General features: G+C 47.0%; 19 protein-coding genes and 4 long non-coding RNA genes across 40 annotated transcripts in view; 10 read left to right on the plus strand and 13 right to left on the minus strand.

The window, feature by feature from the left end:
* Nucleotides 1-4775: 4775 nt before the first annotated feature.
* Nucleotides 4776-15340, minus strand: LOC309524831 (uncharacterized protein). 3 transcript variants are annotated; one of them, XR_014216024.1, is made up of 5 exons: nucleotides 14957-15340; nucleotides 12106-12235; nucleotides 9910-10014; nucleotides 5483-7617; nucleotides 4776-5449 (listed from the first exon to the last, which is right to left on the minus strand). XR_014216024.1 is itself a non-coding variant. In XM_082209934.1 (4 exons), the coding sequence occupies exons 2-4, from the start codon at nucleotides 12194-12196 to the stop codon at nucleotides 6095-6097; spliced, it is 1716 nt and encodes a 571-aa protein (XP_082066060.1). In that variant the 5' UTR covers nucleotides 12197-12235; nucleotides 14957-15340; the 3' UTR covers nucleotides 4776-6094. The 3 variants fall into 3 exon arrangements, 2 of the variants coding, with proteins under 2 accessions (XP_082066060.1, XP_082066059.1); XM_082209934.1 differs by having other exon boundaries at nucleotides 4776-7614; XM_082209933.1 differs by having other exon boundaries at nucleotides 4776-7617.
* LOC309524672 (uncharacterized protein) lies at nucleotides 14703-24831 on the plus strand. 4 transcript variants are annotated; one of them, XM_082209538.1, is made up of 4 exons: nucleotides 14703-14721; nucleotides 17267-17340; nucleotides 18243-18317; nucleotides 22553-24831. In XM_082209538.1, the coding sequence occupies exons 2-4, from the start codon at nucleotides 17307-17309 to the stop codon at nucleotides 24826-24828; spliced, it is 2385 nt and encodes a 794-aa protein (XP_082065664.1). In that variant the 5' UTR covers nucleotides 14703-14721; nucleotides 17267-17306; the 3' UTR covers nucleotides 24829-24831. The 4 variants fall into 4 exon arrangements, with proteins under 4 accessions (XP_082065664.1, XP_082065663.1, XP_082065665.1 ...); XM_082209537.1 differs by lacking the exon at nucleotides 14703-14721 and adding an exon at nucleotides 15466-15800; XM_082209539.1 differs by lacking the exon at nucleotides 14703-14721 and adding an exon at nucleotides 15466-15800 and having other exon boundaries at nucleotides 22601-24831.
* Nucleotides 24832-30136: 5305 nt separating this feature from the next.
* SH3BP5L (SH3 binding domain protein 5 like) lies at nucleotides 30137-47787 on the minus strand. 2 transcript variants are annotated; one of them, XM_082210348.1, is made up of 8 exons: nucleotides 47716-47787; nucleotides 45274-45946; nucleotides 42623-42748; nucleotides 41399-41461; nucleotides 39621-39749; nucleotides 35530-35691; nucleotides 33764-33937; nucleotides 30137-31816 (listed from the first exon to the last, which is right to left on the minus strand). In XM_082210348.1, exons 2-8 carry the CDS (start codon nucleotides 45487-45489, stop codon nucleotides 31415-31417), a joined length of 1272 nt encoding a protein of 423 aa, XP_082066474.1. In that variant the 5' UTR covers nucleotides 45490-45946; nucleotides 47716-47787; the 3' UTR covers nucleotides 30137-31414. The 2 variants fall into 2 exon arrangements, with proteins under 2 accessions (XP_082066474.1, XP_082066475.1); XM_082210349.1 differs by lacking the exon at nucleotides 42623-42748.
* LOC309525580 lies at nucleotides 33946-45122 on the plus strand. Its single transcript, XR_014216439.1, has 2 exons — nucleotides 33946-34714; nucleotides 45054-45122. It is a non-coding gene; the product is annotated as an uncharacterized lncRNA (long non-coding RNA).
* A 6743-nt stretch (nucleotides 47788-54530) lies between the features above and the next one.
* Nucleotides 54531-65040, minus strand: LOC309525092 (uncharacterized protein). The gene is made up of 2 exons (XM_082210480.1): nucleotides 64801-65040; nucleotides 54531-58334 (listed from the first exon to the last, which is right to left on the minus strand). The coding sequence occupies exon 2, from the start codon at nucleotides 58322-58324 to the stop codon at nucleotides 57278-57280; it is 1047 nt and encodes a 348-aa protein (XP_082066606.1). The 5' UTR covers nucleotides 58325-58334; nucleotides 64801-65040; the 3' UTR covers nucleotides 54531-57277.
* Nucleotides 54531-171439, minus strand: LOC309525534. Its single transcript, XR_014216391.1, has 2 exons — nucleotides 169515-171439; nucleotides 54531-56783 (listed from the first exon to the last, which is right to left on the minus strand). It is a non-coding gene; the product is annotated as an uncharacterized lncRNA (long non-coding RNA).
* On the plus strand, nucleotides 67839-72490 carry LOC309525108 (uncharacterized protein). The gene is made up of 2 exons (XM_082210505.1): nucleotides 67839-69114; nucleotides 70863-72490. The coding sequence occupies exon 1, from the start codon at nucleotides 68106-68108 to the stop codon at nucleotides 69087-69089; it is 984 nt and encodes a 327-aa protein (XP_082066631.1). The 5' UTR covers nucleotides 67839-68105; the 3' UTR covers nucleotides 69090-69114; nucleotides 70863-72490.
* On the minus strand, nucleotides 78544-87738 carry LOC309524932 (uncharacterized protein). The gene is made up of 2 exons (XM_082210177.1): nucleotides 87714-87738; nucleotides 78544-84364 (listed from the first exon to the last, which is right to left on the minus strand). Exon 2 carries the CDS (start codon nucleotides 84351-84353, stop codon nucleotides 82875-82877), a length of 1479 nt encoding a protein of 492 aa, XP_082066303.1. The 5' UTR covers nucleotides 84354-84364; nucleotides 87714-87738; the 3' UTR covers nucleotides 78544-82874.
* On the minus strand, nucleotides 94439-102311 carry LOC309525015 (uncharacterized protein). 3 transcript variants are annotated; one of them, XM_082210342.1, is made up of 5 exons: nucleotides 102176-102311; nucleotides 99395-99511; nucleotides 97820-97852; nucleotides 96527-97201; nucleotides 94439-95407 (listed from the first exon to the last, which is right to left on the minus strand). In XM_082210342.1, exons 2-5 carry the CDS (start codon nucleotides 99426-99428, stop codon nucleotides 94866-94868), a joined length of 1284 nt encoding a protein of 427 aa, XP_082066468.1. In that variant the 5' UTR covers nucleotides 99429-99511; nucleotides 102176-102311; the 3' UTR covers nucleotides 94439-94865. The 3 variants fall into 3 exon arrangements, with proteins under 3 accessions (XP_082066468.1, XP_082066469.1, XP_082066470.1); XM_082210343.1 differs by lacking the exon at nucleotides 102176-102311 and adding an exon at nucleotides 101870-101951; XM_082210344.1 differs by lacking the exon at nucleotides 102176-102311 and having other exon boundaries at nucleotides 96527-97506; nucleotides 99395-101779.
* On the plus strand, nucleotides 103981-115144 carry LOC309524778 (uncharacterized protein). Of its 4 annotated transcripts, none has more exons than XM_082209813.1 (7): nucleotides 103981-105084; nucleotides 105254-105433; nucleotides 105951-106071; nucleotides 108655-108722; nucleotides 111300-111420; nucleotides 112209-112820; nucleotides 113892-115144. In XM_082209813.1, exons 2-7 carry the CDS (start codon nucleotides 105419-105421, stop codon nucleotides 114821-114823), a joined length of 1869 nt encoding a protein of 622 aa, XP_082065939.1. In that variant the 5' UTR covers nucleotides 103981-105084; nucleotides 105254-105418; the 3' UTR covers nucleotides 114824-115144. The 4 variants fall into 4 exon arrangements, with proteins under 4 accessions (XP_082065939.1, XP_082065938.1, XP_082065940.1 ...); XM_082209812.1 differs by having other exon boundaries at nucleotides 103982-105084; nucleotides 108634-108722; XM_082209811.1 differs by lacking the exon at nucleotides 103981-105084 and having other exon boundaries at nucleotides 105280-105433; nucleotides 108634-108724; nucleotides 111299-111420.
* Nucleotides 123121-133722, minus strand: LOC309527498 (uncharacterized protein; the record flags this gene model as incomplete). The annotated part of the gene is made up of 3 exons (XM_082214324.1): nucleotides 123121-124758; nucleotides 127463-127721; nucleotides 133714-133722. 3 exons carry the CDS (start codon nucleotides 133720-133722, stop codon nucleotides 123581-123583), a joined length of 1446 nt encoding a protein of 481 aa, XP_082070450.1. The 3' UTR covers nucleotides 123121-123580.
* On the plus strand, nucleotides 132157-136540 carry LOC309525164 (uncharacterized protein). 2 transcript variants are annotated; one of them, XM_082210637.1, is made up of 2 exons: nucleotides 132157-132258; nucleotides 133659-136540. In XM_082210637.1, the coding sequence occupies exon 2, from the start codon at nucleotides 133998-134000 to the stop codon at nucleotides 134841-134843; it is 846 nt and encodes a 281-aa protein (XP_082066763.1). In that variant the 5' UTR covers nucleotides 132157-132258; nucleotides 133659-133997; the 3' UTR covers nucleotides 134844-136540. The 2 variants fall into 2 exon arrangements, with proteins under 2 accessions (XP_082066763.1, XP_082066762.1); XM_082210636.1 differs by having other exon boundaries at nucleotides 132186-132336.
* Nucleotides 137584-160666, minus strand: LOC309525001 (antigen-presenting glycoprotein CD1d-like). 2 transcript variants are annotated; one of them, XM_082210313.1, is made up of 6 exons: nucleotides 160219-160659; nucleotides 151787-152065; nucleotides 149984-150265; nucleotides 147732-148013; nucleotides 143673-143778; nucleotides 137584-137915 (listed from the first exon to the last, which is right to left on the minus strand). In XM_082210313.1, exons 1-6 carry the CDS (start codon nucleotides 160538-160540, stop codon nucleotides 137864-137866), a joined length of 1323 nt encoding a protein of 440 aa, XP_082066439.1. In that variant the 5' UTR covers nucleotides 160541-160659; the 3' UTR covers nucleotides 137584-137863. The 2 variants fall into 2 exon arrangements, with proteins under 2 accessions (XP_082066439.1, XP_082066440.1); XM_082210314.1 differs by lacking the exon at nucleotides 143673-143778 and having other exon boundaries at nucleotides 160219-160666.
* On the plus strand, nucleotides 160870-176654 carry LOC309525024 (uncharacterized protein). 2 transcript variants are annotated; one of them, XM_082210358.1, is made up of 5 exons: nucleotides 160870-161001; nucleotides 162924-164302; nucleotides 166932-167045; nucleotides 168474-169087; nucleotides 175964-176654. In XM_082210358.1, exons 2-4 carry the CDS (start codon nucleotides 163756-163758, stop codon nucleotides 169049-169051), a joined length of 1239 nt encoding a protein of 412 aa, XP_082066484.1. In that variant the 5' UTR covers nucleotides 160870-161001; nucleotides 162924-163755; the 3' UTR covers nucleotides 169052-169087; nucleotides 175964-176654. The 2 variants fall into 2 exon arrangements, with proteins under 2 accessions (XP_082066484.1, XP_082066483.1); XM_082210357.1 differs by lacking the exon at nucleotides 175964-176654 and having other exon boundaries at nucleotides 160871-161001; nucleotides 168474-171390.
* Nucleotides 176655-181051: 4397 nt separating this feature from the next.
* Nucleotides 181052-183954, plus strand: LOC309525144 (uncharacterized protein). Its single transcript, XM_082210592.1, has 2 exons — nucleotides 181052-181357; nucleotides 182548-183954. Exon 2 carries the CDS (start codon nucleotides 182562-182564, stop codon nucleotides 183477-183479), a length of 918 nt encoding a protein of 305 aa, XP_082066718.1. The 5' UTR covers nucleotides 181052-181357; nucleotides 182548-182561; the 3' UTR covers nucleotides 183480-183954.
* A 1554-nt stretch (nucleotides 183955-185508) lies between these two features.
* On the plus strand, nucleotides 185509-193285 carry LOC309525240 (uncharacterized protein). Its single transcript, XM_082210765.1, has 2 exons — nucleotides 185509-185723; nucleotides 189380-193285. Exon 2 carries the CDS (start codon nucleotides 189388-189390, stop codon nucleotides 190399-190401), a length of 1014 nt encoding a protein of 337 aa, XP_082066891.1. The 5' UTR covers nucleotides 185509-185723; nucleotides 189380-189387; the 3' UTR covers nucleotides 190402-193285.
* Nucleotides 193286-194872: 1587 nt separating this feature from the next.
* LOC309525029 (zinc finger protein 783-like) lies at nucleotides 194873-200235 on the plus strand. Of its 2 annotated transcripts, XM_082210368.1 has the most exons (4): nucleotides 194876-195164; nucleotides 196028-196148; nucleotides 197729-197824; nucleotides 198840-200235. In XM_082210368.1, the coding sequence occupies exons 1-4, from the start codon at nucleotides 195108-195110 to the stop codon at nucleotides 199787-199789; spliced, it is 1224 nt and encodes a 407-aa protein (XP_082066494.1). In that variant the 5' UTR covers nucleotides 194876-195107; the 3' UTR covers nucleotides 199790-200235. The 2 variants fall into 2 exon arrangements, with proteins under 2 accessions (XP_082066495.1, XP_082066494.1); XM_082210369.1 differs by lacking the exon at nucleotides 197729-197824 and having other exon boundaries at nucleotides 194873-195164.
* A 4608-nt stretch (nucleotides 200236-204843) lies between these two features.
* Nucleotides 204844-209249, minus strand: LOC309525052 (uncharacterized protein). The gene is made up of 2 exons (XM_082210407.1): nucleotides 208239-209249; nucleotides 204844-206591 (listed from the first exon to the last, which is right to left on the minus strand). Exons 1-2 carry the CDS (start codon nucleotides 208882-208884, stop codon nucleotides 206080-206082), a joined length of 1158 nt encoding a protein of 385 aa, XP_082066533.1. The 5' UTR covers nucleotides 208885-209249; the 3' UTR covers nucleotides 204844-206079.
* Nucleotides 209250-210658: 1409 nt separating this feature from the next.
* On the plus strand, nucleotides 210659-240957 carry HDAC11 (histone deacetylase 11). Of its 2 annotated transcripts, XM_082210433.1 has the most exons (11): nucleotides 210659-210838; nucleotides 214506-214654; nucleotides 215484-215584; nucleotides 218962-218988; nucleotides 219662-219778; nucleotides 221565-221607; nucleotides 222987-223063; nucleotides 229994-230056; nucleotides 234268-234364; nucleotides 236560-236738; nucleotides 236932-240957. In XM_082210433.1, exons 1-11 carry the CDS (start codon nucleotides 210816-210818, stop codon nucleotides 237139-237141), a joined length of 1086 nt encoding a protein of 361 aa, XP_082066559.1. In that variant the 5' UTR covers nucleotides 210659-210815; the 3' UTR covers nucleotides 237142-240957. The 2 variants fall into 2 exon arrangements, with proteins under 2 accessions (XP_082066559.1, XP_082066560.1); XM_082210434.1 differs by lacking the exon at nucleotides 218962-218988 and having other exon boundaries at nucleotides 210660-210838.
* Nucleotides 222975-232811, minus strand: LOC309525462. Of its 2 annotated transcripts, XR_014216310.1 has the most exons (3): nucleotides 232204-232811; nucleotides 230493-230512; nucleotides 222975-223077 (listed from the first exon to the last, which is right to left on the minus strand). It is a non-coding gene; the product is annotated as an uncharacterized lncRNA (long non-coding RNA). The 2 variants fall into 2 exon arrangements; XR_014216311.1 differs by lacking the exon at nucleotides 222975-223077 and having other exon boundaries at nucleotides 230058-230512.
* A 2511-nt stretch (nucleotides 240958-243468) lies between the features above and the next one.
* Nucleotides 243469-269544, minus strand: part of LOC309525446 — a 35071-nt gene continuing 8995 nt past the window's right edge. The window contains exon 2 of the long non-coding RNA XR_014216291.1: nucleotides 243469-243863. This is a non-coding gene — a long non-coding RNA (uncharacterized lncRNA). The remainder of the gene's footprint in view (nucleotides 243864-269544) is intronic.
* On the minus strand, nucleotides 245487-263246 carry LOC309525065 (pantothenate kinase 3). Its single transcript, XM_082210424.1, has 7 exons — nucleotides 262637-263246; nucleotides 256371-256723; nucleotides 254901-255154; nucleotides 253957-254133; nucleotides 252943-253066; nucleotides 250561-250686; nucleotides 245487-249320 (listed from the first exon to the last, which is right to left on the minus strand). The coding sequence occupies exons 1-7, from the start codon at nucleotides 262662-262664 to the stop codon at nucleotides 249270-249272; spliced, it is 1113 nt and encodes a 370-aa protein (XP_082066550.1). The 5' UTR covers nucleotides 262665-263246; the 3' UTR covers nucleotides 245487-249269.
* The window catches only part of LOC309527499 (uncharacterized protein), a gene marked incomplete at its 3' end in the record, with an annotated part of 9633 nt that continues 7564 nt past the window's right edge, over nucleotides 267476-269544 (minus strand). Inside the window, exon 5 of the mRNA XM_082214325.1 lies at nucleotides 267476-267489. Coding sequence (XP_082070451.1) covers nucleotides 267476-267489 — 14 coding nt within the window. The remainder of the gene's footprint in view (nucleotides 267490-269544) is intronic.

Consider the following 269544-nt stretch of genomic DNA (forward strand, 5'->3'; position numbering starts at 1 on the left):
TCTTCACAAACACCCGTTAGCCCTGCGTAGCACCTTAATGGCCCTACTCTGCCTACATGGTTGAAGGCACTAATGTTTCTGAAGGCCAGTTGCTGGAAATGGCCGGAGGGGAGAGGGCTTTTGCGCTCGGATCCTGTTTGCGGGTTTCCCATAGGCATTTGGTAGGCCACTGTGAGAACAGGATGCGGGCCGAGGTGGGCCACTGGCAGGCTCTTCTTTCGACATAAAATACAGTGGTGCCTCGCAAGACGAAAAGAATCTGTTCTGTGATTCTCTTCGTCTAGCGGTTTTTTCGTCTTGCGAAGCAAGCCCATTGAAGGATTAGCGGATTAGCGCTATTAGCGGCTTTTAGCGGCTTATCGGATCAGCTGATAAGCGGCTTAGCGGCTTAGAAAAAAGGGGGGGAGAGAAAAAAACCCGCAGGAACTCGCAAGACATTTTCGTCTTGCAAAGCAAGCCTATAGGAGATTCGTTTTGCGAAGCACCTCCAAAACGGAAAACTCTTTCGTCTAGCGAGTTTTCCGTCTTGCGAGGCATTCGTCTTGTGGGGCACCACTGTAGACAGCTTGGAGACTTAACCATGACGTCGCTTATCCTTCCTATTTCCAGAGAAAACTGGGGAGAAAAAAGAGTTCTGAACATAGATCAAGATTTATTCACTTTTATTTCCCTAGTCTATTTTATTCACAATACATACGTACAAGTTCCTGCTCACTTCAGACACGGCTGGATCAGAAACGCACAAAAGGTCAGGACAGCCTACCACCAAATTCTCGCTAAACCCACACTTGGTTTCATCTAATCAGTTTGCTTGGTTGGACAGTGTTCTCGAAGCTACCAGCATGAGTTTGACCAAACTGCGGGAGGCAGTGGAAGACAGGAGTGCCTGGTGTGCTCTGGTCCAGGGGGTCACGAAGAGTCGGACATGACTAAACAACAACAATCAGTTTGCTGAGAGTTGCTGCCGTCTGTGAGCGACCACTACACGCAAGGTGTGCCCTCCTCCTGGGGGGAAAAGATGTTCTAATTTCTAATTTCAAAGAAATTAAAAAGAAATTTCTAATTTCTTTTGAAAGGCTGTTCCATCTCTTCAAGATGATGGACGGGGTTCTTGGGAGACACTGCAAAGCTGGCTGTAGGGGACTCCCCACACACCTTCACCTGACTGTAGGGGCATCGTGGGAAGAAGGAAGGACTTGGAAGAGATGCTCCTGAACCACTTCCTGGTCCAGCTGGAAGTGACTGAGGAGGCATTATAGCCTGCGGTTGCTAAGCAACTGCTAAGTGCTCCCTTCAACATTTGGCCTTGAGAGCAAAACAGTAAAGGGACAGGAAATCACAATGCACAACTCCAAAGTCCCAGTTAAGGAAGGCAGGTACAGGACATTGAATGGCCTTTCTCCAGTGCTCAGGTGTGCAGGGTTGTCCCTTCTTTGGAATAGCAGACATGACAGGTTCAGATCTCCCTTTAGGGCTTTCTCCTTGGAAGTAAAAAGGATGGGAATTAGGAACACTTTTGCATCAGCTTTCGATGCAAGCCCCTTTTATTGTCCCTTAAGCAGCTGCTTGACCTGCAGTGGTTAGGATACCAGCGATGCTGCAGAAGTGGATTTCCCGCATTAGCAGGGGGGTTGGACTGGATGACCTCTGAGGTCCCCTCGAACTCTATGATCAGGCGGTAGCAATGCTGTAACTCCATGCCATGAACAGCTTCATGTGGCTGGTTTCGCAGGAAAGGGCCAAAGCTCAGCGTCTGAGCGTCTGTTTGGCAGATTCCAGTTTTGATCCCTGGCACCTCCAGGTACGGCTGGGAGACCCCAGCCTGAAACACCTGGACAGCTGCTGCCAGTCAGTGCAGACAATACTAAACTAGATGGACCAATGGTCTGATTCCCATGTTCATGATTATTAAGCCTTCATTAAAGGAACAGGAGCGAACCAGGCTGGCTTATTTTTCTGGCCTGTTGCAACCCCAAAAGATGAAATCAAGTATTGAAAACTGGCCTTTTGCTTACTTACTTGGGCACCATGTATAATCTTAACACGCCTAAAAATCAACTCTTTGAGACCTTGGCTGGGGTTTCTTTCCCCCAGGAAAAACCTCTGATAGCAGGCGGCATTCCGGTCAAATGAGGTCAGTTTGGTGTATACAGGTAGTAACGTTACAACAAGAGGTGTGGGAAGTGGTACAATGCAGGAAGAAATTGGAGGTGTGGGGCGTAGATATTCCCCAGGATACCGAAAACAGGTTCTTAACAACATCCAGTATGAAATCATTGTGCTGACGCAAGGAACGAAACGCACCCCCCCCCAAGTGAGATTCAAGGCAGTCCAAGGTCTTTTTGTGAGAGGGGTGTGTGTGTGTGTCTGTCTGTCTGTCTGTCTGTCTCAGGTCATCCTATGCAGAAAACTATCAAGGTGGTTTTGCAGGTAAGACTTTTTCCTGCCTTGTTATTCCTGCTGTTTCCCATGGCACCAAGAGTGACAGAACTGCCAACCTGTTTCCCCCAGCCTCTTTATAAAGGGGCACGGTGGCGTCTTACAAAGGGGTAAAGAGCAGTCTGCTTCAGTTGCTCCCGTGGGACTGTTTTATACGGGAATTGCTCAGCTCCACATAATATCCGATCCCTCGCTACAACATCGCTCTGATCTACTTCTTTATCTAATCTACCCACCTAATCTATTACCTCCCTCACAGCCCAATCCAAAATCCATTGAAATAAAAGTTGGAGATTTGACTTACAGTAACTGTTGCAACAAAATACAGTGGTACCTTGGGTTACATACGCTTCAGGTTACATACGCTTCAGGTTACAGACTCCGCTAACCCAGAAATAGTACCTCGGGTTAAGAACTTTGCTTCAGGATGAGAACAGAAATCGTGCTCTGGCGGCGTGGCAGCAGCAGGAGGCCCCATTAGCTAAAGTGGTGTTTCAGGTTAAGAACAGTTTCAGGTTAAGAACGGACCTCCGGAATGAATTAAGTACTTAACCCGAGGTACCACTGTATAGCCCTTTGTCTAGGGCTCTAGAAGGTTGATTACTAGCATTTCCACTTCAAAGGATCCGTAGAATCATAAATGGTAGAGTAGGAAGGGACCCCCTCCTTTGGTAATCCTCATAGAACTCTAGCCCAATGGTAATTATTATTATTCTTATTATTCTTATTATTATTATTATTATTATTATTATTTATTATTTATAACCTGCCCATCTGGCTGAGTTTCCCCAGCCACTCTGGGCGGCTCCCAATCGAGTGTTAAAAACAGTACAGCGTTACATATTAAAAACTTCCCTAAACAGGGCTGCCTTCAGAATGGTTGCCATTAATTTGATTTTGAATTGATTTAGAATGAATTGATTTTAGAATGCTGTGTTACCTTTATTGTTGTTAGTTGCTCTGAGCCCGGCTTCGGCTGGGGAGGGCGGGATATAAATAATAAAATATTATTATTATTATTATTATTATTATTATTATTATTATTATTATTATCATCATCATCTAGTCCAACCCCCTACAATGCAGGAATATTGGTAATGGCTTAGAAAGATCTTGGAGAGCAGGAAGCTAGGCTAATGATACATTCTGCAAAAGGTAAAGCTGGACTGTACTTATTTGAAGGGTGGAATCCACATTTATGCATATAGAAAACTAGGATGTCAGGGAAGAGAGTTTAGCCTAGTCATTCCCCTGATCTGCTAGTTTTCTTGGTGCAGGGATTTTTATTCATGATAGACATGAATAAAGACATGGAACCTCTTACTTGGAGCCTGAAGTGTTAAAAGTCCAGGAGGACATTCTAGCGTGTTCTGCTGATTGTATAAACTAGTCCTAAATGTCTATGGTTGCTATATTTTAACGCAATTAGGCAGAGCTGTCTTGGAACCAAGCACAAAAACTTGTGAAATGTTGGCAATGACAGCTCAAATCAGGTTTGCCTAGAATGGCCATGGACTAGAACGGAGTCTATCCATGCTGGAAAGCAAAATTAGAATGAGGCGGTAGAATGGATTGTACCACATCACTCTGGCAGTGGGGGGAGATTTTTGGTTAAGCCTTTTTAACAGGAGACATGTCAGTACAGTGGTACCTCGGGTTAAGAACTTAATTCGTTCTGGAGGTCCATTCTTAACCTGAGGTACCACTTTAGCTAATGGGGCCTCCCGCTGCCGCCGCGGGATTTCTGTTCTCATCCTGAAGCAAAGTTCTTAACCTGAAGTACTATTTCTGGGTTAGTGGAGTGTGTAACCTGAAGCGCCTGTAACCCGAGGTACCACTGTACTACAAACTTAAAACGGGTGAACAAGCACAGCTTCCTCAATAGACCTTGGCATTCTGCAAGGGAGCAAGAGGTCAAAACCGCCCCAAAACTTCAGTTTCCAAAGTCACCTTGCTGGGAAAACTGCTTTGCAACTCGCTTCATTTTTTAGGTAAAATACACCCATGGATCAAAACGGGCAATTTTCAGGTTAGAGAAATTTCTAGTGTGAACCTAAACACAAATGGAGCCACAGACCGTCGTGTTAAGATAAGGAAACCTGTGGTGTGTTGCTTACTTTGCAGAATGATTCTGATTCTGGGAGGGTTGGTCTCCCTTCCCCACCCCTTGAATCTGGTGGCAGGGGTAGGAACACTGGTGGGAACAGAGCAGCCATCTTGCCCTTTCCACAGGGCTCCTCTGCAGCGGTGCCATTGGATAATTTTATACTCTGCACTTCATGAACTTATGTGAGCCCGTCTTTTGATGGTCACATGTATCATTTCACTTGCAACATCTGGCGTGTGTGTCTGTCACTGTTTAAAACAGGTTTCCTCAAACTCGGCCCTCCAGATGTTTTTGGCCTACAACTCCCATGATCCCTAGCTAGCAGGACCAGTGGTCAGGGATGATTGGAATTGTAGTCTCAAAACATCTGGAGGGCGGAGTTCAAGAAAGCCTGGTTTAAAGCCTTCTGTACCACAGAAATGGGACTCTTGTGAATTTCCTATTGAGGTCTTCCAGATGTTGTGGGACACCAATTCCCATCAGCCAGCAGGGCCAGTAGTGAGGGATGATGGGAGTTGGAATCCAACATGGTCCTACGTGACTTCCTGTGGTGCTGGCTGCCATCCTCCTGTTCTTACTTTGGCTAGGCCTGGTCCAACTCTTCTCCAAATCCTTGCCAAAGACGCTCTTGGAAATAAAAAAACCTGAATATTGTGCAGTCGCAGAATCAGCTTTGCAAGCCTTGTGCAATTTTCACGATTTGTTCTGGTGAAGAATTGCCTTCCTTTCTTTCGTGCTGCTGCGACTGTGCCTTTGGCCTGGCGTGCAGATGCACCCAGACCATCTCCAGCACCCTTTTCTCTTCCGCAAGGACAGCATGTGCAACTTGAAGCACAAATCACGCAGCTTACCCTCGGGAACGGAGGAGCCAACGGCAGCCACCTTGAACTCAAAGGAGAGCAGCTGCAAAGCAGCGGTGGCGAGTGAGGAACGTACTGGGCAAGGTCAGGTGGGTGCAGAGGAAGCTTCTGGATTGGACAGAACGTTTTTGCAGGCAGAGAGTGCGCCTGATGAAAAGACAAGTGGGACCTGAAACTCCACCTATGCTTATGCTGACCCGAATCGATCCAGTAGGGACGCCACGGGTTGATTCCAAAGTAACGCTATGCGATTGCTCCATCAACGCAAGGATTTTTGCTTGCGCAAAGTAATGTTCTCTTCCTCTCCTCACACCCCCCTAAAATTACTTTAGGGGTTCTCCCAACACTCCAGAGAAATTTGGGAAGAATAATAATAATCAAATTATTATTTGTACCCCACCCCGCTGATCTGGGAAGGGGTGTGCAATGGCAGGAAAAAGGAGAACACCGCACAAACCCTCCTGCTAACAGAACGGAAGAACGGGATACTGACCCATTTTACTTCCTTCGTACCTCCAGAACGCAAAGTGCACCCGCCCCTACCAATGGACTTTGGACTGGGCCTTTACATCTAGGGAAACGACACCTGGGAAGCACTGAACGTCTGCCAACCATGGGCAGGGTCTCCGTCCGACCCCCAAGCACAAAGCCTAGCGCTCTTGCGGCCAGGTGAACCGGCCTCAGCGCCTTAGCATGGCACAAACTCCTTGTGCTGTGTAGAAGCCGGCATGAGGACAGTCTCCCCTGCCCGGTGGGCATGGCTGCGGAGGTGGCGGTAGAGATGTTCTGTGTCGCGGAAGCGGCGCCCGCACTGGGGGCAGGGGTACGGCCTCTCGCCCGCATGCGCGTGTTGGTTCTTGAGCAGAGAGGAGGCGGCGGAGGCGGCGCAGGGCTTCCCGTAGTCCCCGCAGGCCCGGCCGGGGAGCGGGCTGCCATCCGGTTCGAGGTGGTGGGCGTGCTGGTGCCTCTGGAAGTGCAAGGTGCTGTTGAAGCTCTTGCCGCAGTCCGGGCAGACGTGGGGCTGCCCGCCGGCGTGGGTACGCTGGTGTCGGTAGAGGTGGGAGGTGCGCCCGAAGCGCTTGCCGCAGTCCGCACAGGAGTAGGGCCTCTCGCCTGTGTGGATGCGCCGGTGCCTCTCCCAGTGGGAGCTCCAGGTGAAGCTCAGCCCGCACTCGCCGCAGCGGTAGGGCTTATCAGCCGACAGGTGCAGCCGGCGGTGCTGAGCTAGCTGGCCCCGCGTGCCAAAGCTCTGCCCGCACTCCCCGCAGCCGTAGGGCTGTTCGGTGGTGCCGTGCAGCCGGCGGTGTCGGGCCAGCTGCGAGCGCCCGCCGAAGCTCTGCCCGCACTCGGCGCACTGGTGGCTCTGGTCCCCGCCCATCAGGTGCAGGCGCTGGTGCTTCACCAGAGCCAGCCCGTCGGCAAAGGCCTTCCCGCACAGGGTGCACTTGTAGGGCTTGCGCCCGCGGTGCGTGCGCTGGTGCTGGTCAAAGTGCAGCGTGGTGCTGAAGCTGCGCCCGCAATAGGTGCAGATGTAGGCGCGGGTGACGCTGGCTGCCGCGCTGGTGCCGTGTGTGCGCTGGTGCCGGTAGAGGTGCGAGCTGCGGCTGAAGCGCTTGCCACACTCGTCACAGGGGTAGGGCTTCTCGCCGGTGTGTATGCGCAGGTGGCGGGCGAAGTGGGAGCTCCACGAGAAACTCTTGCCGCAGTCGCCGCACTGGAAGGGCAGGCGCCCGGTGTGCAGGCGCTGGTGGGTCACCAGCTCCGTGTTGCGGCGGAAGCAGCGCCCGCACTCGGCGCACTGGTAGGGCAGCCCGCGGCTGGGCATCAGGGAGGGGGCGGGGACCGGCGGCTTGGCGCCGGCGCTGGCGTGCGCCCGCTGGTGCCGGTAGAGGTTGGAGCTGACGTTGAAGCTCTTGCCGCAGTCGCCGCAGCGGAAGGGGCGCTCGCCCGTGTGCGTGCGCCGGTGCTTGCTGTAGTGCGAGCTACAGCTGAACACCTTGCCGCAGTCCTCGCACTCGTAGCCCTTCTGCAGGACCATGAGGGGAGGCCCCTCCCGCGCCAGGACCTTGCCGCCGCCCACTTGCTGCACCACCCTCCAGTGCAGGCTCTGGCAGTTCCCGGCCTCCAGCTGCACCACCGCAGGGCTGTCGTGCTGCTGGACATCTTCCTCGTCGCTCTCCTCCTCCTCTTCACTGCCCAGTCCCTCGACTGCTGGGAAAGACGCAGAGAAAAAGAAATCTCCCTTAGGACAGTCGGAACATTGATGGAGCAGGCAAAGCTCAAGGAAAATATAAGCCTTGTTAGGATTCCTTCAAAACTCAGCTTTCAGGTGGTTGTTGTTGTTGTTGTTGTTATTATTATTATTATTATTATTATTTTCCCTTAGCCACGCTGGGCGGCTTCTAGCATATACAGAAACACAATAACATCAAAAGCTTCCCTATACAGGGCTGCCTTCGGGTGTCTTCTAAAAGTTGTGTGCAGTGGTACCTCTAGTTACGAACTTAATTCGTTCTGGAGGTCCATTCTTAACCTGAAACTGTTCTTAACTAGAGGCGTGCTTTTGCTAATGGGGCCTCTTACTGCCGCTGCACCGCCGACACACGGTTTCCGTTCTCATCCTGGGGCAAAGTTCTCAACTTCAGGTACTCTTCTAGGTTAGCGGAGTAACCTGAAGCGTTTGTAACCTGAGGTGTTTGTAACTCGAGGTACCACTTGGTTCTTGAACTTAATCCGTTCTGGGAGTCTGTTCGACTCCCGAAACCATTCAAAAACCAAGGCGCAGCTTCTGATTGAGTGCAGGAGTTTCCTGCACTCAATTGGAAGCCATGAAAACTGTGTCGCATGTTTGATTTCCGGAAAACGTTCACAAACCGGAATACTTACTTCCAGGTCTGCGGCGTTCGGGAGCCGATTCGTTTGGCAACTAAGCCATTTGGGAACCAAGGTTGGACTGTAGTTGTTTATCTCCTTGACATCTGATGCAAGGGCTTTCCACAGGGCCGATGCCACTGCCAAGAAGGCCCTGTGCCTGGTTCCCTGTAGCTTCACTTCTCATAGTGAGGGAACCTCCAGAAGGTCCTTGTAGGTGGGCTGAAGGATGGTAGCAGAGATACAGGTATACAGGGCAGAGGCTTCTGGACCTCATGACTGCCGATTTTGGACTTTTAGGGAGCCAGGCAACTATGCAACTTGATCCCCTGCCCCAGTCTTTCCTATGTATTGATAAATGTGATAAACAAAATCTTAAACGATTCAGAAACAAAGTTGAAGGAACAGGCACATCGTAAAAAGGAATGCTCCTGAATCCATCGCTATTGCTGGTTTCCCAAGAGACCTCAGCAGCTAGGAGGGCCTTTTACCAGTTTTGTGTGGTGTGTCAGTTATGGCCAAGCCTTAACCACAGTAGTATGGGTAACCTCAAGACTGGACTACTGCTTTAGAAATTAAGTGATTTAAAGCTGTAAAGATTAAGTTAAAAGAAAAGAAAGGTTAACAATTAGATAAAATTAAGGGTGAGGATTTGCTGAACTGAATATTTGAAATTGGAATGCAGAAAGGGGAGGTATGAGGAGGTCGGTGAAGTAAGTTTTAAGAAAATAAGGATTTGAAATTATACTTGTTTTTTCTTGTCTGTGTTTGTTTGTATTGTTGTGTTTGATTATATAATTTGTGAAACTTTAATAAATAGTTTATAAATAAATAATAATAAAAAAGACTGGACTACTGCAATGGGCTCTGGGTGGGGCTGCCCTTAGAGAGTTGTTCCCCCAGCAGCAGCTAGTGCAGAATTTGGCAGCCAGGCTGCTAACACACCTCTGTGTTTCAGATATAGGTAGGTAGCCGTGTTGGTCTGCGGTAGTCGAAACAAAATAAAAAAATTCCTTCCAGTAGCACCTTAGAGACCAACTAAATTTGTTATTGGTATGAGCTTTCGTGTGCATGCACACTTCTTCAGATACCGTGCATGCACACAAAAGCTCATACCAATAACAAACTTAGTTGGTCTCTAAGGTGCTACTGGAAGGAATCTTTTTATTTTGTTACACCTCTGTGTGACACCTTTGCCGAAGGAGCTGATCTGGCTGCCAAAATGTTGCCCGTCCCAGTTAAAGGTTTTGCTTTTCGTATATAAAGCCACATAACAGCTTGGGACCAGGGTTTTTAATTGTCATGTGATCCATAAATGAAATAACTAATTAAATAAATAACAGTAGCAATAACGAGGTGCCACCTTCCTCCAGGTGCAAGGCAACAGCAAAAAGAACAGGAGGGCCAAACGCCAACCTGCCAAAGAAAAATATCTCCTTTACCCTAGGTAAGGTGTCCAGTTAGATCTCAGGTGCAAAAGAAAACCCATCAATCAGCCTTCGTCTCTGCAGTACCATCGTTTGGCCTGGTCCATATTCTCACACTTCTTGCCTCCAGGAGACTATGGATGAAGAGAACTGGTTGGCCCTGCCAAAGAAAAAGATTGGGATCCACCGAAAGGGCACTACTCACCTAAGGTGGCTCTTCGGGCATTCTCCCTATTAATAGATGCCGGGACACAAGTTTCCTCATCTTCTTCTACCAGGAAAATCTCATTGGGTTTGGGACTTGCAGGTCCTACATAAAGAAGGAAAAACAGGCTATATCAAAGCTATGATACTTCCGCCTTGCTTAATACCATGCTATAACGTTCAGATTTTTGGGCATTGAATTACAAGAGGATTTGTCCTGGAGTGTCAACACAAGGGGGCTTGTGAAGAAGGCGCAGCAGAGACTGTACTTTTTGAGAATACTAAGGAAAAACTATCTTCTGCAGAAACTGCTGCTTGCCTTCTATCACTGTGCCATTGAGAGCGTGCTCACTTATGGCTTATGTGTGTGGTAGGGAAGCTGTACTACCCAGGACAGGATGGGGTTGTGCAGAGTTGTTAAGGCAGCAGAGAGCATTGTTGGCTGCCCACTTTCCACTTAGAGCAGATTTATGCCACAAGGTGCCATAGGAAGGCACTGGACATAGTAAAAGATCCATCGCATCCTGGTCACTGTCTCTTCGAGCTCTTGCCGTCGGGACGGAGATACAGGATGATGAAGACAAGAACGAGCCGTCTTAAGAACAGCTTCTTCTCCAGAGCGATCTTGGCCCTGAATGGGAAGCCCGGACTTTGAAAGTCATCTAATCTCCCTTGCTGTATTATACTGTATTGTTTAATTAGTGTTTTTATGGAGCAGTCAAGTAATTTCGTTGTCCCCGAAGGGGGCAATGACAATAAAGATATTATTATTATTATTATTATTATTATTATTATTAATACCACATAATACCATATAATACCAACTACTCTATTCCGAATTTAAAAATGGAAAGTGTAATGCTGGTGGTCAACAAAAGAGGTTTAAAGGCTGTCTCAAGGCAAATTTTTAAAAATGTAGTATAAACACTAACAATTGGGAAACATTGGCCTGTGAGCGCTCCAGTTGGCCTTTACCAAAGGTGTCATGGGTTTCAAAGTGTGGTGTAGTGGTTAAGAGCGGTAGTCTTGTAATCTGGTGAACCGGGTTTGCTTCCCTGCTCCTCCACCTGCAGCTGCTGGGTGACCTTGGGCCAGTCACACTTCTCTGAAGTCTCTCAGCCCCACTCACCTCACAGAGTGTTTGTTGTCGGGGAGGAAGGGAAAGGAGAATGTTGGCCGCTTTGAAACTCCTTAGGGTAGTGATAAAGCGGGACATCAAATCCAAACTCATCAAAGACGCTCAAACTCAGGACGCAAGGGAGAAACGTGCTAGGAGGAAGGCACGCTTGGCAAATCCACACCGTGATCAACTCCTGCCCAGAAACCAATGTCCCCACTGTGGAAGGACGTGTGGATCCAGAACTGGACTCCACAGTCACTTATAGACTCACTGTTAAAACCGTGTTTATGGAAGACAATCTTACTCAGCTACGAGTGATCGCCAAAAAACAAGAATACGATGCTATAATATACATTATTGGTTTTTTTCAAAGTGATCACCAAAACACAACTCCCCCATCTAACATTAGTGCTTTGCTGCTTTGTTCTACCCTCTTCCTCACACCAAAACAGCAGCAGCTGCACAGCTGTAAACCACTTGCTGACCCACCGCAAATTTGTGTGATTTACAGGAATAAAAATGCTGCAGGGGTGAGGAGCAGGAAGGAGCGACTCTCGTCAGCCCTGAGCATCATTAGGGATGGTGGGATTTGTCATCTAATAAGATCTGGAGAGTCCTGGGTCTCCCATTCCTGTGCACTGTTTTCATTTGTTTGGATGTTGCATAACCGGTTCTTAAATCTGAAGCCAACCCATTATTTTCTATCACATTTTCACCTTTGGGCAGGCTCCCTGCTGAAAAAGTTTGCTGACCCCTGCTTTAGAACATGCAGAAAGAAAGTACAGTGGTACCTCGGGTTGCGAACTTAATTCGTTCCGGAAGTCCGTTCTTAACCCGAAGCGTTCTTAACCTGAGGCGCGCATTCCCTACATAGGCCTCCTGCAGCCCCGGAAGCGGATTGCGATCGTATCCTGGGGCAAAGTTTGCAACCCGGGACACCTACTTCCAGGTTTGTGGAGTTCGTAACCCAAAGCATTCGTAAGCAGGACTGTTCGTAACCCAAGGTACCACTGTATTGCTTCTGGGCTCTGCAACATGGCCTGTTTTAGTTGGGGATCTTCTGAAGGAGATACTTACTCAGGGCCACCAGACTGTCACAGGTCTCCTGATGAGTTTCCCTGTAAACGGGCTTCTGATTCGGATCTGCAACTAGCCACGCATCCTCCATGATCCGATGCCAAGCCAGATCCTAGCAAGCCACAGACTCCTAAAAACAAGACAATCGTTCCATCCATGAAACACACGTGTAGCCCCTGCTAAGCTAGTATTCTCCTGCTTGCTCAAGCCTAATAACCAGAGCAGAGTAGCAATATCACATCAGTCTAGTGTTTAATGTCAGTTTGCAAATTAGCCTCTCTCTTTTTAACACACACACACACAATACAGTATTGAGCTACCGCCTTGTAATTTGGTCTCAAGGGAGTCACAGAGAGAATGCTATAATTATTTGAGGGAGTAAATTTTATCTGGAGCTCAAACACCGGACCAGACTTTGGGCTCTAAATTTTCCTAAAATAAGTACCACTGTTAACCTACACATAGTTATTGTGGAATACCTAAAAGTGTGTCAGGTGTTGAGTACAATCTACTGCTCTTTAGCCATCCTGACTCTATGGCAGAAAAGTTAGCACCTTAAGGCAGTGACACCTACGGCCTTCTTGATGTTGTTAGACTCCAACTCCCATCATCCCCAGTCCAGTGATAAAGGAATGATGGGAGTTGGAGTCCGACAACATCTGAAGGGATCCAAATTCCCTATCCTTGACTTTGGAAGTAGGCATCTATGACACCCCTTGCACTGGTCCAGCTGCCAGGATGTCTGGAGCCAATTCACGCACATGGGCACTCATCACTTGCTAACTGTGGATAGCCACCCAGCAGTGGCGTAGCGTGCGGGGTGCAGGGGGGGCCGGCCGCACCGGGCACAACATCTGGGGGTTAGGGTTAGGGGGCGCAAATCCATGGGTTAGGGGGCGCAAATCCATGGGTTAGGGGGCGCAAATCCATGGGTTAGGGGGCGCAAATTACTTGCCTTGCCCCGGGTGCTGACAACCCACGCTACGCCACTGCCATCCAGTGACGACTTGTGTGTATAAATTATCATACATAGAACTTCCAAGGCACCTCGCATGATCTCAAACACAGTCAGTTTGCACAGACAGCAGGAGATCTTTATATTCATCATAACCAAGTGATGGAGAAATAAGAGAACGCACATGTCTGTGTTAACCAGCCCTTGAATCCTCCTGCATTTCGGAAACCAATCACTGTTTCCTGACTTTTTAAAGAGGGGCTGTCATCATCAACCATAAGCAAACAAGGGCCATGGTTACAGCATACATTTAAAGCACCACAATGCCACTTTAAACAGCTTCCCCCAAGGGATCCTGGGAACCGTAGTTTGTTAAGGGTGCTGAGCGTTATTAGGAGAGCCCTTTCCCAGTGGCGTAGTGTGGGTTGTCAGCACCCAGGGCAAGGCAAGTAATTTGCGCCCCCTAACCCGTGGATTTGCGCCCCCTAACCCTAACCCCCAGATGTTGCGCCCGGTGCGGCCGGGCCCCCCTGCACTCCCCACGCTACGCCACTGCCCTTTCCCCCCACTCAGAGCTACAATTCCCAGACTGCTTTAACAATCAATCCCTCTTCCTAGAGAGCTCTGGGAAATGGCACCCACCCACCCCTATTGTGACCTTCCAAGTATCTGACAACTTCTGTAGTTATTACCCCAACCCATGAGTTGCTGTTGGATCCATCAGCCCCAGCCAGCATGCCCAATGGCCAGGGATGATGTAAAGTGCAGCCACAAATCCCCAATCCATATGTGGCTGCGCTGCACGGAGCTTTCTACGCCGTCAGCAGAAAGAGTTGGGACCATGGAAGGAGGGGAGATGTGCGATATCTGGTGTTACTATACACAGCCAATTGCAATTAGACTTTGCTATGCATAAAACCCCTGCAAATCCCCCAATTTAGGATGAGATGGGCAGTGGCGTAGCGTGGGCTGTCAGCACCCGGGGCAAGGCAAGTAATTTGCGCCCCCTAACCCGTGGATTTGCGCCCCCTAACCCTAACCCCCAGATGTTGTGCCCGGTGCAGCCGGGCCCCCCCCCTGCACCCCCCACGCTACGCCACTGGAGATGGGCATCAACTCAGGGATTTCCCTCAAGCCAAACCTCAAACGTCCCATTTCAAGGGCTCCTCTATCCACTGCACAATGATGGATCTGGCTTAACAACATCTCCTTCCCTTCTCAGTAAGATCCGTGAGACGCATCCCTCTTATTCCCATTTCACAGAAAGGGAGAAACTGAGGCTGAAGTGCCTAAGTCCACTCAAGCCAAGCGATTGTAATAAACACTGGCATACCATTTGCAAATACTGTAATATTGTTTTCTTTCTTCCGATTATTTTTATTTTTTAAGCGGAGATCTAAGGATGAATAGGAATTTTATCCGAGCCTGTGGTTTTTAGGAGGAGACTTTACAACCCAAGGAGTGCGTGCAGCGGCAGCAGCAAAGCTGGAAACTGCACAAAGGAGCTCTCTAGCAAGGCAAAGAGGATCGGCCCTGAGGGCAATTTTGTTTTGTCTGCGCTCATCTTTCGAAAGCACCTGGGAAACTTTTAGACGAAACAGAATCGCCCACCACCTTCCGCCCCCGGGGCTGATTGGTCCATTGTTCCGTTCGGCGACCAGGTAACCGAATCCATCCCTTGCGCGAGCGTAACAGGATCAGGTGTCAATTGTTATTTTTTTTAAAGGAGCGGTCCTGGATCCAGCTACCCCACCCCACCTCCTCCCACTTCTTCCACCGCTGATCCACTGCCCCCTCTCACCCCATGCGTCGACCCCAGGGGAGATAATGGGTCTTTTCGCACGGGGGGGTCACTTTCCAGCCCATCCGGGGGTTGCCTACAAAAAATGCATTTACCTGATAAGTCCGGTTCAGGAGCGAGGGGTGGGGGTAGAAAAAGGAGACGATCTGCAGATCCCGAGCCGGGGGTGCTGAATATAAATCTGCTCTGGGGTGCCGATCCGAACAATTCAAACAATGAGAAAGTCCCTGCGTGGCTCGCGATCTTTATTAGAGGCCGTTTCGTGGCGGCGCGAGGACCCCACCAGCCTTTTGTGACAGGGAGGGGGGACTCCCCCCCCCAAAAAAAGAGCTGGCGATCTGCAATGGAGGCAGCTCGGTTCCTGCGTGCAGCTTGGGAGCCGCTTGCAAGGACGTAGGCAGCCCCTTCCCACCACGATTTCTGGTCCTCTCCACCTCCTCCTCCTGTCTCTCTTTTCTTTATGATTCTCCAATCCGCCGCCCCCCCCCCTAGAGCCGCCTCCCCCTCCTCCCCGGAGTCTTCCTGCCTCCCCCTCCCCTCCTCTCCAGCATCAGATCCCAAGCACCCCTAGCCTTACTCCAGCCCCTTCCTGTGTCCATGCAATAGCAAGCCGGTCGGCAACCGATCGCGATTTCATTGTGGGGCTTGTGCGCCTTGGAAGATCCTGGGGTGAAATCCACCAGGGTGAGACCCATCCTGCTCCAGTCCTCGCCAAGAATAAGAATAATGCAAAGACTGTCACTCCTGAACCCTTAAAGGAGGAAGAGGAGGCAAAGAGGGAACCCAGCCGAAGTGCAGTCAGGATGGGTAGGGAAGGGAGTGACTCCGGATCGGGCTCCGCTTTCGGGCCCCCAGGGTCGACGGCGCGCCCGGTGTCGGGCGCCTCCGATTAGAAGCGGATCCGGCTGCGGCAGAAACAGACACCGCCCGGTTCAGTGGGTAAGGCTGGCAGACTATATATATATATATGTTCACGTCATTCTATGCTCAGTGGTCGGGCAGCTGCCTGGCGTGCAAGAAGGGCGCGGGGTTCAATCCCCGGCACCTCTGCGCAGGGCTGGGAATCGTGTCCCCCGCCTGAAAAGCTCTGGGGAGCCGCTGCCAGTCAGTGTCGGAGACACTGTGCTATTTGGCTCTGCACAAGGCAGCTTTCCATGAGCTTGTGCGCCTGTGATCCTATACAGACACAGAGACGTGATGCTGGGTTAAAGAAGGGATCAGAAACACCTGAAGGCGGTGAAGGTCCTGTGTGAGTGCCTGGAGGCGGTTGGAGGATGGATAGCAGCTAATGGATTGAGGTTGAATCCTGACAAGCCAAAAGTACTGTTTTTGGGGGACAGGGGGCAGGCTGGTGTGGAGGACTCCCTGGTCCTGAATGGGGTAACTGTGCCCCTGAAGGACCAGGTGCGCAGCCTGGGAGTCATTTTGGACTCACAGCTGTCCATGGAGGCGCAGGTCAATTCTGTATCCAGGGCAGCTGTCTACCAGCTCCACCTGGTACAAAGGCTGAGACCCTACCTGCCCACAGACTGCCTCGCTAGAGTGGTGCATGCTCTAGTTATCTCCCGCTTGGACTACTACAATGCGCTCTATGTGGGGCTACCTTTGAAGGTGACCCGGAAACTACAACTAATCCAGAATACGGCAGCTAGACTGGTGACTGGGGGCGGCCGCCGAGACCACATAACACCGGTCTTGAAAGACCTACATTGGCTCCCAGTACGTTTCTCAGCACAATTCAAAGTTTTGGTGTTGACCTTTAAAGCCCTAGACAGCCTTGGCCCAGTATACCTGAAGGAGCGTCTCCACCCCCATCGTTCTGTCCAGACAGGGAACCAGGCAGAGGGCCTTCTTGGTAGTGGCTCCCGCCCTGTGGAACGCTCTTCCATCAGATGTCAAAGAGATAAACAACTACCTGACATTCAGAAGACATCTTAAGGCAGCCCTGTTCAGGGAAGTTTTTAATGTATGGCATATTAGTGTATTTTTGGTCTTTGTGGAAGCCGCCCAGAGTGGCTGGGGAAACCCAGCCAGATGGGCGGAGTACAAATAATAAATTATTATTATTATTATTATTATTATTATTACTGGAAGAGAGCCACAGGCTCCCCAACCCTGATTTCTTTGGATGCTGCCCTTCTATTAGATTGAAATTAAAAGGATGACAGTCGCTGATCTCCAGTTCCTTAAAGAGGTGTGCCTGTGGAAGAAGGAAGCACGGAGGCAATTTGAAGACACTGAGAAGGGCAATTTTAAGGGAGTTTGGTTGCGACACCCTAACATGGTTGTTAGCGGCCTGGTTTGGGTGGAAGGATAATGGGCACCAGAGAGTGTTGTTTCTGCAAGAGTTAACGTCACCTGCAAAAAAAAAAGGTGGGTGACTGCGCCTTCTTCTTGTCCTCCAGGTGAAATGCTGCAGGGGCTATTCTGCATCCCAGCCACAACATGCAGGAGAACTATGAGAATGTGATCTCTCTGGGTAAGGCATCACCAAAACAATTCAATGCATTCAATATTGGCATGTCCACATTTCTAGTGGGCACAGTATCTCGCCTGCTAAAGAAAGGGTGTCCAACATGGTACCCTGCAGATGTTGCTAGACTACAGCTGTATTGCAGGGGGTTGGACTAGAGATGATCCTTGCGATACCTTCCAACTCTGCAGTTCTGATTCTGTTATTCCAACTTCCCGAATCCCCAGCCATTACTCCCCGAAGGCCAGGGATGGTGGGGATTTGTGGTCCAGCAACCTCTGGAGTGCACCGCGTTGGCTACCCCTGGTGGGAATCGATTTGTAATCTGTCACATCATACCTAACATTTCCATTGTTTGGGACATCGTTTCACAAAGCGTTCTACGAATCAGAAACAATTACTTATTACATAAACAGAGTCCACTTCGCTTTTTCTCCCCCGTTTTTCCTCCAGTTCTGCCATTGCACAAATTCTGAAAATGTCACCATCCAGGCCAAACCATTCATTTCATCTATGGCTCAACAGTAAGATGCCATTTAGAAGCCATTAAGGGCTTTTTTGTTGTAGCTGCAGTTAGTAGATTTCATACCAGTGCAAAGCATTTTCAAACCTCTTCCCGGAACTGTGCCTCTTGTGAAATGGACAGGGGTCTTCTAACAATCCTCAATGCCCTTAACAAAAACTACAGCTCCCAGAGTTCTTTGGGGGAAGAAGCCACAACTGTTTAAAACAGTGTCATGGTTCTTTAAATGTCCAAAGTAAACGTGGCCCAGTGGGTGGAAGTGGCAGGCTCCTGAATCCTAAAGGTGGTGGAATGACTCGCTTGGGAATTACTGGGTAACCAAAGCCCTGCATCTAATTTCCTTTCCAATTGCGTCTTCCCCTCTCTTTCCGGCATGACTGCACAGCGGAGGAAATTGCAATCAGCTGGCCCCGGATCACTGCGTTTGCCGAGTCTCACAGAAGAAGAGGGTTGGCACCTGGTAAGTCAAGTGTCTAGAGAAGAAAATGGAGGCTGCGGAGCAGGTTGATGTTGGGACTCCAACACCCATCAACCCAACCACTGTGGCCAATGATCAGGGATGATGGGAATTGTAGTCCATCAACATCTGGAGGGAACCAAATTCCCCTTCCCTGATGCAGAGCTTGCATCCGTGTTCCTCTTGACCGCAGAAGCAGAATACAGCAGAATTTATGAACGGGTATCCTGAGGGTGCCTTGGCGTGATAAGGTGACCATGGCTTCCTGAGCGACTTGTGCTTCCAGTGTAATGTGTGGTATGGAACTGTGCATCTTGCACATCTTGACAGTCACAACTTGTTGTGTATATTTGTAGGGTGGTATCTCACTGTGGGGACGCAGGTGGCGCCGTGGGTTAAACCACCGAGCCTAGGACTTGCCGATCAGAAGGTCAGTGGTTCGAATACCCGCAACGGGGTGAGCTCCCATTGCTCGGTCCCTGCTCCTGCCAACCTAGCAGTTCGAAAGCACGTCAAAGTGCAAGTAGATAAATAGGTACCTCTCTGGTGGGAAGGTAAATGGCTTTTCCTTACGCTGCTCTGGTTCTCCAGAAGCGGCTCAGTCATGCTGGCCACATGACCCAGAAGCTCTACATCGGCTCCCTCGGCCAATAAAGCGAGATGAGCGCCGCAATCCCAGAGTCGGTCACGACTGGACCTGATGGTCAGGGGTCCCTTTACCTTCACCTATGGTGATACTGATCTTCTTCACTAAACGTAGGCATGCAGGGAGCTTAGAATCATAGAATCATAGAATCATAGAATCATAGAGTTGGAAGAGACCACAAGGGCCATCGAGTCCAACCCCCTGCCAAGCAGGAAACACCATCAGAGCACTCCTGACATATGGTTGTCAAGCCTCTGCTTAAAGACCTCCAAAGTAGGAGACTCCACCACACTCCTTGGCAGCAAATTCCACTGTCGAACAGCTCTTACTGTCAGGAAGTTCTTCCGAATGTTTAGGTGGAATCTTCTTTCTTGTAGTTTGGATCCATTGCTCCGTGTCCGCTTCTCTGGAGCAGCAGAAAACAACCTTTCTCCCTCCTCTATGTGACATCCTTTTATATATTTGAACATGGCTATCATATCACCCCTTAACCTCCTCTTCTCCAGGCTAAACATGCCCAGCTCCCTTAGCCGTTCCTCATAAGGCATCATTTCCAGGCCTTTGACCATTTTGGTTGCCCTCCTCTGGACACGTTCCAGTTTGTCAGTGTCCTTCTTGAATTGTGGTGCCCAGAACTGGACACAGTACTCCAGGTGTGGTCTGACCAGAGCAGAATACAGTGGCACTATTACTTCCCTTGATCTAGATGCTATACTCCTATTGATGCAGCCCAGAATTGCATTGGCTTTTTTAGCTGCCGCGTCACACTGTTGGCTCATGTCAAGTTTGTGGTCAACCAAGACTCCTAGATCCTTTTCACATGTACTGCTCTCAAGCCAGGTGTCACCCATCTTGTATTTGTGCCTCTCATTTTTTTTTGCCCAAGTGCAATACTTTACTTTGTAGGGTGGTGCTTGTTTCCCTCCAGATCCTGCTGGCCTCCCAACAGCCCCTGACCATTGGTCATGCTGACCAGGTCTCAACAAAATCTGGAGCACCACTGGCATCCCATCCTTGGTGAAGGGTATCACTGATCAGGATAGACCAATGGTATCTGTTCTACTTTTTTGTGCTTCTCATGACATGATGCTTACAGTGGTGCCTCGCAAGACGAAATTAATCCGTTCCGCAAGTCTCTTCGTCTTGCGTTTTTTTCGTCTTGCGAAGCACGGCTATTAGCAGCTTAGCGGCTATTAATGGCTTAGCGGCTTTAAGAAAAAGGAAACATACTCGCAAGAACTCGCAAGACGTTTCGTCTTGCGAAGCAAGCCCATAGGGAAATTCATCTTGTGGAACGTCTCAAAAAACGGAAAACTCTTTCGTCTTGCGCGTTTTTCGTCTTGCGAGGCATTCGTCTTGCGAGGCACCACTGTATTTGTAGAGCTGTGGTAGTTTTCAAACTACGTCAAGAAACTAAGAAGAGGCTTCTGGATCAGGCCAGTGGCCCATCAAGCCCAACACGCTGTTCTCGCAGCAGCCAGCCAGATGTCTGGGGGAAGTGTAGCATCCAGGACCTGATCACAAGAGGCAGAGCATCGCCATCATGGACCCAGGAGTTTTTCAGGGAGAGAATCAGACAGGACCAGCCCTATCATTAGGCAGAGTGAGACGACCACTCCCAAGTAGCAGGTTCCGGGGGACAGGGAGCCACAGCCAAGTATTGGAGCATAGGGCTAGGTGTGCCCTATGCGTGAGATGTCTGTTGCCTCAGGTGTGGGCAAATTTGTCTCATTCCTATAGGTGGAAATGGGAGGGGCAGAGGGGAACCCCATTTTTTCTTCACCTCGGGCAGCAAAATGACTTGCGCAGGGGCCTGAGACAAGCTATTCTGAAGGAAATGTCAAACCTTCTTTGAAATCTATTGCTGCTGAGGGGTTTTCTATGGGGCCTGCTCTCTGGGCGGCTTCCACAAAGATTTAAAAATACATTAAAATGTCACACATTAAAAACGTCCCTGAACAGGGCTGCCTTCAGATGTCTTCTAAATGTCAGGTAGTTGTTTATCTCTTTGACATCTGATTGGAGGGTGTTCCACATAGCGGGCGCCACTACCAAGAAGGCCCTCTGCCTGGTTCCCTGTAGCTTTGCTTCTCGCAATGAGGGAACTGCCAGAAGGCCCTCAGTGCTGGACCTCAGCATCTGGCAGAACAATGGGGGTGGACGCTCTTTCAGGTATACTGGGCCGAGGCCGTTAATGCAGATGATAGGCTCAGTACGCCTGTTCGGGGTGGGGGCATATGAACAGTCTGTGAGCCCTAGATACCTTCCGAATTGCTCCACAGCCAAATCAGGGTCTGCTGAAAAGAGAGACAGGAAGCAAGGAAGAGCAACAGAGGTCTTAAGGGAAAAGGATTCCAAGCAAAAAAACCTTCCCTTCAAAGGCCATCTGGTAGCAAGGGCCCCAACCACCTGTGAAGGAGTTGGGTTAAGCAACAACATGTACTTAAGCCCCCCCCACAAAAAAAAATTGAGGTCCCCCCCTCCCTAGGAATTGCACAGGGAGAAGCAAGGTGAAGGGGTAGAGGGGAAGGAAATCGGATACAGATTTTATGGTTGCTAGGCAATTACTCTTTCTTTGCAGTTCCTCTTTAATTGCTTCCAGATATCCACCAACTTGCTCTGGGAGCACACAGAGGAGATGATCTGCTGGGCTCGTGTCTGTGGTGGAGCCTCCATTGATGTCAGTGGCAGACTCACAACAGAACACAAAAAATGGGGAATGGTTAGCTCAGCACAGCATAGCAGAGGAATACTTAAGCATGGTTTTATAGATTAACAAATCAATATGGCATTTCTAATCACGTAGTGTGACTTTTGCTGCAATGGTGAGGTTTAGCTTATTTTTTTAGTTGCTGCTTTGCTCATAGTGTGTTCTGACTTCAGTTGCTTTAATTGTTTTGTATGATTTATGCTGTAATTGTGAGGATGCTGTATTCTGTTATTGTTATTGATTTTTTGTAAGCTGCTTTGGGACTCACTCATCTGAATGAAAAGCAGCATAGAAATACAAATCAATCAATTAATCAATGATGGCCGTATGAGAAACATTGGGGAACCTCTGGCTTAAGGGTCAAATGTGGGAGGGGGGCCAACATCTCTGCCTGGCCCTCTGGGCTCTCCCCAGACCCCACTCATCTCTTCGCTCTCTCCTTGAGAAGTTTAGCCTTGTGTTGAACTCTGCCTTTTGCTTGCTTGCATGAATGGTGGGTGGGTGGGTGTAGAACTAGCTTACTAAACAAAGGCAAACTTGACATTACTTGCTCCTCCCATTTTTGACTCTGGCCCCACCCAGCACTGGCAAGTGGCCCCTGAAGGTTGCCCATGAACGGCTGGAACAAGATTCTCCACCGCTTCTCCATGGAACTGAATGCCATCTGCTGGTGGGGTAACAGCAGGGGAGGCCTGCTCCCCTGCTTGGGAGCTTCCTGGAGGCATCCTCTTGCCCAGTGTGGGGTGGTGGGCCAGATGGAGATTTGGTCTCCCTGTCTTCTGTTCAGGAGGCGGTTGGGGGAGGAGGAGGGCAGGGGTCTGCCGGGGGGAGCGATGAGTTGTGGCTCACCCATGACAGCCTTTTCAATTCCCTTCTCCCAAGTTTCCTTTCCCAGACCTCAGCAGTTACTGGATTCTCTCGTTGTTCCAGCAGATGATGGGATGGTGAGTGAGAATGAGAACGAGATTGAAGAAGAGGAGGAGGAGGCGGCACCGCAGAACGGAGAAGGAGAGGGCAGAGGGGATGTTGCCGTTGAGAAGGTGGAGGCCGAAAAGGATCTCCTGCCGGAGAACACCAAAGAGCCTCTTGAGCCTGAGCTGAAAGGCAGCGAGGAAGGCCCAGACCAGGCGACCTCGGATGAGCGGCCGAGGAAGCCCCTGGGGAAGAGACAGGCCAAGTCGAGCGTCCACCGTGCTTTCAAGAAGTTCTCCTCACGCAACCACCACCACGGCCTGCTGGGCCACACCGGTCGGTGCCACAGCTGCGGCAAGGGCTTCGGCTTCGGCTTCAGCAAGCGCTCCCGGCTACACGGCGCCGCCGGCCTGGAGAAGCCCTACAAGTGTGGCGAATGCGGCAAGGGTTTCCGGCTGCACTCCACCCTGGCGACCCACCAGCGCCGCCACACCAGCACCAAGCCCTACCGCTGCGCCGAGTGCGGCAAGAGCTTCAGCGTCGGCTCGGCCTTCATCCAGCATCAGCGCACCCACGCCGGCAAGCGGAGCGGGCCCGGCCCAGCCCGGCCCTGCGAGTGCAATGTGTGCGGCAAGAGCTTCGGGCTCCCGGCCCACCTCATCAAACACCAGAAGCAGCACCTGGAAGAGAAGCCCTACAAGTGCCAGGAGTGCGGCAAGGGCTTCAACTGGAACTCTCACCTGGAGCGCCACCGCCGCATCCACACCGGAGAGAAGCCGTATGTCTGCGAGGACTGTGGGCGCGCTTTCGCCTGGAGCTCCCACCTGGAGCGCCACCGGCGGACGCATTTTGGGGGGCTCCAGAAGGCTGCCTCGTGCAGTTGTTGCTTGGCTGCGGCCGCGGCACCTGCCAGCAAAGCCAGCACCAAGCCCTACCGGTGTGATGACTGCGGCAAAGGCTTCAACAAGAATGCGGCCCTGTCCAAGCACCGCCGCGCTCACCATGCTGCAGAGAAGCCCTACGTCTGCCAAGACTGTGGCAAGAGCTTTGGTCTGAACGGCGCCCTGCTGCAGCACCGGCGAACGCGGCACCCGGACGACTCGGCCAAGCCGTACGCCTGCGGCGACTGCGGCAAGAGCTTCGCCTGGAGCTCCCACCTGGACCGGCACCGGCGCATCCACGCCGGCGACAAGCCCTACCGCTGCGAGGACTGTGGGAAGGGCTTCTCCCAGAGCTCCCACTTGGAGCGGCACCAGCGGGTGCACAGGAGCGCCGAGCGCCCGCCATGCCGCTGTGCCGAGTGCGGGTTCGCTGGGGCGCGGCGGCAGCGCCGGCGAGGGGCCCTGCTGGCCTGCAAGTGCAGCGACTGCGGCAAGAGCTTCCTGTGGCGGCGCCCGGCCTGCAGCGAGTGCGGGAGGGGCGGTGGGGAGGGCGTGCGGCACCAAGGGACGCAGACGGGCGAGAAGCCCTACTCCTGCCTGGACTGCGGCAAGTGCTTCGCCCAGAACTCGGCTCTGGCCAAGCACCGGCGCATGCACACCGGGGAGAAGCCGTACAAGTGCGCCGAATGCGGGAAGAGCTTCGGCGTCCGCTCCAACCTGCTGAAGCACCAGCGCACACACCTGGGCGAGAAGCCCTACAAGTGCGCCGACTGCGGCAAGGGCTTCATTCAGAAGTCCGACCTCACGAAGCACCGGCGCATGCACACCGGCGAGAAGCCGTACCGCTGCGACGCCTGCGGCAAGTGCTTCAGTGTCAGCTCCAATCTCATCAAGCACCAGCGCATCCACTTGGGCGAGAAGCCCTACGCCTGTGGGGAGTGCGGCAAGGCCTTCATCCAGCGCTCCGAGCTCACCATCCACCAGCGCACCCACACCGGGGAGAAGCCCTACAAGTGTGGCGTCTGCGGCAAGTGCTTCAGCCGCAGCTCCCACCTCAACCGGCACCAGCGCACTCACAGCAACGGCAAGGCCTCGGCCGGCAGTGCCGGGACGGCCCACACCACGCTGCTGGCCGCCAGCGCTGCCAAACCTGCCGCTCCCCTGCCCGCCTCGGCCTTCTCAGCCTCCTTCGCTTCGCCTGGCCCCCTGCCCGCCCTGCCTGCCTTCCCTGCTTCTCCATCGTCCCTCCCGATCCCTTCTTTGGACCTGCCCTGGGCCCTGTCCTTTCCCTCCCGAAGCTTCCCGCACCCCTCCTTCCCTTCTCCTGCCCCTTCAGGGGCCCAGGCCTCATCTCTGATCAACTAGCTTCTCCTCCTTCCAGCCCCAGAGCCAGCATGACCAGTGGTCAGGGGATGATGGGAGCAGGATGGGGAAGGCTGCTCTCCTCACTCTGTTTCCCCCCCTTTTCCTGAGGAACTGAGACTTTCTTTTCCTTGGTGACACAGTTGCTCTCTGTTCCCTCTGATCAGACCCCATAACATCCTCCCTGTTGCCTTCCTGCCCTGCTTGGGGGCTTCTTAGAAACACCTGGTTATCCTCTGTGGGGAACAGGATGGTGTACTAGGTGGGCTTTTGGTCCAATCCAGCAGGGCTTTTCTTAATGCTCCACAGCATGGCTTCATGTGTTTGCCTCAGAAATCGGCCATATTCTGTTCCTTCGCTTTCTGCTCAGTCCCCTTTCCCAGCCGCCTCATCTTCTCAGCCAGGTTCTTCCTTGGCAGGAGACATTCCAATTCCTTTGTTTCTTACTCCTTTGCAGTCCTGTCCCCCCCAATCGCCCTCCATTTTGTTTCCCTCTGTTTTGTTTCGCTACTCTTGTTGTGTTCATGCTTATGAGTTACCCACTCTTGTGCCTCTTCCTGTCCAGAACTTGTTTTTATCATTTGCATCGCAAATCTCTATTCACAGTGGTGCCCCGCAAGACGAATGCCTCGCAAGACGGAAAACTCGCTAGACGAAAGGGTTTTCCGTTTTGGAGGTGCTTCACAAAACGAATTTCCTATGGGCTTGCTTCGCAAGACGACAATGTCTTGCGAGTTCCTGCTGGTTTTTTTTCCTCCCCCCTTTTTTCTAAGCCGCTAAGCCGCTTATCAGCTGATCCGATCAGCAGATAAGCCGCTAAAAGCCGCTAATAGCGCTAATCCGCTAATCTGTCAATGGGCTTGCTTCGCAAGACAAAAAAACCACTAGACGAAGAGAATCACAGAACGGATTCTTTTCGTCTTGCGAGGCACCACTGTATTTTCCAGGCTTTATCCATTTTATGCCATATATACAAACCCATACATTCACTCACCCAGTGCTATTTTTTCTAGAAAAAGAGGTGTCAGAACTCACCATGAACACCTCCCTTTTTCTCTCAGAATGGCAATGGCGCCGACCTGAGAGGTCCTGGAATTGAGTTCTAGCGAGATGCGACTGAAAAAAAGCCCTACATGCACCCAATCACCCACTCATATAAATATGTGCCCATACACATCCCTCCTCCTCCTCCTCCTTCTTCTTCCCTGCCCTTCACCCTAAGGTCCCAGGGTGGGTTACAACAATTAAACCACAATATTATTATTATTATTATTATTATTATTATTATTATTATTATACAAATAGGTTTTTTTAAATAGTTTTTAATAGTTTTCCAAAATTGCCCCAATAATAGCCAGATTACAACAATATCAATTAATTAAACCATGATATTAAAATCAGTTTAAAACAACTTCACAATTGCAGGTCTAAGGTATTTTCTTAAAATATACACCTCAGGTGTCAGAAGCCAGATGTGTCAGGCATTCACGGGAAGCTGTATAGGGAAGTTTGCGGGTGCATTTCAGTGGGCTGCGAATTCCACAACTTAGGGGCTGCCACATAAGATGTGGCCCACCCGCCCTAAGCCTCAGAGGGTGGTGGAACAGCCAAGAGGGCTTCCTCGGCCAAACTTAACACCTGAGGGGATCTGTCAGGAAGGAGGTGGTCTTTCAGGTATTCAAGGCCTGAGTCCACACACACACATAACATACGTAGAGAGAGATTCTAGTACAGTGGTGACCCGCAAGACGAATGCCTCGCAAGACGAAAAACTCGCAAGACGAAAGAGTTTTTCATTTTTTGAGTTGCTTCGCAAGACAAATTTCCCTATGGGCTTGCTTCGCAAGACAAAAACGTCTTGCAAGTTTGTTTCCTTTTTCTTAAAACCGTTAATACCCATTAAAACCGTGCTTCGCAAGACGAAAAAATCGCAAGACGAAAAAACACGCAGAACGAATTAATTTCGTCTTGCGAGGCACCACTGTACCAGACACCGACAACACACTCCTGCCAATCTCTTGCTTTCATTTGATTAATACGCTCGAAGGTTTTGCCCATTTTTGTTCTGATATATCTGCTGTTCTAGTTACTTGGTGATGCTGGAAAATGTGACCTCTGGATCAGTCCTGCATGCATGTCATTATGTTGCTGTGCCAGTGGCTTTTTGTAGATGTTGTATTCGCCCCATTTCCTCTTCTCTCCTGTGCCCTCGCTGCTTTCTAGCTTGTAAACTCTTCGGAGCCAAGGTGAGGCTCAGGGTCTGGATTATAAGAATTTAAGAAGAGTCCTGCTGCATCGGGCCAAAGGCCTATCTAGTCCTTTTCTCGCAGTGGCCAGCCAGATGCCTATGGCATCCTCACAAGCATGGCATGGGTACAATAGCCCTCTCCTCACCTGTGATGCCTAGCAGCTGATACTGAGAGGCAGACCACCTTTGAGGGCCCTTTATACCTGAGGAGAGACTCTACCTCAGTGGCAGGAGGCCTGCTTTGCATGTCAAAAGGTACTGGGTTCAAATTCCTGGCAACTCTTATTTTTAAAAGGGTCAGGAAGCAAGGGAGTGGGGAAAGTCCCTCTGCCAGAGACCCCAGAAAGCCATTGCCAGTCAGACTAGGTACTTCTGGGTTAGACAGATCAATAATATGAGATTCCTACATTCCTACATTTGATAAACCTCCATAAATAACTGAATAAGGGAGGAATCCTCTGTCAAGAGCTATTTGGACATCAAATACTTGTGGGAGAATTATATGAAGTGGGGCCACGTCCTGGTTCACTTCGTGATTTTATGAGGGGGAAAGTCTTAGGTTGGGACGCAGCCATTGACAATGGTAGATCCACTGTAGTCTGTTTTTAACGTCACTTCCATGTGACCTGTTTGTTGAGTATTTGGACGGCGGCGATTTAATAAGCCTCCACTCTGGTTTGTTTGTGGTGAGGTTAGATGATGTCGTGTCAAAGCAAGTGTCAGCCCACACTTTACAGTGCATTTCCCTCCCCCGTCACTTTTTGCAAAAAGTCCAAAATAGTGACACACACAACTTTATATCTTGTGCAATCAAACTTTTTTTTTAAAAAATGTACTTTATGGTGCTTTTTAAAATGTTGAGAGGGTGCTTTGTTTGTGTTTGTGTGTGTGTTGTCTTCCACAAAGCACCTGTCTCCCACAGGACCACAATGACAGGCCAATTGCCATTGCCCCAGAGCATTCTGGGAATGGCTGGTTCTTGCTGTGCTCTTATTTAAAGAGAGCATTCCTCTAGTGTGAAAGCGGAGGGAGAAAATCTGAAAACCATCGCCCTTTCAAGCTCTTGGAAGCAGACTGGGGAATATGAACTCAACTGTGGTCAAATGTGAGGAAATAAGGGAGGGAGGGGGGAATCTGGACTCAGGAACTCCAACTCCCATCATCCCTAAGCACTAGCCATTCTGGCTGGGGCTGATGGGAACTGGAGTTCACACTCCCCATTCTTGAGGCAGGGGAATGACAATCAAGCAATGGTGTGTCACTGTTTCTTGCACATAGGAATGGCTCAGTGAGCTGGGCTGTTGCAAGGTATTTTGGGGACAAGCCAAACATCTCAACAAGTGTGTGGGTGTCTATATTGTGAATCGGGGGGGGGGGGAATGCAGCGCTCTAGGCCTCTCCCCCTGGCCCTTGTGACTCTTACCAGGCACACCCCTCACCAGCCCTGCTTTGCACCTTCCTCACGTCTTTGTCGGACTGGACTATGCCCTTGAACTCTGAACAATGTCTCTGATGTGTTCATGTGAAGTGACCCTACTTTGTAAAGGTGAAATGTCCATTTGCTGCTCCACCCGTTCTTGTCTCTGGCCCCGCCCATCACTGCCATGTGGCCCCCAAAAGCTCATGTGGCCCTCGGACTGAAAAACATTACCCTTTTGTAAATACTGATAGGCGATACGCTGCTTCACCGAAGAGGGAATCGCCCTGTCCAGAGGAACTGTTGTTTGGCATGTCAAGTGATACATATTGCAATGGTTGGAACATTTTTGCTTGAGGAAGAATTTGGGGTCCTCCTTGCACTTCTTCCCTCTTCCGAGCAGTGTGAGGTGAGCCCCCGTTTGTTCCTCAAAGGACGTAGGAAGATGGGGCCCTTTGGCTGGACTACACCATCCTAAAGCCGCCTCGAGACTTCACCCAGATATTTCAATGTGGGGACTAAAACAGTGAATTTATCTGTCCGCTCATCAGGAACATCCCAAAGGTTGCAGCTGGAATTATGGACCAGGCTCTCTCTGTGAGAGAGGCCACTGAGGTATTAGTGCTGCAATATTAGGAGGCAAGTAACAGTGATACTGAGATTTCTATCTTTTATTGTATATGCTCCTTTGCTTTTGTCACACATACTCATCGCCCGTACTCCCAGATGAACTTGGAAATGTCATTCTATTGCTTTTGTGGAGAACACTGTGCTTATATGGGTGTGAAATGCAATGAACCAAACATTTTGTGCGCTTCATTAGTTTCTTCCTTTTGGGAACAAGACCGGAAGTTTGTTATACAACCAAGAATGCTTAAGAATGCTTTTGTGCAGAAACCGGAAGGTGAAGGTGGTCTTTCTAGGAAGGTCAGGGGTAATTTCAGAAAGACATGAGCAAGCACAGAAACACAGCTATTTAAAGAAAGCTCAACAACGGTGCTGCACAAGAATCGGGTTGCAGGATTTGTGTCAGCAAACTCTTAAGTATACGACAATATATGAGTATATTTTTACTGCCGGGGGACCAGGGAGAGGCGTTTGAAGGATTTTCTGCACCAAGTGCCAAAACAATTTGCCTGGCTTTGGGCACCTTGACTTGGTGGGTAGGCAGTGCAAACGATTTCTCAGGAAATCATTTGTTAGGTGAGCGTTTGCATAATGAGTCAATGATTTCCATTTATTCCTATGGGGAAATTTTTAATGTGTTCCCCACCATAGAATTTTAACCCCAGCATGAGGGGGGTGGGAACTAGGAAAACCCTCTGAAACGTTGCAAAAGGCAAACAAGGAGGAAATGCTGTCATTTGTCTGATCTATCCCCTTACCTCCCCTTCCCACCTCATGGTTTCTGCCAAAATGACTGCACACACAAAAGTAAGACTCGTTTAAGGTTGCTTATTTGTTTACAGTACTACATGCAGGTCTGGCTGTTTGGATATCTGAATCTATGGTGTGTATAGTGAGGTTTGGGTGTTAATTCAAGTTTGGATAAGTGAATTTGTGCATAATGAGCAACTGAATATGGGATCTGTGTGTACTTGGCAAAAAACCAAACACCAAACAGAAAGAAAGAAAGAGAGGAAAGGTTCTTTTGATAGGGCATAAACTTTACTTTAAATAAAATACACATCAGAAGCCGGTCATACAAACACCCACACGCACACACACACAGAGTCGCTATCAGGCTGCCTCAAACCAGCAACTGGTTCTCATCACAGCCAAGGTCTAGCAAATTTGTTCTGAGAGGCCAAAACCGCCCCCATCCCCAGAAAACAGAGACACGGGGGCCTGTGGAGACCACTGAGGAGGGAGAAGAGATAAAGGTTTTCCAGACCCACCTTTTGCTGCTTAAATTAGTGCAAATGTCATCGCCATGGAGCAAAAGTGCCTCCCATCTTTTGACTGGGGCAAACAGGGATGTACCAAGTGGGTTAGATAGGTAGGAGATGTCTCAGTGGAGGGAGCCTCCCGCTGTCTGTCTTCTCACGCGGTACCGCTGAAAGGCACCCTCAGGCTGCCAGCCTCTGTCCCCAGCTTCTGCACCGACAACAGATCACATGTCTACACGCTGGAGAAGCTATAAAGAGACTGGTGCCCGTCGTTATATATCTGTTGCTGGGGCGAGATAAATGAATGGCATGCCTCGTTTTACTGTAGTGTATGTCAAAAAAAGCCCCATAGGGAGCGCAAGAGTCCCGTTTCTTTTTTAAAAAAGGATATTTTTCTATATCGCAGTCTGTGGTGGCAATCCAATGAAAGCAGACTGGGGAGGTTCTCTAAAATGCAGAGGTTTTTAAAAAGTCGTCTTCTCAACACCTACTCAGCCACCCAAAACAAATCATGTAAAAAGAGCGAGAACGAAGCAGCAGCGTTGTTTCCTTCCTGCATCCTTCCCTTCTTTTCTTCCCTCTGTTTCAAGCACCTGGAGAAAGATGATGGTGTCGCTAATAAGCCAACAAACCAAAGGTGAAATGTGCAGGGGCGCAGAATTGTCCCCACCATACGGTGCTCCCAGGAAACAGGTGCATGCTGGTGGGGAGGGGGGAGGGGGAAATAAGGGGCGGGGGAAATGGGGGCTCGATGAATGGGGGCCAGCAAAATGCTCGAAGTTTCCAAGCAACTGGGGCCTGGGTGCGCAGAGGACGGCAGGGCGTCTGGGTTGCGCCAAAGGCTGCAAATTGCGGGGGAAATTCAGCCCCACGGCCGCACTTCAGCAGACGGGCCCAGCGTAACCAATGCGCTCCCAAGACCTGCCTTTCTCTGCGTGATCATTCCTTTCGTGCCCGACCCCTCCTTCTCCCCATTTCCCCAGGAGGTCGGGGGCGAAAGGGACTGCAGCAGAGAGCGGGGGTTATGGGGGCACGTCAGAGGCTGATGCTGCGGTGGTGCTTGAAGGGGTGGGGCTGGGCATCGCGGCGCTGCTCCCGCTCCTCCAGCTCGTCGCTGTTGAGGCTGGCGGCGTCGGACAGCCCCAGCAGGTGCTCCACCGAGTCGAATTTCTGCAGGTCGGAGGCAATGGTCTGGAAGCTGAGGACCGAGAGTGTGTCGGCGGAGGCGGCCGGCTCAGGAGGCAGCGCCGCCGCCCCGTAGAGCAGTGCCGGGCTGGCCTCGGCGCCCACCGGGGAAGCCCTCCGGCCCACCAGGCGCTGGAGCCTCCGGGCATGGATCTGTTCGCTGATCTGCTCCAGGTTCCGCAAGGCCACAGAGTAGCGCATCTTGGCCTGCCCCACCTGCTGCTCCAGGGACGTCACCCGGGCCTTGTGTTCCTGCACGGCAGAGAAGGAACAGGTGAAGCATTAGGCCAACATGCACACCAACCAGGCTTCTTTTTTTTCTTTTTCTGGAAATGCTTTCAATTTATTTTATTTTATTTATTTTACTTTGACAAAGTAATACAGTGGTACCTCAGGTTAAGTACTTAATTCGTTCCGGAGGTCCGTTCTTAACCTGAAACTGTTCTTAACCTGAAGGAGCACTTTAGCTAATTCTGTTCTCATCCTGAAGCAAAGTCCTTAACCTGAAGCACTATTTCTGGGTGAACGGAGTCTGTAACCTGAAGCGTATGTAACCTGAGGTACCACTGTAATCATAAATAAATAAGAATAAAAATGTGTACCTCACCCACGAGGCCATTCCATTGTAACTTTCCAACCTCCCAAAATTTCAACACCTCTTGCGATGGTTTGACCCCTTTCCCTTTTAACAGTGCACATCCTACAAACAGCTTCCACGTCTTCTCAAACTCATTTCTCCTGCATATTCCACATCCTGCCTTAATGGCACGTGTTAATTTATCATTAACAGCTGTACCCCACACCTCTTCATACCATTCTTCTATTTTATATTCTGCTTGCCCCTTCCACTTCCTAGCTGTAATAATTTCTGCAGCTGTCAATAAATTTATGAGCGAGTCCTTCACAGCCTGCGAACCTTCCACTCCATTGTAAATTGATAATAATGCTACCTCTGGACTTTCGATCAGCTTTAACCCAGTGATTTATTTCTGTTATCTCCTTAAACACCCTTTGCCAATAAAAAATGTACATATTTACACCCCCACCACATGTGAACATAATTCCCTGCTGCCTGGCATCCCCTCCAACATAACACCAAATATTCCTTGCTTGTTTGATTTATTCCGATACCGTATTTTTCGCTCTTTAGGACGCACCAGACCATAGGACGCACCTTGTTTTAGAGGGGGAGAACAAGAAAAAAAAATTCTCCCCCTCTCTGCTCAGCACCCCTTCAGTGAAGCGGCAGGAGAAACGGAGCCCCTTCCATTTCTCCTCCCACTTGTCTGAAGGGGCGCTGTGCAGCTCTCCCTCTCTGCTGAAGCCAGGAGAGTCTTGCTCTCCTGGCTTCAGTGATAGGAACCTGAAGCCTGCGGAGCACAGCGGGAGCTTGCGCTGCGCTCCGAAGGCTTCAGGCAGCTACCCGTGAAGCCTGGAGAGTGAGAGGGGTCAGTGCGCACCGACCCCTCTCCCTCTCCAGGCTTCAGCGAAAGCAACGCGAAGCCTCCGGAGCGCGAAGGGAGCACTCCCTCTGCGCTTCGGAGGCTTCGCGTTGCTATCGCTGAAGCCAAGGAGCCTGCATTTGCTCCATAGGACACACACACGTTTCCCCTTAATTTTTGGAGGGGAAAAAGTGCGTCCTATAGAGCAAAAAATACGGTACAGTGGTGCCTCACAAGACGAAAAGAATCCGTTCTGTGATTCTCTTCGTCTAGCGGTTTTTTCGTCTTGCGAAGCAAGCCCATTGACGGATTAGCGGATTAGCGCTATTAGCGGCTTTTAGCGGTTTATCAGCTTATCGGATCAGCTGATAAGTGGCTTAGCGGCTTAGAAAAAGGGGGGGAAAGGAAAAAAACCCCGCAGGAACTCGCAAGACATTGTCGTCTTGCGAAGCAAGCCCATAGGAGATTCGTTTTGCGAAGCACCTCCAAAACGGAAAACTCTTTCGTCTAGCGAGTTTTCCGTCTTGCGAGGCATTCGTCTTGCGGGGCACCACTGTACTATCTCCAAACTAATTTATAATAATTTTCTTTTATTCTTATAGACAACACTTTCAACGTACCATGCATTTAAACCCTCAGGCACTCACTTCAAACAGTGGCAGATCCCCCCGCCAAAGGATTCTGGGAGCTGTCATTTGTTAGGGGCACAAAGGCTGCCTGGGTAGGGCGAGTCCTAGGACCCAGAGGAAGGTCTCACCTCAAGGATTTGGTTGAACTGGGCCTTCAGCTCAAAGTAGGGCTTGCTCTTCACAATGACCCGCTTCAAGGACTTCTGCAGCGACTGCACCTTGGCCTCGGCCTGCTGGCAGAGCTGGGTGACGCGCTGGTGCTCCCGTTCGCTTCGCAGGCGCTCCTCTTCGGCCTCGTTCACCTGAAGGGCGGGAAAGGGGCAAGTCAGAGCAAGGATGCTCTCTAGGTCTTGAAAGCTCAACACTGGGAACAACCTCCCACCCACTCTGCAGTCACTTTGTCTTCCCCAGCAACCAATTCTTTCCCTCTTCCTCGATTTTTTTTCCATTTTTAAAATTAATTTTCCAAAATTTTAAACTAAAAAACAAACATACATCATAACTGTACTTAATCCAATCTTAATAACATTGTTGAGAGACTTCCTCAAATTCCCTTGATTGAATTTCATTATATATCATTGTAACGGATTTCCAAAACAAAATCTCATAAAATTTACTTAATCCTCTTAACATCTTTGTTTCTTTTCATCTTTGCTTTAAACATAATATTCTGTAACTTCACATATTTAAATCCTTAGCCTATCTATTTTTTTTGCAAGTATTTCTAATAAATTTATCTTAGCATATTTAAGTAAACAATCTTTGAAGTTCTTCCATTCTTCCTGGTGGTGCTCCTCCTCCTTCTGGTCACGGACTCTTCCAGTCAGGCCGGTTAGCTCTGAAAAGTCCATCATCTTCCTCTGCCATTCCTCTTTCCCTCTTCCTCCAGTTGGCAGAGATGCGAGTGGGGTGTGGACTCTGCCAACCTTACTAACTTCAGCCCTGTTTGTACCTGACGGTGCGTCTCCACCCCCATCGCTCAGCCTGAACACTGAGGTCCAGCTCCAAGGGCCTTTTGGTTGTTCCCTCACTGCGAGAAGTGAAGCTACAGGGAACCAGGCACAGGGCCTTCTCGGTAAGTGGCACCCACCTTGTGGAACACCCTCCCGTCAGATGTCAAGGAAATAAACAACTATCTGACTTTTAGAAAACATCTGAAGGCAGCCCTGTGTTGGGAAGTTTTTAATGCTTGATGTTTTATTATGTTTCTGTATATACTGGAAGCCGCCCAGAGTGGCTGGGGCAACCCAGTCAGATGGGCAGAGTACAAATAAATAAAATAAAATAAAAGTGTTGGATGGTATGGTCTGTATCCAGCGGCATAGTGGAAAATTCAGGAGTGCAGGGTCTTTTTATGATATTCACAGTCAAACCCTCTTCTAAGATTAGACAATAATCTGATAATTATACAGAGAGGTGCCCTGCAACAATCGGTGCAGATGTCCATGTGTTGCCTTTCAGCTAGATCTGCTGTTTTCTGTGCTTGTACACAGGCACATGATTTGGAGTGCGCCATATCTTCCTTAAGAGCGCTTTGAGCTGCGTTTTCCATGAAGTTCCTCTGAACATCACAGAACTCACACACCGTTGTCTTGAAACGGAAGCACCTTGCGCTTCCAGCATCCCCGAATCCTAGCTTTGGGGCATCCAAAGACTAAAAAGCTCCCCTTCCATGCTGACTGGGTGGCTCTAAGATGCCGGAGACAGGGACGGACCCTGCTCCAGAAATAGCAACGGGCCTTCAACCTCCCGTGACTCCAGACCACTACTCCATTGGGGGACTTGCAGCCTTTCCCTGAATCTGGCTAGCCTGGCTGGGGGCTGATGGGAGACAGGAGTCTGACAACATCTGCAGGGTTGCAGGCTCCTGATTCCTGCAGGCCTTCCCCCTCACCTTGCACGTAGCGTGGTTGAGCATCTCCTGCCAGGTGGGGTCCAGCCTGTTTTTGTCAGCCATGACCCCCTGCTCAGCCACGAAAACCATCTCCCGGGCCGCGTTGTGCATGCTGACGGCTCGCTCGTACCGCAGGGCAGCCTTCTGGGTCTCTTGCTGTGCCTGTAGTGAGGGGAGGAGAGAAACACAACACAAACAAAAATTCCATTAAAAATCCCCCAAGCTTTTGTTTCCCCCCAGAACACACACACACGCCCTCTCCCCTTGTTTTAAGCACTCCCTCGCCCCAATTCTCTCACACACACTAGCTAGAGCAGGGGTAGCCGATCTGAGGCCACCTCTGGGTGCTGTTGGACTCCAACTCCCATCAGCCCCAGCGGTAAGGCATGATGGGAGATTTAGCCCAACAACATCCTGAGGGCACCACATTGGACGTAGAGAGAAGGGAAAGGTGGAGACTTGAAACACGCAGGGAAAAGAATTGCACAGTGCAACTCTTGCTGGGGTGTACCACTTCAGACACGGAGGTGGCATGTTTGACTTCTCCCTTACTTTAAATAAAGCAGCTCTCTTCCTATATAAAATTAGCGTAGCAGAAAAGAGCCTGCAACAGAATACCTCTTCGCTGACAGGCAGTGTTAGAAATTAGCCAGGCGCGAAGACTTCCAGGGAGGCGCCTCCGTCAATGGCTGAATTCCTCCGATCGGGAGGAATTTGCTCCGTGAAAAGCAGGGTCTGACCGCCACGGTGAAGGTGGAGACCCATAGAAATCACAGGCGGGAGAAGCCTGTGAACCTGGGATTCGGCTGGCACCATTTGCGCCCCCCCTACTCGCGGGGAAACCCTGTTTTGGGAATCCGGAGTGACGTGGGGTGAGCGGCGCAGTGCTTTGAATCGACCGCTTCTTTCACGGAGTGAAGCCGCATTGCTGTTGCCGGAGAGCGCTGACTTTTTCCTGTGGAGAATTGGATTTTAAACGACTACCCGTGAGTAGAACGGAAAATTGGACCTTGAAACACTTTAATTTGGCGCTGAAGCGGGAAGGCTCTAAACAGGAAGTCCGCCTCCCGGTTTGTAAATAGATTGAAGCAAAGACGTTACAAGCTAAAGTCTTTGAAAGCTTTTGATAAAGGATTAAATTCCCACCGGACAAGAATATATAACCCCTCTTGGAAGCAGGAGAAGAGAGGGGAAGTTTTGGATTTAGTGTGCCTGCAGAAGAGAGTCAAAATTAAATTGCCACTGCTCTGAACCTGGAAAAGGGCTGCCAGATGATGTTTGGGGAATGTTTATTGACAGAACGGATTTGACAGCTAGCTAAAATAAGAAAGGCACTGTCTCCATTGTCCTCTTCTGCGTTTAAAAATGGAGGAAAAAGTAACCGAAAATTGAAACTATTGTTACTTGCTTGAGTTGTGTTTGAAAGAATTGATACAAACGGAGACTGCTTCCCTCTAGAGGGAGCATGTGAAACTGTTACAGGAGTGCAACAGGGAGAGCTCCAGCTGCAAGATAAGATTCTGAAAAATAGAGTCTGACCTTGGATCACTCAAAATGTTGATAGGAGAAGCCATTGTGACTGTATTATACAAGATAAACTACTCGCTGGAACAGCTCCATAAAAAGACAGATGACACAATCTCTAAAATTGACAACTTGGAACAGAACGTGATTAATTTGAATCAAAAAGTGAGTGTCAATACAGAAACAATTCAGGAGTTGGTACAGGAACATATCTTGGATGGACAAATGGTGGAGGAAAAGGAGAAAGCTGATGATGTGAAAATGGTGGAGAAAAAGGAGAAAGCTGATGATGTGAAACCAAAAGTAGTACAAGCGGGATCCTTAATTTCTCGGAAGCAGATTGAGGATTATAAATTGAGGTCTTTCATGACTGAATCTAGCAAAAGTCAAATTTTGAGGCTAGGATCCTGGCTTGGATTGAAGAAGGAAAGTTGGAAAGAACCCTCTATCCAGGGATTGACTGACTTTTGGGACATGGACCTGGGGTTGGAGGAGTTTGAAGTTTTGGGGGTCGCTAGAATTGGAGGAATCCTGAAATACGTTCTGAAACACTCTATGGACTTTACTTTTAACTTTGGAAATTTGGCTGAACTGTCCAGAAGGAACAAAAGTATTGCTAGGCTGGAGTTTTCCCGAGATTTGCTCCTGAGCATCAAAGAATATGAAGAAGACCTGCAGAAGGGACTTGGAAGAGATTTAAGAGCCTCGGATATAAGGGCACCAGGTTGATGGATTATATGGAACTGACGGAAAGGACTAGCAGAATCCGAAGCCAGGGAGAGGAGATAGTGGAAGATTATTGGAAAATTTAAAGTGTTTATTTAGAAATTTTGTTAAAGTAATGACTGTCAGAAAAATGGTGGAATGATATTTTATGGATTTAGCAGAAATGCTATAAGAAGTTGGGTGTATATAAGTAATCAACCGTTAATGGGAAATAAGGTTAAAGAATATGTTATTCATAATATGACAGAAAATAGAGAAAGATGGAAAGGATCTGCTGAAACAAGTACTAGAAGTGGGATACAAGAAGGGAGGTGTGAGGAAGTCGAGGAAACAAGGGAATGAAGGACAGAGTATGGAAAAGGAGGGATGTTTTTAAATTGTTTTTGTCTTGCTTTGTTTATGTGTTTAGTTCAATGGGTTTAGGGTGGGCTTGTATTGTTTATATATTGTATTGTTTTTCTCTTTCTTTTTTCTTTTTTTCTACTTTTTTGTAACTTTTAAAAGCAATAAATATTATTTAAAAAAAGAAAAAAGAAATTAGCCAGGCGCCAGGAGCATTTTGCAACCAATTGCAACCATGCAGAGATCTCTGGATGCCAGGCTGGCGACTGGGGAGAAGGATCTGAAATATTTTCCTTGAAGTTTGAATTTGTTTTATTCTGGATTGTTTTATTTGATGTTTTAATGTGTGGTTAACCCCTTTTGAGATTTGTTCTTTAAAATATAAAGCGGTATAGAAACGAAAATTAATACATAATAATAATACCCCATGGGGGGGGGGGACTCCATCCCACTGTGGTGACCGTAACCTAGGTTTAAAGTGCCATTTGGCAATTAGATTATATATCTGAGTTTCTAACACTGCTGACAGGGTAGGGTTTTAATTAAGTGCAAGTCGGCTATTTTGTTTTGTTTTGTATACAGTTATTCATGTTGACAGACACCCACATCATCATTGCCACGTCATCCATTGACATTCCTGTTATCTGAAGCTGCTAATTGTGGATTTTGGTCCTCCACACTGCTGTGAGCCACTCTGGACAGGATATGCCCAGCTGTTTAAAGCTGGGAACAGGATTACGTGTTGCTGATAGCATTGTGTTTACATCATTCCTCACAGGTAAAGAATGGCCTTCTGCCAGAAGCTCAAAAACCCAAGGTCCTGCCAAGAGCCTTTCAATCCATTCCTCCCGCACACGAAATAATTCATAAAATAGCTTAAATCCTGTTTATAAAATCAGCTGTCCTGTGACAACTCCTTTTAGCCTCCAATCTTAGGTACGGGGGATGGAGCAGAACAGGGGTCAGCAGCCAATAGGAACCAGGCAGAATTTTGAGAAAGTGCCGTGGGCACCAGTCACAAAATGGCTACTGTGGGAGAGCGGCAACGCAAAATGGCTGCCATCTATAAAAACAGAAAGGCCCACAATATGGTGCAGGCCTCCCCGCCCAAAACGAATAAGGAAAAGGCACCTACGTCAGTCGACACTGTGCTTGCTCACAAGAAGCAGCTTTGGGTGGAAGGCTGGGTGTCCAATCCTGGCACCCAATGAAATATGAGCAAGCGCAGAGTGGCGTTCAATGCGCAAAACAGGAATTCAGAAGGAAGAGCAAACTATTTCTGACACACTGTGGACTTTTAAGGGAATGTTTACTGAGACTTTTCATAGGGGCAGCTTCTTTCCACTTTTGACAATGACTTGTGGCTATTTATGACACAAAATTAATCTTAGAGAATTCCAGAACCCCCAAATCAGATCCTTTAAAGATTTATTGCTCTACAACAGCCGAGGAATAGTAGCAACTTCAGGGGTGAAAAAGAGGGAAATGTTAACAGATACCTCCTTGGCCAAGCGCCTGGCCTCGTAGTAGGGGCGTGCTTTCTCAATACAGTTCCCCAACTGGGAGCCCTGAGCATTCAGCTTCCTGGCAGACTCCGACAATATCCTCCGATACGTGGTACGGGCTTCCTGTTGAAACCAATGGCGCAAAGTACGTCAGCGTCGAGGGAATGAGCCCGAATCAAATGCATGCTTAAGCCTGGTTTTACGGGCTGCTGCAGTGCCATGGCTGGCCCCACAGAGCTCAAGCGCTGCATCAGTCATATATGCACAAGGGCGGATCACACAGGGTGTCTGGAACGCATGGCTACTTTGCACACCCATATCTGTGGGACCCCGATGGAGGTGCGCTGCTGGTGCACGATGCTGCAGATTGCAAACAGGCAGCAAACACGACCCCATCACATTTCGACTGAATATCAGGAGGCGGCTTCCTAATGCTAGGCAGTGTTTGGCTGTGGAACAGACTGCTACTGGTTGTGGTGAGCTCTCCTTCCCTGGAGGCACTGAACTGCAGGCTGTACAGCTGCCTGTCAGAGATACTGCAGCTGCACTCTGCAGATCCTGCACTGAGCAGCGGATTGGGCCCCCAAGGCCCCTCCCATGACAACCACAACGAATAATAATAATAATATTTTATTTATATCCCACCCTCCCCAGCAGAAGCCGGGCTCAGAGCAGCTAACAACAGTAAAATAATACCGCATTCTAAAATCAATTCATTCTAAAATCAGTTCAAATCAAATTGATGGCAACCATTGGGCTAGAGTTATATGAGGATTACAGAAGGAGGGGGTCAGACTGTGCCTTGGCCAAAGGCCTGGTGGAACAGCTCTGTCTTGCAGGCCCTGCGGAAAGATGTCAAGTCCTGCAAGGCCCTAGTCTCTTGTGACAGAGCATTCCACCAGATCGGAGCCACAGCTGAAAAAGCCCTGGCTCTGGTTGAGGCCAGACTCTTTTCACTACAACAGGAGTCTCTAACCACAAACCAGCCTTGAGACACGGGGCTGTAACTTATATTCAGAACAGACCCATTGAAATGAATGGACCTAATTTGGTCATGCTGATTGCCATTGGATACAAGCACGGTAACCTTATTACATCCGTGGTCCCCTAAGTATGAGGCAGGTCTGTATGGGGAAGGATGAGCTGAAGACGACTCCAAACAGAAGCCAGAAAACAGACACTGGAGTGAGCTTCAACTGAGTTGTACCTATTAGCGGGTATTTTCCTTTTATTTTGTTTTTCCGCAATTATCTTTCACCCTCACGTTAGTAGAGGGAACAAATTACCCCACACGAAAGGGCAATTTTCAGTGCAATCCCTATACATTTAAGTAACTGCAGGGACAATTTCCCTCCCCGGTTCACTCTACCAAACGCACCACGGTGCAGGTGGCGAGTGAAACTGGGGGCCCCTGCCTGCTGACTTGCCAAGGGATAACGCAGCCTCCGTGGAGGGGACAGAAGGCAGGAAGTGTTCAAAAGAAGAAGAGGAGTTTGGATTTGATATCCCGCTTTATCACTACCTGAAGGAGTCTCGAAGCGGCTAACATTCTCCTTTCCCTTCCTCCCCCACAACAAACACTCTGTGAGGTGAGTGGGGCTGAGAGACTTCAAAGAAGTGTGACTGGCCCAAGGTCACCCAGCAGCTGCATGTGGAGGAGCGGGGACGCGAACCCGGTTCCCCAGATTACGAGACTACCGCTCTTAACCACTACACCACACTGGCTCTCAGAAGTGATGTTGAAATTGCTTTGAGGGTACTGCCTTACTCACATCCAGCTGCAGCTCCACTCGATTGATCTCTTCGTTGGCCTGATTGAGGTGCTCCAGCTCCTCCTGTGGTGAGAGAGAAAGGCAGACTCAAGAGACAGGCACCGGCAAAGTGCAGAAGGACACATTTGTACAACTTCCACCCCTTCATCCCCTGAACCCTTTCCTAGCAGGCTTATAAGAACCCAAGAGAAGCGGCTGGATCCAGCCACTGGCTCATCCTAGTCCAGTAACCAATGGGACGCCCGGAAGCAAGACATGACTGTTACAGACTCCCCTCTTGTAATAGGGACGCAGGTGGCGCTGTGGTCTAAACCACAGAGCCTAGGACTTGCCAAATAGAAGGTTGGTGGTTCGAATCCCCGCAACGGGGTGAGCTCCTGTTGCTCTATCCCAGCTCCTGCCAACCTAGCAGTTTGAAAGCACGCCAGTGCAAGTAGATAAACAGGTACTATTTTTACAATTATACTCTGTTTACTGCCTCCAACAGTGAAGTTAGAGTGTGGCCATTGTGGCGAGTAGCCATTGATAGCCGTGTCTCTTTTTGTGCTAATGCTTTTAAGTGGAATGTGTTGATTTCTATATTTTCTTAGATGAGCACTTATTTATTTATTTTTAAATTTTATTAATTGTCATCATCATCATGCCCCAGTTTCATTTCTGTTTTTATATTTGGCTTTAATCTTTTTTGTGATTACTATTTTTATTACATAAGATGCTCTGAGATACTTCAATGTGAAAAACAATATAATCAATGAATCCTCCTTCTCCTCCTTTTTTAAAGCCATCCACGTTGGTGGCCGTCACCGCCACTTGCGAGAGCAAATCCCGCAGTTTAACTACGCGCTTTTTAACTCTTGGAAAGGGTCGGCATATGTACCTGGCACTACCTATAAACACATGCAAGTTGTCACTAAGATGAAACCTGCATCCCTCACAATAAGTGATGGGAAATTATATGCAGCTGCTTGCTGGACATATTCTGCTTAACAGATAGAGCATATGTATATATAAACTGGAGATCTAAGGCAGCAGAGAATGAATAGATGGAAAGAAAGGCAGGAAAGAAAAACAGTCAGGCCTCCGATTCCTATTCCTGAGTGTAGAGGCAGAAGGCACACAGAAGGACTCGGGTTCAGTCTTGAAATCTCCGCCATCTTGGCAGTCCCATCAACCCCAGACAGCATGGTCAATGGTCAGGATTGATGGGAGTTGTAGTCCAGGAACCTTTTGCAGGCCCACACAAGGTCCCCCATCCTTGACTTCAAGAACCTCAGGTAGCAGGGCTAGAAAACATCCTCCTGCTGCTAAAGTTGCAAAACAATGAAGCAGGGACGGAGCAATGGAGAACTTCTGAAACAACAATGGGACACTAGGTCAGCCCAAGGCATGATGGAGAACAGCAGCAACGGATAGGCGTAATATATTACAAGGACAGGAAGAAACATTACTGCAGGACAGAATAATTGCCACACACAGGAAGAACAAGGAGAGAGTCTGAATGCTTCGCCTGTAGGCATATAAATCATTTAATGTTGCATAAATAGTTTAATGCTGAATGGAAGTTGTTAAAACTGCAGTTGCAATATAAGGGATTGTTATTTGGACTGGAGCGTAATTGAAATTTACGAACGCAGAAATAAAGTAAATCATCAAACCATCAATTCTAGCATGCGGAGTGGGGCCATCTAAACTGTATAATTTGGTATCTCAATGATTGGTATTATTAATTTGGCATTGTTATAATGAGGCTATTATTGGATTACGGTAATTGAAAAGTAATAAAATAATTATCAAAAAAAGAAAAAAAGAGAGAAAACATCCTCCTCACCTTGGGACGCCCAAGATGCCAGGAAGTCTCAAGAGACAATGGAGTGTGCCTCTGGGGGTGAAGTCAAACCGCTGACAGCAGCACCAAAGTGACCACCCTGGGGTGCAAGCCTGGGCAGTGTCTATGGAGGCCCTGAGCTGCCCAGAGGACAAGACCCCGCTCTCGGCCTCACTGATGTGGCACCTCCCTGTCTGCTGGAAGGAGACATACAAGACGCCATTCTGCACATGCTATAAAGGGAAGTGAGGGGCAGATGGGGCTCATCTACCTGGGAAGGTGGGAGAAGGAAAACTCTTGTCCTAAACTCCGCTGCCTTTTGGGTTATCACTGGGAGAAGAAAAGGCTAAGGAGTAAAACCCTACACAAATCCAGAGTGCGGTCCCTACCTTCCACTGGGCAGCAGATTTGAAGCGTGGTACCCACCCACCTGGGACACTGCTGGCGCTGTGGGTTAAACCACAGAGCCTAGGACTTGCCGATCAGAAGGTCGGCGGTTCGAATCCCCGCGACGGGGTGAGCTCCTGTTGCTCGGTCCCTGCTCCTGCCAACCTAGCAGTTCGAAAGCACGCTAAAGTGCAAGTAGATAAATAGGTACCGCTCCGGCGGGAAGGTAAATGGTGTTTCCGTGTGCTGCTCTGGTTCGCCAGAAGCGGCTTAGTCATGCTGGCCACATGACCCGGAAGCTGTACGCAGGCTCCCTCAGCCAGTAAAGTGAGATGAGCGCTGCAACCCCAGAGTCGGCCACGGCTGGACCTAATGGTCAGGGGTCCCTTTACCTTTATCCACCCACCGAATTTACTTTCCTCTCTGCAGTAGTGCCAAACGGCAAGAAGGGCTGGGGGAGGGTGAGATGGCAGCGGTCATCATACCAGCCCGGGGGTTGCAATTGCTGATGGTTCTTAATGCCAGGCCTGTAAATAGCAATAAGCTCCCGTACTCTCCCCCAGAAATAGATGGATAAGGTGTTTTTCCTGGGGGAAATGTACTACTTGGAAAAGGGCAGGGAGCTTCCTGGTGGCTGAAGCATGCTGTTCCTGGCAACCCCATGATCACTGGATAGACAAGCATTTTCATCTGTCATTGCTTTCAGAATGTTTTTATCTGAAATGGTTTTAACTGTTTTGGAATGTTTCCGCCTTGTTTTTCCTCTTAAATGCTGTATTTGCTTGCCGCCTTCGGCTCCTTGGGGAAGAAGGGCGGGGTATGAAAACCAATAAATAATGTTAATGGTGCCCCGTTCATCCCATGACTGTAAATGGACCCACTTAGCTTCCACAGGGTTGCTGTGCTGGGTGGGTGCCAAGAGCCAAACTGACTGCTGCTTACTTTTGCTCAAAGGAATTTTTGCATTTGCTAAAACAAAAATGCTGGCAACTAGCCCTGAGGCAAAGGGAAAAAACAAACACAACTATTGGGCCATTCTGTTCCTGCTTGATTGGAAATGCTAAGTGGCTCGTTGGCAGAAGGGCCAAGAGGCGAGTCACAGTAGTTCAACTGGTTTCTGTCCACACTTTCAATACAGCCTTAGAGCAAACCAGATTGCAAGCTTACATGGAGCAATCCCCGAAGAACTGAATGGCAACCCCTCCCAGGCCTGCCATCAGGCAAGTGAATACAGGAAGAAGTATCGTACTGGTTTCCAAGCACAATTCAAAGTGTTGGTGCTGACTTTTAAAGCCCCTAACGGCCTCGGCTCTGTATACCTGAAGAAGCGTCTCCACCCCACTATTCAGCCCAGACACTGATGTCGCTCTGAGGGCCTTCTGGCAGTTCCCTCCCTGCGAGAAGTGAAGCTACAGGGAACCAGGCAGAGGGCCTTCTCGGTAGTGGCGCCCACCCTGTGGAACACCCTCCCATCAGATGTCAAGGAAATAAACAACTATCTGACTTTTAGAAGACATCTGAAGGCAGCCCTGTTTAGGGAAATTTTTAATGTTTGATGTTTGATTGTATATACTGGAAGCCGCCCAGAGTGGCTGGGGCAACCCAGCCAGATGGGCAGGGTACAAATAAAAAAATATTAATAATAATAAAGCTATTTTCTTACCTGGATGCGGGGGTCAAGCTCCTCCTCTTCCTCCTGCTCCTCATCTTTCCTCTGGGAAGTTTTGGCATCACCGCTGCCACCGTCACAGATGGCTTCAGGCACGGATGTCCTCTGCTCTTCTCCCTCTTCGGTGGGCGTCCTCAGCTCCCCGGGAGGTGTTTCCCGCCCATCACCCATGTTCATACCCAGCACCAACCTCTGGTCAGAGTCCTCCATGCCCAGCCTCCAACGCCCCTCTGCAGCCTCCTCACCCGGGCGGTTTGGCCTCGTCACAGAAATGCAGGCACCATTCTAACGCCAGTCCCATCCACAGACCATTGGCACAGGGCTTCTGGGTTTGCAAAGATGCATTTGGCACGCGCGGCAAGGGAAGCAGGTGGAAATTTACAGCGCTGGTCTGGAGAGCGATGGGGCACCCTCCAGGGACCACGCGCTGCCCGGAACGGAAGAAAGGATGCCAGGCGATTCTTTGAGGAACTTAAAAGGACTTTAGTCCTGGAGGCGCTGAGAGAGGCACATAGCAGCAGTTGCTCACTCACGGAGGGGGTGGAGAAAATTCCCCACCAGGCATATCCTCCACCCCCTCATCTACAGCACACCCTTAAGACACCTCCTCCAAGGCCGCATCCAGCAGCAAAGGCGAGAGAACTGAAGCAGTCAAGCGCAGGCTGGGCTGGGGGGGGAATGAAAAAGGAGACTGGTTAACCATGCATATTGTAAAAAGGTAAAGGTAAAGGGACCCCTGACCATTAGGTCCAGTCGTGGCCGACTCTGGGGTTGCAGTGCTCATCTCGCTTTATTGGCCGAGGGAGCCAGGCGTACAGCTTCCGGGTCATGTGGCCAGCATGACGAAGCCGCTTATGGCGAACCAGAGCAGTGCACAGAAACACCGTTTACCTTCCTGCCGGAGTGGTACCTATTTATCTACTTGCACTTTGACGTGCTTTCGAACTGCTAGGTTGGCAGGAGCAGGGACTGAGGAACGGGAGCTCACCCCGTCGCGGGGATTCGAACCGCCGACCTTCTGATCGGCAGCATACAGCAAAGCTACATCCCACTCGGCCAGCTGCAAACTCTGTGGGCGTTTACACATTTGCAATCTTATTCCGGTTGCGCCACAAATTGCAACAATACCTAGGAATGTAATTCGGACCTATGTACCTCTGGCACCTGAAAATGTTATTTTGGCTTCAACAAAAAGTGACGCAAGCATACAACAGAAGACGCCCACCAGATCTGTATCTAGATAATCTCTTGCCACAATGGTTACATGTCACAATGAAGAACATTGCCACGCTTGCCACAACTATGAGAGGTTTGAAGCTCTGCCAGAAATGTTTATTGCTTTCTTCTAGGCATCAACACAATGACAGCCAGGAATAGGAATAGGTTGTGGGAGAGGCCACAGGGAGCTTGCAGCCCAATGGATAAAATATTTCTAATCACGTTTAAATATTTAACAATTTGTTCCTGATCAGTGTTGATTCTCTCCCACCCTAAACAAATCAGTGCCCGAGATAGATAATCTACATTTTCCAGATTGCTAGATGCCAAGAACTCATTTCTAGGCTTCTGGGAACACATGTTGCCATAATAACTCTATTGTTCATGTGACTGGAGACACACAGCTCAGCCCTGTATCTACTGCTCCTAATCAACAGCACACAGTTCGTATCAGATCAGCTGTTTATTTATGAACACACATAGTGCCTGCTGGAGCTATCAGGACCAAGATCATTTGCCTGTGACCTAAACTGCTTCTCTCTTTGTGCGTTGCAAGATCAAAATCACATAAACTTCAGAGCTGCTTTCCTGTAACTTTTGAAAGGTTTCTGATCATTATGGAAGATAAAGCAGTAAGAGACGGGACACACATCCCACTGCCCTACCTGCCTAGAAAAGACAAGCACCCTCATCACTACCCCTCAATTTCCTTTCTGATGCTACCATCCCTACCCATCTTCAAATCCTTTTAAATCCTATGAAGCATTGGGCATGCCTCAACAGCCCTCTCCCCTGCAGAAGCAGAGTCCAAACATGTCTAATTGAACCAAGAATATTTGCTGTGAGCCACCCAGAGTGGCTGGGGAAACCCAGTCAGATCGGCGGGGTATTAATATAAGTATTATTATTATTATTATTATTATTATTATTATTATTATTATCAATTTTGCGGCACTCTCCGCTTAAATAAGCGCTTATTTCCTCTCCGGGGGCTGAACCCCCCCCCCTTGCCAGACCACCCCCCCCCTTTGAACCCGGGCTCGAGCTGCCATCGCCCTCCTCTCCCCGCTGGGCCTCTACGCGCCGCCTCCAGCGGGGATCCCCTCCCTCTTTTGCGTCGGCCTCCGGGTTCCCCTCCCGGGGAAGCGCGCGCAGGGAATCCGGAACCACGGGGCCCCCCAAAAAATATATATTTTTAAAAAAAATCGTTCTATTTACCTCCAGCTCCAGCTGCAACCTCCTCCAACCCCCGCCCAAGCGGAAACGGAAATCCTTCCTCCCCCCCCGACCCCAGGGAAACCACCCTTCCCCTGCGCCCGGCCCTCCTCCGTACAGTATGGCGCTCTCCGTGTCTCCAAACAGGGCGGCCGTTTTTGCGCAGCACGCATTTCAGCGCCCGCCGTGGGGTCTTTGGGGCGGGGAGGGGGTCTCCAGACAGGCGCGGGACGGGATTTTTTTTTGGGAAAGGTAGGATATTAGACTTCCAAAGGACGGTTTGAAGAGACCCGCCGGAAAGCGCCATGTTGCGTTACGGACAAGGGAGGCCCGGGAAGCTGAGCTGGGCGCGCAAGGGCTTTTTCCACGCAGCCCGGCCGCCTCCGCAAGATGGCCTCGTGCGCCTGCAAGGGGACCCAATCGCACGGTGCATTTTCGTGCTGCGAGGCTGGAGAGTTTTTCTTTTTAAGGCCATCGGAGCCGGTTAAGCCTGCCTCTGAGAAGCGCTTTTAGGATTGAACTGCGCGTTGAGCCTGCCCCGGGCAATCGGCGGCTGAGGCTCGTCGTGGGATCGGTGCTCTGGACCACGAGCAAAGCTGGTCTGGTTTGGTTTGGCTGTCTCGCTTTTCAGCATAAAGAATGCACCAAAGTGACCCCCCCCCCAAAAAAAGAAGAACACTATCACGAATGGTAGAGACGGATGCCTTCTCCTCTGGCGACCCGTCGTAGCCAAGAAGTGTGCATGCACACGAAAGCTCATACCAATAACAAACTTAGTTGGTCTCTAAGGTGCTAATGGAAGGAATTTTTTTATTTTATTTCGACTATGGGAGACCAACACGGCTACCTGCCTGTAATGGTCTTCCGTGTGTAAGGAGGGCAGCAGCTGGATAGCTCAGTTGGAGAGTGTGTGGCTCATTTCATGCTCTCTCTCTCTATATATATATAAACATAAAGAGATCATGAAATGAGCCCTGCTGCCTCAGTCCACAAACGCCTCTCTGCTCTCAGCCTCCCGATCTTCACAATGACCAACCAGCTGCCTATGAGAGACCTACAAGCAGAGCATGAACATGACAGCCCTCGCTTCTTGTCACTCCCCAGCAACTGGTCTTCAAAGGCAGGCCTGCTGCCTGGGATCCTGGAAATTAGACCCCATTCCTAGTACCCGTTGATTGCTTTATCTTCCATGGATTTGTCTAATCCTCTTTTAAACCTGTCCCAGTTGGCAGCCACCGCTGCATCTTACTGCAGTGAATTCCACGGTGCAGCTGTCTGCCCTGTGAAGAAGCACAGGCTTCCATCGGCCCCGAATTTCATACCATTCAGTTCCATTGGATGACCCTGAGTTATCAAAGGGAGAAGCCCATCTACTTCCTTGACATCACACATATTTTCAGAACCCTCAGTCATATCCTCCCCTTATTTATAACTCACCCCCAAAATTATTTATTCCCTCTCCCCAATGTTGTAATATTTCTTTGTAGGGGAGTTGCCCCAATCCCCTAATCCAGGCATAGGCAAACTTGGCCCTCCAGATGTTTTGGGACTACAACTCCCATCATCCCTAGCTAACAGAACCAGTGGTCAGGGATGATGGGAGTTGTAGTCCCAAAACATCTGGAGGGCCAAGTTTGCCTATGCCTGCCTGAATTATTTTGGTTGTCATTCCTGCACCCTTTCCAACTGTACAATATCCTTTTATTGAGAAGCAGCGCTCAGAACTGTGCACAGTATTCCAAGTGCGGCCACTTACGAGTGTTGCAGCAAATGGTTTTTTATGTAATTTTTATCCTGGGCTCAGTTACGGAAATCCCAAACCATAATCCAGGTGGTAAAACTGCTAGCACTTAAGTGCCACTTGAAAGTGGTATTTGAGTTACTCACTTTGTTGAATGGATGCTGACCCTTGCTTCCTTGTTGAATTGTATATTTTATTAGTGTGGTTGTTGTTTTTTTAATGTTTTGTAAGACACTTTGGAGGTGGGATTAAAAAGCGCTTTAAATATCATCTCGGTTGTGTGCTTTGCTTTGCCTTCCCATCCAGTCACCCTAGTAAAGTGCCACAAGCGCCCTGAATGAAATAAATGGCGAAAGATGGTTTAAGTATGGCAAATATGAGCAACGCTTTGTTCAGAGCTCTGCCCTCATGACTCAGCCCATAAGAGGGAGAAGTCCTAGGTGGATTGGAGGAAAAGTCACACAGGAGATACGCCCTGTGGGTGCCTTTAGCGTGGGAGAAGCTTCACTGTCAGCTCAGCTCTGAGAACCCACAAGGGAGAAAGAGACACCATGGATGCTCTCTGTGTGGGAGAATACAAGAACATAATAAGTTGGTTGGTTGGCATCTGTTGTGTCTTGGGAGACAATGGAGACCCTTCTGGAAACTGCAGAAGGAGAAAGTGCTGTTGCGTTCAGGCCCTGTCTGCAGACTTCCCATAGGCATCTGTTACAGATAGGTAGCTGTGTTGGTCTGCCATAGTCAAAATAAAAAAATTCCTTCCAGTAGCACCTTAAAGACCAACTAAGTTAGTTCTTGGTATGAGCTTCCGTGTGCATGCACACTTCTTCAGATACACTATCTGAAGAAGTGTGTATCTGAAGAAGTGTGCATGCACACGAAAGCTCATACCAAGAACTAACTTTGTTGGTCTTTAAGGTGCTACTGGAAGGAATTTTTTTATTTTGACATAGGCATCTGTTTGGCCACTTTGAGAACAGGGAGCTGGACTAGATGGGTCATTGGCATGATCCAGCAGGGCCTTTCTTAATATTCTTGTGCTCTTTTTTGTTGGGGAACAGGTTCCCCATCCCTGAGGAAAGAGGACAAAAAAAGAGCAGCCATCTAAAGGCCTTTCAGGACCCTGGACAGGTCCATTGGGTGCAGACTACTTGCCTGATAGCATCGCACATCCAACTGATTGCAGCACCACCAGTTCCTGGGAAAGTGGAGAGCTTCAAGGGGCAACCTCTGGGGCTGGTGGCAAAGACTGGGTCAGTTCTGAGGTGGTCTCTTGCCCTGTGCCTACAAACAAGCATTGCGGAACACAAAGTCTCTGGGCATTGAAGGTTCTGGTATCTTGGCAGAACCTGGAGGCTCTGCCTTTCGGAGGTTCTGGTTCAATGCCGAGTTGAAAGTTGGAACCTGGGTCCAGCAACCTCTGTAGCTGCCTCTCCTGACCTTGTTGGCTCCTCCTCTGCCATACCTGGATCCTTGCACCTAGAAGACAGGAAGCTGCCATATACCAAATGCGGCGGGAGAACGCTCCTCCTGACTTTTGTTTGGTCCATTGCAATGGATCAGGGCATCAGTCTTGCTTGCATTGCAGTAGAAAACCAGTCCCTTTGTAGCCCTGACCCAGCTTGTGGCACACAATGCAACAACAGGCTTTCTGATTGCAGAGACTAGAAGGGTGCTTGCATTGATAAACCCTCTGGCAACCAGGAAAACCCATTAGATGAGTTTCCTTAGGGATGAGTGTGACTCCAAACAAGCGCTGCTGCCTTCGTAGGCTTCATTTATGACACTTAGGGATTTCTAAAATAAAGCTTGTTCCCTTCCCTGCATGCTGGAATTTGTCTCACATGTAGGCAAGATGATAATCTTGAAGCCCATCTGGAAGGACAATTACAAACTCTCATATTAGCCCTTCCCGTTCTCCTCTATGTGCCAGTGTGGTGTAGTGGTTAGAGTGGTGGACTTGTAATCTGGTGAACCGGGTTCGCTTCCCCGCTCCTCCACCTGCAGCTGCTGGGTGACCTTGGGCCAGTCACACTTCTCTGAAGTCTCTCAGCCCCACTCACCTCACAGAGTGTTTGCTGTGAGGGAGGAAGGGAAAGGAGAATGTTGGCCGCTTTGAGACTCCTTCGGGTAGTGATAAAGTGGGATATCAAATCCAAACTCTTCTTCTTCAACAAACTGCTTCCTCCTTTCCATGTGCACAGATCAAGTCTGAAACCTTACAAAAGGGAGAACTTTTCACCCATTCAGTCGGTCATCATCACTTTCATTATCATGAGCAGCACCCACAGGACTGAAATGCTGAGTTTTCCCTCTATGGCTGTCATCCCTAAAACTCGGAGCAACTGCCCTAGGCAGAGCTTATGAGTTTCAATTGCACATTCCCAAGTATGGGAAGTCCTCATCCTTGCCTCTTGCATTGGCTGCATCACACACTTACAAACACATGCACTCAGGCATATACAGTTGCTCTCCACTCTACCATATACCATACTTCACATGTATAAATCGCTTTCAGGTCATGGTTGTTGTTATTTTTTTAAAAAACAAGCAGTATATAAATTTTATGAAACAGAATGAATGGCATGGCAAGAGCCTTGCCAATCACATTGTAGGTAGAAATTTTGCAGTCTTTCTCTATTTCCTAGGAGTGACATAACTCCAGTGCTTAATTTTCCTTGTAGACCAGGGTCTCTCATTTCTTTAGGCTAGGAAGGTGAATGCGTTAAGCTATTGGTTTAAATGCACCTGTGACCTTATGTTTATGCTGCACCATATTATCCAGCTGATGATTAATTTCTTTGTTGTTTTGTAATAAATGGGTTGCTGGAGGAGACTCTTGATGCTGGAGGAGACTCTTGAGAGTCCCATGGACTGCAAGAAGAACAAACTGATCCATTCTGAAGGAAATCAGCCCTGAGTGCTCACTGGAAGGACAGATTGTGAAGCTGAGACTCCAATACTTTGGCCACCTCATGAGAAGAGAAGACTCCCTGGAAAAGACCCTGATGTTGGGAAAGATGGAGGGCACAAGGAGAAGGGGATGACAGAGGACGAGATGGTTGGATAGTGTCTTCAAAGCTACAAACATGAGTCTGACCAAACTGCGGGAGGCAGTGGAAGACAGGAGTGCCTGGCGTGCTCTGGTCCATGGGGTCACGAAGAGTCGGACACGACTAAACAACAACAACAATAAATGGGTGCTTCTCTTGGCTGCCCAAAGAAACTGTTGATGTGGTCTGAATCAACTGTTTAAACATTTTCTGAACAACCCTCAATGTGAGTCCTGCATAAGTTTCTATCTTGTTATTTAGGGACATGTGTGAAGGGCACGCACGCTCCTAGAATGGTAGTGCAGGTTGGATCATTGATCTATTCAATTCAGTACTGTATTGTCTACACTGACTGACGGCAGCTCTCCAGGGTTTCAGACAGAAACCTCTCCTGGCCCTAGCTAGAAATGAAAGAGATTGGAGCCTTGTATTGCCTGCATGCAAAGCAGACGTTCTGCCCCTGAGCTGGGGCAGTGATGGCCACCAAGATGGAATCTACACACATCTAAAAAAAACCCTGTGAAAATGCTTTTTAAAAAAAGGTTTTGAAAAAGACATTGAATTTTGCATAGCTCACTGTCGCCATCTAGCATCACATTTGTATACTGCACTTTACAACACATTTAAAACATTTTGTTTGCAGCTGTGTAGATTAGTCCCAAGTTGCAGGACCTCAAGGAGAAGGAGAGAGAGAGAGAGAGAGAGAGAGAGAGAGAGAGAGAGAGAGAGAATTGGACAAGTCTATACATGGTTACTAGCCATGCCAAAGGTATCATATTAAGGTCCATAAATAGCAACACCCTAGTGGTCCCGGGCCCTAAAGAAGTTAGATTAGCTTCAACCAGAGCCAGGGCCTTTTCAACACTGGCTCCGGCCTGGTGGAATGCTCTGTCTCATGAGACCAGGGCCCTGCAGGATCTGATTTCTTTCTGCAGGGCCTGTAAGACAGAGTTGTTCTGCCTGGCCTTTGGCTTGGAATCAGCTTGATCCCCTCCCCCTCTTTCCTTTCTCCTTCTGTGATGAAACTCCTATTTGGGGACTTCCCTGGCTTTTTTCTAGCCCACGTAGGACCAGTCTGGATAGTGGGCCTTGGTGAAGATTTGACGTTTTCATACCCAAAGTTTTTGATTTGAGTTTCTACTAAAATGAGGCTGCAATTTAATGTTGTATCTTAATCTTGTTTTTAAGTTGTATTTTAATCAATTATTTTTCTCCCTGGTGTTAGCTGCCCTGAGCCCGGTCTTGGCTGGGGAGGGCGGGGTATAAATAAAACTACTTCTACTTCTTCTTCTTCTTCTATGGCAGGCTGAGAGGAGTTCCTTACCAAGACAGACTTTGCTCGTGTGCTCAAGACATCGATTCCATAAAACATATTTTGTTGAATTGTGCAAAATATGAGCAAGCCAGGGCTGAACTGATACTACCCTTGCTGGTACCTTTCCTGGGAAAATCAGAGGCTCACTATGTCAGGTTCCTACTGGAAGACCAGACAAATGCTAGAACATTAGCGGTGGCAAAGTTTTTATCGGTGGTTGCAAGAACAAATGATCCCTATATTCTAAACAAAATGCTTGTTTAACCTGGAGGTAGGCTTTATGAATTGTGTATTGCTTTGTAATGATTTGTTGGGTCTCTGGACTGTAATAAAGAAAGATTGATGATGATGATGATGATGATGATGATGATGATGATCTCCAGGATCAGAGGCAGAAAAGCTTTGAATGCCAGCTGCTGGGGAGCAACAGCAAGAGCAGGCTACTGTGCTCATGCCCTGATTGTGGGCTTCCTGGAGGCTTCTGATTGGTCACTGCAGGAAAGAGGATGCTGCGCTAGCTGGGCTTTCAGGCTGATGGAGCAGGGTTCTTCTTATGGGTACTTCCTTTCTCACTTTCTCATGAACTGAAAAGCACAGCACAAACCTCCCACTTCAAATCTGGCAGCGTTTTGTAGGCTTCATCAAGACCCAGCAATTCTCATTCCCCCAGCCTTACTCAGAAGATTATTATGAGAATCAAAGCACACTATAAAGCACTGCATTTGTTTATTGAATGATCATACAGTTTATGGTTATTTGTGACCGTTGTAAATGTGGCAAGACTCACAGCTTGCACGGTTTTTTTTAAAACTCAAATCTTCCCAAAATAATGTAAGGAGTCCAGTCACATTTATCTCCCCACAAATGAAGGAGGGAGGCATAAAAACTGAAAGGGAAAATACACATACACACACACACACAAATACCCACAATCCAAACTGATAACATTCCTAAACCGTGTGAATGAGAACCATCACTTTAGAGAACCTGAACATGGATATTGTATATTTTGTTCTGCTTCAGAATGGAGTTTCATTAGCTCATTTTTTTCTAAAATAACGGGTGTAATAAAATATGTGCTTCAATCATTTTCATCAGGAATGGAAACAGTTAAATGCTTTTGCACTAACTAGGGCTGCTGTTTGTTTGTTCCATCCTTTAGCACCAGCACAGCAGGCAGAAGTTCATCAAGCACTGCTTTTCCAGCATGGAGATGACACAAGCTTCATGCTTTGTCTGTGGTGCGTTTGTTAAAGGCACTGCAGAAAGATCATAATCATATTACTTTGACAAACATCTCTTCAATTGTTCATCTTTCACTGCTCACAGTAAGATAAATCAACCAGTTCTCCACATAATATACTCTACATCCCCCTAAGCCTCTGCAATTCCTACTGTCATCTCAACTGTATTTGCTTCTGTGAGGTCAGGGGAAGTTACTTCAGTGTAAGTGCGATGGGCATCAGGCGGCATACAGGTCCTTATCAATGCCAATGGATCAACAACAAGATGCAAAATGCCTGCCATTTCTGTCCTTCACCAAAGCTTTCTGCAAGCCACTTGGTTTCCAAAACCGGTGCGGGGTAGTGATTAAGAGCGTTAATCTACAAGATCTGGTGTACCGGGTTCGATTCCCCGCTCCTCCACATGCAGCTGCTGGGTGACCTGGGGCCAGTCACACTTCTGTGAAGTCTCTCAGCCTCACTCACCTCACAGAGTGTTTGTTGTGGGGGAGGAAGGGAAAGGAGAATGTTAGCCGCTTTGAGACTCCTTAAAGTAGTGATAAAGCAGGATATCAAATCCAAACTCTTCTTCTCTTCTTCTCCTTCTTCCAGGCAAAACTCAAGATGCTGGTGATAGCGTTTGCAGCCCTAAGTGTCTCAAGCCCCAAATGCCTTCTCCCCTACAGACTCTCCTGGGTGTTAAGACCAGCAGACAGAATCACAGAATTGTAGAGCTTCAAGGGACACCAAGGGTCATCTAGTCCAACCCCCTGCAATGCAAGAATCTCAGCTAAAGCATCCCTGACAGATGGCCATCCGACCTCTGCTTAAAAACCTCCAAGGAAGAAGAGTCCATCACCTCCTGAGGGAGACCGTTCCACTGTCAAACAGCGCTCAGAAAGTTCTTCCTGATGTTTAGTCTGAATCGCCTTTCTTGTAACTTACTCCCTAGAGAGGGAATTTAGAATTGCAACCCAAAGAAGGTGAGGTTAAAGAGGAGGACAGCTATACTCCTCCTGGATATAGCAAGCTGGTTTTTGATCTGGAAGAGGCAATCCCAAGCTGTGGTCTGTGGACCACGAGTGACCAACACACTTCATTCAGGTGGTCTGCAGCATGTCAACATTAAACATTTGCTGTAAGTTTCAGCTGTTTTTTTTATTGCATCTCTTATTTCTAACATTGTACATTATTGCATTCAAATTGCAATTTGACAGAAGCAATGAAAAACCATTCAGCGTTTAGCACAGCACAATTGCTACAACAGGCAGAAGAAAATCAGTAGATGGTCAACTAAGACCAGAAGCAATTTTCAGGCGGTCGGTGAGGCAGTGCAGGGGCGGGTTTGGGAACCACTGATGTACAAAGACCCATGTCCTTCAACTTCTGCCTTTGCTTGTTGTATAGAGTTTGGCAAATCCTCCCTTCTTAGCCTCGACCGGAAAAGGGACTTGCGAGTAACAAGTAACAATCAGAGCATTTGCACCAGGGATTGTGCAGAGCCAGTGTGGTGTAGTGGTTAAGAGTGGTAGTCTTGTAATCTGGGGAACCGGGTTCACATCCCCGCTCCTCCACATGCAGCTGCTGGGTGACCTTGGGCTAGTCACACTTCTCTGAAGTCTCTCAGCCCCACTCACCTCACAGGGTGTTTGTTGTGGGGGAGGAAGGGAAAGGAGAATGTGAGCCGCTTTGAGACTCCTTCGGGTAGTGATAAAGTGGGATATCAAATCCAAACTCTTCTTCTTCAAACCCAGCTTATCATGTGAAACAGTGTGATCTACGTGCATCTGAATACCCCAAAGGAAGGAAGACTAGAATTCTCATCATGAGAGTGTCCATTTCAAGTTCACCTCCTAGGAATAAGCAAGACATTCCACGAATTCCCGGGAAGACCATTAAGAGCATCTCACGCCTTACAGTCGAAGAGGAAAACGTATAAGCCGGCAGGTCCGCAAACACAGCTTTTCTGTAACGGATGCAAGGATACAGTTGCCCAAAAACTCTTGTTCTGAAAGCAACAACAATTCGATTAACCATATTCATCAAACAAGGTTAACAGCAGCAGCAGATCAAGTTCTGGGGAAATCTTGGATTCCTTTAGAGATCCATGGTGCAGGAGGATACAACAAAGGCTACAGCAGTAGATAGGGAAATGTCCACCAGCTATACTTTCTCCTTGCCGAATGCCAGTGATGACAATGAACCTAACTTTCCATTTCGGAACGGAAGACTTTTATTTGATAAGCACCTGCCTAGCGTTCCGCTGCCCCGTGTGAATTTTCTGGTGCCTTGTAAGATGCGAATTCCGATTGAAGCTCTTCCCACATTCGTGACACTCGTAAGGTTTTTCTCCCGTGTGGATTCTCTGGTGTTTCGTTAGACAGGAGCTCTGGCGGAAGCTCTTCCCGCACTCCAGGCAGGTGTACGGCTTCTCACCTGTGTGGATTCTCTGGTGCAGAATGAAGTCTGAGATCCCCCGATAGTTCTTCCCGCACACGGCACACAGGTAAGGTTTCTCCCCCGTGTGGATTCTCTTGTGGACGACCAAGTGAGAGCTCTGCGTGAAACACTCGCCGCACTCCCGGCAAATGTACGGCTTTTCCGCCGTGTGGATCCTCTGGTGCCTGATCAGGTGCGAGCTGACGAGAAAGCTCTTCTCACAGAAGGAGCACTCGTAAGGTTTCTCCCCCGTGTGAATCCGCTGGTGAGCCACAAGGTTGGAGCTGACGCTGAAGCCTTTCCCGCACACGGGGCATTTGTAGGGCTTCTCGCCCGTGTGGATTCTCTGGTGTGCGATAAGGGTCGAGCTCTGCGAGAAGCTTTTCCCGCACTCGGGGCAGGTGTAAGGCTTCTCCCCCGCGTGGATCCTCCGGTGTTTCACGAGGGCAGAGCCGTCACTGAAGCATTTCAGACACACACGGCAGACGTAGGGTTTTTCCCCGGTGTGGGTCCTCCGGTGCCTTATGAGAGGAGAGCATCGCTTGAAACATTTCCCGCAATCGGGGCAGTTGTAGGATTTTGCCGGCTGGGGGACCTTTTTCTTCTTCACTGCTCTCTTGCTGAGATCAAGGGCCATTTCTTCGCGACGGGAGGACTTGCGCTTCCTCTTCTTTGGCGGGCACACCGGCGGCAATTCAGGATTGCACTGAATTGCGCAGCCTTCCTCTCGATCCAGGCCTTGGGAAACATTGGCGCCTGGTTTTTCCGGCAAAGCATCTTGCAGAATCTGCTGCTCGGTTCTCTCCTGGAGAGATGTCTGTGCCTCGCTCTCGCTCAGCATTTCTCACCTGCTGGGAAAGAACAGATCCCCACGTCTGAGATTTTACTCCAAATCACTTGTCCTTCATCCATTTCAGGCCCATGACATACCTTTGACCAGGGGCATCATTTTAGAGGGTGACCCAGGGAGCCTGAAAGTCCCGGAGGGTCTTTTGCTCCAGATCCCAAAATTACTGCCCATCTTCCTTTTAACTTTTCTTTACAAGGTGTTCAGAACCACCAGAAAACACAGTGCTATTAAGCACCATTATCAGTTGTCCAGAGGTATCTATGCTTCTCTTGGTATGCCCCGCAGAGGACCTTAAGGTCCACAAATGACAACATTTTGGAGGTCCCAGGTCACAAGTGGTTAGATTGGTCTCAACTAGGGCCAGGGCCTTTTTGGTACTGGCCCCAACTTGGGCAGAATGCTCTGTCACAAGAGACTAGGGCCCTGCAGGACTTGAAATCTTTCTGCAGGGCCTGCAAGACAGAGCTGTTCCACCTGGCCTTTGGCTTGGACTCAGTCTGACCATTATGTTTCCCTCCCCTTATGGTCTTGATTTATCGGCTACTTTTAAAATGAGGCTGCATTTTAAATTGGTTTGTTGTTTTTTCCTTTTCCCCCTATTATGTTTTTACTGTGCTTTTATTGGTGTTAGCTGCCCTGAGCCCAGCTCTGGCTGGGGAGGGTGGGGTATAAATTATTATAAGCATACAATATACATTTTCCACCCATTTCTGCCATGTGCTGTACCCTGAGTCTTTTTAGTGCCTAGAAATTCAACATGCTAAACAGAACCCCAGCTATGGCTATGCCCTGCCTCCACAGTCAGAGACAGTAATGGTTCTGAATTTGAAATAGCAGGAAGGGAGAGGACTCTTCTGCTCAGGTCCTCCTTTGCAGCGTCCACAAAGGTGTATGTCTGGCCAGAGTGAACACAGGAAGCTGGACTAGACGGGCCACTGGCTCTCTTCTTATGTTAACCCAGCTGTTTGTTTTTAACCCAGTAAGTGTACAGGTTCCCTCTTTTCTTACTCTCCCTATTAATTCTAAGGACATAGTTACAGTGCAGTCATATTAGTTGCACAGCCAATCCAGGTTTTCCATAAGTAAATGCTACAAAATTGAGGCTGGGCGAGAGTGGAGATGGAAATCTCTTGCAGAATTTTTATAATCTTCTAAATCGTACTGTGTCGTCAATATGCACGGTGCTTCACAAAGCACTAGAAAATAAGATCTCTGCCTGGAGGAGCCCACAATTTGAAATCCAACCTAGAGGAGACAGCAGAGGTAAAGGGAGGGAGGAGTTATAAACTGGGAAAATAGTGGCACAATGGGTCAGTGAGTCTGGCTGTTAACCAGAAGGCTGGTGGCCGCTGGGGCAGCTGTGGGCAAAAGATCCCTGCATTTCAGGGGGTTGGTCTAGATGACCCTTGGGGTCCCTTCCAACTCTACAATGCTAGGATTCTAGGCATTCGTTTGTGTCATGCATATTTAGGCTCGGGCATGGGGAAAGCTTTTTTACAATTTATCTAAAAAGACAACAAAAGGAATTGGACTCCTTGGCAGGCTTTGAATAAACACACACAAACTTATTGGTTGGTAACATGGTAGATAGATAATGTAAGGATCTGTATAATTTTTATAACATGCAGAGAATAATATGTGCTGAGAAATCAGAGAGAGAAGTGAGGGAAGTCTCTTGGGGGGAGAGGGTTTGAAGAGGGGTGGAAAAAAGGGGGGAATAATGAATATGATATGTTTTGATAATTTGTTATGTGGAAATTATTAATAGAAGTAAATGAATAAAGTCATGCTGAATGAGACCGAATAGCTCCATAAAGCTCATTAGCGTCTACTCTGACCTGCAGTGACTCTCCAGAGTTCCAGACCTTCCTGCAGATGTCAGTGGTTCTACCTGGAAAGCAGGTATCCTGCCCACTGAGTGACAGCCCTTTCTCACATAGAGCTCACATAGAGCTCCTTGGAAGAAAGGGAGGCTAGAAATGCGACAGACAAGAGAAGTGTCCCAATATCTCAGCTGGGATTGCTCAGCCCGGATAGCTCAGTTGGCCAGAGCCTGGTGCTGATAGGGCCAAGATTACAGGTTCAATCCTCATATGGGACAGCTGCATATTGCAGGGGCTTGAACTAGATGACCCTCGGGTCCCTTCCAACTCTATGGCTTTTCTCACACTGCCAGGAAGGCAAGCCGCACCTGGCCAGACTCCCTTTCCTTCTCTCCATCTGTTCACCCTACAGAATGATCCTTAGTGCTTAGGCTGGGTGGGGATCTCTAGGCGGAAAGGGAGAAGGGGGCTCGTGCGCCTTTAAACAGCAGCGCGGAAAAGGCAATGGCAGCAGCTATAGCAGCAATGTCATCTGCCGACATGCCCTCCGCTACACAACTGTTAAAGGTGCAGGAGCCCCTTTCCTGCGTCTCCTCGCCCCCGAGATCCCTGCCCTGAAGCGACCTACTCGCACCCATGGACTGGCACCCACCGCCCGATTCCTCCTTTGTCCATTCATTCCCCACAAGTGGCGCAGCCAGCGGTCTGGGGACATCTGGTGCTGCAAGAAGTACGGGAGCGAGCGGCGGAGATGCTAGAACCCTTGACTGGAAGACCATCGCGACGAGACCCCCCACCCCACCCCCACCAGGCTGCAGCGCGTACCCCAAAGAATCACAAGCCCAGCTGCCCGGGATCCCTCGCCTCCCTCCCTCCCTCTCTCCTCGAGAGCCGAGAGATGCCCGCCCCGTCGCACCCCCCCACCCCCCCAGGAGTGCAAAAGAAGAAGAAAATCGCTTTCCCCTTGCCTTGGGTGGGGGTGGGACCCTCGCCAAGTCTCCCTCTTCTCCTGCCGCATTTACCGCGGACGTCGCTCCAGCTGCTCAGGGGTTAAAGAGCCGCAGATCCCCCCCGCGGGGATGTGGGAGGAAGGAGGGGAGAGAGACAGTTTCCTGATCTCCCTCGGGCTCTGGTAAAGCCAGGGATGGAGGGTGGGAGGAGCAGATGAGGAGCCAAGGGGTCTTTTTTTGGAAAGAGAGAGGTCTTGTTTTGAGCCCTCTCCAAAAGCGGCCCCAGCGCCGGCTGAGCGCACCCGACCGTGCGCCTTGCGCGCAAAGCTCCCCAGCAGCGCCTCGGGAGCCCAGCGGCCTCGATCCGCTCCTCGCCCCCTCTCTCGCCCCCGCGACGTCCGCTCCCGCAGCGGCTCCTCCCACTCGGGCGCTGGGCTCCAGCCCCTTCCTGCCGGCTGTCCATTCTCGATTGCAACCCGGCCAAGCTCCGAGCCGGGAGAAAGAGGAGGAGGAGGAGGAGGAGGACAGCTTGACGCGCGCCCCGAGACGGCGCGCCAACTTTGGGCGCACGTGCGCCTTTAAGAAAACCAACTCCGCTGCCCCCCCCCCGCTTGCATTAATGCACAAAGCCAGGATCTCTGCCCCCCCCCCCGGCAAATGACGCAGGGAGCCGTGTAGGAACAGCTTTCCACGTTGGGATAATTTTCTCGGTGTGTCCGGCTCGGCAATAAAGTTGAAGCCGCATGAGTGCCTTTTGGTCATTCAGTCTAAAGAGACCAGATCTCTGGACATGAACACAGGCTGATAGACAATAATAATAATAATAAAATTTTATTTATATCCTGCCCTCCCCAGCCAAAGCCGGGCTCAGAGCTGCTAACAACAATAAAAGTAACACAATTTACATAAAATCACAATTAATTGAAATGCATTCTAAAATCATTTCATTCTAAAATCAATTCAAAATCAAATTAATGGCAAACATTGGGCTAGAGTTCTGTGAGGATTGCCAAAGGAGGGGGTCAGACTGTGCCTTGGCCAAAGGCCTGGTGGAACAGCTCTGTCTTGCACGCCCTACGGAAAGATGTCAAGTCCCGCAGGGCCCTAGTCTCTTGTGACAGAATGTTCCACCAGATCGGGGCCACGGCCAAAAAAGCCCTGGCTCTGGTTGAGGCCAGCCTAACCTCTCTGTGGCCCAGGATCTCCAATATGTTTTTATTTGAAGACCGTAAGGTCCTTCGTGGGACATACCAGAAGAGGCGGTCCTATAGGCACGAGGGTCCTAGGCCGTATAGGGCTTTAAATGTTAAAGCCAGCACCTTAAACCTGATCCTGTACTCCACTGGGAGCCAGTGCAGCTGGTACAGCACCGGGTGAATGTGATCCCGCAGCGGGGACCCCGTAAGGAGTCTCGCCACAGCATTCTGCACCCACTGGAGTTTCTGGGTCAGTCTCAAGGGCAGCCCCACATCAGACAAGCATTACTGTATTTGTGGGGATGTGTGCTCTGTTCTTCTTGGTAATATTAATGTCCTGTCTTTCCCCCAGACTGGGTTAACATGGATAAAATACAAACAGCTAAAAAACAATTGGAATCGTAGAGTTGGGAGTGATCCCAAGGGTAATCCAGTCCATCCCCCTGCAATGCAAGAATCTCAACTGGATCATCCATGACAGATGGCCATCCAACCTCTGCTCCTAGGAAGGAGAGTCCACCACCTCCAGAGAGAGACCAGAAAATTATTCCATAATGTTTAGCCAGAATCTCCCTTCTTGTAAACTCTAATAGAATTAAACTCTAACAGAATTAAAGCAACTCTGTGGAAGTGCAGATAATCAAAACAGTGTGGTTTTTCCTTTAAAAGCTGTCAGTTCCCAAAGGCCTGTTGGAACAAGGCAGTCTGCGCCTGCCAGTGGAAGAACAAAGAGGGAGCCAGTCTAGTTTCTTGAGGGAAGGAGTTCCAAAGCCTGGGAGCAGCCACCGAGAAGGCTCTGTCCTGCGTCCCCCCACCCAGTGTGTCTGTGAGGGTGATGGGCCTCCCCTCCCTGCAGATTTCAGAGACTGGGCAGCTTTGTATGGGAGAATATGGAATTTCATGCAGCCTGGGCCTGCCATATGCCGTCTAGCCTTGGATTTCCTGTCATGGAGCAAGGAGTTGGGCTAGAGGTTGTACAAGACCCAGTGTATCTGAAGAAGTGTGCATGCACACAAAAGCTTATGCCAATAACTAACTTAGTTGGTCTCTAAGACAGTGGCGTAGCGTGGGTTGTCAGCACCCGGGGCAAGGCAAGTAATTTGCGCCCTCTAACCCGTGGATTTGCGCACCCTAACCATGGATTTGCGCACCCTAACCCTAACCCCCAGATGTTGCGCCCGGTGCGGCCGGCCCCCCCTGCACCCCCCACACTACGCCACTGCTCTAAGGTGCTACTGGAAGGAATTTTTTGATTTTTTAATTTAATTTTATTTATTTTGTTTTGTTAAGGCCCACTACCAGTTTGATAATGTGTGGTGTCTGTTCTTCGGGGGACAAGACTTTCCAAATCTCAGAATATAGGCTTCCTTCCTTCCTTCCTTCCTTCCTTCCTTCCTTCCTTCCTTTCTTTCTGCCCCGCAACCAAATGTATCCAAGGGGCGTGCACAAAAACAAGAACAATAAAATAAATTGGTAGAGAAAGCTGTGACAGCTCAGTCAGTAGAGCATGAGACACTTAATCTCAGGGTTTGGGACGCACATTGGACAAAAAATTCATTGCAAAATGTTGGGACTAAATGACCCTCTTGGTACCTTCCAACTCTCCAATTCTGTGAGTCAGTGATGGGTGGGGGGGAATACTTCCAAGGGTTGCTCCTCCCCTATGTCCCAGTCAGGATGTTCAGATCTGCATAAGGGATTTCTCCCTGGGTATATGGGTGTACATTCTTATATATGGCTAGTGAAGTTTTTCCTGGCATGCGACAAACAAAGTGAAGGGAGAGGGGACTTCACTTGTTTGATGTTGCAGTCCTGCGCCCACTTACCTGGGAGTAAGCCCCATTGAACTCGGTGGGTCTTACTTCTGAGTAGACATACATGGGATTGCACTGTACATCCTGTATATCTTAAAATTAGCCCCCTCTTGAAATATTTAACAGGTGACAGCTCCTAACCTATTGCAGGTACCATTAAGCAGGCACCTCTAACTCCATAAAGCCCTGTCGAGTCTCCCCAGTTTTTATGTCCCCCCCAAATGGCTTTCTTCTTACTCTCACCCTTCTTCTGTGCTTCTGTGTAAAAGTAAAAAATGGAAATCTACCCTGCTTAAAATCTTCATTTATTTTATTTTTTAGAACCTTGCATTTGTATCCTCTGCACACACACACACACACACACACACACACACACACACACACTGAGAGGGGGCTTTTCTCCAGGGGTCTGAACCCCCACCCCACCCCCATCAACAACCTATCCATTATGCTTTGCGCTCTTTCATTTCTGTCACTTTACTTTAAGAAATTTCTGCAGAACTGACCCAGCTTATGGAAAAGCCTTCCGCCACCTGCTAGCACACAACCCCACCCTAGAAGGTCTATAAAACCCACCCAATCCCACTTTTAGGTCTCTTCTAGAAGACCCTGACCTAGAAGAGAAGCCAACAGAAAACAGTAGTAGCTACAGAGGAAAAAATCAGGTGAGTGAGATATTATTACCTGCTCCTTATTTGAGAGCCTCTGAAAGGAGGTGCTGTTTTCTAACTTTGCCTATTGTTGCTGATACTCTGTTTCCGATTAATTGTTCCTTCTACACGTTTCCCTAATGAACCAAACAGCAAACTGGGAGCTTCTCTGCTTCCTTTAAACCGTTTTTGAGTATTGTGTTTCAATTGTTGTGACCTGTGAAGGTGATAAAAAATAGTAGCTTATATTAAGGCTTTCTCCTCTGTGTTCTGTGTCCCACGGCTGCTTCATTCTGAAGGCACTGCGATATGGGGTTCCCACCCCCCTCTGTTGCTGCAATCTACGTTTTTATCATAAAGACCTTGACTTTTTTGCCTTAGGAATGCAGGAAGTTATTTTCTACTGAGTCAGATTCCTGGTCCATCTGCAGTTCATTGTGGCCCATGGTAGCAGCTCCTATCCAGGATTTCAGACAGGGCTCTCTCCCTTAGTCCTACTTGGAGATGCTGGGAGTTGAAACTGGAATATTCTGCACTGCCGTCCACTGAATTATGGCCCATCCCTTTGAAACGGGAGGGTAACTTTTTTTGAAGGCTGGGGCAGTATTAGCAGAAGGGGAAGCGATAGTGAGGTACATATGGAGAAGGACACCCCTTTTCTGTTTCTCTCCTTACCCATTCATTATTTGTTACACACGCCCAAAGCTCATTCCCCCTGCATGCTAAATACCCCCATATACTCTCATGCAAGTGTGCACTATCTTCATTCATAATTTCATTCATTCTCGTTCACCGTTTTCCAAACCGCCTCTTTATTCAGCTTGCAAACGGATTTGTTTGCACAACGTTTGTGGGGAGGTTTGATAGCTCGCTTTCCGGAGCGTTTTCCTATTGCTTTCCCTATTGCAAAAAAAAAGTTCAGTTTTGAAAGGAAGCGGTTTGGTTGCGCAAGAGCGCCAAATCAGCTTCAGTTGTCAGTCATCCAAGGTTGGTCTTAAAGGGCTAGCGACCTCCCACACGAGAAAGTGACTGCTCTCTGCTCCTCGCTTGCCCCCTGCTCAGGTGGGGGGAGCAACACGGTCTGCTCGTCAGCAGAGAAGCACTGGTAGGGTAAAGTGAATATTTCCCATTCTGGTTCAAAGGGGCTCCTGTGCTTTTAGCAGCTTGGCCTCCATAGCAGAAATGCTTCCTGCAATCCACAGGGCGGGAGGGTGTTGTTATGTTTTGATCCTGCTTGCAGATTTCCCTTAGGCATCTGGTTGGCTGTTTTGATAAAAGGATGCTGGAATAGATGGGCCAAAGGCCTGATCAAGCAGGGATCTTAAGTTATTGGGAAACATGCAAAGTGCTTGTTTCCAACAGACAATGCCTTGCCCCCAACTCTAGTTAAATGGGGAGCCTAGATAAAAGGGGAAGACGTGTACAGGTTGGCATGTGCACTTTTAGGAACTGGAGCCCAGGGAACTCATGGAAAGAGATCTACTGGCTTCTTAAAGAGCATCTCTTGCCCATTGTTTCTAATAAACCCCACAATATTGTTGGAGAGAGAGGTTTGGGAGATTCGGAATTAGCACAACGGTGATTGCTCCAAGCACATTAAAACTTGTTTAGATTTTTATCACCCTCACCCACCTTTAAACAAACGTTCCCCACAAAAATACTTAGGCTAGAATAAATCACAGACCCTCAACTTTGGAAATAAGTGAAGATTTTACTCAGAGTTCCACCAGTTACAGCAAACAAGTATCCACGCATTGGCAGTAAAATAAAGGTGGTTCCAAATGACTTGGAAGGAACTTGGTTCCATTACAAAACGATCGTGCAGTATTTGCGTTAACGAAGATGCAAGCTGTAAAAATATTTTCTAGAGAGTTTTCATTCACTTCAGCTTCATTGAAGAAGAGCAGAGAGCAAGAAAGGTGGCTGCAGGGGAGAAAGGCTTCCGGGACCTTGAGCTCAGGACTCGGGTTAACTTTTCCAGGAATGCAAGTGAGAGTCAGTCATTGTATATTACAACAAATATTTCTCATTTGCCAGGTGGTTATTTCACTTGCTCCTAATCTGCATGTATAGCTCACTGGGAGCACTTCTTTCTCCAAAGGTTTAGCTGAAGAGGAGAGGTCATTCCACATGTGCATAGAATCATTCTGTTTAAGGTTGCAAAGGAAACTGCCATATACAGAAACAATTGAGAGTTGTCTACACTGTCCGGCAAGTGCCTCTCTAGGGTTTTGGATAGGGGGCATTCCCAGCCCTATCAGGAGAACCTGGAGTCCTTCCTCTCCCAGGTTCCTTGAAGACTGAAGCTGGCAGCCTTTTAATACCTGTGTGCCTCTACCAATTACCAGATGGGGAGAAACCAAGGAGCTGAAACTTTCCCTTCCTTGATCAGTGTTACAGAAGGCTTCACCTGATGGATTTCTGTCTATTGGGAAGCTCCACTAGGAGAAGAAGGTCATGCCTGTGATTTCCTCTTCTGTTCTCTGGTTCTTGAATTGCATGCAGATTCTCTCTCCCTGTTTATCCACCCCCACCGTTCAGCCTGGACACTGTTGTCCAGCACCAAGGGCCTGCTGAGGGTTCACTCATTGCAAGAAGTGAAGTTACAGGGAACCAGGCAAAGGGCCTTCTTGGTAGTAGCGCCCGTCCTGTGGAACATCCTCCCATCAGATGTCAAGGAGATGAGTAACTGTATAACCTTTAGAAGACATCTGAAGGCAGTCCTGTATAGGGAAGTGTTTAAAAAATGTTTTATTATGTTTTTATATGCAACTGCATCAGATGGGCAGGGTACAAAGAAACTGTTGTTGCTGCTGTTATTTATTAATTTTTCACAAAGGAAAAAAGGGAGGAAACTTTGCAAATGTTAACATAAGCCAGGTTACTATTTCAATTGTTTTGTTATGTGAAACCTCTGGGTATAGAATAGAATAGAATTTATTATTTATACCCTACCCATCTGGCTAGGTTTCCCCAGCCACTCTGGGAGGCTTCAAACAAAGTATTAAAATACAGTGGTCTGTCAAGCATTAAAAGCTTCTCTGAACAGGGCTGCCTTCAGATGTCTTCTAAAAGTTAGTTGTTTTTCTCTTTGACATCTGGTGGGAGGGCGTTCCACAGGGCGGGCGCCACTACTGAGAAGGCCCTCTGCCTGGTTCCCTGTAACTTGGCTTCTTGCAGTGAGGGAACCACCAGAAGGCCCTCGGCGCTGGACCCCAGTGTCCGGGCAGAACGATGGGGGTGGAGACACTCCTTCAGGTACACTGGACCGAGGCTGTATATCAATTCAAATAATAATAATAACAGACTTCCCACCTTTCCCTATAATTTCAGAGAACAATGGAGCCCCCTAGCAACGAAGCCAGAGGGCAGCCCAGCATCAAGGTAGAGAGGGAGGCCGCCATTCTTTCCATAGCCCAGCCAGCCCAGAAGAGCTACCAGTGCCTGGAATGTGGCAAGAGCTTCCGCCGAGGCCCGAGCCTCTTGACTCACCAGAGAATCCACACGGGCGAGAGGCCTTTCCAGTGCCTGAACTGCAAGAAGCGCTTCACTCAGCAGTCGAGCCTCACCATTCACCTGAGAATCCACACAGGGGAGACCCCTTACCACTGCCCTCAGTGCGGCAGGTGCTTCCGCCAGAGCTCAAACCTCCTCAAACACCAGCAGCTCCACGCCGGGCTGAGGCCCCACCTGTGCTCGGAGTGCGGGAAATGCTTTGCCCAGCGCTCCAACCTCCTCATTCACCAGAGAATCCACACTGGCGAGATGCCCTACCTGTGCTCCGAGTGCGGCCAAACCTTCAGGCAGCACCGCAGCCTGCTCATCCACCAGCGGAGCCACCAGGCCGGCAGCGCGGCCTGGGGCTACGAGTGCCCCGAGTGCGGGAAGAGCTTCGCGCAGAGCTCCGACCTGGTGAAGCACCTGCGAGTCCACACCGGGGAGATGCCCTACAGCTGCCTCCTCTGCGGGAAGAACTTCCGGTACGTCTCGAACCTCAATAGGCACCGGAGGACGCACACCGGGGAGAAGCCCCACGCCTGCCGCCAGTGCGGCGAGTGCTTCAGCCACCTGTCCAGCCGCAACACGCACGAGAGGACCCACACCGGCGAGAGGCCATACGGCTGCGCCGAGTGCAGCAAGAAGTTCATTTCCAGCTCCAAGCTGGCCAGGCACCGGAGGATCCATTCCAAGAAGCCGACTTTCCTCTGCAACGAGTGCGACAAAGGCTTCTTCCACCGTCCCGCCCTCAAGAGACACCTGCACCTCCACAAAGCAGGTGTTCCGAAAGGAAAGGGGAGTAACGGAACAAGGAGACTTTGCTAGGCCGAGATGAATGCCCCCAACCCAGGTAACTTGGGGTGTGTGTGTGTATTTATACCACAATCAGGGGTTGTTTTTTTCAGTGGGAACTCACCGGAACTCAGTTCTGGCACCTCTCAGGTGGGCACCATAATAATAATAATAGTAATAATAATAATTAATAAATTATATCCCGCCCATCTGGCTGGGTTTCCCCAGCCATTCTGGGCAGCTCCCAACAGCATATTAAAAACATCAAACATTTAAAACTTCCCTAACCAGGGCTGCCTTCAGATGTCTTCTAAATGTCAGGTACAGTGGTACTTCAGGTTAAGTACTTAATTCATTCTGCAGGTCCGTTCTGAACCTGAAACTGTTCTTAACCTGAAGCACCACTTTAGCTAATGGGCCCTCCCGCTGCCGCCGCACTGCCGGAGCATGATTTTTGTTCTCATCCTGAAGCAAAGTTCTTAACCCGAGGTACTATTTCTGGGTTAGCGGAGTCTGTAGCCTGAAACGTCTGTAACATGAAGCGTATGTAACCCGAGGTACCACTTTTAGTTGTTTACAGTGGTACCTCGCAAGACGAATGCCTCGCAAGACAAAAAACTCGCTAGACGAAAGGTTTTTCCATTTTCGATTTGCCTCGCAAGACGAATTTCACCTATGGGCTTGCTTCGCAAGACGAAAACGTCTCGCGACTTTGTTTCCTTTGTCTAAAAACAAAGACATGTTTTGTTTATAAAGTTAATTTATTTTCCCTTCAATTTTTGAACTGCTCTTTACAGTATGTGTGACTTTAAAGAGCAGTTAATAAACTGTTGTTGTACCAAATTTGGCTTTGTTTGGACTTTTTTTGACCATAGGAACGCATTAATTGATTTTCAATGCATTCCTATGGGATTTCGTGATTCGCAAGACGAAAAATTCGCTAGACGACAAAACTTGCGGAACGAATTAATTTCGTCTTGCGGGGCACCACTGTATTTCCTTGACATCTGAGGGGTGGGCGTGCCACAGGGCAGGTGCCACCACCGAGAAGGCCCTGTAATCTCACTTCTCACAGTGAGAGAACCGCCAGAAAGCCCTCGGTGCTGAACAATGGGGGGTGGAGACGCTCCTTCAGGTATACAGGCTGAGGCCGTTTAGGGCTTTAAAGGTCAACATCAGCACCCTGAATTGTGCTTGGAAACGTACTGGGAGCCAGTGTAGCTTAATGCTTCCTTGATAGAAAGGATGTGATCCAGAGGGTGGGGTTGCATCAGATTTGCCCAAACTTCCTTTTTCTCATTTGTCACGTATACCAGCCAGCTCTGCATTAGCAAAAGCAAAAGCTACTGAGCATTGCCATTGTTGGCGATGTTGAGAATAGTTGCATGGAACCCCAGCTTTTCTACTTGACTTGGCAACTTTCCCACCTGATTATTATCAATTGGGCTCCAAACCCATAATCTGTATCTGCTCTTCCTCTAGTTTAAAGAGGTACCCAGTGTGGCACCCTGTTGAAATGTTGTTGGGGTACATCACCCCTGATCATTGGCCACAGCCAATTGGCCACAATCATTGGCAACAGCAGCTGGGGTTGATGGGAATCGTAGTCCACATTTCAACACCATGTTGGCTGCTCCTGCTCTGGTCTGTCCTTGGCATTGGTACTGGGTTGGTTTTGTAAACAGAAGTTCCACCATCTTCATGGTTGCTTGTGAGGTTCTGGAAGCATCTAAGCTGCTGTTCCAAAATGGAATGCTCAGCTAGAAAGATCCCGCTATGCAATTGTTGTTCTTCATCTCTCAACAGAGTCACTGAAGAATTGTCAGAGAGAGTCTTTGTGGAGACCCCGAAGTTGTTCTGGATTCTGCAGGTCTTCAGAGTCCCACCTGCAGTTTCTTTCAGTGCTTGCTCGCTTGCAAAATAAACACACACCTGCCTCCTCCAGGTAGGAACTTGATGAATTATTGATGTCTATCCAGAATCCCTTTTTCAAGTTAATTCTTGGCATGTACTATTGCTGAGGGTGATCGGATACAAAGGAGCTTCAACAAGTTGGTGAATCAAGAATGGAAGCTTATCACGCAGAGCTGAGAAGCACCATCTACTAAAATTCGTTTCTCCTGCCCAACAGGTAAAAATACAGATGTTCGCTCCGCCTTTAATGCTGCTTGCCCTGTGGTTGCTTGAACTGACTTGGGCAAGTTGTAGTTGAATAAAGGGGACTATGGCATGGCTATAATCACTTGGTCTCCATGCCTCCCATGTAAGTGGGATGCATTTCGGTGGCATTAATTTTTTGGTAATGTGTTTAGGATGTGGAACACATATTTTCTACAACCTGTATAAGGAAGACTAGCAAGAACAAATTCTGGAGAGAGGTAATAGGATCTCTGTCTCACAGGCACCCACTGCTGACTCCCTTGTCTCTGTATGAGCTTTCTCACTACAATAAATGTTGAGTGGCACAAAACGCTGTTTGCTTCCTTCTTGGTTAGCGGGTGTAGCCAATGTGGTGTAGTGGTTAAGAGCGGTAGTCTCGTAATCTGGGGAACCGGGTTCACGTCTCCGCTCCTCCACATGCAGCTGCTGGGTGACCTTGGGCCAGTCACACTTCTCTGAAGTCTCTCAGCCCCACTCACCTCACAGAGTGTTTGTTGTGGGGGAGGAAGGGAAAGGAGAACGTTTGCCGCTTGGAGACTCCCTAAGGTAGTGATAAAGCGGGATATCAAATCCAGACTCTTCTCCTTCTTCTTCTTCAAAATGCAAGAGCTGTTTGACAGTGGACTCCCTCAGGACGTTGCAGACTCTCCTTCCTGGGAGGATTTCAAAGCAGAGGTTGAAAGGCCATCTGTCTTGCATGACTGAGTTGAGATTCCTGCATTGCAGGGGATTGGACTAGATGACCTTTGGGGTCCCTTCCAGCTGTACAATTCTACGATTGGACAAGGTAATGTAGGAAAGGAACCCAAAGGGTCATCGAATCCAACCCCCTACAATGCAGGAATCTCAACTAAAGCAAAGACAAATCTTTATTAATTTATTCATTTCTACAAATTAGGGTGGTAGCTCTCTCCTGCCTTCTCCACACCCCCCTTTTTTTATTAACAATACAATCCAGAGTGAAACGTGGACGATAACGAAGCCCTTGCAAAAGTAAGAAGGGACAATGGTGACAGATTTTTTTAAAACAATACATTAGTCCAGGTGGGGCGAGAGATCCGCACGTGCTAATTTTTTTTGCCTATAGTGCAATCTGTTCAGGCTGCCGGAGCTCGAATGCCCACAGATCTCCAAGATCCCCAGCAGCACTTTTACCTTCGTTTACTCACCCGCCAGCTGTAACGTGGGGAAACCGGAAAGACCCGCAAGCTGTGCGCAGAACACAGCAGCTACTGGCGTGTCTGTCACCCGAGCATGCTCAGTAGATTCGCGGAAGCCGTGCTGAAGCTTCCGCCCTCACTTGGGCAAGCAGGACGCTGCTTCCTGGCGTCCGCACAATTAACCCTCCGGCCGCTGGGCCGAAATAGGAATAGATGAGCTTCGAGCTATGTGATCACGTCATATTTATTACATTCGTATTTAACTAGCCCGATCAACTCTAGAGTATTAGCGGTACACGCGAATCAAAGACTTTATATGCATTGGGGAAATCACGAGATTTAAAATCATGGGGTTCATCTTCTAGTCAGTTTCCCAAACCCCAAAATAGGTCAAAATCATAGATTTTGGTTTCAGCATACCTAACCTGTACTAAAGGGGGAAAATGGTTCCGAACGTAAGCCGCTTTGAGGCTTTAGAGAGGGGTACAAATACCCTATATAAATATTTTTTCTATAAAATGTCCATATTACTCAATTTTCCAGAAATACATTTGTAGTTATGTACTGCTGCCTGAAAATCTGGAGAGCTGCTGCCAATCCGTGCTGAGAGTACTGAGGTCGACGGACCAATGGTCTGCCTCTCTATAGGACAGCTTCCGACGTGGAAGGGGCACGACTCTTTCCAGCGTGCGTGAGGCTCTTGCTCCGGTTCAGTACAAGCCCTTCCTCTTGGGAAAAGAGGAAACCGAAGCTCCCCTTGGCAGTGGATCCATATCTATCTTCGAGGGAAGGGCTTCTACTGCATGGATCAGGTCTCTCAGCAGATTGCTACAATGCACTCTGCACGGGTCCGTCTTTGAGGACCCATTTGGAAACTTGAATCTGTTCAGAATATGGTCTGCTACCCTGAGAGCTCAGTTAACGGGGAGGGGGCTCAGTTTCAGGAATGTAACCCCTATATTGTACCATCTCCGTCATTTCTGGGTCCAGTGCAAGGTATGCTTTTGACTTTCACAATGCAGTTCTCCCGAGTTTTTGCTTTGTGTAGAGTTAGACTGACTCGTAGGTTAAACGTGTGTTATCAACGAAAATCTGCGCTTATTCACTTATGGGGGACACAAGAGCCCTTACAGAGTCTTTTGCAGGTTCTCCATCCGTCGGAGAAAATAACAGAGGCCAACCAGAGAATATTGAGAAGCAAAGCAGCTAGTAAGCCTGATCTTTATTGAACTGTTGCAACAGGGTGCCCCCTTCAATGCAATTCTGGGCTGCATCAATAGGAGTATAGCATCTAGATCAAGGGAAGTAATAGTGCCACTGTATTCTGCTCTGGTCAGACCAAACCTGGAGTACTGTGTCCAGTTCTGGGCACCACAGTTCAAGAAGGACACTGACAAACTGGAACGTGTCCAGAGGAGGGCAACCAAAATGGTCAAAGGCCTGGAAACGATGCCTTATGAGGAACGGCTAAGGGAGCTGGGCATGTTTAGCCTGGAGAAGAGGAGGTTAAGGGGTGATATGATAGCCATGTTCAAATATATAAAAGGATGTCACATAGAGGAGGGAGAAAGGTTGTTTTCTGCTGCTCCAGAGAAGCGGACACGGAGCAATGGATCCAAACTACAAGAAAGAAGATTCCACCTAAACATCAGGAAGAACTTCCTGACAGTAAGAGCTGTTCGACAGTGGAATTTGCTGCCAAGGAGTGTGGTGGAGTCTCCTACTTTGGAGGTCTTTAAGCAGAGGCTTGACAACCATATGTCAGGAGTGCTCTGATGGTGTTTCCTGCTTGGCAGGGGGTTGGACTCGATGGCCCTTGTGGTCTCTTCCAACTCTGATTCTATGATTCTTCACACGCAGGAGGAGGAGGACCCTGAACAAAGGTGTGCCCGCCCTTATATAGACATTTTAAAATGCCCGCCCTGGAGTCTAAGACCACCCCCAGAAACATCATACATACATCACAGAAGGGATGGTCTACAACAGAAATCTGAGTGCGTTGTTTATCTCCTGTCTGGCAGGTTACCTGTTAAAGCTTACTTGATTGGATACCCTGGGGAGCCTGGCTAGTCTTTTGTAGTGACAAATACTTAGTTCCTGAGCCGGGTCACAGCCTCATCCTATTCATAAACAGATATACCCTTAAGACGGGTTTTGTGAATGAAAAGACAGTGGGGAGGCTTTTCCATTTTCCTTTGACCTTGCAGAGAAAACATTTCGTCAGCTTGGGAGTCAAAATGGCTCCAAGGCTGCCCTCCTGTGCTGCCTCAGACATGTGGCCCATACATTTATGTACGTGTTTGCCTGGCACATCCATGAACATTTATCATATATATAAGACCTTAATTTTTTTCTTTCACGTGCATAGGATTGCAGCCTAAAGTCCTAAATGACCTAAGATTGAGGGTATCGTGATCTTCTTTATCCTTGTCCCATATGAGCCTCCTTGACTGCTGAGGTGGTCACTGAACATCAGAGGTCCACTGGGACAGGACCTTTTCTGTTCAGGCCTGTTCTCCTTCTGCAAAGCAGTAAAGCCATATTGATACTTGTGTCATTCAAGCTGCCTGCTTTTAGGATGCCTTTTGATTACTGTATTATGATTTGGTTGACTGTACAGTTTCAGGCACAGCTGATTGAAAGGGGCCTTAAGACTGATGATTTTCTCTTGGCTGCGTTCATTATTATTCTGTTGTTTTTGTTCTTACTGCTTTATTTGTATATAATTTTTATTAAATTCTCTGTTTTACAATTTAAAATATTAATTTAAAGCACCCTAAAATATCAGTGACTCCCCTTCTCTTTCCATGGTTCATTTCGCATATAATAAATTCCTGCATATTTTACATAAACTAAACCATTCAGTATCCCATTATTACATCCATCAAAACTTGAATTTATCTTAATGCTGCCAATGCTTTCAAGTGTACTGCTTTTTAAGATGGGGTTTAACTTGGGGGTTGTTTTATCTCGTGAAATATTATTTTGGCACCGTAACTTGTTAAGAGACCTGACTTCCTTGGAAGTTTGGAAGGGTAGAAGTTTTCAAAATCCAATACAAATAATTTTGCTGCATTTTGTTGCTGTAATGTATTGTTGCTACTGTTCTTATATTCTTTTGGGGTTGGTTTGTTTGTTTTAAGTAAGCTGCCTATTTTAAATCGACTGGTGGCAAGATAAACATCAAAATTTATTGTGTATAAAGCGGGTGGCGCTGTGGGTTAAACCACAGAGCCTAGGACTTGCTGATCAGAAGGTCAGCGGTTCGAATCCCCGTGACGGGGTGAGCTCCCGTTGTTCGGTCTCTGCTCCTGCCAACCTAGCAGTTTGAAAGCACGTCAAAGTAGATAAATAGGTACCGCTCAGGTGGGAAGGTAAACGGCGTTTCCGTGCACTGCTCTGGTTTGCCAGAAGCGGCTTAGTCATGCTGGCCACATGACCCGGAAGCTGTACGCCGGCTCCCTCGGCCAATAAAGCGAGATGAGCGCCGCACCCCCAGAGTCAGCCACGACTGGACTTAATGGTCAGCGGTCCCTTTATCTTTACCTTACCTAATACATACCAGGCACTGTACGAGTATAAAATGTGCAGCTCCGTGGTGATAAGTACATACCCCCAAAATAACAGAACGAAAACAGAAGCGATGATGCTTGGGAGAGAACTTTGGACAACCTTGATGAGACTGAAATCCACCAGGGGCAATGATGGCCACTAATTTGGATAGCTTTAAAAGAGGATTAGACACTCACGTCCTACTAGTGGGCATCTGCCTGGCCACTATGGGAACAAGATGTTGAACTAGATGGGCATTTCGCCTGATTCAGCAGCCCCTTCTTATGTTCTTAGGTAAATAATAATAAAAATAATAATAATATAGCACATAGCTGGCTAGTTCTGTTTGCTGCCAGAGCAAGGAAGCTGTCTTTGCCACGCTGCACACCAACAGAAAATAAAATGATGGACCAAACAGTCAAGGATACTACTATTTAGAGGCAAATATTTATTTAGAGGGGAAAAGGGGGCTTAAATTCACACACCCTGATTTCACACCCACACCCACCCACACCCCTCTCAACCTATTTAAAGGCAGGCTGGCAGACAAACAGTTAAGAGCATTGGTAGGCAAACTAAGGCCCGGTGGCCGGATCCGGCCCAATCGCCTTCTCCATCTGGCCCGCAGATGGTCCCGTGTTTTTACAGTAGAATGTGTCCTTTTATTTAAAATGCATCTCTGGGTTATTTGTGGGGCCTGCCTGGTGTTTTTACATGAGTAGAATGTGCCCTTTTATTTAAAATGCATCTCTGGGTTATTTGTGGGGCATAGGAGTTCATTCATTATTTTTTTCTTTCAAAATATAGTCCGGCCCCCCACAAGGTCTGAGGGACAGTGGACCGGCCCCCTGATGAAGTAGTTTGCTGACCCCTGGTTAAGAGCGTAACCAGCACGTTTTTGTTAGCTTAAATGTGGTTTCTGGAGTCTGCTTGGATCTCAGAAGGTAATTCAGATTATAACCCTGTGCCTCCTTACCCAAGAGCAAGACCACTGAATGTGACTGCTTTTGTAGGACGGTTCTGCCAGTCACGCTGATGTACTTATATAAGCACACAACTGATCACTCAAGAATAGGCTTCCTTTTATGAGCGGGGAGGGTGGGTGTGTGTGTGCCCTTTTTAAGCGTAAGAAAGAACAAGTCTATGTGATTTAAAACCACAGAACCCTTCAGGTCATATATGAATTTTGTGCACTTGAGATGTGGAACTAGGGAAGGGTACGGAAATCAGTTCTGTTCTCCAATAAATATGTGCCTAACTATCAGTCTGGACACGGGTGGCGCTGTGGTCTAAACCACTGAGCCTTGGGCTTGCCGATCAGAAGGTCAGCGGTTCGAATCCCTGCGATGGGGTGAGCTCCCGTTGCTCAGTCTTAGCTCCTGCCAACCTAGCCGTTCGAAAGCACGTCAAAGTGCAAGTAGATAAATAGGTACCGCTGTGGCAGGAAGGTAAACGCCGTGCTCTGCTCTGGTTCGCCAGAAGCAGCTTAGTCATGCTGGCCACGTGACCTGGAAGCTGTCTGTGGACAAACGCCGGCTCCCTTGGCCTATAGAGCGAGATGAGCGCCGCAACCCCAGAGTCGTTCGCTACTGGACCTAACAGTCAGGGGTACCTTTACCTTTACTTATCAGTCTGCAGCAACTCAAATCAGGGGGATGCTAATTTAAGGATGGGGGATCTGCAGCCTTACCGTTATGTTGGACTACAACTCCCATCATCCTTGATCACTGGCCACGCTAACCGGGGCTGATGAAAGTTGGGAGCCCAATGTCTGAAGGACCATGGATTCTCCATCCCTCCAGCTTATCCATGGAACCAAATTATCAGCGTAATAGCAGTATTGTATGAGAAAGATCCAACTCTCTTCCCTTTTAGGTTCGGACTGATGTTGCCACGTAACAGACGAGACACCGGGAACACATTTTAACAAACTTTATTGACTATCGTAAGAAACTGGAATACAATAAATTCAAATTGAAAAGCCCAAGTCTACAGGGATAATAGATGAAGAAATAATACAAGGAGAAGAACAGCAGACATAGAGATGTAACAAAACAGATCAATAAACAAATTAAAAAGAGAAAGCTCGAAGGGAGAGTTAATCCAGACAGAAGAATATTTTTCCAAAATTAACTCCTTTCAATTCAGCTGGCCAAGATGAAGAGAGAGTACATTTCTGTTCGAGCTAACACTATCTGGAACCTTCTATATATATAGAGAGAAAAGCCTTACCTTGTTCACAGGTATCTCAGTCCTTGCTAGCAATGCCTTTGAGGGTCTGTCCTTCAGTAATGGGTGGTGGTCTTCAGGTAACAAAGATCAGAACTTTGCCCCCATGTAACCACAACTAGCTAATCCAGATTTCCAAGCTAACAGCATTTTCTCCTTCCTTTCCTTAACCTGTGCACAATCTCTGGTCTTGCATTTTGCACTCGGCTTTGGCCAACTGATCTTAACCTCTGTTATGTTTCTTAAATGATACAGGATTATAACAGGCAAGTTTACAATATTGAAGACAGTTGGCTGCTGCCAACAACTCCACTTTTGGTGGGAGTGTGGCATAGGGTAAACAAACCCCAAATCTGGCAGATTATTTGAAAGTGACCCCCCCCCCCGATTTAGTTCCACATCAGTTTCAACTATGAGTGATTGAGGCCAACTCTTTTTTTGCACACCTAGTTCAACATGGGATTTTTTTTAAAGTATCCACATTATAAATGCTGATTTGTATATGCAATGGAGTTATTAGTATCACAATGTTTATTTATTGTACCGTAATCTTAATACTAGATGGTTAACCATACAGCCTACCTCAAAAAACCCACATCAACAGGAAACTGGAAGATAATGAGAGGCAAATACAAAATCAAGTCACATCAACGCTGTATTCTTACTTGGGGTTGAAGAAATACAGTATATAACATGATGGGGGAACTTAAAAAAATTATTGTGTTGATTTTTGTAAATGCATCCAGTCTTACATACTGTACTATTGGCGCTACCTACCTCAGAGCTTGGGGATCAGCAAATATATAGTAATAAAAGGCCCCGTTTCTCTCATCCTTAGGGACTGGGTGGGTATAAAACAGACATCCTTAGCAGTAGGTGAAAATCTTGAAACGGCCACTTCCCAGCCTCTTAAAATAAGGCAGAGTGCAAGCATAGCTGTCAACGTTTCCCTTTTTTAAAGGGAAATTCCCTTATTCCGAATAGGATTCCTCACAAGAAAAGGGAAAAGTTGACAGCTAGGAGTGCAAGAGCCTGGCGCAAATCAAAAATTCATTCCAGATTTAAGTGTTCTGGAATTTTATTAGATAAGGGAAGGAACAGAAATGTGTTCCACCAAGAGACAGCTGCTTTGTCAAATTCAATGCTTTTGCAAATATGGTCAAAATACAACTGAGAATATCAGCCACAACACTACCCATATGGTGCTCCTGGTGATCTCCTAGGGCTTCATATTAAGCTACAGGAGGTTAGCGAAACCTGCAACAATTTGCTGTTTCCCAGCTGTGGATAACCTTATCACCTATACAGTGGTACCTTGGTTTACGAACTTAATCCGTTCCAGAAGTCCATTCTTAAACCAAAGCGTTCTTAAACCAAGGCGTGCTCACTTCCCATAGCAGTGGGGGACTCAATATACAAATGGAGCACACTCAACAGGAAGCAAAACATGTTCTGCTTCCAAGGCAAAGTTCACAAACCAAAGCACCTACTTCCGGGTTTGCAGCGTTCTTAATCCAAGTTGTTCATAAACTAAACCAAGGCACCACTGTAATGTAGAAAAGTTAGGAATAAGCTTGCAATACACTGCTGGAAAAGTTAGGAATAAGCTTGCAATACACTGTAGCGGAGATGATCCGTAGTAGGTCTATAAAATGGCCATCAAGACACGGTATAAAATTTTCACAACTTGTTAAGGTCATGCCTATGGCGAAGCATTTCTTCTGAGCATTTCCCTCTGCCTGGGCTCTGCGTTCACATTTTGAATGCCACTTCTGCAATTATCTACAGCAGCCTTCGCCAACCTGATGGCTTGGACTCCAATTCCTATCAGCCTTCACAGGCTAGGGCTGATGGGAGTTGTAGTCCAAAATATCTTCAAGGGTATCAGGTCGGCAAAGGCATAAACCAGGGATAGGGAACCTGGTTGGGTCTTGCTAGACTCACTCCCAACTCCTACCAGCCCTGAGCGCTGGCCGGGTTACTCAAGGCTGGGGTCTACCATCGTCCCTCCTCTAAAAGCCTTCTTGGTCTCTTGGATGGGCACAGAGGTGTGGTATTTTTAATCTTTGTTGGAAGCCGCCCAGAGTGGATGGGGAAGCCCAGCCAGATGGGCGGGGTACAAATAATAAATTATTATTATTATCCACATCTCTACTGGTCAACTCCCTTGCTGGCATGCAATTATTCCTTGTCTATGGTAGGCTAGGGACGCGGGTGGGGCTGTGGGTTAAACCACAGAGCCTAGGACTTGCCGATCAGAAGGTTGGTGATTTGAGTCCCCGCAACGGGGTGAGCTCCCGTTGCTCGGTCCCTGCTCCTGCACACCTAGCAGTTTGAAAGCACGCCAAAAAAGTGCAAATAGATAAATAGGTACCGCTCCGGTGGGAAGGTAAACAGCGTTTCTGTGCGCTGCTCTGGTTCGCCAGAAGTGGCTTAGTCATGCTGGCCACATGACCCGGAAGCTGTACGCCAGCTCCGTTGGCCAATAAAGCGAGATGAGCGCCGCAACCCCAGAGTCGGCCACGACTGGACCTAATGGTCAGGGGTCCCTTTACCTTTACCTTTAATGGTAGGCTACCGTTCCATGTGCATAAATGCAAGACTGACCAATGGCTGAAACCAAAGACATTTGACTGACCAGATATTTCATGATTTGTTCACTGGCTGCTATCAAACGACGTTGACTAAAGTACTGGAAGTCGCTCGCGAGCACCTGACTCCCCCACCAACTATAACAGATGAAAGGTTAGCAAAAAAATAAAAATATCTGGGCAAGGGAGGGGAAAAAAAAAAGATTACAGCAACAATACAGAGAAGCAAAGGGGTCAGATTACTAGGGAAGATAGTAAATATTTTGTTATCATATTCGAACAACAATGTTAAAATGTCATAATAGTTCTTTTTTTCTACTTGGATTGTAAATTCCTTGGAAATGAATGTTTTTAAAAATGCACCTCAAAAGAAAAACAAGCGGCCGTGATCCTTCCCCGCATGGTGGCAGAGAGGAATCGCCGCAGGGTCTCGCAAAGGCATTTTATCGCTTTGCTCCCCACTCAATGCGTACACCTGCACAGCCATACCTCCGACAAATGAGAGAGAGGAGGAGGGCGATGTAAAACTTCTCAAATCCCCACCCTCAAATCTGCTCAGCTAATGAATGTGCGCTCCAGTGCTCGTTTTCTGCGACTGAGGCTGCAGCCGTTTGCACCCTTCCCTGGAAGTAAGCCCCACTGAACAAAGTAGGGGTTATTTCTTAGGAATCGTGCGTAGGTTTGCACAACATGTTAAAGGTTGGAGGGGCAAAGGCAAGGAGGCCTTTTGGTTGTCATGACAACCTGGACAGCCACTTGCACATGTGCCAGGGATGCTCACAATGAGAAGGTACAGGAAGAACAAAAATGGCAATCATCTTCCATGTCCTATGGGAATCCCTTTACGAGCAGGCAGTCGGCCCTGCCAGGGAGGGCCACAGCCTATAAATTAAGTTAAATAACGTTTATTAAAGCTCCACACTATCCAACTAAAAAATACTTTTTACTACACTGATAGCGATTTAATTTTTTTAAAAAAACACCCACACAAGTTCGGGGTAACCTGCTAGAAGATAGCAAACAGCGGGGTCTTCTATCTGTGCTTAGAAGGAAAGAATCTGTGGCCAGGCCTACATGGCAGGTTGCAGCCAACTAAGTTCTACTCAAGAGTAGACCTGTTGGAATTAATAGACCTAAATTAGTCATGTCCAGTCCTTTCAGTCAGCCTGGTCTGAGCGCGACCTACATTAAATATGCCCCCTTTAGAGCTGTTTTTCTCCACTTTAGGGCCCAGATGTTGTTGGACTACAACTCCCATCATCCCTAGCTAGCACGACCAGTGGGCAGGGATGATGGGAGTTGTAGTCCAACAACATCTAGGGACCCAAGGCTGAGAAGGGCTCCCCTATAGCTCAGTGCTGTATATGTCTACACAGAAGCAAGCCCTCTTGAATTCAGCAAGTTTTACTCCCAGAAGCAAGAAAGTACAGGATTGCAAACGGAAACTGTTTTAAGAAGCACGGTTTCCCCACCGAGGAACAGAAGAAGATGGGTGGCCGTTTCCTATGTATCTCTTGGGAACAAGGAAAAACAAAATCCTAACACACGAAATAAATTATCTTTGAAGAGAGGACGTCACAACAAACAACAAGGGAGAGTTACAATTTTGCTCGTTTCCGAAATTCCTCTGAAATGCATGTATTAACAGTGTTCCTTCCACAGTTGCATTTTTTATTTTACAGGCGAAGCACCCCCTTTTTTTAACTAACCCCCCTCCACTCCCCCAAATAAAAGCAACAAGGGATTCCTAATCAAGAATTCCCAGCACCCTTACTGATCTACATCTCCTTGGATTCCATTGGGGGGGGGCAGGAACGACAAACCAAGCAGCTTCCCCCCAAAAATGGCTTTTTAATTTGAGACATGGCTGGCGGTACCAAACCGTGGGGAACGTCTTGCCCTGGCTTTTGCCACTGCACAGTTGCTCTGATACGCACAACGGGAGAGACAGATCCTCGACTCCGTCCCTCAGTCAACGCAAGGCTCGTTCAAGCCTCCTCTTTAAAACTGCACAATTAAAAGCGGAAGGAAGATTCCCCCTGGCGCTTGTTACTATTCCGTCGCAGGAAAGGAAGGGTCCATCGGAAACAGCCCCTTTGCCACTCAGCTCCCCCATGCCTCGCGAATCAAGACGGGTCCTCCATCTTGATCTCAACTATCTGGGTTTCTGGAAGCACATCGCATGGCTGACTAGAATTTGCAAGGCCGGCGAGAGCCGCAGGGTCACCGCTCTGCTTAAGGGACGCGTCCGCCCCCTTCTCTCCTGGGCCCCAGAGACCATCAGGAGCCGGCGACCAGGTAGCGGCCACGGGAGACGTGTCGGCTTCGGCCAGGGAAGCCCCAAGGCTCCCATCCTTGACGTGGACTCTCTGGTGGGACACGAGCCGCGAGCTCCGAGCGAAGCATTTCCCGCAGTCGGGGCAGGTGTAGGGCTTCTCTCCCGTGTGGATCCTCTGGTGGGTGACGAGATCGGCGTTGATGCGGAAGCTCTTGCCGCAGATGTGGCACTCGTAAGGCTTCTCGCCGGTGTGGATCCTCTGGTGTTTGATGAGGTCGGAGCTGTAGCTGAAGCTCTTGCCACAGATGCCACAGGGGTAGGGTCTCTCCCCAGTGTGGACCCTCTGGTGGCAGATGAGGTGGGAGCTGCGCTTGAAGCCCTTCCCGCAGTCGGGGCAGGCGTAGGGCTTCTCGCCCGTGTGGTTCCTCTGGTGGGTCACGAGGTCGTAGTTGACCCGGAAGCTCTTGCCGCAGATGGAGCACTCGTAGGGCTTCTCGCCCGTGTGCACCCTCTGGTGGCGGATGAGGTGCGAGCAGTCGCGGAAGCGCTTCCCGCAGATCCCGCAGGGGTAGGGCCTCTCCCCAGTGTGGACCCGCTGGTGGGAGATCAGGTGGGAGCTGCGGGTGAAGCTCTTGCCGCAGTCGGAGCAGATGTAGGGCTTCTCTCCGGTGTGGCTCCTCTGGTGGTTGACCAGGTCGTAATTGGAGCGGAAGCTCTTCTCGCAGATGATGCACTCGTACGGCTTCTCGCCCGTGTGCACCCGGCGGTGGGACATGAGCTGCGAGCTCTGGGAGAAGCCCTTCCCACACTCCAGGCAGATGTAGGGCTTCTCTCCGGTGTGGACCTTCTGGTGGGACACCAGGTCGGAGCTGAAGAGGAAGTTCCGCCCACACTCCAGGCAGGTGAAGGGCTTCTCGTCCGTGTGCGTCTGCATATGGTCAGCCAGTTCTGCCTGCTGGCTGCAGCCTTTGCCACACACGGGGCACACATGCGGCTTCTCCTCTTTGTGGACCTGCTGGTGTTCAGAAAGGCAGGAGCTCCCGCTGAAACACTCCCCACAAACAGGGCAGATATACTGCGTCTGCGACGGGCAGGCGCCGCCAGCGTCGTTCCCCAGGGTGTCTCCGTTGATGGGAAAGGAGTCGTTCTCCAGTTCTGGGGCAGAGCTCCTGGGGTCTGTCTCCGAACTGCTCTCGCTGAGTTCCTCTCCCTCCAGCTCCAGGTCTGGGGAGGCCAGCCTGGGGCAGCTTTCCGACAGCGCCCCATGCAGTTCTGCCGGCTTCTGGCCTCCCTGCTGAGAAGTCCCTTCCTCCTCCTCGTTCACCATCCTTTCACCTGCTGGAAAAGAAAGAGGGGAAAAAGAACCCGCAAGGCATTCAGTATTATTCATTGGCATTTGTGTTCAGGTGGGCTCTGGTCTACCAAAGCTTGTGCGGCAAAACCATTTGTAGGTTTCAATTCTAGGCGTGCCCCACGGCAAACAGGGAGGCCTGCTTGTGAGGAAGCGTGTGTAGGATTGCATGGCTTGTCTTGAACAGGGTGAGGAACCGACGGCCTTCCAGATATTGCTGTTCCCATCATCCCTGGACATGTCCACAGAGGTTGATGGGAGCTGGAGTCCAGCAACATCTAGAGGGCTACAGCCTCACCCTGCCTGACCTTGGGAGATCTTTGTGGTTTGTTCATCATCAAGTTTGAAGTCCGCACTGTAAGGAACCAGTGCGGCGTAATGGTTAGAGTGTTGGACTAGGACCTGGGAGAGCAGGGTTCAAATCCCCCACTCAGCCACGAAGCTGACTGGGTGACCATCTCTTAGCCTAACCTACCTCAAAGGGTTGTTGTGAGAATGAAATGGGGGAGAACCATGCACACTCCCTTCAGATCCTTGAAGGTAAAGGTGGTATATTAAAGTAAGAAATAAATAAAATAAACAAACCCAATTCCAGAAACACAGATCAACTATGTAAATTGCACAAGTGGATTTTTTTTTAATTTGCACAGTTGTATTGTTTGGAATATTTGATCTGTGATTCTGGAAATTTTGATTTATCAACATCAACATTCTTAGCCCAGAAAATTTACGTTGTCGGACGGTTTTTGTCCTGCCCTATTTGCAGAATTCAGAAGATTTTTGGCAAGGAAGAAGAGCAGACATATGCTGGTGAGAGGAAAAGCAGAAATCACAGAGGGGCCATCTTAACTGTGGTTAGAAAGACCAAGAGCTGATGAAAGGATTAAGTATTCCCTTCCCCTGGCTGCAAATTCCTCCCCACCCCTTAACTGCAGTTAAGTATTATACAAACAGTGGTGCTACCCTCGACTAAGGATAACCAGAGCTCATCCTTAACAAAGGTTGCAAACTCTGGTTTAATGCGTGGTCTTCAATCCTTGTTAAGTAGAAATTGCTGAAATTTATCCTTTATTACTGTTGAAGCAGGAGAGGAGACACAGAGGGGAAAGAGGACATGATCCTATAACCCATCCACCCCAACTCTTAACAATGGTTGAAAGGACCCCTTCAGAACATCTTGTGATACAGAACTAAAGCAGGCAACTCTTGAACTCCCTACCTCCCTCCCCCAAATACTTGAAAATTATTAAACCACTTTTTTGCTGCCGTTGTACAAGCAGGAGGACATACAGAACTGATATTAGGATCTGCACCCCAAAACAAAGGAGATGTTCTCTCCATATGCTGACATATGTGAGGGTTTTGTTTTTAAACAGGCAGACCTGTTTTGGCCAGTTGTTATTTAAATGCCTTCTTCAGTGGTCAAAGTGAAACACATCGACTACAGGAAATCTCTGCTTGTTGTCTCACTTCTTTAGTTAACAGGCAACACCATTAGCAGAGATCTCTGCAGACTGTTTTTCACTTTGACTTTGGCCCCTGAAGCAGGCCTTTGAATAACAATTGGCCACAACACCTTGGGTCCTTCCTTTGGGACGCTCAGTGGTTTGTGGTCCAAGGACAGGACTGTAGCACCCTTCACATATATTTAAAACCTACTATTTCCCCCCCCCCCCGCCAAAGTAGGGGTTCCATGGCTTGGCTTTTGAAAAACAGGGGGACCACAGTAGCTAATTGGGAACCTTTGCTGAATATTGCAATCATGTAGGGCTCTGCCAGCCTATTCAATACAGTGGTACCCCAGGTTAAGTACTTAATTCGTTCCGGAGGTCCGTACTTAACCTGAAACTCTTCTTAACCTGAAGCACCACTTTAGCTAATGGGGCCTCCTGCTGCCACTGCACTGCCGGAGCACGATTTCTGTTCTCATCCTGAAGCAAAGTTCTTAACCCAAGGTACTATTTCTGGGTTCGCTGAGTCTGTAATCTGAAGCGTATGTAACCTGAAGCGTATGTAACCCGAGGTACCACTGTAAGCCAGCCTTGTCCAAACCTGCCTTGTTCTTTGTCACCAAAAAACAGTGCCTTCTCAACTGTTATCCTGTAGACCACCTGAATCCTTCTTACGGACCAGTTTTGAGGACTTCTGAGCCACAGGAATACATAAAAGGCCACTTTGAAAATATTTTAAGCATCCTTTTTTTGTACTGACAAGAGGAGGTACACATCCTGGATGTCGCGCACTCACTGGGAGTGCTACACCGATTGTTTCTTTCAAGCTGCATGACCGCTGCATGCTCAAACTCCTCTGTCCATTCATGAGAACTAGAAACTTCATTAAAAGGGCGATGAAGCAATTTGCTTCAAGGTCCTTTCCCGTATCACAGAGCCATGCCCATCAAACACAGAAAGCTCCAGTTTGGGTGTAGTCGTCCTGAAGGGCCTAATTTTGTCATTCTCGGCCTCCTATCTGCAACCTGGGGATTATAAAACACACCCATTTTACGGGATTGTTGTTGAGTATTAATGCGGAAAACCTCGCGCAGTTGTCACGAGGGTTATGGAGCTTCGGGGGCGGCGATCCTCCGACTTGGAACAGAAACAGCTAGAAGCTGTTCCTGGGATCCTTTGTTGGCAACACCTTTTAAAAACCCCCACAATCCATTCTAGCAATCATTTGCAAGCGGGAAAACAATAGGAGACCAGGTGGAGGCAAAACAACGAGGCGACTAAGCCCAGGCCGACCCAGACTCGAGCAAAGCCGGCGCGGCAGGGGATTGCGAAACGCAAACCACCCCCGCTCCCTTCCCGGGGGATCAGCCGAGGGAAGGATTTAGCCCCGGAGATCTGGCGATAAGCAGCGCTTTAAGTGCTCGATGGCGGCGCCACAGGCCCTCCCCGCAGCGCAGCGCCCGAGATCCCTCGGTTACTCACCAGCAACGGGCGAGAGCAGCTGGGATTTGCAGGGCAGATCCGATCCGACACGCGAAAGCGCCCCGCGCGCAAAGACGCGCGCCGGAGCAGCAGCCGCCGCGCAAAAACTGAAGCTGGCTGTGTGTGTCTGCCAGAAGCAAAAAGGAGCCGCACCATCGGCCGCCTCTCTCCGCCCTCGCTGGCTGCTCAGGGGTTACTGCGGCGAGATCCCTGCGATCCGGCCCCAGGCAGCCAATCCCGGCGTCGGACGCGAGTTGAGTCAGGCGCAGGAAGCGCAACCTCAGCGAGGCTCCTCGGAGCAGCAGGGCGGCCCTTTGCAAAGGCCGCCAGGAATAATCCGGAGACCTCTGCTGGCCTCGCCGAGCAAAAGCGTCCGCTGCAACCCCAGAGCCACTTCTTTTACCTGCAAAGGAGGAAGGAAGCTCCGCAGAACTCTGCACTTTTTAGGGCACTTTTTCCTCCAAGGATCTGGAGGTGGTGCGCATGGTTCTTCCCCCTGTCCTCGTTTAATCCCCCACAGGTAGGTTAGGTTGAGAGGCGGCGATTGGCCCAAAGTCACCCAGTGAGCTTCGCGGCTGAGTGCGGATTTGAACCAAGGCAAAATGCGATTATTCTTTTCTTTCCATCTGGTGCTGAAGCCCTTCAAAGCAACCCATTACAATGTATTGCAGCCTAACAGGATGGCCCCTCTGGGAGGGAGTTGTAAGGGACCCAGAGGATCGTCCAGTCCGGGCACACCCCAAACTCTGCCCTCCAGATGTTTTGGGACTACAACTCCCATCATCCCTGACCACTGGTCCTGTTAGTTAGGGATGATGGGAGCTGTAGTCCCAAAACATCTGGAGGGGTGAGTTTGGGGGTGCCTTGTCTAGTCCAACTCCCAAATTATGATTTTATTAATTTTCCAAAATATTACAAACCAAACCAAATTAATTTAATTTATAATTTCTTAAAATCAGGTTTCCCACTCCTGACATCTAGTCCAACTATATCCACAGGGGTAAATCAAACCTGCAACCCTGGCGTTATCAGCACGATGTTCTAACCAACTGAGCTATACAAGAGCACTCTCAACAAGTTAATTCCACTTAAATGAAGTGATGTCCCACACAGGCTGCCTTGGTGGATATAAGGAATGAAAGCGATGTGAGGCACACAGACCAACAGTGTGCATGAAGCAGCCTTTTACTGTACCCCCCCATGCCAGAATATCATGCCTTAACCTCCAAATTACCTGCTTAGTTCGTTCCAAGTTTCTCAAACATAGGCACTTGCATCTTACCTGATCATCGCTGTCCCCCCTTGCAGAAGCTATCAAGCAATAATGGGCTTAAGCCCCTCTCTTATTACCTCACTTCCTGAGAAGGAAGGTTGGGTCATCCTCACTTGTTACATAAACAAAAGGCTCAGCAGCCACTCTGGCTATCTAGAAGCAGATTTGTAGACTCCCTGAAAAAGCCTAGGCCTAGATAAGGATCTGTGGCCCTCCAGATGTTGGGACTCCAGCTCGCATCATTGCAGATCAGTGGATGTGCTGGCTGGGGCTGCTGGGAGCCCAGCAACATCTGCAGTTGTCCAGGCATTGATAACCTCAAGATTAGAGTACTGCAACACCCTCTCTGTAGGGCTACCCTTGAGGTTGGCCCAGCTATTACAGAAGGTGGCAAGGTCGCTTCGGGGGGGGGGGGAATTACAGCCAGCCACTTGGCTTGCGGAGTTTGACCTGGCTGCTAATTTATTAAATTTATATACTGCCCCTTCATCCGAATCTCAGCATAAAAATATAAAACAAAAACACAAAATGCATAATAGAAGAACAAAACAAAATGAGCCCATAACCCCCCTTTCCCAGAAACACATTTAAAAGCTAATCTGCTACCAGTTCAAGGTGTATCAAACATATAAGGCCCTATGCAGCTCAGGGCCAGATACTTGAGAGACCACCACCTCCCTTATACACCCAGTATGTAAGCCAGAGAGCTTTTTCTGCAAGTTCAGAAGTATCAGAAACTTGCTCCACAGTAGAAGAGTTTGGATTTGATATCCCGCTTTATCACTACCCGAAGGAGTCTCAAAGCGGCCAACATTCTCCTTTCCCTTCTTCCCTCACAGCAAACACTCTGTGAGGTGAGTGGGGCTGAGAGACTTCAAAGAAGTGTGACTGGGCCAAGGTCACCCAGCAGCTGCATGTGGAGGAGCTCTTAACCACTACACCACACTGGCTCCTAACGCAGAGCAAAGCTTTATGTCTGGCTACCCCTGTCTTGTGGAACTGCATTCTTGCAAACACGACAGGAGCTCACTCTCTGCACTTTCCAGAAACAATTGAAGGCATTTTTCTTCTGACAAAGACTTCCTAGCTAGATGAATGTCTCTGTTATGTGTGTCTACTTTGTGCTGTTTTTAAATGTATCTGCCGTTAGTTTTTCTTAATGCACCTGTTGTTAACTGTTTCAAATGCTGTTACTGTTTTCAAATGTATCTGCTATTATTTTCTATGTTGTCTTCATCCATTTTTACTGCTTTTTGTTTATCGCCTTCAAGATGTGTGTTGAAAGCGATTAATGCATTTTCATTGAGGGAGAAAGGTTTCCCATCCCTGCTCAATACGATCAACAACACCACGGCAATGTTGTTACTTTATGAAGGCAAATTGAAAAAACAAACTACAATGCTAAAAGTGTATTTATAACATTTTACATTTAATTATTGAAAGCTCCCATAGATTAGCCATCAAGGAGAAAATTTTAGCATCCTCGGGGATGTGCTTTTAAAAAAATTAACTTTGGGGGAAGGTTTTTGAAAACAAGACCCAATACCGGGGGGGGGGGGCATTGAAAAAGGCTCTCTACCCCCCACCTGCAGTCGTACAGTCCAAAATCACATCATCTTAAGTTTTTCACTCTGCTGTATGTGTAGTTAGAGCAGGTCAGCTGTTTCGGCAGCAAACTACAGTTCTATATATGCTTAAATTGGGAATGAAGTATCAGTGAATTTGTGTTGTAAGGCCTGATCTGCCCCACAAATGTGGGGCATGTGTTTTCCGAGTCTTTTCTTTGCCCCCCTATAGAAAAATTTCTGTTCACAACTGTGCATGTATATCAAATACAATTATTGGGCCAGCCTGACGGTATCAAAAGTTGGGGTTGATGGGGATTGTGGCACAGCAACAACTCCAGGGCCAAAGATTTCCCATCCCTGTGCTCTAAATTTCCCTATTTTGCATACAAACATTTTCCAGTTCAAATTTTCCAGAAAACTCATAGCTTTAGCTACACATGCAGAAGAGGTGGTAGAATACTGAAGCCCACCACTTCAGATTGCAGCCGGGATTATACAGGGTTAAAATAAAAATAAATGCTCCCCCCTATCTGCGTAACACACTCCCCGAAATTAAAACACATAGCACATCAGGGATGGAAGTTCTAGCCAAGCCTCTCACCTGCTGTGCTAGATTTCTACTTGAAGGGAACTTTTTATGCAGAACATTAAAAACACCACCACCCAAACAAACTCATGGTCTCCCGATCTGCAGCCTGAAGTGGTCCAGGTCACTTGACCAACTCATTGTGCTGCTGCTAAGACCTCCTAGCAACAGGAGCCCTGATGCAAATACTGGAAGACTTAACAGTACAATCCAAGGCCTGTTCACTTGTAGTATTCAGCAGGGCTTAATCCCAGGTAAGTGTGCATAGGATTGCAGCGTAAGAGTGAGTGAAATAGGAAACAGTATTGGGAGGCAGTGGGCAAAATAGGCATTAAATAGGAAACAAAACCTCAACCTGGTGGAACAATGCTCAAAATTGTAGGAGAGAAAAAATGGTAGTTTTAAAAAGCAACTTTAACCAAAAATGGGTAAAAATTGTAGGGGAGAGAAACAACAGTGAACTTACTGTGGTTGTCTGCTATAGACAGACTGAAGACTCGGATGATGCCTTCCTAGAGCAGATTACCAAACATTCAAAAAGGACAGAAATAGTAATCGTGGGGAACTTCAACTTCCCCGATATCTGTTGGGACTCAAACTCTGCCTCCATTGCGTCACTGCAATTCCTCCATTGCGTGACATTGCGACAATGTCATTCCCCAGAAGGTGGAAGAAGCAGCAAGGGGACTTGGACTTGGCCCTCACCAATAGGGAGGAACTGATGGATGAAGCGGAAGAGCTCGGAAAATTGGGAGGAAGTGATCATGTTCTCTTGGGTTTCAGGATACAAAGGCAAGGGAAAACTGAGTGTAGTCAGACCCACACTCTGGACTTTAAGAAGGCCAATTTCGAAAAACTGAAGAAGATACTGGGTGTGATCCCATGGTCAGAAATACTCAGTGAGAAGGGAGTCCAAGAAGGGTGGGAGTTTCTAAAAGGAGAAATATTGAAGGTCCAAATGCAGACAATACCAACAAGAAAAAAAAGTGGGAGGCATCTAAGGAAACTGATGTGGCTGCGTAAGGAACTTACAGATGAGCTGAAAGTTAAGAATGGCATGTATAAGAGACGAAAGAAAGGGGAAATCACACAGGAGAAGTATATATGAGTAGCCAACAGTTGCAGGGGGAAAGTCAGGTTGGCTAGAGCTCAGAGTGAGCTGAGGCTTGCAAGAGAACTTAAAAATAATAATAAAAGGTTTCTTTGGCTATGTCCAAAGGGGAAAAACAAGCAAGCGGTAGGTCCTCTGCGTGGGGAAGAGAGAGAAATGCTATTGGGTGACAGAGAAAAGGCGGAACTACTCAACACCTACTTTGCCTCTGTTTTCATCCAAAAGGAAAGTGATGCCCAACCTGGTGATAATGGAATAAATGATGTAAGGAGGGAGCTGCAGCCCAAGATAGGAAAAGAGGTAGTAAGGGAACACCTAGCTACTTTAATTGAATTCAAATTTCCAGGGCCAGATGAGCTGCATCCAAGGGTACTAAAGAAGTTTGTGGATGTAATTTCAGAGCCTTTGTCTATTATCTTTGAGAATTCTTGGAGAACAGGTGAGGTCCCTACAGACTTGAGGCAGGCAAATGTCTCCATCTTCAAAAAGGGGGGGAAGGATGACCAACGTAACTACCGACCGGTGAGCCTGACATCAATACCAGGGAAGGTCCTAGAACAGATAATTCAACAGTCGGTCTGTGAGCATTTAGAAAAGGATGCTGTGATTACTAAGACCCAGCATGGGTTTCTCAAAAATAAGTCACACCAGACCAAAATGATATCTTTGATGGAATTACAAACTTGGTAGATCACGGAAATGCTGTGGACAATAGTGTATCTTGATTTCAGTAAAGCTTTTGACAAAATCCCCCATGATATTCTCGTGGGGAAGCTGGTAAAATGTGGGTTGAATGACGTAACTGTTAGGTGGATTTGTAGCTGGTTGACTGACTGAACCCAGAGTACTCATTAATGGTTCCTCGTCATCCTGGGAAATAGTGACAAGTGGGGTGCCACAGGTTCTGTCCTGGGCCCCTTGTTGTTTAACATCTTTATAAATGAATTGGATGAAGGAATCGAGGGGATGGTCATCAAATTTGCAGATGACACCAAGCTGGGAGAGGTAGCTAATGCCGCAGAATCAGAATTCAAAATGAACTTAACAGATTGGAAAACTGGGAACCGCAAGCTAACAAAATGAACTTCAGTAGGGACAAATGCAAGGTTCTGCACTTAGGCAGCAAGAACCAGATGCACAAATATAGGATGGGGGACACCTGGCTTACTCGCAGTACATGTGAAAAGGATCTAGGGGTTTTGGTGGGCCACAAACTTAACATGTGACAACAGTGTGATGCAGCAGCAAAAAAAGCTAATGCTGTTCTAGAATGCATCAACAGAAGTATACTGTCCAGATCAAGGGAAGTCATAGTACCGCTCTATTCTGCCTTAGTCAGATCACACTTGGAATACTGTGTCCAATTCTGGGCACTACATTTTAAGAAGGATGTTGAAAAGCTGGAACGTGAACAGAGGAGGGTGACCAAGATGATCAAAGGTCTGGAAACTAAGAAGAGCTCTTAAAGGAGCTGGGAATGTTTAGCCTGGAAAGGAGGAGACTGAGAGGAGATATGATAGCCATCTTCAAATATCTTAAGGGTGGTCACATGGAGGAGGGAGCATGCTTGTTTGCTCCCACTCTGGAGAGTAGGACTCGAACCAATGGCTTCAAGTTGCAAGAAAGGAGTTTCTAACTAAACATCAGGAAGAACATCAGGAAGAGTAAGCACGGTTCAACAGTGGAACAGACTCCCGCGAGAGGTGGTGGACTCTCCTTCCTCGGAGGTTTTTAAGCAGAGATTGGATGGCCATCTGTCATGGATGCTTTAGCTGAGTTGCCTGTATTGCAGAGGGTTGGAATAGATGACCCTTGGGGTCCCTTCAATGGAACATAGGCATCCTTGAGCCGAAATCCAGGAAACTACAGCCTTGCGAGCCTAATGTCCTTTGGATACAAAGCGGTGCGAAAAATTACCAATGATAAAAAGATAGTGGTGTGTGGCTAAGGATTGCTAAATCCTCTCCCTGCCCAGTGGGCGTGACTGGAAGAAAAGTATTTGGAGTGGCAAATATGGGAGAGGTTCAGCTTCTTAGACCTTCTTAGTCTTTTGCTTAGCTACACCTGTTGATGTTCTGCTGCTATCCATGTCTGGTTTGGTGCCTTAAACAAGCGATTTTTCTGCTTAGAAAAGGCGTTTGATGAAGAACACAAAAGGTCTGGAGCCTCGAGCGCTGCGGAGAAAAATTCAGGGCTGCTCAACGTACACAAAACATAAAGAGCTACCCATGGCAATTGGGAGGTAGTGAGTTGAAGGAAAACGAGAGGTGCTTCTGAAGTCAATGCATTTTTATAAGCTCTGAAATGTATCACCAGAGGATGCACGAAAACAGTGTCTAAAAAGGATTATGTAAATGCATGCCGCTTCTTTTGGTGGATATGAACCACAGGCTCCATTTTCAGAGATGGTTTAACCTTGACCAGATATGCAGGGTGGTAAGAACAGGAGAGAATGATGCCACCAGAACCCCACCACAGACTCTTCTTTTCTCGAAAGACAGAATGCTGAATTTGACAGAACTCCCATCTCTGACCCAGCGTAAAAATTCTCGGGATCTTAAGATGCTACCGGAAAACACGTGTTGAACAATTTGGAACAACAGTGCATCTTTATTTCTTTTTAAAAGATTACCTTCTTACAGGTAGCCGGTAATGTGTTAAGTGTAATTATTATTATTATTATTGGTTTTGTTTAAAAAACTTGTACACATGTACATCAAACACTGCATTCCTCTGGAAACAAGATGGAAGGGAAACAAATGTAGGTACACTTTAAAAAAAAAAGGAACCCCCCCCCCATAAGAATAAATTTAAATGTACATTGCTGGCAGCTGTTTCCGCACAACCGTTAACGCTGTGGGGAGACACACGTGTAAATGTGGTGAAAACACATTCTAACTATGCAATAAGAAAAGCAATATATATGTTGTAACGAGAAGAACGAACAGCTGGAGGGATGGATTCCCCGCTCCCACAATGAGACTAAAAGGAGACGGGCCTCTGGGTTGCGGCAGTTTTCATTTCATTCGCTTCCGGGGAGAGACGTCTCCGTTGCTGGTAGCTGATTGCTGGGAAGCGAATGCGAGGCTGGAAGGGGAGGGGCAGGGCATCTCTTGGCCGTTTGAGGAGGTGGCCGCTGCATGCATCATGCTAGGGCCCGGGAAGTCATAATACTGAGAAGGGTAGGGCGGACTGTATGACGTTCTGCCCCGTATGTCTTTCATAACTTCCAGGATGCCCTGCAACACACTGGTCTGGCTGCTCAGCTGCTCCTTCAGCGTCTGGTCGCTCGATTCCAGGGCGCTGACGAGCCTCCCAATGTCCTCCGCGCTCTGCTCCATCTCGTCTTTGCGGGCCGAGAGATCCTCCTTGTAGGCACGCTCAAAGGAAGCCACCTCCTTGTGCGTGAGGTCAGACAGTGTCCGGACAAGTTCGCTGGTGGCCTGCGAGGTGACTTCCATGAGCTCCTTCAGAGTGTCCCCCCTCCTCTTCCTCTGCCGGCAACGGAGGTTTCGCATCCTCTCGGCGGCCGTCAGCGGTCGAGGGCGCAGGTTCGGCGCTGGAGGGGCAAACATCAGAAAGCAGGCTGAACAAAATGATGAATAATGCGACTTCGCAACAGCCTACCGTACGCTAATCTAAAACATTCATACGTGCACACGCCAGCTTCCAGATTCCACACAAGGCCACCCTAAAAATGTTTTTTTTAAAAAAGTCAGTGTCTGCAATTTGGTGGCACTGTTGGATTTCTGCAGATGTCTATATCTTTGCTTTCCTGTCATACAACAAATTCTGTTAAGCAGAGAACTCCAGCTCCACCCTGAACTTTGAAGCCCAGCCCTGTTACAACTTCAGAAATCTCACCAGGTTTTTCCCCAAGCATAATATTACCCATCCCAAATTGACTGAGGATTTGATTCCCCAGCTGCTGAAATTAAAGCTGTGTTTCTCAAGTTCAGAAGTTGGCAAAAAAAATTAGCCGCGGGCCGATCCACTGTCCCCCAGACCTTGTTGCAGGCTGAAGAAGCAGCACCGGCAGGGGGGAGCTGGAAGAAGAGGCGAGGGAGGCAAGCAGTCCTCCTCCCCAGTCGCTGCACTTACCTTCCCAGGGGCTGCCGCCACCACCACCACCACGTCTCGTGGGTAGGCAGATGAAGCTCATCCACTCCGCTCTCTGGCCCACAGGAGTACAGTGGCAGCAGCAGAGGGAAGATGAGCAGCGTGAAAGGGCTGGCTCCGGAGAGGGACTGCTTAAAATGGCACTCAGCCAGCTCAGCCCAGTCCCCTTCCTCCTCTAGGCAGGGCAGGGAGAAGCCAGGAGGGAGGGAGGGAGGGAGGAGGCGCCACTGCAATGTGTGTGAGGGAGAGTGGGGGGGAAATGTTGCAGCCCAAATGAACAGAATCCCCACGCCAATCCACGGACAGCCCGTGGGCCAAATCCTGAAGGTAAATGGGCCTGATCCAGCCTGTGGACCTTATTTTGCCGAGCCCTGCTCAAGATCCTCAGACTTCACTCCGTTGCTCTGCACTTGGAAACAAGTGTGCGTGATAAAGCAACCCCTCCCTGTCCCAAAATTACCTAACCTGTCCAGAAGTCCACGGACAACTGAAACAAACCATGTACCATACCAAAGCCCACCCCCACCGCAGGCAAGCCGTAATTCCAAACAAGACTCACCAGAAATTGAGTCATTGGATGGCAATGGATCTGTCGGAGTTCCAGGGCCGCCACTGCCGTCCATGGATATATCGGAGTTGGCTGCCGGAGACCCCACTTGGTTTTCCATGTTGGCTTCACTGTGCTGCGACCCAGCTGACTCTGGCAAGAGCAAGCAGTCCCCATCCGGCTCTTCAAAAGTCCCTTTGTCGCCTTTCCCAACCGAAGAAGGCGGTTCGTAGGCAGGGTCCTGAGTCTCCCTGTGTTCCCGGCGCCGGCGGTCCACCGGTGGCCGCGCGTTGCTCCCTGAAAGCCGCGGAACGACCAGGTTTTGCTTGATGCAGAGGAACCGGTTGAGCTCTTCGTAGTACGGCCACACTCGCCGCCCGTGGCCGGCGTTGCTGTTGCCGTCCACTATCTCTTTGAAGCCGCGCCGCAGCACTTTGGCCCGCTCGCGGCACTGCTCCCAGTCCCGGTTGTAACCCCGGGCTCGCATTTCGTCCGCGATCCACTGGAACTGCGCGACCGTGCGGTAGTTGGACGCCAGGGCGCTCTGCACAGCGTCGTCGCCCCAAACCTGGATGAAGGCCCGGGTTTCCTCGTCGGTCCAAACGGGCTGGCGCCTCGATTTCGTGGCAGACGAAGAGCCCTGCGAAGAAGCTGCCATGGTGCCGTGGTTCGGCATCGGCACCGTCTCTGGAAGGGTATCAGACAACATGGTGTGCTCCGAGGGTGACCCGGCCAATACCGGCGGCAGGAATTTGTTTTTAAAATGGCAGCAGGAAACTTTCTCAACTGGGGCGCAGTAAAAAGAGCACTAGCGGGAAGGAGGGGGAGTGTAACAAGGAAGCTCCTAACGATAGAGTGCGGATAGAGAGAGGCGGGACGCTCTGTACAATGCACTCTATGGTCACGCTGGCAACTCCCCCGCTGAGACATGTGCACCTCCCACAAACGTTACGAGAGACACGCGTCTCGCATCTTTGCTCCCGCAAGTTGGCCTGCAAAGAAAACACGTGTGACCTCGAGGAAATGGCACGGGAGTCTGCATTCCGACATGCGAAAAAAGAGATACGTGACAACGGTGCGATACACGTGTCTAGCGTAACGTGTGAAGCGATCTTAAAAGCTCCATCCCTCTTTAACCTCCACTATTCTAAGCCCCTGACCAGAAAAAAACCAACATATATTAAAAAACAAAGTTAAGGAAAATTTTCGTAACGTATTCCAATCGTGTAACAGTTTAAGAGCAGCTTTCTAAACACACCTGCCTTTACCCTGGCCTGGTCGACATGCAAAAGAACAATTACTCACCTGTGTAACTGCCATCTGTTGAAATGTAGGCCGCTCGGGGAGAAAAGAGAAACAGACAAAATTAGAGGTGAAGACTTCTGGATCTCTTATGAGCAATACTGGAGGGAAAAGGTGACTGAAAGTCACAAGGAAAGGGCAATCAATGGAAAAACTATGCAACGCAACCAAAAGCGCTGGAAATGTGGTTTTTTGAAACAAAAACGAGATGAAACAGATTTTTAGGAATCTAAATTTTACACCAAATACCCATTAAAACCAAAATAAATCCCAAGCTGGTGCTAAGGATTTTTCTGAATAATTGGAATTCTGATTTCGCTGTTAGGAAGCAGTCACCGTATAGTTTATTTGGATGAGCAAACTCTGAAGTGTTGCTCAATCCAAAAAAGCACCATCCTTTTGATTGTGGGCAAATGCCATAAATCTCAGCTGACTGAAAACCAACTCAGATGCTACAAGGTATTAAAGCTCCTTCCAAGGTGTTTTGGAACTCCTCCCACTATTCAGGCTGCTTTTCATAGTAGGCAACAGGCAGCAGTGGCTGCTCGTCTATGAAGAGCAAGGATCTCATCCAGGTAACCAGACAAGGAAACGTCTGTACCCTTTAAGATTCTGTGTGCTTTTGCCCTCCTAAGCCATCTATGTGCCACAGATCTCCAACACAGATATGCATGGGGCAAAAAACAGCAACAGCAACTGTTGTGGGCTTGTAACTTTCATGACCTTATTTGCGAAGCTACCTTCAAGCACTCTCAACTCACCTGCTCCTGGGAACAGCAGCTTCAGAGTCACTCTCTAGTACAGGCATAGACAAACTCGGCCCTCCAGATGTTTTGAGACTACAACTCCCATCATCCCTAGCTAACAGGACCACTGGTCAGGGATGATGGGAGTTGTAGTCCCAAAACATCTGGCAGGCCGAGTTTGCCTATGCCTGCTCTAGTAGCTCTAACCCCCTTTTTTGTGGACGACTAGGGGCTGACCTTCTGCTAACAAATGAGAGAAATCTCCTCTTCCCATTGGCTTGTGAAAAGCTGTCAGCAGAGGGAGGCAAGTTCATCAACAGGACAGCAGCTGCCAATGCCGGTTGACATGCGGTGTCTCCTCCTTCCAAATGCTCCATGAATTTGTGGAAGGATCAACTAATCAAAATTTAGAATTACTAGGGTCCACTTTTCAGGTACACGTCCACTACAGGAACAATGTCTAAACATATCTAAGCATTCCTGAGTCTTCACCATGTGCAGCTCCCTGATCTTTTTACGGTCAGTGCAGCATGACAGTCAAGCCAAGGTTTGGCTTAGCATGTTGGCTCAACCAGAGATCATGGCTAAGGTCTGTCATTTAACCATGATCTGTACCAAACGGCTACATATCATGGCAAAAGAGGAGGAACCTTAGCCATGATACCAGGTTCAGTAGATACACTAGGCTTAGATACCTAAAAAGCCCAGGGAGGAGGAAGGCGAGTTCAAGCTCCTTGCTGGGATCCAACGGGTTTGTGCAATGAGTTAGCCATATTGTGGCTTACCACTGGGACATGCAGAAGCATTCCAAAGAGACGTAAGAGATCCTTACCCAAGGAAGTCACATCCTCACCATTCTCTTCCATGATCTCTCTAGATGCCCCTTCTCACTTTCCCTCCCCCCCCACTCCTGTGCTTTGAGCAGAGTCTTCAAGAAGGCGTTCAGCCCCTGCAACAGACAACAGAAAAAGCCCATTAAACTCCACTGCACAAGCCACCAAGCAGAAGTCTCTGATTCGGGGCATTGAAATTGCTGTAGAGCCTAGCAGAAGAGTTTTTCAACTTTTGGCAGGGATAGGCAATCCACTTCCTTCTGGCATAAATGCAAATTCAGAAGGCACTGAAATTAGGGATGAAATCCTTTACTTTCACTTGAGAGGGCACTGCGCTAAACACAGTAGATTTAGCACACAGGACTGGGCTGGAACTGACTTATTGCCTTTCCTATACCAGCAGGGCGTTGCCGGTAAAGCTTTTGCTACAAACAAATTAGCCTCAGATGACTCTTAAATTGGGTTTGCCAGTTGGCACTTATCAATGTGTAGCTCTATTTACAACCAGCAATACAATAACAGTAGTGTCAAAACTTTCTGTACTAATTTCTTACAAGCACCCAAGGCCATCTAAAGTCAAATGAACTGAAATGAACTGTAAACACGGAAAAGAGCTACAAAACAAATCACATAAACATTGTCAGTTACATTTTACTGGTTTTTAAAAAACTTTTATTGTACACTACCCTGGTCTTGTTAATGAGGAACAGCAGTATATAATTATTTTAAACAAACAATAAAAGAATAAGATATCAGTATATCTATAGTTATTTACTATTTTTTGTTACCTAATTAGGTCCAAATGTCTTATATTCAGAAACATAAATACATTATACAATATAGAGATACCATATAATTTAAGTAATAAAAAAAAGAATATGAGTATGATGACAAATGGCTGCTATTCTCTTGGCTTAGGTTTCTCTCTCCCTGCTTCCTCTTTTGCTAAGTCCAGTTTATATATTTTAACTCCGCTGATGCTCTAAACATTGTTTTTGCTTATTACAATATAATCTTACTCACAAAAACGATTCTCTATTTTATTAACATTGCAGCCTCAGCACACAAATATTACTTTTTTTTGCCAGCATAAACAACTCATGTTTGGGGCTGTGCAGTATATGTCTGTCTTCTCCCATATAAAGTCCTACTCATTTAGTAGCTACACACAACAGGCATCAACTTGTGACTGCCCTAATTCCTTTACTTGTATTCCGTTGAATTTATACGAAAACACAAAACAAACAGAATCTGATATTCACCAGAATTGTTACCTTAATTCAGGGGTCAACAACCTTTCAGAGCTTAAGGACACATTTGCAAAGTGGAGAAACAGTTGTGGGCACCACAATCAAGTTCACACCACAATCTATTCTATTAACCACAACAGAATGCTCTTTTCAAGCCTAATTTTAGCTGGCAAAGCAGACCCTAAGGGTGCCATGAAAGGTCTCTGTGGGAGACATGCACCCACGTTGGAACACTTCACCTTAATTGTACCAACTGCTGGGTTCTTCCTTTCCCAGTTAATACAGTTCTGCTTTGCTTACTTATATACTGGAGTGCTTCACTTCCACCTTTCAGCAAGTTCCAATTTTAACATTAACTTCTACAGAACAAAGTTTTCAGACAATCCAAACTCAGGGACAAAGATATACTTTTGCTCCCGAATATTTAATCTCACTCATAACAAGCTGCCTGGCTCATTAGAAAGCCTTTAGAATAATTGATTCTCTCCCACTCAGGTACCCAGAACCTTTATTCTTTTTGCTGTCAACACCTACTGTCAATCACGTACTTTACAGGGTTGTTGTAAAGATTCCTAAGCAATGTATGAGTGCTGAGAAGTCTATTATTAAACTGAGAGTGGTGACACCAATTGTGTCAGTTTTGGCCTCCCCAGTTTGGCTTTCCCGGCACCTGTGCTGTGGTTCTTTTCAGCAGCAGGTAAAGACCGGTTTAGAAAACATTTCCCATGTCCCTTAGATCTTTTACACTCCTGTCATCTCCCTCCGGATTTGCACTAGCCTGCTTTCCCCTTCCCTTTTATGGCTTCACAACAACCCACTGTGTGGAACTTCTGCTATTAAGGACACAGCGCAGAGAAGTGTGAGGAAACTGTTAAAAAAACAAATAACCCGAGCGATCGATTCCGCCTTGACCAGGGGAGGAAGAGAGAAAAACAACACAACACACGCAAATAAAGCTGGTGCCAGGGCATGCAATAATTGCAGCGGTTATTATGACTCACCTCCCACTCCCACCCGCCTTCCTCGGCGCGATGGGGGGGGGGGAGATCTGTGACTCCAAAAAGCCGGAAGTGGCGGCGGTGCGAAAGCCTGACACAACCCACCCCTAGACACATTCACACGTACACCCGTCCTCGCAAGATCCGAATAATAATAATAGTGATGATAATAATAATAGTGATGATAGTAATCATCATCATCATAATAAATAATAATTTCTTTTACTTGAGTCGCTCTCCTGGGCATCCCCTCTCCCTCATTTCTCCGCGTCGGGGGCTCTTTCCAAAGAGACAAAAGGCGGGTCCCACAAGCAGGGTCTCCCTTTTCTTTTAACCCCCCCCCACCCTTTGCTCCCTCCCCCCCCTCCTCACGACCCTCCCCCCAACATTCCTCCCCCCGCCCTCCAGCCCCGCCCATTCCTGGCACTTTCCCTCAGATCTCTCCTCCCCCCCCCTCCCCGCCGCCCCGCTTTTAAAAACACAACTGCAAGTACGGAAGAAAGCCCGAAACTCCGCCGGGGCCTCCACCTACACAGCCAAGGGCTCTCGGAGGACGCGAAGAGCCTGGAGCTGGGCCGCTTCCCCCCCGCCGCCGCCTACGCCGCCGTCCCCCGGAAGAGTCCCTGCTGCTCGGGCGGCCTCAGGGAGAGCTGGCGCCGAGGCCTCCTCGGGCTGCAACAAACCCCAATATGGTGGCCGCGCAGCTGCCGAGGCCGGAAGTCCGCCGCTGACCGAGGCTTCGGAGCGGGGAGCGAGGAGAGCGGGAGAGGCAGGAAACGGGGGCAGGCGGAGGGTTCTCGCCTCCGCAGCCAACAGCGGCCTCTGCTGGCGGGAGGCCGGGGAAGCGCCGATCGAGGACCAGCCACTGGCTGGGGGTGAAGATGTCCCTGTTTTCAGAGGGTGTGGGACACCGGAACCATCTGAAGGCAGCCCTGTATAGGGAAGGGGTTAATTATTATTACTTTTTAATATTTTGTTTTACTGTGTTTTTATATATGTTGGAAGCTTCCCTAAGTGGATGCGGCAACCCTGTTGGGTGAGTGGGGTATAAATAGTACAACAACAACAACAAGAACAACAACAAGAACAACAGAATAGAATAGAATAGAACAACAACAACAACAACAACAGAATAGAATAACAACAACAACAGAATAGAACAACAACAACAGAATAGAATAGAATAACAACAACAACAGAATAGAACAACAACAACAATAGAATAGAATGTCCCTATGAGTATAAATATGGGACGTGGGTGGCGCTGTGGGTTAAACTGTTATGTACTGAAGTTCTCACCCTGGGCCAGCAGGGGGATGCTGTAGATAGTTTTCACTCAGGTCCACATATGCAAATAAGGGATTGAAAGTGACGTTCAGTGATTGGATAGTTACAGAAAGTGGTTACTGTTGCGTTCTAGTGGAGCTCTATATAAGCAGGCTGGCTGAACCCTTCAGATCAGTTCTGTTCTGGCCTGTGAATAAACAAGAGCTGTTTGAAGAATCGCTGTGTCGTCTGATATGTTCACCCACAACTTAACATAAAACACAGAGCCTAGGGCTTGCCAATCAGAAGGTTGGCGGTTTGAATCCCCGCGATGGGGTGAGCTTTCTCGGTCCCTGCTCCTGTCAACCTAGCAGTTCAAAAGCACATCAAAGTGCAAGTAGATAAACAGGTACTGCTCTGGCGGGAATGTAAATGGCGTTTCCGTGCGCTGCTCTGGTTTGCCAGAAGCGGCTTAGTCATGCTGGCCACATGACCCGGAAGCTGTATGCCGGCTCCCTCGGCCAGTAAAGCGACATGAGTGCCGCAACCCCAGAGTCGGCCACGACTGGACCTAATGGTCAGGGGTCCCTTTACCTTTACCTTTATGAGTATAAATAGTAAAATCATCATTATCATAGAATCTTAGAGTTGGAAGGGACCCAAGGGTCATCTAGTCCAACCCCCTGAATTGCACGAATCTCAGCTAAAGCATCCATGACAGATGAAGAATCCATGACACCTGTGAAATAATAATAATAATAATAATAATATAATGTCCCTCTTTTCATCAGAGAAATGTTGGAGGGTATGGAGTTATGTGACCTTGAGCCATCTGAAGGCAGCCCTGTACAGTATAGGGAAGTTTTTTTTAAATGTTTAATGTTTTATTATGTTTTTATATATGTTGGAAGCCGCCCAGGGTGGCTGGGGCAACCCCGTCAGATGGGCGGGGAATAAATAGCATAATAATAATAATGGAATAGGACATCCCTTCAAAATGCAGTATTTCACAAGAAATGACAGGGTAGGTATGGACTGTTGATAATATGTGTCCACTGCTTCCCAAATCAGAAGTGTGAATACTGGTGTGAATACTGTGGAAGGTGTCTGGAAAAGACCATAAATCGCACTTGACTATTTTAAGATCTTTCCAGAAAAAAGGTGTTTTTGAAAGTTCTTCCCTTAATCAGGACTGTCAGCATTTAACGCATGATTAAATGAAATCAGTCACACGAACAAATGCAAACCTGGATCATTTTAATTGGGCATTGTGAGTTTTTTCATTTCATTATTAATCTATATATACTCTGGAAATCAAACTACAGGACAACTTTTGTTTCTCACCTGAAAGTGCAGGTTTCCTATGTTTTCAGCATTTTCCCAACCGGTTAGTAACCTAATTTTAAAAAGAGAGCGAGGGAGACAGAATTCTTGACAAACCAATGCTTTCTTCTACTAATCACAGCATTGTTTTCAAGATGTTTACAGACTGGCTGACTGATTTATAATTTGCTGTAGCATCTTTCCTGGTATTGTAGTTGCATTGATCTCTTGTTTTTCCACCCCTTTCCCCCCCAGTCAGAGCTGCCTAGCCGGATAGTAAATACTGCCAAATCTGTTTCATTTGCAGCTGTTCTGGTGCAGTAATGACTGAATGAAGACAATCAGTGGGACATTTACATATGTGATGAAGCTATCTTACACCCTTGGAGGGTGGAAATAGTGTGTACATTTTAAATGTAAACAAATAGGCAACCACCCTCCACCCATTTCAGAAGCCAGTGCAAAAATAAGGAGGGCTGTCAAAAGCAAATTCCCTCACAAGCAGTGCCATGATTGTACATTGACAGCAGAGGGCTCTGGTGTTTGCGAAGCAGGAAAGAGAGGCAACCCTCTCTTCTCACACAACCCTGCTCTGCAGGCAGAGGTGGAACTGGGTTTAGCTGAGGCAGCGGCTGCACCTTCCAAAAGGGGATTTGCAAGAACCATCTTAGCGCCAGTCTTCTTTGCAGCCAGGAAGGAGGAGCGGTGCCCTGTTGCTTCAGACCGAAAACTCCCCTGGCTTCTGTAGCTGTGGTTTTGAATGAAAAGAGGCATAGGCAAAACAGAAGCGCTGAGCTTCTGATGCAAAAAGGAGCTGTGAAAAGTAACAGGACTGCATATTTCCCACCTCTGGTTAGTAGCATCTTCTTCACATCAGTGCACACAAAACTGTATTTGGGGGGGAAATAGTGTAATAATGTGTGTGTGCCTTGTTTTTATTCTCTACTTGCATTTCTTGAAGGATTTCTGCCTTTTGTTTATCCATTTCCTCAATTTAACATCTTTTTTATCCTGCCTCTAGGAACTCAGGGTAGAGTACAAGCCCCACCAAGGCGAGCCCCACCCACCCTTAGGCAGACTGAAGCAGCTGCCTCGGGTGGTAAATCTCCAGGAACCCTTCTGACCCTGAGAGGCGGCAGAATTTCCTTTTGGCTTCCTTTTGGCACCGCCCCATTCATCCAGCATCATGCCGCTTCCCCAGGTAGGCAGTTTTCTGTAGGAGGGTTGGACTCTGGGTCAGGGAAGAAAAACACAAGGGTGGAAAGAAAACGGGATTGTCGGCTCTTGCTAAAATGTCTAAAGAATCTGGCAAAAAGGTAATGGTTATGAGAAGTTGGCAAAAAAGATTTAGGTTTTAAGCTCTAAGGTCGCTTTTATAAGACAAGATGATAATAGAGTAAGGTAACGTAACGATAAATATTATATATTATGGAAAGGATTTGCTGTGACAATTATTAATTAAGTTACAAGAGATGGGAGGAGGAGGAGGAGGTCATGGAAAGAAGGTAACGGAAATTGGAGAATTTGAAAGTGATGGTTTTATTTTCTCTTTTTCTTTTTGTGTTTTTGTCTTTTTTTCTCTTTTTTGTAATGTTGTCTTTTTTCTGTGTAATTTTAATTTTTTTGTGTTTCAATAAATATTATTTAAAAAAAGAAAAGAAAAAGAAAACGGGATTGTGATGGTTTAAAATGATAGCTATTGACTCTACACTATGCAGGTGACTTTGGAGGAGGTGGCTGTGTATTTCACTGAGCAGGAATGGGCCTTGCTGGATGCGAACGAGAGAGCCTTATATTGGGATGTCATGCAGGCGAACTATGAGCACCTGACTTCACTCGGTAAGTGCTCTGCCTAGTGTTAAAAGCTTGGGTTTGTCAGATGCATGCAGGATTATTGTTGTTTTTTCAAGGACCCAGCAAACAAGTTAAAAGAAACCCGGTTCTTTATCTCTCTAAAACACACCAGAGCCATACATTAATATTGTTAATACAATCTTACACTCATTCCTATTGTGGTTGTTGTTTAGTCATTTAGTCATGTCCGACTCTTTGTGACCCCATGGACCAGAGCACACCAGGCACTCCTGTCTTCCACTGCCTCCCGCAGTTTGGTCAAACTCATGCTGGTAGCTTCAAGAACACTGTCCAACCATCTCGTCCTCTGTTGTCCCCTTCTCCTCGTGCCCTCCATCTTTCCCAACACCAGGGTCTTTTCCAGGGAGTCTTCTCTTCTCATGAGGTGGCCAAAGTATTGGAGCCTCAGCTTCAGGATCTGTCCTTCCAGTGAGCACTCAGGGCTGATTTCCTTCAGAATGGAGAGGTTTGATCTTCTTGCAGTCCATGGGACTCTCAAGAGTCTCCTCCAGCACCATAATTCAAAAGCATCAATTCTTTGGCGATCAGCCTTCTTTATGGTCCAGCTCTCACTTCCATACATCACTACCTGGAAAACCATAGCTTTAACTATGCAGACCTTTGTTGGCAAGGTGATGTCTCTGCTTTTTAAGATGCTGTCTAGGTTTGTCATTGCTTTTCTCCCAAGAAGCGGGCGTCTTTTAATTTTGTGACTGCTGTTACCATCTGCAGTGAAGCCATATATTAATTTTGTTAATACAATCTTACACTCATTCCTCTTCTAGGGAATGTTTTACTATGTTTTGTATATGTTGTAAGCCACCCAGAGTGGCTGGGGAAACCCAGCCAGATGGGCAGGGTATAAATTATACAATCATTATTATCATTATTAAGGCTCAGGATAGGTTATAATCAATAGGCACAAGCCAATCATAGTTGCGCATTTGATGGCAGAAAGGATCATCTTTATAATGATGATCTGTGGAGACAGAAAGTGTTTTTCTTTTTTCTTATGCTCTTTAAATCAGAAGGGCTAGGTAAAGGTAAAGGACCCCTGGACAGTTAAGTCCAGTCAAAGGCGGCTATGGGGTTGTGGCGCTCATCTCACTTTCAAGCCGAGGTAGCCGGCGTTTGTCCACAAACAACTTTCTGGGTCACGTGGCCAGCAGGACTAAACCACTTCTGGCGCAATGAGACACCGTGACAGAAGCCAGAGCTCACAGAAACGCTGTTTACCTTCCCACCGCAGTGGTACCTATTTATCTACTTGCACTGGCGCGCTTTTGAACTGCTAGGTTGTCAGGAGCTGAAACAGAGCAACGGGAGCTCACCCTGTCGTGTGGATTCGAACCACCAACCTTTCTTGCTCATGGGCACCTGCAGAATCCGTCATGGTTTGTGTGAGTGAAGAAGCTGAGCTTTTGCCCTCTTTGCAGCAGCAAAACAGTGCTAAACAGTTCCCCAAAGGAGGTAATCTGCAATCCTTCTTACGTGTCAGAGAAACTACGGGGTTTGCATTGAGAGACACCCACAGTGTGGAAGCAAAATCTGTCTGGCAACCACAGCTTTTGAGAATGACACTTGCTCTGTCCTCTGTGTAGCCCCCATGTTGTTTTAGGTGCCGTGTTGGTTTGTGATGGACAATTTGGGAATAGCTTTTATCCATGTGTGTATCTGTGGGCCTGAGACGCATGGTTATTACTCTAGGGAGGGGAGCTATCTGCAAGACTTGGAGTCTTGCCACCTATGCCTTCCTCGGCAGGTGAATCAATGCGAGGTTCTGGCCCGATTGGCTTATGCTGTCCTGATATAAGTAATGCATAAATGCTTTCCCAGGTGAAGACAAGTCATGGCACTTTCTCCCTGGTGTGGTGTCCGTCCTGGGTCTGTAAAGGCAGCAGTGCTTTCCATGCTGTGACTGGATCTAGACACATCAAAAAAGCGATACGGTTAAACACGTTGTAAACTCTGCAAAGGGAAATCACCTTGGCGAAAGACAGGACTCCACAGCGCCATCTGGTGTGTCACAGTGTTATAACACACATAAAGCGCTTTTTCTTTACGAAGGTAGCTGAGTCCTGTGTTGTGAGTCTACACTTCCTTCTAATAAAGCACTGGAATGGATCACCCTGATGTTTTTGGCACCCTTCTTTGGTATCCCTGCACCAAACCACCCTCACAAACCCTCCTTTGCGCCTATAAATCAGGACACCCCATAGGTCAGGCATAGGCAAACTTCGGCCCTCCAGATATTTTGAGACTACAGTTCCCAACATCCCTGACCACTGGTCCTGTTAGCTAGGGTTGATGGGAGTTGTAGTCCCAAAACATCTGGAGGGCCGGAGTTTACCTATGCCTGCCATAGGTTGTATGTGCCAAGCCCCTTCAAACTGCTTTGGAATGGGTTAGGGTCTAGGTCTGATAGGTAGAGGCAGGATGCTACTACAGGGTTTTGGTCTCATGGAGGTGTTTCCTTAAAAGAAAGATAGTGGGGAGCAAAGTCATGAGGCATGATGTGTAGACAGACGACTCTTCTCTAATCTCCAGGTGTCCTCCTCACCCCAACAGATGGCAGGATTTCATCTTGGCTTCCTCTGGCACCCTCCCATTCTCCTGTCACCATGGAAATTCCCCAGGTAGGCCGGAATCTGCAGGTGGGCATGTTGCATGAAGTGGACAGGAAATATGCAAGTGTAACATCTACATCTGGAGATGTAATGAGGTCGAGGCATAGCTGTCAACTTTTCCCTTTTTTAAAGGGAAATCCTATTTGGAATAAGGGAATTTCCCTTTAAAAAGGGGAAAGGTTGACAGCTATGTGTCGAGTTTATGTTCTTTCACATGGTGGTGGACCTGTAAAAGTGTAAAATAGTTTTGGGAAATAATTTATAATGACTTGGAAAAAAATGTTTAAAAGCACCTTTCAAAAAACAACAACCAACAGAGTCTTTTTTTCTTGGGGATAATTCAGATGGAAATTCCCAGGTGTCAAAAAAGGTTATTTATGTACGCCACTACGATGGCCTGTGTTTCGTTTGCCCCAAAATGGAAAACGAGTGAGGCCCCATATAAAGAAGAATGGCAACTTAAACTGTTGGAATATGTGCAGCTTGCGGATCTTAACTTATAGAATAAGAGAACGAGAAGAATGTTCGTTTAAAGAAGACTGGAAAATGTTTATTGAATATATGGGGGATAATTGTGTATACTTGAAAACGTTGGCAGCATTAAGATAAATTCAACAGTGTAAATAAGTTTTGATGGAAGAAACAATGGAATTCTGAATGGTTTAGTTTATATAAAATATGCAGGGATTTATGCTATGCAAAATGAACTATGGAAAGAGAAGAAGGGAAGACATTGATATTTTAAGGTTATCTAAATGAATATTCTAAATCGTAAGACAGAATATATATATATACACGTGTTGAAAGAAAATAGGTGCCTCATTATTTCCTTTTCACCTACGTGGAAGAAGACGGACCAGGGGCAGCCTGGTTGAGAACTTAGGGTATTGTATATGCTGCAGTCCTGACCCGGATTTCTACTGTTTTATGTCATTGCTTCCCTAAAGCGCTCTGGGATTTGTAGTTGTAAGGAGATGGAGGAGGCTAGAAGACTGTCTTATACCAAGTCAGGTCATTGGTTCATCTAGCTCAATATCATCTATGCTGATAGGCAGAGGGCCTCCAGGGCTTAAGGGAGGAACGTTCCAGAGCTGTACCTGAAGACACCAGGAATTGAACCCAGGACCTTCCCCACGGGGGAGATGATTATCCTGTGGCTGCAACACTTTCACAAGATGATAAATCACAGGGTGCGAGCAGCAGTTAAAGCAGATGCAACTGAAAGCACACAAGGATATAAATACAGCGGTACCTTGGTTTTCGAACGTCTCCATTGACAAACGTTTCGGAACTCAAACACCATAAACCCAGAAATAAATGCTTCCATTTCTGAACACGCCTCGGAAGTCAAACGGCTTCCACTGAGTGCATATGTTTCTCAATTTTCTCTATTAAATTTGCAGACCACCCTTTGCACCTCGGTTTTCGAATGTTTCGGAAATCGAACGGTCTTCCGGAACAGATTACGTTCGGAAACTGAAGTAGCACTGTATTAAAAAAAACCCAATAATATTGAAAACAGCACTGAAAACATTTTCAACTTCTTCTTTTTCTTTTTTTAAGAATAGCACTCATCCTGCCTCAAATGCCAGTTAGTGACCAAAGGCCTACTGGAACAAAAAAAAAAAGTATTTGCCTGCTGGTGAAAGGAACACAGGAAGGGAGTTTTCCACATGCCAGGTCAGTTAAGCCAGTGTAGGTCTATACAGGGATGTCTGCACTACAAGCGTAGACCAGTTTCAGATCTGCAGAAACAAGTTATTTGATGGGCTTCCTAGGCAGCAGAGGTGACTTTCAATGCCAAGCACTGAAGGAGTTTCTTACAAGGCTGTTGGAAGCAGCCCTGTGCTGAGATTCTTGATGCAGGGGAAGAGGGTGGAAACAAAGAAAAAGAACCTTAATTCTGGGTGGTGGCAGAGGAGGAATTCTTTATATATATGTGTGTGTATACACACACACACACATATACACAAACACATAGAATCATAGAATCATAGAGTTGGAAGAGACCACAAGGGCCATCGAGTCCAACCCCCTGCCAAGCAGGAAACACCATCAGAGCACTCCTGACATATGGTTGTCAAGCCTCTGCTTAAAGACCTCCAAAGTAGGAGACTCCACCACACTCATTGGCAGCAAATTCCACTGTCAAACAGCTCTTACTGTCAGGAAGTTCTTCCTAATGTTTAGGTGGAATCCTCTTTCTTGTAGTTTGGATCCATTGCTCCGTGTCCACTTCTCTGGAGCAGCAGAAAACAACCTTTCTCCCTCCTCTATGTGACATCCTTTTATATATTTCAACATGGCTGTCATATCACCCCTTAACCTCCTCTTCTCCAGGCTAAACATGCCCAGCTCCCTTAGCCGTTCCTCATAAGGCATCGTTTCCAGACCTTTGACCATTTTGGTTGCCCTCCTCTGGACATGTTCCAGTTTGTCAGTGTCCTTCTTGAACTGTGGTGCCCAGAACTGGACACAGTACTCCAGGTGAGGTCTGACCAGAGCAGAATACAGTGGCACTATTACTTCCCTTGATCTAGATGCTATACTCCTATTGATGACCAACACCAACCCTTTAAAATGCAGGTGGCTTTTGAGGAGGTGGCTGTGTATTTCAACGAGCAGGAGTGGGCCTTGCTGGATGCGAGCAAGAGAGCGCTTTACTGGGACGTCATGCGGGAGAATTACGAGCGGTGGGCTTCACTGAGTAAGTATCCTGCCTGTTATCCCTTCCCTTATTAAACACTTGAGCCCTGGCATCTTGAACTGGATTTATTTTCCTCTGCTACTTTTTAGCTTTATTGACAATGGTGGGGATCGTGAAGGCTGCCTCGGGTGTTTGTCACCTTTGTAGGTGACCCAGAAACTAAAATTAATCCAGAATGGGGCCCAGTATAGCTGAAGGAGCGTCTCCACCCCCCAATGTTCAGCCTGGACACTGAGGTCCAACTCCGAGGGCCTTCTGGCGGTTCCCTCCCTGCGAGAAGTGAGGTGACAGGGAACCAGACAGAGGGCCTTCTCAGTGGTGGCACATGCCCTGTGGAACGCCCTGCCATCAGATGTCAAGGAACTAAACAACTATTTGAATTTTAGAAGACATCTGAAGGCAGCCCTGTTTAGGGAAGTTTTTAATGTTTGAAGTTTTATTCTGTTTTTAGTGTTCTGTTGGGAGCCGCCCAGAGTGGCTGGGGAAACCCAGCCAGATGGGCGCGGTATAAATAATAAAATTATTATTATTATTATGGAGGGCGATATGGAGGGTGGTAGCCAACAAAGGGCTTCTGCTGGCACAAATCCTCTTGGCTGTGCAATGGAAATTCCCCCACCTCCTCTGCCTGCACCCCTAAATCTTTTCCTAGGGGTCCTCCAAACATCCAAAGCAGATTTGAGGCAGGTGCAGGGAGAGTGGAGAGGGCAGAGAAAACCTGACTTTGCTGTTCCTTTTCTGCTGTTAGTTCCACCATATTGCCTAATGTCCAGACTCTTTCTTTGCAGGTGGATGCTATCAACAAGGAAACCTTAAATCCACGGAGCCTTGTGGGAGATTGCTGAAATATTCCCGGGAGAGGGAATCTCCAAGTCCCAATCCCTGTCACAAGGAGGAGAAACAACCGGTGGAGAAGTCGGGCGAAACAGCCCAGTTTAAAGGGAGCATCAGCGCTGCAAAATGTCATCCGGTTGACATGGGAGAAAGGAAGGATTCCTGTCCCAAGTGTGGGAAAAGCTTCTGTCACAAATCAGCACTCACTGCACACCTGAGAATCCACACAGGAGAGAAGCCGTACCAGTGCCACGATTGTGGGAAAAGCTTCAATCAGAGCTCAGCCCTGACTCAGCATCAGAGGATCCACACTGGGGAGAAACCCTACGCCTGCCTCAGCTGTGAGAAAAGATTCAGTCAGAGCTCAGCCCTCACTCAACATCAGAGAATCCACACCGGGGAGAGGGCTTACGCCTGCCTTGATTGTGGGAAAAGCTTCATTTACCAGTCGGCCCTCATACGGCATCGGAAAATCCACACTGGAGAAAAATGCCACAAGTGCCCTGACTGTGGGAAAGGCTTCAACCAAAGCTCCAACCTTATTACACATCAGAAAATTCATAATGGTAGGGAAGTGCGGTTAACTGTCCCATTCACATGTTGTCCTCTGAGGCCTGTTAATCATTCTCCTTTGGGTTATAACAAAATTGATTCACTGACGTGTTATATCTCACTAGAGAATGTCCAGAGCATGGAAAGAAAATATTATGATCCTGTAACCCACATGCATGGGGTAAATAACAAAAGAATCCAGCTGGGTGCCTGGATTCAAAATGTGGGGCTAAACTCACTCTTCAGCAGGGGAAAACCCTCAGTTGCCATTTTTAAACTTATAGAAGTCAAGCAGCGGTACAGTGTGGCTAAATGTAGGCTGTTAAACCTTTTTATCCCATTTTGTCTGCTGGGAAACTCCCGTGGCAATGAACAGAGGAGTTTTGTCCTCTTCTGCTCTCTCGCAGTGTTAAGTAAGTTTAAAATGTTTTCCTAAAAAATGTTTCAAAGGTCAGATTCATGCCTTTATCCAAGCGGCACCAAGGAGAACACATGCAGAACACTAATAGGTAGAAAATACAAAAAGATAGCTTCAAACTCATGCTCTAAGCTTGGAGCAAAGCTTAGCCACGTCTTCCTTTGTCAGTTACGTGGTGAGGAGAGAGACGGAACAGGAAGAGAAGGCTTCACTTCCTCCCTTGTCAGAGAAGAGGAGGCATGACCTAGCTGTGTCTAGGAATCCAGCTCTGCTGTCTTAACCCTTTCATGGACCAACTAGCACTTTCTGACTGCAGTTCCCACACAGAGGACTTCACATGCATAATGGTCACGTACACACCATATATTTAAGCACAAAAATACCACTCTAAACAATTACGGCTTCCCCCAAATAGTTGTGGGAGCTGTAGTTTCTTAAGGCTCCTGAGACCCCCTGTGCCCCTCAAGGAGCCACAATTCCCATAGTAATTTAACAATCAATTCTTCTTCCCAGGGAACTCTGGCAATTGTAACCCTCTCAGGGAATAAGGGTCTCCTAACAATTCTCAGCTCTCGGCGCACAGATTGCCCCTGTTTTAGGGATTTGCAGTTTCTACCCTACATTTTACATGCTCTCCCTTAACCTTTTCTTCTTCGTATCCTTATAGGGATACCTTGCAGGAGCAAGAAGAAGACGCCTCAGCAGCAAGTTTGTGAGCCCTTAGAACCACCTGGAATACAACGAGTTTCCCCTCACAATCCTCAAGTGGAAAAAGAGATTCGGAACCAGGGAAGTTTGCAGAGAAACCCCTCAGAGCAGGCCCAGGATCAAGTCGTTTCTGGAACAGGTAGTTTCATATCTCAGAAAGATGTCACAATAAAGACAAGGCCCGCTAGGGTTAAGAGGCCACTTGTATGTCACGACTGTGGAAAGAACTTCAAGTACAGTTCCCATCTGGTTAACCACCTGAGAATACACACAGGAGAGAAACCTTACGTCTGCCCAGACTGCGGGAACAGGTTCATTCAGAACTCAGCCCTCAAGAGGCACCAGAGAAGCCACAGAGGCGACAGGCCCTATGGATGTTCTGACTGTGGGAAAACCTTTAGCCGGAACTCTCACCTGGCGAAACATCGAGTGATTCACACGGGAGAAAAACCTTACGAGTGCCTTGACTGCGGGAAGAAATTCAGCGTCAAAATGAACCTAGTGATTCACCAGCGGATTCACACGGGAGAGAAGCCGTATATGTGCTTGGAGTGCGGGAAACGCTTCAGCCAGCGACCCCACTTTATGATCCACCAGAGAATCCACACGGGAGAGAAACCTTACCAGTGCCCCGAATGCGGGAAAAGCTTTCGCGTGAGTTCGCACCTTGTCGCACATCAGAGAGTTCACGCGGGGAAGACGTCGTTCATATGTCCGGACTGCGGGAAAAACTTCAGTGGTAGCAAGCAGTTTATTCAACATAAGATGTCCCATCTCATTGGAGAAAGCTATCAGCTGCCCATTGCAGCTGTGACCATTAAGAGTGACCCATTTGCCCCCGGTTCTGTAGGTCTGGAAGGCAGTGGCTACAGTCCTGGAGCGAATCAGTGAAGTCCCGGCTGTGTTGGGCTAAAACAAAGAAAGGGAAACCTTGATAAACCCTGTCACATAACTGCAAATGGTGAGATCCTTTCTACAATTAGAGCCTGAAGGGAAGGTGGCTGGAAAAAGGGCATTTTCACTCAAACTTCAAACCCTTTTGCTGTAGTTGAGAGCCAAATGTACCAGATAGAGTGTTGGGCTTGGCCTGGTTTGGACATGGATACTCAGCCATGACGCTTGCCGGTGACCTGGGACCAATTGTCATGTCAGCCTAACCTACTTCAAAGGGTTGTTAGCAGGATGAAATGGATAAAACCTTGTTGTATAGACCATCTTCAGTTGTTTGGAAGAGAAAGATGAGGCTACAAATACAGCCGTACCTTGGTTCTCAAACAGAATCTGCTCTGGAAGTCTGTTTGACTTCCGAAAACCAAGGCGCGGCTTCCGATTGGCTCATAGCTGTCAACTTCTTCCTTTTTTTAAGGGAAATCCTATTCGGAATAAGGGAATTTCCCTTAAAAAAAGGGAAACGTTGACAGCTTTGGATTGGCTGCAGGAGCTTCCTGCACTCAATTGGAAGCTGCATCGGACATTCGGCTTCCAAAAAACGTCCACAAACCGGAACACTCACTTCTGGGTTTGTGGCCTTCGGGAGCCAAAACGTTTGAGTCGCAAGGCGTTTGAGAACCAAGGTACGACTGTACAATAAACAAGCACGCAAGCCATGTACCATTCCCAGACATCAGGTAGAATTGTCAGGTGACCCCTTCCCAATCTGCGAGTACCATCAGTGGATGGTGGTTTCCTGACTAGGGTCACATTTAAAGCATCAACAGTCATGGCTTCCCCCAAAGGATCCTGGGAGCTGTCATTTGTTAAGGGTGCTGAGAGTTGTAGGGGACTCCCTATTCCTCTCACAGAACTACATTTCCCAGAGTTCCCTGTGAAGAGGGACTTATGGTTAAGCCACTCTGAGAACTGTAGCTCTGTGAGGAGAAAGGGGGTCTCCTAAGAATTCATCAGCCTTAAGAAACTACAGCTCCCAGAATCCTTTGGGGGAAGCCATTTTAAAGCGCCATGGCCCTGCTTAAATGCATGGTGCAAATGTGGCCTAGATTGTCCGGACCACTGCGCTCTTTCCAAGTGCCAGGGAGCATAATCCTGAAGTCCTTGGCCTAATAACCTCATATGGGTGGGAGGAGCCTGGATGGAGAGAAGGAGGCTGGGCGGGAATGAAAGGAGAAAGCCAAAACAGATGGAGCAATGGATGGGGAAGAAGGGGAGTCCCCTAAAAGTGTGGGAATGTTTAGAGAGGCAGAAGAGGACATATTGTTTATTAATATCCTTCCTAACATGCGCTAGCAAGTTCCTTTACTTAGCAGAGTTTACATTCTCATTTTAACATGCACAGCAGATAGCTGGTTGCAAGCTTGTGTAAGCCTCTCACTATCATACAATTCAGTACAGTGGTACCTCAGGTTAGAGACGCTTCAGGTTACTGGCGCTTCAGGTTACAGACTCCACTAACCCAGAAATAGTACCTTGGGTTAAGAACTTTGCTCCAGGATAAGAACAGAAATCATGCAGCAGCAGTGCAGCGGCAGCAGGAGGCTCCATTAGCTAAAGTGGTCTTCAGGTTAAGAACAGTTTCAGGTTAAGAACGGACCTCCGAAATGAATTAAGTTCTTGACCTGAGGTACCACTGTATTGAATTGTATGTTCCTGGTAAGTTCCCTTTTATCCCTCTTAAAAGAATAAACACACAACAATCTTATTTAAAGTCAATAAAAGTTGTTTAATCATGTCAGTTCAACGCTGGATCCCTGAAGGCAGACTTAGTTACAAATATATACATGTGGATCTACCCCATATGGAGGAAAGATCCCAGCCTCTGCTAGCTAAGAATCTAGCAGGGCAGTCCAAGCTAGAAGCTGGTCAAACGAAGAAAGAAGTGAAAAAGAGAGAGTGTGGCAGCATGCCTTGTCCTTTTGTTACCTGGACAGGTAAGGTCACGCCCACCTCTAGTCACATGCAAAGGAAGAATGTTCTAGCCAGGAGAAAACAGGAAGTTTTCGACTGGCTGGACCAGGGGTCTGCAACCCGCGGCTCCGGAGCCGCATGTGGCTCTTTTACATGTTTGCTGCGGCTCCGGGGCAGATACTAGCAAGGGGAGGAGGCGCATTGTGTGCCCCGACACTCCTCACTGTGGCGGCTGCTGTACTGGCTGTGATGTCACATGGGGGCAGTGCGTGCGTTAGTCACGCACCGTCCCGGCGTCACCTTCCCGCCTGCTGTCAGATCGTGGCTCCGGAGATATATTTGTTTTAAATGTCGCAATGGTTTTGTGGCTCCCAGTTGTTGTTTTTTCTTCGGAAATGGGTCCAAGTGGCTCTTTTTGTCTTAAAGGTTGCAGACCCCTGGGCTGGACCAAACATTCCACCACATGTCCACTCTAGGAAAACAAGGAATGTTGTGCTTGACTGCTCTCAGCGGATTACATCCCACAACAAGTTACCCATTCAGACCTATATTCTCTCTACAAAGTACCATATCTTCCCCGCTGGTGTGTAAGGAGGGAGGACATCAGGGGAGATGGAGGAGCAGTGGCAAAGCCTCAAGGTTTAGAATGGCACTTTCCTTTCTCATCAGATGCTTCAGATGGCAGGGGGAACTGCAAAAGCACAGGCACCCCTCCCCCATGAACCAACCCAGCGGTGAGACAGAGAACCAAAGCAACTTGCTGGGAAGAGCAGGTGCTGGTGGGGAAAATGGGGGTGGTGAGATTTTAAGAGAAAGGAGGGCCCATAGGTGAGCAGAATCCTGGCCTTCCTACCACAGGAGGGAGGGACGCACCAATTCTCTCCTCCAGGAAAGAGGGAGGTTTGGGGTTCTGGAGGGTACGCTTAGGATTTGACTGCCCCTCACTCATTGACTCAGCTGGGGCCCATCTTAACCCCAGGCCATTTGTAAAACACTGAAGGAGGTTGGAGGTAAGACGCTGGTGTTTCCCCTGAAACCGGTACTTCTTTACCTTTTTCATTTTCCGTTCGGTTTGCCTTTACATTTTGTGTTTGCTTCCTGCTCCTGAAACAATAAATCAAGCTACGTCTTTGATTCGGAAACTGGTTTTTTTCTTTCGTTTATGACCACGAAAAAGGAGCCAGGGATTAAAAAATAGTGATTCTGTGAGTTAGTTAAATTTAGTCTGATTACTTTAGTCTGATTCGGAAGCCTCCTTTCCCCCCTTTTAAGTAGACCAGAGCTACAGTTTAAAATAATTTCTGTATTTCGAAATGCATTGCTTTTGGTAAGCTACGCAGAGATCGTCGTGACTGGGTGGCATATGAATGCTGTTAGTGAATAAAATTAAAATAATTCTGTTTGAGAGGAAATCTGTTTTATAATTTATATTATCGATGGATTATTTAAATTAAAATTTAATACAATTAAATCCGATTGCTCATAAGAGGCAGGGCAAATGGTGGAGGGGAACCCCACTTACTGTATATCACAAGGGAATTATTTAGATATTTACTTCCGAATGTATTTACATTTTTTTAAGGCTACATAAGGTCAAAGAATGAAAGAAAGACAGGAAATCTGAAGAAAAGATAGGCAATGGCTTTGATGCCTTGATTTCAATTTTTTTTTTTTTTTAATTCTGCTTTGGAAAATCTGTCTAAGAGAGCCAGTGTGGTGTAGTGGTTAAGAGCGGTAGTCTTGTAATCTGGTGAACCGGGTTCGCGTCTCCGCTCCTCCACATGCAGCTGCTGGGTGACCTTGGGCCAGTCACACTTCTCTGAAGTCTCTCAGCCCCACTCACCTCATAGAGTGTTTGTTGTGGGGGAGGAAGGGAAAGGAGAATGTGAGCCGCTTTGAGACTCCTTAAAAAGGGAGTGAAAGGCGGGATATCAAATCCAAACTCTTCTTCTTCTTCTAAGGAAAAGGCTTAGGGTCAACCAGGGCAAACAACTTCTAGTTTAAATTTGGTCACTTTGATTCATCCTGCGTTGGTTATGCACACAATAATTATGTGAGAACTCCACCCACGCAATATCTAACTCATGGCTGAATCCAAGGGTGGGGAACCAGTTTCAGCCAGTGAACTGGTTCCAGTTGTGGACAGCCCCCAAGAGCCATGAGTTCACCTCAAACACCAGCGAACGGCCTCAGCCCTGTATACCTGAAGGAGCGTCTCCACCCCCATCGTTCACTGAGGTCCAGCGCTGAGGGCCTTCTGGCAGTTCCCTCACTGTGAGATGTGAGGTTACAGGGAACCAGGAAGAGGGCCTTCTTGGTAGTGGTGCCCACCCTGTGGAACACCCATCAGATGTCAAGGAAATAAACAACTATCTGACTTTCAGAAGACATCTGAAGGCAGCTCCATTTAGGGAAGTTTTTAATGCTTGATGTTTTATTGTGTTTTTAATATTCTGTTGGGAGCCGCCCAGAGTGGCTGGAGAAACCCAGCCAGATGGGCGGGGTAGAAATAAACTATTATTATTATCTGGCTATCTCACCTCTCTCCACTAGCTAGGTCAGGCATAGGCAAACTCTGCCCTCCAGATGTTTTGAGACTACAATTCCCATCATCCCCGACCACTGGTCCTGTTAGCTAGTGATGATGGGAGTTGTAGTCCCAAAACATCTGGAGGGCAGAGTTTGCCTATGCCTGCACTAGATATTAAGTTACTGATGCAATATTGTTCCACCGAGGGAGATCGTTTCACTGTCCAACAGCTCTGTCAGAAAGGTCTTCCTGATGTTTAGTTGGAATCTCATGTAACTTGAAGGCATTGGTTCGGTTCCTAGCCTTCAGAGCTGGAGAAAACAAGCTTGCTCCAACATCCATTTTGACAGCCCTTGCAATATCTGAAGATGGCTACCATATCTCCTCTCAAGTCTCTGGTTTTCTCAACCGTTCCTCATAAGGCTTGGTTTCCAGACCCTTTTCATCTTGGCTGCCTTCTTCTGGACTCGTTCCAGCTTGTCAATATCCTTCTTAAATTGTGGTGCCCAGAACTGGACACAGTACTCCAGGTGTGGCCTGACCAAGGCAGAATAGAGAGGTGCTATTAATTCCCTTGATCAGGACGAGGTGTGGATTATGACCTTCTGAAGCCCGTGACAACTGGGGACTAAAGTAAATCTGTCATTCTTTAAGAACTGATGAGGGCTCCATGCATGAGCATATGCATTGTGAGGTGTGTTGCAGGGGGTGACGACGACGACGACACGTGAACATAGCAGTGCCCTGTATGTGAAACTCTCCCCCAATAATTTAATATTCCTCTTTGCTTGTGTTCCCGTGACACTTCAAGGCCGTACCTTTTGCTTTTATTTAGTTAAGATGCAATGTTTTGTGAAGCCCCATCCCACACTGTTTTAAAAATGTGAATTCAGTGTTGGCGCTTGATCCTTGCATTGATTTGCCAGGAGTGCCTTTTTCACCCTATATTCCAAACAGAAACACGCATGCCTTTCCCATTACCCAAGAGCGCCATTTTCAGTAGGCACGGGCTTTTGGGACCAAGTCACACACCTGTTATTACATCCCTTGATAATTCATTACTTTGTGACTTGCAGCTAAATACAGTGGTACCTCGGGTTACAGACGCTTCAGGTTACAGACTCCGCTAACCCAGAAAAAGTACCTCAGGTTAAGAACTTTACCTCAGGATGAAAACAGAAATCGTGCAGCAGCAGCGTGAAGCCCCATTAACTAAGTGGTACCTCAGGTTAAGAACGGTTTCAGGTTAAGAACGGACCTCCAGAACGAACTAAGTTCTTAACCCGAGGTACCACTGTATGTGAATTGCTTCCTCGGAAAACTGTGGCAATTGGAAGTGATGTCAGAGGATAGGAAAGCTGACACTGATTTTTGTGATGCCCAGGTCAAATATTGATATGCCCATCTAATCCAGCCTACAGATGTGTCCAGAAATCCACAATCAGGATGTGATTGACAACTGCTCTCTGCTGCCATTGTGCTTCTGCAGCATGTGGTATTCAAACAGAGTTTATCTGGACATGGAGGTTTCCCTGAGCATTTGAAAAATAGAATTCAGAATGCTGCAGTAACCAGTTTTGCAGATACATCCACCATCAGCTCTGAAACACGAGGGTCTTGAGATCTAAATGTGCTGGAACTGAAGGCGCATGACCTGGATAGTTTGGGGAGAAACACTTCTTGGTAAACCTTCTTGAAAGAAGGAACTGTGGGTCTGTGGCAGGTCATTTGCACATAAGGTAAAGGTAAAGGGACCCCTGACCATTAGGTCCAGTCGTGGCAGACTCTGGGGTTGTAGTGCTCATCTGGCCGAGGGAGCCGGCGTACAGCTTCCGGGTCATGTGGCCAGCATGACTAAGCCGCTTCTGGCGAACCAGAGCAACGCACAGAAACGCTGTTTACCTTCCCGCCAGAGCGGTACCTATTTATCTACTTGCACTTTGATGTCCTTTCGAACTGCTAGGTTGGCAGGAGCAGGGACCGAGCAACAGGAGCTCACCCCGTTGCGAGGATTCGAACCGCCGACCTTCGGATTGGCAAGTCCTAGGCTCTGTGGTTTAACCCACAGCACCACCCACGTCCCTAACACCACATATTGAATAGCTAAAGTGTTTCACAGGCATCCTGGTAAAGAGAACTATCACCCCCTCCCCATATTGCAGATGGAAAGGAAGAGTGAGACAGAGAATAATGGCTTCGAAAAAGCTCGAGTTAATGGCGGAAGAAAGGCTGGACCAGGGGACTTCATCATTCATGCCCTTAACCACGATGTTTTATCAACAGGTGCAATGAAAAGGGGGGACAGCCTTACAGATCAGAGGCAGAGAATCTGTTTTGCATGCAGAAGGTGCTAGGTTGAATCCCGGGCATCTCCTGGTATGGATGGGAGAGAAAACTGTTTGCTACCAGTCAGTGTGGGCACTACTAAGATAGATGGATCAATGGTCTTGACTTGGTATAAAACAGCTTTGTAAGATCCAGTGTCTCCTTGTGCGGTGGCATTTTAAAAAAATCTCTGGAAGCACCACCTTCCAATTTCCAGCTGTACTAGCACAGCTGACATCAAATTCAAATTAAGGCTTAACATGCATTCTTGAAAATTAACCCTATAAAAAAATTTAAAAGCATTTGCTTCAAAGGTCATAGGTTTAGGACAGGGGTCAGCAAACTTTTTCAGCAGGGGGCCGGTCCACTGTCCCTCAGGCCTTGTGGGGGGGGCGGACTATATTTTGGGAAAATAATAATACTGAACGAATTCCTATGCCCCTCAAATAACCCAGAGAAGCATTTTAAATAAAAGGACACATTCTACTCATGTAAAAACACACTGATTCCTGGACCATCTGCGGGCTGGATTTAGAAGGTGATTGGGCCGGATCCGGCCCCCAGGCCTTAATTTGCCCACCCATGGGTTAGGATGAGAGTGTTAAAATAAACCAGCCAGTTCTCTACAAGAAATCCAACAAAACTCACCTCTGCTCGCCCCCCAAATTCACTTTGCACCCCTCTGGATACTTGGATCTGCTGTCATGACAGTATAATTGTAGCACTGAGTGACATGCGGTAGAGAAAACTGAACACACTGGTGTGTGTGTGTGTGTGTGATTATTGTTATTAATATGCCGCCCATATGACTGGGATGCCCCAGTCACTCTAGGCAGCTCCCAAGAAAGTATTAAAAACATAAAACATCAACCTGGCAAAGAACAGAATCTCTGCTCTCCCCCCCAGAGGCAGATGATATTCTACCCTCTTATCTCGGGGTGGGGGGGACCTTTTACAGGCCCAGGGCCCAGTGGTGGGAGGATCCAGGGGCAAAAGGAGGCGGGGCAATGAATGTTAAACTTTGCCTTTGTACAGTAGGCAAGTTTCTGCATGCACTAGAGCTCCATTGCTGGCATCATCGGAGTTCGAGGACAAAGTCAAGCCAGGCAAAAACACTCAAGGAGAGGGTGGGGCAGGGTCAGTAGTGGGTGGGGCTAGGGAAAGTCCCAGGTGTCAGATAAGAGGCCTAGAAGGCTGCATTCAGCCCCCAAGGTCTAAGGCTCCCCATCCCATCTCTGTGGTGCTCTACCCCATCTGCCCGTTATTGATTGTGCACAAGCTTTTGTTCAGCCGATGACTACTGGAATCGCACTGACTTTTGTGACGTTAGCTATTTATATGATCCGTGTGCTGTTCGCCTGTCTCGCCGCCCAGCAGCCCCCACCACCCATCACGCCCTTTCCGTATTGCTCTCTGCCGCCACTATATTTTGAAGAAGCCGGACGTCAGAAACACAGGTGCCGCCAAGGAAGCAGGTACAAATCTACTTTATTCGCGTTAACTCCTTTTGAGAAAAAGCGTGCGAGTTTCTCTGGTGAAGACAGAATACAGAAGATTCCACATCTTATCCCACCCGTTAGGGAAACAGAATTGTCAGGATTTACCAGAACCAGATCTTTCCGAGACTAGATTTGGTCTGCGTTCCTTGCTACCCTATGCTCCATGTTGCCTATTCCGCGTTGCAAAAGATTTTCCTGATGTTTTTCTCAGGCACCCCCCAACGTGCATCAATTTCCGTTTCCAACAGCCTTTCTCAACCTGTGGGTCCCCAGATGTTGTTGAACTACAACTCCCATCGTCCCTAGCTAGCAAGGCCAGAGCTCAGGGATGATGGGAGTTGTAGTCCAACAACATCTGGGGACCCACAGGTTGAGAACCGCTGGTTTGCAAGCTTTGCTAGCGCCTAACTGGGACTCCATCAGCTAGGGTTGCTACTCAGAATCTTTAAGAGAGGTCTCCCTTTCGTGGATTTTCCGGTGCTTCCGAAGGTTTGAACTGACGCTGAAACCCCTCCCGCACTCGGCGCATTCGTAAGGCTTCTCTCCCGTGTGCACTCTCTGGTGCGTGATAAGGTGCGAATTGTTGCGGAAGGTTTTCCCGCACTCGAGACAGGCGTACGGCTTTTCTCCCGTGTGAAGCCGCTGGTGGCCCACAAGCACTGAGCTGTAAGAGAAGCCTTTCCCGCACTCGGGACACTTGTAGGGTTTTTCCCCTGTGTGAATCCTCAGGTGAGTGACGAGGTGCGAGTTCGTGTTGAATTTCTTGCCGCAGTCATTGCACTTGTAGGGTTTTTCTCCCGTGTGGATTCTCTGGTGGATGATAAGGTCTGCGCTCCGGCAGAAGTTTTTGCCGCACTCCAGGCAAAGGTAGGGTTTCTCGGTCATGTGGATTCTCTGATGACTTAGAAGACCCGATTTAACGCTGAAGCTTTCCGGGCAGTCGGGACATTGATAAGGCTTCTCCCCCGTGTGGATTCTCTGGTGCATCACCAGGGTCGAGCGTCTGCCAAAGCTTTTCCAGCAGTCCTGGCATTTATAGGGTTTCTCGCCGGTGTGGATTCTCTGATGAGTAACGAGAGTGGAGCTCCTGCTGAAGCTATTTCCACAGTCGAAGCATTTATAGGGCCTCTCCCCTGTGTGCGCCCTCTGGTGCATAATAAGATTCGAGCTGCGGCTGAAGGTCTTCCCGCAGTCGCAGCACTGGAACGGCGGTTCCTTAGAGTGAGTTCTCTGGTGTCTGTTGAAGTTCAGGATCTGGTTAAAGCTTCTTCCGCAGTGAGGACAGAAAAAGGGCTTCTCTCGCACGTGGCTTTTCTGGTGCGCAATGAGGTGGGTACTCTGAACAAAGCCTTTCCCACACTTGGAACAGATAAACGGACGGTCTCCCGTATGGAGTTTCCGGTGCCGGACAAGGTCCGAACGGCGGCAAAAGTTCTTCCCACAATCGGGACACACATGTTTCTTCTTGAGAACTTGTTCTTCCGGCATCCCAGTTCCATGCCTTTCCAGAAAGGCCTTCAAGTGAGACGGGCTCCTAGTGCTGCCCTCTTCCAAGAGACTTTCCTGGTCAGTTTTCTCTTCTTTGTGTTGGGTCAACATTTTATCAATAGCTGAAAAGAAACAGAGAGAGAAAAAAACCCAGAGATGAGGCGTTATTCCGTGCTGAGGACTCCAAAAATTGTTTCGTATTGCAGGGAGTCAGACTAGAGATTCATACAATCCCCTTATTGATGTTCACAAGCCCTTCTTCCCATTTTCTCAACCTTTGGTGCATTGTTTATCGACTAAAAATTTTTTAAACTGCTCTTTGGGTCTGACTTTAAGATGGAAGAAAGCAGAAGAGACTGAATGTATACACTGAAGTATATACACAAAGTATCAAATGTGGTGACAGTATTAATACAACAAAGCAACAACACCATAAACTGGCTTATAAGTATAAAACCAAATTTACTAGAATAATAGCTAGAATAGAAATAGACTTGTAACCATTCAAACAACAAACATACTAAGGTGCCATGTGCAAAACAAAGCCTGGAGATACTGTAAACATGGAGTGGATAAATGTACAACTCTATCTTAACAAGTTACATGTGCAGTAAATGTTATTCAGACTGGATAAATGAACCGTTCAACAAGTAGCGTAAGTCCATCACAGAACGGCAATCCCATGCCGCCACAACGGCAAGGGTAGCACACTGGAGAATATGAAAAAGTTTTTCAAAGCCAGTTTGTGGTGGTGTTGTCTTGTCGTATACATTGAAGCCATCTGGGCATATAAGCGGCATACTCAGGACCACAGCACCTCAAGGACCGCCTCTTCCCATATGAACCTACCCGGACCCTGAGATCATCTTCTGAGACCCTCCTTCGTGTGCCTCCTCCTTGAGAGATTCGGAGGGTGGCAAGACGAGAACAGGGCCTTTTCTGCGGTGGCTCCCCATCTGTGGAATGCTCTCCCCAGGGAAGTTTACCTGGTGCCTTCATCATGCACCTTTAGGCACCAGGCAAACACGTTCCTTTTTAACCAGGCCTTTCACTGACCTGATGGACATCCTATACCCTTTTAAAATGTGGCTCTTTTTTTGAAGGGGTGTTATACAGTATTGGGTTATCATTCTTATTTTGATTTTGTATACTGTGGTCTTTTCTGTGAGCCTCCCTGAGACCTCTGGGTATAGGGTGGTATATAAATTCATTCATTCAATCAATCAATCAATCAATCAATCAATCTAAAGTGATAAAATGGTTTACGTGATAAAATGATTCCTTTTCCAGTACTGTTCTGAGAGTTTGCCTCTTGTTTTGTTTTCTGTGGTTATGCTAAAGGTAAAGGTAAAGGGACCCCTGACCATTAGGTCCAGTCGTGACCGACTCTGGGGTTGCGACGCTCATCCCACTTTATTGGCGGAGGGAGCTTGCTTCCGAGTCATGTGGCCAGCATGACTAAGCTGCTTCTGTCGAACCAGAGCAGCACACGGAAACGCCGTTTACCTTCCCGCCGGAGCGGTACCTATTTATCTACTTGCACATTGACGTGCTTTCGAACTGCTAGGTTGGCAGGAACAGGGACCGAGCAACGGGAGCTCACCCCGTTGCAGGGATTCGAACCGCCGACCTTCTGATCAGCAAGTCCTAGGCTCTGTGGTTTAACCACAGCGCCACCCGCGTCCCTGTGGTTATGCTACTTCCTCCTTTTTCTCTCTCTTTGGGGTCCCAGTAGGACTCACTCACCGCTGCTGGAGTGAACACCATGGCTGGTACCCACCCAATTGATAATGCCAGTCCTGTCCCCAACATACCACAAATAAAGAGACATATTGACAACCTGGAATGTGTGCAGAGAAGGGTGGCCAAGATCTCGGGTTCTTAGCAACCACAAGCTTAACATAAGTCAACAGTGAGATGCAGCGGCAAAAAAAGAAGAAAAAAAAAAGCTGATGCTATTCTAGGCTGTGACAACAGAAGTCTAGTGTCCAGATCAAGGGAAGCCATAGTACTGCTTTTATTCTGCCCTGGTCAGACCACACCTGGAACACTGGAACTGGGGGAGAACACTACGGCCAACTTTTCCCGCACTTCCTCAAAGCCTGTGGTAGTCATATGATACAGTGCTACCTCGGGTTAAGAACTTAATTCGTTCTGGAGGTCTGTTTTTTAACCTGAAACTGTATTTAACCTGAAGCACCACTTTAGCTAATGGGGGCCTCCCGCTGCCACAGCACGATTTCTGCTCTCATCCTGAAGCAAAGTTCTTAACCCGAGGTACTATTTCTGGGTTAGCGGAGTCTGTAACCTGAAGCATCTGTAACATGGAGCGTATGTAACCAGAGGTACCAGTGTATATCTCAGCCCGTTCTATCTCCCAGGGCTGTTCTGAAAAGCAAAACGTGGCAATTTCAATATACGCCACCCGGATTTCCTCGAAGCGCGAGGCTGGATGAGGCTGCTTGTCCTGATCGTGATAATCCCCCCTTATTTTCGCACGCGTGTAGAGATCGCGGGGATCTAAACCGCCTGCCTCGTTGGCGGATCTACCCCTCCAGCAGATCCTAGGCTGCGGACAGCAAAAAAAAAAAACAAAAAAAACCTTTCCATTCATCCGTCGTTCTGCTTTTCTCCCAACCGAACCGCTTGGGCGCAGATTGGGGGGCTTCCTCACCCCCAGCCCTGCTCGGCCCCTGGACGGGCCTTTCCCCGGGGCGATTCGCCCCCCCCCATCTCCCCACCCTCCGGCCTTGCAAAGAGACTCGACGGGCTGCATGGGAGGAGCTAATGGCCGCCGCGGCCCAAGGGCGGCTTGCTGCGTCTCACCTCGGTGGGGCTCGGGCTTTGCAACGCGGGATCCGGGCCCTTGCGGCAGCTCGGCGTCCTTTTCCGTGCAGGCGTCCCCAAGATCCCTCCCCAGCAGGGGGTCCAGCTCCCGTCGATCTTCTGGGATCGTGGGCGGGAGAAGAGAAGGGCCCCGGTGGATACCGTATTTCTCTCGCCACCGCCGCTTCCTTCGCAAATAGGCGGAGGAGGAGCCCTCTGCTGGACGCTGCCTGCCTGCGCCGGGTGTCGCTCGTGGCGTCTAAAGTTAGGGAGGGCGGGGAGAGGGTGTCTATCCCGCAGCTGGGGGGAGAGAGATAGAGGGGGAGAAGGTCGAGCTGTTGCGTTAAGAGTCGCGGGATGCAGAGATTTCTCTTGCAGCATTGCGGCATAGGGAGAAGAAGGGGGGAGCCTTCGCGTGATCTCCGGCACAAAAGCATCCTATGGAGACCGCCTCGCAACCCAAGTACCAAGGGATAGGACTGTTTGCTTGCTTGCTTGCTTGTTCCCTTCTTAAAAGTTATACATACGCCTTTATTGGTTTTTTTGTAAAGACCCCTTAAAACGGTTTGACTAAAATATTAAATCGAGGAAAATTTGCAGCAGTGCTTTTTAATTTTTTTAAAAAAATAAGGGCCAGGGCCTTCTCAGTGATGGCTCCGACCTGGTGGAATGCTCTGCCCCATGAGACCAGGGCCCTGCAGGATTTAACTTCCTTCCGCAGGGCCTGTAAGACAAAGCTATTCTGCCTGGTTTTCAACTTGAACTTAGCCTGATCTTTTATTCCCCTTCCTTCCCTCCCCCTCCCCCTTTTATGAAGATTATCCGCTCTGGGATCCCACAGCTAATTCTCCCCTGGTCTCTTTGCTGGCCCAAATAGGACTAATTTAGCCAGCTAGCCCTGCTGATCATCTAATGTTTATTGGGTGGATTTCCCTCCAAAATTGATTTTTTAATTCTGAATTTATTGTTATTCACGTTTTATATTGTATTTTATGCTTTTTTTTTGTTGTTGCATCAATTAAGTGTTTTAAATTTGTTGTTAGCCACCCTGAGCCTGGTTTTTGAACCAGGAAGGGCAGGGTATAAAGAATTTTTTTAAAATATTATTATTGTTATTATTAAATTTATACACCGCTTGATTGTACAAAAACTGGTTTACAGAAGAGATAAAGTCATCCATTAAAAAAAAATTACAGTGATTGAAGGCCAATGCACACAGAAAGTCGTCAGCTGCCTCCACAGTAGTGCAAGTCACACATCTGCAAGAGTAGAATACAGTACGGTGATCTGAGGTTCTTTCAGGATTTAAGACGACATCTTTCAAGGTATGTGACCTGTGCATGCACATGCTCATGAAAGTGTAGATGTAGATACAGTGGTACTTCGGGTTAAGTACTTAATTCGTTCCGGGGGTCCGTACTTAACCTGAAACTGTTCTTAACCTGAAGCACCACTTTAGCTAATGGGGCCTCCTGCCGCCACCGCGCCCGATTTCTGTTCTTATCCTGAAGCAAAGTTCTTAACCTGAAGCACTATTTCTGGCTTAGTGGAGTGTGTAACCTGAAGCGTATGTAACCTGAAGCGTATGTAACCCGAGGTACCACTGTACTTCGTTCTCAAGAAGCAGACACAGAAGGTTAAACCACTAAAACGGAGGAATATAACCTCAGCTTTCTAAGTATCTGGGGGGGGGGAGGCTTGTCTAAAAAAGGGTGTTTTCAGCAGGTGCCGAAAAGCGCACAGCGAAGGTGCCTACTTGAGATGGGCATGACGTGGCACTGGTACCATCTATGGAGGTTGGGGTGGGTAGTCAGGTGTTTCAAGCTGTTCAGCAGTGGAAATGGGGGGGGGGGGTTTGCCAAGCCTAGAAATTGTGTTTGGTTTTTTTAACAAAAATATGAGAGAAAACTGTGCAGTGGCTGAAAAAGAGCCAGTTATTGATGTCACTCTGTTTTGAAGGCGCATGAGGTCATCATTTTGCTCAGGTAGGTCTGCTTCCGATCATCACCTAGATGAGAGACTTTTTTGGGGAAGAAAAACGAGTTATCAGTGTAAGAAAATAGTTTCCACAAGCTTATCGCGAGGATACGCACAGACAATCTGTTCCTTCCTTCCTTGGCGGTCCCTTCCAACGCTACGATCCTATGACTGACCGAACCCAAAGGGTGCTCATCAATGGTTCCTCTTCATCCTGGAGAAGAGTGACTAGTGGGGTGCCACAGGGTTCTGTCTTGGGCCCGGTCTTATTCAACATCTTTATCAACGACTTGGATGATGGACTCAAGGGCATCCTGATCAAATTTGCAGATGACACCAAACTGGGAGGGGTGGCTAACACCCCAGAGGACAGGATCACACTTCAAAACGACCTTGACAGATTAGAGAACTGGGCCAAAAGAAACAAGATGAACTTTAACAGGGAGAATAAAAAAATTTCTTCCTGTAGCACCTTAAAGACCAACTAAGTTAGTTCTTGGTATAAGCTTTCGTGTGCATGCACACTTCTTTAACAGGGAGAAATGTAAAATATTGTACCTAGGCAAAAAAAAATGAGACGCACAAATACAAGATGGGTGACACCTGGCTTGAGAGCAGTACATGTGAAAAGGATCTAGAAGTCTTGGTTGACCACAAACTTGACATGAGCCAACAGTGTGACGCGGCAGCTAAAAAAGCCAATGCAATTCTGGGCTGCATCAATAGGAGTATAGCATCTAGATCAAGGGAAGTAATAGTGCCACTGTATTATGCTCTGGTCAGACCTCACCTGGAGTACTGTGTCCAGTTCTGGGCACCACAGTTCAAGGAGGACACTGACAAACTGGAACGTGCCCAGAGGAGGGCAACCAAAATGGTCAAAGGCCTGGAAACGATGCCTTATGAGGAACGGCTAAGGGAGCTGGGCATGTTTAGCCTGGAGAAGAGGAGGTTAAGGGGTGATATGATAGCCATGTTCAAATATATAAAAGGATGTCACATAGAGGAGGGAGAAAGGTTGAATAGCATAGTTAATTACTATTTTTACAGGCAGATCATATGCTTTTTCAGTCCCATGCAAGTGTGGATTCAGCAGCTTTATGCTCTGTGAGGGATAAACTACAGCTCCCAGGATTCTTGGGGAGGAGATATGTGCTTTAAATGTGTATTAAGTGCAATAATATAATATAAGAACAATTTATTATTTATACCCAGCCCATCTGGTCACTGGGCGGCTCCCAAGAGAATAATAATAATAATAATAATAAGCGATAAAACATAAAACATTAAAAGCTTCCCTAAAATGTATTAGTTTTTATACTAGGGGTGGAGAATCTGCTGGATGCTGTCTCCCATCACCATGTTCGTTGGGAGTTGTAGTCATAAAAATGGCCAACCAATTCCTGCATTGCAGGGGGTTGGACTCGATAATAATAATAATACAGTCATAAAGGTAAAGGGACCCCTGGCTTTAACAGTGGTGCTTGATACTTAATTTTTTAAATGGCTGGCAGGTAAATGTAAAGGTAAAGGGACCCCTGACCATTAGGTCCAGTCGTGGCCGACTCTGGGGTTGCAGCGCTCATTTGGCTTTATTGGCCAAGGGAGCCGGTGTACAGCTTCCAGGTCATGTGGCCAGCATGACTAAGCCGCTTCTGGCAAACCAGAGCAGTGCACAGAAACACCGTTTACCTTCCCGCCGGAGTGGTACCTATTTATCTACTTGCACTTTGACGTGCTTTTGAACTGCTAGGTGGGCAGGAGCAGGGACCAAGCAATGGGATCTCATCCCGTCGCGAGAATTCGAACTGCCGACATTCTGATTGGCAAGCCCTAGGCTCTGTGGTGGGACCCTGATGTTGGGAAAGATGGAAGGCACAAGGAGAAGGGGATGACAGAGGACGAGATGGTTGGACAGTGTTCTCGAAGCTACCAGCATGAGTTTGACCAAACTGCGGGAGGCAGTGGAAGACAGGAGTGCCTGGCGTGCTCTGGTCCATGGGGTCACAAAGAGTTGGACACAACTAAACAACAACAACCGGCTCTGTGGTTTAACCCACAGTGCCACCTGTGTACCTATAATACAGTCATACCTTGGGATAAATATGCTTCAGGATAAGTATTTTCAGGTTGTGCTCCGCGATGACCCGGAAGTAACGGAGTGCGTTACTTCTGGGTCTCGCCGCTCGCGCATGCGCAGATGATCAAAATGACGTCATGCGCATGCGCGGAAGCGACGAAACGCGACCCGCAGACGCGGGTTGCGTTCGCTTCAGGGTGCGAATGGGGCTCCAGAACTGATCCCGTTTGCATCCCGAGGTACCACTGTAATAATAATAATACATTTTATTTATACCCTGCCCTCGCAGGGCAACTAACACCAATAAAATCACAGTAAAAACATAATGGGGAGGGACCCAATTTAAAATACAGGTTAAAATGCAGTTTAAAATGCAGCCTCATTTTAAAAGTAGCCGATAAATCAAGACCATAAGGGGAGGGAAACATAAGGGTCAGACTGAGTCCAAACCAAAGGCCAGGCGGAACAACAATAATAAATTTTGACTCTTGGGGGTTCCTTTCAACTCTACCATTTCCCTGATCGCGCCCACCCACCGCTTCCAACACACATGGCCGGCCTTAACCAGCAGAGGGCTCTATATGAGATCGGATTGACTTGCTGGGAAATAAGAAGAGGGAGAGAGCAAAGCGAAGATCTTTTGAGCTTCCGGATCAAGGAATTTGCTCATCTTCTTCCTTGCAAGTTTCCGGTTTCCCAAGCTCTGGAGAGGCAGAGGCCCCTTGTGAGACTAGCCAAGGTGAGGCTTCTTTCCCAGGAGATTAAAAGCGTTGCTGCTTCCGCTGTTTGTCTTTGGGATCGGAGTGGGAATAAGAAGGTAAGGGACAAATGGCCATCTCCGACGGCTGTCACGTCCTACCTGCAGTTCTCAGCCTGCAGAGAATATATATATATATTAAGGGAACTGCATTTTCCCAAAGGACAGCAGGTGTTTTAGAGAAGCAAGGAAGTAAAACCAGGAAGTAAAGAACTGGGCGCTTGCAAAGATTTGGAGCAGAGTCTTTTCCACGAAGCTGTGGCAAGGTTAGGCAGCCTGTAGCCTTTCCGATATATATTAAAATTATTTATGTTTAAAATGCATGCCCTGCTTTTTTGTGGAGCGACTTATAAACTTCAAGTAGTAAAAGCAGCAATTAAAAGATAGTTAAAAAGAATATTGCATGTAGTGCAAAAGGCAGAAAAATCATTAAATCGGCCACCATAAGACCTTCAGCAATATCCAAGTGGTCCATAGGGGAGAAAGTCTGGGAAACACTATAATAGATGAATATTGGTTCAAGGGAAAAAATAAATGAAGGATAATTATTGGTTGCCAAGATCCAAGTTTGGGGTAAGTACTCTTTGGTGAGAGAACCCCAGTAGAGATTTAAAATCACAAAAATTGCAGCAAAGTGTGGAAATATATGCTGTTAGACCTTTCAAAGTGCCTCTCTTCCCCTAACATAGAAAAAGACCACACATTTGAAGTTAAAAATGGTTTACTTATAAACTCTCCCAAGGCCAGATTCATGTGCTTTTCCATACAGCATTCCAAAAAAAGTTGCACAGGCAGTAAAACTTCCTTGGATTTGAAAGTTAGTGGTGAAAGTTCCTACATTATTGGTATAGGAACTCAAGGTTGGCCAGTGAGAGCCATGCATTCTGAGCTGGAGCAACCAGCAGAGGATGAGCTTCCCAGGTAGAGTGAAGTACAATAGGGCGTGATTACCTTCCTCCCAAAGTGAGGGGGAGCGACCTAGGCTGAGCCTGGCAGGACAGCTTACTCTATGGTCTTAACCCCTTCATGTGTTAAGTAGACTTAAACATGTTGGTTATATGAGACTGGTTGCCCCACAATAAGACCATCCCTGAGCATGGTACTTTACAAATTCTAGAGGACAATTTGAAATTCCGCACAAGGAAGAAGGGAAGGGAAATAAAAGCAGGGGGTAAACTGGAAGAATATACATTTTCATTAGCATGTATCCATAGGCTTAAGCTGCAATCCTATATAGACTTATCTAGGAGCCAGACCCATTGCGCTCAGTGGGGCTTATTTCTGAGTAAACATGTATTAGCTACAGCCCCAAACCCAGTGGCCTCCAAATATTTTGGACAATTAATAATAATAATAATATTGAACTCTCTGTGTCTTGGCAGAATGAAGAGGAGAACGTGATGGACCTCTTACTTATCTCCTTTTGGCATCTGGTACGTCATCCATTTCCTGTGCAGAAGAATAAAAGTGAAGGGCTTGAATGAGGGTAACTCCAGTTAAGTAAACAGACAGTTCTGACTAGGGAATATTACTGGTCAGAACACAATTTAATCATCCGTCATACAGCAAAGTCAGCTTCAAAATATTTTGACTTTGAATACATCGTTCAGCCTGAAGCTTCAATTTTTTCCCTTGTCGAGAAACGTGCAAAGCAGGGACTCTTAATCAGTTTTTGGGGCTCAGGAGACACAACTGGAGAATAAACTCGCCTGCAGCATCACATGGGAGAGAAATTATTTCAATGCCCCAATTTTGGGGAAAGCTTCGTGGGCCGCTCAGATCCTTTCGAACATCAAGCCGAACTGTACAGATGCCTGGAGTGTGGGAAATGTTTTACTCACAGCAAGAACCTCAGCACTCATCAGAGAATCCACACTGGAGAAAAGCCATACAAGTGCCCCGAATGTGGGAAAAGGTACGGGGCCAGCTCCACTCTGAGCCGACACAGAAAAATCCACATGGAAGAAAAGCCCTACAAATGCCCCGTGTGCGAGAAGAGTTTCAGTTACAAAGCAGACCTCATTAAACACCACCGGGTTCACACCGGGGAGAAACCTTACGTCTGCGGTGAGTGCGGGAAAAGCTTCAGTCAGAGCTCAAACTTCGTGACGCATCAGAGAAGCCACACGGGAGAGAAACCTTATGAATGCCCCGACTGTGGGAAAAGTTTCACTGTGAGTTCGAGCCTTATTGAACATCAGAGAGTCCACACGTCAGAGAAGCCCTTTTTGTGCGCGGAATGCGGGAAAAGCTTCAACCGGAGCTCCCATCTCAACGTGCACCAGAGAATTCACACAGGAGAGAGGCCCTTCCAGTGCCCCGATTGTGGGAAAGGCTTTACTATCCTTTCCACCCTTAGTAAACACCAGAGAATCCACACGGGAGAAAAACCGTATAAATGTCCCGACTGTGAGCGGAGCTTTAGGGTGAGCTCAATTCTTACGCAGCATATTAGAACCCACACGGGAGAGAAACCGTATGTTTGTCCCGACTGTGGGAGAAGCTTCAGCCAAAAATCGCCCCTCATCGCTCATCAGAAACTTCACCTTCGTAAGAAAATGCCATAGGCGACTGCTCTGCGACAAAAGGGGCCGTCTGCACTGTACGTTTAAAGCGGTATCATACCACTTTGAAGACAGTCATGGCTTCCCGCAAAGAATCCCGAGAAACTGTAGTTTGTTAAGGGTGCTGTGAGTTGCTAAGGGGTGTCCATTCCCCTCATAAACCTACAATTCCCATAATTCCATGGGAAAAGGGATTGACTGTTAAACCCTTCTGAGAATTGTAGAAGATGGGACCACATTGCTCTGACTGGCAAATCATTGAGTCGTAATTATCATAGCTTGGCATAAGAAAATGTGCCGTGATAGGTGATAACTTTCACTCCTGGATAGGCTTTCTTTCTTTCTTTCTTTCTTTCTTTCTTTCTTTCTTTCTTTCTTTCTTTCTTAAATATCCTTCCACATTTACTTTTTTAAAAAATACAACCTTCCCTTTCCTCTCGATTGAGGAATTGATCATTAAACCACTGTGACAACTGCAGTTCTGTGAGGGAAATTGTTGTTAGGAAACCCTTAACAGACTACAGCTCCCAGAATTCTTTGGGGGAAGCCATGACAGTGTAAAATGGTATCATAGTACTTAAAACGCATGGTGTGAATAGAATGCCAACTCCTTTTTTAAAAAAACCTTTTTAAAAAATGAGCTTTATTTATTTATTAAATTTTGTGCGATGCCCTTCCTCCTTAAGGATCCCAGCATGGCAAACGTCGGATGTTAAAACAGTACAATTTAAAATAAAAATATTTTTAAAACTGCCTAGAAACATTTAGGACATCCAACACCATAGTTCTTCAAACAGAATTTTTTTAATGATGAAAATACAATAATAAAATATTTTATTTACATTTTCTCAAAATTACTTCCCCCCCCCCAAAAAAAAACCAGAGTCCTTTTTACTGGGGATAAACCAGAATGAAAGTTCCAGGTGCCAGGAAAGGTTATTCATGTACGCAACAATTGCGGCCCGTGTTTTTTTAGCCCCAAAATGGAAAGTGAGCGAGGGCAACTTAAGTTGACAGATTTAACATATGGAATAAGAGAGCAAGAAGAACATACGTTTAAAGAAGATTGGAAAGCATTTATTGAATATATGGAAAATAACTGTGTACAGCTGAAAACGCTGGCAGCATTAAGACAAATTCAACAGAGTAAATAATTTTTGATGACTGTAAAAGTGGAAAATTGATTTGAATGGTTATAGTAATATACGCAGGGATGTGTGATATGTAAAACGAACCATGGAAAGAGAAGAAGGGAAGTTGCTGGATATTTCAAAGTTAGTAAAATGTTCATTTGAAATTGTAAAACAAAAATTATTATTAAAAAAATACATCTGAATTGTTCACAGTGTCAAATGTAAATTTGTTGGAAGCTTATAAGCTGCTGCAAAAATTGCAAAACGGCCCACTGGAAAGTGCATCTGCCACAGCAAAACAACAAAATGTCATAAGATAAATTCTTACCCGTAAAATCTATGGTAGCATAAGCTCTCATGGACTAGTTAGTTCATAGAAAATAAATACTGTATTAGTATTACTACTAATTAATTTGTTAGTTGCTTGACATAAGGCAGTCTAAGTGGTTCACAATCAAGTTTTTAAAACTTATACATAAAACATTATATTCCACCATGGGGCGAGAGGCAGGATTCTGCAACCCAGAGCAATACTCATATGCCACCTCTGCTCGGTTGAATCAAAATCCATCAAATTCCTGGGCGAAGAAAAAAGTCTTAAACCAACCCTGTAACAAAACGTTGGCACCTCACACTGAGCACAAATTCATCAACTTATTTTAAAGCATTTATATACAGTGGTGCCTCGCAAGACGAAATTAATTCGTTCCGCAAGTTTTTTCTTCTTGCGAGTTTTTCGTCTTGCGATGCACGGTTTCCCATAGGAATGCATTGAAAATCAATTAATGCATTCCTAGGGAAACCGACTTCAGACCAGGTCCGGGGACAGTCTGTCCCCCGACCTCTTCTGAAGGCTGGGGGGGGGGACAAGGGCTTTTCTTCCCACCCACCCCAGCATTTTAAAAAACCCCGGGACAGCGGAGGGCTTCTCCCTGTCCGGGGCGATTTAAAAGCCCCTGGGAAGGCAGGCAGGGGGGACAAAGACTTTTGCCCCCCGCCAGCCTTCAGAAGAGGTCCTGGACCTCTTCTGAAGGCTGGCGGGGGGCGAAAGTCTTTGTCCCCCCCGCCTGCCTTCAAAAGCTGTCCGGCCAAGGCTTCGCGGACCTCTCCGCGAGCAGCGGCAGCGCTGCCGCTGTTTGCGGAGAGTTGCCGGCATGCCAAAGCCTGCGCGTGCTGAGATCAGCGCGCCCAGGCTTCGCGGACCTCTCCGCGAGCAGCGGCAGCGCTGCCGCTGTTTGCGGAGAGTTGCCGGCATGCCGAGATCAGCGCGCCCAGGCTTCGCGGACCTCTCCTGCCTTCAAAAGCCGTCCGGGATAGCAGGAAGCTATCCCGGACTGCTTTTAAAATGCTGGCGGTGGGGAGCAAAGCCTTTCGGCCCCCGCCAGCCTTCCTGGACCTCTTCTGAAGGCCGGAGGGGGGGGGGAAAGGCTTTGCTCCCCATCGCTAGCATTTAAAAGAGGTCCACGGAGATTTCCCTATGGGCTTTCGTCTTGCGAAGCAAGCCCATAGGGAAATTCGTTTTGCGAAGCGCCTCCAAAACGGAAAACCCTTTCGTCTAGCGGGTTTTCCGTCTTGCGAGGCGTTCGTCTTGCGGGGTACCACTGTACTGCTTTGAGGCAATCAACTGAAGATCACATAACCTTAAGTTATAATTTGACCGTTACAGCAAGACTAATTGTGCTGGAAACACGATGCTGCCTTATGCCAGGCTTTGCCAACCTGGTGCCCTCTGTACTGGTTGGAGTTGCTGGGAGTTCGAGTCCAATCACTGCCAACATCCCTCCAAGGCCCCAAGCAAGCTTTCTCCAGAGTTTGCCACCTCTATAGTGGAAGCGTTTGTATGCTGATAGTGACAGCATCTCTGCTGTTCTGCGAGGTTTTCTTTTTTCCTCAGCTTCCAGCTGGTGATGTTCCTTCCGCTGAGCAGATGTTTACATAGCTCCTGAAACGAGAAGAGAAAATTAAGTGGCTTGTTCCTGGAAAGAAGCACTAGGCTGCTATCCTGACATCACTTAGGTCCAGCACCAAGGGCCTTCTGGCGGTTCCCTCGCTGCGAGAAGCCGAGTTACAGGGAACCAGGCAGAGGGGCTTCTCGGTAGTGGCACCCGCCCTCCCACCAGATGTCAAAGAGAAAAATAACTACCAAACTTTTAGAAGACATCTGAAGGCAGCCCCTGTTTAGGGAAGCTTTTAACGTTCAATAGGTTATTTTATTTTAGTGTTTTGTTGGAAGCCGCCCAGAGTGGCTGGGGAAACCCAGCCAGATGGGCGGGGTATAAATTATAAATTATTATTATTAGGGCAGGCCCTATCCACATGGATAGGATCTTGGCCACGTGTATCTGATAAAACGCTCTCTGGCCAGGCAACTTTTGCACTCTGCTGACCTCTGTATGCCAAGGATGCTGCTGCTCCTGTTGTTGCTGTTAAGTTTTTTCTGCCGTAAGATAACTTTCTACATTGACTGCTCCGTCAAAGAACCATTGCGTGTTGCAGAGGATTCTGGGAAACGTTCTGCAGCATAAAGTCTGTTCATGGAGAGGGAGTTTCCTAAACTGGCCTATTGCCGAGTGTGAACTGAGAGTGCAAAAGAAAAAAACTCTTCTGTACAGTGGTGCCTTGGTTCTCAAATGCCTTGGTACTTAAACAACTTGGAACCCAAACACTGCAAAACCTGGAAGTAAGGGTTCCAGTTTGCAAACTTTTTCTGGAAACTGAACGTGCTCCGTTTTGAGTGCCACACTTCCGTTTTAAGTGTTACGCTGAGGTCTGTCTATTTTTGCTATTTATTTTGCACTTTTGTTTTTGCGGCTTTTTTGTTTTGTTTTTGTGACTGTGGAATCCAGTTCAGCTACAGATTGATTGATTGTGTGAATGCGGTACATAGTTTATTGCTTTTATTTTATGGATCAATGATCTCGTTAGATAGTAAAATTCATGTTAAATTGCTGTTTTAGGGGTTGTTTTTAAAAGTCTGGAACAGATTAATCCATTTTGCATTACTTTCTATGGGAAAGTGCGCCTTGGTTTTCGAACACTTTGGTTTTCCAACGGACTTCCGGAACGGATTAAGTTTGAGAACCAAGGTGCCGCTGTAGTTGCACACTGCAGAGGGAGCAGAGCGGGGCATCGGTAGTAGGGGTTTAGCTGTGGTTCAGTAGCTGCTTTTGAGCTATCCACCAGGCATCTCGGTGGCATGTGAGAATGTATAGGACACTATTGTTTCAGCATTCCATGGAATACAGTTTGAAATGCAGTTCATCCCTCCCACCCCCCACCCCGCTTTTCAAGTTGCATTTCCTGTTCCCACCAGAGGGCAGGGATGTCTGCCAATGCAGATTTCCTGTTTGGTTTCCCTGCCGCTTCAGCACCACACACACACAGACACACACACACAGACACACACACACCCTTCCCAGGACGCCTGCTCACGAAGCTGCTATCTGTGCATGCACAATAGTAGTACACTTCAGCTTAAATGTGGCTTATTTTTTTCCCTTCGGATTGCAACCGGTTAGAGGGGAAACACATCAGAAATGTCAAGGTAGATATAGACTGTGGACTGCTGCCTTAAGCACGCAAGTGGAGTCGGGGTGGGGGGACCATTCTGCAGTATACCTGAAGGAGCGTCTCCGCCCCCATCATTCTGCCCGGACGCTGAGGTCCAGTGCCGAGGGCCTTTTGGCGGTTCCCTCGCTGCGAGAAGCCAAGTTACAGGGAACCAGGCAGAGGGCCTTCTCGGTAGTGGCACCCGCCCTGTGGAACGCCCTCCCACCAGATGTCAAAGAGAGAAACAACTACCAGACTTTTAGAAGACATCTGAAGGCAGCCCTGCTTAGGGAAGCTTTTAATGTTTAATAAAGGTAAAGGGACCCCTGACCATTAGGTCCAGTCACAGACGACTCTGGGGTTGTGGTGCTTATCTCGCTTTATTGGCCGAGGGAGCCGGTGTACAGCTTCCGGGTCATGTGGCCAGCATGACTAAGCGCTTCTGATGAACCAGAGCAGCGCACGGAAACGGCGTTTACCTTCCTGCCAGAGCGGTACCTATTTATCTATTTGCACTTTGACGTGCTTTCGAACTGCTAGGTTGGCAGGAGCAGGGACTGAGCGATGGGAGCTCACCCTGTCGTGGGGATTCCAACTGCTGACCTTCTGATCGGCAAGTCCTAGGCTCTGTGGTTTAACCCACAGCGCCATAGGTTATTGTATTTTAATATTCTGTTGGAAGCCGCCCGAGTGGCTGGGGAAACCTAGATGGGCGGGGTATAAATAATTTATTATTATTATTATTATTATTGGTAGTAGTAGTAGTAGTAGTATTATATTCAAAAGCCAGCGTCTCCTTTCCTCACAATGGCTGCCAGCTGCTTTGGGGAAAACCACAAATTGCGTGTGAAGGCAACACCCCCCTTCCCCGCTCTGGTATTCACAAGCAAACCTTGATTTCGGCAGTGGCTCCAACTCCCTTTTCTGATTCACTTCTCAAAACAAAGCCAATCAGAAATGTACGTGGATGAAAGGGGCATGACCCCCAAGTTTGTGATGAATGAATTTACGGCTCAAGCTGCATGAGCTTCAGCTGATCTAAGCACAGAAATCTTCGAAATAATCTCTGCAAGTTGTAATCTAGAATTTAGCCACCCTGTGCTGTAAAGATTAGCGTTTGCCACCCAATTTTGCCCCTGCCTACTGAAACCAATTAAAATTGGTATAATGTCCTTTTAGGAAAAGACCATGACTGTGGCGTTCAGACTCTGTGGGGAGAGTCGCTCATCCTGAGGAGAAATCTGGGCCTGTTCATTGGCACACTACATTTTTATCCTGCCTTTCCTTCAAGGAGCTCAAGGCAGCGTCCGTGGTTCTTTTTTACAGGACCGTCTCTCCTGGTATGCCCCGCAGAGGACCTTCAGGTCCATGAATAACCATAGTTTAGAGGTCCCGGGCCCTAAGGAAGTCAGACTATCCTCCACCAGGGCCAGGGCCTTTTCAGTGATGGCTCCAACCTGGTGGAATGCTCTGTCCCATGAGACCAGGGCCCTTCAGGATTTAACCTCCTTCCGTCGGGCCTGTAAGACAGAGCTATTCCACCTGGCCTTTAATTTGAATTCAGCCTGATCTTTTATTTCCCTTCCCTTCTCTTCCCTCCCCCTCCCCTTTTATGAAGATTACCCGCTCTGAGACCCCACAGCTAATTCTCCCCTGGCCTCCTCGCTGGCCCAAGCAGGAATTCGGCCAGCTATCCCTGGGGATTATCTAATGCTTATTTGCCCTAAATTGATTTCTGAATTTTGAATTTTATTGTTATTCATGTTTTCATACTGTATTTTATGCTGCTTTTATAATTAAGTGTTTTAAATTTGTTGTTAGCCGTCCTGAGCCCAGTTTTTGAACTGGGAAGGGCGGGGTATAAATAAAAATTTATTATGATGATTTGCCTCCTCCCGTTTTAACCACACAAAAGCCCTGTGAAGTAGGTGAGGCTGAGAGATGGCAACTGGCCCAAGGTCACCCAAAAACTTCATGGCTGAGCAGGGATTCGAACCCAGTTCTCCTAACACTTTAGGAGGCATGGCTCTTCCCATCGCACAGGCAAAAAAAATCATGGGAACTGTAGTTTACCATCACAGAGCTATCATTCCCTGCACCCTGAACTAAGTAGACTTCCCATGATTATTTGGAGGAAGCAGTGAGATTTAAATGCATGGTTCAGACATTCGACACTAACCAGTACAGTGGTGCCCCGCAAGACGAATGCCTCGCAAGACGGAAAACTCGCTAGACGAAAAAGTTTTCCGTTTTGGAGGTGCTTCGCAAAACGAATCTCCTATGGGCTTGCTTCGCAAGACGACAATGTCTTGCGAGTTCCTGCTGGTTTTTTTTCCTCCCCCCTTTTTCTAAGCCGCTAAGCCGCTTATCAGCTGATCCGATCAGCAGATAAGCCGCAAAAAGCAGCTAAAAGCCGCTAATAGCGCTAATCTTTCAATGGGCTTGCTTCCCAAGACGAAAAAAACCGCTAGACAAAGAGAATCACAGAACGGATTCTTTTCATCTTGCGAGGCACCACTGTACCTACCCCCCACAAACACAAAGAGACACACTCAACTTCCTGCTTGCAGGAACCCTGGAGTCACAGCTCAGCAACCTTAGTAGCTGACGTTTCACCACTGAAATTGAGTGCTTGCAATTTGTTATATGGCAAAGGCCCAGTGATTGGCAACCACATTGGAATGCGGTGTGAACTTACTTGCTCTGTGACCTACTGAGAATCAGGCCAGATTTCTGTCCTCATATTTCTGCTCCCTCATCCTAACCGTGTCCTGGGCGCTTCTTAGTGATGGCTTCGTTGAAGTGGCCAGAGGCTAGACAGTTTTTGCTGACGGACTGCCCAGCTGCTAATAGTAACTTCAAGGTGAGATTACTGTAATGCGTTATATGTAGGGCTGTCTCTGAAGATGCATCAGAAACTTCAGCTAGTGCAGAATTCAGCGGCCAGGTTGCTCACCGAAGCAAGATGGTTTGAGCATAATACACCGATCCTGGTCCGACTGCACTGGCTACCAATGAATTTCCAGGCCCAATACAAAGTGCTGGTTTTGACATAAAGCCTTAAATGGCTCAGGACCGCAATACCTCAAGGACCACCTCTTTCCATATGAACCTACCCGGACCCCGAGATCATCTTCTGAGGTCCTCCTTCGTGTGCCGCCTCCTTGAGAGGTCCCGAGGGTGGCAACACGAGAACAGGGCCTTCTCGGCAGTGGCTCCCCCGCCTGTGGAATGCTCTCCCCAGGGAAGTTCGCCTGACGCCTTCACTTCACACCTTTAGGCACCAGGCAAAAATGTTCCTTTTTAACCAGGTCTTGGGTTGATCTGATGGATATCCTATACCCTTTTAAAATGTGGCTCCTTTGGGGTGGGTGTCATTGGGTTATTATTATTTTGATTTTATATATTGTGATCTTTTCTGTGAACTGCCCTGAGACCTCCGGGTCTAAGGCGGTATATAAATTCAAACAAACAAACAACGGTGTAACTTTCAGATGGCTCTCCGAGTTTGGCTGCTCTTTCATCTGTGCAGCTGATGAGCTACAACTTGGCGGTGTGTGTGTGTTATTCTTTCTCTGCTCCCTACCTGTTTCCTGCTTGGCAGGGGGTTGGACTCGATGGCCCTTGTGGTCTCTTCCAACTCTATGATTCTACCTGCAAATACCAATACCAGGACTAGTTTTGGATCCAAAGTAAAGAGCCAGTGTGTTTACAGTGGCTAGAGTGTGACTAGGGACTTTGGAGAGCCGGTTTCAAATCCCCACTCAGCCATCAATCTTGCTGCTGGTTGACTCTTGGCCACAGCTAACCTACCTCACAGCGTTGTTGTGGGGATTAAATGAGGAGGGGGAAGAACCCATAGCTGCCAACGTTTCCCCTTTTTTAAGGGAAATTCCCTTATTCCGAATAGGATTCCCCGCAAGAAAAGGGAAAAGTTGACAGCTATGGAAGAATCATGTATGCCACCTTCGGCTCCTTGGGGGGAAAAGGTGTGGGTATAAATGAAATAAATAAATAAATGCAATAGGGGGGAAAGCAAAGGAAACTCTGGGAATCTCCCCCGAAAGCCACAGAGCTAGCGATGGCCCCCACTTGCGTCCCGCTCTTTGTAAATCGCAAACATTTGAAAAGGGATTAGAGGAAAACTTACCTACGTCTCCTCCGCCGGCAAATTACTGCACCTGCCAGAATTGCGACTACAGCTATTAAAGCAATGACAATCCATATACTTAGCGCAGCCTTGTTTCCTCTGCCATCTGGGGAACACGGTAGACAAGAAAAGAAAAGGCGACAGGATTAGAGAGAGAGGAGACCCACAACAAGTCACTACGATGTTTCCACCCTACAACCAAGCTGAGTCTAACTGAACACAGTCTACTGTTGAATACCTACTCTGTGGCAGTGAGGGCAACGAACAAAATTACTTTTCCTCTCCTACAGAGTGTCAGTGTGAGGAGCTGTTCAGCAAGGCTGTTTTGAGTAGTCAGGGGTCTTCTGCACGCTGGCCCACATGAGGAGAATTCAGACCACTCGGCGGCCTGCTGTGGACAATTTGTTCCGCACTTTGCTGAGAAAACCACTTGGGATGCTATCGTTGACACAGGTCTGGTGGATGTAGCTTTGACCTCTGCTTAGTTACATCCTGTCTGGATTACTGTCCCTTGAAAAGTGCCCCCAAATTTCCATCTGGCCCATCAAGCTGCAACCAAACTGTTGAACCAGGGCTGAAAGACCTTATTCTTCCATATGAACTTGCTTAGCTTCTGTGATCTCTGGGGGAGGCCCTACTCTAAGGCCCGCCACCCTTAGGGCCACATTTGGTGGGGACATGGGAGAGGGCCTTCTTGGCAGCAGCTCCCAGACTTTGAAAGTCCTTCCCTAAGTCCCTCCCCAAAGCTGTCTCTGCTATCCTTCCACCAGTAGGTGAAGACTTTCTTGTTTCAGGTCTCCAGCTTGCGTCCCAAGTCAATGGCGGTTGCCCCCCACAGGCAGCGAGGAGCTTCAGGCAGGGGGGAACCCGGATTTATGAGGGCACATCCTGGCAATGTTCCCCAGTGGGGTCTGGGGAGTTCACTGCATCCCACTGTGCTGCTCAAGCCTGATTGGAAAATGAATGAAAAACAACAAGAACGAACGGCTGCCAAATAGATCTGGCAAGAGGCCAAATTTGAGAAAAGATTTTATTCTTAACTGTGTACAGAGGAAGAACTTTTAATACTGGAGCCTGGGCATGTATTCTGTGAGTTATTTATGGCTGCAGCGCATACTCTAGTTGGTGAACAGCGGAAGGAATGGAAAATGACCTTGTACCATCCAGATAAACACTGCAATGAACTGAACAATGGAAGGGAGTAATAAAATAATAATAATAATAATAATAATAATAATAATAATAATAATAATAATAATTTATTATTTATACCCCGCCCATCTGGCTGGGTTTCCCCAGCCACCCTGGGCGGCTACCAACCAAATATTAAAAACCTCAGTGTCCAGGCTGCATGATGGGGGTGGACACTCTCCTTCAGGTATACTGGACCGAGGCCATTTAGGGCTTTAAAGGTCAACACCAACACTTTGAACTGTGCTCAGAAACGTACTGGGAGACAATGAAGATCTTTCAGGACCGGTGTTATATGGTCTCGGCAGCCACTCCCAATCACCAGTCTAGCTGCCGCGTTCTGGATTAATTGCAGTTTCTGAGTCACCTTCAAAGGTAGCCCCACGTAGAGCGCATTGCAGTAGTCCAAACGGGAGATAACCAGAGCATGCACCACTCTGGCAAGAAAGTCTGCGGGTAGGTAGGGTCTCAGCCTGCGTAGCAGATGGAGCTGGTAGACAGCTGCCCTGGACACAGAATTGACCTGCGCCTCCATGGACAGCTGTGAGTCCAAAATGACTCCCAGGCTGCGCACCTGGTCCTTCAGGGGCACAGTTACCCCATTCAGGACCAGGGAGTCCTCCACACCAGCCCACCAGGTCTGAAACACCATTGTACATGAAGGACTACACACATGAAATGGATTTTATACTTATAAGATGTAACAGAGGCGCTGTTTGTAAAGAGGGACAAGAATTCAGCTGTAATGATGATGTAACTGAGAGTGAAAGATGACAACTGGACACTAAATAAATGATGCAGCTATTGGAGGAAACGATCGACATATGTTTGCAACTGGAGCGGGAAACCTGATTTCAAGAAACTGTATTAAATGTAATTTGGTTGGATTTGTAATAATTTGGAAAATTAATAAAAATAATTTGGAAAAAGATTTTCTTGTTCCAACAGACCTTTGGGATTTAACAGATATTTAAGGAAAGGACTTTTAATAGTGCTGCACTGTTTTTACTGTTTGTGTTTTAATAGATCCTGTTCTTCACATTGCTTTATATATTTTAGAATTTAATTAACCTTTAATGATGACCTTTTCTATGTTTTTAGCTTTCTGCATTTTATTTGTCCTGTTTTAATTTGTGTAAGCTGCCTTGCATCCTGGTTTGGGGAAAAGGTGAGATGTAAGTAAATTATAATAGTAACAACAGTAATAATTGTTTTCGGTTCTTTGCAAACCACTTTGAGAGGTGGGGTTTGTTTCTTTGTCTGTTTACAATCAAGCGATGCATGCATTGCATGAACTAAAATATGTAAATAAATGATATGTATAGTTAAAGCCATGGTTTTCCCAGTAGTGATGTATGGAAGTGAGAGCTGGACTATAAAGAAGGCTGATCGCCAAAGAATTAATGCTTTTGAATTCTGGTGCTGGAGGAGACTCTTGAGAGTCCCATGGACTGCAAGAAGATCAAACCTCTCCATTCTGAAGGAAATCAGCCCTGAGTGCTCACTGGAAGGACAGATCGTGAAGCTGAGGCTCTAATACTTTGGCCACCTCATGAGAAGAGAGGACTCCCTGGAAAAGACCCTGATGTTGGGAAAGATGGAGGGCACAAGGAGAAGGGGACGACAGAGAATGAGATGGTTGGACAGTGTTCTTGAAGCTACGAACATGAGTTTGACCAAACTGCGGGAGGCAGTGGAAGACAGGAGTGCCTAGAATCATAGAATCATAGAGTTGGAATAGACCACAAGGGCCATCGAGTCCAACCCCCTGCCAAGCAGGAAACACCATCAGAGCACTCCTGACATATGGTTGTCAAGCCTCTGCTTAAAGACCTCCAAAGTAGGAGACTCCACCACACTCCTTGGCAGCAAATTCCACTGTCGAACAGCTCTTACTGTCAGGAAGTTCTTCCTAATGTTTAGGTGGAATCTTCTTTCTTGTAGTTTGGATCCATTGCTCCGTGTCTGCTTCTCTGGAGCAGCAGAAAACAACCTTTCTCCCTCCTCTATGTGACATCCTTTTATATATTTGAACATGGCTACCATATCACCCCTTAACCTCCTCTTCTCCAGGCTAAACATGCCCAGCTCCCTTAGCCGTTCCTCATAAGGCATCGTTTCCAGGCCTTTGACCATTTTGGTTGCCCTCCTCTGGACACGTTCCAGTTTGTCAGTGTCCTTCTTGAACTGTGGTGCCCAGAACTGGACACAGTACTCCAGGTGAGGTCTGACCAGAGCAGAATACAGTGGCACTATTACTTCCCTTGATCTAGATGCTATACTCATCACTGCCTGGCGTGCTCTGGTCCAGGGGGTCACGAGTCGGACACGACTAAACGACTAAACAACAACAACAAAAATGTACTAATCCTCTCTTGAACCACAAATCCCAACTGTGGTGAAACCTTCACTTTGATTGGTTAAAGTTGTTCCTGGGGAGAGATGAAAATATCTATGAAGTGCATGCAGTAACCAATCATGTTATGTAACCAAACAGCAGAAATAGCGCTTCGTATTTCATAATCGTCCCGGCGAGGTTCAAGAGTCAACAAAAAAGGCGAGGTTTCTGCAATTGTCTGCCCACTGAAAGGCTCGAGATACTGTAATCTTTGCAGGCTGGCTCAGTAAACAAGTTGGCTCAGTAATCAAGATAGGAACTTTTCTTTTTCTTTCAAAATAACTTCTCATTTGTGGTGAAGTTCCAGCTAACCCCGGAAACAATTTTAGCAGAATAAGGACCAGCAAGGGGATGGGGTGTGGGAATTATCGCTGCCATCCCTTGCCATTCAAAAATAAAGCAGTAGCTAATGCGTGCCACCCTCTTCCTAACAGAGACGTGCAATATTTTTCTATACCCAAAGTACCTACCCCAAGGGATGATTTTCACCCCCAGGCTGATGTGCTGCACCCTGCAAGCGTATCTGTGCTCATCCGCTGACTTAATAACCAGAGTACTCCTGATCTGGTAAGTCAGGTCGTGGTTAGGCAGTATCTCGGTGGAGTTGAAGTCTGAGCTGGGCAGCTCTTTCTCATCCTGCAGCCAGGAGACGTTGATGGGTCGTGGGTAGAAGCCGGTGACTCGGCAAACCAGCAGCAAAGAGTCGGGGGCTGGCGGGGTCTTGTGGGTGAAGACCTGATAGTCTGGCGACACTGAGAGAGCAGTACAGTTCAGAACGTAAGTGACATATGCTTACAAAGCCATATCACGCTATGCTCTGGCCCGAGCCTCCCAGAATCTGAGATGATTTGCACAAGCACTGGATGTGCGGTGTCAGGAGCCGTCCTACTCTCGGGTAGGACCCTGGTAGAGACACATGCCCAACTGGCATGTTCTCTCGCTCCTGGTCGATCATTTGGGAGCTTCAAAAGCTTTCTTCTGCCCGAACATCACAGCGACTGATGCCTTGGAGACATCGGCACACCGCAGAAACTTCACAGCTTGTGTAAGAGACCTCAGCAGCTCAGCATTTTGGCTAATCTACCTTATTTTCATATAAACACACACGGAGCACTGCAACATGGCTCCCTCTCTCTCTAGCATCAGATAGCAAAGAGAGAGAACAAAGGACAATAGTCCCACTTCACGGAACACAGTAACACAAGCATCCTGTCTCTGTCACTTCCCACTCTGCAGAATGAAAACCTACACCGTCATGGGAAAGACAACAATCCCATGACTGCAGACACGGGGAATGAATCTCCAATATGCGGCACCCATTTGAGATTGCTGCACGCAGTCACCTCCCTGTCTTGTGTACAGAAGAGTCGCAAGTAGATTCAGCTGTGTAGGAGGTTATGCTTTTTATGTGTCGTTACATTTGGGGTCATTTGAGGTGGGATGTGCAACACATTTAATACCTATTAAACCAAACTGGGGTGTGTGTGTGTGGGTGGTCAAGAACAGGTAAGGTGGCAGTCTCTCCAAACAAAAACAGCCTGTTGGATTAGCCCTGTATCCTGTTCTCACAGCAGCCAACAGATGCCTGTGGGGTAACCCGAAATCAGGATTTGAGCACAATAGTGCTTTCCACCTGCCTGGCCTGTGGCTTCCAGCAACTGGGATTCAAAGTCACAGCATTACTGCCTCGGACTTTAGAGGCAGAGCATAGCAAATGGTGCAGGGATTGTTCTTTCACAGAACTAGTTCCGACTATTAGCTTAGAGGCTTCAGAAGAGGAGTGGGGAACCTTGGGGCCTGTTTTGCTGGACTACAATTCCCATCAGCCCCAGCTAGCATAACAATGGCAAGTGGCAGTGGGAGATGTAGTTCAGGAGCGTCACAGGTTTACCCACACTTGTTTCAGGACCTCATCAAGGTAACTGAAGTAGCCCTGTTCTAGCTTCTGCTGTAAAGGTAAAAGGTGAGGTAAAGGACCCCTGGACGGTTAAGTCCAGGCAAAGGCGACTGTGGTGTTGTGGCGCTCATCTCGCTTTCCGGCGTTTGTCCACAGATAGCTTTCCGGGTCATGTGGCCAGCATGACTAAACCACTTCTGGCACAATAGGATACTATGACGGAAGCCAGAGTGCATAGAAACACTGTTTACCTTCCCGCCGCAACGGTACCCATTTATCTACTTGCACTGGCGTGCTTTCGAACTGCTAGGTTGGCAGGAGCTGGGACAGAGCAAAGGGAGCTCACTCCATTGAGGGGATTCGAACTGCCAACCTTCCGATCGGCAAGCCCAAGAGGGTTTAGACCACAGCGCCGCCCGTCTCCCTGCCCATCAGGATGGCCGAGTGGTCTAAGGCACCAGACTCAAGGTTGATTCCTTCCCACCTCTTGGGTGTTCTGGTCTCCAAATGGGGGTGTGCGTTCAAATCCCACTTCTGACACATCCTTCTGCTGTGACATGATCAAAGGGCCAAAGTGTAATTCAGATCAAATATGCGTGAGCAGCAGGAGCAGATTGCTGGAGTTCTTGCTCAAAACCACAGACCCCCTTGAAAGTGGATTATTAGCCCAAGAGTGGGAAGCTTCCAGTCTGTGCAATTGGGAAGCGTAACGCCTGTGAGTTTTTTCCTCATTTATCTCGGGGGGGGGGGAGAACGTGTGCTGCCCTTTGTTCCTTGGAGCAAAAAGAAAAAGGAAGTAAATAAATTGCTAGTTTCCAGCCTCACCCTGCCTCTGCACAGCCTCCTTTCCGGTCTCAAGGAAGGTGTTGTGAGCTCTGATGCACTGGCTCAGCAGAAAGAACTGTAGAGTTGCAACTGTGCCCTTGTCACCGTTCAGGATCTGTTGAACATAGGCAGCCATCGCATTCTCCTGCAGAGCAACCCAGCTGCCGTTATCTGCACTGAAGGTGACAATGGATTCTCCTTCTAAGGCAGCGTCGTAGAAGCCCCTCGTCGTGCTGTTGGACGTGGACTCACAAAAGATCAAGGACTGCACAACAAAAGGATCTGGGTGTTGAAATGAGTTATTGGGAGGTATAAAAGAAATGGAAAGGGAGTCCTTAGAAGGTAAAGATACAGGACCTTTCTCTGCAGCTTTTATTTTTTATGTTATTTTATTGTTTGAGGGTTCCCCCCCTCCACCACCCCCCAATCCAGTGGTATATAAATATTTTGAAGTAAAATGAACAAAACTTTGCAGCGCATTCTGATATGTTACATTCAGCAGAAGGCTCTTCTGGCTTAGGATCTGGGGGCTTCCCACCGCAAATTATTTCCTGCTCCCAAAAGACGGGTATATTAAGTCGGGTGCGAGCTTCTGCTAAAGATGTACAGAAATGGTGGCGCCTCTAAGGCAGAGGTGGTGGGAACTCTCAGCTCTCCCGATGTTTCTGCACTCCCAACTCCCATGAATTTAACCCCCACATTTGCAGGGATTGGGGTCACCCTCTCCACCCCCTCAAGTCCCATGAATTCCACATAGTGCATTATTAAATTATGGAGTTGGCTCCCACAAAATGGAGTGATGACCACCAACTTGGATGGGTTAAAAAAAAAATTAAACAAATCTGTGTTCCCTGAGGCTGATGGGAGTTTTAGTCCAAAGCGCCTTGAGGGCACTGGGTTCCAAAGCCTGCAAGAGACCAGGGGCCCATGATACACTGTCAGGCGGCAGAGCAACCAACCCCCATGCCAGGTTGCCAGGAACGGACAAGACAGGAAAAGGCCTTACCAGCTGTTTTCTATTCAATATTCACAGAGAGAGGCTTGGGAATGCAGCCTCTTGGGTCAATGGCGTTGTCCCGAGTGAGTCATCGCTACAAGTGCTGAGAAGGGTTTGCCAGGTTCTGGGAGAGGGAGGGTCTGGAATGCTTTCTAAAGGCACTGTGTCCGTCAGCTGTCTCCCCTCTGGCGCTTCTTCCTCTTCCTCCTCTCCCATTATTTTCCACTTTTCCCCTCATCTGCCTCTGAGCTGTGATCTCCCTCAAACCCCTGCTGTAATTCTGAACTGTCTTCTTCTTCTCTGGAAGGGTCAGGCTGGGGAGGCGGTTTCCACCATTCCTCCTCAGCCCAGTCCCTGACCTAGAAATACCCACAATGCAACTCTATACACACAGAGAGCAGGACCAAACCTGAGAATATGGGGCTGGGGGGGGATCAGATAACAGAGGAATCTCCTGTCACACACAGCCCAGTAGAGGCTGAGGGGCACAAGCCATTTAGATCAGGGGTCAGCAACCTTTTTCAGCCGTGGGCCGGTCCACTGTCCCTCAGACCATTTTTTTTTTTTTAAAAAATATGAACGAATTCCTATGCCCCACAAATAACCCAGAGATGCATTTTAAATAAAAGGACACATTCTACTCATGTAAAAACACACTGATCCCTGGACTGTCCGCAGGCTCGATCTAGAAGGTGGTTGGGCCGCATCCGGCCTCCGGGCCTTAGTTGCCTACCCCTGATTCAGATGATCTCTTCACCAAGGAGATACAGCACTCCTAGAAGAACAGAACCAGTGGCGATACTTACATCTGCCTTTGAGAAACATGACCATTTTGTTGATGGTTTGTACGAAGCCTAGGAAGTAGCCTTTGATAATCTTCAGCAGATCGTCCCACTCTTGAGGTGTGAGGCCGCTTATGCCCCAAGGCTGGAGGAACTTGAACTTCCAGGTGTTGGTATCCAACGTAACTACCGCCACGTCTCCCAGAAAAGTAGCGCCCTCGATGTCAGTGTCACTGGCATTGTGGAACACCACCGTCTGAAGCATGTGGAGGGCATGGGGTGTTTCTGGGAGAGGAAGGGAGGCTGGTGGGGGAAGAGTAGATAAATAAAGGCTGGCTGGCTCAGTTGGTTAGAGCATGGTGCTGATGATACCAAGGCCGCGGGTTCGAGCCCCGTATGGGAGAGCTGCATATTCCTGCATTCCAGGGGGTTGGACCAGATGACTCTCATGATTCTGTGAATAATAAAAAGGTAAAGGGACCCCTGACCATTAGGTCCAGTCGTGACCGACTCTGGGGTTGCAGCGCTCATGTCACTCTATTGGCAGAGGGAGTAGGCGTACAGCTTCCGGGTCATGTGGCCAGCATGACTAAGCCGCTTCTGGCGAACCAGAGCAGCGCACGGAAATGCTGTTTACCTTCCTGCCGGAGTGGTACCTATTTATCTACTTGCACTTTGACATGCTTTTGAACTGCTAGGTTGGCAGGAACTGGGACTGAGCAATGGGAGCTCACCCCGTCACGGGGATTCAAACCGCCGACCTTCTGATCAGCAAGTCCTAGGTTCTGTGGTTTAACCCACAGCGCCACCCGCACCCTGTCTATGAATAATAGGCAAGAGGAAACATCTAGGTCCCACTCAGATGGCCAATTGCTCCGGAGGGGAAGAGCTCCTCTGCCTTTAATATTAATAGTTGAGGAGAGAATTTTGACTGGTGATCGCATCAGGGGAAGACAGCCCGGGGGGGGGGTCCCACTTAGGAGAATGACCAGGAAAGCCCCCCCCCCGCCAGACACAGCAGGTGGGGCAGAACTATCCCTGCAACATCTGCGTCTCTGCAGCTAATCTGGGCAGGGCAGGTGGGTGACAAGATGCAAATACTGCACTCCTCCCAATGTGTCCACACAGCCACTGCCCTGCTCTACACACACACACACACACACACACACACACACACACACACCCCAGATCAGCTACAGCCACTCTTGTGTTGGTAAAGTTGCTCCACAGCTCGGCCAAACCACACTGGTGTTTGCAACCCTAAAAAGCCTCCCACCGGCTGTCACCATTTCTTTCTTACGTATAATCACAAGAAGGCAAGTCTATCTTCCATAGATAGATAAGAATCTTTATTTGCGTCAGCCATCGGCCATAGCAATAAAACAACAATACAACACACAAAGAATAAAACTAAAAAGTCAATTATATAAAATACATTTTAGGGGACGACAAAATAATAGTAGCAAAACATAACGATAATAATAGTAAAATCCTAGGAGAGGAATCTGGGCGAGGACGCTAATGTCACTCAGGTAGCAGCTCTCAATCTCATTGCTCTCTCGACAAATTTGGCAACCTTCTCTGTTGTTGAGCCGTTCTGGTCGGCCAGGAGTGAGAACAGCTTGGCTTCGCAAGAGTGGCCCGGGATGGCAGACAGGAGCGGCGCGATGGTCTCGTCCCTGAGATCTTTATATAGGGAGCAATATACAGTACATGTGGGACCAATCTGCTCTTGGCCCAGGAGCCCCCTAATAGTACGCCAGAAGGAGGTTGAATCTTTCTCATTCGAGGCCTTCACTAAGTTACACCAGGCCAATCTCTCAGCTTTTTGTTTTTTTGCCTTTAATAGCTGTTTATAGTTTCGTCTTAAATCGATGTAAGCCATAAATAGCAAGGGTGCTCCGGTGTTTCTGTAGTTCCGGTAGGTTGATCTCAGACGTTTCCTTGCTTGTCTACACTCCAAATCAAACCATCTCTCTTGATCCTTTGCCCGCTTTGTAACAGAATTAAGTATCTCAGTTGTTAGAAAGGTCTTTAGTCTTGCTAATAACTCGTTGAACGAGTCCAGTGCATGTCTACATAAAATCTTTGTGTAAGTTTTTAACTGTCTTTTATTGCTTCTTTTTTAGAATTTGGTGGCTCCTCAGCGTCTAATACTGGGTTTAAAAACAACAACAAAAATCACATTTGAGAGCGATTTAACCTTCCTGACTGGTAAAAAGGAAACTGAAATGCAACCACATCATTTTGGCGAGATTTCCTGTTTTTAAATCAAATGTGACGGCGTTCTTGGCAATCGGCCATTGACATGTATATTTAATTTAATAACACTACCCTAACTTTTCCCAACTGGCTCAACAACACTTACATCTTGCACCAGGTCCTGGGTGCCACTGAAGACTAAATCCAGGGTCGCCACCTTTTCCAGCCATTCTAGGGCACAGTTGTTTAGGGTACCAAGAAATTTTGCCTCTTTGTCATGATTGGAAAACATTGGCAGCCAGTTTGTGTCACTCACGACTTGGAACATTTCCTCTTTTGGGAGCTTCCTCAATTTCATTCCTCTTCTCAAGATCTCACTGAGCATTTTGAACAGAAGCACCCCTAGCACTAAATGACCATTGGGGCCCAGTATCACCACCCAAAACCATTCTGTGGACAAATCTGCTGCTTTGAGGATGTCTAACTTGCTGGACCGTAAAGAAGGCTGATCGCCGAAGAATTGATGCTTTTGAATTCTGGTGCTGGAGGAGACTCTTGAGAGTCCCATGGACTGCAAGAAGATCAAACCTCTCCATTCTTAAGGGAATCTGCCCTGAGTGCTCACTGGAAGGACAGATCCTGAAGCTGAGGCTCCAATACTTTGGCCACCTCATGAGAAGAGAAGACTCCCTGGAAAAGACTCTGATGTTGGGAAAGATGGAGGGCACAAGGAGAAGGGGACGACAGAGGACGAGATGGCTGGACAGTGTTCTCGAAGCTACCAGCATGAGTTTGACCAAGCTGCGGGAGGCAGTGGAAGACAGGAGTGCCTGGCGTGCTCTGGTCCATGGGGTCACGAAGAGTCGGACACGACTAAACAACAACAACAACAACTTGCTGAAATCAATGCCCCCTTTGCCATACAGACACACACACACACACAGCCCAGTACGTCCTTCCCTGCCCTTCCTACTTCCAGAGGCAACCACGTCCCACTGGTTCTCTCCGTTCCACCAAGTAAATGCAGAATTGCAGCTTTTGTTTGTTGCAAGGCAATGGACAAGAATATATTTGCTCCTATGAGATAATGCATTGTGTGTGTGCACGGAAATGTTTTAAAAACAAGAAAGGTAACACTAAAATCACAGACCATGCCCCAGTAGAAGTTACCCTTAAAACAGGTGAGGGAACGCAAACCACCCCATCGTGGTCCTTCAGTCCCATCCTAACCACAAATAAACAAATTAGAGAGAGTCTCACAAAAACTCTCCAAAACTACTTCAAGGAAAACAATGTAGACAATATAACAACTCCCCTCCTATGGGATGCAATGAAAGTGGTCACTAGAGGAGCTTGCATAAAAGAGAAAAAATCTCTTAAAAAACAAACCTCAAAAGTTAGCAAAACAGAACAAGACATCACGGTCCTCTCATCACGCTACAAACAAACAGGATCTAAAAAACTCCTTAAACTTATAGAACTAAAAAAGGAGAGAACTAGACTCCCTAGAAATGAACAAAACAATGGTCAACATTCTATACTCTAAACAACGCTTCTACAAGTTTGGAGGGGGAAAATTCCAGGCTATTAGCAAACAGGTGATAGGTTATCATTGGCTATCAGATAGAGACTGTATTTTGATACAGTTTAAAATTCTTGCATCCGTGCGTTAAAGAGATGTGCTGCGTGAAGTTTATTTAGACCTTGTTTATCTGCAAACCGTGTGAACACCTGTTTTTGGTACCAGCCACCATTTACTGCCACATTAACCGCAATAACGGTTTCGTTTTAGTGCAACTTGCAGAAGTGCGGGAGTTGAGACAGAACCCCTCCTATAACCCCTCTGAAGATGAAATAGTGCTCATCTTGTCTCCCTTTGCTGAGCTGACAGAGAGACCAGCCCATTCCTTTCCATTGAACAGTGGTCTGTGATGCCAAAATATCTATTCTCTACAGATGTCACCAAGTGAAATATCTCCCTGGCAAAACGTTTAGCACCTGCTAACCACATTAAACTATTGATATAGGCAGGTGCAGAATACGCTTTAAAAGTTGTCAACTCGACCCAGCATTGAGAATGCTGCTTTTCAAAAGACTGACAGTATTGTGGAACCTTAAAAAGACTATAATCATTTCCTTGTGGCACAAAGTTTGTGGTTTATAATACAGTGGTACCTCAGGTTACAGACGCTTCAGGTTGCAGAATCCGCTAACCCAGAAATAGTAGCGCCGGGTTAAGAACTTTACCTCAGGATGAGAACAGAAATCGTGTGCTGGCAGTGGGAGGCCCCATTAGCTAAAGCGGTACCTCAGGTTAAGAACAGTTTCAGGTTAAGAACGGACCTCCAGAACAAATTAAGTTCTTAACCCGAGGTACCACTGTACTAACTTGTTCAGGGCTGTTATAACAAAAAGAAATTCTGAAGAACTCCAAAAGGCTCTCTCCTCCTGAGTGAATGGGTGGGGAACCAGCAAATGCCATTTGTTGTAAACAAGTGTTAAAAGTGAGGTATGTCAGAGCGAAAATACGTAACTTTACATATATGCTCATGGGGTCTGAACAGCCAGGAAATTAACAGGAACAAGACTTTGGGTTCATCTTGATGGAGATGTTGCTGTGCCTGTGAAAAAGGTAAATTCCATGCTAGGGATCATGAAGAAAGGAACTGAAAAGAAAACTGCCAATATCCTAAAGCCATTACAGAAATCTTATGTTGTGGCCATATTTAGGAATACAGAATACAATTCTGGTCAGCTCACCTCAAAAAGGGTATTGTAGAGGGGGAAGAGGTTCAGAAAAGGGCAACTAAAAGGGATGAAGGTAAGGAACCGTTACACCTGTGAGGATGGGCTGCAGCCTTTGGAACTTTTTTTATGTTTAGAGAAAAGGTGACTAACATGTGACCTGATAAAAGTTGATAAGCTTGGAAAAAAGGGGATGGGGGGGGAACATTCTCCCTATTTCATAATACTGCAGCTTGCGGACACCCAGCAAAGCCAAATACAGTGGTACCTCGGGTTACATACGCTTCAGGTTACAGATTCTGCTAACCCAGAAATAGTACCTCGGGTTAAGAACTTTGCTTCAGGATGAGAACAGAAATGGCGCAGCTACAGCAGGAGGCCCCATTAGCTAAAGTGGTGCTTCAGGTTAAGAACAGTTTCAGGTTAAGTACGGACCTCCGGAACGAATTAAGTACTTAACCCAAGGTACCACTGTACTGGAAGATTCAGCACCGATTAAAAAAAATACTTCACGCACCACATAATGAAGACGCGGAACTTGTTCCCACAGGGAGCAGTGATGGTCGTCAACTTAGATGAGCAAATTCTTGGAGGGTAGGTAAAGGTCAAGGACCCATGGACGGTTAAGTCCAGTCAAAGGCGACTCTGGGGTTGCGGCGCTCATCTCGCTTTCAGGCCAAGGGAACCGGCGTTTGTCCACAGACAGCTTCCCAGATCATGTGGCCAGCAGGACTAAACCGCTTCTGGCACATTGGGACACCGTGATGGAAACCAGAGCGCACGGAAATGCTGTTTACCTTCCTGCTGGAGCGGTACCTATTTATCTACTTGCACTGGCGTGCTTTCAAACTGCTAGGTTGGCAGGAGCTACGACGGAGCAACCGGAACTCACCCCGTCGTGGGGATTCGAACCTGTGCTCAGGTCCCGCTTGCAGGTTTCCCCAGGCGTCTAGCTGGCCACTGTGAGAAGAACAGGAGGCTGGACAAGATGGGCCATTGGTCTGATCCAGCAGGGTCCTTCTTATGTTCTGACAAAGACCCATATTTTATTTATTTAGGTAAATTGCGTCACCATCACTCCAATTTCCCCAGGTTCTCTCCCCCCTCCCCGCATCTCTACTCAACATCACGCTCCGAATTCTAGATAAGCCTCCTTTGCATGACGCTTTCTCAAAGCCAGAGACCACACATGAAAAGCCACCCGTGCTCTGGAGGGTAGGACTCGAACCAATGGCTTCAAGTTACAAGAAAGGAGAATCCGATGAAACATCAGAAAGAACGTTCTGACAGTAAGACCTGTTTGACAGTGGAACGGTCTTCCCTCAGGAGGGTGTGGACTCTCCTTTCTTTGAAGGTTTTTAAGCAGAGGTCTGTCATGGATGGTTTAGCTGAGCTTCCTGCCATTGCAAGGGGGCTGGACTAGATGACCCTAGGGGTCCCTTCCAACTCTACTTTGGGACTTGGGGGGGGGCTTCTTAATATATATTTATATTTTCCCCAAATTTCATGAACTAACATTTAGATTAGATCAAAAAGTCAAGGACCCTGAAAGGATTTCCTGTTCCTCTATGGTTTGGAGAAAATCCAACGACAAGCGAAACCAACTAGTTTCAGTTTTCCCCACATCCTCCTTTGAGTCCCATGAAGGCAACACTGCGGCTACAGAAGAGGAAGCTGACCCCCAGAGCCGTCTTTCCCACAGGGCGCTGGCCTCTCAGGGGCGCCCCAGCAAGTGGGGGAGCTGCGCGGCTTTACTGGTGGCCTCCCCTTTCCCTGCCAGCTGCGCCCCGCCAACTACAGTGGTACCTCGGGTTAAGAACTTAATTCGTTCCAGAGGTCCGTTCTTAACCTGAAACTCTTCTTAACCTGAAGCACCGCTTTAGCTAATGGGGCCTCCCACTGCTGCCGCCATGCGATTTCTGTTCTCATTCTGAAGCAAAGTTCTTAACCTGAGGTACTATTTCTGTGTTAGCAGAGTCTGTAACCTGAAGCGTCTGTAACCTGAGGTACCGCTGTATATGGGTGGCAGGCGTGCAGCTTTCCTCCCAAGCCTCTGCAGGGATCGCTCTCCCACAGCGGCATGGGGGAGAGTTGCGCCCCCCCCAGATGGCTGGCAGTGCACAGCTACGGCCACCCCAACACTATCTGCGGTAATTTGGGGACGCTGGGTGGATATTTGCATCTGCTAAAGGCAGCCCTGCTGACCCCCAGCCCAGAGGCAGGCAGGAGGTGGCTGACTGGCTGGCTGTGGTTGGCGGGGGCATTGCTCCATTTGCCCGAATGAACCAGCCTCGGCCAGCTGTGGGTCTGCCACTGCTGCCACCCCAGTATCTGCCACAGAAGGTGGCCCTACTGGAAAGACAGCCCTACTCATTTTGAGAATCTGCATCCGGAGTCTCCTTTTGCCTTCACTAGAGTCCACTTGTGAATCTCCAAAGAAGGCAAACATCAAGACCCCCTAAACCTCCTTCCAAACTAAACAGCTCCAAGGAGCAAGCACTGCCCCCAAATCAAAAAGTGAGGTGAATGAAATGCTGGCAAGTACAGACAGGGATAATTCAGCACTTCAACAACTGTAATTCACAAACCGGATTTTATTTTACCTTGGCATCCTGGCATTAGCAAGCCAATTATTTCTTATTTTATTATTTCTCAAGTTTGTATACCACCCTTCACCCATAGATCTCAGGGCAACGTGGAAACACAAGATGAAATCACAAAATACACAACAGAAGCAGGGCCGGATTTAGGTTTGATGAGGCCCTAAGCTACTGAAGGTAATGGGGCCCTTTATATATATGTCCAGCTGTCCTTTGCCATGCAACCAGTCCATGCAGAATGTTGGCTCCCTATACAGTGGCACCTCCGGTTAAGTACTTAATTTGTTCTGTTCTTAACCTGAAGCACTATTTCTGGGTTAGCGGAGTGTGTAACCTGAAGCATATGTAACCTGAACCGTATGTAACCCAAGGTACCACTGTATATAGAAATGGGCAAACCAGTGATATTTTAGGGAACCGGCTAGCAGGCGGGGCCCATTACTTACATCCTAGGAACCCACACAACACAAAGCACTGTTGCTGTATGTAGGTTTCATTTCATTTGTTTTTATCTTATATTTTGGAAATGTACATCCAAGTTTTTTTCCCTTTAATTTTTTTGGGGGCCCCCAAGAGAGTGGGGCCCTAAACTATAGCTTGTTTAGCTTATACGTAAATCTGGCACTGAACAGAAGCAAGAACAAAACAAAACAATAGCCTAAACCTCCTACAAACGCGCATAAAAAGTTGAAGAGGGAAGTTTTCGCTTGGAGCTTGTCTGGGTAGAGCATTCCACAAATACAATTAACGAGTGCAATGCGATTTTTTAAATAAGAAATCATTTGTTTCGGTTTAATCCACAGGTGACAGCACAGAAACACTACTTCAAGGCTCGCATACTATGCCAAGCACTCCTTATTTCCAGGCAACTATCTCCCAAATTCCATTTAAAAAAGGAAGTTCACATACCTGGGCTGGCTCTGCAGGGCGACGAGGCGAGGAACCCAAAGAGCAGCAACACCCAGGCTGGAGATTGCAGGGCTCGCTTCTGGCCCCTTCTCACGTGCACGCTGGAAGCAGGGGCACGCGCGGAAAGCGAAAGTAGCTCGCTTTCCCTCCTCCCGCAGGGGAGATTCCTATTCCGCAAGGAAGAACCCACGGAGCGACGGCGGAACTCCAGGACACGGTCTCGCCCTCCCTGCGCCGGGATCGCATTTCTGCATGCAAAGCGGGCGCTCCCGGGCGACTTTCCCACGCCGGTTCCGTCCGCGCATCCTTGCACCTGCCTCATTCCCCGATGGGTGCCCTGCCACCCAGGGGTGGAGAAAGCAGTCCGAGCGGCAGCAGCAGCACCAGCTGCAGTTTTCCTGGGCTCCTGTGCTCGCTCGCCCGCCCTCTGCAGCCACTAGGGGAGGCCGTCTCGGGACGCGGCGCAGGCGAAGGCGAAGGAGCCACCCCTCTTCTCTTCTCTCTCTGCGCTCCGCTCCGTCCTCGCCTAGCCTGGAAGGGGCGGCGCCTCGTCCCGCCCCAGAACAATGCCCGCCCCGGCTCGGCCCTCCCCTCGCTTCCCCCACGTGGTCGAGCGCTGGCGATAGACCTTGAGCCTCGCTTCCTGTGTGGCTGTGTGCGCGCGCGGGCCGCGGAGCGCCCGACCCGAGTGGCGACTGCGGCTCCCCCACCCACGCATCCGGCCTGGATCGATCCAGGGGGTGGCGGAAGATTCTAAGCCCACCCCTCCGAGCGCCTGATCGGGTGAGCAGGGGAAAGGGGGTGGGGGTGATTCCTGGTGGCAAACTTGATCCGGAGCGCAAAGTCCCCCTTTACGCACAACCACCACCATCGCCGGCTAGGGGTCCTGGGTGGGGCCCGAGAGGCCTGTACGGGCGGTTATTGCTGCTGCCCTGGGAGGAGAAGGTGGTGGTGGTGCCTAGTGGTCTCTCCTCCCCTCCAGATAAGGTGCCTGTCACTGGGGACGGCACTCCCCCCCCCCCGCAACCAAGAAGCTACACTCACGGGGGAAGTGTGAGCCAGCACGAGCACTGATTTTTGGAGTGATGAATAGTGTCCTGGCTTGCCCCCCCCATCAAGGAAACAATAGAAATACTTAACTAACTGACCAATCACGTCGGTTCTGCTGCCCCAAACACAAGGCCTGCCCCTCCCTCCCGCAACAAAAATCCTGGCTACGCCCATGTGTCCTGGGGTTCTTGAGGCCATGGGGTGTCTGCTAGTATGCAGCTGCTGCTGCAGCAGTGAGGATAAGTGACAAGCAATGTCTGTGGAACTTCTCTTTATGTACTCATTTTACCCTCCTGTTGTCCCCGGAGAGACTCTGCACTTGGATCGCGAGTGAGGATCCTGTGACCTTCCAGATCCTGCCCCCATCGTCTCTGACCACTGGCTGGCATTGCTGCCTGGGGTTGAGAGGACATGGGAGTCCAGCGATATCTGGGCAGCCACAGGTTGCCCACCGCTGATGGGGCCATGTGCAGGTCTGTGGAGGATCTTCAGACTTCTCTGGAGGACCTCATGAAGGAAGCTATAGGACAGGCACCCCCAAACTCGGCCCTCCAGCTGTTTTGGGATTACAGTTCCCAGCATCCCTGACCACTGGGATAATGGGAGTTGTAGTCTCAAAACAGCTGGAGGGCCAAGTTTGGGGATGTCTTCTATAGGATGATCTGCTCCTGACAGCAAGCCTGCAGTCCCCAAACTGTGGGTTGGTTCAAATCAGATGTGTGAGAGCTGTTTACTAGGGCTGTTCTGAGCCCTACCTGGATTGAATCTGTGAACTTTTGCATGTGAAGCTAAGGTGAACTGGGATGTGGCCCTTCCCCAGTTCAGTGTGAGGGGCTGCGCAAAATCCACAGCAACAAGGACATGTCTGTGTATTGATAGCTTTTATATTGTACGCTATGGGATGCGGGTGACGCTGTGGGTTAAACCACACACAGAGCCTAGGACTTGCTGATCAGAAGGTCGGCGGTTCGAATCCCCGCAGCGGGGTGAGCTCCCGTTGCTTGGTCCCTGCTCCTGCCAACCTAGCAGTTCGAAAGCATGTCAAAGTGCAAGTAGATAAATAGGTACCGTTCTGGCGGGAAGGTAAACGATGTTTCCGTGCGCTGCTCTGGTTTGCCAGAATCAGCTTAGTCATGCTGGCCACATGACTCGGAAGCTATGCGCTGGCTCCCTCGGCCAATAAAGCGAGATGATTGCCGCAACCCCAGAGTCGGCTACGACTGGACCTAATGGTCAGGGGTCCCTTTACTTTTACTTTATATTGTATGCTACTTAGAGATTCTTTTAAAACACTAAGCTGATTGTAACAACAACAATTGCAACCAGCTTAATATTATTATTACAATCAGTTTTATTATTATTATTATTATTATTATTATTATTATTATTATTATTATTATATTTCTACCCCGCCCATTTGAGTTGAAACAGTCCAATTCCCCCCCGCACTCCTGTTGCATAGGGGGATGTTAACAGTGCAGATTAAGAGAAATCTCAGGGAAACTGATAGGCCAGAATACCAGCTCTGTGGAAGTAATTTGGAAAGAGTGTCTTCCAGAACAAACCAACAAACAAAAATGTATAAAATTGGGAGATATAAAACCTCAGATACAAGAATGACCATATCTCTCTTTGTTTTGTTTTACTTTTCCTAGCCATGGGAACCCATGAAAACACTTTTGTGAGTATTGAAAAAAGTGTGTGGCTTTCTTCTTGGACCAAAGCAATGACAGAACGTCCTCCTGTGGCACCTTAAAGGAAAGCAAACTCATTTCAGTAGCAGTTTTTGTGGGCTGGATGCCACTTCGGTGCATGCTTGACCCTTGGGGTCCCTTACAGCTCTTCAGATCCATGAACCAAGTCATCCTTTGTGTCAGCAAATGCATCTACTGCGGCCTGTAAACTTGACCCGTCCATCAAAATTTCATCCCACCGATGAAGAGACCTGTTATCTCAAAATGGACCGTCTACCTTCCACCTCACCTCAGGTGGCTTTCCACTCGAGTTTGGAGGTTTTGACGTTTCATATTGTGAGGTTTTCCTCGGAATTCCTGTGGTAATTTTTGACTGTTTTGCAGCCAGAGCAGTGCCGGATTTATGTATAAGCTAAACAAGCTATAGCTTAGGGCTCCACTCTCTTGGCCCTCCCCCCTCAAAAAATTTCACTATTAATATACTACTTCTTAATTGTATTTCAGTTCAACAATTACTTTGATCAAATACATATTTTGTTATGTGAAAATGGCTTTAGATACCTATTAGGTCCATAAATTACCACATTGCATATATTCAACACAAAAAACAGCGACAGTTTGTTGTTGACAAAGGACAGCTGGATATATAAAGGGCCCCATTATCTTCAGTAGCTTAGGGCCTCATCGAACCTAAATCTGGTGTTATCCCCAATTCCCAATTTTTTAGGAAAAGCTGGAGACGGTTTCTAGGAGATAAAAATAGGACTCTTCCTTCTGGGGCAGAAGGTTTTTCATGGAAGCGCCGCCACAGCCAAGAACATCGGGTATAAGGAAGGAGTACCCGTGCCCGGACTGTGGGAGGAATTTTAAACGGAACTCTCACCTTGTCCGACATAAAAGGCTCCACACGGGCGAGAAGCCGTACAAATGCCCGGAGTGTGGGAAAAGCTTCCGGCAGAGCACGGATGTTAACACGCACCGCAGAATCCACACAGGAGAAACGCCCTTTCACTGCAACCAGTGTGGGAAAAGCTTTCGCTACCGGACGGGTCTTGTGAAGCACGTGAGGGGCCACGAGGAAGAGAAAGCGAAGTCCTGCCGGAGTTGCCTGGAATGCGGGAAAATCATCAGCGGCACTTTAGTCTCCGTTGCCAGCCAGACTTCCCCTGCGGTGGGCAGATCCCATAAATGCCCCGACTGTGAGAAAAACAACCAAGAGAGCTCGAATCTTGTTGTGCACGTACCGGGCCGTGCAACGGAAGAAAACTATATGTGTCCCGACTGCGGAGAAGGGTTTTGCCACAGCTTTCAGCTTATTGGACACAGGAACCTTCACGCCAGTGAGGAAATTCTGTATTCATCTGTGTTTGTTTCTGGGTCGTACCACTTTGCTCCAAGGGAGCGCTAAGTGCGCACGCTGTGGGATATGCTTAGCGCATTGCCGCCTCTGATCCTCATGGGCATAGGGTGCATAAACTGGGAGTCCCAGTACAGCGGTACCTCGGTTTAAGAACTATCCTGTTTGCAAATGATTCGGTTTACGAACGTCGCAAAACCGGAAGTAGTGTCCCGGTTTGTGAACTTTACCTTGGTCTAGGAACGGAAGCCGAACCATGGAAGGGCACCGCAGCGGGAGGCCTCATTAGGGAAAGTGCGCCTCAGTTTAAGAATGGTTTCAGTTTAAGAACAGACTTCCAGAATGGATTAAGTTCATAAACCGAGGTACCACTGTGCCTTCCTGTGCCTTTCTTACCTCCAACACCTTGCCTCTTCCACCCCATCTGCTTGTGGGGACGGGACGTGCAAGCTCTATGGCTTTCCATTGCCTCTTCATTGTTTCTTTTTGCCTTGTGGTTCCCTTGTGTTACAGTCTGAATTTTGTGGGATGCCAATGTCAATCCGTTTGACTTCCAGAATTTTCGAAAACCAAGGCGCAGCTTCCGATTGGCTGCAGGAAGCTGCTGCAGCCAATCGGAAGCCCCTGCAACCAATAGGAAGTTGCGTCGGACGTTTGGGTTCCAAAGAACGTTCGCAAACCGGAACACTCACTTCCGGGTTTGTGGCATTCGGGAACCGAAACGTTCGAGTCGCAAGGCGTTTGGGATCCGAGGTACAACTGTACAGTAAAATACAGTATGTAAAAAATAAATGAAGCAAAAAAAGAAAAGAAAAGCCGATTGAAAATCAAATCTAACAATGGCTGTGATTGGAAGAAAAATCACTAAGTGGTCTACCAAGACCACCAGCCATTTTGGAGCGGGGGGGGGGCGAGTTTGGGAACTGATGGATTAAAAGATGTAAATGTTGTTGACCATAATAGTTTTATTACATAATGTATAATGAAATAATGAAGACCTGTATCTCGGCGGTAGAGCATGCAGAAGGCCTCAAGCTCAATCCCTGGCCTCTCCAGGTCAGACTGGGAAGCAGCTGCTAGTCAGTGCAGGCAATACTAACCTAGATGGGCCAGTGGTCTGACTCAATGCAAGGCAGCTTCCTAAATTCCTGCTATAATAATAAATTAATAATAATAAATTTTTATTTATACCTCGCCCTTCCCTGTTCAGGAAACCAGGCTCATGGCGGCTAACAACAAATTTAAAACACTTATTTGATGCAACAAAAAACAGCATAAAATACAGTATGAAACGTTAATAATAAATTCAGAATTCAAAAATCAATTTAGGGGGGAAATCCATCCAATAAACATTAGATGATCACCAGGGCTAACGGGCTAAATTAGTCCTATTTGGGCCAGCAAGGAGACCAGGGGAGAATTAGCTGTGGGATCCCAGAGCGGGTAATCTTCATAAAAATGGGGAGGGGGAGGGGGAGGGAAGGAAGGGGAATAAAAGATCTAGCTAAGTTCAAGTTGAAAGGCAGGCGGAATAGTTCTGTCTTACAGGCCCTGCGGAAGGAAGTTAAATCCTGCAGGGCCCTGGTCTCATGGGGCAGAGCATTCCACCAGGTTGGAGCCATCACTGAAAAGGCCCTGGCCCTGGTGGAGGATAATCTGACTTCCTTAGGGCCCGGGACCTCTAAACTATGGTTATTCATGGACCTTAAGGTCCTCTGCGGGGCATACCAGGAGAGGCGGTCCTGTAAATACGAGGGCCCTAAGCCACAAATGCAATATAACACAATATTAGTAATTTCGTATTATTTTTAAACACCCTTTTGGGTCACCGGCCATTTAGCAACGTGTATTTTCTTAATAGCGGGACGCGGGTGGCGCTGTGGGCTAAAGCCTCAGCGCCTAGGGCTTGCCGATCGAGAGGTCGGCGGTTCGAATCCCCGCGGCGGGGTGCGCTCCCGCTGCTCGGTCCCAGCGCCTGCCCACCTAGCAGTTCGAAAGCACCCCCGGGGGCAAGTAGATAAATAGGTACCGCTTACCAGCGGGAAGGTAAACGGCGTTCCGTGTGCGGCTCTGGCTCGCCAGAGCAGCGTTGTCACGCTGGCCACGTGACCCGGAAGTGTCTTCGGACAGCGCTGGCCCCCGGCCAATAGATGTGAGATGGGCGCACAAACCCCAGAGTCTGTCAAGACTGGCCCGTTCGGGCAGGGGTACCTTTACCTTTACCTTATTTTCTTAATAAAAAGGTTTCTGCACTCCTGAACCAGATATTGAATGGGGAGCCATGCCTAAATGAATCAGCACTTGGTGCAAAATAAATATTTGGTAGTGGTTGTTGTTCAGGATTGCATTTGGTTTTGTTTTTTCAAAAGTTTACCTTTCCCTTTTTCAGCTGCTGCAGCAGTAGCCGTGTCATGTCCACTGATGTGAGCATAACACAGCAGGGTGAACTTTGCCGCTGAATTTTGTGGCTTTCAGAGGAGGAGCAATGGTTGTGTGGTGCTAGGAGTCATCCATCTGGGAGCAGCATCAAGGAAAATCTAGCCTAGCAGAAATCTGGCCCCTCTATAAGAATTGCTCATTTCATCTTGTTATCTTTCCCTGCTTTGTGCCAGGATTTCAGATTCCTAATCCCGGTACTCTCTGCGGCCTGGAGCCGGGCGTGGCGCCTTTGCCCTCGGACCATCAGGATGAGGAGCAGAGGGAGAGTCCAGGAAGCATCTGTAGCGGTGAGGGAATCGAGAGAGCCAGCAGGAGACCCTGCTAGCTGAAGAACTGGGGGCTTCTGAAGGAGATTCTTTGCTTTACATAACTCCCTGTCTTTCCCCCTTGACTCTTAGGCCCTGTCTGCACTACACATTTAGAGCAGTTTTGTTGGCATCCACCTGATAAAACTTTATTCACATTAGCCAATGGCCATAGCAACAATAAAACATTACAGTATATGTAGAAAGGGAAATTGGATATAAGAGCACAATTTAAAGTCCCTTCTTCTCTTTCCATGGTTCATTTTGCATATAATAAATCCCTGCATCTTTTACATAAACTAAACCATTCAGTACCTATTCCATTATTACATCCATCAAAATGAATTTATCTTAATGCTGCCAACATTTTCAAGTGTACACAACTTCCCCACATATATTCGATAAACATTTTCCAATATTCTCTAAACGTATGTTGTTCTCTTATTCTGTATGTTAAGTCTGCAAGCTGCACATATTCTGTCAGCTTAAGTTGCCATTTTTCTATAGGTCCCATATATTGGTATATCACAATGTTTAGCTGGCGATATAACATGATATTGAAAGACAGACATCGCTCAGCTCTAGCAGACAATACGATTTGCCATAAAACAATGAAACCAAAATCACGATATGGACTTCAATCCGTTCTTGGACAATATATCTCCCAGCCCTAGTGCTGAGAGTTGTCAGGAGACTCCCTATTCCCCTCGCGGGTATTACAATTCCCAGAGTTCCCTGGGAAGAAGGACGGTCAAGACTGTTAAGCCACTCTAGCAGTTGTAACTCTGCGAGGGAAATACAGAGCAGCAGGCATGTTTTTAAATGTAATTGCTTTTTAGCACGCTTTAAACTGCTTTTAGGGACACGGGTGGCGCTGTGGGTTAAACCACAGAGCCTAGGACTTGCTGATCAGAAATTCGGCGGTTCGAATCCCTGCGACGGGGTGAGCTCCCGTTGCTTGGTCCCTGCTCCTGCCAACCTAGCAGTTCGAAAGCACGTCAAGTGCAAGTAGATAAATAGGTACCGCCTTGGCGGGAAGGTAAATGGCGTTTCCATGCGCTGCTCTGGTTTGCCAGAAGCAGCTTAGTCATGCTGGCCACATGACCCGGAAGCTGTACGCCGGCTCCCTCGGCCAGTAAAGCGAGATGAGCACCGCAACCCCAGTCGGTCACAACTGGACCTAATGGTCAGGGGTCCCTTTACCTTTACCTAAACTGCTTTTAAGGTGTTGCAACGGTAATTGCTTTTGGAATGTGTTAATCTGTTTTAGAATGTCCTTGCTTTTGTTTTTAAATTTGCGTATCTGTTTGCCATTCTGGGTTCCTTGGGGAGGAAGGGCCTGGGTATAAAGTCAAGGGGAGAATAATCGTGGCTGTCATTTCTTTTGTGACCCTGTGACTTCTGTTCCAGCCTGTGATGATGGTGTGCCCACGGAGCATGAGGAAGAGGACCCCTCATCCCACGAGAGACTTTCTCGGACCTTACTGGGAAGGCTGCAGATCCTGGATCCCCGAAGGAGAGAGGCCTCTAAGGCCAGGCCAGGCTTCTCCAGGGGGCAGTGGAAACGGCCGGCGGCGAGGGGAAGGGAATCGGCAGAGGACGGGAGCGCCGCCTCTCCTGTGTGTGAGCGGTTCCTCCGCTCAGAGAGGAGGCACCTCTGCTTCATGTGCGGGAAGAGGTTCCGGTACGAGTCCCACCTGGTCACTCACGAGCGGATCCACACGGGAGAAAAGCCCTTTGAATGCAGCACCTGCCACAAGAGCTTCCGGGACCGCTCAGACCTGAGCAAGCACCAGAAAACTCACTCGGCGGACAAACCCTACAAGTGTCTCGACTGCGGCAAAACCTTTCACCACCAGTTGACCTTTATTAGGCACCAGAGGCTTCATCCCAGGGAGAGCTCCTCCTGCGATCCGGGCCGGGTGTATTTTGCCATCCTCCCCTCGTACCACGTGGGCGCAGAGATGAGCATTGGGGATGGGACGTAGACCCCCGAGAGCCTTGGCTTTCCTTTTAAAGAAAAAGTAAGTTTCTAGCCCTTAAGGTAGCGAAGGTGGGATTGAAAGCAATGGGGCAAAGGGGGCGGAACCAGAGATATAGGGCCTCAGTGGGTTTCCTGCCAGAGTTCTTAAGAATTCCACATCACTCGTCTCCTTGGTCCAGTATTTTCTTTTGAATGCAAGCAGGGTGTACACACACACACACACACACTGAGAGCCAGTGTGGTGTAGTGGTTAAGAGCGGTAGACTCGTAATCTGGGGTTCGCTTCCCCGCTCCTCCACATGCAGCTGCTGGGTGACCTTGGGCCAGTCACACTTCTCTGAAGTCTCTCAGCCCCACTCACCTTACAGAGTGTTTGTTGTGGGAGAGGAAGGGAAAGGAGAATGTTAGCCGCTTGGAGACTCCTTCGGGTAGTGATAAAGCGGGATATCAAATCCAGATCCAAACACACACACATTGAGAGAGAGAACCTTGTCTATCAATGCTTCAGCTGTAGGAAAAGATTTCAACCCATTTGCATCCGAGTGCTTCTTGGATACTCGAAGCTGTTGAGGTTTTAGAGTACCTTTCCAATGCCCTCTTTCCTTCTCCATCAGCTGAGGAGCCCCCAGGAGGCAAGGCTGTCAGGTCACGAGGCCAGATATGGGGTGGGGGAAACCCTAAGCGCCTAGCAAGGGTGGCTGGGGCAACCCAGCCAGATGGGAGGCATATAAATAATAAAATGATGACGATGAATTTCAGTAGGGACAAATGTAAGGTTCTGCACTTAGGCAGGAAGAACCAGCTGCACAAATATAATATGGGGGACACCTGGCTTACTAGCAGTACATGTGAGACGGATTTCGGAGTCTCGGTGGACCACAAGCTTAACACGAGTCAACAGTGTGATGCAGCAGCAAGAAAAGATAATGCTATTCTGGAACGCCCTCCCACCAGATGTCAAAGAGATAAACAGCTACCTGACATTTAGAAGACATCTGAAGGCAGCCCTGTTCAGGGAAGTTTTTAATGTGTGACATTTTAATGTATTTTTCATCTTTGTTGGAAGCCACCCAGAGTGGCTGGGGAAACCCAGCCAGATGGGCGGGGTACAAATAATAAATTATTATTATTATATAGGCTGATCTGTATAGTGTCCAGATCAAGGGAAGTCATAGTACCACTCTATTCTGCCTAAGTCAGACCACACTTAGAATCATAGAATAGAATCATAGAGTTGGAAGAGACCACAAGGGCCATCGAGTCCAACCCCCTGCCAAGCAGGAAACACCATCACTTGGAATACTGTGTCCAATTCTGGGCACCACAATTTAAGAAGGATGTTGAAAAGCTGGAACGTGAGCAGAGGAGGGTGAACAAGATGATCAAAGGTCTGGAAACTAAGCCTTATGAGGAGCTGGGAATGTTTAGCCTGGAAAAGAGGAGACTGAGAGGAGATATGATCTTCAAATATCTTAAGGGCTGTCACATGGAGGAGGCAGCATGCTTGTCTTCTTCTGCTCTGGAGAGTAGGATTCGAACCAGTGGCTTGAAGTTGCAAGAAAGGAGATTCTGACTAAACATTTGACTTCCAAAGCGTTCAGAAACCAAGGTGCGGCTTCCGATTGGCTGCAGGAAGCTTCTGCAGCCAATCAGAAGCCGCGTCGGATGTTCGGCTTCCAAAGAACGTTCACAAACCAAAACATTCACTTCTGGGTTTGCGGCGTTCGGGAGCCAAAACGTCCAGGTACCAAGGTGTTCGGGATCCAAGGTACGACTTTATTTGATATGCCAATGCTATCTCACGCTTCTTTCAGTATCACTAAAAGGTATTTGTATTGAGGCTATGGCAATATGTATGTTAGTTTCGGTTTTGATTGCTTGAGGAGGATCCCAGTTTCTGAGATCCCCAGTCCCTCTGGGACTGAGTCTCCCTGCATAAGCCTTGTGTTCATCATCTGAGACCCCTTCTACGAGTGCCCCCTTTGAGGGAGGGGCAGATTGTGGCATCACGAGAACAGGCCTTTTCAGTGGTGGCTCCCCACCTGAGGAATGCTCTTGCCAGAGAGATGCGTCTGCCACTGTTAACAGCTTTTAGGTGCTAGGTAAAGACGTTCCTGTTTATCCTCGCCTTTGGCTCTCGGTTGAGTGTCATGTGATTTGTTGATACCCCAGCCTCTGTCAGTGACCATCTTTTAGTAGAGTGGAGCAGCACCCACCCATTTTTATGTTGTTTCAGGATGAGCACTTTTAGTAATGTTATTTTATGTTTCTGATGTTCTTTTAAATGTTGTCGTCTGTATCCTTTTATAATTGAAGTGAGGGGAAAATAAATGCAATACATAACTAATGGGCTCAGCTTGATAGATGAAATGATCTCATCTGTTCTTCTCCTGCACATAGAATCATAGAATTGTAGAGTTGGAAGGGACCCCTGAGGGTCATCTAGTCCAACCCCCTGCAATGTAGGAATCTAGTTCCCCAACGTGGGTCTCGAACCCACAGCCCTGAGATTAAGAGTCTCATGCTTTACCGACTGAGCTATTGAAACACGGGGGTGCCTGAGGGGAGGCAGAGAAAGCCCTGTTGTGCTGGCAGAAGCCCTTGTGTGGGCGTTCACTAGCAGAACTCATTACTGTGGTACCTCAGGTTACATACGCTTCAGGTTACAGACTCCACTAACCCAGAAATAGTGCTTCAGGTTAAGAACTTTGCTTCAGGATGAGAACAGAAATCGTGATCCGGCGGTGCAGCGGCAGCAGGAGGCCCCATTAGCTAAAAGTGGTGCTTCAAGTTAAGAACAGTTTCAGGTTAAGAACAGACCTCCAGAACAAATTAAGTACTTAACCCGAGGTTGAATCCCGCTCTAAAATAATAAAAATATTTAAAGCACATTCCTAACCTTTGTGGATTAAGGTAAGAGTGGGGGATTTATTATTATATTATAATACGGGGGGATAATATTCTGGAATTATAGAGTTCAGTCATATGCCTTATGGGAAATGATATTTTGAATTTGAACCTGAATGGTATCATTTTATAAAAAACAAGTGTTTTTTTTACTCAGCTACCATGCTGTCCTTTCTCAGCCCCCAAAGGCTCGAGTCATTTGTGGTTGTTCTCGTTTTGGCCTTGCAGGTGACAATGTGGGAAGTGTAAAGAAGGCGGAAAGCTTTCTATGGAGTGAATGGCCTGTGCTTTCACATAAAAACTTGGATGCTGTTGAAGAGATTTAAGAAATCACGTTCCAAGACCTGCAAAATGGGGTGGGGGCGAGAGACCACGTAAGCCACGGAGCTTTGCCACAGAGCAAGACATCTTGCAGGAAGAGGAGGAGTCAGTCGCCTGCCGGAGATTTGATTGAAACCACGTTCCGGTTTAGAAGCCAAGAAACCACAAATTGCTGGAAAGGTTTAAAGCGATACTCGTGCACCGTTGTGCGTCAAAGATTGTACGCTCTGGAGGAGTCCAGCCAAAGCACAAATTCTAGGAACATTTTTTTAATGCAAGTTTAAAGGCTAAGCTGCAAATAATCCCTAGAATGGCAAAATCAGACCATTTCACTGCCCTTCTGGAAAGTATGCTGTGGAAGAGAACTTGTTCTGTCAGACCTTCTTTGCTGTTCCTTCTGCAGGGTTTCCCCTCTTCCAATGTGCAAGCCTTGATTTATGTCAGAGAAGCCATGGCGGAGCAGGAACCCTTTTGATAAGAAAAGTTTCACATACAATAGGAGAAAGCTTACAAATGCCCAGAGTGAGGAAATACTGTGTTGCCAAATCCTACTATTATAAAGTTACACTGTCAAGTTGCTTTGAGATTTTTGGGGCAAGAATTCATAGAATCATAGAGTTGGAAGAGACCACAGGGGCCATCGAGTCCAACCCCCTGCCAAGCAGGAAACACCATCAGAGCACTCCTGACATATGGCTGTCAAGCCTCTGCTTAAAGACCTCCAAAGAAGGAGACTCCACCACACACCTTGGCAGCAAATTCCACTGTTGAACAGCTCTTACTGTCAGGAAGTTCTTCCTAATGTTTAGGTGGAATCTTCTTTCTTGTAGTTTGGATTTGCGGCTCCCAGGTGTTTTTTCTTCAGAAACGGGTCCAAGTGGCTCTTTTTGTCTTAAAGGTTACAGACCCCTGATATATTTGAGCATGGCTATCATATCACCCCTTAACCTCCTCTTCTCCAGGCTAAACATGCCCAGCTCCCTTAGCCGTTCCTCATAACGCATCGTTTCCAGGCCTTTGACCATTTTGGTTGCCCTCCTCTGGACACGTTCCAGTTTGTCAGTGTCCTTCTTGAACTGTGGTGCCCAGAACTGGACACAGTACTCCAGGTGAGGTCTGACCAGAGCAGAATACAGTGGCACTATTACTTCCCTTGATCTAGATGCTATACTCCTATTGATGCAGCCCAGAATTGCATTGGCTTTTTAAGCTGCCGCGTCACACTGTTGGCTCATGTCAAGTTTGTGGTCAACCAAGACTCCTAGATCCTTTTCACATGTACTGCTCTCAAGCCAGGTGTCACCCATCTTGTATTTGTGCCTCTCATTTTTTTTGCCCAAGTGCAATACTTTACATTTCTCCCTGTTAAAATTCATCTTGTTTGTTTTTGCCCAGTTCTCTAATCTGTCAAGGTCATTTTGAAGTGTGATCCTGTCCTCTGGGGTGTTAGCCACCCCTCCCAGTTTGGTGTCATCTGCAAATTTGATCAGGATGCCCTTGATTGTAACAAATAATAGTCAATGGCGCTGTGGTCTAAACCACTGATCCTCTTGGGCTTGCCGATCAGAAGGTTGGTGGTTCAAATCCCCACGACGGGGTGAGCTCCCGTTGCTCGGTCCCTGCGCCTGCCAACCTAGCAGTTCGAAAGCAAAAAAGTGCAAGTAGATAAATAGGTACCGCTCCGGCGGGAAGGTAAACGGCATTTCCGTGCGCTGCTCTGGTTTCGGTGCTCCGTTGTGCCAGAAGCGGCTTAGTCATGCTGGCCATATGACCCGGAAAAACTGTCTGCGGAAAAACGCCAGCTCCCTCGGCCTGTAAAGCGAGATGAGTCATATGTGACTGGACTTAACCCCAGAGTCGTCTGTGACTGGACTTAACTGTCAGGGGTCCTTTACCTTTTTTTTTATAAGAGGGAAACCAGAAGTGTGGTTGTACAGTATGCTAGAAGGAATTTGCTTTTGAGGGCCCCTGGCTTCCCACAGGATCCCTCTGGATGAAGGACTTACGTTCCTACTTTTTTTTCTAGACTACCTGGCAATATTATAGACACTTGTTCATTCAGAGGTTTATAAGCAGAGGCTGGTTGGTTGCCTATCATGGATGATGCAGCCCAGGTGTTTGTGTGTGGGGAAACCTTTGGCCCTCTGGATGCTGCTGAACTACAACTCCCATCATCCCTGGCCATTGGCTGTGCTTCTTGGGGCAGATGGGAGTTGTAGTTCATCAGCATCTGGAAGGCCAGAGGTTTCCCACGCCTGCTATAGCAGGTGGATTTCCTTTATTGGCATGGCAGGGTCAAATACAGAGTCTTTTGAGGTCCATTCCAATGCTATGATTGCAGCATTTGGGACTTTTTAGTTTAGGGGAAATAGGAGTAAGAGACAAGAAGACAGATGTCTATAAAAGTATGCATAGGAAGGAGAAAGTGCGTCGATACAAGTTTTTCTCCCGTTCTCTCTCATAGCACTAGAACTAGTGCACATCCAGTGTAACTTGAGTGTTGGAAGATTCAGTACTTATTCACACAGCAGCACCTAGTAAAATGATGGAATTTGCTTCTGCAGTGATGGCCGCCATCTTGGATGGCCTTAAAAGAGGATTGGACAAATTCAGGGACGACAAGGCAAACAATGGCTACTGACTCTGATGGCTATTCTCTGCCTCTGCTTCTGAAGAGCGATTGCTGGAAACTGGAGGAGGGGAGAGTGGCTGTTGCGCTCAGATCCTGCTTGCCGGTTTCCCACAGCCATCTGTTTGGCCACTGTGAGAACAGGATGCTGGTCTAGATGGGCCACTGGCCTGATCCAGTCAGCTCTTCTCACATTCTTATGATTCTGTGACATCATTTGTCAGGAACGAGCCAGCGCCAAGAGAAAGTTTGCAGCCAACTGCAGAAAGCAGCCAGGAACAGAAAGGCTTAGGTGAAAGTCAGGCGGGGAGACAGCTGCAGACTTCGGCTCTTCCACACCTTGATGGGCAGGGTGATAAGGCAGTAGCTGAGAGCAGGCTAGAACACAGCTAAAGCTCACAGTAAGCACAAATAGGAGCGAATAGATTCAGAGACAGCCTCTCAGAACAAGAAGAGGGTGGGGCTGATTCACTAAGTCCGAGGAGTCGGCAAATGGGAGGGCTGCTAGACAGGAAGCAAAACAAGAGACGGAAAGGTCGTAAGTTCAGTATCTTCTGTTGACGCCGGAAGGAGTCTTCAGAAGGGTCATCTTGAATAATGATGCCAGAGGCTTTGTCGGAGCCGTCCGGAGCAGTTTGTTTTTGCAATAAATCCTCCTTTTTAATTACCTACGCTTATTGTGTTATCAAGCTGGGAACCTGGACTCCTGACATCATTGCTTATAAAAATAGCCAACCAGACTGAGGTCCACCAGCGATGCAGTGGCCAAGCTCACGCAACCAGCATCTTTTCCAGCCCTATGGCATGCAGCATACATGTGTTCCTTGAGACTGGGAGGAAGACCAGGCTGCTAAGTTGCAAGTGAGCGGGCTACTTATTTGTCCAAACCTGTGGCTGCGAGTTGCATCCAGCGTTAACCTGTTCACTAGTGCAAGGGCACGCTTAATGTTGTGCAAAAGAGGAATCCGACGCTACAGTTTTGCTAGCGGAAACTCTCTGCACAATCTGGTTTTGCTATCCGTTGCACAACAAAGTCACCACTTCTTGTGTATTCTGTAGGCGCAAAACATTTCGCCGGTGGAACTGCTATACTGCCAAGAGACTTTTGACTTTGTGCTGCATAAGAAGACACAACCCTGTGTGTCCAGCACAGCCGCAACACATCAAAGGGCAGGGGGCAGGAGTGAAATGGATAAAGCCCAGAGGAGCATCTCTGGGGATTCAGTCAGTGTGTGCAGGGACTAAAAGAATTTATGCTTCCTTACCCCTCAAATAAAAAGTACTGATTCTGGGGCTGCAAAGAACCTTCTGGATTTTGCAGCCAAGGTAGCATTTTCTGCTTCAAGGCTGGCCAGAGAAAAAAGTGAGTAAAGGTCTCTTTGCTATGTTATACAACTCCGGAGGCAAGAAACAATGTGAATAAAAGTGTAGAGGGTCTCATAAATCCAAATTCTGCATAGGATACTGTTTTTGCAGAAGGTAAAAAAGGCATGTGTCGGCTTGCTGGAAGATGGAGTTCTCTATCATTGAGCTTCCATCTGGTCATATCCTGTGTTGTTTTTTCTTTTGTGACCAGACACTGAGGACAAACAAAAAAGGGAGAGTAAAATGATGAAATGTGATTGTTTGTTTGTTTGTTTGTTTGTTTGTTTGTTTGTTTAGTTGCTTTTTTCTCTTGCTCTTCTTTTTTATCCCGGAGACTTACTGGACTCTTAAAACTTAGCAATTAAAATCATTTGATGATTGCAAAGATTCCTTGGTTCATAGTATTTGTGGTGCTTTTCCATCAGCCAGCTACAGGATTCCAGTTTAATCAAATGAAAGCATAACTGACTCTTAACTGAACAGGGAACACGTTACGTCAAAGATACCAATAGTTAACAGTAAGGTCCGGTACTGGCTTATATGCATTACATGAAAAAATGGCATTTCTATGAATTTAAGGAGAACTGGGTCAGGAATAAAAAGCAAATACAGTGGTGCCTCGCAAGACGAAATTAATTCGTTCCCCGAGTTTTTTCGTCTTGCGAGTTTTTCCGTCTTGCGAAGCACGGTTTCAGTTTTTTCAAAAAAATCTTCGAAAACCTCAAAAAAGGCTACCACACTGTGTGCTATGAGTTGCTCCCCGAAGTCAAGTCGCAACTGCACCTCTTCAAGCAATGCACCCTGTATTACTGTAACGGTTTTAAGAAAAAGGAAACAAACTTGCAAGACGTTTCCGTCTTGCGAAGCAAGCCCATAGGGAAATTTGTCTCGCGAGGCAACTCAAAAAACGTAAAACTCTTTCGTCTTGCGAGTTTTTCGTCTTGAGAGGCATTCGTCTTGCGAGGTACCACTGTATTCAAAAGAAGTAGTAGACTACCTTCGCCTCCAAACTTGCCAAGGTAACAACAACAACAGCATGCTATCCACTCTGACCCAACAGAACAACAGTCCAAGAATAAAATAGATTCTTAGGATTCAAATCACTTCTCCCTTCTCTCAAAGGAAGGGCCAGTGGTCTTTGGCAAGACAATAAACACCTCATCCTTCCCTGACATGGTGTTGACTAGGCCATAAAGCAACACTCGGATACCATAAGCCCTTTGTACTGAGCAAAAATTACGTGATGTTCCAGAATTCTGGCCTGAATGGGACAGAAGGGCAAATTCTCTCCTGTTTATTTGGAATGCAGGAGGTGGAAGCAGGCAGGGCAGAATCTTCCAAGGGTCTCTTTGGTGCCACAGTTAGAGCTTTCACCCCATCCAGTTGCCCCATCGTCAGGAAAAATAGAGGACCTGTCTCCACATTTATTTTGTCGCAGGAAACCCCCCCCCCCATCATTCAGTTTGTACAAACTTCACACACTCATACACTACATACGCTACGCTTCTGTTATAAATTCATAGAAAAATCAATAATACATCGGATCTGCACTGTTGCACTTTTATTTTACTCCATGAAGGAAGGACAACAAAATGGGGACGGTTTGATACAGGGCAGCCATAATCCCTTGATCATACCAGCACATGCGCAGGAGCCCTGCCCAGTTGCTATGCCAACCCTGATGGTCCTAGACAGAAGACCATCAAGATCACAAAGAACTTGCATGTGGGAGTGGATTCAGCACGAATGGAACAAAGGACAATGACCAGCTCTTCCCTCTGGGGGCAGGAAACTGCAAGCTCCCCTTTGTCACCTGGAAAGTACTCATGGGGAGGGGGAAAGGAGGAACCAGCCAGGTGACAGGACACTCAGGTTACCACCACAACTCCTCCCTCAACCCCTCCTTAGAGAGCCAGTGTGGTGTAGTGGTTAAGAGCGGTGGACTCGTAATCTGGGGAACCGGGTTCACGTCTCCGCTCCTCCACATGCAGCTGCTGGGTGACCTTGGGCCAGTCACACTTCTCTGAGGTCTCTCAGCCCCACTCACCTCACAGAGTGTTTGTTGTGGGGGAGGAAGGGAAAGGAGAATGTTCGCCGCTTTGAGACTCCTGAAGGGGAGTGAAAGGCGGGATATCAAATCCAAACTCCTCTTCTTCCTTTTTGTGATGTAGTTGTGATGTAGTCTTAGGGGTGTAGTTTGGGTGATTAGTAACTAATTAAAGTTGGGGTCTTGTTTTGTTCTGGGCTTCCATTTTGCTTCGTCTTGTTGCGGGTGGGAGTCCTGCCATGACAGTATCCAATAAAGGCCAAGCCTACAGGCTGCTGTTTTGCTCCAAGTTATCCTGGTTGGTGTCTTTGTTTTTGTCCAGGGGAGCCCTCGGATTTTTCAAAGTTCTGTGGCAGGAAGAATGTGCTCAGGAAAGTTTGGCCTGTACCTTTTTAGCTCCCACAGCGTTGAGCCTGGGCCCTGGCTCAGTCATGGCTTCCTGAAAGCAAGCTTTGGTTCACACCATTGGGTTTCCTCCATCTGTACAGCACCCTCGAACTATTGGAGGTCCCCCCACACACACTTCGGCTTGTGCTATCTGCTTGTGTGGCAGCACCTCAGTAAAACCACTTTTCACATGTTTATAGCGGAGTATTTCCCTGGAGACAGGCGACAAGAACAGTAGCTGTAGTCAAATTCCTCAGTCAAGAGTTTCTTTATTGCTTGACTGGTTGCACAAACATTTCTATTGCAAATATATACAAACTACAGTGGTGCCCCGCAAGACGAACGCCTCGCGAGATGAAAAACTCGCAAAATGAAAGGTTTTTTCATTTTTGAGTTGCTTCGCAAGATGAATTTCCCTATGGGCTTGCTTCTCAAAACGAAGCTTGCCCTGCAAGCTCCCGGGACAGCGGGAAGCGCAGCGCGTCTTCCCCGCTGTCCCCGGACCTCTTTTGAAGCAAGGGGCGGCGGGGAGAAGCGCTGCGCTTCCTGCTGTCCCCGGACCTCTTTTGAAGCAAGGGGCGGCGCGAAGATCGCTTCTCCCTGTTGCCAGCCCCGCAAGCTCCGGGGACAGAGGGGAAGGCGCAGCGCCTTCCCCTCTCTCCCCGGACCCCATTTGAACCAAGGGGCGACAAGGGGGAGAAGCGATCTCCTCTCCGCCCCTTGCTTCAAAAGAGGGGACAGAGTGGCGCTTCCCCTCTGTCCCCAGACGGTCTCCATAGGAACGCATTGATTGATTTTCAATGCATTCCTATGGGAAACCGTGCTTCGCAAGACGAAAAACTCGCAAGAAGAAAAAACTTGCGGAACGAATTAATTTCGTCTTGCGAGGCACCACTGTAGTTACATTCTTTCTACCTCTCTCCAGCACGGTATAAACTCATCATGTGTGTGTGTGTGCTTTCTTCTTGACGAAGTTGCAGCCAGCAACTTCCTTTTATTTGCACCTCCAGCTGACACCAATCAAGCCATGACTGCCACTCCCACACACTAAAGAAAATTCTGGAACTCTATTTAAAGCTCAAAGGAATTTTGATCTGTTTCTTGAAGGATGTTCTCCTAACCTGGAAAATAATTGCAAAAAGAAAAGGGAAGCCAAAGCCAGCTTGAAAACAGCTTGGCGTTAGACCTGCTTGATGTTTTCTACATTTGTGGAGCCACCACCAGAAAAGCCCTGGCCTGGGCGCCTGGCAGAGTATGGTAGAGAACATACGCAAAGAGTTTGGCAGAGGTAAGTGGAAACAATGGCAGCTGGGCCTTTAGGGTAAATGGGGTATCAGAGTTTTTAGGGGCTAACCAGGCTGGGATAGTTCGGATAGCAGGCTTGTTGGTTTTTGAATGTCTGACGTAGATTTTTCAATTTTGTTGTTCTGTATGGGACAATGACAATAAAGATTATCGGATCGTAACCTCAGTGTGCCCTCAGCCATCCTCCTGCTTTCTTACTTGCTACCAGCTTACGACTCACTATATCACCCCAGGAGGTGGTAGCAGTGCCTTGACCACTTCCTCCTCCTTAGTTCCAGTAGGTAGGATGGAGACTTTCCCATCCCACGAATCCGGTTTGTGGACCAGAAAAGCGAAGTCACCCTTTCATAATAAAAAAATTCCTTCCAGTAGCACCTTAAAGACCAACTAAGTTAGTTCTTGGTATGAGCTTTTGTGTGCATGCACACTTCTTCAGATACACTTCTTTGTGTGTATCTGAAGAAGTGTGCATGCACACGAAAGCTCATACCAAGAACTAACTTAGTTGGTCTTTAAGGTGCTACTGGAAGGAATTTTTTTATTTTGACTATGGCAGACCAAGACGGCTACCTATCTGTAACTCACCCTTTCATGTGCATCAAGACTCACATCTTTATTATTATTATTATTATTATTATTATTATTATTATTTCATTTTCCTGGAGCTCTGCCCACCCCAAATCCTGGGAACAGGCATGGGTGTAGCCAGCACAGGAGCTAACTCCTTGGGGCGTGGCGGCTTCGACCCACCCCAATAAATATTTGAGAATGGCATTGTCATTGAAACGGTGTGCATGCACCACACCATGTGATTGATTATGTGGGGCGCGGCTTACCTGCACCCCCCCAATATTTTATTCAAGTTGGTACCCTCTGGTAGCCAGGCTTTATGTTAGTGGGGGGCATAACCTCCGTTATTTTGTATCGATTTACTTTATTTAGGGGGGGCCCTGCCCTTGCTTGCCCCCCTTGGCTACACCCATGGGGACGGGGGCGGAGGGGTGGGGGCTGGTGAAGAGAAACCCCAGTGCCGAAAGTTGCCGCGGCCACCAGAGGCCTCTCGCTTTAAGCTCGCCGAGCCTAGAGGAAGCTGCTCTTCTCTTCCTCCTCTGCTCAGGAACATCCTGGCTCCGAGTGGGCCACGCCGGCGCCGTCTGCAGCGCCGCTTTCTCCTCCGAGGGAGCCTGCAGGCAGAGAGGCAGCCGCCGGGGCGCGCTGCGCTGCCTCCGCCCTCCTCCTCCTCTCGGAGCCCGACCGGAGTGGGAACTGACGCGCCCCAGCCATTGTCGAGCGGGATAGGCGGGAGGAGGGGAGGGGGTGCGAGGAGGCTCTTGCGGGAACAATCCCGGGTGAGTGAGACAGATGCCAGGAAGAAGCGCGGGGGGGCAGCGCGATCCGGGATGAAAGTTGCGGGTGGCGCTGGGGATGCGCGCACGCTTGCGCTTGCAAAGGATGGAATTGGCACGCGTTGCGCGCGGAGGAGAGGGGCGCAGGAGAGCAAGGGAGATGGTTTTCTTTTGTGATTATTTCCACACTAGAGGGGTGGGGCTACTACTGGCCAAGAGGGCTATGTTGCACATCCAGTGTTGGAGGCAGTACGCTCTGCTATCGAACATTGGGGAGAGCAAGGGTGCAGTCTGGTCCTACTTAAGGGTTTTGCACAGGCATCTGGTTAGTAGATAGATGGCTGGGTAGTTTGCAGTAGATCCGGGTGGGTTTCTGACACCCCACTGTTCAGCAACAGTAGCAGCAAAATAACTCTCCCCACCAAAATTAGGCTGCTGAAATGAAGAAAGCAAAGCAGGAGAGAACTTCTGTATGAAGAGTGTGTGGGCAAAATTCAGCTTTGGTACAGTGTTGTTGTTGTTTAGTCGTTTAGTCGAGTCCGACTCTTCATGACAGTGGCGTAGCGTGGGTTGTCAGCACCCGGGGCAAGGCAAGTAATTTGCGCCCCCTAACCCTAACCCCCAGATGTTGCGCCTGGTGCGGCCGGCCCCCCTGCACCCCCCACACTACGCCACTGCTTCGTGACCCCCTGGACCAGAGCACACCAGGCACTCCGATCTTCCACTGCCTCCCGCAGTTTGGTCAAACTCATGCTGGTAGCTTCGAGAACACTGACCAACCATCTCGTCCTCTGTCGTCCCCTTCTCCTTGTGCCCTCCATCTTTCCCAACATCAGGTTCTTTTCCAGGGAGTCTTCTCTTCTCATGAGGTGACCAAAGTATTGGAGCCTCAGCTTCAGGATCTGTCCTTCCAGTGAGCCCTCAGGGCTGATTTCCTTCAGAATGGAGAGGTTTGTTCTTCCTGCAGTCCACGGGACTCTCAAGAGTCCCATGGGCTGCAAGAAGACTCTGCCAAGAGTCTCCTCCAGCACCACTTGGGTACAGTACTGAGATTTAATTCCTAGGCGCAGAATGTGCTCAGAGATACCCCTGTTCTTTAATTCTAAGGATGTGTTAGAATTATATATTCTAGTAGCTCTGGTTGATAGATACTGTTCTAGTTTAAAACAAGTCTGGATTCTCTTTTCTTTCAGCCACTGAATAGAAAATGGAGGAGACTTTTCAGAAGGAAAGTCCTGAACAGGTGAAACTGCATAAGGCAGCAGCAGAAATATCCCCGTGGAGTTGTTGCCAAGTAGATGATGATTCTGAAAATCAACAGGGGCCAGAAACACAAGCGAACAAGTGCTCTGAATCGGAAAGACAGAAGTGTTTCCCTTCCCAAGGACACTCCAAGGAAGCAAGAAAGCTGCCTGTTCAACAAAGAAATCGGATGTCAAAGAAACAGCACCCTTGCCCTGACTGTGGGAAAGTCTTCAACAGGACCTCAGCCCTCAACGCGCATCAGAGAGTCCACACGGGGGAGAAGCCCTACAAGTGTGCAGAGTGTGGGAAGAGCTTCAGTAAGAGTTCGCACCTCATTGCTCATCAGAGAATCCACACAGGCGAAAGGCCGTACACCTGTATGACTTGTGGGAAAAGCTTCAACCACTCCTCACATGTCATTACCCACCAGAGAACCCACACAGGGGAGAAACTCTATAAATGCCTCGAGTGTGGGAAAAACTTCCGGTACAGCTCCGATCTCATCAGGCACCAGATTGAGCACGCGGGAGAAAAACCTTACCAGTGCTCCGACTGTGGGAAGTGCTTCAACCGGAGCTCAAACCTCCTCATTCACCAGAGAATACACACGGGTGAGAAACCCTACAAGTGCCTCGAGTGCGGGAGGAGCTTCAGCTACAGCTCCGTCCTCATCAAGCACCAAAAAGTACACACCTCCGAGAAGCCTTATAAATGTCCTGACTGTGGGGAAGGTTTTCACGTGAACGCAAGTCTCCTCACACACCAGAGAGTTCACACAGGAGAGAAACACTACTCATGCTCGCAGTGTGGGAAAAGTTTCCGATGGATCTCGCACCTTACCAGGCATCAGAAGATCCACACAGCGGCGAAACCTGTTTAAACGCTCGGAACACTGGGAAATCATCCGTGTGTGCTCAGATCTTAAGTTGGAGTATACTTTTGTTTAGTGTATTCTTCCATTATCATTCCTTTGATCTCTTGTCTAATTTTACAGTGTAAGACACTTGGGGGAAGGATTTTTTTTCCATATTATTCTTTTGTATTTGTTTGTTTGTGTGTGTGCACACACACATATGAAAATATCACTGTATCAGTAATAAAACACTTAAATCCAACAGCTGACTTTTGATGGCTCAATATAAGCCAGGGCGAACCATATTTGTATTTATTTAGTTATTTATTTGAAAAAAATGTTTGCATTTTATATTTGTTACCTTCCTGAGCCGAAGAGATTGACTCAAATAAATACCATAGGTGCTACCTCCTACTCCTCCTCTGTGCTGTTGTCCTGGTGCCCTTCTGCTTAACAAATAGGACCTGCAAGCTAAGGGAAATAGGATGCAACTCTGGAATGTCTTTTGTAAGTCTCCCATTGTAAGACCTCTTCCCCAAACTTTGGAGAGTTGCTCAGGGAGCTCTCAGAAAAAGCACTTCCACAGGCCTGCTTCCTGAAATGCCGGAGACATACATTGGTTCCCAATATGTTTCCGAGCATAATTCAAAGTGTTGGCGCTGACCTTTAAAGCCCTAAACGGCCTGGGCTCAGTATACCTGAAGGAGCGTCTCCACCCCCATCATTCTACCCAGACACTGAGGTCCAGCTCTGAGGGCCTTCTGGTGGTTCACTCAATGCGAGAAGTGAAGCTATAGGGGATCAGGCAGAGGGCCACCTTGGTAGTGGCGCCCGCCCTGTAGAACGCCCTCCCACCAGATGTCAAGGAAATGAGCAACTATGTAACCTTTAGAAGACATCTGAAGGCAGCCCTGTTTAGGGAAGTTTTTAGTGTGTGTTTTATTAGGCTTTTATATATGTTGGAAGCCTCCCAGAGTGGCAACCCAGTCAGATGGGTGGGGTAAAATAACAATAACAACAATGACAAATTACTACTACTACCACCATTAAGGCAGAGAGTTGCTCCATGTAGGACACACTTATGTCTGCAACTCCCTTGTCAGATCCTGGCTTTTTTAATCCTTTCTGTGTTGCTAAACACGTATGGCAGGGCTGGTGGCCTTTTTGCCCTCAAGGCCAATTACAGCAGTGGGTGAGTCCATGGGGAGCACAAGCCACTGGGCATTGGCGGGTCCACTGACTGGGAGTGGCTTGGTTCCACTCTTGCCCGTTGCCTCAGGCAACACACTATATTGGTCCAACCCAGCACTCCAACATGAAGCATCTCATCTTGGAACGCTGCAGAGGAAGAATGCAAATTCTAGCAAACATATGTATGGGCAAAAAGTCTTATGAAGGTAATGGGGCCCTACTGAAGGTAATGGGGCCCTTTATATGTCCAGCTGTCCTTTGTCAGCAACAGATTGTCACTGTTTTTTTTGTGTTGAATATATGCTATATGGAAATTTATGGACCTAATAGGTATCTAAAGCCATTTGCACATAATACATGTATTTTATCAAAGTAATTGTTGAACTGAAATACAATGAAGAAGTATATTAATAGTGAACTTTGGGGGGGGGACACCAAGAGAGTGGGGGCCCTAAGCTATACCTTGTTTAGCTTATACGTAAATCCGGCACTGATTTCAGTGTGCATATAAGAAAATTATGCTTTTGAATAGTCCCTACAGCATTATTCTTTTAAACCTCCCTGCGATAATAGTAAACCCGCACTGCAAGCAAATGACTGGCAGGAACGCTTTGCCCCGAAGCACTGGCTTTCTGCTTGCGAGGAGCTTTCGGCATTCAGAAATGTAATTCGAAACGTGCGTGTTTGGTCCTTCCCTCCCTGTTTAAATACTGAGCTGGTTAAATTATATTCAAAAAAATAATAATGAAAAAGAAAGGAAAAGCTGGCCATCCCCTTTAAAAAGTCTCTGGACCGGGTGCCAAAATCGGGTGCTTTCCGGTCTGGCGCCGTACCAGCAGAGGGCTCTTGCTCGTTGATCCCGGGGAAGTCGCTGCTCTTTTTCCACCCCAGCTCCGATCAGCTGGTTTGGGAGGACGGACGAACTTCCTGGAGTATCATCAACAGAGCGGCCGCCATCGCTGCGGCTGCAGGGAGCGCAGAGCCGCCAGGCCGAGCCCGCTTCCTCGGCGGACCGGAGTGAAGACTGCTCTCAGAGAACGCGCCGAGCTTGGCGAACGCTGCCAGCTGGAAACTGCTCAGGTGATCCGTGGGGTGGAGGGCAAGGAAGTGACTTGCTCTCTTTGCAGGTAACGCTTTGAAGCGGACTACCCACCCACTTCCAGGGTGGGCTTCTGTCCGGCGCTGCGCCCTGTTAAAATCAACGTTTCCCAATACCAAGAAGTCCATAATTGCTTGTTGTTAACTGTGTGAATTGGCAAACCCCCCTCAAGACCCTCCCCCCGGGGAATGTATATTTAATTTGACATATGCTGAATTAAAATTCTACTGGATTTTGGTAGGAGGTTCTACTGGATTTTGCTAGGATCAGAAAGTCGGCGGTTCGAATCCCTGCAACGGGATGAGCTCCCGTTGCTCAGTCCCTGCTCCCGCACACCTAGCAGTTTGAAAGCACGTCAAAGTGCAAGTAGATAAATAGGTACCGCTCTGGTGGGAAGGTAAACGGCATTTCCGTGCACTGCTCTGGTTCGCCAGAAGCAGCTTAGTCATGCTGGCCACATGACCCGGAAGCTGTACGCCGGCTCCCTCGGCCAATAAAGCGAGATGAGCGCCGCAACCCCAGAGTCGGCCATGACTGGACCTAATGGTCAGGGGTCATGAAAAGAAGACGCACACAACCATTCATTCATTATTTTCATATGTGTGTGTGTGTGTGTATACAGTCATACCTTGGGTTGAATACGCTTCAGGTTGAGTGTTTTCGGGTTGCGCTCCGCGGTGATCCGGAAGTAACGGAGCGCGTTACTTCTGGGTTTCGCCGCTCACACATGTGCAGACACTCAAAATGATGTCACGCGCATGCACGGAAGCGGCGAATTGCAGCACGTGCAGACGTGTGTTGCGTTCGCTTCAGGATGCGAACGAGGCTCTGGAACGGATCCTGTTCGCATCCAGAGGTACCACTGTATGTGTGTGGGTGTATGTATATTTTATTATTATTTATTAAATTTGTATACCGCAGGTCTCGGGGTGGTTCACAACATAAAAACACGAAAGACATACTAAAAATCAGAACGACCCAATAACCCCCCCCCCCGCTTCCCCAACACAACAACAACTCTGATTAAATTGTATGGTAGTGGGGGTCTGGCTGCTCATGAAACGGTTACGTCAGGGGTCAGCAAACTTTTTCAGCAGGGGGCCGGTCCACTGTCCCTCAGACCTTGTGGGGGGCCAGACTATATTTTTTTGGGGGAAATGAACAAATTCCTATGTCTCACAAATAACCCAGAGATGCATTTTAAATAAAATGACATATTCTACTCATGTAAAAACACGCTGATTCCCGGACCGTCTGTGGGCTGGATTGAGAAGGCGATTGGGCCGGATCCGGGCCCCGGGCCTTAGTTTGCCCACCCATGGGTTACATTTTTTTTAATTTATTCAGGTCCATAGCAGCAGGCATGGATCAAGATGTCCCCAGTCACCCTGTGGAGGCCTGCAAGGAATTGTCTGCCAATTGCAGTTGCATCACATATCTCCTTCACTAGATGTTTGAAGGATGCACATGCCTTCTTCGTTTTCTAAGCGTCTTCAGCGTGATAAATACTGATCCCAAGCAGATCCATCTACAGTGCTCCATAAAACGTGAAACTGCCTCCAGATACCAAAATAGTGCTATTTTTCTAGAAAAAGAGGTTCTGGAGCTCACCCTTCTCCCTTGTCCTCTTCGAATGGCCCACCTGAGAGGTGCCAGAGGTGAGTTCTGGCTAAAAAAAATATCTCTGCACAGTGCCTAGGGAAGTGACGGGGAACCACCTGAAGCTATCCAGGTGTTGTTGGACTCTAACTCCCATCAGCCCCAGCCAACATAGTCAGTAGTCAGGGATGATGGGAGTTGTAGTTCATCAACATCTGGAGGGCCACAGGTTCCCCATCCCTGACCAGGAGTGTTGAGGATGATGCAGAGGTGGCTGTTGTTCAGGTTCAGAGGTGCTGCGCCACTGAAGGCCCCCCTTTTTTTGGAAGTGGCAGGAAGAGGGGGGCTATTGGCTCCAAGCCTTCCTTGTCTCACTGAGGCATCTTTTTGAACCACTCTGGGAGACAAGAGCCTTTTATCTGATGCAACAAAACTGCTCTTTTGGGATGAGTGGGGAAATAATGTGTATGTTTGTGAGGAGTGCTTTCAGCTCTTTCTCCTAGGACGGTGTACTCTCACCCACTCTGCTGCTGCTTTTAAGTCTTTAAATAGTCAGAAAACCCGGCCACATAACATGAGTAGTTGAGCTCCCTAAGATCCACTTTACCTAGAAGTAAACGCACACACATTGCTAGGTTTGATAACCTCCTAGAGGTGCCATTTGCTGTTTTAAGTGGTATACAAATCTGGTTAAATAAACAAAACAGCATACAAATATCTAAGGGGTAAAAATGGAAGAACTGCCATTGGTTACTACCATTACCGCATACTCAACTTTCCCAAATGTATTTTTGTTACCTGACGTTTTTAATAGGTGGAGTTAAGCATTGGACTCGTGTAATTTTTGATGATACTTTGGGATGCATTCGGTTAGCAGTGTCACTCGAAACCTCTGATTGGGTTGGCATCTAGATACCCCAAAAAGTTGTTTATTGTGTGCAATGTACAGTGCTACCTCGGGTTAAGAACTTAATTCGTTCTGGAGGTCCGTTCTTAACTTGAAACTGTTCTTAACCTGAAGCACCACTTTAGCTAATGGGGCCTCCCGCTGCCTCCGCATGATTTCTGTTCTCATCCTGAAGCAAAGTTCTTAACCCGAGGTACTATTTATGGGTTAGCAGAGTCTAACCTGAAGTGTTTGTAACCCGAGGTACCACTGTACATTAGCCAGACAAGGCTGGTAGCCTTGTGGTAAATACTTGCATGTGTTATACAGTACTTCTGCTCTCTCCACGATCTGCGGCAATTGTCTATTCTCCACACCTTTCACCCACACTAGTGTATTTTTTATTTATTATTATTATTATTATTATTATTATTATTATTATTATTATTATTATTATTACAGTGGACCTCTGGTTGTGAACGGGATCCGTTTCAGAGGCCCGTTCGCAACATGAAAAGCCCGCACCCTGAAGCGCCATATCTGCGCAGGTGTGTGGCACGATTTGGTGCTTGTGCGCATGCGCAAAGCGCGATTTAGCACTTCTATGCATGTGCCAGCGGCGAAACCCAGAAGTAACACTTTCCGGTACTTCTGGGTCGCTGCGGGACGCAACCTGCAAAAAGGTAACATGAAGCAAACGTAACATGAGGTATGACTGTTTATTTGTTGTTGTTGTTATACTGCCCTATACCAATAGATGTCAGGGCAGTTCACAGCACAAAATTTAGAAAATGCTCAGTGGCGTAGCATGGGTTGTCAGCACCCGGGGCAAGGCAAGTAATTTGCGCCCCCTAACCCTAACCCCCAGATGTTGCGCCTGGTGCGGCCGGCCCCCCCTGCATCCCCCACGCTACGCCACTGAAAATGCTTCCCTCTCACTCAATATCAGAACGGTGTGAGGCAACTTTTTAAAAAAGTTGAAAGCAGCATAACCCTGTAAACAAAGTTTACTGGTTTAAAAATGTGGGGACGCAGGTGGAGATCTGGTCTTCAGTAGTGTTTGATCTGCCTTGACTACTTTCTAAAAGTCCCCGAAGAGGAGATTGAAAAACCTAGAATGCTTCTGGTTTTGAGCTCTGTTTGTCTCAACAGGCGATGGGATGGCGGCTGAGCTGAAGGAACAGAGATGCGTGAAGGAAGAGCCCGGAACGACGGCGGTGCTGGCGGGCGGCTTGGAAGAGACGGTCTCCCACAGCTGCAAGCGGGAGAGAGAGAACGGGGGCCGAGACTTGCCAGAGAAGCGAGAGAGAGCTGAGAAAAGCCGAGAAGAAGCTGCTCTGCCACGCAAGGAGCAGGGCTTTGGGAATCTTGACCAAATAGTGATCCAGCAGCTGATCCACATTGGAGGAGGAGGGAGGAGGCGCGGCAAGCCGGGGGAGAACTTCCGCCAGGCCTCGGGCCTCGGCAAAGCTTCAATCGTCCGCCTGGGAGAGAAGCCGTACCTGTGCATTGTCTGCGAGAAAACCTTCCGCAACCACTCGGGCCTCATGGTCCATCAGCGGATCCACACGGGGGAGAAACCCTACAAATGCCCCGACTGCGGGAAGAGCTTCAATCAGCGCTCGCACCTGACCTCTCACCGCGGCACCCACACCGGAGAGAAGCCTTTCAAGTGCTTTGCCTGCGGGAAGAGCTTCAGCTACAACTCTGGCCTGGTGATCCACCAGCGCATCCACACGGGGGAGAAGCCGTACCAGTGCCCCGGGTGCGAGAAAAGCTTCAGCCAGAAATCCCACCTGCTGTCGCACCAGAGGACCCACGTCGGGGAGAAGTCCTTCAAGTGCCTGGACTGCGGGAAGAGCTTCAGCTACAACTCGGGCCTGGTCATCCACCAGCGCATCCACACCGGGGAGAAGCCATACAAATGCTCGGACTGCGGGAAGAGCTTCAACCAGCGCTCCCACCTTGTGTCGCACCGAGGCGTCCACACGGGGCGCAAGCCCTACTCGTGCCGGGATTGCGGGAAGAGCTTCAGCTTCAACTCGGGCCTGGTCATACACCAGCGGCTGCACACGGGGGAGAAGCCTTATGAGTGCTCCGAGTGTGGGAAGAGTTTCAATCAGAAATCGCACCTTATTTCACACCAGAGAGTCCACGCCGGGCAAAAGCTCTGACTAGCTGGCGGCAGATACCATATGTTTCCGTGCATAACACAACACGCCCCCTATTTTGGGGGACTACATTTTAAGAAAATGGGGGGAGATGGCCCAGAGTTGTTGAGCTTTTTTTTGGGGGGGGGAATGCAAAAAATCACTCGCCTGACTCAAAAATGCTGAGAATCGCACGCGTCACCAAAGCTAACAAGCGTCTGCCCGCCCGCCACCAGCAATCGCCCGCCCAATTGGCGCAGCAGAAGCCAATCTGAAACACCCCTTGCCACAGCCACCAATCACCCACCCAACTGACGCAGCAACAGCCGATCCGAAGCAGCCCTTGCTGCAGACACGAATCACCCACCCAATCACCGGTGACAAGCTGCTGCTCGCAGCTGAGACACATTGTTCGTCCCTCCTCTGCACTATCTGTGTATAAGACAAAGTCCAATTTTTAACATTCTTTTTGAGTAAAAACTCTTGTCTTATACACGGAAAAGTACAGTATGCCTTCTATTTAGCTGTGGTTCCTGCACAGGGGTTGGACTAGATAGCGTTTCCAGCTCTGCAATTCTATTGACAGGACTATAATTTCACCTCTAAAAAGGATCTTGAACAGGGTTTCCCAAACTTTTGTCTCTAGCAGTTTTTGGACTACAGTTCCCATCATCTCTGACTCCTGGCCCTGCTAGCTGGGGATGATGGGAGTTGTAGTCCAAAAACAGCTGGAGACCCGCGTTTGGGAAACCCTGATCTAGAACACTGGTCTCTAAGCGGTAGCTTGCAGGTAATGACGCACCGCCAGTATTCCTCAAAGTGTGTGCCGCGTGGCATTGGCATGGTTGTAGTAGAATTTTGAAGGTGAATTTATACAGGTGTGTATAAACTGCACATTCGATGACAGCTGCCTTTCTTTTTGCTACAGATCAACAGCACTGCACTGAGGAGGAGGGCTGAAGGGAGAGAGAGAAAAATCTAGGCATTCAACAAGAAGATAGTTACTGCTGAAACCCAGTATTAAAAACCCAACATTAATCTCTCTCCCTCCTCCACTTTTCTGAGGTGAAAAAACCCTTAGACTTAAAGCTAAAGGATTTATTGATCAACTGCTATAGGAAAGTATTTAAAACTACCTGTTAAACATTTTATATTGGCCTGTCAGGGTATGCTTCTTAGCTGGTGTGGAATCTCTAGCCTGTTTCAGAAAGTTGCATCAGTGTAGGGAGGAGAGTGAATCTTCCTTGCTGGCTCTGTTTGCCGTGCCTGAAAAAGGGATCCTAGCTGTGTACAGCTGTGTGTGAGCAGATCCCCTTTTCAGGGCTGATGGGCCAGTAAAGTGTGCGATGTCACAAGGCACATTCCCCCCCTTTCTTTTCCTGTTCAGCCTGCAAGTGGAGGCAACTTTGGGAAGAGGGCTTCTTAAGTGAAAAAAATAGAGCCAGATGTGATGTTGGATCCTCTAGATTGGATTACTGCAATGTACTCTGCCTCATGGGGCTGCCTCATGGGGCTGGCCGCAGCAGCCAAGCTTGTGACTTGGGGCCCTATTTCTTAAGAGCAGTCTTTCTCAACCTGTGGCTCCCCAGATGTTGTTGAACTACAATTCCCATCACCCCTTGCTAGCAAGGCCAAAGCTCAGGGATGATGGGAGTTGTAGTCCAACAACATCTGGGGACCCACAAGTTGAGAACTAGTGCTTTAGAGCGTATAACTACAGTGGACGTCTGCACACGCGCAGGTTGCGATTTGGCGCTTCTGTGCATCCACGACTGCCAAAACCCGGAAGTAACCCAGTCCCGTACTTCCAGGTTTCGGCAGTCTGCAACCCGAAAAAATGCAACCTGAAGCAGACGCAACATGAAGTATGACTATACATTGTTCAGTTACCGGTTTGTTTGTGAGCAAAACTCAAAAGGGTTGGTTACTCTACAAATGTCATTAAAAATCGTTTGGGATCTGAAGGGCCATCTGCCCCCTGAGCCCACCCACCCACTGCAGTTGCCTTCAGATGCTCTGCTTCTTGTCCCAACTCTGACTGGCTGGCACATGAGGCAAGGACTTTTCAGTTCTGGCACCTAGTTTGTGGAACACCTTGCCAAAAAGGCCCTGTTGGCCCCCCTCATTCTTAGTCTCTCGACATTTTTACAAAAGGGAAACATTTTGTTCCACTGTGCCTTTTAATACCAGGCTTTTGTTGTTGTATAGGTGTTTTGTTTTTTTTTTAATTTGCAGATTGTCGTTTGTGTTAACTGATGCTGTGAACTGCCCTGATGCCCGTGTGAAGAGCCGAAAGCTGGGGGAAGTAACTATTTTAATAAATAAAGCAGTATTTATCAATATTTTGTTATAAGAGACTGTTACAACTTAACTGGGGAAAACCCCAACATCTATATACAGCATGTTGCTGTATATACATTTACTAGTGCATATTACAGTACTGTAGTCTCTCAAGTTGGTTTGTTATAATACATAAACTCTATTCGGAAGTCTCCCTTGCACTTTGGGCAAACTTGGGAGGTGGAAGCAGGGCTGTGCTGATGAGCCCCACCCGTGGGGCCCACATGCAAAGTGCAAAGAAGTGCAAACAGGCAGCCTTTGCCTGCATGAACAAAGGGGGCTACACTATCAGGAATCCTAGTTGTGTAGGATTCCTGATTGCATGGAAGCCTGTGTGTATGTTTGTGAAGGCTGCCTCCTTGCATGTTTGCACTGTCCCTTCAGATGCCAGCAACTTACCAACTTACTAACGGAGGCCAGGGCTGGCTGATGGTTCCCCTCTCTCTTTCTCGCGTTTGTCCAACTTCTGAATAGGGCTATGAATGGTTACATTTCTGTATCTGAAGTATAGACACTGCCTGTAATCACCCTGCCTGCTTGCAATAAATGGAGTGTGTGCAATGACCAATGGCCTTATTTTGTATTCTATTTTCACAATAGATATTGGTTGCATCCTCAGATTTTTTTTTACTCTCCCTGCCCCCCGCCACTTCTGCCACCAGGCAAAACTTCATGAAGGCAGCATCACATGGATGTGTGAAGGAACCATCAAAGATCCAACAGCACAAGCAGAATTTTGGAGATTGCTTCCTGTTGCTTCGTACGTTAGACTTTTCCAGCAGAGCAGATCATAAAAAGAGCCTTGTTGATACAGGACAAAGGCCTGTCTGGTCTACATACACAGCGTTGTTACTTTGTCGCTGAAAGTTAAAAGCGTTGCTACTAGCGATATATTGCAGTTTCTACAGCCTACGTATCGTAGGGGTATTCAAAAAGAGTCTAATAGTGATCCCATAGCTAAAAGTGGGTGCCAGTAAATGTGTCCTCTTTTTAGCTCTTCAAAATATGGTAAGCCTATCTGCCAGAGCCTTCTTGTTTGTTTGTTTGAAATTTATCTGGTTTTTCCAATTAAAATTTTACAGTCACATGTCCAACTTGCAACATAAAAACAAGATTCCAAGGAATCTCTCGGACTTCCCTCCTCCCCTTTGTGGGTCCTATTGTTCATCATTACCTCCTGCACCTTTTATGATAATCCAAACCCTTTTACCTCTCCATTGTGTCCAAAATTCACCATTAAACTGCGAATGATATTCCAATCCTACTAATGACTTTAACTGTTTACAATTGTTTTTAAGATAAGTTATAAATTCTCCCCATTCCTTATTAAAATTTTGGGCTTGCTGATCTCTGATTCTTTTGGCCATTTAGGCATAATCCATCGACTTGATCTGCCATTCTTCTCTGGTAGAGACTTCATTCCATCTCTGGGCCAATAACAGCTGCGTCACAGCTGTCAACCTTCCCTTTTTTGCGGGAAATTCCCTTATTCCAGCGCCGTTTCCTGCTGCTTCCCGCCGCTATCCCGGATTGTTAGATATCCCGTAGACTGTCCCCGGGACAGGTGAGGCTGCTGATCCCTTATTTTCGAGGCTGCCGATCCCTTATTTTCCACCTGAAAGTTGACAGATATTATCTGCCCAGCCGTGGTCGCATGTATAAATAGTCTTATCTGCTCCCTTTGGGATTTCGGCACCTAGAATTCCTGAGCCTTCTTGTTACTTAGAAAGGAAAATGTCTCGGAGCAGAAAATTAGGTAGTTTTGATAGATATGAGATAAAGGATTAAGTAAAAATGAATTGATGAAAGTGATGAAAGAGAGGACATTAAACTATATTATTTTAAATTAAATTACTTAAATGAAAATAAGGTTGGAAGGATTTGCTGAAAAAACGATTTGAATTAGAATACAAAATTGGGAAGTGTGAGGAGGTCAAGGAAATAAGTAAAGGAAGAAAGCTATGTAAAGGTTTATCTGTTCTTTTTTTATTTAATTTTCTTTTTTCTTAATTGAATATATTTTTATACCTTCTTTTTCTTTTTTCTGTTACTGTTGTATTCTTTTTTATATTTTGTATTGTTCTTTTTTCTTTTTGAAATCTTAAATTTTGAATAAATATTAGGTTTTTTTAAAAAAAGGAAAATGTCTCGGAGCTTTCCTGGTGGCGCCACCAGAGGGAGCTCAGGAGCCGGGGAAAAGGAGCGGTGGAAGTGGCTGCCCCGCTTTTTCCTTTCGTCGTCTTCGCCAGCACTGAGCTTCCGGGGTCAAGCGCGGTGGCATGATGCGGAGTTTCCCCGGGTGCCTCCCCAGCCTGGGATGACGCTGCCTTGGTTCTTGTTCGTCCTGCGCATGCTCAGAGGAGGAAGCGGCTCCTGCTGGACCCAGAAGGATGGAGATGGCGTCCTTAACTCCCCGAGGAGTGGGAGCAACTGCAGCCGGCTTGAAAGTGAGCGAACTCCCCCAAAGAGTTCAGGAAAGTCCGTCTCCCACGTGGCCGTTCAGCAGAGCATGTGCGGATGCGGATATATGAACCATGCAAACAAGCGGCAGGCAGAAAACCAACAGGCGAAGCTTTCCCGCCACCTCTTCTTCCTCCTTTCTTTCCTCTCTTTCCCACTCGTTCCTCCAGCTTATTTTTTCGAAGTGGGCGTTGACCCACTTTCCTTTAAAAAACGGCTTCTGCGGCTTTCCACAGCCGCACAACGCTGATGGAAACTTGGTAGCCTTCTGCTCTATTTCCATGCAGGAAAGCCGCTGCACCTGCTGAATGCCTGCCTGCCCAGCAGCTGTTAATGGCACAGGAGTGAGTGGGCGGTCGGGCATGGATTAGATCTTTCGGAGCATTGTTGGAAGAGGAGCTGCGTTCTCCCTTTTTGTGTGTACATATGTTAAATTTTACAATTTAAAGTACTCATATTTACATCCTTAAGATATCAATGACTTCCCTTCTTCTCTTTCCACGGTTCATTTTACATATCATAAATCCCTGCATGTTTTACAGAAACTATACCATTCCGTATTCCATTATGACATCCATCACAACTTATTTACAGTGTTGAATTTAAATTCAACAGGGGGATGTGTTCTGACATTCTGGTTGTGTTCAAGCCAAGGGCCCATCTTGCCCAGCGTCTGGTTCTCACAGTGGCCTTATGGGAAACTCTCAAGCAGGTTCTTGGTGCAACAGTCATAGAATTGTAGAGTTGGAAGGGATGAGGCCCTTAGGGACTGTCCCCGTCACAGCCTCTGGCAGAGAGCCGGTGGAGCCATCTGGAACTCCATTTGAGAGTCACTTTCTCTTTGCCACAGGTGATGTTTGAGGACGTGGCTGTATATTTCTCCCTGGCTGAGTGGGCGGAGCTAGCCAAATGGCAGAAGGACCTCTACCGGGCTGTGATGGTGGACAACTATGAAGCAGTCACCTCTCTGGGTAAGGATCTCCCTTGCTTGGGTGTGTGTGTGTCCTGTGGTGTTCCACAGAGTCTGGAATCAGCAGAGAAATAATGCTGGTGCCAAGGTTTGCAGAGGGGAGAGCACCTCTTTCTTGAACTGACCTTGGAGGCAAACGTAAGGTTTTGCAATCTGCAAATTGTAGTACAGGCACCAGTCTGAAACGTTTTGTTTGAACCAGCATTTCCTCAACTTGGTGCCCACATAAGAGCATCAGAAAAGCTTGTGCTGCCAGTTAAGGCCAAAGCGGCCGCCATCCTGTTGTCACCAGATGCCCCGATGGGACGCCTGCAAGCAGTGCAACAGCAGCAACTCTCCCCATTTGCAATTTTATTTGCATTTATTTCCCTTCTTTTTCTCCAAGGAGCTCAAGGTGGCCCTGTGCTTCTCCACCCCCCAACCCCTTTAATCCCCACAACAACACTGCCAGGCAGGCTAGGCTGAGAGGCAGCCGCTGCCTCTAGGTCATGCAGTGAGCCCCCTGGCTGAGTGGGAACCCAAACCTCAGTCTCCCAGGTCCTAGTCCAGCACTCTAACCACTTGTGCACCACACTGGTTCTCAATTCCCTGCAACCCATATTCAAAAGCACTGCTGCTTCCAAGTGTGGAGGAGGGACATAGCCAAGAGCCGTAAGCACTCCAATCTGTGGGCAACCCAATTCATGCACCTTGCGAGCCCTTCTTGAATCCTAGGAAAATGCAGCTGGTGTGTTTGTAGTTTGTTGTTGCTGCTCCCTTAACCCAGCCTCCAAAGGGAAACGAAAACATGCATCTCTGGCTATCGGCTTCCTGGCTGGATGTGTGAGTGAGCAGCAGTGCCTCCCCTCTTCCCTCCAGCAGCACGCGCCCCAGAATAGTTGCCACCCCACTGAATCAGCCTAGCCTGCATGGTTGGCTTAGTCTGAGTTCTTACAAACGTGTAACGGGTATTACTACTTCTTGTTTATTTATTTTATGAATCTTTTTCCATGTGCATCTCAAGGCAGCTTACAAATAAGTCATAGAAACCAGCTAGAAATTGTTTTCAAAATGATACAAAGTAGAGACTTTGTCACTAGAGCTGGAAAAGCAGAGGGTGGGAATCTTCAGAGGTTTCAGGAAAGTGCAGCTAGGAGGTGCCTTGTCAACATCTCAAGGGGGATGATGTTCCATAGATCAGAAGCAGCCACAGCAAAGGCCGTGCTCTGAGGTTTTTGTGGCATGTGTTTCTGTAGCGGCTTGGAAGAGACACTCTTCTGCAGAACACAGTGATCTGCTGAGTGTAATAAGGGATAGGAACAATTTTCTGCCATTGTACTTGGACGACGTATTTGTAAGGGAGGAGCTGTATCCTAGTGTGGTACAGTGGCTAGAGTGTTGGTCTGAGATTCCCCACTCAGTCACGAAGCCCCCTGGGTGACCTTAGGTCAGCCAATGCCCCCACTGCAGGGCTGATGTGAGGATGGAATGGGGAGGAGGGGGCCCTGCCACGCCACTCTCAGCTCCTTGGAGGAAAAGGCTGGTACATAAATGTAAGAAACAAGTAATGAGTAAAGTTGCTGTCATCTGCTCCCACAACAGGGCACCTGTCCATCAAACCAGAGCTCATCTGCAAAATAGAGCGCAAAGAGGAGCCCTGGATGGAGGAATCCCTCAAATGGAAGAGACCCTGGTTGGGTGAGTTGATTTAAGGGGTGGTGGTTTTTGCCTTCCTCAGCCCTTCAAGGGTTCCCTGTTAACTGGTCCTTACCAGTGTTGTGATCAGGCCGCACTCTTGTGTATGTGACACTGGCCTCGCCGGTAATGGATAACAGACATTCCACCTCTCTTGCTCTGACTTGCAACATCTTAGGACACGGACTAGGACTTGGGGGAACCCTGGTTGAGATCCCCCCTCCCCATTCACTGATGAAATTAACTGGGCAGATTTGAGGCAATCGAGTTCTCTCACCCCCGCCTACCTTGCAGGGTTGTTGTTGTGAGGGTAACATGGGAGGACGGGCCACATCTGTAATCACAGAAACTAAGTAGTTTTATGCAGTAGGGTAATTCCAATCCATCCTTTAGGCCAGTAGTTCTCAAAGGCAGGAGAGAATGGCAAATGTGGTGGGAAGTCAAGGACAATCAAATAAACATTTGCACATTTCAGTCTAGTCTAGTCCCAAAATATTTTTTTGTTGTTTGTAGAATATGGATCTCTTTTCAAAATGAGAGCTGAGAGCATCAAGCGATACTGCAAGCTCACACTTCTCATTGAGTTTGTATACATACTTAAGGTACATCTGTACCTTATAGGCTCGTTTATAATCATATTTTGGCAATGATTTGTGTTTCTTTGTAGCTGCATTGTTTTATACTTTCTGGACACCCCATGATCATATTGTTGAGTTGTGTTCTATGCTATAAATAAAGCACTGCTAGGAGCTTTTTCTTTTTGTTTGCCACTGCATCTCTTATCAATAAAAAAAAATTCAGTGTGGTGCGAGCAAATGTTCATTTCCAAAAGCAGTGCTTCTCAAAAAAGTTTTGAGAACCACTGCTTTAGCTGTCATGACTAATGGGTCATTGGCAGACCATCCTCTGTGAATTTACCTTTTAAAAAAGCTAATTGCTTTTTTTCTGGAGAGCTACAGCTTCCTCAGCCCTGGGTTAGGGCAGTATCTTCTCTAAAGCTTTCAATTTTCCCCTGCAGTCCTCAGGCTGAGTAACAACATGAAGCTGAATTCTCATCGGGAAGTTTCCAGGGTGACGACACTGCAGAATCCTGAGCCGGGAGAGACTTTGGACAGCTGCTTGCCTCGTAGATCGGTGAGGCGAATAAATGTGGAGAGATTCACTGAGTGCTGCCAAGGTTTTAAGACTTGGAAAGGACCCAGAGTCCATCAGGACCAAGGGGGAAGTAGGAACGCACACGCCGTCTGCGGGCAGAACAGCCGGAAGCATCCGAGACGCAAGGCAGACAAGAGCCAGAGCCTTTGGAAGTGCCCCGATTGCGGGAAAGGGCTCTCCAATCAAAACGCCTTCAAAAGGCACCAGAAATTCCACACGGGCGAGAAGCCCTACCAATGTCGAGAGTGTGGGAAGAGCTTCATGGAGAGCAGCCACCTCACTCAGCACCAGAGGATCCACACGGAGGAGAAACCCTACACGTGTTTGGACTGCGGGAAAAGGTTCACTCAGATCTCGCACTTCATTCACCACCGGAGGAGCCACACGGGAGAGAAGCCCTACGGCTGCCCCGAGTGCGGGAAAAGCTTCAGCTTCAAGTCAGCTCTGATTCGCCACCACCGGATTCACACGGGAGAGAAGCCGTACGAGTGCCCCGCGTGCAGGAAAAGATTCAACGTCAGCTCCCACCTGGCTCAGCACCAGAGGAAGCACCTCAAAGAGGCAGCGCTCGAAGCCGTAGAGGGCTTCAGAGGAAACCCGGTCTTTCTCAGGCGCTGCGGAGCACCACGGCCGTACGACTGCATGAACTGCGAGAAAGGTTTTTTCCGGAGCGGAGACCTCGTGAGACACCAGTGGATCCACACGGGAGAGAGACCCTATCTGTGTAGCAAATGCGGGAAGAGCTTTAGCTACAAATCCAGCCGCCTGAGGCACGAGGCAGGACACATACGAGGAGTTGCCCTGAAGTGCTAGATTTCCTGAAGCCGAGAGGAGCTCTTCTCCGGCTTTGGTGATGGGATTCCCAAGAATGCGGCGTGCAGAGACTTTCCTGCATACTAACAACAAACAAAGCAGCAAAGGAATTCTGCAACTTCAACATTTTCTGCAATCAGAATAAATTCTGCAACCAAAAAATGGACAGTCTTCTTTCCGAAGTGCACTTAATTTGCACACCAGGTTCTTTCCGCACATGTTTGTTACTGAAAATTTTTGTAGAGAATTTGCCTCTATATCAAATTCCTTGTTTTGTTTTGCATTGTTTTGGTATGTTACAAATTCAGCTTTGGGGATGTACACAGGGTTGGAAAGGAGATTGCGATTCTTGTAACAGATATGAAGAACCCTGCCCTGCCTCCACCCGATCCCAGTTGCAAAAATGAAAAGAGGTGCAGTTAAGACTGCCTGCTGTTGACTTGGAAGGTCACAAAGATTCCTTGCTATTTAAGTGTCCCTTCAACCAGGCAAAGCTATACAGGCAGAGGGCCTTCTCAAGAGTGGTGCCCTCCCATCAGATGTCAAGGAAATAAACAACTATTTTGACTTTTAGAAGACATCTGAAGGCAATATTCCATTGGGAGCTGCCCAGAGTGGCTGGGGAAACCCAGCCAGATGGGCAGGGTATAAATAAATTATTATTATTATTATTATTATTATTATTATTATTATTATTATTATTATACAATCCCCCAGCAGTTCTCCCTCCCCTTCTGTATGTTAGAACAACACATTGAACTTTGTAGCGATCCAGTTGTGAACCCAACTAGAAACTTGGGGTGTAGAAAGTTCAGCTAAAGCAGGATCCTGAAGCAGGGATTTTCAGATTCTCTCCCTCTCTTTAATGTGAGAGAGATTCCTGCCCAACTCTGCTCAGGAGTCAAGACAACAGAGATGGTCAGTTCAGTTGGACTTGTTTCATCCTTACCCCAAGCTTGGGGCACAGGGGTTACAGTCCAAAACAACTAGAAGGCACCAGATTGGGGAAATTTGCAGTAATTGGTAAGAGAACTGCGTAAGCCTGCAAGAGACGATGCGGGGAAATAAAAATCATCTCCTGTCGGAGCTCAGGTTTGTAAATAAAATCTGAAACACAGCAGACACAGACAACCATTGGGAGCAAGGTTGGCTACAGGAGAGGAAGCAGGATCCTTGCCACTCTTAACTGTTGCCTTTTTGAAGCGCTGCTCTGGTTCTCCATAAGTGGCTTAGTCATGCTGGCCACATGACCTGGAATCTGTAAGTCAGCTCCCTTGGCCAATAAAGCGAGATGAGCACTGCAACCCCAGAGTCGGCCACGACTGGACCTAACGGTCAGGGGTCCCTTTACCTTTAATGTAAGCGCTTAGGGAGGAGCAGACCAACAGCAACATCGCAGAACATAACCTTGTCATTGCAGCAGCGTGATGGGGGCATTACATCTGCCCCTGTCCTTTGGAATGAGAAGGAATGTGCTTTTCTCTGCCTTGTTCCACCCCGTAACTGCTTTCAGGTGTACTCGGATGGGAACCACAGTGAGAAACTTAACCGCCATGCAAAGACTAGAATCCTGCCTCTGCATCTTAGGCAGCTTATCAGTGCGCATGAGATGCAGAAGAGTTTGGATTTGATATCCCGCTTTATCACTACCCGAAGGAGTCTCCAAGCGGCTAACATTCTCCTTTCCCTTCCTCCCCCACAACAAACACTCTGTGACGTGAGTGGGGCTGAGAGACTTCAAAGAAGTGTGACTGGCCCAAGGTCACCCAGCAGCTGCATGTGGAGGAGCAGGGAATCGAACCCAGTTCACCAGATTATGACTACCGCTCTTAACCACTACAGCACACTGGCTCTGGAGAACAAATGTTTAAAATATTCCTGTTTTTGAGCAGGACGGAGGGAACGTGTTTTTTTGGCGTGACTGCTGATTTTATGCCAGAACTGTTCAGCTCTTGTGATCCAGCCCAATGCCAAAATGGAGAAGAGGGAGAGATGGGGGCGTCTCACTCACATTTGGCTGTGGCCCCACCTGCCACCCGCATGTGGTCTCCTGCAGCCCTTGGCAGGAAAAAAAAGATCCCCACTCCTGGACTAAAGCCACAGTTCTTACTTTGGGTGAGAAACATCCTGGGTTCAATCCTCAGACAAGCCCATGCGTTGTAAATACAGAGACTCCATGCAGATAGTCATTTGAATGCATCGTGATTTAAATTCACAATGCGTATGCTGTGGGAATGGGGGTAAGGAAGTCAATTTCATCTATGAACTTAATGCACACATATTTAGGAGTAATTCTCTGGATGTTTTTTTTTTTTAAAAAATAAATCAAGACTCTATACAGTAATTTTCAAATTGTTCTCTGTTTCTTCTTACCTGTGGGCTAAGCCCACTGAAATTACTGTACAAGAAAGTCATTCAAAACATGTAGCTCTTCAACAGAATACTGCTTGGCACATGTTGCAGCAGAGGGCCAATCATTGGAGTTTGCCTTTCTAGGGCAAATTTTGTGAGTGGCAAGTATTCTGCATGCATATGCGCGAAAGGATATGTATAATCCAAATGCACACACCGTAAGGAATTCACATTCTACCATCCGAATCCAGTTCATACAGTTTTAAGTAGAATTGATTGATTGATTGATTGATTGATTATTTATTTAAAATGGGGATGAATCAGAAGGGAGGGGGAGAGTTAAGTGGAACTGGAAAAGTACAGAGGAGCAGGGGGAAATCAAGGCCAAGGCACCCTCCAAAGGATTAAAACCATGCCCCTTAATGAAGGAGAATTCTAGCAAGCCCTCAAACTAGGCAACCACCATTTTAATAATAATAATAATAATAATAATAATAATAATAATAATAATAATAATAATAATAATTTATTATTTATACCCCGCCCATCTGGCTGGGTTTCCCCAGCCACTCTGGGCGGCTTCCAAAAGAATATTAAAATACTATGATACATCAAACATTAAAAACTTCCCTAAACAGGGCTGAAGAGCCAGATACCTGGGTTGTTTTTTTAAAAGATGATTTTAAAGCTGAAATTCTTGCACTGCCGACTTCTTGTACCAAATGCTGCATGTGCGACTGATCCCACAGATGTGAAACATTTCCTACACCCTTGAAAATAACGCCCTGAAACAGACCCTGAAAGTGGACTGCCCACCACTTGCTTTTAAACACTTCCTCCCTCTGCACCCCATGCTTTTATCCACCCCACTTGGGAGACCGAATGCACACGGCTTTGCCTAAAAAGAAAAAAAACACACATAAAAATCAACAGTCTTAAGCCAAGAAAAGTGGCATTCCTTTGCCTTTATAAATCAAGCAAACATACCCAGAATCAGAATTCTAGAGTTGGAAAGGGACCACAAGGCTCTTTTGCCGAACTTGAGTCTCATGCTCTACAGGCTGAGCTATCCCAGCAAGAATATATTATTATTATGCGCCACTGATTCTGTTTCAGCTAGTTGCAGAGAGGAGCAAAAATCTATGCACAGTGCTGACTGCCTCCCAAGGTCACCCGTAAGGAGTGCTGCTCATCATCCCTCCTGTGGCATCTTGAGATTTCTCGAGGCATGAGCACTGCCAAGTCCATCTCCATAGCATTAAGGGATGGATAGGAATCTTAGGGCACCATCCACCCATCACTTCCAAATCCTTCATGGGCTTCAGTTTCAAGTTAATAATATGTGCCCCACTCCCAATGCAATAATTGGGACTTTACTGTGGCAGGAGTGTAAAGGGAATCATAGAATCATAGAGTTGGAAGAGACCACAAGGGCCATCGAGTCCAACCCCCTGCCAAGCAGGAAACACCATCAGAGCACTCCTGACATATGGTTGTCAAGCCTCTGCTTAAAGACCTCCAAAGAAGGAGACTCCACCACACTCCTTGGCAGCAAATTCCACTGTGGTACCTTGGTTCTCAAATGCCTTGATACTCAAACAACTTAGAACCCAAACACTGCAAACCAGGAAGTAAGTGTTCCGGTTTGCAAACTTTTTTCGGAAACTGACCATGCTCCGTTTTGAGTGCCACGCTTCCGTTTCAAGTGCTGCGCTGAGGTCTGTCTGTTTTTGCTATTTATTTTGCGTTTTTGTTTTCATGGCTCTTTTTTGTTTTGTTTTTGTGACTGTGTGGAACCCTGTTCTGCTACTGATTGATTGTGTGACTGCAGTACAGTGGTACCTCGGGTTACATACGCTTCAGGTTACAGACTCCGCTAACCCAGAAATATTACCTCGGGTTAAGAACTTTGCTTCAGGATCAGAACAGAAATTGTGCAGCAGCAGTGGGAGGCCCCATTACCTAAAGTGGTACCTCAGGTAAAGAACAGTTTGAGGTTAAGAATGGACCTCCGGAACGAATTAAGTACTTAACCTGAGGTACCACTGTACATTGTTTATTGCTTTCATTTTATGGATCAACAGTCTCGTTAGATAGTAAAATTCATGTTAATTTGCTGTTTTAGGGTTTGTTTTTAAAAGTCTGGAACAGATGAATCCATTTTGCATTACTCTCTATGGGAAAGCGCGCCTTGGTTTTGAAACGCTTTGGTTTTGGAACGGACTTCCGGAACAGATTAAGTTTGGGAACCAAGGTACCACTGTAAATGAGCTTTTAAGGATATCACCTGTAGCTCTCCAGATGTTGCCGAACTACACCTCTGATCACTGGTTATGCTCGCTGGGGCTGATGGGATTTGGGAGTCCTACAACATCTGGGTGGCCACAGGAAAGCTACCCCTGCTCTGGCAGCTTCAGGGCGCAATGGCACAACTCTGCTTTCAGACCACCCCATTTCTCACAGCTGTACAGTATCACACCAACCCACACATTCAAACATCATTATTAGTCTGAGGAAAGCCACAGTTGACATGTGGGGTGGATGGGGGGAGAGAGACAGACCCTGCCCCTATAAAAGGAATACTGCAACAGTGTCTTTTGCCTCTGGGAAGCAGACAATCAAGGCTGGAAAGCAAGACTTCTTCCCTCTAGGTCCATCCCCATTACTTGGTAAAGGAACGAGCGACAAATAATACAGACACATAAAGGTTCGGCTTGGTTATACCTGAATGTATTTTGCATTCCAGTGATTTGCTCTTGCTACAGAACCAAGAGAGATCCCTGTAGATACCACAAGGCCCCAGGCCTTTAACTCGGCTGTAGGAAAAGTGAAGGTTTGGAGCAACAAGTTAACACTTTTTCTAGGCTTTAAAAAAAACAAAAACAAAACCCACACCGAATTACATGATTTCTCTAACTTGTGGACAGATGCGAGTAGTGGAGAGGAGGCAAAATCTGGCTGAGCTTGTTGCTACCAAGCTAGAGGAAACATCCCAAAGTACATTTCAGAGAGCAATTCAAAGTGTTGGTGCTGATCTTTAAAGGAGCGTCTCCAGCCCCATCGCTCAGCCTGGACACTGAGGTCCAGCTCTGAGCGCCTTCTGGCAGTTCCCTCATTGCAAAAAGGTTACAGGGAACCAGGCAGAGGGCTTTCTTGGTAGTGGTGCCCGCCCTGTGGAATGCCCTCCCATCAGATGTCAAGGAGATACACTCACTATCTGTCTTTTAGAAGACATCTGAAGGCAGCCCTGTTTAGGGAAGTTTTTAATGTTTGATGTTTTACCGTGTTCTTAATATTCTGTTGGGAGCTGCCCAGAGTGGCTGGGGAAACCCAGACAGACGGGCGGGGCATAAATAATAAATAATTAGAATAAACTGACTTGTTTTTAGTGTTTAGAGCTTCCTGATGGAGCCATTCTCTCACCCATGTGTGAGGAGGCCTGAGCTGGGTGCTACAGCTCAGCTGTGTATGGTTTTAACCAGCCTCTTTTGTTTCAGACAAGAATGGAGTCTGAAACTAGTGTTTTTTATATAGCAATTACTTAGGAACTTTTTTGCCATTTTGTAACCAAGCAACCTTTTACTGCCTTTGCAACTTTGTTTTTATTGCTGTATGGAAAAGCACATGAATCTGACCTGTGAAGAATTTTGTAAGTAAACCAGTTTATAACTTACTAAATGTATGATTGATCTTTGTGCTAGGGAAGCGAGATACTTTGGAGAGAACTATTAAGAAGGGACATTTTGGAATTCATTTGAAAGGGTTTTGACATGTTAAATCTCTGCTGAGGCTCTCCCACCGGAGAGTACTTGCCCCAAAAGTGGGTCTTGGCTTCCATGGTTCCAACAGTTTCCCCCCTCCTTACTACCCCCTCCTTTCTGCCCAGCACGGTAACTATATATACTAATGCCCACCCCTCACAAAGGGGGGGGGAATAATTATTTGCTACCCTCCAATTCCAAGAAGTTACCCCCTCCACTCTGCTGTGCCTGGCGAGGCTGCCGTTGTATACTGCTTGTCGAACGCAGGACCTCCGCGACAGACACCACGGCGTCAACCATGGGGTGGAGGATATCCCTGGTGCGCCGAAGCTCCGCCTCAATCATGTTGAGCTCCTTAATCCTAATCTCCCTCTCCAGATGGCTGTCCCTGGCCCTCGCCTCTCTATCCAGCTGGGCCTCCCTTGCCCTGGCTTCGCGGTCTAGCTGGGCCTCGCGTGTCCGGGCCTCCCTGTCCAGAAGCATCTCCCTCAGCATCGCCTCACGGAACTCCCCGGCGCTGATCTCGCCCCTCTCGTGAAGCGCCTCCATAGTCTCCCAGGTCCGCCGGTAGTCGGTCATGATCTCGTGCATCATTTCTTCGTGGGAACGCCTCTTCCTCTCCCGCATGGACGCCATCCTCTCTGCTGTCGTCAGGGGGCGCCCCAGGGAGTTGTCTCGCCTGCCTCTGCCTGAAGGGAGGGGGGAAGCAAATTGTAATCTCTGGTGATTGCAAAGGTTTTTTTTACTAATTGCTCAGCCCCGGCTGGCACGGCTGCAAAGGGCAGAGAATAGCAGGTGGCTAAGACTCCAGATTCCCTCTTTCCCTTTGGGTTAATCAGGGGAGCAGGGATTTACAGAGGCCTGAAGCTTTGCAAAGGTAGAACAAGCTAGCACTGGGGCTGGGTGCAGGGGTTATAAGATGACTGGCAGGTGGTTTGGCCCACTGGGCCAAAACACATTCCCCACCCCTGTGTTATCGAGGTTCTCATTAGAGCCGAAGAGACCCGGGTTCAAGTTCCCCTCAGTCACAATGCTCGCTGAGTGGCCTTGGGCAAGTCACTGCCCCTCATCCTAAGCTGCATCAATCACATGTCTGTTCTAAGGATGACATGGTATGTAGGAGAGAGCTATGTACTGAATTCCTTGGAGGAAGAATGGGATAAACATTCAATAAAGAGCAAGTTTCTTGTGCTGATCTTTAACATTGTCAGGAGGAGGCCCCATTCCATTCCCTTGTTCCTGGATGCCAGGGCCCAGACTGACAATGTCCCACAGAGCAGTATGAAGCACATATGCGCTTGCCTTGAGTTCCAAGACAGGTGGGATATAAAAATAGAAAAATAATAAAACGAATAACCCTAGTTGTATGCTGCCATGTGCCACTGGTGGGTGTGCATTATGTGGCAACACGAGAAAAGGCTGCCTTTGTAGTGGTACACCTGGTGCTGAAACACGGTTTGCCCAGGCATTTTCAGTGATTCAGGGCTGTGCTAGGGAGCCTGCTCTATGGTTTGCGCTTCCGATTTACAGCTGTTTCGAATGTAATCTTATGGAATCTGCATCTCATACCCTGTCCTGGGATCCACTGAGGTGAAGGGAGGGTTGCAAATGCTCTTAATAAAATCGTATCTAAGCCACAGTGGCAATTTTGTTTGGAAGGGTTTATAATGCAACCAAGCGTCTTAATACATCTGCTGCCAATAATCAATGTCATTGGTAGCATAGCTGATATCATATCACCTGTGGAATCAAGTCCACTGAGCTTCTCCCTTTCTGAGAGCCTTTCCCCACCCTCTCAGCCAGCCAAACCCGCCCCACAGACACTTTCCCTCCCGCCTCCATTTTCTGTCCTTCCTATACCCCTTGCTTCCTTTTTCCTGCCTGCCTGCCAGCTTATCCCATCATCCAATCAATTTGCCAGGGTGGAGCTGCCCTCGCCCGGAATGAATGCTGATTGGCTGCAGGGATGGAAATCTAAGCAACCTCCTCCCAGGCTCTTTCAGAGCTTCCCAGGCCCCCTCCCTCTCACATTCTGACCAAAATTGGCCAGACCTAGACACACAGCACCATATGGCGTTCCCGGCTAACCGGGACGGTTTGCATAGCATCCAGCCTTACGCAGTCTCCGCTTCCGAGACTAAATTTCACGTCAGTTCCTCTCTGGCAAGGCACATCTAATTTGGGTCTCTAAACAGGGGGAATTCAGGTCATGCCACCCTACCCCACAAGAGCCCAGAATTGTTCTTGTCAGTTCCCACAGCCAGTTGACACCTCGCCGGCCAAACAGCCATGAGCACCCACAGAAAGGCCACCGCGGCAACACAACATTTGCTCACCAGCCACAGAATGGTGCCCATCTTCGCTGGGGCCAGCCACCGGTTGCCCGTATAAAGGCAGAGATTTGTCACCGGGGCACTCCTCCCCTATTTTGGTTTCAATCACATCCGGGTCGCCGGCCACCAGCTCTCGCGAGACCCCGAGGTTCGGTTCCGTTTCGGTGTCCGTGTCGGCGTCCATGCTCGAGAGTGTGTTTGGCGGCGTCATCTGGTTGCCCTCCTCTTCGGAGACCTGCGCCTCCATGTCCTCCGCCTCTTCCGTTTTCACCACCACCCGGGCAGACCCGTCCATGCTCGGCAGGCTCCGGTTTGCCACACCGTCCATTTCCCCGCCAAACATCCGGTCCAGCTCTCGGAAGTAGCGGCAGGAAACCGGCTCGGCGCCGGCGCACACCTGCGCGTCCTTGGCTCTCCGGTAGCTGCGCTTCAGGTCCCGGGCCCGGTTCCGACATTGCGAGGCGTTGCGCTCGTGACCCCTGGCGATCATCTGGGCCGAGAGGTCCTCGTAGATGTCGCTGTTGGGGGGCCGGTTTTCGATCCACCTGAGAATCAGCAGCTCGCCCCAGAGGGCGAGGAAGTTCCGCGTCTCCATCTCTGACCAAACCGGGGCGCGGGGCTGCAAGCGCTGGCGCGGCGTATGTGGCATGCCTGCTTTGGCCTAGCCAGCCCAGGATTATCAGCACTGGACTCCAGGCAGCTCCAGGTGCCCCCACTACCTGAGAAGTGCCAAACTTCCCTCAGGAGACCCAGCAAGCCCCAGCTGGAGGGAAAGAGCCCACAGCTTGCATGGAAGAGGAAGGCAGGAGAAGAAAGCCAAGATGGAACCTTTTGCACCAGCGAGTGTTCACATGAACAGTTGTTAGTCAGTAGTAACGTCGTGGGCGGAGCTTTGGCCGGGACTTGCAAGGATCTCTTTCGGACACTTGGCATGGCCAATCCCGCCTCGAGGCGTCACGGCCCCCAACCCACCGAGTGGCTCCTTCCAGGGAGAGGTGGAAGCAGCTGCGCCAGCGAGCCAATAGGCCAAGCGGAGAGGCGGAGGCTGCTGCTGCAAGCAATGGATCCACCCTGCCTTTGCAGACAGGAAAAGGAAGGATTCCCGGCGGCGGCGGCTTCCCGCACACCCCTTTGCTCGCCTCGTCCGCCTTTGCGTGCTGCAAGCGGTGGGACTCCATCGGAGCGCCTAGCAGAATCTGGGGAGGCTTCTCTCTGGAGCGCATTGTGCCTCTAAAGGAAAGCTACTGGGTCCTGCCCCCCCCACTCTCTCCAAGCCCCTGGATCTCTTGCTTTTCTTTCTGTGGTCGGGAGCAAGCAAAGCCATGTCAGCGTAAACCTATATTTCAAACAGCGCGAATGTTGACCTTGGAGAACTGCTTGCAATTGCGCCGCTGTTCTCCCCCTGCTGGTTTCATTGGAAATCTGCAGAGCTGCAAAAAAAGGACGGGTGCTCGCAAAACAGCAGCGGCAGCCGCCCCTGGATCAGTCCCTGAAAGAGCGTTGAAGAGAAGCTTGCAAACTTTTGCAGTTGGAAGGAATGCAGCAGCAAATGGTCATGGGGGGGCAGCGGGATTGAAGGGGCGGGGTCCGTGCACCAGGGCTGCTTGCACATGGCATCGTGGAATGCTACCATTAATGTGTGGGGAGGAGACGAGGGGTTGGGGGGATGCCAGTGGGAAGCCGGGTGCGTATGGCTGGTACTGCAAGAGTTTGCAAGAGATCCCGATCTCCGCCTCGTAGAGTCGCTGATGTTCGCCTTAAAGATTCCTTACTCCGTTCCCCACGATTTTCAGACGCTTTGTTTTTGCCCTCCGGGGGGCGCCCAAGCTCATTTTGTTAAAGCTGCGTTATATATCATATACTGTACAGTACAGCCAGATTGATAATTTTCTCCTCCAATAGTTTAGACCTGGAATTAAAGTTTAGGAACCAGCAAACCTCCCAGAACCACCTGCTAATAACATTGTTTTTTTATAGAGACGCCTACCCAGAAATTTAGACTGTTGCTGTGTGTTTTAATCTGTTTTGGGTTTGTTGCTGGTTTTATTTTTCTGGGTGTTTTAAATTATTGTTAAATCTTTTGACCTTTTCCGTGAATTGCTTCGAGGGTTGTTGTTGTTGTTAGCAGTGTATATGTTTCTTTAATGAAAAAATAAAAAATAAAATATATGAGGGTCGTCGTCCCCCAATTACTATTTTATTTTATTTCTATTTTTAAACCAACCCAGATTCTTCCCCACCTGCTTGAATGCAACTGAAGACCTTTCTCTACCAGCCTGCCCCACACCGGGTGACCCCGGGCCCCCTCACTATCCTTCAGCCTAGCCTACCTCATAGGGATGTCGTGCGGAGGCTGAAACAGGAAACGGGCGCGCTGATTGGTTGGCTGGCCGCTTGGGCCGGCGTCCCTACGCGCGACAAAGAAGCTCCGCGAGGTGAGGGTGAGGGTTCGGGCGGCGGCTTCGCTCGGCGGCTCTGAGCATGCTCGCGGGAGCCGGGCATGCTCAGTTAGCAACGAGGCATGGGCTCCCTGGACCTGCGCGCGTCCGTAGATGTCGATAGATACAAGTAGATAGGTAGATGGACACGCGAGGGGGCACCATGTGAGTAACGAGCGGCGGGACTGCGTGGGCCCCGGGCGGAGGAGGGAGGAGCCCGGGCAGGTCTAGCGACCGCCGCTCCTGCCTCCGACGGGGGACGGCTCAGGCGGAGGGAGGTCGAGGCGCCCTCTGCTTCGCTGCCTCCCCCTCCAGCGCCGGGTGGGATGGGGGTGCTTCCCCTCGGGGGAAGGAAGGGAAGCAGCCCCCACGGGCCTGGCTGCTATTAGTCCGTATTAAATTACACACAAAAAAACCACCTCTTTGTGGCTACTTTTGTCCTGCCTCATAATAAGCCAACGACGTAAGTGCTGCTACTGCTGCAGCCTCTCCACTCCAGAGAGTAAAGCAATGGGTGGAATAATAACTAATAATAATAATAATAATAATATCATTTATACCAGTACCAGATTTACATATAAGCTAAACATGTTATAGCTTAGGGCCCCCCTCTCTTGTGCCCCCCAAAAAAAATTAAAGGGGAAAAAAAGATGTACATTTCCAAAATATAAGATAAGAAACAAAATAAAGCCTACATACAGCAACAGGGGCAAATGGCTTTAGATACCTATTAGGTCCATAAATTGCCATATAGCATATATTCAACACAAAAAATGACAGTTTGTTGTTGATAAAGGACAGCTGGATATATAAAGGGCCCTATTATCTTCAGTAGCTTAGGGCCTCATCAAACCTAAATCCAGCCCTGTTTATACCCTTCCTATCTGGCTGGGTTTCCCCAGCCAGCCACTCTAGGCGGCTTCCAGCAAAATATAAAAACGTGAGAAAATGTCAGACCTTAAAAACGAAACAAAAAAGCTTTATTATTAGTATTAAGAGCCTGTAAGCTCTTTTTGAGGACTGCAGTCACCTTCATTCGCTGCAGTGTTGGGTGGTTTGTTTGTGTGTGTTGTTTGTGCACAAACAGGTAATGGGGTGGGGATAGTTAAACATTTCATATGGGGAATTGTATGATGTGACAGTTGCATAATCAGGTACTGCCAGTTTGCAACACCAGCAGTTGGTTTGCACCTTGGGAAATGAGGCTTGTTAAAGAGCAGGCCTTTAGTTCTGTGAATAGCATGTTTGCATATAGATAATGCATTTATTTGAGCCAAGTAAGCGTCAAGTGGCTTGCTTGATCCTGCACTTCAGAATGTGGTACTGCATTTTAAAAATTATTATTATTTTGCTGTTTGAACATTTTTATTCACGGCCCTCTTAGCTAAGGATGAAAAGTTGCATCAGAAAGCGGTAAAGGTAAAGGGACTCCTGACCATTAGGTCCAGTCGTGACCGACTCTGGGGTTGCGGGACTCATCTCGCTTTATTGGCCGAGGGATCCGGCGTACAGCTTCTGGGTCATGTGGCTAACATGACTAAGCCGCTTCTGGCGAACCAGAGCAGCGCACGGAAACGCCGTTTACCTTCCCGCCGGAGTGGTACCTATTTATCTACTTACACTTTGACGTGCTTTCGAACTGCTAGGTTGGCAGGAGCTGGGACCGAGCAACGGGAGCTCACCCCATCGCGGGGATTCGAACCGCCGATTTTCTGATCGGCAAGTCCTAGGCTCTGTGGTTTAACCCACAGCGGCACCCGCGGCACTCTTTCTAATATTATCCCAGTCATGTAAAATACAGTAATTAATGCTAAATTAAAAGTTTTAAAATTAAAAATGTTCATTTTTGGAGTGAACCCTGTGATATGACTCTCACATTCTGTGTTGTTCTAAACGACAGAAATCAAATTAAGGCTGCAGTCTTGTGCACTGTTACAAGAGAGTAAATTACATTACTCAGTGGGACTTTTGAGTGATATGCATAGAGTTGTGCTATAAAATGCTGGCATTTTCTATTATATCAATTGGAACAATAATCTGTAATGAAATTTTTTGAATGGGAATTGATTTCAATTCAGGCAGGCTAAATACTATACATATTTATTTAGCTAAAATACAGTACTGTTTTGTCTTTTCTTACGCCCTCAGTTTTGATTAGGAATGGCCAGTCATACCATGTCTCCCAGATACACAACTTAGCACTTCGTGTTCTGATAAGAGGATTAGACAAGTTCCTGGAGGACAAGGTTTTCTATGGGCCCCTTCCAACTCTACAGTTCTATGAATACCAGGAGGGGAGCGTGCTGTTGAACTCATGTCCGCTGTAAGAACAGAATGCTGAACTAGATCATTGGCCTGATCCAGCAGGTTCCTGTTATGTTCTCATGTTTAGGGAGGAGCCATATATTACAATTGGCAGATGGGCCAATTAACGTGAAATTATAATACGTTTGGCTCCTGTCCTCTGAGCTAAAAAAAAGCATGAAGGATGCGAGGACATCAGGGACAGGTAGGAGCCATATGTGTAGCTATTGAGCATAGCTCAGTTGGTAGATCATAGAATCATAGAGTTGGAAGAGACCACAAGGGCCATGGAGTCCAACCCCCTGCCAAGCAGGAAACACCATCAGAGCACTCCTGACATATGGTTGCCAAGCCTCTGCTTAAAGACCTCCAAAGTAGGAGACTCCACCACACTCCTTGGCAGCAAATTCCACTGTCGAACAGCTCTTACTGCCAGGAAGTTCTTCCTAATGTTTAGATGGAATCTTCTTTCTTGTAGTTTGGATCCATTGCTCCGTGTCCGCTTCTCTGGAGCAGCAGAAAACAACCATTGTCCCTCCTCTATGTGACATCCTTTTATATATTTGAACATGGCTATCATATCACCCCTTAACCTCCTCTTCTCCAGGCTAAACATGCCCAGCTCCCTTAGCCGTTCCTCATAAGGCATCGTTTCCAGGCCTTTGACCATTTTGATTGCCCTCCTCTGGACACGTTCCAGTTTGTCAGTGTCCTTCTTGAATTGTGGTGCCCAGAACTGGACACAGTACTCCAGGTGAGGTCTGACCAGAGCAGAATACAGTGGCACTAGATCACGAGACTCTCAATCTCAGGGCCATGGGTTCGAACCCCACATTGGGCAGAATATTCCTGCGTTGCAGGGGGTTGGACTCGGTGACCCTCGTGGTCCCTTCCGAGTTGTATAATTCTGTGACTCTGCTGCTATCTAGTCTTCATGTGCAAAGTCTCTTGCCACACTCTACAGTCCCACGTGTGCAAGCTGCTCCTGCCAGCTGCGCTCATTGGCTTTGCATGGCCAGAGCCAAATGGGCTGGGCGGATTGGTTGGCACTTCCAGCAGTCGGTGACCAAAGACAAGAGGCCTTTTCTGAAGGCTGCTTGAGATGTAAGAGGGTGGCTTTCCCAGCCCAGAATGCCTCCTGTGCCCAACATAGCTACAAGCAATGACATTTGGTAGTATTGGATAGTTTGGTTTGGCCTCCCTCACTTTTGATCTCTTATAATGAATGGTATTATGCCTGTTCTGCATTCCACGTCTGGTGCTCCGGAAGGCAAAAGAATAACTGGAAAAAGAAGTCTGCAACAAATATTCTTGTCTATGTTGCGTTACATAATTTGGGAACATTTATGTGGAATGTATTTAATAATGATGATGATGATAATAAAAATAAAATAAAATAAAACATTATTTATATCCCGCTTTCCCCAGCCAAAGCCGGACTCAGAGCGGCTAACAACAATAAAAGTAACACAGTTTACAGTTTTCTCCTTTTTGGTATTTGGATATCTGATGTTACTGTTTCTGTTAGGCCTCACAGGACAGAACTCTACCACGACATCCCGCCAACATGCTGGCCGATTGTGTATTCTCCAGATTACAATATTACATTCATGGGACTGGAGAAACTACATCCATTCGATGCTGGAAAATGGGGGAAAGTAATAAATTTTTTGAAAGGTAAAGTGTGTGCTGAACGGAAAGTCTTAAGCTTTGTAGAAATTGTGTTGTGTCAGTATTCTGTAAAAAGTCAACCTGCAAGAAGTAATTCCATGTAGATCTCAAAGTAGCTGTTTTACTACAAAGGAATTTCAGAAATAGACTGGAAAGAGAAGCTGCTGAATTGCAACTCATTACCAAACTTAAAACCATGGAGAGACCTGGTCTGAACAAAGACATTGGATTCTTATCTCATTATACATGACTAAGCCATTTTTCACCCTCTCACCCCTTGCCTTTTCCTGTAAGACCTATTGCAGTCGTTAAGAGTCGTCAACAGGCTTATCTCAGCTATCTGCCAATCTCCCATTCCCACCACCCTTCTGAGTAATACCCCTCCCCACCTTCTCACTATATAGAAGGATCTGGTAACTTCTGTTTCAGTGTATCTGAAGAAGTGTGCATGCACACGAAAGCTCATACCAAGAACTAACTTAGTTGGTCTTTAAGGTGCTACTGGAAGGAATTTTTTTATTTTGTCCATGTAGATAGTTACTGATGTGTGCAGCAGTTATGATTACTTTGGTATTTTTACTGCATTTTATATGGACGATTAGTATGCCTTCTGTGTGTTAGATCTGCAGTTCTGCACTGCCTGAAAAGCAGCAGTGGTATTGCCATCAGTCCTGAATAAACTATCGTTTCCTGCTTAGTGCGCAATGGAGTTTACACCAAAGCAGAAGCCTAATTTAGTAATGGAAAATCCTATGTGCTGGCTTCTGCAGTATTGAAATGTGTGCCTTATTTACGTAAGATGTTGGATGTAATGTGCTTTTCTTTTTCAATTCAGAAGCAAAACTAATTGCCGATGATTTGATTGTACGAGCTCGAGAAGCAACTGAAGAAGACCTTTTAGTTGGTCACACAAGAAGCTACTTGAACCGATTAAAGGTGTTGTATCTTCTACTTGTGTCTGATAAACTTTGATCCCCCCACTCGTCCTGTATGTTTCTCTCTCTCGCACACACAGAAAACAAAATCCTCAGTACGTGTAAGTGAACATAAAGTAGGAAACAGCAAAAACATTTTCTTTCATAGCTTTAGAATTCTTATTTTCATGATTTTCCCCCTAAGTCTTAGGTTAGAACATAGTCCTTAGATTATAGTGGCAGGTGGGAGGAGTGTTGATTAGAAAATTAAAAATAGAAATCTGCCACAAATTATCTATAAATAAAAAAAACCCTGAAATCATTAAGAAGTTATTATGTAATTTTAGAACTATGTTTTGATAGAGTTTACCTTGTGAAGTTTTATATTTTTAGGGAACTCAAATGGCAGTACAGACCAACAGTAAGAGGAACGTGAGTGTCTAGATTGAGAGACACACCTTAGTTGTATTCTTTTCTTGGTACCTCTGTTTGAAAGCTGGAAAAGCCAGTTTTTCATATTAAAGCTTCACAGAGATTATCACCTGACTGCCTTTAATTGGAAAGGCTTGTTTGTACTGAACTATCATATGACCAATTAATGCAACTCTGATTTAATGCAGAGAACAATTCCCTTAAGATCTGAATTGGGATGTTCTCCAGCTGCGTTAGTAAGCAGAAGAAGATAGCTGATGTTACTAGCCTTGTTTTCACGTCACAAAAGGCACAGCGTGTTTTTAACTGTAGTTTAATTGTATGGGTGCTTCCGTCTTCCCATGGGAGTCCCTCGCACAGCTTTCCTCCCTGCTCCCTAGCCACGGCTCAAACAAGCTATATACTATGGTTTACTCTGTCATCAGAAACCTAACATTGGTCTGTCTGTTGGTTTTCAAACAAAGCATGAGCAACAAGCAATAAATAAAGCAATATCCTATCTTGTTGTAGTTGCTCATTTGTATAACCCAGGCTTGAAAATTTTAAATGGAAAACTGTTGAGGGAAGTTGAATTCCTCTCTCCTGAAATTGGTTGTATATAAACAGTCACTAGGGTCCCAGTACTAACAAAGCAAAGCAAAACAAAAACCTTGGGAGCAATTGAAGCAACCACAGGGTTTCCGAGCCACCAAGTTTCTCCCAGTCTTTCAACTCAAGTTCATTCAGGTTTTTAGGTGACGGTCTTGAAGCAGTTGTGACTCTTTGCAGGAATCGATTTTATTTTGCATGACTCCGTATTACATTGCAGACATTTTTGGGGAAAACGTAATCCCCTTCTGATATATACTGCTTTCCTCTTTACTGTAGAATATTTACAGAAATCAGGAGTGCGTTGTGGTTTTAACTGTACAATTTTTATAATTCTCAAAATTTGCCTTTTTTATTGCCATTCCATGTCTTTGGCATTTACTGGGTCCTGTTCCTGGCCTTCTCGCTAACTGTGTGCATTTCTTCCTTGAAATGTCTGGAAGATTCCCCACCACGGCTGCTACTCCAAATCAGCCAAATTGGGCTGATTTTTTTTAAAAGGATTTTTTTAAAAAAAATCACTGAGATTCTGCTGAATGCAAGACCATGTGTCATTTGGCTGATTTTTCTTCAGATGATATCTTTTAAAACACCACTTAAATTATATTGCCCGTAATTCGTATACAGGTGCAAAACTTAGGTGTGTGAGAATCTCCCAAAGATGGTTTTTACTTGAGAGCCCAATGCTATCCTTTACAGGGGTGCATTCTCTATGCATGCAAACTTTTCATTGCATGCATGTTTTTAAATCTCAGTGATGAGAAAAGACGATTAAAATCCCTAAAACAGATGTACAATTTATGCTCACATTTTAACAGTTTCTACAGTGTCCTTTTTATGTCTTTCTACTATCTTAGTTCCAGACAGTGGAAATCCAGTCTGCTAAATTTGCATTTATTTAACACTCGGGCTCAGTGCAGACCATAGTTAAGACATCCTTTTCACTCACACCTTCCTTCCTTCCTTCCTTCCATTTTTGGACCTGTGAATGGTAATAAGAGTTATGCATGCCCCAGGTTTTTTGGTGTTTTTTTTACTAATAGTCCTTAGCCTAAGGACTGTGCAACTCCACTTTTGATTGTGTTGCAAACTCTGGTTTTGATTTAACCACCTTTAGAGAAAATGCTTCTGTAGGTGCAATGCTAACCCAGGATCATTCAGAAAATGAAGTAAAGGGTGAAGTTCATGCAAAAGGAGAACTGTGTGTAGCCATTGCTGAAGTTTGAGAAGGAGACAAGGCAGTATTACATTTGCACTGGCCTGTGTGCAAATTATGCTGACTTCTGATAGCTCCTTGTTTTGAAAGTTTTTTCCCCCAAGAGCTGCATTTGTTTCTTCCTAATGAAGAGTAAAGTTCCGCATTTCATGGATGCGATTTTAGGACTGCTGTTATTCTCCCTATGCCAAGTTGGGGGACTGACAGTGGGCTTTTAATTTCTCGATGCCTGTCCTTTACTGGGGTGTGTTTGTCATAGCTGTCAACCTTCCCTTTTTTGTGGAAAATTCCCTTATTCCAGCGCCGTTTCCCACTGCTATCCCGGATTGTTAGATACCCCGTAGACTGCCCCCAGGACAGGTGGTCCCTTAATTTCGAGGCTGCTGATCCCTTATTTTCAAATCTGAAAGTTGACAGCTATGTGTGTTTGTGTCTGGATTTGATTTTGAGTTTAGGAATCGGTGTCAATAGCCAGATAATAGCAGTTTGACTTTGCTTTTGCTATGGAGCTAGCAGCAAGATTTGCATCTTGGCCATTCCCTTATCCTCCATCCAGGGATCCTTTACCTCCATGTCCTGCAACGCAAACAGAAATAGAACTGGTTATGTACTGTTTCGTATGGTGGGTAGAAGGGAAATGAGAAATTAAAAAGCAACCAGAGATTCCCAGGTTTCCTAGACCTTTAACTAGACTAACCCTCATTTTAGCCAGCTTCCACACCAGTGGCATTGTCTAAGATAGGAGAAGAAACCCATTCCTAAGCAGTTGTGCTTATCCTAGCCATATAATCAAGCCAGACTAATAATATTTCTCAGTGTATACCACACTGGTTATTTTTCCCTATGAAGAGACAATGTTTGGGTAGGTTAGTAGCAGTGCTTCTAATGCAAAATGGTAAAACTCGTGTTGCTTTTGTGGGACGTCTATCAAGACAATTTGCCATATAGATTTTAATACTTCTCCCAAATATATCACTAAATTATATTTCAGTACGTCATCCCAGACCAAATTTGCGACATTGGCAGGAAAACCTTTCAGTGCTTAAGAGTCGCGTCGCAAACCACTCTCTGAAACGCCGTAGAGTTTGCAGTTTAGTTATGGCTGTGAGTTGTTCAAGATGTTTGAATATATTTTCTTCCAACTTTCTTTGTACTGCTTACAGAATCATATACTGGAAAGCGTTGAAGAGGTATTCCAGAAATCATTTTGCGCTTTTGCTGTACACTTGGAAGTGCTATGAATATGAAATACAGTTTAGTTATTTGTTGTACCGTCATTTTCAGTGTGCTGTTTTCCCGCATTAGCTAATTATGGCACTGAAATCATTGCCCTTATCCATTGTTGCTCTGTACTTTTGCCTTCGTAGTTAACGTTCTTCTGGTTTTTTTTATGTTTTCTAAATTATTTTGAGATTGGGCACAACTATTCCAAAGCATTATCAAAGAGCAGCAATGACTGCTTTATTTCCGAGTCCAGTGATCTGAATTAAAAGATTGTATCATATAGCGATTTAATCTGCTCTTCTCCTTTGCTCATTGCACTTTTCCTGGATATCATTGGTGCTTTTTGTAATTCTATTATTTGTTTAAATGCACACATTTTTGCTTCGCATATAGCTGTATTATGAACAGATATGAACCCTAAACTGTCATACTAGGGAGTAAGTCCTATTCGCAACACTGAGGAATTTACTTCTGAGTAGACATGTTTAGATGGTGCTGCTAATGAATCAGTTATTTAAGCTGCCCACCTGTAAATGCTGACTTGGGAGCGAGTCCTATTGAACTCAACAGTGCTTACTTTTGGGTAGACATGAATTGCCCTGAGAGCAACTAATCCGTAATCTTTTGTTTTCTTTCCAGTGGTCCTTTGTTGTGGCGACAATTACAGAAATCCCACCTGTTCTTTTTCTGCCCAATTTCCTTGTTCAGAGAAAGGTGCTGAGGCCCCTGAGAACTCAAACTGGAGGAACAATAATGGTAAATATTTTGTTTCATTTTCTCTCGCTTCTCTTGATTCTAATTCTAAAGCAATTTTAAAAGGGCAATACACATATTTAATTATTATAATTTTTAGGTCTATAAATAGTTATGCCCATTGGCCTACGTGCTACGAAAGGACAAAACTATCTTCGATGGAAGGAATGTAGGAAGCTTTGTTATACCAGATCTAGTGATGTGAAATTCTCGAGAATAATCTTTTGGAGAATATTCTCATTTAATGAGAATATTAGAGAATTTTCATTTGAAACAGGTGAATGCCACATTAACATTAAATATATTATCATTATATGATAATATATTTCAGTATGTCAATTTCTGGTAAATGGCGCCTTGTACCATTGAATGGTGCTGCAAAAACAAAAGGCTATTACATATAGTTGAAATACATACAAATTCAAATGTTCATCAGATTAAATGAATAGCATTTTTAAAACTAAAAAAAAAATGTTTTCTGTAGTTCACATTTCAGAACTGCCTATGGTGAATGATACAATGGCCAGTAATGTAACTGGATTTAAAAAAAAAAAAATCATTATTCATTACTTAACACTGGCAATATCACAGCTTGGCATACGGTAAAACGGAACGAGTATGAGTGCCTGCGGAATTTTAAGGGAGCGGCTTATATTCGGGTATTGTCTTTTTTTCCTCCCCCCCCCCTTGAATTTTAAAGGTGCGGCTTATATTCAGGCCAATACGGTAAAGGTGGATGTCCATATTTTCAGGGTGTGTCATCCAGCCAGGTAGCATAAGAAATGAGAGGGTTTTAGATCTGGAAGAAGGGGGAAATTATTTGTCATTAATGTGTTTTCAGCATCAGGCCCAGAAAACTGCTTTCTAATAACTTTCCGTATGGCATTTGTGCTCTGGCTTGAATGACTTAACTATTTATGTTTGCTGGACAGATTCTACAACCTTGACCCATGTTTCAGAGTAGACTCACTGAGTTCATTTCACAGAATAGGGACAATCTTCTTGATTTGCTGAATGACGTTTTTCATAGGACGTCATCAGCTTTTGTGCTGTACAGTGGAACCTTGGGTTAAGTACTTAATTCGTTCTGGAGGTCCGTTCTTAACCTGAAACTGTTCATAACCTGAAGCACCACTTTAGCTAGTGGGGCCTCCTGCTGCCGCCGTGCCGCCAGAGCACAATTTCTGTTCTCATCCTGAAGCAAAGTTCTTAACCTGAGGTAATATTTCTGTGTTAACGGAGTCTGTAAACTGAAGCATATGTAACCTGAAGCATATGTAACCTGAGGTACCACTGTACTCGGTAGCAGCAGGTGCCTGAACTCCCATGGCTGTAGGGTTATTATATTTATTAGAAACACTATGGGACACCGGGAGAGTCGCTGGTTTGCTTTGCTTACAGTACATTTGCTTTTTGACACCTGTGCTTTTCCGTGCTTTTGAATCTGAAGCACATCTTTTCCCCCACAGCTTGTTCATAAGTGTATTTATTCAGGAGGAAACATAATTGATCTCACTTAATATTTTCTGTGCCTTGTTTTGGAAAGTCTGATCCAGCATGCTTTCGTTTTGTAAACATTCAAGTTTCCAAGCATTTGGGTATATTATAGAACAATTCAAAACACCCAGATTGAGATACAAGGTGGACACCTCTGTTGCATGAATTTTGAAAATAATAATATAATATAATATAATATAATATAATATAATATAATATAATATAATATAATATAATATAATATAATATAATAATGATGATTTCCCCCTCCCCTTTTTCATTTTTTTTGAAGGCAGGGAAACTGGCCATTGAGAGAGGATGGGCAATTAATATTGGTGAGTAGCAATGTATCTTCTTCCTCTTTCAATGCCTCTCGGCAAAAACTTTGGTCCACATTCTGGTCATTTTTTTATATCTGCCCCGGTTTGTTCATCTTTAGTCTTCACTGGCCACATCTGATTCCCTTATTCTGAATAGGATTCCTTGCAAGGAAAGGGAAAAGTTGACCGCTATGGCAATAGAAGGCTTCTTTCAAGCCTAATTTCAGTGGTGCAGGGGCAGGAGGGGATCCTGCAGACACCAGGGAATATATTTTGGGGCGCATGTGTGCTCATGGCCACCACATTGGTGACCCATAGGCTGAACCACGATTCAGAGTGCCATAACCTTGTGCCTGTATGCTCCCCGCTCCCTAGTCCTCCGATGCGACTCAGGATTTCAGCGGTTTCTGCTTATGGTGAGCTGCAGTTTGCTCTGTCCTCCAGGCTGACAAACTCTGCTTAACCTTAAGGAAGGTTGCTTTTTAAACAAGCCAGCTCCTTCCTGTGTCTGATAATGAAAAGGATATTGAATCTCCTTTTGATTAGAGAAGCTGCCATTTCCCACTTCTTTTTTTAAATACATAGGAGCAAAGAGAGTTTAGACATGCCCAGGTATTCAAAGCTTTGTCCTTTGCAGGACAAAAAGGAGGACAAACAGGAAAAAGTGTATGGTTTATGGTTCATTAATGTTGTTACGGTGCTGGTCAAAGAAGCATGGCTCATAAAACAATCTGCTCTCATCAGCTGCATATCTATATAATCACAATCGTGTTTTCCATGGCGTCTGGTAGTTTATTTAAATACAGTATTCAGATTTTATATGCCTGTTGGCTTTGTCCATGGAGTTTTCTTTAAGATTCCACCTAAACATTAGGAAGAACTTCCTGACAGTAAGAGCTGTTCGACAGTGGAATTTGCTGCCAAGGAGTGTGGTGGAGTCTCCTTTTTTGGAGGTCTTTAAGCAGAGGCTTGACAACCATATGTCAGGAGTGCTCTGATGGTGTTTCCTGCTTGGCAGGGGGTTGGACTCGATGGCCCTTGTGGTCTCTTCCAACTCTATGATTCTATGATTCTATGATTCTTGGCAGGGATACTGGAGTGGCTTGCCGGTTCCTGCTCCAGGTGGATCACGTTTGGTCAAAACTTTCCACTATGACCTGTCCATCTTGGGTGGCCCTGCAAGGCATAGCTCATAGCTTCTCTAAGTTATTCAAGCCCCTTCACCACGGCAAGGCAGTGATCCATGAAGGGGATTTTGATTTTTCTGACCAAACTGCGGGAGGCAATGGAAGACAGGAGTGCCTGGCGTGCTCTGGTCCATGGGGTCACGAAGAGTCGGACACGACTAAATGACTAAACAACAACAAATTCAGATTTACTGTTTCTTTTTCCAGGTGGTGGCTTTCATCACTGCTCAAGTGATAAAGGTGGAGGGTTTTGTGCATATGCTGATATCTCATTGGCTCTAAAGGTATGGAAGATCCACTGCAAAGCAACATCATCATTATTATTTTTTGCATAAACTTAACAAACGTCAGCATATACCTGTAGCCTAAATTTGTTATGAATGAATCAGATAGTGCTGCGTGTGGAAATGGAGTACTATCTCTGAAAGCTGCTGTAATCCTAGTAAGATAGGTATGTCCTAAAAGTGAATCAATGAGTAAGGTGGACTTTGTCTTACTTGGAATGCTGTTGATTTCAGTGAAAGGGTGGACACAGTAATACAGAAACTCTCATCCGAAGTCCTATGAAGTCATAAACGCAGCAGCCCAAAGCTAGAGAATTGGGTTTAGCTGAGGTGATCCAGGCAGTCTCTTATTGCTTGGGGCCAGACCTGTTTAGCTGTAGCCACAGACTACAGCTTCCTTTAAAGCCTTTAAATTATTGCTTAAAGCCTTTAAATCATCGTAAAATGTGACAGATCCCAGATGAATGAACACTGACCTTGTATTTAGCCATTTAACAAAGCACCAAAATCTCTGAGGAGAGCCAGAGAAAAGCTATTTTGGAACCTATTCATGGACAAGTAAATAGTGTGAATCTCATGGAAATGTTTGCAAGGACTTAGTAGTCTGGATCAGGGTGGATTTGATTTAAATCAAATCGATTCAAATCACAATTTAAATCACTAGACTTGATTAAAATCATTTTTTTAACAGAAAGACTCCTTCATGCTTGTATAATCTTAATATTTGCATCCAGATGAAGGTTTCATTTTTTGAATAATAAATTTTCAGAGTAGTTTTTACCGTTATATAAAAATTTTGCTGATTTGGTTATACTATTAAAAATACATAGATAGATAATTTTGAAATTATTGTGAGGTTTAATGTTAACTTTATATTTGGACAACTTTTCTGCTGCACTTTATTGGAAGGAGAAAAATAATCATTAGTAACAATTTAAACAATTTATTTAACTAAAACAATAACATTATAGCATATGTATCTGTCAGGGGATGGTTAGCTGCTTGTGCTTAAAATTGTGCCCCTTCAGAGTTTGTGCGACCCCACAAACCTCTGTGTGTGACAGAGCTCCTCAGACATGTCTGCTCTAGTCACTAGTAGAGTCTGACAGTGGCTGTCTGCGGAAGCGCTTCCAGCAAAGAAGTTCCTTAACGGAAACGCGTCTCCTGGACTCACGACGTGGCAGCTTCCGGCGCAGCATGGGTCTCCCTGCAGTTGCTTCTGACACCTCCCCGCTATTTTCGCTCGAAGTGTCTCTCACCCCTTTCTCTCCCCTGCTGCTTCCTGCCTGGGCTGCTGCGTCTCTCTCAGCATTACTGAGATCCTCCTCCAGAGACCCCGCGCTCCCCCTGCTGGTCCCTGCTTTGGCTGTTGACTCTCTCCCAGTCTCTGGGAGCCTTACCACTTCCCTTTCCTCCGATGTCAGTTCCCTGACATCCACCTCCCCTCCAGGGCCCCCCTCTCCCCCGCCCCTACTTTCTCCTCTGGGCGGTGAGGAGCTGAAACCCCTAAAAGAATCCTCTTCATCTTCAGACGTCTCGAACAATTCCCTCCATCGGTCTTCGTTCCGACTCGCTGAATCCTCCTCCACCTCGGAATCAGCGAACCCCTCCAACTCTTCTTCGTCGTCGGTGGTGGCGAAGTATTCCCTCCGGAACCTCGCCACTGGCTGGGGTTTTCTAGGGAATCTCTGATGAAAAGTTTCAATCAAAACCTCGTCATCTACCTCCTCTGCCCTGACCCAGGTGTTTTCCGACTCCGGCTCCCCTTCCCACATTACCAAATACTCTACTTGCTCTCCCCTCCACCTGGAATCGAGAATCTCCGCTACATGGTAGCTGTGTTCTTTTTCCTCCATAGCTGGTCCCCTATTGACCCTCCCCTCTCTGTCCCCTATATACGGTGACAGCAATGATCTGTGGAACACTGGGTGCAACTTCATGTGGTTCGGTAACCGGAGTCTGAAAGCCACTGGGTTGACCTGTTGCGTGACTTCAAATGGGCCCAGTCTTTTGGGTCTTAACTTCTTACAACCTCCTTTAAATGGTAACCCTTGGGTGGACAGCCACACCTGGTCCCCCACCCTAATGCTTTCCCCTTCCCTTCTGGTTTTGTCTGCCTGCCTCTTATATTCCTCCTTCGCCCTGTTTAAATTAAGTTGGAGCTGGCGATGGATCGCTTCCATTTCTTCAACGAACTGTTCTGCGGCAGGAACGCTCCAGTTCTCCCCCTCCCCCCCTGGGAAGGCTCGGGGATGACACCCGTGATTGGCCAAAAAAGGGCTCATCCCCGTGGACACGTTCTCTGCATTGTTATAGGCAAATTCTGCCAACGCCAGCTTCTCCACCCAATCATTCTCTCTGTCATTCACATAACACCTCAAATATTGCTGGAGGACACCATTAGCTCTTTCCGCCTGCCCATTGGTTTCTGGATGACGGGCAGTGGAAAAATTCACCTCTACATGCAATAAGCTCATGAGCTTCCTCCAGAACCTGGAAGTAAATTGTTTCCCTCGGTCCGAAACCACCCTCAAGGGGGCACCATGCAACCTAAACACATTTTCCACAAACAATTTAGCGGTTTCTTCTGCTGTGACCGCATGTGAGCAGGCTATAAAGTGGGCCATCTTGGTTAACAGGTCTACCACAACCATAATGGCTGTCTTCCCTTTGGACCTGGGCAGATCAGTCATGAAATCTATTGCCACTGCCTCCCATGGTCTTTCCGGCGTGGGTAGTGGTTCTAATAAACCTGCCGGTGCCCGCCTCTCCCCCTTGGCTCGTTGACATCGGTCACACCCTCTCACATATTCACGCACATCTTCCCTGACCTTGGGCCACCAGAATTCCCTGGTAACCAGCCACATGGTTTTGTGTTGCCCAAAATGCCCTGCTGTGGGGCTATCGTGCAGTTGCTTGAGTACCTTTTCCCTCAATTCCCCTTCAGGTATGTATAACGCTCCCTTGTAGTACAACGCCCCGTTTCTCTCCTCAAAACCCCCGGGTTTGTCTCCCTCCCTCCTGAGACCCCTGAGTTTGTCCTGGGCGTATTCATCCTGCACCGTTCCCTCTACCAGTTCCCTTTGCCCCACCAAAGCCGCCCCACACACCCAGCGGTCCTCGGGAATAACATGGGTCTCTTCGGGTGCACCCTCTCCCTCCAAATATTCAGGTTTGCGTGAGAGAGCGTCCGCCCTAACGTTCTCCGGGCCTGGTACGTAACAAATCTCAAAGTTAAATTTGGAGAACTCCTGGGCCCATCTCAACTGCCTTTGGTTGAGCACTCGCGCAGTTCTCCAATACTCTAGATTCTTATGGTCCGTGCACACTTGCACCTTCTGTTGTGCACCAATTAGTAGGTGCCTCCATCTCCGGAAGGCCTCATAAATCGCAAGAAGTTCCCGGTCGTGCACCGTGTAGTTTCTCTCAGATTTGTTCAGCTTTCGCGAAAAGAAGGCACACGGTCGCCACTCTGACCCCTCCTTCCCCGGCTGCAGAAGAAGCACCGCCCCTATGGCTCTGTCCGAAGCGTCTGTTTCGACCCTCAGCTTTTTTTGTAAATCCACATGTAGAAGTTGTTCGTCAGAGGCGAAGGCCCTTTTCAGTTCCTCAAACGCTCGCTCCGCCTCCCCCGTCCAAACAAACTTCTTTTTGCTGCTGAGACAGTCCGTGATGGGCGCCGTCAGGTGGGCGAAGTTTCGGATGAACTTACGATAAAAGTTTCCAAACCCTAGGAACCTCTGCACATCCTTCTTGGTCTTGGGTGTTTTCCATTCCAGCACCGCTTGAACCTTGCCGGGGTCCATGGCCAACCCCTTGTCTGACAAGCGGTACCCCAGGAATTCCACCTCCTTGGTATGAAACTGACACTTTTCCAGTTTCACCCACAGTCTGTTGGCTTGCAGCCTGCTCAACACTTCTCTGACGTCTCTCACATGTTGCTCCTCATTCTCCGAATACACCAACACGTCATCTAAGAAGGCCACGCAATTCTTGTAGAGCAAAGGCCCCAGTACATGGTTCATAAAGGCTTGAAAACACGCGGAGCCTGTTTGTAATCCAAAAGGCATAACGAGGTATTCAAATGCCCCCAAAGGGGTGAACATGGTGGTCTTCCATTCATCCCCTTTCCTTATACGTATCAGGTTGTACGCCCCCCTTAGGTCCAGCTTTGTAAAAATCTTTCCTTTTCGCACCCTGGTCAAAATATCATCAATCCTGGGCATAGGAAAAGCCGCCGGCTCTGTCACTGCATTTAGGGCCCGAAAGTCACATACCAGCCTCGGCTTGTCCGTGTTTTTTTTATCCACAAAAAACACTGGGCTACCCCCCGCTGCCTTGGACTCTCTGATGAAGCCTCTCTTCAGGTTCTTGTCAATGAACGCTCGCAATTCCTGCATCTCCCTGTCTGACATGGCATACAACTTGCCTACAGGAAGCTGTGCTCCAGGGAGTAAATTGATCTGGCAATCAAAGGGCCTATGCGGGGGTAGTTGGTCCGCTTCCTTCTCGCTGAACACGTCGCTGAGATCAGCATACTGTGGTGGCACCTTCCCCTTCTCCATCACTTCCGTCCCTGCTAGGGTGGCTTGGGCCCCTGCTGACCCCTTTTCCGCCCTGCAGTGTTCTAAGCAGTGTGCGGAACCGAAGGAAACCACTCTTTGATGCCAGCCCACCAGCGGATCATGTAGGGCTAGCCAGCTCATTCCCAAAATAATGGGAGCGCCTCCCAAGGTGGCCACATTAAACGCTATCAGTTCTGTGTGCCTTGCCACCCTCATTATCATTGGGACGGTCTGCAAGCTGACGCCTCCTCCCAACAGTTCCCTGCCATCAATCGTGGTCACCTGCAGGGGGTTGCTTAAAGGGATAGTCTGTATCTGGTGTTCAGCAGCAAACTCCTTGCTCATGAAATTGCAGGAGCTGCCTGAGTCCAACAGCGCCTTTATTTTTAGGGGGTGTCCATTTTGCAGCTCTAGCGACACTTCAATCACTAGAGCAGGTCGAGGAGCTTCTGGCACTGGCACTTGGGGAAGGGGCACTTTCACTGCTCTTTGGCCTGGCTGCAGTGCCCTGCTGGCAACCAGGCGTTGGCTTTTACCTGCTCCGTTTCTCCCTGCTCTTCCCCCTCAACAGCTCCCACCATCCCTTGCCATTCCTTCCTCTGGGGGCAGACTCTGGCAAAGTGGCCTGGCTGTTGGCAGAGATAGCATTTCCGGGCTCCCTTTCCCTCCTTCTTCGCCCCCTCACTGGGCTTTGAAACTGCGCGCGCGCGGGCTGTTCCGATTTCCATCGGCTCTGCCGGCGGGAAAGCTGGCTCAGGAATGTCTGGAATGCGTAACTCCTTCCAACGTTCCCCTCTCCCTTCCCGCCTCTCCAAGGCTCTTGCCTCCTGGCGCGCTCCAATGGTCAGCGCAGATTTGGTCAGCTGATCCATAGACCCCGCCCTGGGGCTCCTGGCCAGCTCGTCTTTCACAGCTGAAGAAAGACCTTCTTCAAATAGCATCTGAATGGGTGCCGCCGATAAATCCCACCCCAATCTGTGAATCAGCATGGTAAATTCAGTCCAGTACTCACGGACAGATCTGCTTCCCTGCTTGCAAGCCATTAGCTGTCTGCGTACCGCCCCTTCCTCAATATCGCTGGAAAACATGATATCCATTGCACGAAAGAATTTCATAGTGTCCTTTAGGATATCGTTGTGCGTTGCCATCAGGGGTCGAACCCAGTCCCGCGCCCCCTTCTCAAGATGCCCAATTACGAACGCAACTCGCGATTCCTCATCAGGGAACTCATCAAACTGCACATTCAGAGCATATTGCATCTCAGTCCTAAAGGCATAGTAATCCTTGGGGTCCCCCCCAAACTTCTGCACCAATCCTGGTACCTTTCTGGGGAACTGAGTGGTTCTCCCCTTTTTGTCAGCATCCTGAGCCCTTCTCTCCTCGAGCCTCGCCGTCTGCAGCGCAAGTTGGACCTCCAGAGCTTGATACCTTTCTTCCAAGCTTGGACCAGCTCCAACCCCTGCGTCTCCGGTTCCAACTGGGTTGCTCATGATGCTTTCTCCTGCACAGGCAGCGTACAGAGACTGTCAGACTGCTGTCAGGGGATGGTTAGCTGCTTGTGCTTAAAATTGTGCCCCTTCAGAGTTTGTGCGACCCCACAAACCTCTGTGTGTGACAGAGCTCCTCAGACATGTCTGCTCTAGTCACTAGTAGAGTCTGACAGTGGCTGTCTGCGGAAGCGCTTCCAGCAAAGAAGTTCCTTAACGGAAACGCGTCTCCTGGACTCACGACGTGGCAGCTTCCGGCGCAGCATGGGTCTCCCTGCAGTTGCTTCTGACACCTCCCCGCTATTTTCGCTCGAAGTGTCTCTCACCCCTTTCTCTCCCCTGCTGCTTCCTGCCTGGGCTGCTGCGTCTCTCTCAGCATTACTGAGATCCTCCTCCAGAGACCCCGCGCTCCCCCTGCTGGTCCCTGCTTTGGCTGTTGACTCTCTCCCAGTCTCTGGGAGCCTTACCACTTCCCTTTCCTCCGATGTCAGTTCCCTGACAGTATCCATCTTGGTTAACTGATGTGGTTAAGCGATTTTTAATTTTTTTAAACTTAGACTGAGTTTTAGCACACATGAAAAACTTAAATCCTTATTTCCGGATTAATATTTTATATATATATATATATATATATATATATATATATATATATTTGCTTTCGTAGATTTTCACGGGTACAGGAATGCACCCGAAGACACCAAAACCTGCATATATATATATATATATATTATAATATAATATAACTTAAATCGAAAACTATCTTTAGAAAGATTTTTGCTCCAAAAGCATTTTATTTTAAAAATCTGATTTAAATAAAAAAAACCCGATTTAAATAAAAAAAATCAATTTCTTCTTTATTTCTTTTCTCTGTATTCCAGTTTTTATTTGAAAGGATGGAAGGAGTTTCTAAGGCAACTATCATAGACCTGGATGCGCATCAGGTGAGTGATCAAATGCAAAAAGTTTAATTCGAAACAGAACTCCTGAATCACGTAACGGCAGCATTGTGCCACAAAGTAAGTTGACTTATACTGAACGAATTGCAAAAGGAAAGCATATATAGGAAACTTGATATGTGAGACTATTAATCTCGGCGTCGTGGGTTTCAGCTCCACATTGGACAAAAGATTCCTGCATTACAGAGGTTGAACTAGATGGCCCTTGCAGTCCCTTCCAACTCTACAATTCCATGATTCTATGATAATGGAGTGGCATTTGGGGGAAATTTTGAAATCTGCAAAATAGGGAAATAGTCAAACTTCCAGTGGGAGCATATTGCACATATCGACAGGGGCCCAAAGAACCCCGACCAGAAGCAGAAAATGTATTAAATGTATTAAACCGTAGCTAAGCACGGTCATTTCTGAACCTACTGACCCTCAGATGTTGTGGACCACCTCTCCTAGCAGCTGGGAGTTGTGAGTCGAGGACCGTCCACCCGCACAGGAGTATACCGTATGTTCCGACGTACAAGATGACTTTTTATCCCTGGAAAATCACCCAAAAGTCGGGGGTCATCTTATACGCGTTGGGAAGGAGGAGAGGGAGGCAATGAGCAGAGGCGCCCCTTCTGCTGTCCCTCCTCCTCCCTCCCCACAGAAGGGGACGCGGAAAGTCCTTGCGAGCGCGGCGCTCGCCCGCCCACCTTGCCTCGGGCTGCTGCTGTGATGGCAGAGGCCGCGGAGGGATGCGCGCTCTGCCCCTGGCAGCGCTCTATAACTCTAAAACTCTAAAACTGAACAGCAAAAGTTGGAGGTCGTCTTATACGACCAGTCACCTAATACACCAGAATCTACGGTAATAAGACACAAGGGCACATTATTTTAGGTTAATGGGCAAAATTAGGCCACAACCTTTATTGGTTACAGCATGTGAGTAGTATTGACTTAGGCATTGGATGAAACAGCAATACCAGACTCCACCCCGCACAGCTGGGAGTCATATCAGGGTTAACAACCAGTGGGAGGAGCTTGTTGATGCAAATACAACTGGAAGCTTCTCCATGACATCACCTGGGGTCGTGCCATGGCCCTAGCCACCAGCAGGGCATCGGACAGGATCCACGACTGCCGGATTCCTTTAACGGAATACCCAAAAGAGGAGGGGTAGATGATGGCGCATACCCAATCCTCCAACACAGCACACATATTCCAATGCCTAACCGCCAACCGAGTCAAAAGGCTCACCGCCAATACCCTCACTGCTGCAACCAATTCCTAATACAGTGGTACCTCAGGTTACATACGCTTCAGGTTACAGACTCCGCTAACCCAGAAATAGTACCTCGGGTTAAGAACTTTGCTTCAGGATGAGAACAGAAATTGTGTTCCGGCGGCACAGCGGCAGCGGGAGGCCCCATTAGCTAAAGTGGTGCCTCAGGTTAAGAACAGTTTCAGGCTAAGAACGGACCTCTGGAACGAATTACCACTGTACTTCTGATGATGTCTGCCAACCACACATCATTCCCTTGATCGGAAAGACGGACGCAGTTGTCATGAAACGGAAACACATTGCTGAATGGGATGTCAGGGTGTGCAATCACGTGGCCATTCATATACAGTGGTGCCTCGCAAGACGAAAAGAATCCGTTCTGTGATTCTCTTCGTCTAGCGGTTTTTTCGTCTTGCAAAGCAAGCCCATTGACGGATTAGCGCTATTAGTGGCTTTTAGCGGCTTATCTGCTGATCGGATCAGCTGATAAGCGGCTTAGTGGCTTAGAAAAAGGGGGGGGGAACCCGCAGGAACTCGCAAGACATTGTCGTCTTGCGAAGCAAGCCCATAGGAAATTCGTTTTGCGAAGCACCTCCAAAACGGAAAACCCTTTCGTCTAGCGAGTTTTCCGTCTTGCGAGGCATTCGTCTTGCGGGGTATCAATGTATAGCAGCTTGCGGGCCACCACACGATTCAAAAGTTTCCTGGATTTGTCAATAGGTTATGACTGCCACGCCACGCTCTTCTTTTCAGAAGAGAGGACCAAAACACAGTTGTTTCTGGGAAGAATACAGCCAGTTCATCAAAGTCCTTCTTAATGTGCAATAACAAGCATGGCCATTTCTGAACCTGCTGACCCTCAGGTGTTGTGGGCCACCTGTCCTAGCAGCTGGGAGTTGTAGGCAAAAACATCTAGAGGACACCAGATTGGGGGAACCTGGTTTATAGCGTGAGATGAATGTGCCTTGGGCTCAAATGCTTCTCTGTTGTGTCTGCAAGGAAGCTTTCACTTCTGTCTTTGCTTAGCCACGGGTTGTCATGTTGTCAGAACTGACAGACCGTTGTTAATGTTAATTCTGGGTTGCTTGAAGCCAACTTGAAACCTCGGGTTAATTCTCCCTCCCCACCTAAAGAGGGTTTTGCAGGAGCAGTGCTATATACCGCTTCCCTGTTTTGCACACCTCTCTGGCTCATTGTAAGTTGAGCACAAAAGGCCTCGTTCCTTTGGAGCAGAGCAAACAAAGGAAATTTTAAAAAGGATTACAGTGCTTGTGTTTCAGCTGCAGCCAGGAAGCGAAGGGAGGGGAAACCAGGGCTTTTAAATAGAATGGGGGAATGGTAAGGACTGTGAAGTTAAAGTGATCTATACCAGCTGGGGTTGAACTGAACTGCTTCTCCACCTCCCTCCTTACAAAACCCCCACCCAACCTCTCTCACCACCAAGGAAATATAATAAACAGAAAGCAAACCTACCCAAGTGATGCAGACATAGGCGCCGACTCCATGGGGCCTGAGGGGGCTCGAGCCCCCTCAAAAAAAATTGGGGGGGGCTCAGCCCCCCCAATAATCTCGGGCGCCCTTCCAGCAGAGCGCCGCCGCCGTCCCCCGCCTCCTCCCCACCTGCTCCCTCGCCAGCCAGCCAGCCAGCCAGCCGCGTGCCCTAGTCAGAGAGCCCCGGCCGTCCCCCGCGAGATTAGGGAATCCCCGGGGGCGGGGGCTCCTGCCTCGCTGCTTCGCAGCACCACCGCCACTGCCAAGGCACTGCCGGGGGGAATTTCCTTCCTCCTGGCGGTTTCAGCTCGCCCTCTCTTCTCCGGCTAGCCCCACGTTTCCCGCATATCAGCTGTTCCGGAGCTGATTAATAGGCGCAGCACGCTCTCCCCTATTCGCTCACGAGGGGGCGGCGCCACTTTATTTGCATATTCATGAGCTTATTTGCATATTCATGAGCTTATTTACATTTCACAAGCTTTCCCGGGCCCCCCCAATATTTTTTATAAGTCCGCGTCCCTGGATGCAGACATAACCTCTCTCCCAAAAGTATAAGAATACAAGTTTATCACTTCTCTCCCCCTCCCCGCTTTTCTTCTTCCCCAACCTTATTCTGTATACAACACTAATGTCTCACGTCATATGTAACTGGTACAGTGGTACCTCGGTTTACGAACAGTCCTGTTTACGAACTATTCGGTTTATGAACTCTGCAAAACCGGATGTAGTGTCCCAGTTTGCGAACTTTAGCTCGGTCTAAGGACGGAATCTGAACGGTGGAAGGGCACCGGCAGCGGGAGGCCTCATTAGGGAAAGCACGCCTCGGTTTAAGAACCGATTTGGTTTAAGAACGGACTTCCGGAACGCATTAAGTTCAAAAACTGAGGTACCACTGTATATAGAAAAGACTTCACAACCTGAGAAAAGAGACAACGCACATACTTTGGTAAACCCAGAAAATCTTTAATAATATTTTTTTTAAAAAAAGAAACCAAGTGGCAATAAATGAGCTGACAAATAGAAGACAGAGAAAGCAAAGGATCAGTGGTTTTGATGACTGCATCATTTGAATGATCTGCTGAAAAATGAGTCTTTAAGTATTCACTGTTATAGAAAACTTCTAAGAAGATGAGACTTGAAAAATGGGAAAATACCACTTTGAATCTAAATTGTATGTAGACTCCCCACCCCCCACAAAAAGAAATCTGCCAGATTAGTTATAGTATATGGAGAAGATAAGGAAAACATTGGGTATATTAAACTTTTAAATGTGTGCCTATATCCATATCTGTATCTTCATATTTGCATATTATTTTACGGCATAATAAGCATTATAATACCTTGTGCACTCTTTTCGTAAGGAGCAAAAACAAATAGTGAAATTCCATTAATCTATGTTAATCACTAATTGGGCTTGATTTGCATTAACTGGGTGTTGGTAAACTTACAGGGAAATGGCCATGAAAGAGACTTTATGGATGACCGAAGAGTGTATATTATGGACGTTTACAACAGGTATATTTATCCAGGAGATGGATTTGCTAAACGTAAGTGGGTGATCTCCCCAGCTTTTGTGACCTTAAAACAATTCAAAATAAAATTTGCCAATAGAGGAATTGCCCTTTTTACAATTGAAATGTTGCTCTCTGGTGAATGAAACTATTTGCTGTTTCCCCCCCACCCCCCATTGCACTGTTCAGATATTTGAAATCTCTGTGTGAGACATCCCTGGGATCACAGGGTGTTGGGTTTTTTTTAGAAAGTGGTATGAAACTTTTTTAGAAACTTGGGACATGCATTCACAAGTTTTCTCTCTGCTGTCTTAGGCTCACTCTTATTCCAGATTTTAAAAGTGGGGAGAATACATGGATGCTGTTGTTGGCACCCGTCTCGGGTGACCATGGAGGACTGACTTGCCTTTTGAGGATGCTAGCTTGACTAGAAAGGGACGTGGGTGGCGCTGTGGGTTAAACCACAGAGCCCAGGACTTGCCAATCGGAAGGTCGGCGGTTCGAATCCCTGCGACGGGGTGAGCTCCCGTTGCTCGGTCCCTGCTCCTGCCAACCTAGCAGTTTGAAAGCACATCAAAGTGCAAGTAGATAAATAGGTACTGCTCTGGCAGGAAGGTAAATGGCGTTTCCGTGCGCTGCTCTGGTTCGCCAGAAGCGGCTTAGTCATGCTGGCCACATGACCCGGAAGCTGTACGCCGGCTCCCTCGGTCAGTAAAGCGAGATGAGCGCCGCAACCCCAGAGTCGGCCACGACTGGACCTAATGGTCAGGGGTCCCTTTACTAGCTTGACTAGAATGGGGAAGGGAAACCAGGATACACTGTACGAAAAAAAATCCAAATATCTCAGCCAGGGATGGCCAGCCTGTGACTCTCCAAGATGCTTTTGGACTGCTAGTCCAGCAAGGAAGCGGCTAGTTATGGTTTGACTAGGACCAGAGAGCCCAGTGTCCAAATGACTGTGAGGCTCAGTTCACTGATTTTGGGCCACTTATCATCTCCCAGCCTCTTTTGCAGCCCAGGTCGTCACGTTCCTTTTTAGCAAGAGAGGAAGGGAATAACAGTGCGCATCACCCCATGCATAGTTCTTGGTAGAAGGGTGGGAAGTAAATGTAAGAAATCAATAATAAAATATTTGATGTTGTAGCATTTTTATAAGATACAGTGCTACCTCTGGTTACAAACGCTTCTGGTTATGAATGCTTCAGGTTATGAACTCCGCTAACCCGGAAGTAGCTGCTCCTAGTGGCAAACTTTGCCCTAGGATGCGAACGGAAATCACGCGTCAGAGGCACGCGCACAACAGGAGACCCCATTAGTGAAAGCACGCCTCAGGATAAGAACGGTTTCGGCTTAAGAACAGACCTCCGGAACTAATTAAGTTCGTAACCAGAGGTACCACTGTATATTGGACCTCGTCTTTTGTACTTTGCTGTAGCTCATTTATAGGGATGTGGGTGGCGCTGTGGTCTAAACCTCTTGGGTTTGCCGATCAGAAGGTTGGCGATTTGAATCCGCACAATGGGGTGAGCTCCTGTTGCTCTGTCCCAGCTCCTGCCTACCTAGCAGCTTGAAAGCACGCCAGTGTAAGTAGATGAATAGGTACCACTGTGGTGGGAAGGTAAACAGCATTTCCGTGCACTCTGGTTTCCGTCACAGTGTCCCGTTGCGCCAGAAGCGGTTTAGTCTTGCTGGCCACATGACCCAGAAAGCTGTATGTAGACAAACGCTGGCTCCCTCAGCCTGAAAGCGAGATGCGCACCGCAACCCCATACTCGCCTTTGACTAGACTTAACCATCCAGGGTTCCTTTACCCTTTACCTTATAGCTTATTTACTTTGGGTGGCATTCAATGAAGCTTTACTTAGATTAGACCCACAGAAAATAATGAGCGTGACTAAGTCAGGGCTGTTAAGTTCAGCAGGCCTTCTCTGTGTAAAACATAGTTGAATATCACCCCATGGGTGGAAGTCAAGGTTGTGCTCTTCCAAACATGGTAGCTATCCAGACAAAATGTGTCGCCCCCCCCCCGCCTCACCCATTCCATGCTCTTCTGGGGGCTCTCCTGCCACACCACCAGCCACTGAGGGCTGATAAGCCTGGAAACAAATCCCACCTGTTGATTACTAAAATAACACAGAGCTTGTAATGGAAGTCTGACTCAATATCAGAAACTATTTTACCTTTATTCCACACCCAAATCATTGATATATATGATTCATGGTAACTTTCAGGAGCCATAAGGCGGAAAGTTGAATTGGACTGGGGCACAGAAGACGCAGAGTATCTTCAGAAAGTAAAAACGCACGTGGAAGGTGCACTGAACGAAGTAAAATCGGACATCATTGTTTATAATGCCGGAACGGACATCTTGGATGGTGACCCCTTAGGAGGCCTGGCTATTTCACCTCAGGTTCGTAGCACACAGAGTATAGTCTCCTCTAAAATCAAAGTCCGAGTTTGGACTGAAGAGGAGACTTGATCACCCTGGGTTCCAAAATGATTTTATTTACTCCAGCATATATTATGATGAAACCATAAGCTAAAATGGTTTATGAACCACAATGAAGTTCAGCAATGTGCTTCCTTTTTTTGTGTAACTGCAGGGGATTATCGATCGCGATGAAATTGTGTTCAGAGCTGCTAGGAAACACAGAATCCCTATTTTGATGGTGACCTCTGGAGGCTATCAGAAGAGGACAGCAAGGATTATTGCAGATTCCCTTCTCAATTTGCATAGCCAAGGCCTGATTGAGAAGGAGACTGCCTTTGGTGAAGCTGGAGGGGCCAAGGTAGAAACGATGCATGGAAAATAAAAGGGAGATCGGCTAACTTGTCACTGCAGAACGAGGACGTTGGGGTTATTGTAGAAGGAAACTCTTAATTGTTTAATATTTAAACCGAGAGACAAGAAATGCTCCAGTTCTCGTAGAATTAATATATTCTAATGGCGAAAGATAATTAATTTGCCTGTACTTATCAGCAGCAGTCAGTGGTCCCACAAGGAATACCAACAGATTATGTTTCTCTCTCTTCCAGTGCTTTTAAATGCTGCTTTTAAAAGATTAAGACGAGCATAAATTCTGGATTTGGTTATTTCTTGCTGTGGCCAGAGTGGTAAAAAACACTAATATTCTTTGTTACAGTAGTCCGTTTTTCTTTTCAAAAGAGAATTATGTAATATCTTAATTTTTTAACTTATTTATTTTCTTATCTGGGAAACCTCCATCCGGCTTAATTTTTCAAAAGAAACAAGACAATTCCAGCCAGATGGGCAGGGTAGAAATAACAAAGTTATTAAAATTATTATTTATCCAAGCTCCACACAATAGTAAAATACATCACAATCCCCATCCATAGCTGCAGTCAAAAGACCGAAGTATTGGTATGAAAAACTAATAATTTCAAAACAGCCAGTAAACAACAACACCCTAAACCAGGCATCCTCAAACTTGGCCCTCCAGATGTTTTGGGACTACAACTCCCATCATCCCTGACCACTGGTCCTGCTAGCTAGGGATGATGGGAGTTGTAGTCCCAAAACATCTGGAGGGCCGAGTTTTGGGGTGCCTGCCTGAAACAGTCTCAGGAATAAACCAGAGGAAATAAAAACAGCCAGCTGAAAACTTTAGTAAACATCTGTGTTTTTTGCCCGCCACCTGAAACATTACAGTGATGGGTGCCTGACGTCCCTCACCTGGTTGGAAATAACTTTATAGTCTGGCTGTCACCAGCTGTGCTTCATGGAGTTGAGGGATATGGAGCAGGACTTCAGGTGCTGACTGCAGCATCTGAGGAGAAACACACAGGAAAGTAGGCTTCCTTCCAAGGGTACAGCATTTTGTTTAGGCGGATCAGAGAACCCATTTAAAACCAGCAACGGAAGTGTTTTTGAGGAATATTCCCCGGCTATTGCAAACGTAAGGAGGTTATGTGCATGTTCTGAATTGCAGCAGGGGCTACTGTTCCCCAAGCAGATCCATGCTTGACTGGGACAATTTATTTATTTTTAAAACAACCCTAACAGGTTTCCCCTGTTATCGTGAAGTGATTGTAATTATGCTTCACTTTAGTACACCTGTGGTTCTCTGCATCACAAGGTGAGAGAGATAATTTATTACGGTCGGAGACCAGCATATAAAACACCCTTGGGGGTACAGTCACAGAAGGAAAACAAACCATTAAAACGTTGTACAACAATAAATTTAAAAACAATGTACAACAATAAACAGCCGCAGGGAGCTGACCCAGAGTCACCCATAGAACCGAGTTTGGGGATTTTCTTAACGAACTAGTTTGAGTTGGGAGATGGTCTGCGCCTACAGATCTGTACACAAAATCTGGTGACCATCTTCTGATCTTTGCCTAACAGGAAAAGGTCAATTTTTTGCTTTTCCAGGAGGTCAGCGAGCCTCACCAGTAGGGGATCAATGGTCTTACTACCTGCCTCTTCATAAAAGGGACATCTAAAGAACAAGGGCTCTGGGCTTCCCATCTCCCCCAATGAACAGGCGCAAAGTCTGTGAGCATATGGGACTTTTTTGAAGGCTCCTTCCAGGACCGGTGAGGGCAGGGCCGAGCTTCTGGCGAGCGTAAAGGCCCTTCTTGCATTTTTAGATACAAGAAAGAAGAGAGATGCTGCCGGTGCGGCTATATATCTCTTGATTTCTCCAGTTTTATCACAAGGTGGCAGAATACTGTTCTTCAGCTTTAGCACTTCTTGTACATCTGACGTCGAAATATATTGGAACATAACTGCATGCCACGAAACCTCCTGCTTTATCCACCTGCCAGACGATCGGTGCATTTCCTCACCACAATGGCATAACAATCTCTTGCTGCCTGGCTGGTTTTTGTAGTTGTAGTTGTTTGCAACTGAGAAGACACATATTTATTTATTTTCTGCTTCAGGTGGACACAGCAAGTCAGAACTGACCCTGGGGTTTAAAAGTGCACAGCTAAAACCTCCGCTCGAATTCCCCATGAAATCGACTGGAGGTGCACTTAAGTAATTCATCCGATTCCCCTTAGGACTTAAATGGCCTAAATAAATAAATAATAATACTTATGGATTGTGCCTCTCAAGACTGGGTTATCCAGGCACTCTTTATTTTTCTAAACGAGGAGGACTGGTGTGATAATTACCTGCAATAGATTTCGATTGTAGATCTCTCTTCATGTTAACCTGTGACATTATGTGGTACTACTGTATAATATTATGAGCAGTGATGTCTTGAAGCATATATAAAATAGTTACAAGATGTAAAATAGATAAAATAATCAGTTTACATTTTTGTCTGTACACTAGGATTCTTTTGGAACTGTCCTCAAATTCTGTCATCTAATTTTGAGTGAACGCTGAAATAAAAAGGGGTTTTTAATCTTACTCTTTTTATTTTAAAAGTCCGTTTTTTAATAACACGGCTGGGGAACTTCTGTTGTTGGATTACTCCTATCAGCCCCAGCCCAGCTAGCACAGCCCAAGTGATCAGGGATGATGGGAGTTGTAGTCCCAACATCATCTGGAAGGCCAGAGATTCCCCACCCCTGAATTAAATAAAGGTTTTTACTATATGAAAAGTGAGGCAGTCTGTGGAGCTGAACTTTAAATTGATTTGGGGAGCCTCTCCTTCAGTAGGTGGTAGGTAAAATGTGCCTCTTGGCTCACCAGCTTTTATCAACCTTACAGCTGCGAGCAATAGCTAAAATATAGTGTGTTCCATACTAATGTTAACATCAAATGGATTTGAATGGATTGCTGAAATAAGCTACTAACCCGCTCCGCCAGCAATGCCAAAGCTGTAGTTTTATAGCCATTTTACAGAGAAGCAAGTCCCATTGTGCTCTTCTGAGGTAACAAGAGCAGAATCCCATCCCTTGCAAATGTGAAAAAATATGTTGTGAATATATATATACACACCAAATCAAAACAAACTTACAAGCTTGGGGGCCTTTTTTTAATTCAACAAGAATTTGCCGCAGGTGTCGGGGGTCGTTCCAAAAGGGTTGTTTTGCACAAAACACTTCGCATTTGGAAAGCGTATACTTTTTTTTTTACTCTCAAGTTGCATACAGATCCACTGCTAGTTTATGGCATGTTTAAAGGATATATGTGTATTTCAGTGATAGAATAATCAGCTTTTCATAGTACTTGAACAATGTTACGATGTAATATAAATACTTGCTGTGCAATCTTATATTTGTCTACTCAGAAGTAAGTCCTATTGAGTGAATGGGCGTTGCTTCTAGGTGAATAAAGAATACGATTGCAGCCTTAAGCTCAGTTACTAATAGTTTTCACCCTGGGCAAGGTAGCTGTGGATGAATTTCTTAACTTGCTGTGATTTTTTATTTTAATGAATTTGACACTGGGTTAACATACGTACCGACTAGCAATACCGACATTTGCACTTTCTTCTAACGAGAATGTTTAAAGCACTATTAAAATATTGAGATGTATTTTCTACACTGTCTAATGTGTTACCTAGAGCTATTATCATTTGAAATATTTTTTTAATAATACGTTTACATTTGTATTGAGCTTAAGCACAGTAATGCCATGTAGCATACGAAAGATAACGTTTAATGTTCTTATTTATGGATAAAATTAAAACAATGCTAATTTTTCTGCCGGTGTATTTTCACTTCTTCAGCTTTTCACGAGGACTTCCTTAAAACCCAGGACCAGATTACTTGTTGCAAGAGGAGCCTCAGGCTATATCCACACCCTTATGTTTAACTACATTTAAAGCAAGCAGCTTCCCACAAAGAATTATGGGAGATGCAGTTCTGCTCTTTAATAATCAGGCCCTGCTTGCTTCAACCAAGGCATTTATGTGGCTGAATCTCAATGTGTGGCTTGAACCAAGATAAAACTACCGTATTTTTCGCTCCATAGGGCGCACCAGACCATAGGGCGCACCTAGTTTTTAGGCTTGCGAATAGCTGCCTGAAGAGCGAGAGGGGTTGGTGCGCACCGACCCCTCTCGCTCTCCAGGCTTCAGCGAAAGCCTGCATTCGCTCCATAGGACGCACACACATTTCCCCTTCATTTTTGGAGGGGAAAAAGTGCGTCCTACAGAGCGAAAAATATGGTATGAGCTACAGCCTTCCAAGCAGTATGCAGTGAGTTCCTGAGCTATGTACCCACTAACAGGAATACTGTTATGAGTGTAGGATCTTCCATGCAGAAATTCAGCATCGTTTAAAAAAATAAAATACAAAAAGACATCCAAGACAGGTTTCTCACCCCTTTATTAAGACAGCTTGCAAGGGTACATGGAATTAAAAAGTATGGGGGAAGAGAATCAACCATTGGTATTTATTTAGAAAAAAAAGTAAAAGTTCTGTTCATTCATACAGAACAGTAGTAGAACAAGGGGAAATGAAAAGTGCCCATCAAACAACAAAATTAAATTTTCACATTTACTCATGCAAGCAGCAGAGGATTTTTATACAGTGGCGATGGGAATGATTACGGTATAGGCTTCCATCGTGGCATGAAAATGACACAGAAGAGCGTCCATGATGAAAATAAATTAAAAAAAAAACAATTTACAAGAGACGTGTTAAATAATTTAGCAACTATGAATGAAACATTTGCAAGACATACATTTTTTACATCATTGTCAGAACAGTAAACAAGAGAAAAAGACAATAAATTCACTGCAACAAAGTAAGGCAACTTATTTGAAAACGGCTGTTATGGTTAAGTGTTATATGCACAGTAAGCTGGCAGAATGTGAGCTTGCAATGGAATCAAAAAGTATTTTTCAATTACAATTTGATCTTTTAGACTATTCAAAACCAGAGTTAAAATGCCAACTTTGCCATTATGTGGGAAAATACGAAATATTCCCTATTTCCCATTAATGCGAATATTAATATGTACTGTATATTAAAACTTCCCCACCTACAAAACTTTAAAAAATCCTTTTGTAATGATTGAACCTTAAGCTAACAAGCTGTACAGTTACTCGAAACTATTGCTTGAAATGTATTAACAACCAAAGCCAAAGATAATATTTAAATTTGTTGCGATTACAGAAGAAATTCGGTCCACATTTATTTGTCAGCGTCTTGTGGAGGAACTTTACCCATAATACATTGGATTTATTTTTTTTAGGAATGTGTTCACAATAAAAACAGTAATAGATGCAGCCATTTGATCTATGTAGATCAAATAACATTATTTGAATGGACATTGCTATGATGATCAACACACAAACTTAGGAACAGCTTTTTGAAATTTTGAAAACAAAGTAACTTACTCAGTAAAGCATATATTAATTGCAGCCTGTTTTATAAAAAGCAAATTTCATGACGTACTCTCAGCTTTAATGAACTGTTGACCAGTTGTAAGAGTGTTTAGTCCAGGAGGCATAATTACACTTTGATAAATTGTCTGTCTGGTAAAGTAGCTATCAGACTTGAAACTCTGATTGTAAAAACCATTTCTTTGATCCACCATCTATGGTTCCTCTCATGAAGGAACACCATCAAGACCTGTTTTCAATGTAGTACAGTGGTGCCCCGCAAGACGAAAAACTTGCTAGACGAAAGAGTTTTCCGTTTTGGAGGTGCTTCGCAAAACGAATTTCCTATGGGCTGGCTTCGCAAGACGACAATGTCTTGCGAGTTCCTGCTGGTTTTTTTCCCCCTCCCCCCTTTTTCTAAGCCCCTAAGCCGCTTATCAGCTGATCCGATCAGCAGATAAGCCGCTAAAAGCCGCTAATAGCGCTAAGCCGCTTATCAGCTGATCCGATCAGCAGATAAGCTGCTAAAAGCCTCTAAAAGCCTCTAATAGCACTAATCCTTCAATGGGCTTGCTTCGCAAGACGAAAAAAACTGCTAGACGAAGAGAATCACAGAACGGATTCTTTTCGTCTTGCGAGGCACCACTGTACTGAACAATGGTTTAGTAACCTGTGGCCACTCCAGATGCTGAACTACAACTCCCATCATTCCCTAACCATTGGCCACACTGCTCCAGCAGGTCAAAGGTCAGCCACCTGTGGCTTAGTGCTACTTCAAAGAAGCGTACTGGGTTTACACTCCCTTTCCCTGACCTCCAGCACAACTGCAAATTAGCCAGTTCATCCTGGGATGGGAACGAAGAGTTTTGAAGTATGGTTTATTGAAACAAACCCAACATCAAACCATGGTTTAGCTTGTTCACAAACCGTTCATTAAATTAACCAGAAATACTCTCCCTGCCCTGGTTGATTCAGAGACGCAAAAGATTTAAGATCAGTTTAAAACAGAATGTGGGTGATTTTGATGTTTGAGCCGGCAAGATAATGGGGAAGGGGGAGGGGGAAATTTAAAAGCCCACAGCTCACTTCCAACTCTTTCACAAGGCATGAGTTTAGCATTATGCCCCCAAACTGAAGTAGCCCATTATTTGCTATCAAAACAAAGCAGTGATGGGTTAAAGTACCATCAATCTACTTTATCCATTACAATGAATAGGACAAGGAATACTAAATGACTGCCTAAACCAGGTGTCCTCAAACTCAGCCCTCCAGAGGTTTTTGGCCTACAACTCTCTAGCTAGCAGGACTAGTGGTCAGGGATGATGGGAATTGTAGTCTCAAAAAACATCTGGAGGGCCAAGTTTGAGGAAGCCTGGCCTAAACCTTCCTACGGCATGAGACCCGTTATTTTCTACAGTGCTGCATACCAAAAGCACCCATTTGGGACTTATTTTCATGTTGCCATTTCCTGCACAAAAGGTGAATGTGTGGTCCAATGTACACATGGCAAACTTTTTGAACGCTGATCAGTTGCATGAACGTCAAACAAACGCTCAATTTCCCTGACCATTTGCCATGTCTCAAAACATCTTTTTGGGGGTGTGGGAGGGAGAGAAATATTGTTAAGTAGACCAAGGGAAATGTTTGCTGCACGTGTCTTTCTAATTTTACCAAAGTTCGGAATATGGCCATTGCTTTTTGGAATTGGGAAACCTCAAGTCACTGCATTCTAGGCATGATAGTACAAAGAAAATTTAAGTGGATTATCACTTCTCAATTAAGGCATCTTGTTTTTAACCTGCCTCCTCAATCCTGCGCTGCTTTTCCCAGCCTTTCCATTTAGCGCAGGTAAGCAATCTGATCTTCAGCTCTCTTATCTCCCAAGTTTTATAGTCTTAACTCAGCAAGGTTAAGGTTTATTATAATGTACTTCATTTGAATTATAATGAAAAGGAGCGTCCCTTTTTAATGGCACAGTGCGTTAAGGTTCACAACCCCTGAATCCTCTTTTGGAAATTATAATCAACAGCCAAACATGGCCTATCAGTAGAAAGGTTCAATTAGAAATATATTCTGACCTACCACTAAATTTTTATTATTATTATTTACTTAACCTAAATGCATTCAGTTCAGTTTTAATGTTATATGCACTATTTACAGAGCATGAATGCATGAATATTTGGGAGATTAAATGAGCCATGTTTGAATCCTTATGCAACAGAAATTTTAATCTCGGTACAAGCACCTGAAAAATATTCAAAACCTATTTTAAGGGCTGCTTCACACATTAAAGTCGCAGGCATCTAAAAATTTAGCACGTAGCTTCTTCTAATTCTGTAATGGGCAAGGTGACAACCTGCTCCCCGGCCCCATCATATCTCCACCATGCTGTGCACAACTGGTGCCAGGATATGTGCACCCACTTCACATTAGAAGACTAAATATGCTAAATCAGGGGTCAGCAACCTTTTTCAGCCGTGGGCCGGCCCACCGTCCCTCAGACCATGTGGCGGGCTGGACTATATTTTGGGAGAAAAAAAATGAACGAATTCCTATGCCCCTCAAATAACCCAGAGATGCATTTTAAATAAAAGGTCACATTCTACTCATGTAAAAACACACTGATTCCCGGGCCGGATTGAGAAGGCGATTGGGCCGCATCCGGCCCCCAGGCCTTAGGTTGCCTACCCTTGTGCTAAATCCTTAATCCCTATTTTCAAAAGCAATCCATGAGGCAGCCCAGAGGAATATCTCAAAGAATTTAAGGAACACTGGCTCAGTGCTGTAGCTAGGATTCACACATGCCGTTGGTCAAATACTTAAGGTTTTGTCATTTCAATGGATGTTGGCAATAATGGTTGCCTGAATTCCCCGCATGCTGAAAGAAAGGTACAATGTCCACAGCATTTGCACATAGTAACAAATCAGGATTTACTCTTACATGATTTAAGCAGCAGTACAATTAGAAGGACGAACGCGTTATTAGCCTTAATCTGCTTGATCAGTGACATCCAGCAGGGTGGCCAACAATCAACTTCAATGGCACAGAGACAGCGCAGGGCTGGAGAACCTGTGGCCTGCCAGATATTGTTGGACTCTGAAATCCTATCTGTCCCAGCCAGCATGGCCAATGGGTCAGGGATGATGGGAGTAGTCCAATATCTGGAGGTTGATGGGTTCCCTACCTTCCAATAGATTCATGTGGCTTATTAGCTACCGCAAAGCAGAACACAAATGGCAAGCAACGAGAAAGGCGATCTGGTCCTTATACTTTCGTTGTGGGTTTAGTGGAATGGTGCTTTAAAAATGTCCATGGAAATACACGTAAGGAATGGAAAATATATGGGGTGGAACGCATTATGCCATTTCGGCTTACCATACAGAATGATCCCCCCAGGCTGTTCCTGGGGTTCTCCCACAGCACCATTTTTGGGGGTTGGGGTGAGGAAAGCCCTGTTGCACCAGCAAAAAAGCCCATGTGCAGGAGTTCTGTTGGTGAGATTCATTAGTTGAATGAATCCTCCCCGTGGCCAATTAATTACCTAGTTTAATGGTTGGGGAAGGAAAATGCTACAGAATATCATGGAATGGATATTGCATTGTACTATCACTGAACTTGAAAATGATTTGGCTTGTTAAGAGATTGTTGCCTTCTGAACAGGATGACGTTCTCTTATTTTAGTATTATATTGCACCCAGGGCTACAAATCGCACTGCACCCCAAAGAGCACTAAGGATTACATGATTGAGAAGGTACAGTGAGAAAAATAAGTAAAAAAGGTCTAGCTACCCAGTGGCCCACCTGGCTTTACAGTTTTTCATTTGATTGACAGGGGCCAATTGTAGAATTGGCACCATTCCGTGTTAAGAGGACCACAGATATCCAAAACCAGAAATATTATTGTCCAATTTGTTTAAACTCGATACATTAAGGCACACTTAAAACTAGACTTAAGAGCCAAAACATTCAGAACCCCTCTTCCTTTCCTTAAAGAAATAAGGAAATAACCTCTTGCTTTACCTAACCAGCAATTTTTCTATCTCCCCAGAAAGTTTTTAGCAGTCCTATGTATTAAGTGCTAACGCTAAAAGAGGTCAGTCTTTTCGTTTTGTGCTAAATGAGACCATTTTAGCAACATGAACCATGTATTTATGATGGGGATTTAAAACATTTCCAGGACATACAGTCAAAACACTGGAAGCTTCTATTCCTACAAATCTAAAAAGGCAGGGAAAGCGTTTTGCTTTAATGTAATAAATACAGACTTGTGTGGCACAGAAACTGCTGATGCTTTCATTTACAGGGTTTCTCTCAAACCTATGATTTTCCTGTAGTGGGACATACCGAGCTGTTTCACCGAGCCATAGTTTATTAAAAACTCTTGCTTTAATATAAATGAGCAGTGTGCTGGCGGCACACTCCTCAGACATTTCCATAGCACTCCTCCCCTGCTTCTATACAGCAGACAAAACAAGCCAGTTGGGCCATTTGAACTAAGGCTCGTGGGTTTGTTTCCTCTAAAACAAACCATAAGCAGTGTGGAGGAAACAAACCATGAACCCAAAGTTTGATGGGCACGACACACCAGACTCTGGTTCATTCATCCATGGCATGGAAGCAGGAGAAGAAGAGCACCATGGGAACACTAAACCAGAGTTTGTTTTAAACTCCGATTTAATGTGATGTGTCAACTAGGCCACCACATGTCAAACCTGCTTGCTTCTAGAGCAAAACTCTTGTAATGCCCTTGCCTAGGAACTAAAATAGAAGAGTTGTCCAGTTGTTTCAGTCATCTTCAGTTCTGAATGGCACTCAATACAGAGCAAGAGATACTTTAGATGATTTTCTTACAGTCCAGGATATGTACCAAAAAATATAAATTGCAACAGAGAGCATATGCTTTAACTGAAACACTTAGGTTAAGACATGAGGCCAAGATATATAATCTTTTAAAGGCAAAGAGTTACTGCCATGTAACCATTAGTGAATTATTTGTTATAATTTTCTTTTTAAAAAAGATGGGGTCACAATAGTCAAGTACAACATCTCTTTAACAAGAAACTTGGCTCAGTCTGTATTTTCTGTCCAGCATGAGACCAACAAAATATGTATCTCTGGACACTGCTGCGTGCTCTAGAGATCACCAATTTTTAAGTCGTAAGAAAGGGAAATCAGTTTTAGGTCAACACAAGCAACATCAACACTAATTACTGACAATGAGCGCTGAAATATAGTTAAATGGAATTGAATTTTAAAAATTGAAAAGCCATGCACACTAGATATCTAGAGATACATTTTCCATATGGATATTGCTGTATGAAGGATTGATGTGCCCAAATAATATCAACTTGATCAAGTAAATCAAGCATTAAGCTTGAGCTCTAGTAGGAGTGGTAAATTTCCATCTAGAAAACTTCATTCATGGATTGGATATCTGCATATTCCTCGAGATACAATTATGTATTTCTCTGCATAGAAATTTTCTTGTCTGAGATGATTTCTTCTTCTTCTGAGGTCTTATGGTAAGCTTTGCTGCAGCAATCTACAAATATGCCACTATTGTAAACTTTTACAATCAAGTCTGAAAACAGCAGACAGTGAAAATACAGGAGTAGCCCCAGTATGTTGAGTTTATTTCAAGGCCACACTGTTGCAGTATCTGGAACGGTTTATCAGGAGTACAATGAACACTGGACCTTCTGAGTTTGTGCCGTGCAACCTCTAAAGCTGCCTTAATACTTGCCCTAAATTGACATCTGGGTTAATTTTTCAGTGTTTTTCTATAAACTGAGGAATTGCACAAAAGCCATCCCACCAGAACTGTCAATGTTAAGAACTGAAATGCTATCGCTACTTTGATCTCAGTCACACCAGCTGCCAAGTTTTTAATAAAGTTTGGTGGTTTTGAACTATGGACTTTTTCTATTGGCCATTTTCTGAAGCCCTTTAATGCTTGATTGAAAATCCTACGTGGAAGAACGTCCAACACAGGCAGCTATCATTTAACCACCAAATGAACTCGGATACTGCAAAGCTCAACAAAATCTGACCACACAGTTGGTAGCCAAACACAAGTGTATTTAGTTGTTTAACTCACCTTAAATCAATTGTACAAAGTCTTTGCTGATATTTTCATTTTTATTTTCTCGAAACCTTAATACTGGAAGTCTGAACACACTGTAATCTCTCTGCACTGATGGGAAAAAAACTCTTTGCATCAAAGAACTTCATTTTTAGCAGATGGCACTTGGTTGTGGCCCTGGGTCAGTGTCTTTTGACCCAATGGGAAATTAACATTCGGCACAAGGCTATAAGACTGACACAACTAGATGCAAGCTAATAGCCTGGAGGGGGTTTTTTGGAGCAAAATTTGATCAGCGCTGCAGGATTCGGACAGCTAAACTAAGAATAATATTCCAATTCCGATTTCTAGGCTCATTTCTCAGAGGCTGTAGTGCATACTGAACTCTCAGCGTGTGTTAGAGGTTGCCTTACACAAGGGAATCACCAGGTGCTTCTGAAAGAAACACCTAGGCTTCAAACTCTGTCTCAGTGAGACAGTTCATCATTCTTACAATTAAAGACATTTATAGCAAGACAGCGGCCCTTTGGTTCCAGTTGATATAAAACAGTGTTGTAATAATGCCAGAAAGGTAGGAAAGAATTCAGTTTTGTGATGCTTTGCACTTCAGCTGAAATTTGGCAATCCAAGGAGGGCACCAACTGCTCCAAAGTATCCCTGTATTTAAAAGAAGATTTTTCACAATTCAAGTTTTGACTACCACATTAAAGTTGGCCTTTTTCAAAACAGGCAGAAGTACATGACAAAAATCTCTTGCCTTTTCCTAATGGATACCTGGACAAATTAGGAAGGAGAAATATATCCACAGTATAGTCAATCTACTGACAATACTCTGGATAAACTAACTTCTAAACAAGCCTTTGCACTGACCCCACCTATGTTTTCCCCAGCCTGTGAATGGCAGCTGGAACATTGCCACATGAACAACTTTCTCAGCTCTGCCCACAAGATACCATTATGGGGCGTGTGCACAGCATATTGTTTACCTCCCTGCAACTTAAAGAGTGAGGAACAAAGGCTAAAAAGGAGGGAAACCTACTATTGAGCATACTTTCTATAGCACTGCATTGAGCTGGATCAGACAGTCTTCTCAAAATTGCCTAAACATCCCTACTCTCCACTGTAGTTTTGGAGCAAATCGTGCATGGGAAAATAAGTCATGGGGAGAGCTTTGTCTGAAAGACTGGTGGTAATTATTGTGGCAAAGAGGGAGCCTGACAACTACTAATTTTTAAGCTCTAGTGAGGAGAGAGGAATTGACTGAAAATGCAGTATGTGAGCTGCAAAGGCACTAACTCGTGACTGTCAAGCACTCCTACGGTACCTGACAAGTAAGACAGCAATCCAAGATTTATTATTTCTGAAAGATTAACACATGTAGGTACAACCCATGCTATTTACTATCCCAGTACTTTCATTAAGGTACTTGTTTGTTTTTCCCAGGTAACTTAAATACTTGGGGGACAATCCAGCAAATCATTTTTAAGCACCAGTAATGTCAATGGAAGATATTTCAAGCTCTCCCATTGACACCAGTCATGCTTTAAAGTACTCAACTTTGGCTGGATTGCACCCCTTATGCCATTCAGAGCATTAACCAAAACATAAAAGTGAATGGAAAAATTCAAAGAAAAAACCAGGGATGCAACCATCTGTCCTATTCAGGAACAGTATTTTTCTTTAAAATGTAATCCCGCTTCCCCAAAATGGTTCATGGCATACAATCTCTCTTACCATCCCAACAACTCAGGTGCAAAAAACCCAACCCTTTCTAGAGCTACACATCTTCCAAATCACGAATGAAGAAAAACATTACAAATAAATTTAAAATTATGGCATTTGTACTGGAAGATAAAGGTTGTCTAGCTCTCTATTCCATAGCTGTGGTCATACATACCTCATGTTCTAGGAACAAAGCCTTCAACTGGCCTTTGGACCAGTAATCCAGTGCATATGCCAAAAGCTTCATCGACAACGTATTCACACGTAAAAAGTTACCAACAAAGACAACACGGTTTATCTTCTGAAGAAAAACAACAACGACAAAAGTTTCCTCAGTGGAATATAATCAAAAGCAATACACGTTTTCACTGGGATGCAAGAATGATTAGCAGCACAATCCTATGTATGAATGAATTCTATGCATGAATTCATGAGTAAGTTCTGCTGGGGTTTATTCCCAGTTAAGTGTGAAAATGCTCGTGGAGTCAATTAACAATAAAAAAGATTGTATAACTAACATTTAGGTAACATTTAGATACTTACTTTAACCACACTCCAATCCTGGACAGTTTGCAAAGTTATGTGTGCTTCAACAACCCATAAACTATAAATAAATTTATGCATTAAGCATTGCGTAAATTGCCAGAAGGTTGGGGCCAGATATCTCCTTCTGTGAATGTATAGATCCTGCTGGGGCAGCTTTTCTCAACCTGTGGGTCCCTAGATGTTGTTGGACTGCAACTCCCATCATCCCTGAACTCTGGCCTTGATAACTAGGGGTGATGGGAGTTGTAGTTCAACAACATCTGGGGACCCACAGGCTGAGAAAGGCTGTGCTGGGGGAAAGGCTACATTCACTAATTCGCCCTCCCTGCTCCTGCAGACCCCCTTTCTGGAAGGCCAACCCCCTGCATATTTTCAGTAGGAGCAAGGGGTTGCAGGGGGAAATTAGTTAAAGTTGCCTCCCCTTCTGTCACTAAGGGTGGCCTGAAGTGGAACTGCATTCAGCTGGTACAAGTCTGGATCAAGTGTGGAATCTAAATATCACATGACTTCTGACCCCAAGCCCATCCAACGTTAAGCTCATCAGCACCCACTCCCCCACCTTTTGATGTTAGGTAGGTGGCAACCCAAAAAGGTGGGCTTTCATACAGTTTTGCTTGTGGACTTTTCCTTTCCAGGGAGGTTCAGCTAGCACCAAACCTGATGTTCCTCTAGCACAAAGCAAAGACCATTTTATTTGCCCAAGCCTTCAACATCTCATCTAGCTGGATTTCAATCTGGTACCTCTGTAATCTATTTTTCATAGTATCACAGAGCTGGAAGGGGACCCTAAGGATCATCTAGTCCAAACCAAATATGCACCTGTCCCATACAGGGATCAAACCTGCAACCCTGGCATTATCAGCACCACACTCTAATCAACTGAGCTATCCATGGGGGAAAGAAGAACACATAAGAGTCAAAGAATCATAGAGTTGCTCTTCTAGGCATTTTATATAATTGTTATCAGTGTAACATGGTAGCTATGTGAATAAGGTAAAGGTAAAGGTACCCCTGCCCGTACGGGCCAGTCGTGTCCGACTCTAGGGTTGTGCGCCCATCTCACTTAAGAGGCCGGAGGCCAGCGCTGTCTGGAGACACTTCCGGGTCACGTGGCCAGCGTGACGAAGCTGCTCTGGCGAGCCAGCACCAACGCAGCACACGGAAACGCCGTTTACCTTCCCGCTATAAAGCGGTACCTATTTATCTACTTGCACTTAAGGGTGCTTTCGAACTGCTAGGTGGGCAGGAGCTGGGACCGAAAGACGGGAGCTCACCCTGCCGCGGGGTGCTCTCCCTAGGCGCTGAGGTTTTACCCACAGTGCCACCCGCGTCCCTAGCTATGTGAATGCAAAGGAACAATGGTCAACCAAAGTCATTTCAAGTTGTAAGCAAGGTCCAGGCTAGCTAACGTATACCATAGCAACAGGTATTGGCAACTTAAACAGGTTGATTTGTATATGCCACTATATTCTTCATCCTAGACGAGAAGAACAAATTCTTATTTGGATCAAGCAAGCGTAATACAATCGAACCAAGCAACAACTCTGACAGGAGCTGCACTTTGTGCCTTCATAGCCCTGTACAATGCTGCTTGATCCATATGCAACAAGGCAGCACTGTAAAGAAGCCGAAGGCAGCAAGCAATATTCCAGATGAGCAACTGCTCTTCCATATTTCCACAAGTTTGCATCTGAAACAGATGGGATGTTTCAGACAGCAGCAAAGACAGAAGTGTGTTCTCAAAAAAAGGGGGGGGGGAGAACTCAGTAAGGTACATATTTTATATTTAAGCCTTATTATAAAAATAAAAGCTTATAATAAAATGTTTGAAGACCTGAAGACTTTTGATTTAAATAGTGCTTATCAACTTAAATCTCCGAACAGAGAAAAAGGCAGATCGTGAACAGCCACTTCTGATTTGTGAGAGAAAGAACCTGTTAGTTCTCACACTATTCCAATCTGGATTTTAAATGCATTGCAGTCTCTGCTGTTCCTGCCCAACAAAGCTTACCTCATTTACAGCACACATCCGTGCTATAGATCCGATATTATTGGTGATAGTAACCAGTGTAGCTCTAGCCAGGTCTTCCTTACTAACAGATTCCCGCTTTTCCTTGTAGATCATATTCCCGAAGCTAGAACGAGAGATGCCATAATGTTAGATAATCTTCTGTTAAAAATATAATTTCTATGCTGGTCTTTATTTCACTTAGGGCACGGATCTCTAGCTGGGGCTGACAAGTGCGGAAACACGGCCAATAATATACAACTGTGCTTGCTGACTGCCCAAGGCCCTTCACCTTTCCCAGAAGAACCTAGGCAGCCTTTCATCGCTCCAAGAGTTGAAGGACTCAGGGCAAACCGAGAGGAAAGAGCAACAGTGTTTGAGGCCAAGTCCAACTGCGTTGTGTTAGCAGACAGCACTTTCTGTTTCGATGGCTTGAGGTTGGCAGATTTACTTTTAGATTAGCTACCGAACAGGATATGTCTCGTGTGTAATTAGAACAAAGACTTGCAGAGTACAAACCAGACACAACTGCCTAGTTTAATATTATGCAGGCATGGACCATGTTTTGGAAGCTCATGCACTACAGGCATGCACCATATGGGTGTCTTAAATTGGTTTCATTGCATCAATGTACATAGGCTAAAATTTAAGTGTCAATACTTTAAGCTAACTAAACCACTGTGTGCAGTGCACAGAATAAATCTGGAGGTGGGGAAGGGAAGCTCTGTTCTCCAAGTGGCAAATACTAAGTTGGATACAATTTGTGTTTCCTCTTATGTATCTGTAAATAAATAGATTAAGTAACACATCACATTTTTAAATTCCTTATTAGGTGTTCTAATTAAAAATCAATGGGTTGTCGCCAATTAAGTTCTACTCAATTAAATCAATGGTCCTAAGTTAGTCATGTCAGCTGATTTCAGCGTATGACTAACATTGGAACAACCCATCTTTTTAAAGGCCTCTTAAATCCAGCAATTTTTTTTATGGTGCTGTGTATTCTCCTACAACACCTACCTAGATGCCACTGCCCACCCTGGCAAGCCAAACCGTTCATAATCTCCTCCATAAATATCCCGGACTAGCTTGTCGGCATGTGTACTTTCCCCTTTAGATGCCATTTCTAGAGCTTCTTCAAAACTTTCACATCCAGTCAGCAAGCTGCACAAGCCAAGAAAGGTCCCACCACCTAGACTGGTGTGAAAAAAAAGAAAGAAAACGCATTGGCTTGTAAATTGCATTTTTAAAATTAACAATTTTAATTCTAGACATCTTACCTGTGCAACCCAGGAAATAAACTGAATAAGCTCAACTGACTACAGTCTACATAAGGACTTAGGTTTATAGTTTATGGTTAGGCAAAACACATTCCTAGTGAACAATGAATAATAAGCTGTTCATTTTTAGTTGTTGCCCACCATATCATGAAAGTTCTTGGTGGGCAGTATTAAAAAATCAGGAACAGCAACACCAACCAAAACAATTACTATGGAACCCAACTCAAGCATTTATCTTTCGAGGTGCCTCTTCCAGCCAAGGAAGCTGAAATGGTGTTTAGGGTAACCACAAATATCCTGTCAACTAGGACTAAGTTATTGTAATTGTGTCTGTAGCAAGAGCCATCAACAGCTGGATAGTCCTAATAAAAACCAGAATAAATCTTTCCAAATCCTGGTATTTTCTTCCTTTCTTTTTAAAAATATTCCATTTTTTTAACCAAGCTGCCTATAATATAATAAAAAATATTAAAGTTATTTTGTGAAGGTGGTTAACCAAAAAATGAAAATGTAACTCTAAAAAAGAATTCACACTGCTCTTAAGACAGGAAAGCTAAACACACTGCAAAATAGAAAGATGAATGGCAATTTCTTCAATGATGTGCATGCATTTGAAAGAGACCCATGAACACAGATTTATCATTTCATTTAATAGCTTGTTCTGGCATTCTTTAAATTCTCTACCTTGTTCCAGTTACTCTCTTATAGTTGTCTCTGGAATGGACAGCTAAAATACTGACTCCTGAACCAATGTTTACAACCAGCAACGGGTATGGATCATCCAGGTTAAAAGGCATCTTTTGGCATCTTTCAGGTTCTGATGCATTTTCAAAATAGTAGCACTCTGCCTGGCCATTAAAACTGACAGAATCTATGTACAGCAAGCCTTTGACAAGGCAGTCAAGTTCATCCAGTTTGTGCAGCTGGAGGTCTCCAATCTGCAAAATTGCAAAAGAGACATTATTATGGCTTCTTCTCATCACAAAATGGTATCAGCTTAAGTCAAATTCACTCAGACGCAGGTTTTAAAAGACTACAGTTGTTATACAAGCAGATGAATTAGTTATTGTGTCTTTAGAATGATAGCTTATACCAGCATTTTCAAAATAATCAAGCCAGTAAGTAGTAAGAAACCCACAAAACTCCTAGACTTTCATCAGCTTCTCTATTTCTGGCATATATATTAACAGTTGTTTTAATTTCCCATGAATATTTCAAAACAGCTTTACAAAATTAGCTTCTCAAATTCTTTTTCTCTCTTTTGTCGCTTTTTAAAATCCAAATCAAACGATGAAGCATTGTAAATTAAGAAAATGCAAGGCCCACACAACTCTTTTGCAGGCTACATGCACTCAATTTCTACTTGCAGACCATTCTTGACAACACTTTAAATAAAACTTTAAGACTCGGCTAACTCCACCTACACTCACTGTCAAAAGACTGGATGGGAAAGAAAATCATCATACATCCACTATTTAAGTATAATCTTCACTGCTATTCCAGAACTACCCAGGAAAGGACTGACCTTAATTCTTTTATAAAATGGTACAGTCATTGTTCTTAAAGGGTTAGATGACTGCAGATAGAAGTAGGCAATTTATGACAATAGACAAGACATAGCAAGGAAGTGTGGCCCACATATTACATGCCCCCAGGACTGAAAAAAATCCCAAGTATGCAAAACATTTCTGGTTGTTTTCCAACCCTGCATACAAATTTTGGGTTCTGGGGGCTCAAAGGAAAACGAGAGAAGAATGCTAACTGTCAACAGTGCAAAGGATAAAAATTTATAAGCTCAAATTTTGTCCATAATATAGCACAACTTTCTGGTCTATATCAGAGGAAGAAGAGCTTGTTAGTCACTGATTCTGAATTAATGTCGTTATTAACGCAGTAATGAGGAAAACAAAGGACTATTTTGAAAGCAGATGTAGAGGCAGGACAAAAATTGTTTCCAGCATGTTGTCACTGCCATGCATGCAAAGATCTTACGCAAACAGGTCCAAAGTACTAATTCAGAAGTATCCTGGCCCATCAGATCTTTGCCTATGATAGCAAAGGCAATGCTTTCAGAGACTTATTACTTAATCACCACAGAGTATAATGTACTTCAAGAACAGATTATGTAACAGAGGATGCAACAGAACTACCTACTGTGCGAAAATCTTCTTCAAACTTATAGGCACCACCGCCAGTGGCACAGAGCACCGTATGCAGCGTTGAGAAGTTTTTACTTCTTCCCATTTGAATAAAAGTAGGCAGATCATGGGTTGGGAATCGGATAAAGTGCAAGTTTCCCTTTCGCCCAAAAAGTATCAAGTCCTTGAGTTCAAGGTGGACATCCCGAATACCAGTGGACCCATAGGCTACGTTTGATGTCAAATATTTGCGAATACTTTTCAAGCTTTCAACTTCTTCCTGCTCTTCTTCTGCAGTGATATCGATAGGTTCAAAATATGCAAGTTTCACGAGGGTTCCCCCAATGTCCATACCAAACCATGGGAAAGCTGTGGTGAAACAAAGTTACTTGTTAGAGAATCATGTGCATATGAAAATTGAGAATGAACGTCTTCTCCGCTGCCAGCACCATAACAGTCTCTCTGCTGTCTTTCTAAGCAATTAGCAAAAACTGCTTGACATCATAAGAAATGTGGACCACATCACTCCTATGTATCCTCTTTTGTTAGCACATTTGAGCCAGTAATGACAAACCAACTGCATGCTACAAACAACTGAAAAGCTAATCACAATCCAAACATGGATTTCTTAAAAAGTGAATTATACCACTTGGAAAGTACTTTTCCGGATGGGTTTTGAAAAACACTCTTTTCACAACTGATTTACTTTGTGAGTTAAAATGTTTGTAAATCATGGCGATTTCTTTTTTAGAAAGGCAGAACAGAAGTCAAGTAAATAAGAAGACTTTGCTCTTAACACTACTATGTAGTAAACAGAAATGTGAATTATTTATAGGGGGGCGTGGGCAGGATGACTTCTAAGAGCAGCAGAATCCATAAGGTTAAATAATCTGCTCCTCTGTCAATCTAAACATTTATAGGTCCCTGAAAAACTACCATTTTCAATCTTACACACACTTACTTGGAAGTAAGTCCCATTGAACTGTTCTTCTGAGAACAGTTATGTAAATATGCAATTTAATATATATTAATATAGATCCCTATATTGTATAGGCTTAACCATTATTTCAACATACTTCCCACTTGGAAGATTTTTCAGAAACTTTTTAGGTAGCTTCCTCCTCACCTTGCAATTATAAAACTGCAATCCCTGCTCCCTACTTGGACATAAGCAACTTGTTTATAACTCTTCAGCACTAGATAATAAAAGATTGACTAAGGACATCAAGTAATCTTTGAACCTTGGTTGTTCCTGACAACAAGATAGCTATAATTTTTAGCCATAAAGATGAACACTCACATTTACTTCTGGTTAGTTATTAAGTCCATATTAATGTTTTGTGGGTGGGCAATATCTTTTTATAAAATAGCTGCTTATGAGACATGAAGGCATGTCTTAAGAGACATGAAGGCGGTTTTCTTTGAAGTATTTTCTTCAGAACAGCAGTGGGGAAGCTGCGGTAGCAGTTTCCTCACAAAGGTTGCGCTACAGATGCCAATAATGTATGAAACTCTTCTTTGCAAAAGACTTTTGTACTAGATTTATCATGGGTTGAGACCTCATGACGCTCAATTTAGGGTTGACTGGTATCGAGTCTTCCTCAGCATTCTCCCCACTGTCATCAATGAAGCAATTCAGGAAGTTTAGTCCATACACTGGAAAATTCTTTATGAAACACAGCCGCATGCATGCAGCAAACCAGAAAAAGGAAATTTCAACATGTCAGTGTTTATAGACTATGGCTTGCACCCACTGTAACTAAGTAGCCATCTCCCACTCTCCTCACCCCACACAACCCTTACATCTGTTCTGTGGGTTCCACCAATGCTCCAGAATAATCTGGGGAAGGCAGGGGCACAGAGAAGAGGTAAAGTCCCCCTGCACAAGTGTAAATTCTTGTGCTGTTGGGATAGTTACTTAATATGACATTGGATACAAGCCTATGAGTTGTAGCCAATTAAATTGTACTCAAGAATAGAACCATTGAAATGAATGGGCCTAAGTTAGTGAGGGTAATTATTTTCAATGGGTCTAACTCTTGAGAATGACCAACCACATGGGTTGCATCCTAGGGCGGCATTATCAGAAACAGCCAGTATCCCTGCTGCTTATGGTAGCTCTCTGTGCCATTACCCTATTGTTCTGGAGTATTCTGCAACCCACGTAAGGAGGTTTTCAGGGCAAGTAGGAGAACTGCTGAAAATCAGGTTTGCAGACCTACCCAAGCAGAAGAGGTGCCACATTTAGCATATATTGCCACTAGAGAGCAGTGGGTTTTATCGAATGCTGACACTGCCTAATGTCACCATCAGATACAACCCACTGCTTCTTAGTGAGCAAAAACGTCAGCTAATGGAAAGCAGCACCTGCAAATCTGGTGGAACCAGAAATTATTTCTGTCATGCAGCTGTGCTCACAGGAATATGAGAATAGGCTTAATTTGAAGAATACAAATCATATGTAACATTAGGTGATTATTTCTACATATGCAAAGTGCATAGCCAAGCAAGTGCTAAGCAGTGGTTAAGTCTTTTGAGACATGGATTATGAATTTAGACAAATGTCACAGGAAATGTAGTAAAATCTTCACTGGCAACTCAGACATGGCTGCCTGATGTTAGATAACCTGAGTGGCAATCCTAACCACACTTATTAGGCAGCAAGACTCACTAAAGTAAATGGGACATGTACAGAATTGAGCTATCTGCAGGTATACGTCTGCGTTAAAATAAACGGCGTTTCCGTGCGCTCTGGCTTCCGTCATGGTGTTCTGTTGCGCCAGAAGTGGTTTAGTCATGCTGGCCACATGACTTGGAAAGCTGTCTGTTGACAAACATCAGCTCCCTTGGCCTGAAGTGAGATGAGCGCTGAACCCATAGTCACCTTTGACTGGACTTAACTATCCGGGGGTCTTTGACATTTCCTTTTTTTTACCTTAAGGGTAAAGGGACCCCTGACAATTAGGTCCAGTTGTGGCTGACTCTGGGGTTGCGGCGCTCATCTTGCTTTATTGGCCGAGGGAGCCGGCGTACAGCTTCCAGGTCATGTGGCCAGCATGACTAAGCCAATTATGGCGAACCAGAAGAGCGCACGGAAACGCCGTTTACCTTCCCGCCAGAGCAGTATCGATCTACTTGCACTTTGACGTGCTTTCGAACTGCTAGGTTGGCAGGAGCAGGGACCGAGCAACGGGAGCTCACCCTGTCACGGGGATTCGAACCGCTGACCTTCTGATCGGCAAGTCCTAGGCTCTGTGGTTTAACCCACAGTGCCACCCATGTCCCACCTTACCTGTGCTTTTTACCTTAAGGTAAAGGTAAAGGTACCCCTGCCCGTTCGGGCCAGTCTTGCCAGACTCTAGGGTTGTGCGCTCATCTCACTCTATAGGCCGGGAGCCAGCGCTGTCCGGAGACACTTCCGGGTCACGTGGCCAGCGTGACAAAGCTGCATCTGGCGAGCCAGCGCACCACACGGAACACCGTTTACCTTCCCACTGGTAAGCGGTCCCTATTTATCTACTTGCACCTGGGGGTGCTTTCGAACTGCTAGGTTGGCAGGTGCTAGGACCGAACGATGGGAGTGCACCCTGCTACGGGGATTCGAACCGCCGACCATGTGATCGGCAAGTCCTAGGTGCTGAGGTTTTACCCACAGCGCCACCCGCGTCCCTTGCTTTTTACCTTAGGTAAAGGTAAAGGTACCCCTGCCCGAACGGGCCAGTCTTGACAGACTGTGGGGTTTGTGCGCCCATCTCACATCTATTGGCCGGGGGCCAGCGCTGTCCGGGGACACTTCCGGGTCACGTGGCCAGCGTGACATCGCTGCTCTGGCGAGCCAGAGCCGCACACGGAACGCCGTTTACCTTCCCGCTGGTAAGCGGTACCTATTTATCTACTTGCCCCCGGGGGTGCTTTCGAACTGCTAGGTGGGCAGGCGCTGGGACCGAGCAGCGGGAGCGCACCCCGCCGCGGGGATTCGAACCGCCGACCTTTCGATCGGCAAGCCCTAGGCGTTGAGGCTTTAGCCCACAGCGCCACCCGCGTCCTGTGCTTAAATAATTTGTCAGGCAAGAAATGTATGCTTATAGAAATAAAATTAAGTTCAAGATGCATTCTTATAAATGTTAAATTAATTGTTCTTGCTGTTCTTATTAAACATTTGGTGTGTTTTATTGCTTACTTTGGAGCAATAGCCCCCTCAACTTTTGTTACAACACTCAGAAAGTGTTTTTTGTAAACCCAACTATGTTCACATATAACCCTGAACAAAAGTATGAGCTGCTTACCAGTGGTCTATAAATCTGCTGGAAAGCATTTTATGAGTAGAGTAATTGTCAAAAGGAACAACAGAAAGAGTGAGTGACAATTAACATTTAACCTCCCTTTTGTGCAAAGTCACCATGGCAGTTGGCACTTTCTTGGAGCTTTTTTATTATTATTCATTAATGTGACACCGGACATTTAAGTGAGAAACAAACATTGTATAAGCTCAGTTAGCAAAGGAAAAACCCAAAGAGTAAGATTTGTATAAGAAAGCTCTTGGAACTATTTAGAAAGAGTCTGCTTCTATTAAGTTTACTGGATACAATTTCCCATTTTACTAAGTTATTCAGTTTAAATTCCAGACTCCTACATTATTTTCCTTCCAGGATCAAAGGGCAAGAGGCATATGCCACATCTGCAAGACTATCTTTTATTTTGATAGTGTTTGCAGTTGACTATCTCCTATATATTATTATAAAACACTGGTAAATGCTAACAATCGCATGTTCCTAAAATGTAATTTCTTATACTTCTCTCATGCCACTATTTAAAAAACAGCAGTTTCTCAGAAAACATGTATCAAAATTAAAAGGAACCAATTGCCTACCCTTGGGGCCCTACTGCACATGCCATTCAGGGCAAAAGGTAAAAAGGGTAGGTGGGTAAAACACTCCTTTGTTAAACTACTGGTAAGTCCAGCGTGGCTTTAAGAGAATTTATTGCTTGTTAGACTGCAGTCCTATGTATCCTTATGTCAGGAACAACACAAGTGGGACTTACTTCCAAGAATGCATGCGTGTGACTGAACAGCTTATTTGTTGTTGTATTTTAAGTGCTCCCAAAAGTCTGTCACAGTATGACTTAAACAAGAATGTGCTAATAACTGCACAGGAACTTAATCCTAGCTTCTACTGCGAAGTCACTGAGAAGATTTGTATTATTAAAGTTCCTTATAGGACTATATGAAATAATATATTAAGCAACTAAAATAATTCACAATATTAAAAAAGATCTATGAAAAAAATCTGTTTCCAATTTTCACAATCACACACCCATTGAAAACATGTAAACCTTAATTTACATGAAGGGCCACTGGTTGTAGAAAAGGGAGAAAAAGGAAGCAGGGATATCATCCTTTCATCACTTGACACCAGCTATTTCCTCAAGCTGCAACAGAGGGAGAGAATGAAAGCAGGGCCACTCCAGGGCCTTTCTTGAGACCTCTTCCTGTACTCTTACCATTCCAGCTGACAGAGCTTTGGAACTAGTGCCCGAGTTGGCTTTCTTTCCTCTTCCCTGCCAATCACTTTTGTGACATGTATTTTAAATTGGCTGTTGGCCATTGGCCTGAGGGCAGAGTATTGATATTTGGTCATCTTTTAGGCAGAAGAGGGGAGAAATGTAGCAAATAAATATTTAGCAGTTCAAACACCACATCATATTTTAAAGAGGACTACTGTAGGGAAAGTATGACAAAAGCACATAGGTCAAACACAGCATGATCATATACAGACCCAATTCACTGGAACACTATTTGATGGCAGTTTCCTAGCACACACACCACGTGAACACAAAACAAAACAGAAATGTGTGCAGGTATCAGTCAGGACAACCTGCACATCATTTCCACATTTTGATAGACTGGAGTGTTTCCTACAGAGAAAATGCATAATGTGTAAAAAAAGGTGTGGACACAGCCATCCCTTACTACTCACTGAAACCCAGTCAAGTTCTTAACAATAAAGGAAAAGCAGACTTCACCGCATTGGCTCCCCGCTCCATCTACAAATCTCAACCCAAGCATGTGCCTCTGGCTACCAAAACACCACAGATGCAAAACCCAACACCGACTGGCTTATTTTTGTGTGTGCCAACGCTAAGCAAAGCGGCGTGGCACTTCCCCTCCTGGTTTGACCACCCCCGGGTTTTCGTTTTAAAAAGCGAACCGACAGGTAACACCTGCTCAAGCCCCGGAGAAGGGAAGGGAAGGAGGGATTGGCAGGAAGAGGGACATCTTACACGGCTTCTTGGCATCTTTGATCTTCATGACTCCGCCGCGGCGCTCCCGGCGGCGGTACCTCCGCTCGAGCCCCGTCGCGGGCTTCCCGTGCCTTGGGTGATGCCCCCGGAGGAAGAGGAGAGGAGGGCGGCGGCGGCGGCGGGGCTGGCTCGATGTTACGCTCTCCGGAGAGGCGAGGGCGCGCGCCGGCCTGACAGGAGGCGCTGCGAGGGCGGGGAGGGGAAGGCGAGAGGGAGGAGGAGGAGGAGGAGGCCGACGCTCGCTCGGCTGAGGGGAACCGGGGGGAGGCCAGGCGGGGTTGTTAACGCCCTTCCCGCGAGCGGCTCATGGGGCTGCGCTGCCGCTGGGTGGCCCCACGGGGAGAAAGAGGAGGAGGCGGGACCCACCGCCGCCGCGCCAGCCCCACCCACCCACTCGGCGCCACCGCCAGTTCACCGGCCACCGCCGCCCCCCCCACCTCCTCCTCTTCACTAGACGCCCGCTAACATAAAACAACGGCCGGCCGCCGGGCGGTGGGTGGGGCTGGGGCTCCGGAGGCTCCGGAGAGGGCCGCGCTGACGATGCCACAACGCCGCCCGCCTCCTCCTCCCTCTCCCTCCACCCGAGGCACGGGTCCCGCGCAAGGGCAGCTGGGAAAGGCGAAAGGAGGCGGGGTCGGTGGCTCCGAACTTCTCTGGCCTACGCCTCCCAGAGCGCACCGCGAGGTCCCTCCCGCTCCTGGGCCACTCTGCGCTCGCTAAGCATGCCGGGAGCTTTCGTAGTTCCGAGGGTGGGAAAGGGAAGCCATTTTCTCGCGGAGGCTTTTTTTCAAGCGGCAGCGGTGGAACTCTCCCTACAAGTCCCCCTCCCACCCTCGCTTTTACCTTCGCCGCAAGAAACACGCCACTCACCCCACAGCGAACCAGCCAATGGCAAGCGAGGATTTCCCTGCTCCACCTCCCCTCGCCTCTAGGTGTGATTCTGTTGGCGGAAAACGCCTCCTAGTGGTCACGCTTGATAGGCGGCGGCGCGCATTCGCGGGGCGGGGGTGAAATTGAGTTTATTCTTTATCGGAAGGTAACGAAGTAAAAGTCGGTTGAAATAAAAAGGGTCTTCTTCGTTTGCATGATTTCTTCTTCTTCTTTTGCAAGGGACGCCTCCTAAGCCACCATCAAACTCGCTGTCGGAGGCGGTGATTCTCTGAATACCAGTTGTCTGGGATTCACGTGTACTGTAGTAGGGAAAGTGCTGCTGTGCTCGTGTCCTGCTTGTGGTCTTCGCATGAGCCCGGATAGATCGAACCGAAGGTCCTTCTAGTCCAGCGCCCTGTTTGCAATAGCCAGACAGGAATCCCTCAGTCAGGACGCGAGTGCAATTTCACTCCCCTGCCTGTGATCTTCGGCAATTGGGCATTCACAGATCCTTGTGATTTTGAACTCAGAATCCACCTCGCACCCATAGCCTAAAACCCATGTCACGTCTGCACTCGTGGGCTAAAGAGATTGCAGGGGGAAGTAAGCCGAAGTTGACATACACATACCCGCAGTCACCGTATTTTTCGCCCTATAGGACGCACTGTCCCATAAGGTGCACGTAGTTTTTTTTGGGGGGGGGAATAAAGGGGGAAAAATATTTTCCCTCCAGGCGTGGGGCTGGGGGAAGCCCGAGCTTCCTCAGCCCCCAGAACAGGCAACTCTCCGCCGGAACGGGCTCCCACGGCTTGCGGAGATCTGCGCGAATCCTGGAGAGAGAGAGGGGTTGGTGCGCACCGCCCCCTCTCCCTCTCCAGGCTTCAGCGAATGCCTGCATTCGCCCCATAGGATGCACACACATTTCCCCTTCATTTTTGGAGGGGAAAAAGTGCGCCCTACGGTAATTTGCTATAGCTGTGGTTTTTATGTTCCAAAGCCATGCTCAGTTAACCTATGTTTAATATAACACACACACAAGCCAGTCCGGGTCAGATTTGCAGCCTACCAGTGGCGTAGTGTGGGGGGTGCCAGGGGTGCCGGCCGCACCGGGCGCAAATTTTTGGGGGGCGCGGGTCCAGAGGGAAGGGACAAGCAATCGAGGCTTGGTTGGGGTGGGGGTCGTCGTCTCCGCCACTGCTTCTGTTTCCCACGCGCCGCGCTGAGGCAAGCTGGGCGCGGCCAGCCATGCAAGCGCGGCGCCTGGCCAAGCGCTCCAGCCTGGGGAGCCGGCGCCTTAGCGCCTCGCCGTCAGCCGCGCAGCCGTTGCCCAAGCTCGACAACTCGTGGAGGCCGCCCTGGCGGGAGGGCTCGGCGGCCGCCCTGGAGGAGGAGGACGAAGAGGAAGACGTGGTAGTCGGCGTGGAGGAGGACGACGACGAGGCGGAGGCGGGCGGCGGAGGAGCGGGAGGCAGCGGTAGCCCACCGGCAGCGGCAGAGCACGCCGGGCCGGGCAAGGGCCACGTGGCCGCCCGGGGGAGCCTCAAGGTGCGTCGGCATCGCTGGGCGGGAAAAGCGCCATCGAAGCTGCCGCCTGCCTGGGCCAGTGGGGTCGTTGTTCGTTGCTCTAGTCTCCAGGCTGCGTTCCGGAGGGGCTTCGTAGGGCGACCTCTCGGAAGTTTCGCGGGAGGCGGGCCTCGCTTGCGCCCCCACACCGGGCACAACATGGGGGGGGGGCGCTCCACGGGTTAGGGGGTGCAAAATCCACAGGTTAGGGGGCGCAAATTACTTGCCTTGCCCCGGGTGCTGACAACCCACGCTACGCCACTGCAGCCTACTTCTGTGTAATCTAGTGCTGTGCGATGAAGCCCATGCCCTTCACAGTTCTTTTCCTCTATGAAAGAGGCTTTGATTTTTCTGCCCCATTTTTGTGGCGCTTGACCATTTCCTTAGAATTTCTGCGGGTGTGTGGTTTTAAGGTCACCTTATCACCGCAAGGCACCCAAGGGTGGCATGTACGTTTTCCTTTCCAGCAAATGTTTCTACAGCACTCTGCAGCCTCACTGGCTGTTCATGGTTCCAGGATTTGAAAAAGACGCATGGGAGGAGTTGCTTCATATTTCCCTCCCTTGGGGTTTAAACACGACACCTGGTGCTACAACAGCAGCAAGAATTCTCATTGCAAAGTATTGGAAGACACAGGATCTTCCCACACTGGAAGAATGGCAGATGAAAGTGATGGACTACATGGACTTGGCAGAAATGACTGGCAGAATTCGTGACCAGGGAGAAGAGTCGGTGGAAGAAGAATGGAAAAAATTTAAAGACTATCTACAGAAATACTGTAAAATTAATGAATGTTAAAGGGATGAATGTTAAAGGTTAAAACGATGTCTGATGGAAAATAAGTGGTATTGGTAAAAAGATTTCTAAGAAAATGTAAATAGGGAGTGACAATTGGAAAACTGATATTTATAATAGGTTAATATCTTGAGTGAGGATAAATGCTATAGGGTAAGGACTTGCTGAATTAAATATTTGAACTGGAATACAAAAAGGGAGGTGTGAGGAGGTCAAGAAACTAGTGAATGAAGTATAAGATATGAAAATACTAACCTATTTTCTGTTTTACTTTTTGGTTTTTCTTTTCTTTCCTTTTTTCTTTTCTTCTTTTGTTAGCTGTTTTCTATTGTGTATTTTTTACGTGTTTTGTCTTTGTATTTTTCCATTTTTGTAGTTTTTCTTATGTTTAATTTTTGAAACTTTTTATTGTTTGTGAAACTTTAATAAACATCATTAAAAATAAATAAATAAACACGACACCTGGGAAGGCTGCAGTGTATGGTGAAAGTATTTGTAGAATGATCTGTAGAATATATTTCAATCTTGTGAACTGACACGGTTTTTATTTATTAGATTCATATACTGTCCTTCATCATAAGATCTCAGGGCAGTTCACAAAGTAAAAATACAGGATAAAAACATGAACAGAAGTAAAAGAGCAAAACTATAACCCGTCCTCATGTTGCCACCCTCCAGACCTCATGTGGAGACACACGAAGGACCTGAGATGTTTGGATGAAGGGTGGTATGTACATTTTATAAATAAATGAATGAGATACCCCTTGACCACCTCACACAAAAAAAAGTTCACTCCAGCAAAACCCCCTGCACGTCACCCATGAGACTTTCATTGACATTTTCCCTCGCCTTTGATAGCTTTGGAATGCAATTTCTTTCCTAGTTAATTGATGGAAGATGGTTGAGGGAGAAATTTTGGGCATAGCATTACTTGTACAGTCAGATGTATCCAAGTTCACTGAAAGCAATGGGCATAGGTTGCCATCTTTTTGTACCCATGTGGCATATTTGGAATTTTGAGAAAGTGCAGCATGTCCAGTCACAAAATGGCTGCAGTGGAAGTCCAGCTTAACACAAAATGGCTGCCACATCTGAAAGAGAATAAAAAGCGAAGGGACCACAATATGGGGTGAGAACGTCCCCATCAAGTCAGCCACTGTTGTACTCATTCACACTCTTTGCATCTCTCCTCTGTTCAGAATGAATGGGAGTGCAATCCTGACACCCATTGAAAGACGACCATGTTTAAGGGGCATGTCCAATGTACAAAAAGGAACTGGGCAGGAAGAGCAAATGGCCTCTCCTCCGCTGTGGATTTTTGAGGGGACATTTTATGAGAAGTGCCATGGGTGCCATAATAGGTACCGGTGGACTCAATGGCGTGTTTAAATGGAGTAATTGTTAACAAAACGAGGTGTTGCCTTCTGCATAGTCAATATAAGGCAATTAGCAGTCCTATGTAATTTCTATTGTAATGCTCTCTGGATAAAAATTGAGTTTTTGGGAGGTGGACATAGGTTTGACTTTAATGAGGGACTACAGACAAGGGACTGGGGAAGCTGTGGCCCCCCAGATGTTGTTGGACAAGCCTCATGAGCCACAACCTGTATTGCCGAAGATCAAGAATGATAGGAGTTGTGGTCCAACAACGCTGCTAAAAGGCAACAAGTTTCCCAGCCCTGGGTCAGGTTATATGATTTCACTGCAAAAGGTAGTGCTTTTATTTATCAAGAAATGACAGTGTACAGAAAGATAGAAATATTCTGAGGCAAACTACACATACATTCTATTGATTGTACGTTTGTTAGATCTTATAAAATACCAATTTAAGATTTGTGAAGAAGTGTATAAATAATTTACTCAAATTAGGCCTCATTTTGTTTCCTATTATTTTAACACTCAAATATTAGGTAACGACATTAGGGCGGTCATTAGATTTGGGGCAAGGTGTCACCAGTATCGTGATGATATCCAGCTCTATTTCTTTGTTAAACATCTGAATCAGGAGCAGCTGTGCATATTGGCTGGTGCCTGAACTATGACCATTCCTGGACAGAGATAGCCTTACCATGATGGATCACTAGTTATACTAGTAAACTCACAATGAGACTACTGCAATGCAATGTAGGTGGGGCTACCCTTATATCTTGATTTAGAAGGTACAGCTAGCGCAAAATGCAACTGCTAGGATGCTTAATGAGGAACGCAGCTTTACACCTATCACACTCATACTGAAATCCGCTCTGGCTTCTTTTTACCGACTAAGTCAAACCCAGTGTTTTGTTGCTGACATTTGAAGCCCTACGGAACTTGGGACCAGGATGCCTAGTCAGACTGCTTCCCCCAGTACAGACCAAGTCAATCTCCAAGATCTTCTGACAAAACCCTTTATGATCGGCCAAGGAGCTGATTAACAACAAAATATCGAGTTAACTACAAATACAGGGTGAAATCAAAGGTGGTTTCCCACTTCCTTCCTCCCACGAGTGAGATATATGGCATGTACTCCGTGTGAAGTGCTTTCCAAGTTATTCCACATCTTGCAGAATACTTTTGCACGCCAGCCCAATCTCTGAGTGGTGTGAGATTCCAGGGGCTGCAAGCACTTACCCAGGATTCATATTTGCTTTTGGAATGAGGCACAGTGGAGACTGCTGTGTCTTTATGATATATGGTTTATTTACACATATATACAGCCTGAGCCTATGTTGGCAGGGTTCACAGCATTAACACCCCAAAAGGGTATTGTTTCGCCCATAGCCACAGCCTTGGATGCAAACAGAATTCAAACATTGCTCTCATTGTTCTCCCTCTGTCTCCAGCTAGCTGCTTTCCTTCCTAGATAATATCACTGCTACCTGTGCTCCAAACTCTGACTTTTTCAGTTAAGGGAGCCCCCTTCTCCTATGTCTCACACCAAGTCACTTAATCCCACTTAGTGGCTCATCACCCAAGCTATCACCTCACTAAAAAGCTTGCCTGGCTATTCCAATAATTAGAAGACTTGATTAAATTCTAACACTTGCAAGATCCAGGGATTAGAGGGGTCTGGCACCCAGTTTAACACCCCAAATCCATAACACTACTTTTTTGGAGACAGCGTGATAGCAACATTTCTAGTTCTGGTTGTCACAAATTAATCGGTTTAAGAATAAGAAGGTAATTCTGGACTGGCCAAATGTCCAATGTCCATTAACTTTGCTGCCCAAGTTGACATCTTCCAAAATGCATATTCTCAGTTTGGAACCATGCTAGAAAGCTGATCATGGCTTAATAGAGAACTATGATACCCAAAGTATCCGACTAAAACCTACATCCCGAGAAACACCAGGCAAAGTGAAGGCTACTCGAAACAAAATCCGCACAGGGTTTATTTTGTACAGCCTGTGATGTGCCTTGTTACATTTTACTGTTGTTTGAAGCTCCCTCAATTTTTCCCCTCACATTAGGTTTTCAATTCCTATTATAAACATTTTAGCTTTCACCTGTGCCCTTTTCAGCTTTTGTTTTTCCTCATTGAAGTTTTTTAAAATATTGCATTTATTGAGTCTTCCCCAATCTTGGCACCCTCCAGACATTTTGGACTACAAGTCCCATCATCCATTTCCATTAGCCATGCTGGCTGGGGCTGCTGGGAGTTGTAGTCCCAAGCATCTAGA

Source organism: Podarcis vaucheri, assembly GCF_965113315.1.
Source record: "Podarcis vaucheri genome assembly, chromosome: 2".
NCBI lineage: Eukaryota > Metazoa > Chordata > Lepidosauria > Squamata > Lacertidae > Podarcis > Podarcis vaucheri.

What these genes read in the sequence shown, in the direction of transcription:
- SH3BP5L (XM_082210348.1), bottom strand. Translation starts at nt 45,489, where the DNA reads ATGGAGGACTCTGACCAGAGGTTGGTGCTGGGTATGAACATGGGTGAT. An exon ending in CTTGTGTGGGCCTGCAAAAG is followed by an intron (nt 41,462 to 42,622) that starts GTTCCTGGACTA and finishes CTCTCACCACAG; the next exon opens with GAGGAGCTGGAGCACCTCAA. An exon ending in AGTTCAACCAAATCCTTGAG is followed by an intron (nt 31,817 to 33,763) that starts GTGAGACCTTCC and finishes TCTGCCGTGCAG; the next exon opens with GAACACAAGGCCCGGGTGAC.
- LOC309525001 (XM_082210313.1), bottom strand. Translation starts at nt 160,540, where the DNA reads ATGAGGCAGGTGCAAGGATGCGCGGACGGAACCGGCGTGGGAAAGTCG. An exon ending in GCCCTGCAGAGCCAGCCCAG is followed by an intron (nt 152,066 to 160,218) that starts GTATGTGAACTT and finishes TTCCCCCACCAG; the next exon opens with CCTCCCTTCCTCTCCCAGAA. An exon ending in GGTGAAAATCATCCCTTGGG is followed by an intron (nt 143,779 to 147,731) that starts GTAGGTACTTTG and finishes CGTGTTCCCCAG; the next exon opens with ATGGCAGAGGAAACAAGGCT.
- LOC309525015 (XM_082210342.1), bottom strand. Translation starts at nt 99,428, where the DNA reads ATGGAAGAGAATGGTGAGGATGTGACTTCCTTGG. An exon ending in TGAGGATGTGACTTCCTTGG is followed by an intron (nt 97,853 to 99,394) that starts GTAAGGATCTCT and finishes TTTCTCCCCGAG; the next exon opens with CGGCCTACATTTCAACAGAT. An exon ending in AACAGATGGCAGTTACACAG is followed by an intron (nt 97,202 to 97,819) that starts GTGAGTAATTGT and finishes ATACCCTTCCAG; the next exon opens with AGACGGTGCCGATGCCGAAC.
- LOC309525108 (XM_082210505.1), top strand. Translation starts at nt 68,106, where the DNA reads ATGGAGCCCCCTAGCAACGAAGCCAGAGGGCAGCCCAGCATCAAGGTA.
- HDAC11 (XM_082210433.1), top strand. Translation starts at nt 210,816, where the DNA reads ATGGACACGCGAGGGGGCACCAT. An exon ending in AGGATGGGCAATTAATATTG is followed by an intron (nt 221,608 to 222,986) that starts GTGAGTAGCAAT and finishes TTCTTTTTCCAG; the next exon opens with GTGGTGGCTTTCATCACTGC. An exon ending in ATATCTCATTGGCTCTAAAG is followed by an intron (nt 223,064 to 229,993) that starts GTATGGAAGATC and finishes TCTGTATTCCAG; the next exon opens with TTTTTATTTGAAAGGATGGA.
- LOC309525029 (XM_082210368.1), top strand. Translation starts at nt 195,108, where the DNA reads ATGGAGATGGCGTCCTTAACTCCCCGAGGAGTGGGAGCAACTGCAGCC. An exon ending in CAACTGCAGCCGGCTTGAAA is followed by an intron (nt 195,165 to 196,027) that starts GTGAGCGAACTC and finishes TCTTTGCCACAG; the next exon opens with GTGATGTTTGAGGACGTGGC. An exon ending in ATGGAAGAGACCCTGGTTGG is followed by an intron (nt 197,825 to 198,839) that starts GTGAGTTGATTT and finishes TTTCCCCTGCAG; the next exon opens with TCCTCAGGCTGAGTAACAAC.
- LOC309524778 (XM_082209811.1), top strand. An exon ending in TGAGCACCTGACTTCACTCG is followed by an intron (nt 106,072 to 108,633) that starts GTAAGTGCTCTG and finishes TCTAATCTCCAG; the next exon opens with GTGTCCTCCTCACCCCAACA. An exon ending in ACCATGGAAATTCCCCAGGT is followed by an intron (nt 108,725 to 111,298) that starts AGGCCGGAATCT and finishes CTTTAAAATGCA; the next exon opens with GGTGGCTTTTGAGGAGGTGG.
- LOC309525052 (XM_082210407.1), bottom strand. Translation starts at nt 208,884, where the DNA reads ATGCCACATACGCCGCGCCAGCGCTTGCAGCCCCGCGCCCCGGTTTGG. An exon ending in TGGGCACCATTCTGTGGCTG is followed by an intron (nt 206,592 to 208,238) that starts GTGAGCAAATGT and finishes CCCTCCCTTCAG; the next exon opens with GCAGAGGCAGGCGAGACAAC.
- LOC309525144 (XM_082210592.1), top strand. Translation starts at nt 182,562, where the DNA reads ATGGAGGAGACTTTTCAGAAGGAAAGTCCTGAACAGGTGAAACTGCAT.
- LOC309525240 (XM_082210765.1), top strand. Translation starts at nt 189,388, where the DNA reads ATGGCGGCTGAGCTGAAGGAACAGAGATGCGTGAAGGAAGAGCCCGGA.
- LOC309525164 (XM_082210637.1), top strand. Translation starts at nt 133,998, where the DNA reads ATGGGAGAGAAATTATTTCAATGCCCCAATTTTGGGGAAAGCTTCGTG.
- LOC309525065 (XM_082210424.1), bottom strand. Translation starts at nt 262,664, where the DNA reads ATGAAGATCAAAGATGCCAAGAAGCCGT. An exon ending in TTGAAGAAGATTTTCGCACA is followed by an intron (nt 255,155 to 256,370) that starts GTAGGTAGTTCT and finishes GCAATTTTGCAG; the next exon opens with ATTGGAGACCTCCAGCTGCA. An exon ending in GGGTGGGCAGTGGCATCTAG is followed by an intron (nt 253,067 to 253,956) that starts GTAGGTGTTGTA and finishes CTCTCGTTCTAG; the next exon opens with CTTCGGGAATATGATCTACA.
- LOC309524932 (XM_082210177.1), bottom strand. Translation starts at nt 84,353, where the DNA reads ATGGTGAACGAGGAGGAGGAAGGGACTTCTCAGCAGGGAGGCCAGAAG.
- LOC309524672 (XM_082209538.1), top strand. Translation starts at nt 17,307, where the DNA reads ATGCAGGAGAACTATGAGAATGTGATCTCTCTGG. An exon ending in TGAGAATGTGATCTCTCTGG is followed by an intron (nt 17,341 to 18,242) that starts GTAAGGCATCAC and finishes ATGACTGCACAG; the next exon opens with CGGAGGAAATTGCAATCAGC. An exon ending in AAGAAGAGGGTTGGCACCTG is followed by an intron (nt 18,318 to 22,552) that starts GTAAGTCAAGTG and finishes CCTTCTCCCAAG; the next exon opens with TTTCCTTTCCCAGACCTCAG.
- LOC309525024 (XM_082210358.1), top strand. Translation starts at nt 163,756, where the DNA reads ATGGAAGCGCCGCCACAGCCAAGAACATCGGGTATAAGGAAGGAGTAC. An exon ending in ACACAGGAACCTTCACGCCA is followed by an intron (nt 164,303 to 166,931) that starts GTGAGGAAATTC and finishes GCTTTGTGCCAG; the next exon opens with GATTTCAGATTCCTAATCCC. An exon ending in TCCAGGAAGCATCTGTAGCG is followed by an intron (nt 167,046 to 168,473) that starts GTGAGGGAATCG and finishes CTTCTGTTCCAG; the next exon opens with CCTGTGATGATGGTGTGCCC.
- LOC309525092 (XM_082210480.1), bottom strand. Translation starts at nt 58,324, where the DNA reads ATGCTGAGCGAGAGCGAGGCACAGACATCTCTCCAGGAGAGAACCGAG.
- LOC309524831 (XM_082209933.1), bottom strand. Translation starts at nt 12,196, where the DNA reads ATGGAGGATGCGTGGCTAGTTGCAGATCCGAATCAGAAGCCCGTTTAC. An exon ending in TGACAGTCTGGTGGCCCTGA is followed by an intron (nt 10,015 to 12,105) that starts GTAAGTATCTCC and finishes TTCTTTATGTAG; the next exon opens with GACCTGCAAGTCCCAAACCC. An exon ending in TGCCCGAAGAGCCACCTTAG is followed by an intron (nt 7,618 to 9,909) that starts GTGAGTAGTGCC and finishes CGTCTTTCCCAG; the next exon opens with CAGTCGAGGGACTGGGCAGT.